The sequence below is a fragment of the Microtus pennsylvanicus genome, chromosome 10, assembly GCF_037038515.1.
Source record: "Microtus pennsylvanicus isolate mMicPen1 chromosome 10, mMicPen1.hap1, whole genome shotgun sequence".
Taxonomy (NCBI): domain Eukaryota; kingdom Metazoa; phylum Chordata; class Mammalia; order Rodentia; family Cricetidae; genus Microtus; species Microtus pennsylvanicus.
Window position 1 is genome coordinate 99,552,511 of NC_134588.1, and position 288,358 is coordinate 99,840,868.

Genomic DNA, 288,358 nt, shown 5'->3' on the forward strand with positions numbered 1-288,358 from the left:
TTGGAGCTCAAAGGCAAACAAACACAACAAAAATTGAAAAATAGGGTTTTACTAAAGCAAGTGCCTCTGCAGAGCAGAGAGAGTAATCAACAGAGTGAGAGGGAAAGAATGGAAAGTATTTGCCAACTGGTCATGTGACAGAGGACTAATATCTAGAATGCATGAGGATTATTAAAAAACAACAACAAAACACCCAAGTAATCCAAGTTTAAAAGGAGTAAGTGATAAGAAGCAGCACTCCTCAAAACAAGCAAACAACAAAAACCAAAGCAATAAATGGCCAAGAAATAAATGAAAAAAATTCCCAGTGTCCTTATATAAGAGAAATGTAAACAAACCTGCAATAATATCCCACTATGACTAAAATGACTGTTACTGATTAAACATCGAGAAAGATGCGGTGAGCACCAGGTTCAGTGATAGGCTCTGTCTCAAAATACAAGGTAGAGGGGCTGGAGAGATGGCTCAGTATACGAGCACCTGCTCTTGCAGAGGACCCAGGCACACACCCGATGACTCCAACCACCATAACTCTAGTTCTAGGAGATCTGACGCCTTCTTCTGACCTCCATGTACACGGAGCATACGCGGTGCACATACAGACATGCAGGCAAAAGCCTTATACACATAAAATTAAAAGGTATCTTTTAAAATGTAAACTATAAGGTGGAGAGTGACTAAGGAGCAATTCCTCATTGACTTTTTTTTTAAACTATTTTTATTGTTTATTTAATGTGCATTTGGTGTGAAGGTGTCAGATCCCCCCTGCAACTGGATCTTCAGACAGTTGTGAGCTGCCATGTGGGTGCTGGGAATTGAACCCAGATCCTTTGGAAGAGCAGTCGGTGCTCTTAACCACTGAGCCATCTCTCCAGCCCCTTCCTCATTGACTTTTGCACACAGAACTATGCACATGCTATTCTGTGTAGATAATGTATGGAGGTCAGTATGTCAGATAACAGCAGACATAGAAGGGTAAGTACCACAGCTCCTTCACACGGAAAAGCCACAACAAGTTGATTTGGAAATGGAAACACTGTTGCTACAGATTAGGAAGTGTATCAAGGAGAGGCAGGAAAGGGGAAGATAGATTTGACCTATACAAGGGTGTCTTTTGCTCAAGCACAAAGTCTGCCACCTAAATTCAAGAATATTTAGAAAATAAATAATTGTGCTCCTTTATTATATCATACAGTGTTTTGCATATTATTATTAAATGCTCAGAAATACTAACTAAATGATAAATGACAAATAATTGTTTCTTCAAGGGATAGAATACTTTATTCAATCTTGATTTGTCATTACATCCTTAGAGAAAGTAAAATATTGAGCTAGGAGGCTTTACTTAATGTGTATGTGTCTAAGTGTATATGTGTGCACCAGGTACGTGCTGGCTGGACGGTGAGCCCCAAGGATCCACCTGTCTCTGCCTCCCTAGCATGGGGATTAAAAGATCATGCTAGTACTGGGCAGTGGTGGCATATGTCTTTAATTCCAACATTTGGGGCTCAGAACCAGGAGGATCTCTGTGAGTTCAAGACCAGCCAGGGTTGTGACACAGAGAAACCCTGTCTCGAAAAACCAAAAAGAAAACACACACACAGAGAAAGAGAGAGAGAAGAGAGAAGAGAGAGAGAGAGAGAGAGAGAGAGAGAGAGAGAGAGAGAGAGAGAGAGAGAGAGAGACAGAGAGAGGATCATGCTAGCAAACTTGGTTTTTGTTTGGGTTCTGGAGGTCAAACCCAGGTCTTCATGCTTGCATAGCAAGCGCTTTGCCAGCTGAGCTCTCTCCCCAGGCCCCATCAAAATTTCTTAGCTATGTTCACTATTTTTTTGTAATTATAACTGTATTTTTAGCCACTTATGATTCTTGTTGTTTTTTTTTTTCTTACAGCAAAGTATCCGGAGATAAAATCCTTGATGAAGCCTGACCCCAACCTGATCTGGATCATAACTGCGATGGTTCTCACCCACATAGCTTCCTTTTACTTAGTGAAAGACTTGGAGTGGAAATGGGTCCTATTTTGGTCCTTTGTCTTTGGTAGCTCCATTAACCACTCAATGACTATGGCTATCCATGAGATTTCCCACAATTTCCCCTTTGGCCACTACAGGGCGCTGTGGAACCGCTGGTTTGGAATGTTTGCTAACCTCCCTTTTGGGATTCCATATTCGGTTTCCTATAAAATGTATCACATGGACCATCATCGATACCTCGGAGTGGATGGCATCGATGTGGACGCTCCTTCTCATTTTGAGGGCTGGTTCTTCTGCACCACCTTCAGGAAGCTTGTCTGGGTTGTTTTCCAGCCTTTGTTTATTTTCCTTCGACCTTATTTTGTCAGTCCCAAACCAGTTACTTCTCTGGAAATGATCAATATTGTGGCCCAGATGACTTTTAACAGTATAGTTTACTATGTTTGGGGAATCAAGTCTCTAGTCTACATGTTGACAGCCTCTCTATTTGGCCTGGGTTTGAACCCAATTTCTGGGCATTTTATAGCTGACCATTACATATTATTAAAGGGGCAAGACACCACCTCATATTATGGGCCTTTGAACTTCCTCATGTTCAATGGGGGCTATCATAATGAACACCATGACTTCCCCAGTATTCCTGGAAGCCGCCTTCCACAGGTAAGTGAAGCTTCAATTCATTGTTTTAGTTCTGATCATTATATGATCCAAATTAGTCTTTACTTGCTCATTTTTAAAGAAAACTGGTTTATGTTATCAAACAAAAATTCACTTTAAAAAACATAAAGCAAGCCGGGCGGTGGTTGCACACACTTTTAATCCCAGCACTCGGGAGGCAGAGGCAAGCAGATCTCTGTGAGTTCGAGGCCAGCCTGGTCTAGAAGAGCTAGTTCCAGGACAGGAACCAAAAAAGCTACGAGAAACCCTGTCTCGAAAATAAAAACAAAATAAAAACCCATAAAGCATAGTGTATGCCCAGTGTCTGACAGACTATTTTTACTAAGGTTCACTTTCTTGGATTCTTACATTTGGCCATTACAGTTAGGATTCAGAAGTGTTAGAAGATGCGCAAAATCTATTACTTGGTAGAATAACTCAGTGGGTTATGAAAAGGGGACATGCGATTGGAAGGAGACTTTGGCAGGGTCAGGCCTGGTAAGATCAGGGGATTGATATTATGAAATATGCTGCCCACATGTATAAAATTCCCAACGAATGAAAGCAAAGAAACACCCATCTAAACAAAGCCCATCAGACCAGCATGACGAATGGACGTACACACTACAAGGGGATTTGATTTTTAATTGAGTTACTTTACCCAGTAATAGATTTTGGGCATCTTCTAACACTTCTGAATCCTGACTGTGCATATGATGTGTAGATTGTCCTTATTCGTGAAGAACCATGAGCAAAGGTGGTGCCCTTTGGCTGGCTCGGTATTTTGTCCCTCTGTCTGTCAGACACGCACCTGTCATCTCGTGGCCTCAGTAACACCCACTCTTCACCTTGCTGTGTTTTTCACTTCCAGGTGAGGAAAATAGCAGCGGAGTACTACGATAAACTCCCCCATCACAGCTCCTGGATCAAAGTACTGTATGATTTTGTGATGGATGACACCCTGAGTCCCTACTCACGGATAAAGAGGCCTCCAAAAGGGAACGAGATTCTGGACTAAATATCACAGCCAAAGAAAATCCTCTCCGAGCTTTCTAATAGCCAACACTGTGGAACTATCTCCCCACCCTGGCTCTCTCACTGGTAATTTAACTGAGGGCAGCATACATGCCCAGCAAGAACTCTGCCAAATGAGCTATCCTCCCAGTCTGATTTTTTGCCTGATTAGTCTTGGGATCAGTGATGGACAGAATCTGTCTTGCTACAATTTAAACTCAGATCCCCATGATATTAAGAATTCACTCTGGTTTTCAGTTGGTCTGACGGTTGCAGTGCTCACCTCTGCCTACAGGGTGCTTGCTTGTTGAATTAGCATTCCTGGTGGGTTCTTTACCTATGTCTATCACTTTGTAAGCACATCACGAAATGCCTACGTTACTACAGAATCTTGACCATTAAATTTTACTGTAATAAAAAAAGGCAACCAAATGTGCTGTCAATCAAAATGCATTTACCTTTTTTTTTTTGTATTTCACTATATTTTCTCTATGTTATATGGTTAGTTACATTTGTACTTGGGGAAACTAAGCTTTAAATTCTCTTCCCATGAAAAGGACGAGAAAAGCTCAGAGACTGTGGTGTTCCAGGTCCTAGGGAGGAGACTGACTTGGCGCCCTCTGCTGCACCCAGCTTTAGGTAGTTTACGGGGTTTTGGACTTGGATCTACATGCTTCTACCTTAAGCATTTTACCCATTTCCCCAGTCCTATTACTTCTGTTCTCAAAAGCACAGAGAGCCGAGCGTGCACACCCTGGGAACGTGGGCATCCTGCTTCAGTTTAAGGACAGCATCTCCTTCTACTGTGCACACTGTTAAAAGGAAAAGAAAAAGGAGGTTCCAAAATACGAAGTGACTTCTTTCAGGTTGGCCAGCTTCCTTTTACAGTGGTGGGGAACCGGAACCGGATCTAGCCACCCTCACTCTAAGTTTAAGGCCTGTCTACTGTCTGTGATGATACACTTCAGTTACATATCCACAAGAGCCTCCTTGCTCACATATGAGAGAAGGGGTTGAGAAAGGGTGTCTTTAGTTGGGAACTGGTTATCTAAATGCCAAGATGGAATCTCAGTAGTTTGGAAGGAAATCATCCCCACTGATGGCTGCTTCCTCCACGCTCCTTCCTGTCATCTCACATTCCAAGAGGTGGAGCTGTTTCTGCCTCCAGCCTGGGGTCATAGAACTAAGGAAAGCTGAGAAGGAAAGAGAAGGCAGGCCGGCCACATAGGCACGCATTGTCCACATGCCCGTGTTTGTGACGGGCAGCCTTGCAGGATCTGGCTCGTGCCTGACTCCTTACACACCATGTCCTCCCGTCCCTACCCATTGCTGTGTGCCAGCCCCAACACAGTCCTTTGTTCCATGTTCAAGACTGGCACAAATTAGGGCCTCCTCCACCCCCGCCCCCATACTGGTTCCAATCTGGCCAACTCCTTCCCTATGCCCAGCTCTCAGCTCAGAGGCCTTCTCTTTGAAGAATCCTTTCCTACGCAATTGCTTAATTTTTCGGTTTTACTAAAACCAACCCTGAGACAAGGATCAGGGTATGAGTGGTTTCTCGGGAGAGATACCTTAGGGAAGGGCAAGGGAGTGGGAAATAGGTCAGAAAAGTGAGAGAAATGTGTGCAAAAGAAGTTGCAGAAACCATGGAACACCCAGGCTGGGGCGCAGGCAGGCATGGAGAAGCCACCCAGTGGGCAAGGGCAACTGAACCCCACCCTGACTCCTGGGACAACTCCTGGACTGTCCCGCCAATGGCGATCTCTCGGGTCTGCACGGATGAGTACACTCACTGTATTTTCTCCTTTCCCTGCACGTCACTTGACTTTAAAGGTCTCTCTGAGCAGCAAGGAAGCAGAGCTGCACACTGGTCAGCTCCAGCCTCTCTTCACTCAGCCTTGGTCACTCAAACTCTGTGAAATAGAAAGGGCAGAGAAAGTTCTTAGGCGCAGAGATCCGTGCCGAAGGCCTTTGCACTAAGGATCACTGGTCCTGAGCGGATGGCTAGACAGGAGAGCAGGTACCTGAGCAGAAACTGTGCTGCCCCTCTGGTGCCGCGCCACCTCTTCCACACCATCCTCTAGCTCAGGTCTTAGGGGACGAATGAGGACCTCACTGGCCCAGTGTGGAAGAGGACCCTGATAGGCCTGGAAACGAGATCTGGAAAGGGATACTCAGAGTTCAAGGAACTTGCCCATAGCCAGAAAGCCCCCACAGAGTAGGCTAAGGCTTGCCCCGCTCCCAAGTCTTTAAGGAAACAACACCATCAAAAAAATTAAAAGGCAGCCGGACATGGTGACACACACCTTTAATACCAGCACTCCAGAGGCAGAGGCAGGTGGCTCTCTGAGTTGGAGGTCACCCTGGTCCATATAATTGTAAGTTCCAGGGCAGCTAGGGTTAGGTAGAGAAAGCCTGTCTCAAAACAATATACTATCAAACAAACATTAAAGTGTGTAAAATTTGGGGCTGAAGAGATGACTAGGTGGTTGAGTATACTAGTGCTCTTCCAGAGGACCTGGGTTCGATTCCCAGGACCCACATAGTGGCTAACAGTCATCTATAACATCAGTTCCAGGGATTCAACAACCTCTTGGAGCCTGTGTAAGCACTGCATACATGTGGTGCACAGACACATGTGCAGGCAAAACACGCATACACATAAAAATCTCAAAGAAAAAAAGTTATTTTAAGAAAGAATAAGTTTGGCCGGGCGGTGGTGGTGCATGCCTTTAATCCCAGCACTCGGGAGGCAGAGGCAGGTGGATCTCTGTGAGTTCGAGACCAGCCTGGTCTACAGAGCTAGTTCCAGGACAGGCTCCAAAGCCACAGAGAAACCCTGTCTCGAAAAACCAAAAAAAAAAAAAAAAAGAATAAGTTTTTTTTGTTGTTGGTTTTTTTTGTTTGTTTGGGGTTTTTTTTGGTTTTTTGTTGTTGTTGTTGTTTTGAGACAAGGTTTCTCTGTAGCTTTGGTGCCTGTCCTGGAACTAGCTCTTGTAGACCAAGCTGGCCAAAAATGAATAAGATTTAAGGAGCGTCCAGCATTATCACAAGACATGACCACAGAGAGAGGCCTTCTGCACTCTTAATGTTGCTACTTCCTGGCTTGAGCCAGCTCAAGAAAGGAGAAAGTGCGAGGAGCCAGGTTCAGACTGGTCCACGCAGGTTCTGAAGAGCCATTTGTCACAACTCTTTACTCTGTCCTGTTGCAATAGTGAGTCACAGAGAGGCAGCAAAGTCAACTGCAAACTCACTGAAAGGCCAGCCCAGCAGGGCAGCATCTGCGGCTAATGTTTCCTCCGGCCAGGTGGGTCGAGAGATTTCCTAGCACTGGGTGTTAGAGTGTGTCCTGTTCCATGTCTCCTAGTCACTTGTCGCATGTGCACAACCATATTCCAAGAAGTCAAAGGAAGGGCTTTAAGTGGAGATTCCTGAGCAGGTATTCCTGCTGTGACTTGCTTCAGCTGGGCCGCTGTCCCTCTACTCTCCTAACCGTGGCTTTGACAGAACCATCTGAAAACAAGGCTGAACTGCCCCTCCCTGACAACCCTTCTTGAGCTCCATTCCAGGAGAGCTTGGTGGTCTTAAGATCATGGTGTTATTCTGTCTCCCCATCTCCTCTCTGTGGCAGGTGACTCCAGCAGAGAACCATGTTCTTGGCTCCTGAAGCCAGGAGAGACGGTTGAGCAGTGGGGAATATTCATGACTCTGTGTGGCAGTTGGCTTTGGAGTTCTCAGACTGGGAAAGCATAGACTAGCCTAGGGCTCCACTGTCTTTCCTTACTGGTTTTGCCGCCATTTCTAGCAGACCCCCTGCTGAGCAGGAGCTCCTGGCACCTCTGCCATCGTCAGCTCCTCTGACTGTGGACCTGCAGGGAATGGCATCTGGCAAGGTTTCCAGCGACATTCGAGGTAGCTCAGTCTGCTTGAAACCACCCACTCCTCAAGAAGGTGCCTTGACCAGGTGACTTCTGAGCCCAGAGGAAACCTCCTCCTCTGAAGGCCAACCCAGCCGTTATCTCCCAAAGCTCCTCAGAGCGGCTTCTCTTCCCTTCCCTTCCTTCCAGTCATTTTCCTCAGACCCAGACTATCTGCTTCTGCTTTCATGCTTGCTTTGTTTTTTGTAATTCATTTTTTCTGTACCTTTGTTTAAGTTGGTGACCCTCCAGCCTTGGACTTAGCAGGAATGGGATATCAGCTAGCGCTCCATGCTACCATACTTCCTTGTGACATGCATGTCCCTAAATCTAGTCCTGGGGGGCTGACTTGCGACTTGGGGCTCTCACCTCCTCACCTATGCCCCTGTGTGGTTTACCATTTCCCGAAGCCCATGAGCAAAGTGTAGCATTCCTCCTGTGGGCCAAGCCTCGCCCAGCGATGGGATTATAACAAACATGAGTGCAAAACACCCGAGGAGAATCAGCTGAACAGAGGACATGCTGGGTCTGCACCAGAGCTCTAGAGGTCTTCAGCCCATGAGCAGTTTGCCCTGCTGCTTTCTGTTACTGGAGGCTCACTGACTTTGGTACCATAGCAGAGTCCTTTCCATTTAGCAGGTGCGAAAAAGGGAGAGGACACCCACTGTCCCCTTCAACAGTGTCCAGTGACCTCGCTCCCTTCCTATAGACCTCACTTCTCCAGTAAACAGCTATAAGATGGTCTTACGGGTCAAGCCTATTGTCCAAATTATTCAGCGCCTGAGATGGGATGATCTCATGTTCAAGATTTCCTGTGCTGCAGAAGGAACGCAAGGGTGTCCTGGGCAAAAAGAATAGGCTTCCTGAGGCTGGGAATATTGCTCAATGGTAGAACACTTGCCAAACATCATCCAGGCCCTAGTTTTAATACCAAAACCTTAAGTAAAGGAATAAACAAACGAACAAATCTTTGTGGTACATGACTTAGAGACTTTGGGGCATTTTCCCAGGAGTGGTATCTGATCTAGGATTAAACATGAATGTACTGTATAATTTTAGAGCGCTAAGTGCACAGCTGGCAAGGCGGAGTTCTGTTTTTAGTTGTCTTGCTTTTTAAACGCACACTAATCTTCATAGTGTTGCCCTAATTTACATTACATTCATACAGTGTGTGGGTGCCCATGGAGTCCAGAAGAGTAGCTCAGATCCCCTGGGGCTGGAGTTCCGGGGCTTGTGACCAATCCAATGTGGGTGTTGGGAAGTGAACTGCTGTCCTCTGTAAGAGTAAGAGCTCTTAACCACTGAGCTGTCTCCCCAGCCCTTGTTGTTTTCTTAATGATATTCTGACTGGGGTGGGATCCCACCTCCGTGCAACCTTGACTTACAGTTTCCTGAGGTCGAGGCAGGCTGAGCCTTTATTCCTATGATCTTCAGTCGTTTGTGGGTCATCTTTTGAGAACGGTCCAGTCATTTCATCAGCACATTAACCAACTGGATCCTTTGTGGGAATATTTCGATGTTTAAAAATTTAAGTACTCTAGATATTAATCTTCTATCAGATATACAGTTGATAATTTTCCTTTCCATTCTATAGGCTGTCTCTTCACTCAGTTGTTTTCTTTGTTGTATAGAGAGCTCTGCTTTCATACCTGGATGCTGGATTTAGTTCCTGTTCCTCGTTGTGATCTGTGAGTCCCCCCTCAAATAAAGAACCCTTATTATACCCTATTCGGAGCTAGTGCGAGATTACTTTACTCTCATTCCTCTTCATCTGGTGCATTCCCCTCACCTGGTACCCAACGTGGTCTCAAGGGTCTCACAAAAAAAAAAGGAAATTAAATGGGATTAATCTAAATAGGTAGATTAGTATGAGTTTACTAACGCTAATAATAATAGTGAATAATAGAATAAATATTTGTGAGCTATTCTTTATAGACAATTTACAGTGGTATAGATTCTTGTATATTGATACAAATTCAAATTATATTTGTTATATTGAAGATGCTCCTATTTTTGTTTACAATATTTGTATACCTATGCAAAGTTATTTTGTCATATTATATGCATTCATGTTTCTACCTCTTTTTAAGAAATTTTGTATATTAATACAATTTTAGAATATATTTATCATATTGCATTGCCAAGTTCTCTGGCAGAAAGAGCGGGGGGGGGCAGAGTCGGATGCACCAGACTTTCCCTGCTGATCAAGATACTTACACATTGTTTACATTCTGAGGCCATTGTCCTCATTTGCTGCACAGTTGTTTAAAGATTGCTTAATATTCTAATATAAAATCTTAGTCTTTGAGCTATATAGGTATTAAGTATTCCATGTTGTCATACTTATAGTTAGACTAATCAAGTTATTTAGATATATAGAGATTGTATTCTGCATAGGTAGGTAGTCTTCAACCACTTCAAAGAACTGTAGAATATGGCATTTAAATAACTTAGAGTTCTGTTTGACATGAGACATGATTGCTTTTGGCAGCACCCATCTATTCCCGAAAGAATGTTGAGCACTGAAGACACTCCACTTGAAGTTTGTTTTCTTCTTGACAAAACTGGCCATTGGGCAAGGAACTGCCCATGTCTTGACCACTGACAAAATGCATGGTTTCCACACAGGACAAGAAGGATACAAGAAAAAAGACTGCCAAACCTTGCCAAAACAAGGTAAAACAGTTTAAAAAATTCCTGCCTCTAAAAATGGTCTGTCAGTTACTCTAGACCTTAGCCAAAGTTGGTTGCTCCAATGTTACAAATGAGACTTTGGGTGATTGCCCAGGTAGTCAGTTGTCTCTCTGTCATCTACTCCATATTTTGATTGTACTTTCTGCCTACTCAAGTAATATTATCTCCCTTCTCAGGTCTTCAATGGGGTTGAAGACTAGATAGTTGTAATTACTTTCCTCTTATGATTTAGCCAAGTCATTTCTAATAAAAGTCTTTGATGCCTTAGGATAAAATAATTATTAAAATATTTAGCATATGTTTCTTGCTTAATATGGTTTATGCTGATTGTAATTCTAATTTTTATATTTGCTATCTGTTCTTCCAGTATATAGTTTTGTATTGGGTTTGGAACCCTCTTATTTAGACAAAAGGGGGAGGTGATGGGGAAGACTCCTTCAGCCAATGGCTTTTGAGAGGTTGGACAAGGTTGGACTTGGCTTTGAGTACCAAAAGGTGCATGCCCACTGTTCTCATACTCTCTCTTTCTGTTTTCACACCTGGACTCTGGATTCCATTCCTGTTCCCCATTGTGGTCTGTGAGTCTTCCCTTAAATAAAGAACCCCTTGGAGGGCTGGAGAGATGGCTCAGAGGTTAAGAGCACTGCCTGCTCTTCCAGAGGTCCTGAGTTCAATTCCCAGCAACCACATGGTGGCTCACAACCATCTGTAATGAAATTTGTTCCTGTCTTCTGGCCTGCAGGCATACACACAGGCAGAACACTGCATACATAATAAATAAAAAAAGCCCTTATTATACCCTATTCAGAGCTAGTGTGGGATTACTTTATTCACGTTCCCCTTCATCTGATGTGTTCCCCTTCAAAAGTTTATGCGATCCAATTTCAATGCATGCTTTTTTTTTTTTTTTTTGGATTTTTCGAGACAGGGTTTCTCTGTAGCTTTTTTGGTTCCTGTCCTGGAACTAGCTCTTCTAGACCAGGCTGGCCTCGAACTCACAGAGATCTGCCTCCCGAGTGCTGGGATTAAAGGCTGCGCCACCACGGCCCGGCTTTATTTTTTGAGTTATTAGAGTTCTTTTCTGAAAGAACTCACTATGCCTATATCTTGAAGTGTTTTGCCTATGTTTTCCTCTCGTAATTTGTTTCATTTTTATTATTTACTCTAGCTAAGAGTTCTAACATCATATAAGAATGAAGAGAGGAGATACCAGGCATGTCTCAGTCCTGATTTTAGAGAAAAATACTTGCTGTGGGATAATGCTTTCATACACTGTAAAGATTTGTCATTCATACTAGTTTAATAAAACACTGATTGGCCAGTAGCCAGACAGGAAGTATAGACAGGGCAACCAGATTAGGAAAATTCTGGGAAAAGAAAAGGCAGAGATGCAGTCACCAGCCAGATGTAGAGGAAGCAAGATAAGAATGACTCACTGAAAAAAGGTACCAAGTCATGTGGCTGAACATAGACAAGAATTATGGGTGAACTTAATTTGTAAGAGCTAGTTAGTAATAAGATTGAGCAATAGGCCAAACAGTTTATAATTAATATAAGCCTCTGTGTGCTTATTTGGGACTGAATGGCTGTGGGACTGGGTGGAACAGAAATTTCTGACTACAAATGCTTTTTTGTTTTTACTTTGCTTACTGTATTTTTGACTGGAGTATTTATTTCTGACTATAAATTACCATATTATGTTGAGAGAGGTATATTACTTCTATTCTAAATTCATAATTTTTAATCATGAAGTGGATGATTATCTTTGCTAAAGGCCCTTTCTGCATCTATTCAGTTGACCATAAAACTCTATTTTTTAATGCTGTATATTTCATTTTAATTTTGCATATGTTAAACCATCCTTTCATCCCTGGAATGAAACCAACTTGATCATGGTGAAAAATCTTTTTAATACAGTATTGGCTTCAGTTTGCAAGCATTTTATTGAGATGTTTTGTTATTTTTTTTTTGTCTCATTTCTGTTTTGCAGTTTTTGGGCAGGGCTTACTCTGCAGCCCTGGATGGCCTGTAACTTACTATGTAAACCAGGCTGGCCTTAAACACAGAGCTCTGACTCCTATGTGCTACATTTAAAGGCATGTGCCACACGTCTGGCTTATTGATAAGTTTTACATCCATATTTATAAGGTTCATTGGTTTACAATCATCTTGATTGTACTTACCAGTTTTGGTGTCAGAGTAATACTAACTTCATAAGCTTGGTAGTATTTCTTTGCTTTGTGTACTATTTGAAGATTAGTGTTAGTTCTTCTCAAAAGACAAGACCTGGTAGAGTTAAGCAGTGACTCTATTCAGGCCTGGGTTTTTATGTGGGGGAGTCTTTTTATTGTTGCTTCAGTTCTATTGCTCATTATAATTTGCTTCAGTTGTTTAAACACCCTTGATTTATTTTTCATAGGCCATCTATTTCTACACATTTATCCATTTCTTCTAGATGTCCCAAATATTGGAATACATGATGTCAGGGTATTCCTTATTGACCCTCTGGGCTTAATGGGTTATATCTCTTGTAGAGTAATGTCATCCTTTCCTTTTCTAATTTTCTTGATTTGCTCCTGTCTTTCATTTGATTAAGGGCCTGTCAGTCTTGTTTACCTTTTCAATAAATCAACTCTGTTTCATTGATTATCTTATTCTTTTCACTTCTATTTCATTGATTTTTATCTTTATTATTTCTTTCTACTTTATTGAGTTTATTCTGTTTTCACTCCGTCTCTTAAATTGATAGCCGAGAGAGAGGAGGTGAAGAATATGAGAAAGGACAAAAATGATCTATAAAGTTAGATAGCAAAAGAAATCAAAAGGGAAGAAGAGAGAGGGCTGAATAACACAATAAAACACTATATGCATACATTTCAATTGCTCTATCTGATTTAGTCTTTGACTTAATTAGGCTCTATATATCTTAGAGTTTTTATTGCTACAATGAAACACCATGACCAGAAGTAAGTTGGGAAGGAAAGGGTTTATTTGGACCCTTTATGTTTACAACACTCTTCATCATCAAAGAAAGTTGGGACAGGGACTCAAATATGGTAGGAACCTGAAGACAGAAGCTGATGCAGAGGCCATGGAGGAGTGCTGCTTACTGGCTATTTTAAGTTGGTGTCTTCTAAGGAGAATGGATCCTTTATAGTATTTAGCTTTCTGGATAGATCTCTGAATTTGTTTCCTGAAACCATACGGTACAGTTCATGGGCCAGGAAGTGCCCTTTATCACTTTGGGTGCTCTTTCTGGCTCCAGGGTCCTTAGAGAAATGTCAAACATTTCTCGCAAGAGGGCAGAGCACCCTCACGCTTCTGTGGTTGTGGCAGGGTACAGCAGCTCTGATACTTCACTCCCTTGTCTTCTATTGCTGCTCTTTCTTTTTCCTACACGTGAGCTCTGGTAGCTAGCCTCTCTATTTGGCACCAACAGCTCCACTCCAGCCTACAGTGCAGACACAGGTCTAAATTATGGCACTCTCCGTGGTGCTGACTCACATTCTAGGGACTCCTCAGGCCAGCTCACAAAGCAGACACACCCCGCACTTGCTCAGGGTTTCCTAAGTGAACACTGCAAGGAGGGAATCTTTCTTTTTTTTTTAAATTTATTTATTTATTAAAGATTTCTGTCTCTTCCCCTCAACTGCCTCCCATCTCCTTCCCCCTCCCACAATCAAGTCCCCCTCCCCATTAGCCCTAGCCCTTACTGGCTAATTCTGATATCCTGATCAACCCATTTCTAATAAACTGTGTAGCTCCGGTCTTACTGGGAAAGATTCAGCATGTCTGACCTGGCAGTTTGCTTCATCATGTCTGCCCGGGAGAGGGGAACATGGGCCTCTGAGCTCACTTCCTCTTTCTCCCAGCATTCTGTTCTGTTTACTCCTTCCACCTATGTTTTAACCTATGAGGCCAAGCAGTTTCTTTATTACTTAACCAATGACCTTCCTCCATCAAAGAAATATATAGTAAAGACAGATTCAGATGGAAAACAAAAACAAAAACCTCTGAATGGTTTACAGTGTGTTTAAAAATATATACAGGCTTGGGAGAGAAAAGAAAAAGGATAAAGAAAGTCCTTACAAACAGAAATAGAGTAACTGGGTGTGGTGGCACATGCCTTTAATCCCAGCATTTGGGAGGCAGAGGCAGGTGGATCCCTTTGAGTTCAAGGCCAGCCTGGCCTATACAGCGAGATTCAGGACAGTCAAAGACACACAGAGAAACCCTCTTCCAAAAACAAAATTTAAAAAATAAAAAAGTAAGAAAAAAAGCCATGTAAAGATGAAAAATACACAGAGTCTGGATACTGTATGTTGTTGTCTTTGAATTGATTGATTGCTGAGGAAGGAGCAACATCTGCTAAAAGACATTTGGTTATAAAAGCTGATGGATTAATCCAACCTATGTGTTTTGAAAATTCCTTGACTACAAATTTTAAGTAAAAAGATGCATTACTTTAGAGAAGAGGTTTTGCTTTTGTTTCCATAGAAAATGAGTTGCTGTGGATTCATTCTTGGTTAAGAAAAATAAGGTTTGATCAAGGAAGACCCCCTGAAAAAATCTCCAATGGGAACGGGTGGCCCAGATGATCAATGTTTCAGAGCACCTCTGTTGCAGTTTCTTCTGAGTTCTGCATCCAGAACAACCTCAAGACTGTTGGCTGAGATGATCCAGTCTCAAAGAATACTCCAGTCAGGACTTAAACATAATCCTAAATTTTCTTTAGGTCCCCATAAGATTACCAGCACCCCTAGTTAGCATGAAGTAACCTAGAAAACTATACTCTTATTTCCAAAGATGGGTTATGGATGTTTGTCTTTGTTTAGTGTGTTGGTTACAAGTTGTTATAGTGGTCAGGAAAAAAGTTAAACAAAGATTAGATTCAGGGCCTTGTTTTGAAAAGAAAAAAGGGGAACTGCTATGGGATAATGTTTTATATACTGTACAGATTTGTCACTTGTATTGGTTTAATAAAACACTGATTGAAAAACAAAACAATGGGAGGCAGTGGCGGGGAGGAGGCAGAAATCTTTAATAAATAAATTAATTAATTAAAAAAATAAAAAAATAAAAACAAAACAAATAAACAACAACAAAACATTGATTGGCTAGTGGCCATTCAGGAAGTATAGATAGGTGGGGCAACCAGACTAAGAGAATTCTGGAAGAGACACAGTCACCAGCCAGATGCAGAGGAAGCAAGATGAGAATACTGCACTAAGAAAAAGTACCAAGCCACGTGTTTACACAGAGACAAGAATTATGGGTTAATTGAAGTTGTAAGAGCTAGTTAATAATAAGCCTGAGCTAATATAAACCTCTGGGTGTTTCTTTGGGACTGAACCACTGCAGGACTGGGTGGGACAGAAATTTCTGTCTACACCTCCACTTGAAGCTGAGACTTAATGAATTCTGTCTCCTGCTGTTCTGTTCCCAAAGCTTTTCTTCTTTCTTTGCAGATACTTCAGTGTTTGTCACCTACCTCAGGTGACTGGTTTATGTTGTGGGATATGTTGTATATGCTGTGTGAAGATGAATTGCTGTGATGTAATAAAAAGCTGAATGGTCAATAACTAGACAGAAGAGTATAGGCAGGACTTCTGGGTAGAGAAAGAACTCTGGGAAGAAAGGTGTGGTCGCCAGCCAGACATGGAAGAAGCAAAATGGGCAGTACGAAGACAAGGTAATGAGCCACGTGACAGAACATAGCTTAGTTTAAGTTATAAGAACCAGTTAGAAACAAGCCAAAGCTAAGCCCGAGCTTTCATGATTAATAATAAATCTGTGTACTGCTAGAGGTTTATTCCCTTGAGACGCTTGCACTCAGTGTGGATGTCTTCAGCCATCTTAAGGTTGTGAAACTTCAGTGAACTAAAAGCATATGGAACAATGCCTAGCCCCAACTAATGATGCTGTCTAAACCATGTCAGGCTTGATAGGTGATACGGGATTCCCCTCTGTATGCTGTGAATGAGTTTTGTTACCATTGGTCAATAAATTAGCTTCTTTGGGCCTATGACAGGGCAGAATAGATCAAGGCAGGAATTCCAAGCAGAAATAGAGAAAAGTAGGTGGAATCAAGGAGATTCCACGTAGCTGCTGAAGGAGAAAGGCGGATGCTCACCATGGAACCTTACCGATAAACTATGAGCCTCATGGTAAAATACAAAATAATAGGGATGGGTTAATTTAAGATGAAAGAGTTAGTTAATAAGAAGCCTGAGCTAACAAGCTAAACGGTGTTTTAATTAATATAGTTTTTGTGTGATTATTTTGGGTCTAGGTGGCCAGGAAATGAACAAGCAGCCTCTGCTAATAGAACATAGTAAGTGTTAATCTACTTAACCTGCATGGACAGGCTGTGTGTAAACGAGGTCATAGATTCTTTTTTTTTTTTTTACATTTTTTTTTTTTTTATTGCGAAAAGGAGAAAAAAAAAAACAAGTTTCCACCTCCTCCCAGCTTCTTAACCACAAGTTGCCCCTGTATGGGCAAATCATCAAATGGCAGTTTCTTGGTTTGGAGGTTAGTCATTCACAACAGACGACCATATCACGCAGGCCCAATCCAGGGCCTCTTTAGCTCCCTTTGTGTAGACACTGGTGGAACTGTTTCGGTGCAGTCAAGTCCTTCCCTATGCTAAGCTCTCTTGGCTCAAAGGCTATGAAGAAACAAAACAAACCACCACCTCCACCAAAAACAACCCAAACCTCTAGTTTTTCATTTTGCTTTACATTATTTGTTTTTCTTGTTCTGAGGCAGGGTCTCACTATGTAGCCCAGGAAGGCCTAGATGATGTAGTCCAAATTGACGTGGAACAGGTACATCCTCTAGCCTCAGCCTCACAAAGGCTGGGATTACAGGCCATTACCACTCCAGACTGCCCTACTGCTTCTTTACCTCATAATCTAAAACTCAAATCCTAGGGAGGTTAAGACTTGTGACTTGGGATTCCTACTACCTCATAGTTCTGATCCCTGCATGGTTAAACTCTTTAGGAAATTCTTATTTAATGTGTGACATTCTGCAGTGGTCAGCATACTTGAGATGAATCAACTTGAAAACAGTAAAAGCTGGCTCTGAAGGATTTTACCCCAACTGTGTGATCTGGTGCTGTGGGCTTCCAGCAGCAGTTTATCTGTTATAGTCCAAACAAGAAAGTTACAGACCACTATGTATATAAGACCAAATAAGGGTTCTTTATTTAATATAGAGAGCAGGCTCTTGTCACAAAGAACATTGATCCAAAGCTCAGGGATGCAGCATTTATAAAGGAAAAAACTACAATGACATCATCGTTAGGTTTTGGTCATAGTTAACTTTGTAAAAATTACATCACTTTCCCCTTCCCTTTCTCAAACATTTCCCATCAACCCCCACTTTTTTTTTTCGTGACAGGGTTTCTCTGTAGCTTTGGAGCCTGTCGTGGAACTCCCTTTGTAGACCAGGCTGGCCTCGAACTCACAGAGATCTGCCTGCCTCTGCCTCCAGAGTGCTGGGATTAAAGGCATGCGCCACCATCGCCCGGCTCCCCAGTCACTCTTGAACTGCTTGCCTTTTGTTTTACACACACACACACACAGCCTATCAATCTGTTAAGTAAGTTTAATATTTCAGGACTGGTCACTTTTTATTGGATTACGATTACCAACTAGGGAGGCTCATCCCTAGGAGAGACTAACTCTCTCAGCAGTCCTTAGCTGCCTATTGTTCAGGTCTTGTTAGGCAAACATACTGTTAGGGTGTCACAGGTGTAGCTTCCTTGTCGTATCTAAGAGACACAATCTCACAGCAGACTTCTGATCTTCTGGCTCTTAACCATCTTCCACTCTCTCTTCCTTGCTATTCCCTGAGCCTTGGGTCCAGGAGTTGTGCTGTAGATGTATCTGCTGGGGCTGGGAACCAAACAAGTTAATCTTTGCACTACGGCCAGTGGTGGTTTTCTGTAATGGGCTCTGCTGCAAAGAGAAGCCTCTTGGATGTGGGGTGAGAGTATGCTCCAGAATGCAGTTAGGGGTTATGCTAGTCTATGTGGTGGGAGTATGCTCTCTTCTGCCACCCACAACTTCACTAACCCCAGGTTTCTAGGCTCTTCTTAACAAAAGGGAAAGGAAATTACAATGGGTATCAAGGAACAATTAGCAGTATCTGGCCCGCACCAAATTAGGCAAAAAAGTTCTTCTGAGGTTGCTCCTTTATCATGTCAGCAGTGTCTGACACAAAATTTTTTTTTTTAAACAAAAGACAGCTTCATGATACAGTCTTTGCTGGTCTAGAACTGGGAGATCCATCCGTCTACCTCCAAGTGCTGGGATTAAAGGCATGTGACACCGTATTTGGCTACAAAATGTATTTAAGATGGCTAAATCTTTGGTGAGGACAATAGATGCAATTCCAGATGTTTCTAAACAGGATGGATCTTCTTCAGCAGTTAGATAGCCAGACTATTAGGCTGTAGTATTAGAAAAATCTCAATCTTCATTTTTATAAAATGATATAAAAAATAGGATGTCAACAGACCTCACTGAGTTGAGAACACCATAAGAACACATAGGAGTGCCAAGCAGTATATAGAGCATGATCAAAAATGTCATTTGCAGAAATGCTGGAATCTATTTTCCGCTCAGTAACTGACTTCTGTTCAACTTGTGCCACAGCCCTTACACGGTCTGCATTTATGTCCAGGCTACCACAAGTAAAACGTGCTTGGACCCAGCATTTGGTTATCAGAAGACCTCTGATATGCCAGGTGGTGTTTTCTTTTGGGCATGTAGTAAGCACAGCATCAGACTCAACTGCTGAGGTTTACTGTTTAAGGCTTTCCGGCATTTACTCCTAATTTCCCGCTCATCCTCAATTATCTACCTCTACTGATCCTGGTTTGTTTCTTCTTGTAGCCTCCGTTGGTCTCCTGGGATCTAATATTGTTCTCCTTTATGTCCTTCATTGAACAGTGTCATTTTGTTTAGTACCTGCAAACTTCTCTGAAGTCAAGAAAAAGGAGTCTTGTTGACCTTTGTGAACCTGATTTTATTTCAGTCGTATTTTTCCAATTTATATATTTATATGTATGTGTGAGAGACACACCCACAGAGGTCAGAGTACAACTTTCAGGACTTAGTTCTTTCTTTCTACCATGTGGGTCTCCAGGATCAAAATCAGGTTGTGTGGCTTGGTAGCAAGTACCTTTACCTGCTGGGCCATCTTGCCAACACATTATCAATCTCATTTTTTATAATATATATATATATATATATATATATATATATATATATATTAAAAAAGTGTGTTGGGGGGAGTTTGCATGTATGTGAGCACAGGTGCCTATGGAAGCCGGAGGTGTAGGATCTCCTGGAGCTGGGAGTACAGGCAGTTTTGAGCTGCTTATGTAAGAGCTGGGAATCACACTTGGTCCTCTAAAAGGGCACTATGTACTCTTAATTACTACGACATTTCTCCAGCCCCATCAATAACATTCTTAAAAGTAATCTCAAAGACTTTGTACAATGAGCTAGAATAAAAACTTAGGAAGAAAATGAAGTAATTAGACCTGTTTTAGACAGCAACAATTAGATGGTTTGATGAAATAATCATGATACAAAATCATTTACAAAACATCTTAGAAATCCACTAAAGACACAATCTGAGACAATCTGAAAATCAAATCATGAAAATGAATTATAAATTAAAAAAAATTATACTCTGAATCTTGTGAGGGTGGAATGCATGTGTAAGAGGTGAAAACACCTTCCTACAAAGAAGCCTATCAGAAGCCCTTGAATCACGTGACCAGAGTGATGTTCTTAAATGACACTGAAATTACATTACCACCCAAGAGAGTGCAGTTTATTACTCTATCTTCAAAAAGATGCAAACTAAGTGAACCCAATCACTGACCTATGAACTCCAAAAGGCTTTGGGGGCACACAGAACACTTAGGAGGTGGAGGCCAGCCTATGCTAAATATAAATTCCAGGCAAGTCAAGGATACATACAAACTGTTTCCAAATAAAAACCAAAACCCAATAAGAAAAAAAACTGTTGGAAACTATTTAAGGGAACTAGAAGACTTAACACACTGGAATAGCTAATTTAGACTAGACCCTTTTACTAGAAATGACATTAGAGCAGCTGAGAAAGACGGCTGGAACTAGATAATAGTAGCAATGTGTCAGTGTTTTTGACCAGTTGGTTATATAGGAAAATATCCTGGTTTACAGAAAACCTACATAAATGTGTATCTGGAGTGATGAGGAGTGAGGTGACCACTTCTCAGGAAAAGTTTTTTGTAACTTTACATATGATCAAGATATTTCAAAATAAAATTTTATTTGAAAAAGGCTTTATCAGTCCCCTTTTCTTTCTTTTTCTTAATGAAGAGGTAGGTAGTTTTTCCACAAAGTTGGTCAGATGGGAAACATCATCTTCTCCAGTTGGGTCTCAATAATTTGAAAATAAAAATGCTTATAATGAAGTCATCTGTGTCAGGCTGAGAACAGACCCTTCAGAGTAAGGGTGATTCTTGGTGAGTTCCATGCACTGGACACCTTTATGCCAGGTACTGCAAACGTCACTGACTGAGGGACCTCTGCAGAGCTTCGTACATCATTTGATCCTGTGAGGACAGAAAACACCACATAGTGCTGACCAATCAGTTATGGGGTAAGACGTGTGACCAGCAAACTCCTATAATGAAGCCCTAGCCCCAGGACCTCAGCGTGTGGTTGTCCCCGCAGACAGGGTTTCTGCAGAGGTGGTTAGGGTAAAACCTCAGTCCCACAGGACTGGGGTTATTGTACAAGAGGAAGTTTGCACACAGAATGCACAACGGAAGGACATGTGAAGACAGGACGAAGACACCTGCGGGACAGAAACCTCAGAACTCTGACAAGACAGCACCTTGATCTCAGATGTCTGGTTGAGACCAGGGACAAAACACAATCTCTACTGTTTACGACTCTCGTCTACGGCACTGGTTACAGAAGCCCCAGCTGTGGACCCAGTGATTCTGCCTTGCTCCTGCATCCTGAGTCTCCACATGCTCCCTTCTAGGATGTGCCACAATCCATCACTGTCCAGGAAGTTTGCAAACCAGGCCAGGAGACACTGACCTGTAAACTACCCGGAGTCCGGAGGGAAACAGGAGACAAGAGTAAATGCTTCTAAAGTGTGTTAACACTCCAACAAACTGCCAGAATGGCTCCCAACGTGACTATTCCAGCTTCCAGTACAAAATATGAGACATCTAGGGGCTGGAGAGATGGCTCAGTGGTTAAGAGCATTGCCTGCTCTTCCAAAGGTCCTGAGTTCAATTCCCAGCAACCACATGGTGGCTTGCAACCATCTGTAATAAGGTCTGGTGCCCTCTTCTGGCCTTCGGCATACACACAGACTATTGTATACATAATAAATAAATATTAAAAAAAGACAGCCATAAAGCAGGCTGAAAGCATTAAACATTAAAAAAAAATGTAAAAAAAAAAAAGAGACATCTAGCATCTCACATCCTCAACTCCCTGTCAATCCAGTAGGTATGCAGTAGGTCACTGTCACTATATTGACCTCCCCCACAGTTAGATGGCAATGCTACTCCTACCTATTTATCCCAAGGGAAAACTTACAATGTGTTCTATTTACTTCCAGCTATTTAGAATATATCCTGGGGCCAGCATGACGGTTCAGAAGATGAAAGCGCTTACTGCCAGACCAACAACCCAAGTTCAATCCTATAGTCCACATGAGAGGAAGATACAACTCTTAAGACATCTGACTTTTGCTTGCATGCCATAGTACAAGTATTACTCCCCTAGCTCCCTCAACCGCCAACGCCAAAACACACACACAAATAAATGTAAAGAATAAAAGAAAAATCTATTTAAGAAAAGCCAATTTTGCTAGGTGGAATGGCTCATGCCTACAATCTCACACTCAGGAGTCTCAAATAGAGTATCATCATGAGCTCACGCAGCCCAGGCCAGAGTAAAACTCTGCCTCAAAAACCAGACACAGACTGGGAATGTAGCTCTTCTGGCAGACTGGTTGCCTGGTAGACACAAAGCCCTGGCTTTAACCTCTAATACCACATAAAGCGAAGTATGTGGTGGCATATGTCTGTAATGTCGTCGTCACTGGAAGGTATAGACAGGAGGATCAGAAATTCAACGTTATCCTCAATTAGACAGGAAGTTGGAGATCAGCCTGGGCTGTCTCAAATACCAAAACAAACAAATAAACAAAATCAAAATAACACACAACACACACCCCAAACCCAAACAAACAACATCAAAAACCATGAGTAAACAAAGTCAATTCCATTAAATTTTCCTTCTGGATAGGCAAAAAGGTCAGAAATGTTAAAAATATGCATATGAAGTGTTAGAAATATGTATACTTAGGCCAGGAAGATGGCCCATTGGATGAAGGCAGTTGCTGCCAAGCTTGGTGACCTAAGTCCCCATGTGGTAGGCGAGAACTGACTCCAACAGGCTGGCATGAGCACACGGGCAGACGCGCACAAAGTAAATGTACTGTAACCTCTCCTATACTGTAACGTCTCCTTCCAAACCTCTCCTTCTGGAAACATAAGCAAAACTACAATTAATTATTTCACCTTTGTAACATAAATAGCATACAGAGACACATTCCTATACTTAGCATATTTGCAGACACAATTCCTAAGCTTTTTATTTAATAATAAACTTGAGAGATGTTTTGTTCAAGTAGCTATACCATTTCACAATACTACAGTTAAGGTTTTGGCCTGCTATTATATGTGCCCGTGAAGGAGTCTTGTGGCACATGTCTGTAATTCTGTCACTTGGAAGGCTGAAGCAGGAGGCTCATGAGTTTGAGGCTAGCTTAGGATATAAAAAAGAGACCACTGCTCAATAAAAAATAAATTAACAAAATTTCTAAGTTCCTATTCACAGATGTAATTTCTGTCCTCTTTTCAAGACACTGAGGAAAGTTTCTCACCTTTACTGATATAGATGGCTTTACTTTCCTGAAAGCTTCTTCAAAATGCTTATGGCTGACCTTGAGCTCACCTGTGGAGGAAGGCACAAACACACACCTCAGCACAGCCCATTAACTAGAAAGACTGAGATGGGTGATCCGCTAGAACCTATTCAAGCACATTTACATATGCCCCTCCCCAGCCCTGCCTCAATGAGAATCTCTCCATTCATTTGGGGAAACAGGACTGCTAGGAATCACTCTGTCTCTTAGGGATACTGGGATGGAAGAAAAACAGTTTAAGTCAAGCTGTGAAGGCTGCTCACACTGTCAAAAATGGCCAGTGTGGTTTCATCAGGTAGAATCGATAAGAGATTTTTAAGTAGAGATGGCCAATAGAACTAGAAATAACCAGCAACCTGTATTATTACCCTAGGGTATATTCTTGAACACAAAAATCACACTACTGAGAAACAAAGGCTAGATGTTCTCTAAGATAAAAATACTAAGGTTAGACATGTACATCACAAAATGGATTAGAAAGGGTTGTAATTTTTATCAGGTTAAGTGATAAAATAGCTAAATATTAAAATATAACTTGGTTTACAATGTTAACAAGATAACTTAAGTGATAACAATTTATACTCAAAATAGTGAACAGATATTAGGATAACCGAGTTATCTAAAACAAAGTACTACATGTTGCTGAACATGTCACTGATCAGTTAGATAGCAGGGTTAGATATGGTTTGGGCAAGGGTACAAAGTCTCTAAAGACCAGGGAGCTAAAAGTGAAAGCCACAGCAAAGCAGAGATGGCAGAATTCGTTACATGTGCATATAAGCAACAACCAGAAAATTGAGTAGCAACTCCAATACATGAGAAACAACCTGCTAACTTGTAGTCACCAATATACCCTACGAAAGTGGTAAGATTCAGCTTACAAAGTAGCATACATGATTTTGGAATTGGTGGCGTGGGAGGTGGGAGCAAGGAAGATATAACAACAGAGCCTTATCATGTGACCCATGAACTTAAGACCCTTCTGCTTTGGCTTCTTTAGCATTAAGATTACAGGTACACAACCAAACGAAGCTCTGATTTTTGTCCATAAAATATTCTAAGTTTGCCTATCATCAATAATTTCCAAAAGGAACAGAATGTAGTTTCTAAAAAAAAAAAAAAGAAGTTTCGATAACTAAATCTTAACATTATCTAGTAAACAAAAACCAAAAACACCCCCAAAAATACCCTAATAAATATATGCAAGTGTGCCAATAAATCTATGTATGCTAAGCCTACGTTGCTGTAACAATACTTAGCTTTACGATTGGAGGAAGTGGAGCAGGAGAGGTGGCTCAGGACACTGCTCTTACATTCTGTAAGACCTGGATTCAGTTCCCAGTACCCATGTCAGGGGACTCACAACCACCTATAACTCCAGTCCCAGGGGATCTTAATGCCCCTGTGATCTCTGAAGGTACCTGCATTCATGTGCACATTTCTCCCCCACCTGACCACCATAGACATAAACACACACGTTTAAAAGGAGTCTTTTAAACTCAAGTACACACCTGAAGTTCCCATGAGAGCACATCTGTACACTACAAACACTCAGAGACACCCAGGCAGAGTAAGGGCTACTTCTGTACTAGGCATTGCTGGAATACAGGTCACAAATGAATCATTTAGGCCACACATACCCAAATAGTAACACCGAAAATACTATTAAAATGTGAGGTAAACAACAAATGTGTTGAAAAGGGACCATATCATCCATAAGAGAATACATGGATTTTGTCTTTGGACTTCCTGGCTTTTGTGGTGCTAGGAAAAGAATCCTGAGCCTTGTACATGCTAAGAAAATTTCTGTCACTGAGCGATAAAAGTTGTCATCTGATTTTATACTTCAAAGGAAAATCTTGATATATGAAAAATTAGGTATTTCTTAATCTTTACAATTTCGGTTGAATTTTAACAGGCAAGTGGGTTGTATTTTAGTAAAAGAATTAAGATTTTCCAAATTGTTAAGAAGCACACTCATGATAATGGCAGTGAACGAACACATTTGCCTCTATCTAATCACTTGTGTATATTGACAGAATACAATCTGCTTATTAAGAGGGAGTAAATAACGACTATCACGTTGAGTGTACACAATATTCCACAGCAGTTCCTAAAGGTCTCATCCAACAGGCATCTTTCTTACACACTGTTTTACGAAATGCTAGAAAAGCAACACCTGAAAGGCAGCAGGGCTGTTAAATATCCAGACTGATAAACTAGAATGGAGAGACCTCAGAGAGCCTCATACCTGTTCCAATCACACTCCTCTGTCTGGTCATTTCTTGTCTCAGGGCACAGAGAGAAGCTTCTCGTACCAAAGCAGAGAGGTCTGCACCCCTGTAATAAAAGACATGTTCTTAGGCATTCTTAGGTATTCTAAAAGATGCTCAATTATACTTAACAATGAGGAAAAAGTAATGAATGAAGGTGGGACGAACTGACTAGGAACAGCAGGAAAAAGCTTTTAGCTTTCATTTAGAGAACCTTTAACCTTTAAAAGAAAGAAATTTGTGGAAAGTATGATACAATGAAAAATAAAAAATAAAACTTAGCCATAGATATTAATGTTGATATAAAACATCTACCCAGAGGCTACGGTACAATGACCTGAATTCAATTCATGGAAACCACATTTAAAAAAAAAAAAGAAGAAGAAAAAGAAGGAGGAAAGGAAAAAGAAAAAGAAACCCAGTCAAAGGCAGACTGGCAGATCCCTGGTGTTCACTGATGAGCTTAGTCAGCTCAGTCTAATAGGCATGGGCTCCAGTATTTAAAACAACAAAACCAAAACCAAAATCCACCCTGTCTCAAATAACAAGGAGGCTGAGGAACAACACCCAAGCACCTAAGGTTCTCTGACCCCCACAGGCACATGTACACCTGGATGAATGTGTACACCCCCCAACACACACAAAGCTTCTTTATATAATTATTCCAAGTAATAATCACAGGTTGGGTCAGCAGAGTCCTAAGAAGGCAATGAAACATCAGTGTTGCCTGGAGCTTTCCTACACTCAGCTTTAACATGATCCACAAAAATTCTTTCGAACAAAACATCATTTCCAGGTATCAAATAATCAAGTGTCTACGTTACCATTCATGACTAGCTCTTGGAAGTTAAGTTTACACTGCTGAGCAACAGCACTGAAGCCCTCAATGATGGAAACACTGACTCACCTTACTTTTTGTGAGAAGTCCAGTATTATCTGACCCTTGCTCTAGGAGCAAATACTAAGTACCAAAGATGTTAGGGACAAACAACAGGGCTTTAATATGATAGAAATATCAGGTGTCGTGCTGTTGTTGCAGGCTCAATGTGCACATGTATGCAGATTAACCTCCATTGTGCAGATGTACTTAAAGAAAATGCTATCTAGTGAAAGGCACATGTTTACATACTCTGAAAGTAGAACTAACAGTGAAGGGTAACAATGTGGCCAGGGAAGCTTGAGTACCAACAGGAACAGTCTATGTCAGGAATTTAGCATCCAAACGCACAGGTAAGCTGTCCTCTGAGAAGGAAGCAGCAAGAGCCAGACAGACACTACATAAGGTGCTACACAAGAAACCTCATTAGTTTTTCCAACCTAAGAAATGGGCATCTTTTTCTTTCCTGTTGATGAAGAAACTATACTCCAGGAGTATAAGAGACCAGAGACTTAAATACTCACGTATAGCAATTGCAACGAAGGTCATTAGCAATTGCTTCCAAATTTACATCTTCATCCAGTGGAGGTTTGGTGCCATTCTGAATAAGAGAGAAAAGTGAGCTGTTTGAGGCATTAAAGATTCATGCATGCACATCACTCACTGGTTTTTAAAGAAGAGGAAAGGCTGATGAGTAAGGGAGTAGAACCAACTCCACAATCAATGTAGAGTGCACTGAGTTCAACCTGGAGAATTAGAGTAAGAGGCAGGCTGACGTGCAAGAAGCTGTAAAGGCAAACCACTGATATTCATGGAGGTGGAGGAATTTGTGTTATAGGACTGACTACAAGGAGAGTAATACTGAACCCAACTTGTTGAGATCAAAAGGAGCCTGCTCTACACAGGACCCCCAAGAAGTTGTACTTATTTGTTTGTTTGTTTGTATTTTCTTATGTATATTCATGTAGAGGTTAGAAATTAGTATGACATGTCTTTTTAAACAACAACAACAACAAAAAAAAGCCAAAAAACAAAACAAAACCATGTTGCTTTTTAATCCCTCATCTAAAACCCAAGGAGCCAATTCCTCCCAGTTCATAATTACAGATGCTAAAAATGACAAGAATCAGAAAAGTTCAGAATTTCAACACGGAACATAAGCACTATACACACAAATCAGCCTTAGTAATATTCTAAGTAGATTACATGGCAGAATCAAACACTACATAGTTTTAAAAAATACTTTTGCAGAGGCTAAAGAGATGGTTTAGTGGTTAATAGCCCTGGCTGCTCTTCCAAGAGAAGCTTGGTCTGATTTCTAGTACCCACACATGGTGGTTCACAATCATCTATAATTCCAATTCTGGGAGATCTGACACCTCTTCTGGCATCCATGGCCACAGCATGGCTAGTCAATTCAAACACATGAAAGACTTTAAAATCCAAAAACTAAATTTTTAACTAAAAAGTTCTTTATGTGGCTATATGGGTGCATACATGCCACTGCATTCAGGTGGAGGCTGGAGAAATGTCTAAGAGTTGTTTCCTTCCTTCCATCATGTGGGTTCTGAGGACTGAAAATGAAAGTCCTCAGGCTTAGAGGCGGTGCCTTTACCCTCTGACCCATCTTACCAGCTCCACTATAGTTTTGTTGTTGTTGTTGTTGGGTTCTTTTTTTTCCCTGGTTTTTCAAGACTGTCTCAGGATTTCTATTTTTTTTAATATTTATTTATTTATTTGTGTATTTATTATGTATACAACGTTCTGTCTGTGTGTATTCCTGAAGGCCAGAAGAGGGCACCAGACCCCATTACAGATGGTTGTGAGCCACCATGTGGTTGCTGGGAATTGAACTCAGGACCTTTGGAAGAGCAGGCAATGCTCTTAACCACTGAGCCATGTCTCCAGCCCCTCAGGATTTCTATTGCTGCAACAAAAATACCATGACCAAAAAGCAAGCGAGTAAGCAGCTCCCCTCCCTGGCCTCTGCATCAGCTCCTGCTTCAGGGATCCTGCCCCGTTTTGAGTTCCTGTCTTGACTTCCTTCAGTGGTGAACAGCAATGCTAAGTCTTAATAAACCCTTTCCTCCCCAACTTGCCTTTTGGTCATGGTATTTCATTACAGCAATATAAACCAGGGAGTGGAATATGATAGTTTGAAAGAAAATGGCCCCCAAAGGGAGTGACACTATTAGGAGGTGTGTGTGGCCTTGTCGGGAATGTGTCACTATAAGGGCGGACTTTGAGGTCTCCTCTCAAGCTTCACACAGTGCAACAGTCAACTTCCTGTTGTCTCTGAGTCAAGATGTAGAACTCTCAGCTCCATCACCACACCTGCCTGCATGCGTCCACACTCCCCATCCTGATAATAGACTGAACCTCTGAAACTGTAAGTGAGCCATCTCAATTAAATACTTTTATTTATGAGTTGCCGTAGTCCTGGTGCCTCTTCACAGCTATAAATAACCCTAACTAAAACAGAGATAGAGTTTCTCTGTGTATCCCTGGCTATCCTAGAACTTACTTTGTAGATCAAGCTGGCCGTGAACTCAGAGGGATCTGCCTGTCTCTGCCTCCAGTGACTCTTGTTTTTAAAATGTTTTGAAAAAACAAATTAGTATCTCATCTACAAAAGAGTCCTATAATTCTGTGATATAATTAGAAGGACAGAGGGGAAAGTTGTTTACATAGTACTGGTGATTGTACCATAGTGATTTATTATGCAGAAGGACTGGAACATTCCAAGGGTCACCAAAGTGAGACAATCTTGTTACCCATGTTAACACCACCACGGTAAGCATCTTCAGCCAATATTGGAGGAGATTGAGTTGGGGGTTGGGAAGCAGCCCAATGGGCAGGAGCTGCTATGAGAGGCTTTAATGTTTAAAAGAATCTTTCAATCTAACCTTGACGGGCACACAGCACATCAAACCTCCCACATATATCCCATGTGCCATTAGAGACTTTTACCTGAAATCTACTTTCTAATAAAAACTCAATCATAAGGAACAAATTCACCAGGTATAATCTGAGGACAATTCTTATATATATTTCTCAATACCTAAATTCTATTCATGGTCAAGCTGGCATTCACAGACCCAGGATCTGCTCAGAGTGACCTTTCCTAACGCTGGACTTAACGAACCGGGCTTGCGTTCTGTCCTGCAGCTGACAAGAGACAACCTGGCTTGCTCTGGCTCATTCCAACGGGCTTTTTACCATGATGGTGACACAATGCTCTGAAGACAGAATTCAACATATCCTCTGTCTGTTCATGAGGACCCAGAATAATTTTCTTCACATATCAGCATATTTGAGCAACTATGAGCGTTCTATACCTAAGTTATCCAGCCTATAATCCCAGAACTTGGGGGTGGAGGCAAGAGGATCAGAATTCAGAGTCACCTCATTACATAGTAAATTGTAACACGACATGCTACATGAGACCATCAAAAAACAAAACAAACGACAACAAATCACATTACAATTTCTACAAAGATCAATGGAGAGATTATATGACGTAGGAAAAATTATTCCTAGATAACCTATCATTGGATTATAAAGACAAAAAGTAACGATGCTTAATCTGAAAATAATTTCGGGAATACAGCTGAATAAACTACCAAGAAGTAGAATAAACCCAATGATGACATAGGTATAGGATCAACCAAAATAAAGAAACTAGAAAGTGTATTTGGGGAAAACAAACAAACAAACTATGACAAAAGTGCTGCTTCGAGTACGAGGTCTACTGAAACACAGCACGGACACTAAGCCTACTAAACAGAATGCCAACGTGACAAAACTGAACAAAGATTTACAAGGAACAAACACTGGGCAGTAGGAGAGCAATACCAAGGTGCTGATTGTTTCATTAATGACGTAAGTATCTAAAATGAAGTACGGCTGCTGTGATGGCACATATATAATCTCTGTACCTAGAAAGCAGAAACGCAACAACCCGAAAGACAGCCTGGGTTACACAGTGAGGCCTCTTTAAGCTGACTTTAAAGAGCTATGACTTCCAGCTGGGCAGCAGTGGCACATGCCTTTAATCCTAGCACTCTGGAAGAAGAGGCAAGCGGATCTGTGAAGCCAGCCTGGTCTACAGAGCAAGTTCCAGGATAGCCAGGGCTATACAGAAAACCCTGTCTCAAAAAAAAAAAAAACCAAACAAACAAACAAAAAACTATGAAGGCTAGGCATGGTGGTGCACACCTTTAATTCTAGCATGCAGGAGGCAGAGACAGGCAGATCTTAATGAGTTCAAGGTCAGCCTGTTCTACTTAGCAAGTTCCAGGCTAAGTATAGACCACGTGCTGAGACCAGCGTCTCAATAACAGTAACAATAACAACAACAAAGCTTCAATAACAGTAACAATAACAACAACAAAGCTAACTATGCTAACTTGGAAAACCAGAAGTCATTATGAAGACTTCAAGTCTCAATGTGTCTTTGAATGTTCCTGATGGACCTGTATTTACTTGTTTTACTTCCTCCAAAACGTCCTACTCCAGACAGAATCTAATGATCAAAGATTTAAAGACATAGGAACAAGACTACAGTGATATCTGATAACACTATTTAACACTAACTTTAATCCTTCATTTCGTTTACCTTCATTTTGAGTAGAAAAATGAGACTGGACATATGTGTTCAGTGATCAAAACCAGCTCACTTTGGGAGAAGGAAGCCTGGCAAACATTTAAGCTATAGAAAGAGAGTAATCAATCAGGTAACCTAAATTACTACCTGGTATAACATTAAAAGTAATATGGGCAGGGCTGGAGAGATGGCTCAGTGGTTAAGAACACTTACTGCTCTTGCAGAAGACTTGGGCACAGTTTCCAACACCTATAGTGATTTGTATTTTCATAAAGCTTGCCTGAAGATCAGAAAGTAAAACAGCCACACTAGTTACTCATAGAACCAGGGTGGTAGTGGTGCATACCTTTAATCCCAGCACTAGAGGGGAGGAGACAGGTCTTAGGCTCAGTCTCATCCTGGGGATTCATGGAGGCAGAATAGCCATTTTGGTCTGAAGTAGAAGTAAGAGCCAGTGGCTGGCTGCTTTGCTCTTCTGATCGTCAGGTTGAACCCCAATATCTGTCTCTGGATTTTTATTATTCGTGCTACATTCACATGACGAGGTTCAGAACTGCAAGTCACTCCAGTCCCCAGGAGCTGATTCCTTCTGACCTTATTAGGCAACTGCTTATATTAGTGCACATAAATTCATGCAGACACACACGTATATATAAAACAAAATAAAAACATCTTTAAAAATTCTATTTATTTATTTGTTTGATTGTTTTTGGTTTTTCGAGACAGGGTTTCCCTGCAGCTATCAAGCCTGTCCTGGAACTAGCTCTAGGCAGATCTCGAACTGCCCCCCCCTCCAGTGCTGGGGACTAAAGGCATGTGCCACCAGCGCAAGGCCAAAATAAAAACATTTTTAAACGATATAAACATAACAAAAGAAAGCCATTTCTTTTACTCACTTTTGTGATAGTCTTTAATATGGCAACACGATCTGCTGGGGGTGGCAAACCTACAAAGAGTGTTTTGTCCAGCCGGCCTGGGCGCAGAATGGCGGGGTCAATGATATCTAGAGAAGAGAGAAATACAAAAATAAGCCAAATAGAATAGTTCCTTTTTAAAAATGTAATTAATAAAAGACAGAAAGTTCTTTTTGAAAAAAAGCTAAAATTTTTGGTTAATTGGGTATGGTTAAAGCCAAATGGTCTGGGGCTGGGACAGTGACTTAGTTGGTAAAATGTTTACAATGCAAGAACTAAGACCTAAGTTCAAATTCCCAGAACTCATATAAAAAGAAAAGTATGGCAGCAACTGCCTATAACATCAGTACTGGGAAGGCAGAGATGAGAGGATCCTGATCAGCTAATCGAGCCATAGTGAGTTCCTCGTTTGGCAAGGAAGCCTGTCTGAAATGCAGGTGAAGATTGAGGAAGACACCCTGCGCTGTTCTCCACATACATGCATGCACAAATATCCTTCCACACAAATCAAAAGCTACTACTTATCAAAACTGTCTTATGTTCCTTTGTGTTCCTGACTCTGAGTAGCTATAGCACAGGGCTGAGCTTCATACCGCCACAACACTGAGGCTAACTATAAAATTTTGACTTCTCCACCAAGAACCCATTTGTAAGACAAATCTTTTTCAGTAGTCTTTACACCAAGACAGTGAGCGCAAGAGGTACTAAAGGCTTTAACTCGTGTTTATGCAGGCAAAGTTAGGCACACACACACAAACACACACACACACAGAAAACTCTCTATTGCGTCCACTTACATTTCATCCTTTCTATTATTCTTCGCTGATGTTTATTTTCCACCCTTGTTTCCCCTCGCAGTACAGAGCAAGCTGAGGGCCTTTTGTATGCTACGTGGCAAGTACGCTACTATAAAGTGATTAGCTATTCTTTTAGAGTATCTTGGCTCATGGCAAATTTTCTTAGTTCTTCGCATAAGAAAGTATTCTGAGGCTGAGCGGGGTGGCACACGCCTTTAATTCCAGCACTAGGGAGGCAGAGGCAGGTGGATCTCTGTGAGTTCGAGGCCAGCCTGGTCTATAAGAGCTAGTTCCAGGACAGGCTCCAAAGCTACAGAGAAACCATGTCATAAAAAACCAAACACACACACACACACATACACACACACACAACAAATACATGTTTATTGGACACAGAGTTCTAAGATGACAGTTTTTTTCAGCTCTTAAAAAGTATTATAACACTTCTCTCTAGCCTTTCTTATCATTTAAATTTCACAGTGTACATGAACACACATTAAAAAGTACAAATGTTGGGATTTAGTGGGGAGTAACGGCACATGCCTTTAATCCTAGCACTCAGAAGACAAGAGGTACATGGATCTCTGGAGGCTAGTCTGGTTTATAAAGAGAGTTCCAGGACAGCTAGGGCTATTACACAGAAAAATCCAGTCTCAAAGCAAAAAAACAAAACAAAAAAACAAAAAGAGTGAGGTGTTTTTTGTAGCTCGGTAATTGATAAAGTACTTGTTTAGTATACACAAGGCTGTGCTTTCTACCGCTGTCATGACCAAAAGCAACTTAGGGGAAAAAGTATTTATTTGGCTTACACTTAATGCTGCTAATGGCTTGCTCACCTGTTCATATTGTCAGCTTTCTCTTCTTATTTACTTATTTTTATTTTGTATGTTTTATGAGAGTTTTTCCTGCATGTATAGATATACACTGTGTATCTCTGGTGCCCAGAGACCAAGAGAGAGCATAGGCTGTCTTGGAACTGAAGTTATAGATGGTTGTGAGCAGATGTAGGTGCTGGGAATTGAACCCGAGTCCTCTGCAAGAGTATCAAAAGTGCCTTTAACCTCTGATTCATCTCTCCAGCCCTGGCTTTCTTATACAGTCTTTATCCATCTGCCTAGGGAGGTTGCCTCTCACAGTTCAACACTCAAGATAATCTCTTACAGACATGGCCAAAGACTAATCTGAATAACTAACTATTCAAATGAAGTTCCCTCTTCCCAGGAGGCTCTAGGTTGTGTCAAATTGACAACAAAAACAACCAGCACAGAAGTCAATAGAAAAAAAACATGAGGATCAGAAAATTTTTTTAAATTTAATTTTAATTTAAAAAGATTATTATTATTTTATGTGTATAGTGTTTTGCCTGCAAATATATCTGTGCATCACATGCTTGCAGGGGATGCCCTGGGACTAGAGTTACACACAGTTGTTTGCGGCCCCAATGTTTTTTTACTGCAGCACACACAAGAGCTGTATGAGGTTTTATTTCATGTTATGAACGCATTTGTGTTCTTCTTTCTTACCTGGCCTATTAGTGGCAGCCAAAATAAAAACTTGTTGGCGTGTTTCCAATCCATCCATCTCTGTAAGCAGCTGATTCACCACACGGACACTAGCACCTGTCTACAGAAAACAAAACATCCCCTTCAACATAAAGAAAGCAGCCTCCTTCCTCCATTTTCCCTCTGCACAGAATACATGTACTAACTTGAATGAGAGTTTATGTTGAAGATTACAGTGACTGAACCCAGAAGTCTCAGGTACTCAGAGGCTAAGGCAAGAGGATCACCTAAATCTAGGAGTATGGGGTCAATATGAGCAACAAAGAGGATCATCAGTGAATTCCCCAATAAAGCTGCTAGTTAGTCAGGATGAAAAAAACTGAAGCTTAGAAGAGGTCACTTGTTTAAGGTCTTAGCTCTGCTTATGGGGAGAGATGAAACCTACCTATGAATCTTATGCTTCTGAATTATTTAGTAGTATTTAGTATAACCTCCATTTAGGCAAATCTAAACTCAAGCTTCTAAGCTCTAGATTTCTCCCTATGTCAAGTGTCCCACATTTCAATGCAATACATACAGGAACATTGAGTACATTAAGAATTTTATCTTTTTCTTGAAATGAATGGTACAAAGTATGGCTATTCAGGACAACACCTAAGAGAATAGTTAGGAAGTTAAGTATAAGGTTATGGAGATATGGAAACATGGCAATAGACTACATAGACAATGAAGAAAATAAAAAAGTGGTGCTATGGATATGTTATTATTAATTGCTTTTCTTCAACATAAATTTATGTATAGACACAGCAATGTGCTTAAACCCATTGATTCTTTTAAAAGGATGTACTTGTAGAGATTTATTATTACTCTCTGGTGACATAGTACTAATAATTAAGACATCATAATCTAGACACAATAACATCAAGACTCACTCGATTTTAGCCATGTGGTGGTGGTGCATGCCTTTAATCCTAACACTTGAGAGGCAGAGGAAGATGGATCTCTGTGTTTGAGGTCATCCTAATCTACACGGTTGTTGAAGCATATTCCTTACACTGTGTGAACACTGTGACTGGTTTAATAAAGAGTTGAATGGCCAATTGCTAGGCAGAAAGAGGTTAGGTAGGACGTGGGAAATGGTTAATGTAATATACTGTTCTTGGTTATTACATAACTGACAGATTCTTTAAAATATGACACAGTACTTACTATGTTTCAATATCTGAGCCTAATATTAATGTATATTATCTAAATCTAATGTATATACATCTTCAACCGTGATTCATACTCTCCCACATTGCTTGTATATGTGTACAGAGATAGTGGATACAAATGTTTGAGAAAGTAAAACAACACTTATAAGAAATATAAATATCTTCAACAAGGCATTATCAAGTAAATTCTGCGATAGCTAGGCATGGAATAGTATACAACAGGTAAAAATAAGATCATCAAGATAATATCCATACGTATTTATAAACTACACAAACACTGAAAGAATTCTAAGAGGACACACATGAGGCCCACGGTGCTAGTGTCAGCAACTTGCAAGAAGAGTAATCAGGTGAGAAAAATTTCATGTTTCCACAAATGTGGCTTTTATGAATTTTTATTTAAAAAACTTCAATACTTACTTCTCGGTCTGATCTTCGAGGACATAAAGCATCCACTTCATCAAAAAATATCACACAGGGTGCTGAGTTCTTGGCTCGCTGAAAAACCTGTCGCACCGCACGCTCGCTCTCACCAACATACTGAACAGACACAGAAAGGAGACAAAATGAAGATTCAGTTCCATCTCGGGGCTGAATACCAAATGACAGCATGAGTAGTTTTATATTATGTAGATATGGTGTATTTATGTATTTAGGAACATTAAACAACAATTAAGAAAGAGGCCAAAGAAGAAGAAGAGGAGAGGCACAGAGTGGTTGAATAGAGGAAATTTCAGGAAGGGATCAAATATTGTAATTAAATTTTAAAAAGTATTTAAAAATTGAAGTCATACAGATGTTAAGAGTTCTAAAAAGTATTAGATTAAACCATATGCAATTGCTAGTATTAAGTCATTTTGACATATAAAAACAGGCAGTTAGCTGTCTTGAAGGTGGCAGCTCACTCCTATAATCTCGGTATTTGCAGAGTGAGATGAAGTGATGATCACCAATTTCAAACCAGCCGGAACTACACAGCAAAGCCCCCTCTTAAAAAATAGACAGCCTCCTGGCAGTGGTGGTGCACGCCGGTAGGGAGGTAGTGCACTGAACAGATCTTCCGGGTTAACCTTAGCTGGTTTTACCATCTTGCTGACCCCAGACCAGACATTTTTTTAAAAAAAGCTATCAGGGCTAGGGAGATAAAATGTCAATTTAAGTTAGGGAAAGATTAGCCTAAAGTTCCAAAGGGATGGATTTAAACTTCATTAAGTGACAGAAGTGAAGCTAAGTGTGCCAGGAAGCAAACCCAGAGACACAGCTCGCTGCACTGGTATGTGCAGAAGAGGAATACCTGCACATACACAGTGGCAGAAGCATCAACAACGGCACAAGGAACACAGTGGTTCTCCTGAGCATGGACACACAGCAAACTCTAACACAGACTATTGCAAAAGGCCAAGGACTCCTGACTGCTGTCAGACAAAAGAGCTTCTTCAGTCCTCTCACCATGCCTACAAAGGCCGAAAAGGACCCCAGCCAGCTGACTCGGAACAAACACCGAAGCTGAGACTGGGGCACATGATTAAGGAGGGTCTACAGCAAGCCTCAAATGTATTGTTCTCTCCCCCCAAACTGAGGGATAATGATACATTAAGGTGCATAATCTATAACTCCTTATATTCCTGACCTATTTCATACTAATTTAAAAATCTCGTCTTCAAAATGCTTTACTCTTGCTTTAATTTAATGAATCCATTAGCATCTATTCTGAACACAGCATCTAAATTCTAGCTTGGTATAAAGGCTCTTTAGTATCTAGCTGCAACCTATTCCAACTTCATCGTCTACCAAACTACTCCCATCAAGGCTCTTTATAACACATCATACTCTAGAAATTTAAAAATAAACAACTAAATAAATGTACACAGGTACATAAAAGCCCATAAGAAATACCTAAGAATAAACTTTTATAGAAAAAGTCAAACACACCAGGAAAGACAGAAAGACAGAGACAAGACAGACAGACAGGGGCTGGGATTTTTATCTGTAATACTGGAAAAATATGAAAGATGGGAGTTGCTAATGAGAGAGCAAACTTAGCTTGCCCAGAGCCCTAGATCTGATCCTTGGCACCCAAAGAAAGAGCTTTGTTTGAACAAGCAGAATGAATATACTGTTAATCTCCATTGTCAACTTGACTGGATTTAGAATATTCTAGGAGACTGGAGAGAGCACACCTCAGAAGATGTCTAAGGGCGTCTCCAGAGAAAATTAACTGAGTGGAACGGCTCCACCTCATGGGTTAGAATCTAAGCTGTCCCACCATGCCATCTCTACCATGGTGGCCAGAACCTTTCACAACAATGAAAATAAATTCCTTGTGTTGTTTCTGTTATTTTGTCAGGTCTAGGGTCACACCACCTTCAACAGACCTGATTTTGTTATTTTGTCAGAATGACAAGAAAATAAACTAACACAATCTATTGCTGTTGTTGTTGCCTAAATATGTTACAAACACTGAATAACCTTTTTACTGTACATATGGGTGGCAGGAAATAAGAAATTTAGTCTCTTAAATTTGATGTAAGTGCAGAAGACACAGCATTTCAACACTTCCTACTCCAATAGACAAGCCCTGCCAGCTACAAAGCTTCTCCACACTAAGCATTCCTTCGCTGTTCTGCACAAGAGGAGAAATAACTCAGAGTTGGGGATAGCTCAGTTGATAAGTGCTTCCACACAGCATGAGAACTCAAGTTCAGTTTTCAGCACTAACTGAAAAAGCTGGGCACTAGGGAGGCAGAGGAGGTTCATTAGTCAGTAGCATAGTCTCATAAGCCCCAGGTCTTAGTAAGAGAGCTTGTCTCAAAACACAAGGTGGAAGTGTCCCAAACAACAACACATAAGGAAGACCCCTGGCCTCCATACACATGAGTACGTATAACACATACACACACACGAACAATTCATATTTCACAAGGATATTCAAGAATAAAAACATCTGAAGTGTCTGATAAATAGCATGAATACATTTTAATGTTAATAACTGTAATAAATCATTTTACTTTTTAAAGGTGCAGAAACTTGTTTGTAGGTTAATAGATTTATTCAAGAAAGCATTTACAGACCTTGTATATTATAGCAAACTCAGTCTTCCAGTGTCATAATTGATCTGAGAGCACCTACTCATCATGGCTTATCTTAATTAAATAGCTGCTGCCACACAACTTACCATATTTAATAACTCAGGGCCTTTGACGGATATAAAATTTAGTCCAGACTCATTTGCCACAGCCTATACAGAAGAAACAAAAAGATACAAATAAGACAAATAGGAAAAATATTTTGTACTTATTGGATGCTAATTATTGAAAGAAATTTTAAGCCGGATGTGGTGGCATGTATACACCTTTAATCTCAGCAAGCAGGAGGCAGACACAGGCCATACCTTTGTGAGCTGAAGGCCAGTCTGCACAATGAGTTCCAGGTCAGCTAAGCTATTTTTTTTTTATTTTAACCATATTTTATTGTTATTTTAGAAGGAAACTAGCTTTAATAGTGGATTGCCTTGTATGTCTTCTCCTTTTGCTCTTAATACGCTATGATGTGTTTGTGATTAGTTTTCAAGGTTCATCATGACTTGAAGTGCAAGGACAGATCTCAGTTTGTTTACCAAGCAATGTGACTTTTTCCGAAGGATCTGCACTTTATTTCCTTATAACAGCTTGAAAACATTATTTTTTAAATCTTTAAGTGACCTTGAATATTGATGGTACTACCTTTACCTCCCAAGTCTCAGATTAAAGCTGTTTACTACCATGCCTGGCTTTAAAAATACATTTCTCTGAATCAGAGGGACTGCTCAGTGGGTAGAGGAACTGTCAATCAAGCTTGGAGACCTGAGTTTGATCCCAGCTCCCCTCCTTCTCCTCTCCATGTGAGCTGAGGCTGGAGTGAGCCTCTAAGCTGAGAATGAAAGTGAAAAGCCTTCTGTTTCTGAGAATGTGTCTACAGCAGGCTGAAGCAGAAGGATCCTAAACCCGAGTTCAGGGCCAGTCTGGTCAGACAGTAAGGCCTTGTTTCGAAATCAATAAATACAAGTAAAGAGATAAACATAAAGAAGGAATTTTCTTCCAGGGGTCCATTTTTCATTTTATGGTATTCAAGTCCCATATTTTTAAATGCATAAAAATACATGGTACAGAAAATTTGCTTGCAATGCAGTAGTTTAAAATGCTTCTGCAATATTTCCAGGTTGTGTTTTAGGATTGTATATCGATTGGAAGATGAATTTCTCCATTTTATCTGTTTCGTCTTTGGGCATTTAGCGCAGAGAAAGAATGACGAATACTTTTGTATTATTTTTGTAATACTTTTGTAATATTTTGTATTATTACTTGATATACTCTACAGAAGGGGAAAAATGAGTTATACCTACATGTGTCAAAATACAAGTCTCTAATGCTAAACTAAAATTAATCACAGAAAAAATACAGCACAGTTCTATTTATATACATTTCAAACACACTTAAAAATCAATACTTGTTTAGAAATACAAATATAAGACAGACATGTGGAACTGCAGAAGGACACAGCAGGATGAACTGATAGGGCTGTATTTCATACACATATTAATGATATCTAGATACATATCTAGTTGTGATGCTTTTTGCATCATTCAAACACTACCAATCTGTTTTTAATCTACTTAATATTTTCTAAGTCAAGGAAAAACATCAAGTGAAAAGGTAAGGAAATCAGTGCCCCATCCTGATATGACACATTCGCAAGCCTCATAGCCTGCGGTAGCAGGAAGCTGACGGTGGGGTTTCCATCTTCGTAAAAGTGTCTCTTGAAGAGCTCAGCTCTGCACAGCACACGGTTTGTAGGTGTGGAGAGACGACTGCAGAGTGTGCACAGCTCGCTGTCCTTTCAAGATCAGCCCTTTCTCAAGTAACAGACTGATGGACGGGCAACCATGGGTACCGTGCCGAATGACCTGCTCGCCCGTTTCACTTCTGCTGACGTATCTTATGCAACTCATTCTGAACAAAAGCTAAGCTACTTTTAAATGGCCACTGCAAACTTAAGTTGTAAGATGAAACCTTTAGAAAGCCACCTTGATGTACTTTAAAAACATTGCATTCTTGGGACTGGAGAGACGGCTTAGCAGTTAAGAGCACTGGTTGTTCTTCCAGAGGACCTGGGTTTGATTCCCAACATTTTGCCTATAACTGCAGTTCCAAGGGGCCAGATTCAAGAGGATTGGACACCTTCACACACATATACAAGCAGGCAAAACATGAATGCACATAAAATAAAAATTATAAAAAAAATGCATTCTAGTCACTGAAAAATGATTTAGGACTACATTTTAATAAAATTAACAGTGAACACAAGATTATACAGTGTAATGGGACTTTTGAGTCAAGGTCTCACGTGGCCTATGCTGGTCTCAAACTCATTGTGCAGCAGAAGGACAACCTTAAACTCCTGATCCTCCTGCCTCTAGCTCCCAAGTACTGGGATTACTGGAATGTACAACCATATCCGTATCATCATAAACTACAAAACATCTCTATGGCAAAACTAATACAGGCATTAAAAAAAACCTTTAACATTTTTTACTACACTTACTTATGTTTATATATGTATGTGTGTGGTGTGTGCGTGCTTTACAGCACTCTATGGAACTCAGAGGACAATGTGGAAGAGTCAGTTCTTTCCTTCCACAATGTGGATCCTGGGATTGAACTCAGGCAATCAGGTTTGATGCCAAGTGCCTTAACCTGCTCACTGGCCATCTCTTTAAAATACTGTATTCAAGGGCTAGACAGATCGCTCAGTGGTTAAGAGCACCGGCTGCTTTCCCAGAGGATCTGTGATTCCGAGCACCCACACAGCAGTAGGTATGTAAGTCTTTGCAACTCCAGCTCCAGGGTTTCTGATGCTTTCTTAATCTCTCTGGGACCCCGGCATACATACCACACAGGTAATATTAAAAACAAACAAACAAACCTAAAAATACTGTATTCAGGAAATATTACTAAGCAAGAAAAGTGTATAAAGACCTTTAATTTAGTTAGGTATAGTAATACACACTTACAATCCCAGCACTCTGGCGGTTAAGGTAGGAGGGTGATCTGTAAGAGTCTAAGGCCAGCCTACATAGGATATACAGGACATACAGCAAGAAACTACTCCCTATACTTAACATAAAAATTTTCTTAAATAAAATTTTACATTTTAGAAATATGGAATATATATATCATCACTATGGTTTAGATATGCAAGATTTCCTAAAGGTTTGTATGTTAAAGGCCTGGCTTTCTGCTAGCAGTATTTTGGGAAGTATTTGGATCATAAAAGATTTGACCTAAATGATAAATTAATTCATGCATTAATAGTCCAATCTTGCTAGGCGGTAGTGGCACATACCTTTAATCCCAGCATCTGGGAGGCAGAGTCAGGCAGCGTGAGTTTGAGGACAGCCTGGTCTACAGAGTTCCAGGACAGTCAAGGCTACACAAGGAAAAGAGAATTCGATCTCATTACTGTAACACCAGGGGCACATTCTGGAAAGACGATCTTATTTCCAGTCTCTTTCTCTCTCTGCTTCCCAGCTGGCACGCGGTAAGCTACTTTCCTTTGTTATCCTTCTGCTATGTTCTTCTCTTCTCCACAGGCACAGAAACATGGAGCCATCATCAGATACTGGACTAAAGTCTCAGAAATCACGAGGCGCAATATGTCCCCTTGTGATGTTTAGGTGTTTGATTACACCAACAGAAGCTCATAAACAAATTATCTTGCATATATTGTATCTTGATATGTATAAAGAAAAACACCTGGGACCAACTACAAAATGAAACAATGGTAGCAGAAAGGCGTAGTAGGATTATAAACTTTTTTTTCCATTTTGGTAATATATATTCTCTATTGCGAAAAGCTTTTTTTGAAAAAAATATTATAAAGAACACACTGAAAATATTCAAGTTATAATAACTGAACAAAAGCAAGAAATAAGAGCAGCTACAAAGATGAGAATGGCTCCTGAGCAAATATGACTGGCGAGTTCATGAAATGTTTCCTAACTGGGAGAGACACATAAGGCTTTCTGTCCTCAGGGGACAGACCCCTTTTCTTGCTTCTTTCCTAGGAATGAGGGTGGCACAACAAATTAAAACCATTTTGTAAGCTAGGCGATGGTGACGCAACCTTTAATCCTTGCACTTGGGAGGCAGAGGAGGCAGATCTCTTGAGTTCGAGGACAGCCAGGTCTACAGAGCAAGTTCCAGGACAGCCAGAACTGTTACACAGAGAAACCCTACCTTGAAAAAAATACAAATAAATAAATAAATAAAAACCCATTCAGTTCTAAAGAGGGATATAAGAATGTAGAAAATTTTATTTAAAAAAAAAAATCAGTTTTGCTAAAACAGATTTCTAACAGAAAGTACACAAAGGATGTATTTCATGTCATGATTCAAGCCTTATTATCCTCCTGAAGGCAAGAAAAGCAATGCATGCAGTGGAACTTCTACCATACCTTTGCTAGCAGAGTTTTCCCACATCCAGGAGGACCAGCTAGGAGGATGCCAGCTGGAGTCACCAAACCAAGCGTTCTGAACTGGTCTGGGTTACGAACTGGTGCCTAGAACAAACAATGCCATCAGCGATCTATTATAGATATCCACTTTACACTGAATATTCAAATGCATCTCATCTTTTACACTTGACCCTAATCACAAGGGCTGAAAATGGCAGCCCCTGGCTGACTGGTTTCAGACATCAGGTACATGGTGACAAATAGGAAAGGCTCTCTTTTTCTTTTTTGAAACAGGGTCATTATGTAATCCTGGTTAGCCTGGATCTCGACATGTAGACCAGGCTGGTCTCAAGCTCAAAGATTAGCCTGTATCTGTCTCCTAAGAAGAGGGATTTAAGGACTATACTATCACATTAAGCCAAAGTCACCGTTCTTAAGGTGTAATTTATGAGAACATATTAGGCAAAAAGATAATAATATTTCATTATTTTTGTTTTGTTTTTCGAGACAGGGTTTCTCTGTTGTTTTGGAGCCTGTCCTGGAACTAGCTCTTGTAGACCAGGCTGGCCTCGAACTCACAGAGATCCACCTGCCTCTGCCTCCTGAGTACTGGGATTAAAGGTGCACGCCACCACTGCCTGGCTTCATTATTTTTTATATTATAACGTGCGTGCCGAGGTATATAGACTGGAGGACAAACTATTGTGTGTCCTTGCCTTTCACCTTCTTTGAATCAAGATCTCTTGCTTTTTCTGTCGTGTTTATCTAGCAGGCTGGCCTTCCAGGGACGCTTCCTGTCTCTACTTCCAGTCTCCCTCTTGGAGTGCTGTGGTTATAGACATTCACTTCTGCATCTGATTTAATATAGCTTCTAGGGATACAAACTTAGGTCCTTATCTTACCTGATGACTGAGTTATTACCCCAGGTCAAGAAAAACTACTGCAATATTCTAAAATCAAGTTTTAGAAAATCAACCAAATTTCTAAGTTATGAAAATCCAGGTACAGCTTTCTCCAGGAAATCATGAGACAACAGACCATGCACACAGTCAAATGCCACACATGCCTGTTCTCTGCAATTCTAATGTACTTTCACTTTTGATAGTACATACACATTAAATGGATCATAATTAAATTAAAATGGTCAATAAGCAGAAAAGAAAAAGTAAACTAAAATCAAACCAAAGTTCCATGGGTGTAAAACTGCCTTGATCCTCCTGAATACAACCAAGACACAAAGGTGGTTTTCATACAAATTGGTCTTGTATGAAACCAGGATTTGTTTTCCTTGAATTCACTATAATAGAAATCAAATATAACCAAAATAATGAGTATGAAATATCTCAAGAGAATGACATCTCATTGTTGGGACAGTTAGACTTAAAAAAGGTGACAAATGAGGCTGAATTTCCAATTATAAATAAAATTATATCTCAGTAAAGCTACATTTCAAAAGATGTATTTGGGAACAATAGAAATGGCTCGGTGGTTAAGAGCACTTATTGCTCTTGCAGAGAACCTGAGTTCAGTTCCCAGTACCCACAAGAGGGGTTCTCAACAATCTATAACTCTAGTTACAGAAGATCTGATACCTTCTGACGTCCGCCAGTACTAGGCATGTGCATGTACACAAATATGCACACAGGTAAAATACTCATACACATAAAATAAAAGTCTAAATTTTTTTAAAATAATATAATCTGGTAGACATGCATGCAGGTCTGTTTTTAAACTAGATCTTAACTCATGATCAGTGATACTGATAGCTGATATACTTACCAATATTGCCATAATGAGCTCTTCTCTAACATCTTCCAGGGCGCCAATATCAGCCCATGTCACATTAGGGACAGTTACAAAGCCTTCCCTTTTGGCAGAAGGCTGGACTTCCGCTAGAGCAACAATAAAATCATTTAATTCAATGCACAGTCCTTGCATCTGTTCCTGTGAGAGGGGATCTTGGTCTCTCAGCAACCTCAACAGCCTTTGCAATTCATCCTTTAAGACAAAGTTAAAGGAAAAAAGTGTAAACCACAATGTTACATGCAATTTAAATAATTATTCTAAGATTCCACATGTTACAGTAACTTTAATGAGCTTCTATGTATTGTAATAATTTCTTTCTCCTTTATATAAGATATATTCATTTCATTCTAAGTAGATACTATATCTGGTTAAATAAAGATAAATCAACTATAATCAAGATATATAAATATAATTTCTAGGCCAGTATTAGTGGCCCATGTCATAGTCAGAGAAGGGAAGAGAGAAGACAAATTGATTTGATATTAAATATGTTTCTAAATTTTAAACTAGAGTTAGATAATGCAAACATAGGCAGTTGGATGATATCCATTTCATCAATTTCATTTCATTTCTAAGTATTCATAAAACAGCCGACTTAAGAAAAGCTATGTTTGCCAGGTGTTGGTGGCACATACCTTTAATCCCAGCACTCAGGAGGCAGAGGCAGGCAGATCTCTCGTTAGTTCGAGGTCAGCCTGGTCTACAAAGCAAGTTCCAGGACAGCTAGTCCTGTTACACAGGAAAACTCTGTCTCAAAAAACCAATTAAAGGAAAGAGAGAGAGAGAGAGAGAGAGAGAGAGAGAGAGAGAGAGAGAGAGAAAAGGAAAAAAAAAAGTTGTGCTGGCAACAATATAAATTCATAAGGTTCTTAACGCCTTATAAATCAAATACACGGTAGGCAGCTTTCCTAGTCCAAAGGGAGATTGCTTGCTCTGTGAAGATCATGAAGGGACAGGAAAAAAACCCCATCCTCAACCCCAGCCCTGAGACAGGGTTTCTCTGTGAATCCCTTGCTGTCCTGGAACTTGATCTGTAGACCAGACAGGCCTTCAACTCAGAGATCCACCTGCCTCTGCCCCCCAAGTACTGATATTAAACGTGCATGCCACTATCACCTGAAAAAATTTAATTGGTTAATTCATGTGGATAGGTGTTCTGTGTGTACCATGTGTTATGTATGGTGCCTGCAAAGGCCAGAAGAGGGCGTTGGATCTTCGGGGACTGAAGTTAAGGACAGTTGAGAGTTGCCATATGGGCTCTGATATTTGAACCCAAATCTTCTGGAAGAGCTCTTTACCAGGGAGCCATGTCTCTAGTCTGTTTTAGCTCTTTATTCATCCTGTAACCAACATCTATATGGATTTATGATACTGATATATTTACTGTGTGCTTTGTGCTAGGAAAGGTAATACTAGCAACTAAGATTAAAATAAAAGACGCTGTGTTTGACTCAGTCAGATTATCAAAGTAGGAAGATTATGCAGCAAACTGCTGCCATTAAAACCACCACACTCAGGCTGGAGAGACGGCTAAACAATGGCTGCTATTCCAGGACCCAAGTTCAATTCAGAGCACCCATGGCAACTCACAGCTGTTTGTTAACTCCAGTTCCACGGGATCCAATGTCCTCTTCTGGTCTCCTCAGACAGCAGGAATGCATACAGTGTACACATATACATGTAGGCAAACAACCAGTATCATACCTGCTGAATGTGTTATTATTCAAGAAATTCTGATATTTATAGTGCTCTCTTACTTTTCCCAATAGTCTCACTTTACCAAGATCTTTAAATGCAGCCCCTGATTTCTCATTGTTGTATCGAGCACTTAGAGGCACTCCCAATAAATACTTATTAATAACGAACAGGCCAAACCTGGATTAAAGTAAGCCCTGAATTTAAGTTAAATTCATATGAAAATTAAATTTGAACAAAATGAGATTTAAATTACAGTTCTGGGGCAGAAGAGCTGGCTCAGTGGTTGAGAGCACTTACCACTCTCGTGGAGGACCTGGGATCAAGTCCCAGCACCACAAGTGGCTCACAACCATCTGTAACTCCAATCCCAGGGCATCAGAAGCTCTCTTCTTACTTCCACAGGCAACAGGCACACATGCCTGCTCATATACACATGTAGGCAAAACATCGATACACATAAAACAATAAATTCTAAATAAAATGAAATACAGCTCTACTTAGTAGCGCCCTGCAGTAAATCTCATAAAAAGCATCCTGCACTGATAAAGTTTATAGCATTTGCTAGTTTGTGTATGAAAATATCGTTATCTACCTGGAAATTGGGAAATTTAAGTGCTTCTGCATTTTTGTGAAATTATATTTTTACAGATTAGAAAACCTGCGTTATGCCAGGCAGTGATGTCCCACACTTTTAATCCCAGCATCTGGGAGGTGTGAGGTCAACCTGGTCCGAATGGCTAGAGCTATTAAACAGAGAAACCCTGTCTCAAAATAAATAAATAAAAGAAAAAGAGAAAAACAAAACAAAAATACCCCACATAACTAAAAAACAAAATAAAAGGGTTGGAGAGATGGCTCAGTGGTTAAGAGCACTGGATGTTGTTCAATTCCCAGCTACCACAAGAGATAGCTCACAACCATCTCTAGTGGTATCTGATGTTCTTTTCTGGCACTAAGTCATACATACAGATAGAGCACTCATACATAAATAAATAAATCTTCATTAAAAAATAAACAAATAAATACAAGAGAGAGAGAGAAAGAGACGGAGAGAGCACTGAAGAGCACCTGTGTTTCAGAAGTGGGGTCAGCCCCCCGCCTCTCCTCCTGGGCTCCTTTAGGGGGCAACCCTTCCATCTCAGGACTCTGTTGCTCCTGCTGCTTCATCAAGACCCTATTGACTGCACACATGGCCGCCTCTCTGCAAAGTGCCATCAGATCAGCACCAACAAAGCCCGGCGTTAGGTGTGCTAAGTGACAAAAATTGAAAGTTTCTGGAAGTCTCAGTTTTCGGCACAAAGTTTGAAGTATTCTGTAGAAATGACAGTTGAAAAAAATTTAGACCCGCCAGTCTAATAGTAAAAGCAAATTCCTAACTATATTTATTTGAAAGTTCATACTATATTAATCCTTACTGATAGTCTCATGAATAAGATGGAAAAATCATTCACTCAATAAATGCTTGGTCACTGCTACATGCCCAAGTTTATCCAGAAAAACTTTTACTAAATATCTATTTATTGGGAACTATGCTATGCATTATAAGGAATATAATAAGTATAGCCTTTAAAATATATATATATACTTTTAAGCGTTTTGCAATATTTAGAGGAAATAGCTTATGGGGACACTTTCAGAGCAAGCAAGACATGAACTTATCAGAAAAAACCTCTACACTCAAACCATACTTCTATTCAGCACCAAAAGCTTGCCCCCCCCCCGAAACAGTGTTTTAATGTGTTGCTCTTGTTGACCTGCAACTTGATATACACAACAGGTTAACCTTAAACTGACAGAATGCCTTGGCCACACAAAAAACCCAGGATAGCCAAAACAATTCTGTACAATAAAGGAACTTCCGGAGGCATCCCCATCCCTGACATCAAGCTCTATTACAGAGCTACAGTAAGGAAAACAGCTCGGTATTGGCATAAAAACAGAGACGTTGACCAATGGAAATGAATCAAAGACCCAGATATTAATCCACACAGCTATGAAAACCTGATTTTTGACAAAGAAGCTAAAATTATACAATGGAAAAAAGAAAGCATCTTCAACAAATGGTGCTGCATAATTGGACGTCAACATGTAGAAGAATGAAAATAGATCCATATCTTTACCACGCACAAAACTCAAGTCCAAATGGATTAAAAACCTCAATATTAATCTGACCACATTGAATCTCATAGAAGAAAAAAGTGGGAAGTAGTCTTCAATGCATGGGCACAGAAGACCACTTCCTAAACACAACCCCAGTAGCACAAACACTTGAGAACAACAATAAATAAATGGGACCTCCTGAAACTGAGAAGCTCTGCAAAGCAAAGGACACAGTCAATAAGACAAAAAGGCAACCTACTGAATGGGAGAAGATATTCACCAATGCCATATTGGACAGAGGACTGATCTCCAAAATATATAAAGAATTCAAAAAAAATCAGACATTAAAATTCTAAATAACCCAATTAAAAAATGGGGTACAGAACTAAACAGAATTCTCAATAGAAGAATCTCAAATGGCTAAAGATACTTAAGGAAATGTTCAACATCCTTAGCTATCAGGGAAATACAAATCAAAACAACTCTGAGATTCCATCTTACGCCTGTCAGAATGGCTAAGGGCAACCATTACTTTCTATTCTACCATTTTTAACTAGCAGGGTCTCTCTACATAGCCCTGGCTGTCCTATAACTCACAGAGATCCATCTGCCTCTGCTTCCCAAGTGCTGGGATCAAATGTGCGTGCCACCACCACCCGGTACCATTTTTCTTTCTTAATAAACTGCCTCTACTTCTATCACTATCCACTTGTGTGTATGGGAAGCATATACTCTGGGTTATTTAAAAAAAAAAAAAAAAGGAAGAAGACATGAAGTTGAGAGAGGATGGGGCAGGAAGAGGTGTATATGCAAGGAGTTAGGGCAAGGACTGGGAGATAAATATGATGAAAACACATCGTATGCAGGTATGAAATTTTCAAAAATATTTTTTTATAAAAAAAAAAATAAAACAGCTCTCCCTTCATGTATGTTGAAGATTTCTTATAAAACAAAAGTCGAGTTTGGGGGTGTGTGAGAAGATGACTCAGTGGTTTAAAACACTTGCTGCTCCTGCAGAGGACCTGGGTTTAATTCCCAACATCCACTGGCCACTAGCAACTGTGTGTAAGTCTATTTTCCAGGAGATCTGATGCCCTCTTGCCCTCTTCTGATCTCCATGGGCAACAGGCATGCATGTGGTGCACAAACACACATGTGGGAAAAATTCTTATACACATTAAATAAACTTCATTTGTTTGTTTTGTTTTTTCGAAATAGGGCTTCTCTGTAGCTTTGGAGCGCGTCCTGGAACTAGTTCTTGTAGACCAGGCTGGCCCTGAACTCAGAGATCCACCTGCCTCTGCCTCCCAAGTGCTGGGATTAAAGGTGTGAGCTACCACTGCCTGTCGGGGGTGGGGGGGGAATAAACTCTTTTTAAAAATTTTTTTTAAGGAAAAATAAATTATCATGTTACCTTAAAACTTATCTTCTAGGGCTGGGGCAAAGTTCAGTGAAAAAGAAAGCACTGGTCTAGTTTGAGCAAACTCTGAGTGCAACCCCAGCACAGCGCTAAAACCGTTCTCTGGTCAGGACATTGTGCTAGGTTACATTAATTTACTCTCCACAGATCTTAAAGCTAAAGCACTGTTAGTATTTTACACATAAAGTAAGCTACTTTTTAAATTATTATTTTTATGTAAAATTAAAGGTTGGCATAAGACTATGAGGCAGAGCTGGGATTACTTTCTGTATTGAATCATAGCTCTGAGATTACAGGCATGGACAACTTTGCTCAACTGTTCTACAAATAAATAAATATGAGCAATATGAATATTATTATTTTGTTGGAGATATAAAAGTATTAGTAAATAAACCTTGATAATAAGCTGTTTGAAGAATACATATTAACATAATTATTATCTATACAAATAATTATGAAGTCAACATCTTAGAAACTGTTGACTAATAATTATTTTTGGAAAAACGAAGTGACATCAGACACTGGGAAGAAGGAAAGGATGGAATAGACCTGTGCTGAACCTTTTACACACAGCGCTTTCTTACCACTTCCTCCACCTTTTCTTCTTCCCGCCCCTCTAAGGCAATGATTTCCCTTCATTATTTATTACTTTTCCTAAAAGTAGCTAGTGACTATTTTAGCATCACAAAAAAACATTATAAATGTAACAGCTTCCAACATTCACTAGATTTCTACTCTACTACTCAAAACAGAACAAACAAAACCCAATGAGAGAGACAGACAAGAGATAGAATGCACTACATTGTATTCTTACTATTTATTTTCAAAACCTGTTGCTTAGCTCACACAGTGGAATATAAACAACGTCATTCTATAATATACCTTTCTCTGGAAGCCTCATCTGGGATACCCAGGCATACTTCTCGGTCAAATCTTCCTGCACGTCTTAAAGCAGGATCCAAAGAGTCCGGTCGGTTAGTGGCTCCGACTACCAGAACTCGAGCTGTAGCTGCCACGTTATTCAGATCTAGTGAGGACCAACATAAAAGAGTAGAGAACAAGTCACCTGACACTTGAGGACAACAATGTTTACACAAATCATTTAAAGGTTAGAGAGCATTTGTGTACTTTAATATATAAATACTTTAAATCATTGTCTAATACAGTAAAAGTGTGAAGAAGATAAAGATTGCCTTTTGTGCTGCAATTCACAGTCTACTAAGGACTAGGAAGTGCATAATTAAGGAAACACTGTGTTAGACAAGTTTCAAGAAATTTAGTAACAATCAGGATAAACCAAGCACTGTAACAGACAATGGAGGAGATGAGGCTTCACAGGAACAAACCCTGCAGAAACGTGACTGGAGTTCTAAGACAACAACAGTATGAGTGAAAACACACAGGGGCACAGGCAATGCACACAGACAATGTAAATGGCCCAGCAGTGGGAGAGAGGAAGGCAGCAATGTTGTTTCGCAAGAATAGGGGAGAACCAGACAGTGGGATAGAACATCCCAAGTTGCTCTGGCTTATTTTAGAGACAGATTTTCAGGAATAAACAGAATACGGGGTTTAACTTTTATCTTTCACAAATATTCTACCAGTTTTAGCTTTCATAAATATTCTGTCAGCTGAACCAGAATTAAACAGAGAGAGTCTAGCCTACCCTGCCTCAGGAAATAACATGGCATTCAAATGTTACGTACATTATAAATAATGTACCTATTTTATTAGCAAGCATCTATTAAAAGCTTTTCTCATACTATAGGTCTCAAAAACATGACAGAAAACTCAAGATGAAAATGAAACAGTATAGGGTACTAGTGGTGTAAATTCAATGGTAGAGAGCTTGCAGAGCACACACCAGGACCCAGGTTCAATCCCTGGCATTGCACAAAAGGTAAAATACAACAAGTAATTTATAAATTGGCACAATAAGAAACTTGTAATACATATTATGTTATGTAGTATTTCAAATTAACTTTCCATTTGTATTTTTTTGGTTTGTTTGTTTGAGACAGGGTCTCATTCTTTAGACAAAGCTGGGCCTGAAATATACTATGTAACCCAACCTAGCCTACAACTCATGGCAATTATCCTGTCCCAGCTTTCTATGTGCTTGGATAATAGATTACAGAAATATGACATCAAAACATATTCTATTTCTTTTCTTGTTTTTGTGATATATACCTGGCTGGATTATAATTCACTATGCAGCCAGGTTAGCCTCAAACTCTATAAGGAAACACTGGTAGAAATGCTTAATTCTGCATAGTAAACTTAAAGAATATTATTACAGTTAAAAGAGGTAAACATAGGGCTGGAGAAACGGCTCAGCAATTAAGAACTCATAGTGTCCTTTCAGAAGACCCTAGTTTGGTTTCAAATAACCAGCCCTGGGTGCTCAAAATGACCTGTAACTGTAAGGGATCTTATGTTCTCTACTGGCAATGCACTCACACATAAAAACCACACATACAAACTTAAAGTACTTTTTTGTGGAAGTGAGGATAGAGACAGGGATTCACATTGTAGCTCTGGCTAACTGGAATTCACTGTATAGACAGGGCTGGCCTCAAACACACAGAGATCTGCCTGCCTCTGCCTCCAGAGAGCTGGGATTAAAGGCACCTGCCACCACACAAGAGCAAAAGTAAAAATATTTTTTAAAGACAGAAATAAAAATACATTAAGGTTTTATTATTTCTCTCCCAAAGATATTCTTAAGGGACAACAGTAGGTACTATGTGACCCTGAAATTGTAGAGAGCAAAAGCAAAACAACATAATATATGCATATTTAATTACTACAGAGTTGAGGAGACAGCTTAGGTAGAAAATCATTTGGTACACAAACATGAGGTCCTGAGTTCAATTCCCAGAACCCACATTAAAGAAAAACAAAAGGCATGAAACCTCGCACACCTGTAATCCCAGTGCTGGAAAGATGGGGCCAGGCAGATTCCTGGGGCTCACCAGCAGTCAGTCTAGCTTATTTGGCAAGCACTAAGCCTATTCAATTAATGATGGTCCCTAAATAATGATATCTGAGATTGTTCTCTGGATTCCCTTTTCACATACACATGTAAACACTCCTGGCACACACATGTGTACCCACATATATACATCCATACACAGGCAGAGTACAACACAATTTGGAAAGACTGGAAATCTTCTACAAAAAAGATCCTATTATGAGATTCACTATTTAAATGGTTCATAAACGCACATACGACTTGCATTATTTTAAGAAATATATTATCTTAAAACAAATTCATTATTTTAAACTGACCATCCATGCAGGTTAGAAGCTGGGCTACAATTCTTCGTTCCATATCTTTTGAAGCAACTTCTCTTTTGGGGGTAATAGCATCAATTTCATCAATGAAAACAATACAGGGTGCGTTTGACTAGAAATAAAAATAACACGAAGATATGACTATAAAATAAATTCTCTATATTGGTAGATAACGTTTATGTATTCTTTAGAAATTTAAAGCTCAAGGATGAGTCAAAGAATAACCATGAAAAAGGCAGTTCACAAAAATGCCTCTGATTGCTCTGTCCTAAGAGAACCAGATATTCTGAGAACGGAATGCATCATGGTTCTGAAATACCTTCTGAAATTCTTCTGTAAGTCAGATATATTTGCATGCTACATTTAAAAGCTTTAAACTAAGCACAGTGGCACATGCTATTAATTTTGGGCCTTGGAAAGACCAAGATTTCAAGGACATCCTAGGCAATGTCTCTAGTTCCAGGCCAGACTGGCTAGAGGAGATCCCATTTCACAAAACCAAAGTAAAAATAAACTTCAAAATAGAAAATACAGGTTTGCTCAAATGGTATGACGTTTTCTCTAACATAAAAATGTCAAAATTTGGCCAGATGGTGGTGGCATACGCCTTTAATCCCAGCACTCAGGAGGCAGAGGCAGGAAGATCTGAGTTTGAGGCCAGTCTAGTCTACAGGAATTCTAGGACAGCAAGAACTGTTACACACAGATTCAGCTGACCTGAGCCAGGGGGAGCACAGTGACACCAGACTGACAAATGGGGATACTGCACAGGACTGAACTAGGATCCCTAATAGAAGTGACTGAGGTGTGGCTTGGGCAATATATGGGGCCACTGGCAGTGGGACCAGGATCTAACTCTAATGCATAAACTGACTATGTGGAGTACTTTCTCATGGAGAGATATCTTGCTCAGCCTAGGCACTGGCGGTGGTGGTGAGGCTTGGTCCTACCCCAGTGAGGTGATAGGACAGACTTAGTTAACTTCCCACGGGAGGCCTTATACTATCTGAAGAGCAGATGCAGGGGCGGGGAGAAGGTAGTAGAAGAGGGAACTGAGACTGGCATGCAACTAATATTTTTAAAAATTAATGTATTTTTATAATTTATATTCAATATCATTTATTACAAATGAATAATTACTTACTATTGCAGTTAAAACACATTTTTCTATTTCACATCAGCTTCTAGTAGTCATAATGGTTATGTTTATGAGCCATTATATATTTTAGATGCAAATAAAGATGCAAAATTAAACACAGTGTGGTGGTTCACAACTGTCATTTCAACACTTGCGTGGAAGCAGGAGGATCCTAAGTTCAAAGTCATCCACAGTTACACATGAATCCTGACACCAGACTGGGTTCCCTACGACCCTGTCTAAAAGCTTAGGAAGGGAAGGAAACACAACAGAAAAACTTTGCGTCACTTTTTAGTTTTAGTCACAGTGGTGACGCCTATCTGCTCAAGCACACGTCATGATTTACAGGACCCTTGCTTTATACTGGACACAGTGTTAAATGTTTTCTAAGACATCTTTCATCTGGGCATGGTGGTGCATAACCATAATCACAGCACTTAGGAGGCTGAGGTAGGAAGGTTGTGTGGCCAAGAATTTAAAACCAGGCTAGACAACATATCAACACACTGTCTGAGAAAAAATAATCTTCTGATTTAAACAATCAGAAACTCCGTGAGTCGGGCGATGGTGGTGCACACCTTTAATCCCAGCACTCGGGAGGCAGAGGCAGGCGGATCTCTGTGAGTTTGAGACCAGCCTGGTCTACAGAGTGAGTTCCAGGACAGGCTCCAAAACCACAGAGAAACCCTGTCTCGAAAAAGCAAAAAAAAAAAAAAAAAGAAACTCTATGAGAGTTGAGTATTTTTTACCATTGCAGGTTACTCCAAGTAACAGGGTAGAGTAGATAGCCTCCTCCCTACCATGCTAGGTGATGACCCTTAATTGTCTCCAACTTTCTTAGTCAGAATACAGACAATTACACCCTTACTATGCTGAAGATGTAACTTCAACTAGACCCAAATATTCTCTTTTAAATTTTAATAACAGAAATTGTAGTGAGCTATAATTTTTTTCCTCTGGTAAGTGAATTTCCTTTTAATCTCTAATCATATAAAGAACAATTATCCTTGAGTTTTACAGTGCTTGTATAATCCTAAATATGATAATTCTCCTATTGTTTGCAAGTTGTTTGGTCAAACATAAGCTAGAGAAACAAAGTGAATGAAATATCATAAGGACAAGATGTTTTGGATATTAAACTCTCAGGTACGACAGCACAAAAAAACATTACCTGTTTGATTTCATATGAAACAGATTACTTGCCAAGAGTCCTCATCATTAAAACCCACTTTAAATTTTTACTACTAAACCTTTTTACAAAAGGAAATCCATGAATAGGATAAAGCAACTAGCATTAGAAAAGCCGAATGGGCAAGAGCTGACTCACCACAGCTTGGTCAAATAAATCTCTGAGCTTTTGCTCAGATTCTCCAGAAACTCCTGACACAATCTCTGGTGCGGCCACTTTCAGAATTGGCAAGTCAAGTTCCTGTGCACAAACACGGAGAAGAGTGACTAAAGAGTAAACACAATTTAACTTCCTTACATTTTCCCTATCCAATCTGCCCTGTCAAAATTAGGTTGTTTTGTTTAAGTTATTTTTAAAAAATTATTACTTACTATGCATCCATGAATGTATCTGTGTGTGCCACTGAGCACACGTGGAGGTCAGAGAACCACTTGTAGAAGTTGGCTCTCTCCCCCCACCTTGTTGTTTCTGGTTTCAACACAGGCTCATCAAGCGTGGAGGATGTTCCTTTACCCCTTGAGCCAACTTTCTAGCCTCTACAATTTCCTAAGTAATTTCATCTTTGTGTGTGGGCACAATGACAAACACTAATAAAAGTTTAGAGAGATGGGCTCAGCAGTTAAGAGCACCCACATAGCAGCTTACAACTGTCAGTAACTCCAGCTCCAGGTGATTCCACACCCTCTTCTGACTTTCATGGACACTAGCCATACACTTGGTACATAGACATACATGCAGTCAAAGCACTCACAAATGTAATACAGTAAATAAATCGAAACAAAGTCATCCAGGTGGTGGTGGCAAACACCTTTAATCCCAGCACTCAGGAGGCAGAGGCAGAGGCAGAGGCAGGTGGATCTCTTTAAGTGTGAAGCCAGACTGATTTGCAGAGCAAGTTCCAGGACAGCCAGGGCTACACAGAGAAACACTATCTTGAACCTCCCCTATCCCAGTCAATAAAACAAAAAACCTCCAAACACCTAAGAAAGGCTGGAGATGAGTTCAATTCCCATAAGCACATGGTGGCTTACAACCATCTATGACAGGATCTGATGCCCTCTTCTGGTGTGCAGGTGTACATGCAAAGCACTCATACATAAAATATATAAAAATAAAAATAAATCCATAAAAAACGAAAATCTTTGGTTTGAACCACCAATTATAGTGGTTATACCTATAATCTCAGCACTTAGAAGACTAAAGCTTTGGGCTAACAGTGTTGAGACCCTGACTTTAAAAGAAACCTTAGGATTTACCCAAATACATAAATGCAAACACTATGTTCCAAGGTCTGCTATGTAGTAGCCATGAAATAAATTTATTTTTAAAAAGATAAATCAAATTTCCTTTAAAAAGTGAGAGCTTGGGTGGAGAGATGGCTCACTGGTTAAGAGCACTAGTTGCTCTTCAAAGGATCTGGGCTCAAACCCCAGCGCCCACACGACACTTCACAGGTGCCTGTAACCTCAGTTTCAGGGGAACCAAGACCCTCAACAAGGAATACATGCAGGCAAGACACCAATGCTTATTTAAAAAAGAAAAAAGAAAGAAAAGTGAAAGTCTGCTCTATTGATGATAGAATAATATGCTATTCTGCTAGCTGAAATTCCTTGGATTATTTGCATTTTACCATAAAGTAAGTTTCTGAAAAATCTGACATGACAAAATTAAGACTGCCAGGTTTTTACTTTGCAAAATAAATGTCTTTTTGTGGGCACAGGGGTGGATGGAGTTGATCCAAGGAAGAAGCACACAAAATTAAAGCCTAGGGTAGGTAGGTTTGCAATCCTGCCTTACCCCACACATTTCAGGTGTGTGTTAACATGCCTAAGTGATCATTTCAAACTGTTTTAGAAAGGCATTTTAACAATGGAAATCTTAAATAAATTTAACTCCAAGAAAAAAAAATACTTTAAAAATATTTTGCTGCTTTAAGAACAACTAGGATAAGAGAGGTAACTAAAATGTAAACTAAGTGTTTAAAAGAGTTTGTAATTTACAGTTATGCTATTTTGCTTTCCACCCAATTTTTGTCAAAGACACAATAATTGTATTTATTAAAAAAACAGCATAAGTAGTGTCATGAGAAAAGGTGACAAAAGAAAGTTGGGCTGGGGATGGCTCAGTCTGTAAAGTGCTTAGAGCATGAGAACCGGAGTTTAGAGCTGCGCCACTGATGTAAGAGCCGGGCAGTGGAGCTCCACATCAGGAACCCAGCACAGGCAGGGAAAGTCTAGGCAAATTAAGTGTGATCAAGGTTCAATGAGAAGCCCTGTCTCAAAACAACAACAAAAAGACAATGAGGAAGCTGGGTGGTGGTGGTGCACGCTTTAATCCCAGCACTCAGAAGGGGAGACGCAGGTGCATCTCTGAGTTCAAGGCCAGCCTGGTTTACAGAGTGAGTTCCAGGACTAAGAAACTCTATCTCAAAAAACCAAAGACAATGAGGAAGATGATGTGAGAGGAAGAGGAGGAGGAAGGGAAATTACTTATAGATCAGATTTGCTTCCTATAAAGATACCAGGGCTAATTGGAATTGACCAAAGAGAAAAATAAACAACAACAACAACAATAAAAAAAATCATGCCTTACCCCAGCAATGGCATGCGCAAGTAATGTCTTCCCACAGCCTGGTGGCCCATGCAAGAGAACTCCACGAGGAGGTACGACACCAAGGTGCTGGTATACCTCTGGGTGACGCATGTGTATCAGCATTTTGCAGACTTCCTGTCAAGAAATAAGCATAAAAGATGTCTTCCTCAGTCCAAACCAGAAAGAGTCAAAGTAGAATAAAATCTTCTAAAACATACTAGATAGAACACAGGCTTTAGGCTTCCATTTGAGTTTGAATCCTGGCTTTGGTATGCTGTGTAAATAAATGATATCTCCACACTTCTGTTTCCCGAGCTGTAAAAATATCTACCTCATAAAATACCAAGAAAATTAGCTAACACAGAGACTGTAACAGAGGAGACACTAAGAAACTGTAGCCATTACTATTAGGACTGTCAGAACAGTATAACATTTAAAGCATGTACTTTACACACACTAAAACTAAGATTTTGAAAGGACAGGAAGCTTCATTTCTCTCTTGGCACCCTCAATGATCAGGTTTGCTCATCGCACCTTCCCTGTCTTCTTTTCTATATTCACTTCACACTAAAAGCCAAAGATGCAGGGCTGGAGAGATGGCCCAGTGGTTAAGAGCACTGGCTGCTCTTGCAGAGGACCTGGGTTTGTTTCCTAGCACCTATATGGTGGCTCAAACTGTAACACCAGTTCCTGGGAATCTGGCACTCCCTTGTAGCTTCTGAGGGCACCACACATGCAGTGGTGCACAAACATACATACAAGCACAACACCTATACACATAATTTTTTATTTAAATTAAAAACAAACAGGCTTTGTTTGTATAAATGCAATGCCTTTTCCCAACTGGCACTAACTTTCAATGTTGCGTCATTGCCTCCAACATCTTCAAACTTCACACTGGAAATCTGCAACTCTACACTCCTTGCTTTAGCTAGTAAAAAAACAAAAAAGTTGAAAAGATTAGTGATTCCTTACCAAAGCTCCATTAGATTAAAAAAAAAAAAGTTTTCACCTAGGTATTTCCACACACAAATTGTTCTCAAAACAACTCAAAATAGTGAAGCCCTCTCTCAAAGCAAACTCAACCCTGCCATCTACTGCTACCCACTCACCTTTCTTTTGCAGAATAGCTTCTATTTCTCCATCTACTTCCTGAAGATCCGCCGTCTTTCTTTTGTTTCCTTTGCCCTTTGGCCTACCTTTCCTTTTCTTATCACTTTCCAGAAGAGAACCTTTTAAATTCTGGGGAGAAAATATAAACTTAAATATGCTGTACTTCAAATTACAGTACTAACAGATGGTTTTCAAAGGCAGCAATATATACACACGCATTTGTGCTGTAGCTATTACCAATCTCTTTCGTGCCTTCCTTCAAAAACCTAAAGGCACAGCTTAAATCTTAACAGTTGCTAACTTTCTTTCTAGGTTCTGCCAGTTGACCAGTTAAATTTATTTACTCTCTTCTAAAAGACTTAATACAGGGGCTGGAGAGATGGCTCAGTGGTTAAGAGCATTGCCTGCTCTTCCAAAGGTCCTGAGTTCAATTCCCAGCAACCACATGATGGCTCACAACCATCTGTAATGAGGTCTGGTGCCCTCTTCTGGCCTACAGGCATACACAGACAGAACATCGTAGACATAATAAATAAATATTTAAAAAAAAATAAAAGACTTAATACAGATAAACAATATCTTACCTATGTTCTCCATAGATGAACAGTTACAGCTTAAAGCAAAGAAAGATATTTGGGGAAAAACCCAATAATAACATAAAAGGAAAACCTATTCCCCCCAATACTTTGATGATGAAAATAGAAGGATCTAATAGACGTTAAGGGCTTTCTTAGACATAAATTTCAACAATGGACTAAGCTACAAGAGACCCTATTTCAAAATCAAAGATTTTTTTAAGTCCTTATCATAAGACCATGAGAACTGAATTCAAATTCTACCCCACCCCCATAAAAAGCTGTGTGTCATGGGGTAGTCTGTAATGCCAGTGCTGGGTAGGCAAAGACAAGAGGGTCTTTGAAGCTTGCTAGTCAACCATCTAACAGAATCAGAAAGCCCCAGATTTAGTATGAGACTTTGAGACCACCACATGCCCCATGTGAGTGAATGTGTGTGTGTTCATGCGAGTGTTTTAGACAAGGATTATCTAGGTAGCCTCGGCTGTCCTAGAACTTGCTCCATAGACCAGGAAGGCCTTGAACTCAGGCATGCATCACCACCAGGTGACTTTTCTTCCTCAAAAGGTAGACAGACTACACTTAGGAATCTATTCAACAGCTGAAGCACTAGAGGCCTGTACTAGGATAATGACAGAAGCAGTAAAAATGATAAAGCTTTCTGTGTATTTCAAAGTAGTTGTGATTCTTTAAAAAAAAACAAAAACAAATTATAAATATTTGCTTGATGTTAGATTCAATAAAAAGACTGCATATACTCCAACACATGGAACTACACTGTCACTATAAAAATACCTGTATCTTAGCCAGGCAGTGGTGACACACGTCTTTAATCCCAGCACTCAGGAGGCAGAGGCAGGTGGATCTCTGTGAGTTAAAGACCAGCCTGGCCAAAAGGAGCTAGTTCCAGGATAGGCTCCAACGCTACAGAGAAACCATGTCTCAAAAAAACAAAAAACAAAAACAAACAAACAAAAACCCCAAAACCAAAAAAGCCTGTATCTTGAGCCAGGCATGGGGGTGCACAGCTATAACCCCAGCACTTAGGAGGCAGAGGCAGGCAGATCTCTGAGTTTGAGGCCAGCCTGGTCTACAGAGTGAGTTCCAGGATGGCCAAAGATATACAGAGAAAGTCTGTCTCAAACAAACAAACAAAAAACAACAAAAACAAAAGAAAAAGAAAATACCTGTATCTCAGAATCTGGCTTTAAGTTGCTTTGGTCATCTGATAGGTCCAAGAGATGACTGTCTTTCTTTCCACCTGGGGTTTTGTCAATAAACCATCCTCCCTCAGATTCTCTGGCAGGGGTCTTCAATGGCATGATGCTCGTTTTAGAAGTCAGCAATGGTGTTGAAGTGGTGGATTCTCCTTGGTCCAACTTCGGAGTGTTTGAAACAGAGTCAGAGTTTCCTTTCCGATACAAAGACAGCAGGGAGTTGTTCATGTGATTTGCTGACTGGCAGAAACATGATCTCATTTAAGTTACTCAGGAAGTATTAAGCTTCAGTACCTAAACTAAGAATCTTTGTGTATTTTATTTTAAACAACTTCTCTCACATTTACAGGCAGAATACACAGGCTATTAGTTAATTTCCAAAAAAGTTTTTACTATCCAAAACTACTATAATCACTCTAAGGTAACAGAACCAGGCCAATTCATAATTGGTGATTAAATAAAATCAAGAGGTATGAAAATGGACCAGTAATCAGTGAGTCATAACTCAATACTAGATCAAATATAATGGAGTACTGTAATCACTTTGTTAATAAATTTAAGGCCTCATTTACCAAGGAAGGATAAACTAAGAAGCAACCATTAAGTAACTTGGCACGTTTTTGCTGTATCTTTTTATTTAGGTCTGTCATGTTGCCTCCTTGGCAGAAAGTACAGGCTGCCCTTGTACTTAGAAATCTGCCTGCCTGTGCCTCTCAAGTACTGAGATTAAAGGTGACACAGATTGGTGTATTTCTTTATTACCTACCTTAGTATTCTAATCTGCCTTTAGTTTTGGCTATTGTTTTCTCCCCTTTTTCTTTTTTTTTTCTTTTTTTTTTTTAAAGATTTTATTTATTTATTATGTATACAGTATTCTGTCTGAAGGTATGCCTTCAGGCCAGAAGAGGGCACCAGATCTCATTGCAGATGGTTGTGAGCCACCATGTGGTTGCTGGGAATTGAACTCAGGACCTCTGGAAGAGCAGGCAGTGCTCTTAACCACTGAGCCATCTCTCCAGCCCTCCCCTTTTTCTTTATATAACTAATTATACAAGCGTAAGTACTGGAAGGAGGACTAAACCATTGATAATATGTACAGAAAGCATTCAATTACGTATTGATAAAGATGAACAAGGTCCTTCATTCTATTTTTGATTTTTCTTTTAAGAAAGGATCGTAATGAGTAAGGAAAACAAAACTGGGGGCTGGAGTGATGGCTCAGCAGTTAAGAACACTGGCTGCTCTTTCAGAACACCCAGGTTCAGTTCCCAGGACCCACATGATGATGGCTCCTAATTCTAGTTCCAGGATATCCAATGCCCTCTTCTGAACTCAGGCACCAGATATGCATATGGTGCACATACATACATGCAGGTAAAACAGTAACATAGATAAATACATATATATATTAAAAACAGATGAATCTTGAAAGGAAGAAAAAAAGAAAAAAGGAGTAGGCTCACAGAATGTCTGACTTACCTGTGGGTCTGGGTAATCTTCCATGTCTGAATCATCATCAGAATAGCTCTCAGTGTACCTAAGGAATTTAAGAGAGAGAGAGAGAGAGAGAGAGAGAGAGAGAGAGAGAGAGAGAGAGAAAGTAAAAAAGTTTTGAAGGCTTTTCTCTGATAACATAAAAAATTACTATCTCAAGTAAGTTAGTATATTAAGGTAAACATGATGAGTCCAAGGGCTGGCTGGGGTGGGGGTGGGGGTTGGTGCACACCTTTAATCCCAGCACTTGGGAGACAGAGGCAGGCGGATCTTTTGAGTTTGAGGCCAGTCTGATCCACATAGTGATTTCCAGGACAGCCAAGGCTACATAGAGAAACCCTGTCTTGAAAAATCATAACACCCAAAAACTACAACAACAAAAAAAGGGAGAGCTGGATCAGCGGTTAAGAGCACTTGCTGCTCATATATAAGACCGAGGTTGGTTCTTAACACAATGACCTCTACCTCCAGCTTACAAGGTATATATGATGCCCCTTGGGGCCTACACAGGTACCCACATATACATGGCATCCCCTAACACAAGCACACTCACAATTTTTAAAACTTATAATAATTTAAAACAAAACAATACAAATCTCAGATCAGTGTACGGGTCAACCATCATCAGAGAAGCTTATTCCATTATTATTATTATTATTATTATTATTATTATTATTATTATTATTATTATTATTATTATTATTATTATTTGTTTTTTTGAGACAAGAGTTTCTCTGTATAACAGCTGTGGCTGTCCTGAAACTTGTTCTGTAGATGAGGCTGGCCTTGAACTCAAACAGATCCACCTGCCTCTGCTTCTGAGTACTGGGATTAAAGAAATGCACCACCACCACTCAGCTTGAGAAGTTTATTTGTATAGTAGATGAGAATCAGTACAGAGACCCACAACTGGATCATGTGCAGTGTAAGACTTTGAAGCACTCAGCTTTAAATGGGATGTCTTCACCAAACCCCTCCCTCAAGGCTCAGGGATCTGTGCAGAGGAGGTAGAAAGATTGCAAGGGCCAGAAGTAGTAGATAAGTCCAAGGAAACAGTCTTCCAGACACAAGAGCACTGATGCACACATGAACTCACAGACACCAAGGCAGCATGCACTGGACCTGCACAGGTTCAAACTGGACAAAGTCCACCACCGAAAAGGAAATGGGGACGAGAAGTAATTCCAATTGAAAGCTACTAGGCAAGGGAGTATCACTGGGGAGATTAACCACACTCCAAGGAAAGCCCCATTTTGGGAGGAGTTAGTTGGCTAACATAAAACAAACTCCAAGTTTTCTGTGAGACCTTTCTATTTTGGCTTTTTTTTTCCTGTCTTACTAGTTTTTGTTTGCTTTAGTTTTCATTTTTTTGTTTTGAGGCAGGTAAGGGAGGTGGGAAGAATCTAGGAGGAACTAGGGATCAAAACACATTGGTGGCACACACCTTTAATCCCAGCACTTAGGAGGCAGAGGCAGGTGGATCTAGTGAGCTCCAGGATAGCGAGGACTACACAGTGAAATGCTGTCTCAAAAAACCAAAACCAAACAAAATAATAATAAAAATAAGTCTCAGGAAAAAGAGATCAAAGGAAAGTGGGACTTAAAAATTCATTTTAAATAGCCAGGTGTGGTTGTGTATGCCTTTATTCCCAACACTTGGGAGGCAAAGAAAGGCTGATCTCTGTGAGTTGAGGCCAGCCGGATCTACCAAGAATGTTTGAGGATAACCAGGACTACACAGAGAGACGCTGTCTCAAAACTAAGCTAAATTAAAAATAAAAATTCATTTAACCACTTAGAACCCTGTGCTTAATATCATGGAATATCAGCTTCCTTATCTATCAAATATAAGGACTGTCTCATAATTTTATTTTCATGTTTACAGGTGCGTTTTGCCTGCATGTATATATGTGCACCGCATGTATATCCCCAAGAACTGCAGTTACAGACAGCTGTGAGCAGTCATGTGAGTGCTGGGAATCAAACCTGATTCTTCTGGAAGAACTGAGCCATCAATCCAGTTACAAAAACATTTGCATTTTTGACATAAGTGCACCAGCCATAACAGATTTAAACACTAAAATTTCTGCCATCTTTTAGTATACCTGGCATTATATTAAAGCAAAGAATAACAATGATGACAAGACACCTATGCTGGTAATACAAAACAGAAAACAATTCCAAAGTCATATGATATAAAGATTACAGTAAATCTCTATAATCAAGTGTTAAGAGAAAACTCACAAGGCCTCTAAGAAGGCCCAAGACATCTTCACTGATGTTTGAAGGCTGAATGGGATTTGTAAGTGGAAATGAATACTCAAGTTACTGAAAGCCAGTCCAAATATCTTTAGGGATAGAGAACAAACAATACAACTGGAAGAACAGACAATGCAAGGCAGGAAAATGTTCAGGTACAATTACACTGTTGGCCAAAAAGAGCCGCTGAAAGTTTTCTGAATATGAATGTGGGACTTTAGAAAAAAATGCTTTGCAATACTTACTCATCTTCTTCATCTTGTCTTGCTCTTTTTGCCAGATGTTTGTCCTCTAATTCTTTAAGATTCTTAAGTTCTTTCTCACTACAAATGATGCTAAATACTGAAACAAATAAACAATAAAATGCCATGAGTTAAAGCAATTATTTCCATAAATGTTGATAATTCTGCTCAAACAGTGAAAGACTCACCTTTTTCTACTTGAATCCTAAAAGCATTTCTTTTTCTTCGGCCATAATCTACACTGGGAAAAAAAAAATTTTTAGCACAGTTTTCAAAAATATATTCCACGAAACTTGCACACTATAGAATCCTTATTGTTCTTATTGGTTGATAAATAAAGCTTCTTTGGCCTATGGCAAAGCAGAATAGGGGCAGATGGGAAACCCAAGCAGAGGGAGTCTGGGAGACGCCAATCAGCTGATGAGGAAGCAAGACGTGTAGAAAATGAGGCAACACCACAGCTACATGGCAATATATAGATTAATAGAAAATGGTTAATTTAAGATGTAAGAGCTAACTAGTAAGTCTGAGGCATCAGCCAAACATTTATAAGTAATATTAAGCCTGTGAGTGGTTCAGGAACTGGTGGGCGGGAGAAAAACAAAACAAGAAAACAAAGTACTTAATCTAAATGGAGACCTTGAAGTGGTGAGGCCTTTATTAAGCAAATGTAAGCATATTAAAATGTAAGAAATCAGAGCACAACAGCATCTCAGACAATAAGGTAAGAATAACTAAACCAAACCAGCCCAAGATTAATTCTTTCCTAAATGGTGCTTAGTTAGGACTCAGTCAAGAGAGCTACATAACATTAAAAAGATAAAGGCAGGCCTGAGAGAACACACCTGCAATCCCTGAACTCTGGAAGCTGAGGCAGGAGGACTGTGAGTTTGAAGACAGCCAGTAATACCTAACAAGACCTTGTCTTATAAATAAAAGATAAACTAGAAAATGACTAACTAAAAGCATAAAACACAGGCACAACTATAATAAAGAGAGAGCCATCAGATGGTTCAGCAGGTAGGGCTGTTTGCCACATAAGCCTAAACCACCTGAACTTGATCTCTGAAGCCCATAGAGGGTAGGAGACAACTTCACAAAGTTGTCCTCAGACCTCCACATGCATGATGTGGCATGACATATGTACATGTGCACACGTGCATGTATACACAGAGGGAACATGCTGGCAGATATTTTTTGTTTTTGTTTTTCAAAACAGGATTTCTCTGTAGCTTTGGAACCTGTCCTAGAACTTGCTCTGTAGACCAGGCTGGCCTCGAACTCACAGAGATCCACCTGTCTCTGCCTCCCGAGTGCTGGGATTAAAGGTAGGCACCACCACCACCCGATCCCACTGGCAATTTTTTTAATTTAAAAAAAAAAAGGAAAGGTGTTTTTGCTGAAAAGCACTGAGACTCCATACTTGGACCCACGACTATTAACTAAGAATAGGATGAAAGCCGGCATCTCTGCCCTAACTTCTACTTGTTTCTGGCTCCTGCATGAGGACAGTAATCACTCCAGCAGTGTCTACCTAATCTTTTTCATCCCCCTCTAGGCTACTAGTTTGAAGGCCAAGTTGGGCTGCAGGAAACTTGCTCTTAACAACACAAAACCTAGAGGCAGAGGCAGGTAGATCCCTGTAAGGTGGAGGCCAGCCTGGTCTACAAAGTGAGTCCCAGGCCAGCCAGGGACTCTCAAAAAACTCTCATTAAGACTCTCAAAAAACTCTCATTAAGACTCTCAAAAAACAAAATAAAGCAAGCAACACATACAAACAAAAACAACAAAAAAAAAGAAAGTATCACTCACACAAAATAAGGGCATTAACAGGTATAAAAAAGGAAATTGGTCAGATCAGGTTAAATAAATATGTTCTCTAAAGACATCCCTTCAATGGCTGTGGTTTTTGGGTTGTTTTTTTTTTGTTTGTTTGTTTTTTAATTTTCGAGACAGGGTTTCTCCATAGCTTTTGGTTCCTGTCCTGGAACTAGCTCTTGTAGACCAGGCTGGCCTCGAACTCACAGAGATCCGCCTGCCTCTGCCTCCCAAGTGCTGGGATTAAAGGCATGCGCCGCCACCACCCAGCTCAATGGCTGTGGTTAGCACAGATGTGAAGACTGGTTTTCAATGGTGGTGGAAGTGACATCCCAAAAGGGAACTGTGACCCTGTGAGGGGCATTTCCTAAGTCACAAAGACTGGAGAGCATTAAGAGAATCAGTGAGTGAGGGCACAGTTACTAGGTATTCTTGCTTAAACAACAATTCTACCTAAAAAGCCTACTGCTCCTTCAAGACTCTCAGTTGTTCAGCCATTCGTGACAGTGAGAAAACCCGAGTTACCTAAGCTGGGACCTGTCTGCTGTATACGTAAACCATGTTGAATACTTTTAAAAGAACTGAACTTTGTAGGAAGACAATTAGCTTATAAATTGAGAGATTCAACTGTTGTCTTTTAATTCAACCTGACATCTTCCTTCCTCAGCTTCAGGTGGTGGGCTTATAGACATGGCCACCAGGCCTGACTCACATTCCTTGACAGAGTCTTGAGAGCTGAGGAAGAACACGCACCAGCTTTTAATTTTCTGATGAAACGGAAATGGAAGTAATATAGCAGTATCTCTATCTCCTGGCCAACTGAAGAGAAAATAAAAGGAAAAAAGGAGCCATTTCCTCCAGGGAAAGGAATCAACACTAAATATAGTAGATGATTCAGATGTTTGGATAGCTGATTTGGGATTTAGGTTTAATGAATTGGTAAGATAACACCAGTAGACATTGAAATCAACTGAAAAATTAAATGAGATATTTAAAATGGAAGGGGAGAGGGATTTTAAAAACAAGGATTTAGAAGTACACTTCTTTACCTGTACATTTTTTGCAAATCAGACGCTAAGATCCCAGTGTCCACATATTTGCCACATCTATTGCTGGTGAGGTACTGAAGAGAAAATATGATTTCAGTCAGTAAATTCAGAGGTTGAATTATTCCAACACATACTTCTATGCAAATTCCTCGGGAATAAAGTATACCACAAAATATAAAAACATATCACAAACATATTTTTTTTAAAAAAACTGTTACAATCTGTAACTGGATTTTTTTGTTTTTTTTCCAGACAGGGTTTCTCTGTGAAGCCATGCCTGTCCTGGAACTCACCATGTAGACCAGGCTGGCCTCGAACTCAAATCTTCCTGCCTCTGCCTCCTGAATGCTGGGAGGGATTAAGGGCATGTGCCACCACCAACCGGCTTAGAAGATTTAATTAACATACTTAGCCACTAGAATATCTTAAGTAGTGAGGGCTTACTATACATCCTATGTTCTCAAACACACATGACCAAGCAGCAAATGTTTGACATCTGCCACTCACAAAGCTATCAGCTGAAGCTAGGGCTGGAGACAGCTACTAGTGAGCAGAGATAACTAGGAAGTCGGATATAGAGAATTCAAGATAGCTGGGTGGTGGTGGTGCAGATGCAGACAGAAATCTGAGTTCAAGGCCAGCCTGGACTACAGAGCAAGTTCCAGGACAGCTAGGGCTACACAGAAAAACGAGAGACAGAGAGAGACAGGCAGACAGAGAGAGAGAGAGAGAGAGAGAGAGAGAGAGAGAGAGAGAGAGAGAGAGAGAGAGAGAGAGAGAGGGCGGGCGGGGGGGGGGGAGAGAGAGAGAGAGAGAGAGAGAGAGAGAGAGAGAGAGAGAGAGAGAGAAACACACATGCCTTTCAGGACGTGGTGGCAGAGCCATTAACCTAGTATTGGAGAAGCAGAGGCAGGAGACGTCTGTTGAGTTCAAGCCTGGACTGGTTTCTCTACATAGCGAATTCCAGGCCAGGCTGGGCTACACAGTACGACGCTGTCCCAATAAAACCAAAGAAAAAGAAGATTTCTCCCTCCCCTCAACTCCGTGCTGCTGAGGGCATCACTAAAGGCTGATATCACCACACAGTGCTCCCCAGCTACGAAAATAAGAACACACTGGCAAAAAGCACCCAGGCTCCCTTTTTACTGTTCCCCTAGAGTAACCGCAAGCTCTGGAATTAACGCTGAATTGTGGGCACCGAGGGCACTGGAAGAAAAGCCATGTCCCGACTTAAGAGGAGGTCGAATCCTGGCCTCGATGAGGAGGGCAGGCCGGGGCCGGCGTCCACGCACCCTGCCGGAACCCAGCCGCGGCCTGAGGCGCCGGGCAACCGCGCGAACGCCGAGCCGCGGTATTCTGGGAAACACACGCACCTGAATGACCCGCTGCTTCAGCTTCCCGTCTATGAACACCGCAGGCCTGGGCTTCATGCTGCCGGGGCCAACCGCGGGCACTTCACCTTAGCTGCAAAGCCTGCGGCAGCCACCTTACCCGATGCACCGGAAACGGAGCGCATGCGTCGTCCCCCAGCACCGGAAGTGCCCCCGGACCTCACCCCCTACCCCCACCTCCAGCCCGTGCGCACACCTTCTTCTCAGCCCTAGAGCTCTGGGAGTAGAGAGGATTGCACTGCTAAGAAGAACGGGAAGACCTGGCAGTGCGAGCGAGTTTCTAACCCAGTTCTTTTTCAGGATTGCGCAACAGGGCCTAAACGGCTAGGCCCGCTTTGAAGACATTAAACTTTATTGGTTCCCAACTGAGCAAACGGACACGGACGCCAACCTTTGTGGCTGCCGCAGACTCCCACAAGCGAGTAGAAAATTTGACGTTAAAGAAGGCTTAGCGGCACGTGCGTGTAACTTTAGTATTCGGGAAGTCGAGGCAAGGAAGGTTGCTGAGAGTTCAAAGGCAGAAGGGCCAAGTAGCAAGATGCTGTCTCAAAACAAAAAAGTTTGAATTTGTCACAGTCCAGGCTGGGAGCCGCAACATGTTCGTGTTTTTGTTTTTTGTTTTGTTTTGAGACGGGTTCTCACACTGTAAACCCAGGATGTGTGGAACTCAGTCTGCAGCCTAAGGAGTTTTTCCCTTTGAGACGTCTTTTCAGGCAAAACCATGAATCTTGACTTTGTTGGAGAAAAGAATTTCAGGAAGAACCAATATGAAGCAGAATTGGAGTTTATTAAAGATACTTTCAACAGCCGGGCAGTGGTGCTGCACGCCTTTAATCCTAGCACTTGGGAGGCAGAGGCAGGTGGATCTCTCGGTTCCAGGCCGGCCTGGTCTGCGGAGCGAATTCTAGGACAGCAAAGGCTGTTACATAGAGAAACCCTGTCATGGAAAAACAAACAAAAAATACTTTTTAACAGTCTTAAGCACAGTGGTTAATAGAGAGATAGATACTCAGGGGAAGAACAAGATGAAAACCGTGTGAGTATGGCTTTCTTCACCCTTTCAAGGGAGGACTGTGTGCAGGAGTTTTTGCAGTGAGTATGTGAAGGAGCCTCTGAGTTGTTACTGGTGTCTATATTTTTTTTTTACTGGTGTCTATTTTTAAGGTAAATTGTTCAAAGAGTAATTTACAATGAGGTTTAAATGGTTGTTAAGAAAGTTGGATTCATTCAAGAGGCTGGAGAGATGGCTCAGTGGGTTAAGAGCACTGCTTGTTCTTCCAAAGGTCCTGAGTTCAATTCCCAGCAACCACATGGAGGCTCACAACCACCTGTAATAAGATTTGGTGCCCTCTTCTGGCCTGCAGGCATACATGCAGAATACTAAGAATACTGTATACATAATAAATAAATCTTAAAAAAGAAAGTTGGATTCATGAGGGAGAAGCGCTGAGAATACAGAATGGGTTGTCTTTTACTTTTTATTGTGAAACACACAGCCGAGTTAACTTAGAGAAGGGTTGGTTTGTGGCTCGTATTTCAGAGGGATAACCATGATGGTGGAACAGAGGGAAGCAGGCAGGCAGCAGCTGGGGCAACAGCTAAGAGCACACATATCTAATCGTAAACAGAAAGCCTTGAACTAAATCAAATTGGTAGGAATCTTTTGAAACCTTAAAGCTTACACTCCAGTGACAAGGCCACACCTATGTCTTCCCCAGACAACCACGGACTAGGGACAAGTATTCGAATGTCCAAGGCTGTGAGGACTCTTCAAACCACCACAGTAACCGTGCCTGGCAATCTTTATTTTTCAGTTCTGAATATCAAACCCAGAAGCCGCATAAATGATAGGCAGTCACTCCACCAATTGAGCCACATCAAGTGAACTATATCCCTACCTCCGAATTTCATTCTTCTTAATACCAGAATAATACCCCATTTTGTGTGTGTGTGTGTGTGTGTGTGTGTCCATCTTGGATGTTGAGGTGGGTTCCATAACTTGACTCTTGGGAATAGTGTTGTAATAAAATACAGGTATTATGTAGGTATCTCTCGTGTACCGACATTCATTTGGGAATATACATAGGAGTGGATCAACTAGATCATACGATATTATTAGGAATCTTCCTACTATCTTCCATAGTATCTGTGTAATGATCTGTCCTGTCCCTTTAAGAGGAAAGCCCTGTCCACTTCCTCCACCTCCACTGAGACAGGCAGATCTTCCTTCCTGCTTGCAGCCTGAGTCTCTTCCTTTTCCTATTCCCTCAAGAAGAGGCAGCTTCTGTCTCTCCTTTCCCTCCCCTCCCCTCTCCTTCCCTCCCGTCCCCTCCTTCTTCCCCTTCCCTTCCATAACCCACTAAATAAATATCCAACCGCATTCTACATGGCGTGCCTATCCATCTGTCTGTCTCTTGCCTGCCGCCTGGCTCCCTGCCTGGGTCCAGCTGCCTTAGGAGACCTGCATGCATTGTTCCTGCCTAGTACCGGCTGCTCTCTGGACCCCCTGCCCGCTTCCTGACCCCTCTCCAGGACCTGCAGCATGGTCTCATGGCGTGCTGCCCACTCCAGCCACTCGGGAACCTGCAATATTTTACTTTTCCCATTACAATCTGTAGTAGTTTATATTCCCATAAATAGTACCTAAGGTGTCCTTTCTTTCCAAGTCCTTGCCAGCCATTGTTGGTAATTGTCTGTAGTAGCCTTTCTGACTGGAGTGAGATGGAATCTCAGCAAAGAAGTTATTGGCATTTCCATGTATCATGCTGCTCTCAACAGCAGGTATAAAATTTTACATTGCCATCAACATGTATAAGAATCCAATTATTGCCGGGTGGTGGTGGCGCACACCTTTAGTCCTAGCACTCGGGAGGCAGAGGCAGGCAGATCTCTGTGAGTTTGAGACCAGCCTGGTCTACAAGAGCTAGTTCCAGGACAGGCTCCAAAGCCACAGAGAAAACCAAAACAGACAAACAAACAAACAAAAGAATCCAATTATCTAGCCAGGAGGTGGTGGCACACGCCTTTTAATCCCAGCTCCAGAACAGGCTCCAAAGCTACAGAGAACCCTGTCTTGAAAAAACAAAGCAAAAAAAAAAAAAAAAGAATTTCAATTATTCAAGGGGAACACCTTGGCTCATTTTGTAATCCCAGCATTCAGGAGGCTGAGGCAACAGGATTGAAGTTTGAGGCTAGCCCGTTCCACTTGGTGAGTTCCAGCCATTCTTGGCTATCCTGTGAGACCCTGCCTCAACAACAACAACGGATAACAAGTATTTCATGTCTTCAGCTGTTGTGTTTGTTTTACTCTTTTGGGTTTTTTTCGAGGGGGGCACCAAGCTCCCAAATAAATCACATGGAGGCCTATACTTTCTTACAAATGCCCAGGCTTAGCTTGGCTTGTTGCCAGTTTTTTATCTCTTTTTAAAAATTTATTGTAGGGCTGGAGAGATGGCTCAGTGGTTAAGAGCATTGCCTGCTCTTCCAAAGGTCCTGAGTTCGATTCCCAGCAACCACATGGTGGCTCACAACCATCTGTAATGGGGTCTGGTGCCCTCTTCTGGCCTGCGGGCATACACACAGAGTATTGTATACATAAATAAATAAATAAATATTAAAAAATAAATTTAAAAAAAAAATTTATTGTAGCCGGGCGTTGGTGGCGCACGCCTTTAATCCCAGCACTCGGGAGGTAGAGGCAGGTGGATCTCTGTGAGTTCGAGACCAGCCTGGTCTACAAGAGCTAGTTCCAGGACAGGCTCCAAAACCATAGAGAAACCCTGTCTCGAAAAACAAAAAAACAAAAAAAAAAAACAAAATAAAAATTTATTGTGTGTTCTGCCTGTGTGTATGCCTGCAGGCCAGAAGAGGGCACCAGATGGTTGTCTGGAATTGAACTCAGTACCTTTAGATGAGCAGGCAGTGCTCTTAACCTGAGCCATCTCTCCAGCCCTCTTGTCAGCTTTTCCTTCCTTCCTTTTTTTTTTTTTTTTTTTTTTTTTTTTTTTTTTTGGTTTTTCGAGACAGGGTTTCTCTGTGGCTTTGGAGCCTGTCCTGGAACTAGCTCTGTAGACCAGGCTGGTCTCAAACTCACAGAGATCCGCCTGCCTCTGCCTCCCGAGTGCTGGGATTAAAGGCATGCGCCACCACCACCCGGCTAGTTACAGTTTTCTTTAGTTATGATAGAAACTAAATTGGGTATAAAACTTTGGACTCACCAAAAAAAAAATAAATTAAAGTATTTTCTCTGAATTTGCCAAATACAAATGGACTGGACATTGTGAATATAGTTTTTACCTGATACTTGTTCTTATTGTATGTAGTTTCCTATGTTAGAGTTAAAATCTTTTTTTTTTTTTGATTAGACAAAAAGTGGGAAACGTTGTGGAATATTTGTTTGCATTGTGAAGATGTGTCTTTGCCTAAGGCACCTTCTGGTTGGTTTAATAAATAGCTGAATGACCAATAGCTAGGCAGGAGAGACTAGGTGGGAAAAAGAGGATCTCAGGGTTAGAATCCAAACCTGCAGGAGATACCGTTGAGACCAGGAACAAGTCAGACATACAGTACAGAGAAGAGGTAACCAAGCCATATGACAACATAGATTAATAGAAACAGGTTAAGTTATAAGAGCTAGTTGGGAAAAAGCCTAAGCTAAGGCTATACTTTCATAATTAATAATAGTCTCTGTGTTGTTATTTGTGAACTGACCACCCAAGGGAAAGTCCAACTACAGCCTGCATGTATGTCTGTGCACCATGCATGCTGCAGTGCTCCCAGAGTCCAGAAGTCATCAAATCCCCTGGAACTCTAGTTACAGATACTTGTTAGCTACCATGTAGGTGCTGGCAGTCAACCCCTGGTCCTCTGGAAGAACAGCACGTACACTTAAGCTCTGAGCCATCTCTTCAGGCCCGGTTTGTTTTTAACGAAGTCTCTTCTGATGTTCATTTGTAGTTATTTTATTAAGCACTAGTTATTTACAGTGAAGGTACTAGGAGTACAAAACCCAACAAGATATGCTGCCTTTTATCATATGTGGGGAATGACTGGCTAAGCATGCATATTTGACTGCCTTTGACTTCTCTAAACCTATTTTTTAAATTTTTTAGTTTTTTTTAAGTATGTGAGTGATTGGCCTGCAAGTCTGTATGAGCACCATATGCATGCAGTGCCTGAGGAGACAAGAAGAAGGCATCAGATCCCCTGGAACTGGGGTTACAGATGGTTGTGAGCCTCCGTGCTGGGAATGGAACCCAGGTCCTCCAGGCCCCGCCCATTTTGATTCTTTTTTCTTTTTTGGTTTTTCAAGACAGGGTTTCTCTGTGTAGTGACTGCCCTACAACTCACTGCATAGACCAGCCAGGCTGGCCTCAAACTCACAGAGATCCACCTGCCTCTGCCTCCTGAATGCTGGGATTAAAGGCATGTGCCAGGACTGCCTGGCCTCCTTTGATTAAAACTCAATTTCTTAAACTTTTTCCATCTCTTGCAAATCTCCAATGCTATTTTCTTTTTCTTTTTTTAAAAATATTTATTTATTTATTATGTATACAATATTCTGTCTGTATGCCTGAAGGCCAGAAGAGGGCGCCAGACCTCTTTACAGATGGTTGTGAGCCACCATGTGGTTGCTGGGAATTGAACTCAGGACCTTTGGAAGAGCAGGCAATGCTCTTAACCACTGAACCATCTCTCCAGCCCTCCAATGCTATTTTCAATGCTGTGTGAGTTCCTCAGCCTGGTCTCTGCTAGTGTTCAGGTGTATCCTCATGCCCTTCACAGTGCTTAGAAGTGCATTAAATCTACACTGTTTACCTTCTGTCTCCCCCAACACTTCCCATGCAAGGTACAGTCTTGTGGGCACCTTCCATTTCTGTTCCTTGCGTCTCTAAGGCCTAGAACAGTGCCTCCCAGACACTAACACACACGTTAGAGAGCTGATTTGATAGAGGCATGGGCAAGGTACAGTGGGAGCATAGTGATAATCTGGTACAGAAATCTTTACTGTACTTGTAGCTTTGACCTATGAACCCTTAATGAGTCTATGGATTTGCGACACTGTGAGGCAAATCCAGTTTGTTTTGGCTTCCTTATAATGCTCTTATCAAGCTTCTCTCTTAAGTGACCTTCTTACTGATGATAAACTTGTTCTGCTTTTTCACACATTTAATACACCAAATGGCCATAATAATATATTTTTAAAGTAAAGCTAATCAAGGTACTTCTCTTAAAGCTCTTGGGTGGTTTTTCAGGTAAAAGTTAAGTAGGCTGAGAAGATGGCTCAGAAAGCAAAGGGGCTTGCAGCCAAGCCTGACAGTGCGAGCTCTGTCCCTAGAATCTACGTGGGAGAGGGAGAGAACTAACTCCTACAGGTGTTAGTTCTGGCCTCCACGTGTGCACCTACCGAGTCATAAATACACTAAATTAAGAAATGTAAAAAAATTACAGAAAGCTAATCGCACCCCCACACACACACAAAAAAGTTTTCAAGGTGCATGTGACCTTGTCCTGCTTTTGTTTGTTTGTTTGTTTCTTTGTTTTTGAGACAGGGTTTCTCTGTAGCTTTGAGCTTGTCCTGGAACTAGCTCTTGTAAACCAGGCCATACCTCCAGAGTGCTGGGATTAAAAGCGTGCACCACCACTGTCCGGCTTCCTTTGACTTCTTAAAACTCAATTTCTTAAACTTTTTTGATCCCTTGCACATCTCCCAATGCTATTGTTTTCAATGCTGTGTGAGTTCCTCAGCCTGGTCTCGGCTGGTGTTCAGGTGTTTCCTCATGCCCTTCACAGTGCTTAGAAGTGCTTTCAATCTATACTGTTTACCTTCTGTCTCCCCGACCCTTCCCATGCAAGCTGCAGTCTTGGTGGCACACTCAGTCTCTGTTCCTTGTACCTCTGAGGCCTAGAGCAGTGCAGTGCCTCGTAGACTGTTCATAAAACACAAGTTAAATAAATGGATGCGTAATTGGCTTCTAAAGGCCTGTCACCCACTGAAGTACTTTTTCAGTATTTAATTGCTGCCTTATTACCCCCCAGAGCACTTGTTTGTTCCGTTCATTTCTGCACTTGAAGTGTAAGACAGCTCTCGGTCTACAGTAGGGGTGTCGTCAGAACTATTTGCTAAGAGAATGAACGGTTGAGTAAAACCCCGGATCCTTGTGAAGATTTTAAGATTCAGAGATGAAAAAGCTTGTTGTAACCGAGAATAGGCAAGCAGCTGGGCAGGCTCTGGGGGAACAGGTCAGGGACTGAAGCCAGCAGTGGTAAGACTGGATTTGTATTTGAGATGAGACGTTGTAGGATGCAGGTAAGTAGCGAGCAGACACTAAAGCGGCCCTGTGTGGAGGCGCAGGCCTGTAAACCCAAATTAGAGGTCAGCCTGGGCTACAGGGTGAGCCCCTACCACCGGGGGAAGAAAAAAAGCCCATTCCTCCCGAAACCAACAATGGTGGATGGACGGAAAGTAAAAGAAACACAAATTTCACACACGGTAACTCCTTATTAGTGTCCGCGGGCTACCAGCTCGGTGTCAGTAGCTTTTCACTAAGGTTGTGGCCAGCCTCCCCTTCCCCTCGGCGGGGAATTGGGGGTGGGGGTGGGGGTGGGAAGAATAGCGAACTGCATTTCCCATCATGCATCGCGCCGGGAGGAGCCTTTCCTGGACCACAACTCCCGGCATGCCGCCTGTCCCGGCGGCGCGGCCCGGAGCTGGTTTGACGGGAGGAGCGGCGGAGGAGGATGGAGGCGGTGGTGTTCCTCTTCTCGCTCCTCGACTGTTGCGCGCTTATCTTCCTCTCTGTCTACTTCGTATCCTTGCTTGAGACGGGCTAGGGCTGTCGCTCATCCCCAGGGCTGCCGCCGGGGCAATGGGCGGAGGGCGGGCCGGGCGGGCGCTGGCAGGTGTGGGGTGAGGGGGCGGCGGCGCGGGCCCGGGTCGCGAGCGGAGGAGCCGAGCTTGGTCTTTAGCCGGCCTAAGCCAGCTTCCTTCAGCCGCCCCTCCGTCTGCTCTCGCCCGCAGGTGCCCCCCGGGAGATCGAGGCATCCCGGGGCCGGTGCTGGCGGGCGGAAGGTTTTGCCGCCTTCTCTCGTCCCCGATAGCACCCTTGCCCCTTTGTCCTCTCGGGTGTCTGTGCTTCTGGGGACTCCCCACACCCAGGAGATGACTCATTCCAAGAACCGGCGATGTGCTTCCTTCACGTGCGGCCCTTTAGAGTGTTTTTAAAAAGGAGTTTCTTCAGAAGCATCCACAAAGTGTTTCTGGTTGTCCTCGGTAGTGGGAGATCTGTAAATTAAGTAACTATATTTGACTTAGTCCCCCGTTTTGAAACAAAAACAAACAAAAGAAAAAGGCTTGCTCGTGTTAAAAGTCAGTATTTTCTATAGTACTTTCTGTGAAGGTTTCAAACAATATTTTCCGGACCGGGAAATGATGTTCAGCAACCTAACACTGTAGTAGCTGTGTGGCTACATCTCTTCCAGGTCTTCGGGGATCATAGTGCTTGTAGCACAGTGTTGTAGTGCTGTAGTGTAATACACAGTCCAGTTTTTTTTTTCTTCTCGAGATAGGGTTTCTTTGGAGCCTGTCCTGGAACTAGTTCTGTGGACCAGTCTGGCCTCGAACTCGCAGAGATCTGCCTGCCTCTGCCTTCCAAGTGCCGGGATTAAAGGCGTGCGCCACCACTGCCCAGCCCACAGTTTATTTTTTTTTATTTTTTATTTTTTTTATTTTTTGGTTTTTTCGAGACAGGGTTTCTCTGTGGCTTTGGAGCCTGTCCTGGAACTAGCTCTGTAGACCAGGCTGACCTCGAACTCACGGAGATCCACCAGCCTCTGCCTCCCGAGTGCTGGGATTAAAGGCGTGCGCCACCACCGCCCGGCAACAGTTTAGTTTTAATTAATTAATTGTGATTAGAAAAGTGCACTAGGATTTTTGCATGTTACCCTTTTTCCTTCAAAATCACGTCCCTTTTTCTGATCAAATTTAACCTGTTTTTTGGCCTTATGCAACTTTAGGATAGCAGCACAGAGTATATTTTCCACTTTGTTGTGAACTGACAGTTTGTTTTAATAGGAAGGGGCAAAATTTGGAATTAGAAATCATTGCTCTTCACTGTCTCTTACCCGCTTCTTTAGGATTGGAGATGTTTGTTTCCTAGATACACACCATGAGAACTTGTGTTAAACACCCAGCAGTGTCTGCCCAATTGCAGTTATTTAGCATCAGTTTTTACTTTGATGATTTCTAATAAAAAGAGCCCTGTGTTTTATTACCTTTGAGGAACTGACTAAAAGGGAAAACATCTCTTGCTGAAGTTCTGATGACCATTGCTTAGCTTGTGATAAAAGGAACCAGAGTTGTTGGACAATCTGAAATGCTTTTTATTATTATTATTGCAGTTTGGAAAACTAGATTTGATCATCTAAAACAGTCTTGGTCTATAGCAGATCATGTATGTATGTATATGTTAACTGGAATATTTAACATTGGCTACACATTCAGGGTGCATTTTGGTGAAAACACATTACTACTGTGTTGTAGGATAGTTAGTTGCAGTAATAGTGTGACAGAGAATAGTTGGAGAACGGTCAGAATAGACTTCATGGAGACTATAGGAGTGTGGAGAGTTTGAGTAGTCAAGAAACCTGCAGGAAAAGGGGGACAGATATTTACAGTCACTGGCCAGAGCAAGGTGCAGGGCAGGCATGTTCATTTCTGGGTGATAGTTATAGAGCACCAGGAGTTCATGGTTGCTTTAGGCTGTAGCAAGAAATCAGGTAGGGAAGGAAGTTAGATCAGATAAATGAGGAGGGCAGTAGTGAGTCACTGCAAACTTTTGACTTAAGGAAGTACTTTAGGTCAAGGATACACAATTTCTGCTAGAAATAAGTTCCAGCGATCTCTTGTTGATCTGGGGGTGTGGCTCAATGGTGGAGCACCTCCATAGAACAGATAAGGTGCTGGACCAAGAGAGTAGGGGAAATACATTCATATGGTGACCACAGTTAACAATGTATCCTTTTGTGAAAAATTGGAAGACTGAAAGTTACATGCTTTTTACCACAGAAGTAACCATGTGAGATAATGCATCCTTCCTGGCTAGGTTGTATCATTCTACAATGTATATATTGTTTGAAACATTTATATATGATAAGCACATGCAATTCTGTTACTTTAGAAGCTCAAAACACAACAGTTTATTAGGAAGCTGAATCTGCAGAGTAAATTCAAGCTAGGAGAGTTTGGGAGATAAACCTATTGGGAAGAGGTTCTTCTGAATTTGAACTATAGTGTTAATTGTGGTATTGGCATTGTCTGGTTATGAATTTGTGGGGAAAGTGATGAAGAGGTGATACTTGGTTGAGAACATTTTACTTTTTGCTAAATTTTACCTTTTTTTTTTTTTGAGAGAGTGTTAATTGTATCCTGTAATGCCCTTGATATCCAAATTCACTACATAGGTGAGGGTGGCCTTGAACTTCTAATCCACTAGTCTCCTGAGTGCTGGAATTGCTTTCTGAAACATATATAATACTTGGTTGTTAAACAGGAAGTCTGTGTGCTCCTGACAGACGGCTCATTAGGGTAAGTGCCTGTTGTGAAAGGACCTAGTTCTGCTCCCCAGCACTGGGGAAAGTGGAAGCAGAAAGGTCCCAGGGGCTTATTGGCCAGTCTAGTCAAACAACAAGTTTCAGGTTTAGTCAGAGAATAAAACGAAGGTGGAAAGAAGTAGAAGATTGCCAGCACCAACCTCTGGTGCATACATGTGCACATACATAGACTGTACAAACACAAGAATTATGTATGTAATTCCTTATCTTAACCATCAGATCATAACATTGTCTGATTTAGAATGTGATTACATTAATGCTAGATCATGTTGCTCAAAATTAAACAAGGTAAGACATTGCTCATTTTTGGTTGAAGTCAATTCTTTTCATTATTAAGTTTTATTATAGATCATCAGAATTTGCATTTTTTTCTTTTAGATTCCTAACTATTCACTGAAATGTTGTAGCTAGAACTGCTGTGTTTTACAGTATTTTAGATCATGAAATTATGCTAGATCTGATTTTAAATATTGTTTCTTACTATGCATGTTTCTGGTCTTCTTGTCTACATGAGGCTGATTGTTCTGTTTTCTGTGCCCATACTGCCACCTCCCACTCATGGAACAAATGTTCAGTCTGCCTTTTGTTGAGTGAAAGATCTTTCTTGTGTGGTTTGTGGGGAAAAATGGACTTGGTTAGTTAGTTTGTTTTAAGGCCATTTCATATTTAATATAATAACTTTATATTGACATAAGTCCTCTAAGTGGGGAGTTTATCTAGATAGGGGAAAACCATTTGTCCCTGATCCATTTAATGAGCTGGACAAAGAAGCTTTCTGGATAAAATTTCATGTAAAAATATATTGAGGGGCACTTTTTGCTTGACTTAAAAAACGGTACCATTGTTACTTCGTATCTTAAGTCTATTGAAAAAACAAGGTTCAAAGGAGTTGGTTGTTAGTTATTCCCTTACTGAAAACACCTGCTTCCTCATTTTTATTGCTGTTTGCCATACCTGGCGTGTTGTACCATCTTTTTTTCTTTTCAGAGTAAGTTGATGTTTCAGTATTTGTGTCATTACTATCTGCTCTTGTAAAAATATAAGTCTTCATTGCTGAGCCTCAGAGTAGACAGTGATAATATGTCCCTTAGACCTCCCACCTCCCACCCCTGTAGTGGTGCACATCTTTAATCCCAGCACTCAGCAGGCAGAGGCAGGCAGAGTTTGAGGTCAACCTGGGCTGCAGAGTGTATTCAGGATAGCCAGGGCTACACAGAGAAACCCTGTCTCAAAAACAAACAAACGAACAAAGGGAAAAAAAGAGAAAAAAGGTGTGTGTGCGTAGGGGGGGGAATAACTGTCACATTTCTTATTTCCTTAGTTTTCTGTTTACCGCCCTTTGATACTATTTTCTACACGATATCATGCTGGTTGTGGTAGTCAGTACCTGTAATGGCAGTATTTAGGAGGCTGAGGCCAGAATTCTGCCATGATTTTGAGGCCATCCTGGGCTTCATAGCAAGACCCCTTCTACTTTCTTTCCCCCAAAATGAATTAGTAAAAGATTAAAAGAATGTATCAGTCCCCCATTTCCCCCTCCCTGCCCCGCCCCAAACCATTTCTTTTTCAGGCCAGCATGCCATTCTGCTCTCTAATTGGCTGTTCTGAGGCTGTTTCATAGTTCTCATTTGGTTGTGGAGCCCCTGATTCTTGAATCTTGTGTCTTCCTTCTTGGCTACAACTTCATTTTGGGGGAGTAGCTTCTTGAGGTACAGCCAACATGTAGGAATTGGAGTTCTGAAATGTTTGAACATATCTTACTTAAATCCTTGATTCTTTATCTGAGTACAGGGTTATAGTGTGTGGCAAGATTTTTTCTTTCTGACTTTTAAAGACATTGCTTAGTAATCTTCTGTCATCCATTGCTATTCAAGTTAATACCCTTTTATTTTTAGTTATGTTTATGTGTATGTTCGTATGTGGTAGTGGAGTACAGGTGCCTGCGGAGGCTAGAGATGTCAGTTCCCACTGGGGTTTGAGTTATATGGGGTTGTGATCTACCTGATGTGAGTACCGGCCACCTGCTGGTAAGGACGAACTCTTAGTCACTGTGCCATCTCTCCAGTCCTATTTTTTTTTAATAATTTAAAAAATGATTTATATACTAACCTGCCAGGGGAGATACCATGATCATGAAGGTGGTATTCCAGGGCAAGGCTTATCCATTGCATTCTGGTTGTGCTGACCCCTGAGATTTCTCCAAATGTAGGAAATTCGACTGCATAATTTGTGGTAGTGAGGGAACACGTTCACCCTCTCCCGATTTAAAAAAAATTATGTTTTTATTTATGTGTCTGTGTGAGTCCATGCCACATGTGTGCAGGTGCCTGAGGAGGCCAGAAGAGGCGTCCCCTCAGAGTTATAGGCAGCTGTGGGCATTCTCTATGGCTGCTAGGAAACAGACTCAGGCCCTCTAAGAGCGGCCAGCGCACTAACCACTGAACCATCTCACCAACCTCCTATTTAAAACTTCTGTTCTTGTTTTGGAGGAAGCACCTCACTTGGTAGCCCTGGCTGGCCTTGAATTTGCAGTGATTTTCCCTGCCTTCCTAGTGCTGGGATCACAGGCACTTATCATTACACCTGCTAATTATTTTAATCTTATCTTTCTGAATGGCATTTGCTTCCTTGGGAAAATGGAGATGAGGAATTTTTCTACAGGGTGGGAGTGAGGAATGGGGAAATATTTGAAGATGAACATTCTAACTGAAAAAGCATGTATATGGATATGAACCACACTAATTTAGAGCAGGAGACTCTAGCATATTGGCATAGATGCTGGAATAGAAGGTGAGTATTACTCTGCTTCTTCCTGAGGTGTTCAGACTGGCTTATGGACGAGTCTGAGACTTTGCTTAGGGTGAAATAGAACTGAGACGTAAAGATTTCATTTTAAAGCTGTTAACTGACGTATTTGCCTAGGGTAGGAAGTTATAAAAATTCTCTGCACGTTCATCAGTTTAGCTTCTGTGTCATGTTCAGACAGGAAAGGTGGGTCAGAGGTGTAATGCCTTGTTCTTCACTTGCAGTGGGTGATACCAGAGGTGATTGGCCACGCCCTTGTCACTGTGCTCATGCTTGTTTCATTGCACTGGTTCATCTTCCTTCTCAACTTACCTGTTGCCATTTGGAATATATATAGGTAAGTATAGTTTGTTTACCATTTTGTGACAGTAGTTCTTAAGAAACTAACAGCTGGGCCTGGTGGTGCATGTCTGGTAGTAATCCCAACATTTGGGAAGTAGAATTAGGAGGATCAGGAGTTTGGAGTCTAGCTTTGCCATTTAGTGAGTTTGAAGACATCCTAGACTACATGAAATCCTAGATAAAAGAAAATAATTAAGAGCATTTCCCCCACAAAATATCCCAGTGAATAAAATAAAGAACAACAAAGTACTTATGAAAGCAGAATAAATCATTGTTTAATCTGGTATATTGGACAGATAGTAGTTTGCATGACTCAGTCACGTGTTTAAGAGCGATCTGTTGCTAACTTTGGGGGGCAGTTCCCAGTTAGCACCAGGGTATGTGGGAAAATCCACCAAGGTGGCATGGGCTAGACTTTTCTATCTGGGGGTAAATAAGGAAACATGCTTTCTGCTGGTAACCTAAGAAAAAAGGAACAAGCACACACTTTCCTGATGGTAGCTAATCTCTTTTACTTAATCTGTTGATAATCTCTCTTACATGCATACATCTCTCTTCTGCTCGGTTATGTATTTCAGTATTCAGTTGCAATATCTCTATCACATGACTGCATATCTTTTACATACATTTTTCTTCTTTATCTCTTTTCTATACAGCTTCATTTTCCTTGCCTCCACACAGTTACAAATCTCCACAGAGACATAGTTAGACATCTCATTTACATATCCTCTTCCCATACAGCACTTTGGACAGATCCTAGGCGCAGCTCCTCTATGGAGCAGCAGCTCCCACACACACACTCTTTCTCCCTCACATATACTTCTTTATCATTCATTCATTCTCTCAAACTTCTCTCATGCTTCTTCTTCTTCTTCTTTTTTTGGTTTTGGTTTTTCAAGACAGGGTTTCTTTGTAGCTTTGGAACCTATCTTGGAACTAGCTCTTGTAGACCAAGCCAACCTCAAACTCACAGAGATCTGCCTGTCTGCTTCCAGAGTGTTGGGATTAAAGGCGTGGGCCACCACTGCCCACCTGGCGTCTCACGCTTCTTCATTTCTCACACTTCTCTCTCCCACAGCAGCCTCTTCTGCATGTCTCTGCCTCGCCACTCCTTCTCTGCCTCCACTGCCTTCTCACACCTAAACTCTGGACAATAAAGTTACATTTTTAGGGCCCGACCCCTCTTCCCAAAACCCAAGATAAGTCACGTAGTTTCTCTCAGGCTAGGAATGTCACAATGACTGGACAGTGAACAACCATGGCCCTACACATAGCTCTCAGTTGGTGAGAGTTCCCCGACAGTAAACAATTGGCTGAACCTTGAGGTTGGGGAGTAAATACAGTCTAAAGTTGCTTCAAGTTCTGCTGTTGAATCAGGAAAGCAACTCATGGAAAAATGACCTTGTGTATATGTCTCTAGGATCAACCTGCCTGCTTTGAATCTGCTCTAAGTTAGCTTGTCTATGTAAAAGACTGTCTTTGTGACTGAGAATCCTTTGTCAGTGTGAGTAATGTAAAGTATCCTAGTATTATTTCTATTCATCAGGATCATCTTCCTGACCATTCATAGCTATGTGTGCCCAATAAGTATAAAACACACCACCAAAGTGCTGTGGAAAGAACCCCACAACTGTTCTTATTAGGGAGGCAGAGCAGTGGTACCCGAGAAAATCACGGACAGGAACAACTAGTTATCCACTGTCAATAACCCTACAGTCTGCCAGGTGGGGTTCCCTGAGTGAGTTGACTTGTTAAACACAGTTGTCACCGCTGTATATTTCCACAGCAGTCTAGTTGAGTGGTGTAGCGCACGCCTTTAATCCCAGCATTTGGGAGGCAGAGGTGGGTTATCTCTGAGTTTGAGGCCAATCTGGTCTACAGAGTGAGTTCTAGGACAACCAGGGTTACACAGAGAAACCCTGTCTCAAATCCTTTTCTTCTAAGAATAGTCGAAGGCTTGAGAAAATAAGGCCTTTTATTTGTCTTTATAATACTGGAAATAAAGAAAATTGCATTTTAGTACCTGCAAAGTACACAATTTGTGTTTGGGATTTTTTTGTTTATTTTGAGGTTTTTGTTTGTTTTTGCAGTACAGATTAAATAATATAGAAAAGAATTACAAAGACTGGCCAACTTTTCCATAGCCGAGGCAGGAACTAATGGAGAAGTCAGGGAGGAGTGCTGTCTACTGGCTTGCTTTCCCTGGACCAGCCTCCCACATCAGCATTAGTCAAGAAAATGCACCACAGGCCAATCTGGTGGGGCCAATTCTCAATTGACATTCCTTCTTCCGAAATGACTATCTTGTATCAGTGTACCATCTAGTTTTATGTTAACTTGACATGAGCTAAAGTCATCTGAGAGGACAGAACCTCAACTGAAAAAAATTCGTCAGCCAGGTAATTGGGACACACACCTTTAATCCCAGCACTCTGGAGACAGAGGCAGGCAGATCTCTGTGAGTTTGAGGCCAGCCTTGTCTACAGAGCTAGTTCCAGACATCCAGGACTACACAGAGAAACCCTGTCTCAGAGGGGGAAAAAATGTCTTCGTAAGATCAGGCCAAAGGCAGGCAAGCCTGTGGGCCATCTTTTAAAATTAGTGATTTGTGGATGGGTACACTGCTGGACTGGTGGTCCTGAGTTCTATAAGAAAGCAAGTTGAGGGCTGGAGAGATGGCTCAGTGGTTAAGAGCATTGCCTGCTCTTCCAAAGGTCCTGAGTTCAATTCCCAGCAACCACATGGTGGCTCACAACCATCTGTAATGAGATCTGGCGCCCTCTTCTGGCCTGCAGGCATACAGACAGAACATTGTTACATAATAAACAAATAAATAAATATTAAAAAAAAAAGGAACCATTTAAAGAAAAAAGAAAAAAAGAAAGAAAGCAAGTTGAGGGGGCTGGAGAGATGGCTCAGTGGTTAAGAGCATTGCCTGCTCTTCCAAAGGTCCTGAGTTCAATTCCCAGCAACCACATGGTGGCTCACAACCATCTGTAATAAGGTCTGGTGCCCTCTTCTGGCCTTCGGCATACACACAGATAGACTATTGTATACATAATAAATAATAAATAAATATTTAAAAAAAAAAAAAAAAGAAAGCAAGTTGAGCAAGCCAGAAAGTGGCACTCCTTCATGGCCTCTGCATCAGCTTCTGCCTCCAGGTTCCTGCTCAGCTTGAGTTCCTTCCCTGACTCACTTCATTGATGAACTGTGATATGGAAGTATAAGCCAAATAAACTCTTTTCTTCTCCAAGTTGCTTTTGGTTATGGTGTTTCATCAGCACTAGCAATCCTGAGACAATCATGTTGACATAAAACTAGCTGTACAGTAGATGAGGGATGTCCTTGAATCTCTCTCACCTCTACCTCCCAAGTGGTGAGATATCAGGCATGTACTAGTGCTGGGGACCAAACCCAGAGCTTTGTGCAACCTAGGCAAGCACTCTGCCAACCGAATTTCACCCACAGCCCTATCTACTTGACTGCTACATTTACAGATTCTGGAAAGACACATATAAAGAGGAGTGCACAGTCTTTTCTGACTGGCCTCTTAGCATGTCAAAGTTTATTTGTAGCTTGTATAAGCACTCTTTTTTTCCCCCAATCTGGGATTGAAGGTATGCCCACCACAACCAGCTAAACTCAGGATTTTGTGTATGATAGGAAAAAGCTGTTCCACTGAGTCACATGTGCACCCCACACTTTATGTTTTTAAATAACTTGAGGGAGACTTTTCATAAGCAGTATGTATTGAATAGAGAAGTTTCACGAGTATAGAATAGAGAAGGGCCAGGATACTGAGAATTCAGTTCAGAGAACAGAGAAGAGAACATTTTGTTGGAAAAGGGTTGTATTAGTGGGAATGAAAAAGAGATATCTTATAAAGGGTAACAAAAGACAGGAATTCAGTATGCTGGCTGTATAAGATGAGAGAGCAAGAACTGGGGTTGGAAAAAACCTTAAGGATCACCAAGGAACTAGGTGATCTAAATTGTAATCTTTTGGAAGCTTTTTGTAGGTATTTATTCAGGTATGGTTAGGTCAGTAGGATTTAGGGGAGAGTTTAAATCTTGTGAAGCTCAGAGAGGCTTTTACATTTCACAGAAATGACATTGAGAAACTGTATGTGGCAAGACCAACAGAATCAAGAAGCCTGGACGTGCAAGCAGGAGGAGGCTGTTTATGGGGCTGGGTTCAGACGTGTGTTGCACACGTGGCACGGTCTGGGTGAAGTGTAGGCATAAGCGTCTGTTCTCGCATAGTTTTCCTTCTCAGTTTACATAACAAGTTTCTGAGAGCCAGGTGTGGTGATACATACCTGGAATCTCGGCACTCAAGAAGCTGGGAAAGAATAATCCTCGGGTTCAAAGCTAGACTGATTGTATAGTGAGTTAGAGGCCAGTTTGGGCAACAGAGTGGGACCCTGTCTGAAAAACAGGGGCTAGGGAGATGACTCTGTGGTCAAAATACAAGCATGACGGCTGAAATTGAGATCCCAGCACTCAAATGAATAACAGGTGGGCATGTTGGCCTGGGCCTGCCTGTAATCCTGACTCTCAGGTGGAGGCACGTGAGCCCTGGAACAAGCTGGCTATCTAACCGCTGAATTAGAGAGTTCTAGGTTCAGGCAAGAAACCCTACTTTGGGCTGGAGAGATGGCTCAGCTGTTAAGAGCATTACCTGCTCTTCCAGAGGTCCTGAGTTCAATTCCCAGCAACCACATGGTGGCTCACAACCATCTGTAATGAGGTCTGGTGCCCTCTTCAAGCCTTCAGGCATGCATGCAGAAAGAATATTGTATACATAATAAATAAATATATAAAGAAACCCTACTTTGATACAGAATGTGGAGAGCAATTGAAGAAAGCACCTGATATCAACCTTTGGCCTCCACATGTACATTACACACACAAACACAAAAAAACCCTAAGAAGCTTCTGAGAACTTTAATACATTAATTTGGTTTTGGAACCTCTTTTAACTTATATCTAGTGAGAAAGAGCTAAAGAGAGACAGACGATGTGTTAAAAGTTCTCAGAATTTACTAGGTATTATTACTACATTTGTTTTAGTGGGTAGAAAAATAAAAAAAGGAAAACCAAATGGTAGCCCAAGATGTCATTGTACTGCTCTATTTTGTTTGAATTTAAGGCTGCAAGGACTGGCCTACATTTGCAGGTTGATTACTGTTTTTCAGTATTCACGCTGAGATTTAATTTCCTTCTAATGTATATATCTTTTATCAGGTTCATTATGGTGCCAAGTGGTAATATGGGAGTGTTTGATCCAACAGAAATACACAATCGGGGGCAGTTAAAGTCACACATGAAAGAAGCCATGATCAAGCTTGGTTTCTACCTGCTCTGTTTCTTCATGTATCTCTACAGGTAAGTTTAGAGTCCTTTTTACAGCATACTGGATGCTGTTTGGTTCATGAGGTATTACTGTACTGTAAGATTTTGTACTGGCATTGTAAAACTTTGGGGGGATTATGTGAATTTATTGTGTCTGCAGAGATTTTTTTATGTATGTCATTAATTTAGTGTTCTATCTAACCCAAAAGAGGTTTCTATAATACCTAAGCTATTCCTTCACTGTTGAGGCTATTAAGTTCTAAAACTGCCATTGCTATTCATCTTCTGTCTTAGAATCACTGTTTCATTACAAAAAGCTATGGAAGTGTGTGTGTGTGTGTGTGTGTGTTCCTAATGATTAGAAACTCTTGTTCTGCCAGGCATAGTATTAGCATGGTTAACTATTAGCATATGCTTTTAACTTCAGCACTCAGAAGGCAAAGGCAGGCAGATCTCTGAGTTGGCCTACATAGTGAGTTCAGGCCAGCCAGGACAACATGGTACGATCCTCTCTCAACAAAAAGGGGGGGGGGGAATAATAGAAAAAGGGAGTTGGAGAGATGGCTCAGTGGTTAAGAGCACTGGCTCTTTCAGAGGATCCAGGTTCGAGTCCCAGCACCCTCATGGTAGCTCATCTCCATCTCTGGCTTTGGTTTCACCTCTGTGGGTACCAGGCATGCACATGGTGTACAGACATAGATGCAGTCAAAAAAAAAAAAAAACTCATTAAAACATTTTAAAGTGTTTGTTTGTAAGTTTTTGTTTGTTTTGTTTTGGTTAAGACCGGATCTTGCTATGTAACCCTGGCTATCCTAGAACTCACTATGTGGTCCAGTCAGGCCTAGAACTTAAGGCAATTCTCTTATCTCATGTCCGTAGTGCTGGTTTTATAGGTGTGAACCTCTATTTCTGGGAAGATAATAGTTTGGTTTTGGTTTTCAGTTATTGTAGTTTTATGTGTGTGGTGTTTTGCCTGCTTTTATGCTTGAGTACCACATTTGTGCCTGGTGCTCTAGAGCTCAGAAGAAGGCTTCAGATCCCCTAGAACTTGAGTTACAGTTAGGAGCTGCCATATAGGTGTTGGGAACTGAAACTGGGTTCTCTGCAAGAGCAAGAAGTGCTCTTAAGCACTGAACCATGTCTCCAGCTCCACGATACTGGTTTTTAAAAACCATTATTTTAGCCAGGAATAGTGTTGCAAAAAAAAAAAAACAGACCAAAACTACTGCAATGCTCAGAAATATAACCTTGGTGTTACTAACAAATAGGCATATCAAACTTACTCAGTATACAGTGCAGATTAAAGGTAGTCGCTAATATTTGAAAAGATTTTTGAATTTACTATAGGTAATAAACTTAGGCACTTTACATGCACTTCGTTCATGCTATAATCCATTAGGTAAATTAGTAATAGCCCATTTCAGAAGAAAACCCAAAGCACACAGAGGCTAAGAGCACTTACCAAATCACACACTAGGTAGTAGAGCCCAGATCCCACTAGGTGAACACCTTGACCTACAAGCCAAAGGCCCATTGGGCTCCACCATTCTTTAAACATGGGAATATTTTTTTTTTCCAAAACTTTAATTCCATTTAACAATCCCTGAATGCCTGCTACTGTAGCAGATGTGAGAGAAGCATAAAACCCCTGAAATAAAAGCTGATTAACTGGTAATACAATCACTTTAGAACAAAAGCATCCATTCCAACCCTTTCAACTATGAATGACATTCAGAGGTAAAGCAACAATGATGTGGCTAAAAATGACAAGCTTTTAAGCTAACAAGGGGAAAGGAAGGATAGAAAAGGGGAGAGCACTCTAGACAAGAGTCACACAGGCTCTAAAGAATAACATCTTAAACCTGCCCCTAAAATACTACTTCCACTTTTTTGTTTTCTTGTTTGTTTTTCTTTTTTCTTTCTTTTTTTTTGTTTTTTTTCGAGACAAGGTTTCTCTGTGGTTTTGGAGCCTGTCCTGGAACTAGCTCTTGTAGTCCAGGCTGGTCTCGAACTCACAGAGATCCGCCTGCCTCTGCCTCCCGAGTGCTGGGATTAAAGGCGTGCGCCACCACCGCTCGGCCCTGTTTTTCTTTTCGGTTCAGGGTTTCTCTGTGTAACAGCCCTGGCTGTTCTGGAACTTGATGTGAGGACGAATTCATAGACATCACCTTCCTCTGCCTCCCGAGTGCTGGGATTAGAGTTGTGAGCCACCACTGCCCTTGTTTTCTTGTTTTTGAAATAGTATCTTGCTATAACTTACTAAGTAGTCCTGGATGGTCCTGAATTTGTGATTCTGCTGTCTCAGCCTCTCAAAGGCAAGGCTGGTCTCGAACTCACAGAGATCCGCCTGCCTCTGCCTCCCGAGTGCTGGGATTAAAGGCGTGCGCCACCATCGCCCGGCCAGTTTTGGTCTGTTGATCAAGATTGATCTTGATCAATTTTTCAAGAGTGAGGTTGAGGGGCTGGAGAGATGGCTCAGTGGTTAAGAACATTGTGTGCTCTTCCAAAGGACCCGAGTTCGATTCCCAGCAACCACATGGTGGCTCACAACCATCTGTAATGAGGGCTGGTGGCCTCTTCTGGCCTACAGACATATATGCAAACAGAATAGTGTGTCCATAATAAATAAATAAATAAATATTTAAAAAAAAGAGTGAGGTTGATCCCTGTCATTGTGATTTTCTTGAGTATTTCCTGTCTTTATGTCACATAGATCCTGTGTGAAAGCATTGAGGTTGGCAGTTACAGTCTGGAGTAGTATACAGAGTGAAAGAGGGGCCTGGGTCTTGCTGTCCTCACAGCTCACTCATCATTACTAGCTTGCAAGCCAGACCACACAGGAGCATGAACAAGGTCAGCTTCCCAAAGGAGGTGCTTCCAAGGCTCCTTGTGAATAGAAGCTACTGGGTTAATAGCAGACTGCTGGGACTCTGCACAAGGCAGACATCTGGATAGGGAGTTAACGTGTGTGGTTGGTGGTGGTGGTTTTTGACTGGCCTTAGCTTTTATTTTATTTTTATTGTTTTTTGGAAACAGGGTTTCTCTGTATAGTCTTGACTGTCCTGGAACTCGCAAGGCTGGCTTCTAACTCAGAGATCGCCTTCTTCTGCCTCCTCAGTGCTGGGATTAAAGGCATGTGCCTGGCCATATTTTATTTGTAAAGAGTTTATTGTTATTTTTAGTGTGTGTGAGTGCTTGTGCATGTGGATAAGTGCATGTGAGTGCAGGAGCCCTTGGAGGCCAGAGGCACTGGGTCCCCTGGAACTGGAGTTACAAGTAGCTGTTGTGAGCCATCTGACATGGGTCCTCTGAAGAGCAAAGTGTTCTTAGCTGCTGAGCCGTCTCTCTAGCCCCTACTTATTATTATTTTTTTTAAAAGATTTATTTATTTATAATGTACACACTGTTCTGCTGGCATTCCCGAAGAAGGCACCAGATCTCATTATAGATGGTTGTGAGCCACCATGTGGTTGCTGGGAAATGAACTCAGATCCTCTAGGAAGAGCAGCCAGTGCTCTTAACCTCTGAGCCATCTCTCCAGCCCCGCCCCTACTTTTTTTTTTTATTTTGAGACAGGGTTTCTCTGTGGTTTTGGAGCCTGTCCTGGAACTAGCTCTGTAGACCAGGCTGGTCTCGACCTCACAGAGATCCGCCTGCCTCTGCCTCCCGAGTGCTGGGATTAAAGGCGTGCGCCACCATCGCCCGGCTTCCCTACTTATTTTTTAATGACAATACCAAATTGGTTTTAGATTTTACTTTCTTCCTCTTATCTCAGTTTGTTTACTATTTTAGTGAAAACATTAGAAGCTTTTATCTGAGTAGTGCTATTAGGTTTAAGTGCCTGCAGTGAGTGAGCCTGGGGGAAGCAGGGCTGAATAGACTGGATTCCAGGAGAGTCCTAACGAAACGTTAGTAATTCCAGTTCTTCTTTCCACAGTATGATTCTAGCTTTGATAAATGACTGAAGCTGGAGAAGTCGGGGTTGAAGCCAACCTACACTACACTGCACAATTGAGGAGCCAGAGACGACTTAAACCACCCTTAAAACCATGACCATAGCAGTATATATTTTGGTCTTTGAACAAAAAAACTATTTTTGCTGTATTTTTACCACATAAAGTATTTACAAAAAATGAATTGAGTTTTTGTAGATTTCTGATTCATGAAGGTGTTTCGTGTCCTTTGTGGCTGTTTGGTAGAGGTAGGAATGTGTGCCAGTTTTGCATGCCAAAGAGATAAAGGACATACCTAAAAGAGCCCTTACTAAATGAGCTGGGTTGTCTTGAAGTCTGAAAAGCCAGAGCAGAGAGCAATACAAACCTGGAGAAAAGAAGAAAGTTAATTACCCCTTCTTTATATTGTGGAAACTTCATGTTAATGTGGCTTAAGGATTTTGAGGACTTTTCAGCTAAGCCTTTCAACAGAAAATGACATTTTAAAATATATTTCTTTGCAGTATTTGAAACCTTATAAGGCATGTGCCCAGGTACAATGTAATTCCTGCATATAAAGGAAAAATAAATTTTAAAATCAAGATTTTATCAAGAGCTTTCATTTTAAATTTCCCCACCCCACCCTCAGACATCATAATTGTTCCATTTGTATTTCATCTCTAGTAATATGTTTTAATGGGCTTGGAGAGGTGATTTGGTAGAAGTCACTCAGAATTAGGAAACTGGTTGGTCATTGTTAGTGAAACAACCTGTGAGTGCTCACTTGGTGCAGAATTAATCTCACCTCCTTTTCTTCTGCCTCATCACTGTGGATTGGGAAACCCAGTACAAGCCACTGCATGCACACGGCAGTACCTAAGCCCTCTTTAAACTCTGGCTCAGGCAGAAGCAATTAACTTCCTACTCTGTTTATCATATCTTGCAGTGTAGCCTGAATCTGGCAGCTCTTCCTCAGTCCTATTTGCACTTTAATGTTGGTATCTTAAGCACTGATATTTAAGAAAACATGACTGTTAACTTTGGCATGATGAACCTTGGTGGTAAAACAGTGTGTGGTTTCCCAGAAGATTAAATGTTGCCTGTCTTACTGAGAATTGGTAGAAGCAAGACAGCCAGGAAGTGAGATTCCCTGTCAGAATGGGAGAGGTGCTCTGTCTACACTGGACAAAAGGATTTGGGATGGCGTGCAAAATAAATTCGGATCTTTGGGACTTTGAAATCATGGGAATTCTCCCAACAGTAATCTTGTGTTTCAGCCTGGGAACAGGCTAAGAAGCTGTAACATTGTTACAGTTACTTTGTGTTTACCTTTTTCTTACTTCTCTCCCTGGGATACCTTCTGCTTAACAGCCCACCTGCCATTGCCTGTCAGTGTTACTCAAGCTTCCCAAGCAGAACTGTTGGAGAATTCATAGAACTGAGACAGGCTGTCATACTTCAAGTGGCTCCAAGGTAGTGAAGGACTTTGGGCTAAAATGTTTCATCTTCTCCAAGTATTCTTCACCCAAACTGAAAGCAATTAGTGGAGCACCCTTGGGCTGTCACTTGTCTGCCAGGCACAAGCTGCCTAGTCTTTAATAACCAAACTTTGTTCTCAAACACTAGTTACAGACAAAACCCCTTTGTTTCTCATATTGCTTGTGTATATCAAAGCCAGGAAGGGGTTGGGAGAGTCATTCCTCTGGAATTTTTGGAGAGGGGTGTTTTCTATAAACCCTGAAAATGAGGATGCAAGCACTGGCCCTAAGTGGTCGTGCCTACAGTGCTGCTGTACAGTGATGAGCGTTGCAGGGGACCGGTGAGGCTCTACATTCTAGCACTCTCATCTCCAAGATGGAGACAGAGGTCTCAGAGTGTGGACATCTGAACTCCAGTTCAGTTCCTGTCTTCCTGTGCCCGCTGTAAAAGCTTTAGTGTCGAGGGCCTGGCCAGTGCAGACCTACCATTGGGTGCTTCTATGCTGTGTCATATCCCTTTTCATGCCTGCTACTCAAGAGGAGAATGTAGCAAGAACCCAGAGGCCTCCCTCTGATGTGGTCTAACTTTAAACCTCTGTACTGTCTCCTGGGAAAAAGTGCTCACAACTTTCCATATGCTGTCACTTGTATGCAATTGGTCTCTTTCTAGATTGTGCGCTCCTGGAGAGCAGAGTCCACTCTGATCATGTTTGTATTGTCTTCCTTTCTCTCCTGGCGCCTAATACAGTGCCTTGCACACAGAAACAATAAATGGCTATTGAATAACAAGCTAATCTGATTGTGTTGTTCTATTGCTCTTTCATCAAGAAGTCTGATGTCCTTTAATTCAGAGAAGCAGCAATGGAACATCAGAATCAAAGCCCACCACTATCTTTCTATTTTTTCAAGGCAGTTAACTTTAGAAGTATTCTTTTTCTAAAATGACATTTTTATTTTAACCATATTGATTGTCTAGCTTGTATGTATGTCTTTGAGAGGGTATCAGGTCCCCTGCAACTGGAGTTACAGTTTCAAGCTGCCATGTAAGTACTGGGAATTTTCTCTGGTTCTCTTGAAGAGTAGCCAGTGCTCTTAACTACTAAGCCATGTCACCAGCCCAATAATGTGCTGCACACTAGAAGTATTGTAAGATCTTCTGGGCTTATAAGAGAAACTGTTGTATTGGATTTACTTCAGTCTGCTGAAATTAATTTTGCTTACAAGTAATATTTTATCAGATTATGCATTATCACATACTAGGTGTAACTATCTCTCTCCAATATCTAGATAAACTTGTTTTAATAATGCAGAAGTAGCCGGGCAGTGGTGGTGCATGCTTTTAATCCGAGCACTCTGGAGTCAGAAGCAGGTGGATTTCTGAGTTGAAAGCCAGTCTGTATTGAAAAAGCAATAATAATGATGATAGTAACTTAGGAGTAGGCTGAATTGGGGTGTGGCTTGGTGTTCGTGTAATTTTCCGGCATGAGCACGGTTATAGGTTTCATCTCCAATACCACAGAAGGGTAGAATTTGAAATTATGTTTGCCATCTAGGATCAGCAATCGGAGATTTTCTCTTTTTTTAAGTGTTTTTATATGTATAGGTGTTTGGCCTGATTGCATGTCTGTGCCCCTAGAAGCCAGAAGAGGACATCAGATCCCCTGGAACTGGAGTTACAGCTGGTTGTTAGTTACCCATGTCCTCCAGAACAGCCAGTTCTTAACTGGAGAGTCATCTCCCTAGGCCATTCATTCATTTTTAAGAATAGGATCTCCTGTGTCCTAGACTGGTCTAGAACTCAGTATCAACCAAGCTACATCCCACACTTTGTCCTTTAAACCAGGCATAGCCTGTAGTAGAATAGATTGAAATATTTTTTTTTTTTTTTGCCTGTAGGAAAACTCGCTGTTAGTTCCTGAAAGTTTTAATGAGGACAAGTTATTGTTTTACAAACAAACTAAATTTCCAGAAAGTGCTGAGAATTTGCCCCTTCTGAGAGTTGTTTCTAAGACACCATGTTCTTTTGAAATTATATAAGTTTTTATTGAACCACACAGAATAAAGTCTATTTGAACATGATATGCCGACATGGTGAATCAAAAATGTCAAGGTGTTTTATATTTCAGAGTTTCCCCGAAATAAAAATTGTCCTTTTATCTATTAAATATAACATCTTTACACAGGGGAGTCTTTTTTTAATTTTATTTTTTTAATTTAATTTTTTAAAATTTATTTATTAAAGATTTCTGTCTCTTCCCCGTCACTGCCTCCCATTTCTCTCCCGATTGAAATATTTTTGATGTAGTAAAGTTGGTTAGGAAGGCTGTTCAAAATATGTCTGTCCTTGAAGACTTCCAGTGAAGCTTTTGGATTTAGCCTACTTTTCTCAAATATCCTAAAAGGCAGGAAGCTAGCTAATGACTTGGTCATTCAAAGCCTCGACTGTAGTTACCACATAAGTCACAGCACTAACTTGGTACTACACTCAGGATGCTTTTCAGAAAGGTCATTTCAGTTTAGAAAGACAGCTTTTCATTTGCTCCCTGTGAGGCTGGGTGGAGAAGAGGGTGTGATAGGTGGGTGATTACAGTCCACTTACTGAAGCAGAGGTTTGGCTTCCTGTTGTCAATCTCTGCCATATCTGTTAAAATGCCATTTTTGTATCTTGGGTCCCACTTATGTATCAGTTTCCACTAAATATTAGAACCTAGTCAAAATGTGTGCTGATTTAAAAGCTAGTGGAGGAGGTGGACACCTGTAATCTCAGCACTCCAGAGGCGGAGGCAGCACTGCTTCAAGGCCTGCTTAAGCTACACTGCTCAAATATGCTAAGTTCCTGTTTTCTTCTTTTTTTTTTAAGTATTTAACTTTATTTTATGTGCATCTGGTATGGTGTTAGGTTCCCCAGAACTGGAGTTACAGACAGGTGTGAGTGCTGGAAATTAAACCCAGGTCCTCTGGGAGAGCAGTCAGTGCTCTCAACCACTAACCATCTCTCCATCCTTAAGTTCCTCTATGTATCAGATTGGAAGGTTAAGTTTTTGTTTCTGCATTGGTAGGCAATGAACCCAAGGCCTTGCTTACTTGTAAGGTAAGTAAGTATTCTACCACTGAGCTATACACCCCAGGACTGGAATGTAAGATTGAGCTACTATTCCATGACTCTCCTGACATCTCTTCCACACAGCCTACTCCCTGGGATCTGTGATGTCAACTGAGGGGACTTGACCTCACCTTATACATCCATTACCCCCTAACCATTTACTTGTAGTTGGCACTTGAACAAAGGCGTTTTGTCCATTCCCAAAGCTAGCTTCACACTGCTCATTCTGAGGAAGAGAACATGGATCCAACTGCGAGAAGTTTCCTTGAAATCTCTGGATCTGATCTACCTCTGGGCCTGCTTATTCCACAGACTGAACTGAACCTTATTTAATTGAGGGCTATGACTGACAACAGAGACCTGTGGAACAAGGCAAGTCCTCTAGCAAATCTGCACATTCTTTTTCTGGGGCAAAGGGATATGGATGTCAATGGACAACTCTGTGGATCAGTTCTCACCATCCATCTTGTTGAAATGGAGTTGTCTCTCTGTGCCACCGCACAGCATACTCCAGGATAGCTGGCCTGCTACCTTCCGGGTGATTATTGTCTCTGCTTCCCAGTCTTCCCAAGATTACAGATCCACACCACCATATCCGGTTTCTTATGTGAGTGCTGAGGACTGAAGTCAGGCTTATAAGGAAGTGCTTTTATCTGCTGAGCTATTGCCTTCAGAATGTTTCTTTTAGTGCTGGGAACCGAGATTGACTTCACAAACACTTGTAGGCAAATACTGAAATCACCAAGCTCCATCTCCAGCCGCTACAGATGACCCCAGGTTTCTTAGTTGATATTTTCTACCAGTTGTAATAATCAGTGCGTTGTACTGATAACCTACCTCCTTCCTGCCTACCACGCTCTGAAGCAAGTTCAAGATCACTTTAGATTTAGAATCTTAAAGCATACACAAATATAGTGCCAATACGCTCTATATAAACTATCACGGGGAGGAGGGAGAGCCTTATGTAGCTCAGGCAGGTTCAAATCCACAAACCTCTTGCTTTTTCTTCCAGAGTAAGACTGTTTACCATTTCTTTATATTAAATAACCCATGAGGGCTCAAAAGTTCTGTAGTTGGTTTGTTAACATAGGCATCTAAACAAGGTCTATACATTTGGAGAATGTCTATAAGCCTTTCATTTCACTGCAGAAGTCAAAAGGACACTTGTGAGCTGCCATGTGGGTGCTGAGAATTTGAACCTGGATCTTCTGGAAGAGCAGCCAGTGTTCTAACCTCTGAACCAGCTCTCCAGCCTAGAACTTGCTGTGAAGACTACTAGGATGACCCTGAAGTCTGCTTTATCCCTTTTAAGTCTTAAATCACTCTTCAAAGACATTTTTTTTTTTTCAATTCTCGGTTCAATGTCTGGTGGGATACTATTAGTTCCCTTCTAAGATTAGTGACACAGCTTTAACATACTAAGTAACTTGACTGGAGACTCTAGAAAACCGAAGTATTTAATTATATAGATAACTCCTGAAATCTTATGTCATTTAATTTTAATGACACTAACAAATTTTGATTTTTTTCCAAAGTGGCCACCTGCAGACTAACGGGAGACTATGGTATGACTGAAAGCATTAGCTCTAAACTAATTCTCAGTTAAATCCTCATCTGTAAGCTGGGAATTACCATCTCCTTACAGACCTGTGCTTATATTATCAAGTGGTTTATTCTAGGGGCTGGAATACACTAAGCACTGGGTATATTAGCAGTTTATCAGTACCATACATGCACACACAAACAGATTTTCTCCTATTATTTATTTCTGGGGGTGGGAGGGAGGCGGGAACATATTGTTGCAGGAGTTGGCTGTCTTCATGTGCGTCCTTAGTAACCAAACTCAGGTCACCAGGCTTGGAAAAAGCCCTGCTGAGCTATCTCAATGGCTTTAGTATAGATTCTGGGATCTAACCTTACCTATGACTAGCTGCACAATGGCCTTCTTCAAGAACACTAACAATTGTTTCCTTATGCTCCACTCACAAACTCTAGTCAAGATATGGCTACCAGTTCAGCAAACTAATACAACAAGAATCAATTATTCATTCTGTTTATTGAATTGAGAGAAGGGAATACAAAGGACTGGGCAAGTGCTGTGCACTGACATGGAAAAGGTGTAATTAAAATAAAATTTAAAAATCCCAATAAAGCAAATCTAAGTTACTGTAATTTCAACCAAACAAAAAATTTAAAGACATTTAATATACCACACATTTATAAAATAAATGTCAACCAAAAGGTGTTTTGTAAATAATTAGTAGAACAAGTGAAAATAAATATGAGACCTGAAGTTTTTATACTTTAATGAAATAATAAAGAAATTTAAACTACTAAATATAATCTGAGAGGCAGTTAAAAAAGCAAACCCCAAAGTTTAAGAACACAATTCTCTGGAAACATCTGTCAGTTCATAGTAACTGTTAGTCCACACCAACAGCTGTGTGAGCTACATCACACAATGCCATATCACTCTTCATAGCTCAGAAATCTCCAGAGCAACACCGAGTTCTTCATGTGATCTCTACAGCTTGGTTTGTAAGCACTACAAGCTTCTGTGATCTCCTCCCCTCAACACGTCACCCACACACCCACACACACTCTCGCTCTTTTACTTTCAAGGGACCAGTAACATTCCCCCCTCGGAGCCTAAGAATGTTATGATTAATTTTAGCATATTGATCCTGATAACGTAAATGTCTAAGCCAAAGATGGGACACAATTTCATTCTTATAAAAATAGACAAGTATTAACCAAGTCTTAAAGAGCGCACTTTACGTGTGCACTTTCAGTAAAAATGACAACCTAGTTGTTTCTAGGATATTTTATGAATCAAGTTCTTTCTCAAACACACAAAATTTTATACGATTAATCTCATTAACCCAGGCTGTCTGGATTAAATAGATAGGGGATGGGTTTTTTTCAATTGTTTTTTTCAATTCTAGAGCAGCTACTGTAACAACAGCTCAACACTGCGAAGTTTAGATTAAATTCACCCTGTTTTTAGAAAGTGTCGAAGTGTAAGTTAGCAGTTTAAGTGAAATCAGTTATGGTTTCGAAAATGGAGGGAATGCTTTGGCCAGCAAACAAAGGGAGATTTGCTGAAGTCTGACACATTAAAGTAAAATTACTAATATATATTTGAAAACTGGGACACAAAGGATATTAAGACAGATTATCTTCTTTCCTCCCCATTCTTCTGCCGTAAAGTAAATGACATGGATATGTTCCCTTTCAAGAGATGTGCGATATACATTTACCCAATGAGAGGCAGAGGGTCAGTTCTTGTTTGCAGGAACCAATGTCCTAAAAAAGATTTCAAGGTGGGGAGGGGTGGGGAAGAAGAATTTTCTATTAATGCCACAGAACGCCAGTTGAGGCAGAGCACTCCTAACCACTGACCTTGATGAATTAGTTTGCATTTTCTCAGACTAAGGAAATAGTGATAAAATTGCTCTTGGTTTAACAGGTTATTTTAATTACTTATAGTTAGAGAATTCCTTTTTTGTTCTCCCACCCAATAAAATGGGCCAATATATGGGGACATTGTAAACAAAATTTCCTGTCTTCAACTACTTACCTGGATTACTAGACTATCTGGCCAGCAAGAGCAATGAAATACAGCTGGCATGAATACTAAGAAAATAGAAACTCGAGTCTGAAGCTCTGTCATCTCCCAACTCCCACTCTTAATTCATTTGCTCACCACCCACACACCAACCTCAGTGATTCCCAAATCCAACACTTTACCACTAAAAACCAGTTATTTAGAGGAAAAAGACATTTAATTTCATTCTTGCTCTAGCCCTTAATCAATGCATTAACAACAACAAAAACATTTTTAAGTACATGGAAGTGAGCCTACTAACCTGATTTTTGGAGCCAAAATTCTCCACTATTTTGATCTATGTGCAAAAAGTATTGGTACTTTTCAGTTTATACATTGGTTAGTATCTTGTGACAGGCTTGACAGAATGTTCCCTCTTAAGCCTTTGTGTTGTTTATCACATTGTCAGAAAATTTCAGTTAATAGCTAAGGGTTAGAAAAATCCTGCCACTAGGTTCTTCCATCATAAAAGCTAGGGTTTCTTCACCATCTTTCTCACATGTTCACTTCAGGGTAAATATAGGAAGCGGATGCTTACAGCAAATTGGCACAGTGAAGTACCAGTATATACAGGAAACTGCCAGTTAGGGCAGACCTGGCAACCAAATTCACCTAGCTGCTATGAACACCTTTGCATAGTTGCAACTCCACTTTAACAGGAGTTATGGTCTTGTAAAATGTCCCTCCCTTTCAGTCCACGTTTTTACTTCTAGGTGTTTTGAACTGCACTTCAGAAGTACTGTGAGAACTCAAGACAGATCTAGGTGTGGCTTGGTGTAGAATCTGAGTGGGCACAGATCTCAGGGAATATTCCGTAAGTACCATGTAGGACGATGTAACCACATTTGTAAACAGCTGTGGAGTTGTTTGCCACATTTTGTTAGTGATTGTTACTGTAGAGACTGGGGTGTATGTATTAATGGCTTCAGGGTATATCAATCAAAATACGGTTTTAACTGCACTGAGGTAAAGAGGAGTTGCCACTTAATTATATACATTAACAAATCAAAGTTTTTATTCAAGCTTAAAGTAAAAAGCAACTTCAGTCAGGAAATTAAGTACCAGATAAAAGGTAACATACTATTTTAACTTGGAAGTATCAAAACAGGATTTCTCTGATTTTCTAAAGTGGTGGTCTCTGCAAAATGAACTTTAAAGAAACCTTTTTACACATCAATTTGATAAAATAATCGCCGACTACGATCTGCCATTTCCTTACTGTGGGCTTTGGGAGAATGAACACTATTTTAAGGCCAAATGTGTTTTCTTCTCCCTTTTCCTGACTTTCTCCTCCCTGCTACCACCCCTCATGACCTCTACCATCCAAGCCTCTCTCCTCTTAGGGCTATGAAGGGTATGATCATGATGAGAATGCCATAGATTTGGCTCAGCCTCAAGGGCAACTTGGTACGAAATGTTTTTTTCTTCACCAGGATCTTACTTTGGGAGTGATTCCACTTCTCCTAATAATAGTTGTGGTCACCCTTATTATCCTCTACTGACAACAGGGCATTTCAAGGGAGACTGTTAGAGCCAGTGGCTGTGGGTTCAAAAACACCGTGAACATCAGACGTTGGATGTAATCTTCAAAATGAGTAGTCTTTGTTCCCATAAGGAAACCGTCCCTTAAACTACAAGGGGGAAGAGAGGGAAAGACTGTCCACAGCACCAGTTTGAATGAGGTTCAGTATGGCAACATCTGAAAAGCTGAGAAGGAATCTTCTTTAAATTCCAGTGTCCCTATATGTTGGGCATTAAGGGCAACTAGAAGAAATGACTGAGGTTTTAATCCCAGTTTATTTATGTTTGTAACCTGCTGAATTCTTCTAAGTCTCAACTACACTATAAATTCCCAAAGTAGCCTATCTTCTGATCTCTACTTTTACTAGATCACACCAAGACCAGAAGAACATGGAACAAGCTTTCTTGAAAACCTAGACTGATGGCTGATTTTTATGTTGGTGTATTTATAAAATTCTCCTTTTGAATCTTGAATTTCTTCAACATCAGGTACTGATGTCCCTTCGGGAACAAAATAAAAGGGGGGAACCTTCCAAGTATCTCTCTGCTCTCCTGTGCCATGTCCTTCTGAGCAGTCTCTGACCATGCCATCTCAGGTGGTACTCCAGAAGAGCATCAGTCACACTGCATATCTGAGTCACAGAAGAAACTCTTTTTAAGCTGGTTTAGATTCCAAATGTATACAAATGAAGTCACTTTAATCCTATAAATACTTCTTAATTTATTTTTAAAAAATTGTGCTGTTAACCCTTTTACGGGGCAACAAGCTATGTGAAAAGTACAAAACTTTTTGTCAAATGTAATATTGAGAGTGCTTTTGACATAGTTCACTGTTTATCATCTGATCAGTATATACTGCGCAACGGGCAAGGCTAGAATCCATGAACCAAGCTGCAAAGATCTCAAGCTAAATAAGGCGGAAAGATTTGAAGAAACAAAAGGAAGTTCTTTCCTGTCCAATGTATACTCTTCAGACTAATGAACTCTTCCTATCAAGCCTTCTAAACTGTTAAATAAAGTTTCCAAACGAGCATTTGAACTTCATTACACAGAAGAGCAACAAGAATGGTATCCCACCAGACAAAAGGCAGGAGGGAAAAATATATATATACTGAGTTCAATGGGTAAGCCTGAATGTAGCACAGTTCTTCACAACCGATGGGGAATAATTCAACATGGTGTCCAACAACGTTCTAACGACGTGCTTCATCAACTGGTTACTATGAAGCAAGGTGTAAATGTTTGGCCCCAATCGGGCTTCAGAAATGGTTCTTTTTTTCATGACGAGCATGTCTGTCCAGCTATCAATCATGTTTGTTTGCACCAAATCCCAAGCCATTAAAATACGACTAATTTTAAGTTAAACAGAAGTCGTCTGCTCCAATTCGCCATCAACTATCCATGCTACTGCATTCCTCTGAATGAAGACAAGATGAAAACGTGCAGAGAGAAAAAGAAAAAAAAGATACCAGTTAGAAAGTTTCAAAATCTGTATTAGTATATAAACAGCAGAATAAATAACATAAATAAAAATTCTTGATATTTTCGTAGTCCTTAATGTATCTCCCTCAGGTTTTAGGTTATATCTTAAAATGTAACCTCATGCTTATTTGAAGTAATACAGAAAAGGGATGAACAAAATATTAGAATTTTATAATTTTATGCTACTTTTTGACAATCTCACTGTGTAGCTTTAGCTGGCTTTGAACTTTGAGTTCTACCTGCCTTTGCCTCCAGATTAAAGGTGTGCATGACCATGCCTGACAAGATTCCTTATTTCATTTATTAATTTATTTTGTTTTTTTTTTTTTCTTTTCTTAAGACAGGATTTCTCTATGTAACAGCCCTGGCTGTTCTGCAACTCACTTTGTAGATCAGGCTGGCCTTGAGCTCAAGAGATCACCTGCCTCTGCCTCCTGAGTGCTGGGATTAAAGGCGTAGGCAGAATTCCCTATTTTTAAAATTAACCTTGAAATAGATAATTGGGATAAAAAAATTCTGCTAGTTTACAACAAGAACAATGAAAGAAAACTGATAATACAAGGCAGAGCTGCACACATTATGTATTCAATCCCTTTAGCTGCTAAAGTCTGAGGTCTCCGGCATCACCCAGCTCCATTTGGGAGCGGTGTATATATGACCTGTATTAAGATAGAGTTCACATACCATAACAATATACTCATTTAAGTACTTACTAGTTTATATATATAATATTTTTTTATTTATTTTGGTTTTTCGAGACAGGGTTTCGCTGTGGCTTTGGTTCCTGTCCTGGAACTAGCTCTGTAGACCAGGCTGGTCTTGACCTCACAGAGATCTGCCTGCCTCTGCCTCCCGAGTGCTGGGATTAAAGGTGTGTGCCACCATAGCCCGGCTAGTTTTAATATATTGATAACTTATATAACAGCAGCACACAATTTTAGACCAACTTTACCATCTTGTAGCAATCACACAAATCCCCATCTAAAACAAAACAAAAAACAAAAAACCCCAAATATTCCTCTAGTCTCTGGATTGGCCTATTTTTAAACCACTTCAATATAAAATGCAATCACAGCATATTGTGTGTCTGTATGTTTTTGTTTCTGGTGTGTTTCATTTACTATACATTTTCAAGGTTCATGTACCTTATATAGCATGTATAAATATTTCATCCTATTTCATTTTATACATCCCACACACAAACAAAACCCAGAAAGTAACTAAGGCAATCAATCTTGTAACTCATTACAAAAGATTAGAAATTAAGCCAGGAGGTAGAGTGATGGCTCAGCAGTTAAAAAACAATGTCCGTCCTTTCAGAGGGCCCTGGTTCGATTCCCACAACACACACAATGGTATTTTAAAAGTTTCTAACTCCATTCCTGGGGAATCAGACAGCCTCTTCTGGCCTCTGTGGGCACCACACATGTGGTTCAGATTCACATTCAGGCAAAAAAATCCGTAACACACAAAGACAAATTTAAGAACAAATAAGATGGCACCACAGGTAAAAGCTCTTGCTGGTAAACTTGAAGACCTGAGCTCAATCAACAGAACCCATATGGGGGAAGGATACCAATTCCAGCAAGCAGTCCCACTGATTCAACATAGACGTGTACCCACCACCTTCCTGTACCCAACAAACGTACAAACTTTTTATATCATAGATATATGGTTTTGAGTTAAGTATTTAAATGACATATAACCTTAGACTACATTCTTTGAATGTTATTTTTAAGCCACTTATACTTCCAAATTCCTATTCTAAAAAGGTATAGAAAAATGTTTCGTTTGTATGTGGAAAAAGACCACAAGGGATATTCTCAAAAAGTACTTCTTTTATTTGAAATGAGAATGACCATATCTGTAGGGTCAGACCTATGTGGTGTGGCATAATGAACATAATGAACATTGGTCCTGATCTGGCACACCCACTGAAGTCACAAAGTGCAAAGTGCAACTCTTATCCCACTGTGCTGCTGCCAGCACTGCTTATGAGATGAAGCTGCTGTGTAGACAACTCCTGTCCTACTTCTTCCAATCACATTCTCACCGACTAATAAATAAAATACAGAAGTACAGATAACTGCAGATGCAGATGTCCGAAGATCATAATTTGTTCTGTGATCAGCTAGCCTCACTCAAATTTAAGAGGCCCGTCTGCCTCTGCCGCCTCCCAAGTGCTGGGATTAAAGGCGTGTGCTGGCTTCATCTCTGTCATTAAAAAAAAAAATTAAAAAAAGCTAACTTCCCTCCAATGAAAATCATTAGTTGAAACTGTTAAATGTTTTTCTTCCTAAATCGTTTAGGTGGGAGGTTGGAAGAGCTAGATGGCTTTAGCAGTTAGAAGCATTTGTTGCTCTGGCAGAGGACTGTCGTTCTGTTCAACATGCACATCAGGTAGCACGGGCACACACACGAGAAAAACAAAACAATAACAATCATTTGGTGGAACATACTGAACAAAACAATCTCTAAGTGTTTCCCTCTAAATGAGACAGTTTACTTGTTTTCTTTGAGTGAAAAAAGGACATTTACATAAAGTATCTTATTCTCTCTAGTATTATTATATTTCATCAAGAATTGATCCTCATCTGTTAGCTTTATGGCTTTCTTCATCAAGTATCAAGGTGGTGGGAAAAACCTTCCAGACCTAGACTTGCCAAAATGCAGCATTCAACAAATTAATGAGATCTGCCATATTTTGGTTCCTTCCCTATAAAATGAAAGTAAAAATGTTCCTCTTACAAGACCATGAACACACAGAGAGCAAATATACACTGAACATGCTACTTGGCACATGGGCAGCACAGAAATTTTAGTTCCTTCTCTCCTTCGCCATAAGACATAGTTAATGTTAGTATGCTATACGGTGCTAACATATTAGTAAAACCCAAAAATGATGATCAATAAAATGAAAGTTTTTCAGAATTTATAATTGTTTAGTTCAAGTACATAAAACATTTCATATAATATATATCACATTTACACAGTAAGATGAAACATCACTTTAATAAAATCTGTATGTGCATGCAAGTGTATACCTGCAGGTGCAAGATGTGTGGATGTCAGAGGACAACCTTGAGTGTCAGTCCTTGCCTTCCACCGAGAAACAATCTCCCTTGTTCTCTGCTGTACATGTCTGCCTAGCTGGCCTAGCAGCTTCTGGCGATTCTCCTATGTGTCCACCTACCATGTTCCATAAAAGCAAAGGGATTATAGACTCACACTACTATACACCAACATTACATGGGTTTGGGGATCCAAACTTAAGTCCCCATACTTATGGGGCTAACACTTAGCATGTTCCCATCTCTTAAGCCCCCAAATTCTAAAGTATACTACAGCTAACTTGATGCAAACGAGGAAGTACATTGTAGCTTACTTTCTTCGTTGTCTAGCCAAAAACAACAAATAAAACTTACTTAGATTTTTCAAATTCTTTTTATAAAGTGAAAAGGTGAAATTAAAAAAAAAGGCATATTCTACATTTAAGCTACTATTTAAAAGTACTGTCACTCAGCAGTATTTGACTGTGTGCCTTACCTTCAATATTCTGGTGGTCTAGAAAAGGTGCTGGTCCCCATATTCTAACAGTGCCATCATCTGACGCACTGGCCATCATAGATGGGATCTGTGGGTTCCAGCTAACACAATTAACTGTGCGCGTGTGCCCTGTCAGTTCTGCAATTGGCAGTTCACTTCGTTTGTGCCAGATGTAAACCTTGTGATCTAAATGTAGAGCAATTCAGAGAAGTGTTAGAGAGCCACGTCATCAAAAGAATTACCATTTACCACACACACAACATGATTCTTCAATATTATATCTTAAAGGGAGGAAAAAATAAAATAGTTTAATAACTTCTGTGAAAAGCCATGTTAATACATTATAATTTTTTTCTTCCTATTCAAGGTACCTAGCTCTGAAGCCACAAAAATAGCTACTTGGAGTAGTCTGTTCATTTGTGACTAATGCTAATCACAACCTGGGGCAAGATGGCTCAGCAGTTAATGCTTGCTGCTCTTGTAGAGGACTAGAGTTCAGTTCCCAAGCACCCGTGTAAGGTGGCTCCCAACCTCCCAACTGTCCAGACCTATACATGACATTTGTTAACAGAACAACTCCAGATACAAATAAGGTATGTGAGCACAAACCAGCCCAGAATAGAGATGATGATGTACTCTGTGGAGATGACAGAGAAACGAGGTATCCAAACTGGAAAACTGCAACCATTAGAGGAAAACCTTTATTGGGAGCTTACAAAGTACTTTATGTATGTAATGAAATCTTCCTCATGCTAGGAGGTGGGTACTCTGCTTCTCCCACACTGTAGAGACAGTGACTCAAGTAATCTGAAATAATGGAAAACTAATCTCTCTACTTTGCTGTTCAGGCACACGTTTATCTAAAACACAGGTATTTGTCATCTACAAACCAAGTTTACTAGAAAGAAAATTGTAATTTGAGTTTTTCTGAAACACCATAACAACTGTCAGCATAAATGTGTTGCTCAGACACACATACTATCTTTTAAAAAGAAACCATTATTATTTTCCATTGCCTTGATAGAAATAATTATTCTGTTGAAATATAGGTAAATCATAATAACCAACTTGTGGTTTTTGGAGACAGATCTCTCTATATTGTCCTGGCTGTCCTGAAACTCACTATTGTAGACTTGGCTGGCCTCAAACTCACAGAAATCCACTTGTTTCTGCCTCCATCTCTCTTGAGTGCTAGGATTAAAGGCATGTGCCACTATGACCAGCAAGCCTGACTTTTCCGACCTTTGAAAACCAATTATTATAAAGGTATAATGATTTAAGTAAATTTTTTTTTTTTTTGGTTTTTCGAGACAGGGTTTCTCTGTGGTTTTTGAGCCTGTCCTGAAACTAGCTCTTGTAGACCAGGCTGGTCTCGAACTCACAGAGATCGCCTGCCTCTGCCTCCCGAGTGCTGGGATTAAAGGCGTGCGCCACCACCGCCCGGCGATTTAAGTAAATTCTGACTTGATTCAAACATCAAACGCATGTCTAAAACATGATTAGGACAGGTTCCACTAATCTGTAACAGGCACAGAACACTAGCAGCTTAAGACCCTGGGTTCCATCACCAGCAACATAAGGAAAAATGAACAATCAAAACCAAAACAAAACATCAAGGATTCAAGCCATTCCCCAAAAGGTAACATTAAGAAGAATATAGTCGATAATCTACTAAAAACCGTAATCTTCTGACACCTGCTGATAAACTGGGAGAACCACAGACATTAAATTCACCTACGCAGTGAGCGAACAGCGACACCAACTTTACCTTCACTGCCACTAGCGATGAAGTCTTCATTATGGCCTCCAAAACATGAATGGATTGTATAAAACCCTTGGGTAACACCTTGGTATTTCCTTACTAAAACTCTGTCTTGCAAGTCCCATAAATGAACTCCCTGCAGGGGAAAAGAAAAAAAAAAAGAAGTTTTTGTTGCTTTTTTTTAAAGATAGGGCTAGTTCTGCCTCCTGTCTGTGACTTTATTTATTTATATATTTATTTATTTATGTTTTTAAAAAGACAATCCCACCAAATACTCCCACTTAATACTCTAGGACAGCCTGGAGCTGATAGATCCTCCTAGGTTTGTGCGCTGTGCTTTTTTGTTTTTGAGACCAGGTTCCTCTGTGTAGCCCTGGCTGTCCTAGAACTTGCTCTGTAAACCAGGCTAGCCTCAAATTCAGAGATTTGCCTGCTCTGCCTCCTGTATGCTAGGACAAAAGGTGTTCCCCACTATATCCCACCCTCAAGTTTTTATTTTTAGGAGTTCAGACATGTATGATATCATGAAGCTTGGTAGTTTTTTATTTATTTATTTATTAAAAGGCAGACAATCTAGCCTAGGGTCTTCTAATATAGTGCCTCATGTTGTGGTGACCCTAACCATAAAATTATTTTCATTGCTACTTCATAACTGTAATTTTGTTACTGTTATGAATCGCAATATAAATATCTGATATGCAGGATATCTAATAAGTGACCCTTGTGAAGGATCATTCAACCCCAAAAGGGTCTTGACCCATAGGTAAGAAACACTGAGCTAGTTCAATGGCTTGGAAGCACTCTTAAATTCCGAGACTGACTATTCTATTCTGCTTTCTAAGTGCTGGGATTAATGGTGCGGGCTCTACACCCAGCCTCAATAGACTAGACTCTTTAACAATAATTTGTGAATATTCCTTTGCCCACTGGAACCTTTTTATTTTCTATTTGTGCAAAATGCTATTATTTCAATAAACTTATAGCTTATTCCTACAAATTAAGCATTAAACACATACATTACCAGCTAGACTAAAAACAACAAAAGCACATTTTCATTAAGTTGAATTTTTCTGAAAGTTGTAAAAAAAAAAAAAAACAAAAAAACCAAACCATACCTGAGTTGCTACATTTAACAAAGCTAATCGGCCATTTTTTGAAATTGTAAATGACATAATAGGATGATCTTCTTGTACTCTGTAATCAGAAATAATTTTTCAGGAAAAGCAAATGAAGAGTCAAGAACTTCAAATTATGACACTATAAACTATTTTAGCTTAAATGACACTTTTGCCTTACATACGTGTCAGTAAGAATGAGTTAATAAGTACCCCATAACAATTATTCAAATCACCAATAAAAAAAATAAACAAAATCCCAACTATATACACATTTTCGTATAAATTAGACTATTCTTCCCCCCTTTTTTCCGAGGGGGGGAGGTTCAAGACAGGGTTTCTCTGTGTAGCCCTGGCTATCCCAGAAACTTGCTCTGTTGACCAGGTTGGCCTTGACCTCAACAGACTGGCTGGCCTCTGCCTCCTGAGTGATGGGATTAAAGGAGTGCCTAGCACTGCACCCTGCTAAATTAGACCATTTCTACTGGAAACAAAATAATAGTTACATGTTCCTATCTGTAAGGTCCTCAAAGTTGTAGCCCCGGATTCTCTGGTGGGTGTCAGAAGCCAGTACAGTCTTGCCGTCACTCAAGCACCATAGGCATTGCACTCTCACCCCCTCCCAGGAGTCCAAAAGATTTCCATCCAGGTCCTAAGCAGGGAAACAAAACAAAAAAACACCACCACTCAGAAAGTAAACCAAATGTAAATACTTGACAATGACTTATGAAAATAGTTTTGTTTTTGTCTGAGGCTGATCTAGTCAAACTACTCTACAAGTATTTTAACTTAGGAGAGTTTGACTACATATAGACCTGTAAACACTGTACTCTGACGAAGCTGGGATGTGACAAAAAGAGAAGCAGGAATAGCTTATAACCTATTAGAATAAACCACAATGAATTCCGTAAGGTTCATTTTACTAGAAAGGGGCAGCTTGTAATACCTACCCAGGGAGGTATTAAATTGTCAGTGAGCTGCCCTGACCTACCCAGAAAAAATGAAGCCTACTGCACAGCCTAGTAAAATGTGTTTTATTCCGTAGAGGTCAACTACAGACAGTTTATCTAAATAAACACCCAACTGAAGTGATGCACTGGGGGAAAAGATATGAAAACATCTACTAGGACCCTGTGAGAAGAGACAGGTGTGACATGTGGGCCCTAGACAAAGCTTAGGGACACTGCATTTGTATGTCTTAGGACCATTTACCTTAATTTAATCAAATAATTTGCAATTGCCAGGTGTGGTGGCACACGCCTTTAATCCCAGCATCTGTAAGCATGTGTAGGAGGAACTTTGTGAGTTTGGGGTTAGTCTGGTCTACTTGGAATGATTGGATAGCCAGGGCTACATGGTGACCCAGACTCAAAACTGATATCAAAATCTCAATCAACACAGCAGCTATTGACCATAAGATTTAATCACTGAAAAACTGTCAGTACCCATCACGTTTTTTAAAAAGGGTTTATTTTTTAAAATTAAGTGTGTCTGTGTGAGGTGCACATGTGTATAGCTACCCACAGAAGCCAGAAAGGGGGGGCATTGGATCCTCTGACAGCAGCAAGAGTGGTTGTGAACCACTCAACATGGGTGCTGGGAACCCAACTTGACTCCTGTAAGAGCACTGCATGCTCAGCAGCTGTGAGCCATGCTTCAGCCGCAACACTGATTACTTCTATTCCTCAGATACTTCGGCTTGGGCGATTCATGAAATTCAACCTTCTTGTGGGTTTGCTGTTATTCCACACTGGGTCTCCTATATCCGGGGCTGATCACAAAGCCAAGGAGGACCTTGGACTTATGATCCTATTGTTTCTACCTCCCAAGTGCTACAATTAGTATGTGCCACCATGCCCCATTTGTGATGAGCTACATCCTCAACTCTACAGCACTGTTAACTGTTTCTGGAGACAGTGGTCTCACTTTCCAGTCCAGGCTGGTCTCTAACTCACTAGAACCCAGGCTATTTATTTTTTTCATTTTTCTTTTGGTTTTTCGAGACAGTTTCTATGTAGTTTTGGAGCCTGTCCTGAAACTTGCTCTGCAGACTAGGCTGGCCTTGAACTCAGAGATACACCTGTCTGGCCTCCCAAGTGCTGGGATTAAAGGCGTGTGCCACACTGCCCAGCTCCCAGGATACTTGTTAACTCTTGACAATATTCCCACCTCAGCTTCCCATACCATGCTTGGCTGGCACCGTTTTTCTTACAAAGGCCTAACCTCACTCAAAAGTAATTGCTGAATTTTCCAGTCCTATAAATTAGTACATTTTTTTTTTCTGTGACACAGTCTCACTATATAGTCCTGGTTGGCCAAAAACTCAAGAGATCCACCTGCCACTGCCTCCCAAGTGCTAGGACAACAGCCACCATGCCCAGGTAATTTTACACTTTTTATGAGTACCAGAAATGGTTTTAAAAGTAGAGAGAAGTAATAAAAATTCTATTAAATACTCGTAAGAGGATGGTAAGTAGGTTTTCATATTCTATGTGTCAAGTGAACCTTCATTTTATTTAAATCTTTTTGTTTTTTTTTTTTTTGAGATGGGTCTTACTATGTAACCTTGGCTAGCCTGTAGAACTTAAGAGATCTGCCTGCCTCTACTATGTAATTTAATGTTTGTCCCATCATGCCCAGCAACTGTAAATTTTAAAAATCATTAAGCAAACAGTTCAATTGACTTTTAAAATAGGCATACCCTGATGAGGAGGCACTCAATACTTACACACTGATAGAACTGCCCGCGCTGACCTCCAGTCACAAAGCGTTTCCCATCTGGATTCCAGGCTACACTGGTCAAACTGTCTTCATGAGATTGGCTCATTTTTGTTCTTAATTCTCCCGTCTATAAGGAAATAAAACTGTGGATAAGATGCTCAAGATGTTTAAGGCTTGAAAGGAAAGGAGGGGAAGAGGAAGGAAAAAGAAAGGGGTAAGGATTCTTAGAAGGGAGCCAGAAGAATGGAAGGTGACTGGGTATATTGCTAAGGTACCAGTCCTATTCAGAAAGACGGCTATTTTTAATGCCCTCACCAAAAAATAAGGCTACAACACTCAAAAATTAAAAGTTCAGATGCAATAAGCTCTAATAATCTTCTCATCTTAAAAGAATTAAACATGCTGGGTGGTAGTGGCGCACGCCTTTAATCCCAGCACTTGGGAGGCAGAGGCAGGCGGATCTCTGGGAGTTCGAGGCCAGCCTGGTCTACAAGAGCTAGTTCTGGGACCGGCACCAAAGCCACAGAGAAACCCTGTCTCGAACCGCCCCCCCCCCCAAAAAAAGAATTAAACATGTAATTTTCCACAATCAGGACAATGAAAAGCCCAAAGCCACAAAGCTAATTCTTCTGAGCTTCTCAGTCCAAAATTCTTTATGAATTTTATCCTAAAGCTAAAGTTAATGCAATTAATAATTCTTTAAGAACACAATTAATAGGTAGTAAGACTATGCCCTCTAAACCACAAAGGGCAATTATAATTTTGATAAATATCATACTCAAATGCTCATAATAATGCAGGGAAAATGAAAAAAAACTTTTTTCTAATATGTAATTTTACTTCAATTAAAAGCAGAGCACAGAAATAATCTCTGTACTGTTTAGCATAGCATTCTACAGTGCTTCCAACTCATCAAGCTTGTTTAGTGCCGAAACCTCAGCCATCCTCCTGTTACACGTTCTAAGTTATTCAACTTAGGTGACATGACACATACCATTTAATCTAGTCTTGTTCCATTTTGTTGAGGGATTAGAAACAGGATCTGAGAGGTAAAGCTGCCCTTGGTATAAAAAAAGTACATGGGCATAATTTTCCTGTGAGAAATGGGCAATCAAAAGTAAAAATCAAAGAGTGAAAACAAAGGGTATAATTAGGAACCTGGGGCCAAGTGAAAAAGGCACAAGAGGCACAAAATAGAAAGCTAGATGTCTCCCTTACGTGAGAGGAACAAAAAACAATTCAACATCTAAATCCTTCCCCAAACTCCTAAGTCTCAGCTATTTAATTACCGTTTTAGTCACTTCACCTGTACAGCTAAAAGTTTAAATGCAAATACAAAAGCACCCAAATTGGGTGTTTACTTTTAACAAATATGTTAACACAGTAAGTTCTAAGGCAGCAATGTCTTTCTTCTATTTTGCACAGAACTGTGAGTATGAGGTCATTAGATTAGAAATCTATCTCAATTTCAACAGAAATAGCTTTTGGACTTCTTAAAAGACAACCGTACTAGAAAAGGCCTCAACTTATCAAGTAGTGCATAATGGCAGTTAAACATAAACATGATTTAACACCCAGGAACTAAAATCTGACTCAAGACCACACAAGTATTAGTCACTGTGTCTCTAGTAAGGTTGTATATGCTTAGGAGGAAGAAAAAGAAGCTTTAATAGAAAAGAAGAAGAAGAAAGTCTTTTAGATCAGATCCACTTTAATCTATATTTTATTCCTATTTAATTCTATGCTTTGCCATTTTCCTAAACCCAGTTACAAATACAACAGTGGTTAATCGCTAGCTTGATAATAAAAGACATTTTTGGAACAAAATGAGATGTGGGTTAGGTATGAAAAAAAAAATAAGGGCTGGAGAGATGGCTCAGCAGTTGAGAGAGCTTATTGCTCTTCCAGAGGATCAGGATTTGATTCTTAGCGCCCTCATCGTGATTCCCTACCATCAATCTGATGCCTTCTCCAACCTCACAGGCACCAGTCACACAAGTAATGCACATACATACATGCAAGCAAAACATTTACACACATAAAATAATGTCATGGGGGCTGGAGAGATGGCTCAGTGGTTAAGAGCATTGCCTGCTCTTCCAAAGGTCCTGAGTTCAATTCCCGGCAACCACATGGTGGCTCACAACCATCTGTAATGAGGTCTGGTGCCCTCCTGTGGCCTGCAGACATACATGCAGACAGAATATTGTATACATAATAAATAAATAGATATTAAAAAAAAATAAAATAAAATAATGTCATGAAGGATAATGTTATTTTTGAGGATACATACTTGAATATTTAAGAATTAAACATGTCTGTAATTTACATTCAAATACTTTGGCTCTGATGTTTAAGTGTTTCTGTTTGTGTATTTATGTTCACTGTGTACACAAATATCACAAACATAACAACAACTATCAAATCCAGGGTGGTGGGCATATATGACCCACCATTTCCTTTTCTGCTTTTGGGAAACATACTGGTCTCTAACTTGCTACATAGCTGAGGATGACTTTGAACTCTCAATCCCCCACCTTTCTCTCAAATAACAGGATTACAGACAAGTAATATTACACGCAGCTATACCATTTCTCAACTTTTCTGATTCCCAAGCCGGACCACTCACTCTATAGGTCACCCGGGACTCACCTTATCTTGGTATTTCCTGCCTTAGCCTCCTAATAGATGAAGGATTATAGGTTTGAGACACTATGTTTGGCTTCACCATTTCTCTCTTTTTTTTTCTTTAAGATTTTTATTTCCCAGAGCTGGAGTTATAGGTATTTGTATGGTGCTTGATTTTGGTGCTGGGAACCAAACTCTGGTCTCCTGAAAGAGCAGTATGTGCTCTTAGCCACTGAGCTATCCCTTCAGCCTCTCAAATTTTCAACATTTGAAATTTCTCTTCAAAAGTTAGGGCAAAGCCGAGCATGGTGGTACACGTCTTTTTGGTCCCAGCACTCTGTGAGTTCAAGGCCAGCATTGTCTACAAAGCAAGTAAATTTATAAATCTTAACAGCTGAGTTCTAAACATTTGAAGCACTATAACTTACAAGAGACATGTTTCAGTAATTTAGTTTAAATGGTTCTGTTGTAAAAATATTTTTAATTTCTAATACTGTTTTTTATTTTTTCCCCCTTTCTGAGACAAAGAGTTTCTGTGTAGCCCTGGTTGCCCTGGAATTTGCTTTGTTGACCACGTTGGTCTTGATCTCAGAGATCCACCTGCTCCTGCCTCCCAAGTGCTGAGATTAAAGCTGTGTGCCACCACTGCCTGGCTAAGAATAAAGTTTTAACAAATGTGTGTTAAGATTATGCTGGACTTAAACCAAGGATAGAACTTGCTCACTTGTACATTCCAAAGCCAAAGCTCAGAGCAGTCATCTGGTCCACAAGCAACAAGATAGTTGTCATCTGGACTCCATGCAATATAAGAAACACCATACGCATGTCCTTCTAATGTTTTAAGCAGCTTTAGCAGGTGTGTATCCTATAAAAAAGAAAAAGACAACTTAGTTAACTAAAAGCTACCGTTTGCTAGCACAAGAATTTAAAGTATAAAGAGCTACACTGATAGTATTGTTTATTCTGTGAAGTTTCTGTGTCAATACGGATTAACTAAGCTCAGGCAGCTTGCTTCATAGAGATTCGTTGACACCTATTAATTACCTACTATACAGAGCATATTATATACTAGATAGAAACATGAAACTGTCACAGGAATTGTCCTTAGGGAACTTGAAAGAAACTGAAAGTAGATGTGCCCACCAAAAGCTATCTCGAATAACTTCACAGACACATAACAGCACAGAATAAACATTTTCAGGTTATACAGTTCAACAGTTGATGTAGATCCACAGGCTTGTGGAACAGCGTGTAAGAGGTTATAAACTTTACAGTTTATAGCCTAAGGTTCTAATTCTGTAATGTTTTTATCACCCCCTCCCAAAGAAATTCCCTATCTATTGGTAATCAATTCTCTCCCTGCAGTTCCCAGAGACCACTACTTTATTTTTATTGATTTGTATAGTCTGGGCATTCCATATAAATGAAATTAAATATAATACAGTCTCTTGTAGTTGGTTTATTTCATTCATTCCAAAGTCTCTATGCTTCATGCATGACACAGTATATATTTTCTCTATTTGGTTTCTACCTTTTTAAATATTAAGAATAAAACAGCAGATAGGTGGTGGTGGTACATGCCTTTAATCCCAGCACTTGGAAGGAAGAGGCAGATAGATATCTGTGAGTTTGAGCCAATCTGGTCTACAAAGCGAGTTCCAGGACAGCTAGAACTGTTACATAGAGAAACTCTGTCTCAAACAAACAAAACAAACAAATAAAAGCAAAAGAACAAAAAGTCCACTAAAAATATGTATGTGCTTTTCTGTGGACATGTTAATATTACTCTTAAATATATACATAGCAGAAGAATTCCTGGGCCATTTGCTGTCTAATATTATTTAAAAAACTGACTGTATCATAATATGTTTCCACTAACAAACCAATATCAATACTACTTACGGATATTCACCGAATGCTTATTAAGCCTTTTATAATATTATTAACACAATATTATTAAGAACGATCTATCCTAGGGAGCAAACTAAGTTTTAGTAACATTAAAAAAAATCTGTCTGTGGGGCTGGAGAGATGGCTCAGCAGAGCACTGGCTGTTCTTCCAGAGGCTCTGAGTTCAATTCCCAATAACTACATGGTGATTCACAACCATCAGTAATGAGATCTGGTGCCCTCTTCTGGCCTGAAAAATACATGCAGGCAGAACACTGTATATACGATAAATAAATGAAATCTATAGGGGAAGAATTTTCATTTGGGCTTCCTGACTCAAAGGACTATGCTCCAAGGGCTGAACTATATACTGCAAATGTGTAAGAGACAAGACTGGAAGAGGTGACATGGTTACTTCACGCTAATGATTTGGTTTATCCAGAGGGAAACGTCAAGCCAGTCTAGGGAATATCTAATAAAATATTAAGTTTAGCAAGAGATGGGAACAACAATGCTGAAGATGAATCAGAAGGAAGACTCAAGAAACATGTAACATGCAAAAAAAATCCACCTATCAGAACTAAAGAGATGCGATGAAGACACTTTAGAGATAAAAATGCAAGTTAAAATTCCAGCTAGCATGTATACTAGGTCCAATCCCCAGCACTTAGGGTGGCGTGGAGGACAAACTCCAGATTTCTGGTTTAAGTGAAAAGCAGAGAAATTTTGAAAAACCTAATTACCAGGCAGTGGGAGTGCGTGCCTTTAATCCCAGCACTCAGGAAGCAGAAGCAGGAGGATCTCTGTGAGTCTGAGGCCAGTCTGGTCTATAAAGCAAGTTCCAGGACAGTCAGGGCTGTTATACACAGAAACCCTGTCTTGAAAAACCAAAAATCTAATAATATGTTTTAGATATTCAACTAGAGATGTACTGAGCATAACTTAAAAAGTCTTATTTATGTGTTTTTATGTGTGTAGGGGGTTGGGTATGTTCCTGCAGAGGCCTTGAGAGAGTAGGTCCCCTGGAGCTGGAGTTACGTGTAGTTTGGAGTGGCCGGAATAGCCTGGATATTAGGGCTGAGAGCAGAACTGAGGTCCTCTGGAAGAACAGGAAGTGTTCTTAAATACTGAGTAGCCTCTCTAGCCCCTTGAGCCTAAATTTAAGCCTAAATTAAGTCCACTAGCGATGACCTCTAAGAACCTATAAACAGGTCTTAAACTAGTCTGATAAAATTGAAACCTCCTGGCTTCAGAAACGTAACTATGGCTTGCTTATTATGCTATTTATTCATAGGACTAAAACCTTTTATGACAGTACATTAACAATGCAACTACTGATTCATCTTTGTTGAGTACCTGTATCAGATCAACAATAAAAGGTCAAAATGGCTTGCATAATTTTATATCTTTTAAAATTTTAACAAAACAATACTCCAGAGGAACACAAAGATTTTCTTCTAAATTGACAATAAATTCCGTTAGAAATACTTATCCAGAAAACTGATTGTCTGAACAAGACTGCTTTGTCCATACTGGAGAGCTTAGATAAAGAAGACCGTAAATAAAGACCATAAAGACCATAAAGAAGACTTCTTAGATAAAGAAGTTAAAGGTCTGCTGGGCTACACAGCAAGATCCTGTCTCAAAAAAACTACAGGAGGGTGGGGGAAGAGATACAGAAGAGGAAGGAAAAAAAAACCCAATTATTTTATATACCTCAATAAGAATGAACTCCATACATCATAAAGATACTGCTCTTCCACAGGACTCCTAACAGGTGTGTTGCTTTTGTTTATGCTGCATTTGAGTGACTGTGAAGCTGTGATTCTTTGCCTATCTAAAACACCTGACAGTCATAATAAAGAAATGAACGGCCAATAGCAAGGCAGAAGCAAGCATAGGCAGGGCTGGCAGGCAGAGAGTATAAAAGGAGAGGAGCAACAAGAGAACAAGGAGAGGAGGACATCTGGAGCCAGGCACCTACCTAGCCAGTCACAGATTAAGAAGGAAAGAAAGGTATACAGAAAGAGAGAAAGAAAAGCCCAGAGGCAAAAAGTAATTGTGATAAGCTAAGAAAAGTTGGCAAGAAACAAGCCAAACTAACAAGCCTAACTAAGAATAAGCCTCCATGTGTGATTTATTTGGGAGCTGGGTGGCGGGCCCCACAAAAATACAAGAGAGTAAAACAACACACAACAGACTTCGTTTGATTCCCAGCACCAATAGGGCAACTCACAACTATCTAACTCTAGCTCCATGGGACCCAACGCCCTTTTCTGGTCTCCACAGGTACCAGGGGCACAGACACACACGCTGGGCAAAATACTCATATATTAAAAACAACAGCAACGAAATCTTAAATTCTTTTTTTCTACACACTAATACCAGCATTGGGGAAGCAGAGCAGAAAGATCATGAATTCTAATTCACCCTGGAATCCAGTTTAAACAAAACAAATAACAAAAATGGGGGGCTGGAGAGATGGCTCAGTGGTTAAGAGCATTGCCTGCTCTTCCAAAGCTCCTGAGTTCAATTCCCAGCAACCACATGGTGGCTCACAACCATCTGTAAAGAGGTCTAGTGCCCTCTTCTGGCCTTCAGGCATACACACAGACAAAATATTGTATACATAATAAATAAATATTAAAAAAAAAGAAGTTCCTTTAAAAAAAAAATGGGCATTAAAAAATACATATTCAAGCCGGGAGGTGGTGGCGCACCCCTTTGATCCCAGCACTCAGGAGGCAGAGACAGGAGATCTGTTAGTTCAGGGCCACTCTGGGTTACAGAAGATTGAATCTGTCTAAAAGAGAAACATAGTTCACACAAAGGTGATCCCAGCACTTGAGATCACAGGTCTTTAACCCCAGAACTAGGGAGGTGGAGACAGGAGTGATGGGCAGAGAGAAATAAGGGAAGGAGTGCAGTCCAGTCTGAGATTTGCTGAAGACAGATGCAGTCTGGAGAAGCAGTCTGAGGACAGGATCGCCCCCTCCCCCTGGGTCTGACCATTTGTAGAGGTAAAAGAAGAACTCTCTAGTTGCTGCTTCTCTGATCTTCAGCATTAACTCGTATATCTGACTAGGGTTTTTTTTTTTTTATTTTTATTAAGACCAATTAGAATTTGTGTTACAAAGGACAATTAGGGCTTAAATAAAACTATTGTCTTTAGAAAGAAAGAAAAGAAAGAAAGGAAGGAAGGAAGGACGGATAAAGAGGGGGAAAAAAGTGCAGTCAACTTTTCTTAAATAGTATTTGACATAACAAAAGCACCATTATGTCAAGAGTTCACCAGTCTCAGGGGACTTTTTTTGTAGTACGGCCATCTGTAAAGTCATCCTTCTCATTTCAGATTAGAATCTAAATCTTAACTCTGCATTCCTAAATTAATAGGGCCAAGAAAAAAAATTCCTTTACCAAAAAAAAAAAAAGAAAGAAAGACAGACAGACAGAAAGAAAACCCTATTATATTTTGCACACCCAGTATTCAAGAAAACCCATTCTGGAAACACTGACATCAAGTCTAACCCCCTCAGCAAGAGATACAGAAGATCTGCTTCATTGGTTCACCTCCTGAACTTCCACTCTTCTCCCAGATGGCCTTAGGATATTCTGAATCAGTTTCACCTAAGCAGCTCTTTGATCTTTCACCTAAATTCTTTTCTTACTTTCCTTAGCTTTCTAGATGTAGCGAGATCTCTTCTGAGCTCCTACAGCGTCCATTATAGAATCATCAGGGTTTATTATCATATGCTTAGTTGCCTAGATTAAAAAAAATTAACACACAATAGGCATTTTATACTGGCTAAATAAAGTGGGAACCTCACCCACAACTCCTAGCAAAACAAACTTAACAAAACCCCTCAAAATTCAAAGGTCATGTGTTCATCCCAGACTCTTTCTAGTGTAATTTGTGACTCTTTGCCATCACTAAAAATACGTCTATTTTATTTAACGAAGGTGTCAAGTCACACTCCTTTTCTACCATAATGTCTTTCTTGTGTCCCCATTTGTATGCTATACCATAGCGCTAATAAGGTTCCTTTATGTCCTCATACTTCAACTGAAAATAAATATAGTAACATTATTTAATTGCATCTTAATGTCCTTTCTAACCTGTACAATCCTTTGATGGGCTTCTTAACCTGACATCTACAAGAAAGGGTCCATGGATAGAAGCAGGCTCTTGGAACACAAATGATTAAAGGTCACTTATGATTGAAGACTGCTGCTCTACTGTGTACTCAGCTCATGTGTTTAAGAGTACAATGTTACCAGGCATGGTGGCCTAAATCTTTTAATCCCAGTGTTCCTGAGGCAGAGGCAGGTGGAGCTGAGTTTGATGCCAGCCAAGACTACATAGAGACCCCTTCCAAAAACGAGACAGAGAGGCATGGAAATAATCAAACTTACTGGCCTCGCCATGGAATCGACTTTCACAGCCTAAGCTGACATTTTTTTAAAATATTTATTTATTTATTATGTATACAATATTTTGTCTGTGTGTATGCCTGCAGGCCAGAAGAGGACACCAGACCCCATTACAGATGGTTGTGAGCCACCATGTGGTTGCTTGGAATTGAACTCAGGACCTTTGGAAGAGCAGGCAATGCTCTTAACCTCTGAGCCATCTCTCTAGTCCCCTAAGCTGACATTTTAAGTGGCAGTTTTTAGTTATGTACTCTTCCATACCCAGACCCAAAGAACACCTGTGGACATATGCTACGATAATCATTTGCTGAAAATATGAAAGTGGCCTTATAAAATAAATATCTACCATAAATGTTGATTACAGCATACAGATATTATTGCTTGATAACCTTTGATATCTGTGATGCCTTTGTTAGGGACAGAGTCACAAAACAACATTAAAGCAAACAGATCAGACTCATACAGCAGACAGATGGGGGGAGAGATAGGCAGAGAATTCAAATCTGGGCTCATTGTTGGTTAAATTACTCCAGAGAAGTGTTTATTATTTCTTTTCGTTAATGGATGCTGTGGTAGTGGACTGAAAGAAAATGGTCCCCAAAGGGAAAGGCACTGGTAGGAGGTGTGGCCTTATTGGAGTAGTGTGTCACTATGGGGTGAGCTTGGAGGCCTCCTAGGCTCAAGCTATGCCCAGTGCGGATAGAGATTCCTGCTGCCGCCTACTGATCAAGATGTAGAACTCTCAGCTACTTTTCCAGCACCACGTCTGTCTGCATGCTGCCATGTCCCCCAACGATGGTAATGAACTAAACCTGTGAACTCTAAGTCACCCCAATTAAATGTTTTCTTTTATAAGTGTTGCTGTAGTCACAGTGTCTCTTCACAGAAATAGAAACCCTGACTAATACAGAAGCCAATGAACTATCTGTGACTTAATCTATCACTAATGCATTTAATCTGATGCAACATACATAGAAATATTAGGTAACAGTAAATTCAGTATTATACCTTAACAGAGAAATTTCAAATACTCTTATTTCATATTGAAATTGTTGCAGATATCTTACAATATTATTTAAGTTTACTAATTCAGAATGCTGGTAATCATTATCTGCTACTAAAATTATTTAAGGTTAATGAAGGAATACTATATATTGTACCTTTTTATTCTAGGTGGAGAGCCCACATTTCAATATAATTAGGTTCCTTAAATAATTAGTGCATAGTTTATAATTAAATCATATATGGAATTTTATGTGTATGTATATTTGTCACACACACACCTGAATCCCGCTATGTGTACTTAACAGTATTATTTTAAGATAACCAGAAAGTCTGTCAGATTGCTAACTAGGTGTTACGGCACAAAAACGTAAGAGCTCTTTTTTTTTTTTAAAGAAAATTATTTATTTTTTTATTTTGTGTGCATTGATTTTTGCCTACACATATGTCCATGAGAGGATGTTGGATACTGGAGTGATAGACAGTTGTGAGCTGCCATGTGGGTGCTGGGAAGTGAATCTGGGTCCTCTGGAAGATCAGTCAGTGCTCCTATCTGCTGAGCCATCTCTCCAGCCCCTAAAACGTCCTTCTTCATAGTGAAGAATGCTGTTCTTTCCTGTCGCCAGTTACAACATATCACAGGAAAGAAGTACCTGTCTCATATTTGTATTTCCCCTTCTATGGTGCCTTTAAATTATTTGCTATGTATGTTGTATGTGCATGATACTTGTATGTGGGCTGACATGTCATGGCCCATATGTCAGGACAATTTTATGGAGTCATTACTTTCCACCTTACGAAGGTCCCAGGGAACAAAATCAGGTCTCCAGGCTGGCAAAGCATATGCCTTCTTCAGCCGCTGAGCCATCATATTGGCTTCTAAGACTAATCTGTTGTTGTCTTACTCAAAATAAATTTGGGGCCAATATATTTATCCAAAGGCAAAAGCCTTGTTTTAGTCCTAAACCAAGTTTTATTTACTTTAGATCTTAGGTGAATGGCTCCTAAAACAAGTGTAGTTCCTTAACCTATTTGGATTCATGCTTTTTGACTAGTAGATAAATGTTCAATTGGTTAAAAGAAATGAACATGCTTATTTCTACATATCTGTAGGTTATCTAGTGATAAAGACACTTATGATTAGAGAAAACTTAGTTCTTAAAATCCATATGCAGTAATTTTCAAATATTAACATTGGGGAAAACCAGGTTAAGATTCCACATGAGATCTGAAAATTATACTGGGGACTTTAACACTTCTACCCCAGTTTCCTCATCTCAACACAAGAAGTTTAGCACCTCAGAGTCTTTCAGAGGATGAAAGAATACACAATGACTCAGCACAATCTCTAGCATAAACCCTGAACAACTAGGGTAATATTAACCTACCTACATATATATATATGAACATATACATAAATATAAACATATATATAAACACAAAGAGAAAAAATATATAGAAAAAAGTGATCAACATAGACAGATATGATGATACATCTCTATCTGTCTAGTGTTCAGGAATACTGGCTGGGGCTTGAGAGTTCCACACCAGCCTGGGAAACTAAGTGAAAACTTGCCCCCCAAAATAAGTAAATAAAGCCGGGCGGTGGTGGCGCACGCCTTTAATTTGAGCACTCAGGAGGCAGAGGCAGGAGGATCTCTGGGAGTTCGAGGCCAGCCTGGTCTAGAAGAGCTAGTTCCAGGACAGGAACCAAAAAGCTACAGAGAAACCCTGTCTCAACTCCCCCCCACCAAAGTAAATAAATAAATACAAATCAAGTGACAAACATGACCAAAAAAGGCACTTGCCGAAGTCAACTACTTCTACATATGTATATTAAAAATAGGTAAGCGGTTGGGTGTGGTGGCACACACCTTTAGTCCTAGTGCTCAGGAGGCAGAGGTAGGCAGATCTGTAGTTTATCTACACAGCAAGTTCCCTGACAGCCAGAGCTACAGAGAAACCCTGTCCCGAAAAACAAAAACAAACAAGTGACCAGTGAGTTAAGATGCAAAAGTAAAATGACCTGGGTTTGACTGCTATCGTCTATATCATGGCTCACAACCATCTATAGAGCTCTGTATCAGAAGCACTCCAGTCCTGTGCGAGAGGCACACATATGATACACACACACTTACGCTGGCAACACACATAAAATAAATGTAAACAAATTAGTACCCCTTTTTGCCGTCTAAGAACTCATACAGGAATACATACCGGATCAACTTGCCATATGATAACTGTGGTGTCCTTTGATCCTGTTGCTAGTTTAGTGCCATCATTAGAGAATTTACAGAACCACACTTCATTACAATGCTCCGTGAGTATCTGCTGAGTGTAACAGGGGAATTGCCTCCTAAAACAAACAAATCCACACATAATTACACTTTCAAAGCATTTTCAGCAATATTGAGAAGGGCATTTAACAACCGGCAGAACTCCTTTTGGAGTTCTCAAGTATAAAATATAAATGAATGTATTTACAATTCTCAAGAATCAAATTTATTTTGGTATGCTGAAATACTATGATATCAGACACTTTTTGTTCAAGTCAACTTTAGTTAAAATCTGTAATATAGAATCTACTTCAACCTAAAGTTTACTTTTTGGCTGCCTTCTGAAAGCTACCAGGTCTGATTAATACAATTCGTATAAGTAATTATTATTCAGGAATTACGTTTACCACTTTATAGATAAATGGCATTAGTTGGTTGTTCTACAAGGAGTAAGAAATAATGTAGCATCTTCAAGCATATAAATCAGTTAAGCTATTATTAAAAGCTTTGGTATGACGTAAAGAAAATGGGGCCGGTGAGACAGCTCGCAGGGTAAAAGCGCTTGTTGATCAGCAGACAATCCATCTTTAGAACCCACACAGCGCAGAGAACTGACTCCTGAAGTTGCCCTCTGCCTCCACATATGCGCTGTGAATCACATGCACACACTTATTAATAAATAGAGAACTGGCAAGATGGCTCAGTGGGTGAAAGTGCCTGCTGTCAAGTCTGATGACCTAAGTTCAATTACGGGGACAAACATGATGATGGAAGGAGTAAACTCCCGCAAAGAATGTGTCATGAGCCTTTTACCTACACGTGTGCATGTGCACCATGTGTGCCTCATGTAGCATGACAGCCAAGAGAGGGTGGTAGACAGTTACGATCCACCATGTGAGTACTAGGAACCAAACTCAGGTTCTCTGCGAAAATACCAAGTGCTCTCTTAACCACTGGGCCATCTCTCCAGCCCTCCTACCCATTTTGACACTGGTTCTTACTATTGTAGCCCAGGCTTGCCTGAAACTCTGCATCTTCCTGCCCTGAGTCTTCCAAGTACTGGATTAATAAACAGGCAGGTATGATCTTGCTCAAGTCATACTTTTAAATTTATCTTCAAAAGTTCTTTTTAAGTTTATCTTCCAAAGACTTCTCTATTTTTCCCCCAACAATGGTACTCAGAGCCCAGCAGAGTGAAATGAGCCTACAGTCCCAGCACTCGTGGAGCTCCAGCAGGAAGACTGAGTCCGAGAATTTGGTACCAGCATGGGCAACACAGCAAGATCCTGTCTCAAAAAACAAAACTAGTGTGCACCAGTATGCACACAAGGAAGAGTATACTGTCAACTGGCCAGCCTGACAGGTGGCAGGCAATTAGCCTTAGCAGGTATTACTTGGCAACTTTAAATTTTTAGATTACTTAACTAAGAACTACTTTAGTATTAAACTGTTATTTTACTCTGAACGAAAATAATGCATAATTATATTTTATTAAGCACTTTACTAGGTGCCAAGTATTGCATGTGACACTTTCTATAAGACAGTCTTTTATTTTTTTTTTATGTATATGGGTATTTTGCCTGCATTTATGTCTGTGGACCTTGTGTGCAGTGTATTCACACAAGCCAGAAGAGGGAGCTGGAAACCTGGAAATGGAGTTATAAACAGCTGCTAACCATGTGGGTGCTGGGAACCAAATCTGGGTCCTCATCAAGAACAACTACTCTTAACTGCTGAGCCATTACTCCAGCCTCCAGAATACTAATTCTTGAAACTAATTTGACAAGAGAAATTTTATCACCCCCATTTTTACAAGGCTCAAGAAGCCATTATCTTACCAGATTTTCACAAAACTAGCTGAACTAAATTTTGAACCTATAATTGACTGAATTATCTTTCCCAATGTCAACTTTAAACACTATTTTTTTCAAAGACTAATAAAATTGTAATAAAAATTCTTTTGCCTGAAGTTGATTTGATCATAGAAAGATTCATTTAGATTAACAAATAACCTGTAAGTAAGAACTGATTCAAATTTACAGGGCATTAAGTCACTTAGTCTCTTGACAGCTGTCAGTCAATTTAAAATTATCATTTTATCTTGTGTTGTTTCCCTCTCCCTCCAAGATAAAGTTTCTTTGTGTAGCTTTGGAGCCTGTACTGGAACTAGCTCTTGTAGAACAGGCTGGCCTTGAACTCACAGAGATCCACCTGCCTCTGCATCCCCAGTACTGTGATTTGTGATTAAAGGTGTGTGCCTCCACCCCCCAGCTATCATTTAGTCTTTTACTAAGACTAAGGGGGGCTGGAGAGACGGCTCGGTGGTTAAGAGCACTTGCTGCTCCTGTAGAAGGTCTGAGATTGGTTCCCAGCACCCATATAGCAGCTCACAGCTGTCTCTAACTCCAGCTCCAGGATAGCCAGGCATCTCTTTAGGCTCTGTGGACAGCAGGCACACACACAATGCACAAAGGCAGAACACTCATACACAGAAAATAAAATCTAGAGAGAAAATTAAAAATAAAGGCTACAGTAACCTGCAAATTTATTAACATCCTTTTCAGATAAATAAGTGATGGTTGATGGCCTTGCTTTCAAATAAATTCAAAACTTTAAATGGTATTAAAAACCAGTACTGTATGAAAGAAAACAGTAAATGTAGCATTTTGACCAAATTCAATCTTTAACTTGTGTCTACAAATATTTTATAAAAATCCTGTACTAAAAAATTTGTACTTATAAAAGTAGCATATAAAAACATACTTCCATTAGTTATCAGTGTGAAAAAGTCCAGAAAATACTTTCTTTAAAAAAAAAAAAGTTCCTTACTGGTCACATTTAAACCGAAAATATGTGCAAACTAGTTAATAAAAAAATTGTGTACAATCTAATAAAAACTCTTCAGTGTTTAAATGGGTTTTTCAAAGTCATAATCAGTTACTCATAATCAATTCTCTATTCTCCAGAGAGGAAAGAATGGATAGTATGTTTATATTTTATTTCAAAAATTTCTTTCTAATTCTAATGCTAAAATGTAGTTTCTAGAAGAAAATAAAGTAGATGGTTAAAAATGATCAACTTTTCTTTTGAAGACCTCTAGCTAAACTTAAGGAATTTAATTCAGGATCTACTTTCCAGTCTGGCAATGAAGGGACAACTTACTGAGTTAATGCCTGGTGTTACTCTCTTAGTCTCCTTAAAATCTACCTCTAGAATGAACAGCTGGGGACGGCTCCTGGTTTCCGGCTTGGTGAACTGGGTAGGTAGATCCTCCCTGAGATAGAAAATGCAGGGGAAGATGGCTTGGCAGCTGAAGTTCTTGCAAGCAAGCAAGAGGATGGGAAGTTCAGATGCCCCGAACCCCATGTAAATGCCAGGTTGACATGGTAACCCGCCTGTAATTCCAGCCTCTGAAGGTGGAAGCAGGGGAATCTCTGGAGCAAACTGGCTAGAGACTTGCTGGGATTGGTGAGCTCCAGGTTCAGCCAGAGACCCTGTCTTAAAAGAATAAAGTGGAAGAACAACTGAGGAAGATTTCCAGTATCAACCTTGGTCCTCCACACAGATGCATCCATATGTACGCGTGTACCCACACAGATGTGAAAAAACATGTCATACATGTGACAAAAATATCAAGTATAAAAAAACAAAAACAACAAACAAACAAACAACCAGACTTAGCAGGCCTGAATAAGAGGCAGAGAAAAATCTATTTGGATCTGCTGTGTTTAACTAGAGCAACAGCCAAACTGTACTCAGATCTAGGCTCAGGAGAGAAAAACTGTAGCTCTGGCCTATTTCCAGGAGACCCTAGATTCGTGGAAGTATAACCTACGGAAGGAAGATGAGGAAAGAGGCAACCCTGGGACAAACTGTTAAAGGGACAGACAGAGAAGAAGAGCCCTTGGAGGGGTCAGAGTATCAATCTAGAGCCTGGAATATTTATAGAAAGCTATAATGCTGTAATACTGTAGAAAGCTTGAGAAAACATGGAAGGCAGCTGCTGAATCAGACAGACTATCCTCACCAACATCAGCAGTGACACTACAGGAACTTGGTGAAGAAAAACAAGGACAGACCAAAGAACTGCACAGCAAGCAGGGAACGATTTGAGAAGTTACCCTTGAAGGAGGGAAGTGGTAAACAGAAGGCGCAATGCTGTTTTTAATTTATTGTATGGGTGTTTTGCCTGCAAAAGTAAGTCCATGTACCAGGTGTGTGAATTTTTTTTAATCATAAAGAAGATCTAAGGAACACTTTTGAAAAGCAAGAGTTTCAGTTTTAGTAAAATGTCAGTGCTTTACACATGGTCTGATGAGCACCCCACCCAAGGTGAAGGACAGAAAAAGGACTAAGTATTTGTCATATATTAGTCTACAAATAGTGACATCAGGAACTAAGGTGCATACAGGGGTGGAAAATCCTCCTGTCATGGGTTTCTGTTTCCATGCATGAAGGAAAGGCTCTTATTTTCTGACACTTCTGGCACTATCCGGTCTACTTGTCACCTTTCATTCCCTAAGCAGAAATGAGTTTATGAGCTACAAAGAGACCTTGGTCTACAGGTGACTTAATTTTAAACAACCTAAAAGGAGCTATAAAACAAGGCACAGACTATATAGTCTTTAATCTATCCCCTACCCACCCACTCATCCAATTTAAACAAAAAGCTCTAAAAGTTCTCCCCAAGAAGTCAAAGAACAGTGCCAAGGAGTGAGCTGTGCTAAGGGAAAAGGATCACTATCACGTCCTACGCTAGCACAACAGTAACTCACACCAAAGCACGATCCAGTACTTCAGCAAGAACATCATTTCTAAGGCCAATAGCTCAGACAAGTGCAGTCAGCAATGACACAACTACACACACAGGCAAATTATAGGGCTGGGGACAGGGCTCAGTGGTAGAACTTTGACTAGCATTTGAAAAGACCTATGTTCTGTTTCTACTACTGATGAAAGAAAAAACAAAAACAAAAAAAGCAAAGTAAATCACTTGGTTTAAACACACCTCAAGGGATGGAGAGATGGCTTGGCAATAAGAGCACTGGCTGCTCTTCCAGAGGTCCTGAGTTCAATTCCCAGCAACCACATGGTGGCTCACAACCATCTGCAATAGCATCTGATGCCCCCTGCTGGCATGCAAGTGTACATGCAGAGCACTCATACATAAGATATAAATGTTTAAAATAAATAAATAATAAATACTCCTGATATTATTTTAAAGCAGTATCTACATGTATGCATAGTATTTCTGGTTATTCAAAAGCTCCTTATTGATTAACATATACACTCTGTCTTTTACCACCGAAATCCATTTTTTTTTGCTACTTCTTCAATGAATGTGAGCAGAAGGAATGGAATATGTGCACTACAGCAGCCTGCTTTCAATGTCTGATCAGAACCAAACCATTTCTTTCCTCAAGTTTGGAAGGGTTCACAATTTTTATCTTGGTATTTTAAATTTAAAGTTATGATTTAATTTTGGAGAGCATCATTAAAATAGAAGAGAAATTTTTACTAAAAAGTACACTCAACACCAAAAGACAAGCTTGGATTCTTCCAACTTCAATTATGTGCATGGTTTGGTAAACATAAACACAAAGTTAATGTCTATTATTCTAGCCATTTTTGAAGCCATTCTACAAAAAGCAGAACTTTAACTTAAGAAAAAAGCATTTCAATGATTTATATATGTAGAAAATAACTTTGTACATAGTTAAAATGTTGAACACAGGAAATAACTAACCAAACCCAAAGATAAGAAAACTAAAAATTGGCTTTTGGGCTTCAGGTCCCAACTGTGGCTTACCACATAAACATAGGCTTACATAGTAGAAGCTAATTTTCTATTTTTTTTTCTACTAAGTTTCAATTTTAGTAGTTCTGGGTTTTACTGTGAATAAATAGTAAATCAGATATGAACTGTTATACAGCTACACAAAGAAACCCTAGAAAATGTTTGCATAAATTTCATAATTCCATCTGTAATACACTAACATTTGAAAATGTAAGAAATTTTTCTCTTACCTACTACAAACATGATCTATAAGTAGAGACACAGAATCTAGATTATTGTCAAGTTTGGTATTGTGATATAGGCACCGATCCCTTTGTAGCTCCACCGCCTGCCGCAGAAGAGTCTGTAAACGCCGTGGGGGAAGCATCACTGATGGTGGTAAATAGGCTTTAATAAAAGATATTTTAAAAAAGAGAAATAAAAATAATAATAATCTGTAAACTTTTATTTAAGACATTCAGTTCTCTTCTGCTGCTCCTTTTACCTCGGTATTACTGTTTCCGCTACACAGACAAAAGCTCCAGGGACATGACATAAGGGAAGTTGTAGGAACATTTTCAAAAACTACAGTGATATTGCCACTAGAAAGGAGTAATTGGGCTATATCCTGTAGGTGGAGTTTCTGCGAGGAATAATACCACATACAAAACACACTACAAAAGTAAAAAGAGATGGGACAGAAAATACAATGATGATTATGTGTCAGTAGATGATTATGTATCTCAGGATGAGATAAATCTTCACTTAACAAAGAGTAAGTCAAAACTGAGGCTACTAATGCCAAAGGTACCATGGTAATTCAGAGAATAGAATCCATACAAACTTATTCTAATTTTCTTATGCTTTACATTTCTCCCAGGTATATGGAGTATGTATTTTCTGATTCTTGAGATTACTACTCTCTATAATTTGAATACAAAAGAGGCATTTTACATAAAGATATGGTAAAAAATGATCCCCCCAAAAAACTAGAAAGCGAGCTAACACAGCTGGGAGAAGCATAAAACAATTTACCTAAAGAACAAAAATTGTAAAATGCGTAGGACTTGAAGCTGTGGTTCACTTTTTTTTTCTCTATCCTTAGTACTTTTCATCCAAAGAAAAGAACTTAAGAACATCACTAAAGGGGCTGGAGATATGGCTCAGTGGTTAAGAGCACTGACTGCTCTTCCAGAGGTCCTGAGTTCAATTCCCAGTGACCACATGGTGGCTCACAACCATCTGTAATGGTATCTGGTGCCCTCTTCTGGCATGTGGGCATACATGGAGGCAGAATGTTGTATACATAGTAAATAAATAAATCTTTAAAAAAAAAAGAACATCACTAAACATGCTAGGCATTGGTGGTGCACGCCTTTAATCCCAGCACTTGAGAGAAAACAAACATAAGGGGTTGGAGAGAGTGCTGGCTGCTCTCCGAGAGGATCCGAATTCAATTCCCAGCACCCACATGGCAGCTCACAACTGTCTGTAAATCTAGTTTCAGGGGATCTGACACCTTCACACCAATGCACATAAAATAATGTTAAATAAACTGTAAAAAAAAACTATTAAAAAAAGATTACAAACATAAGGAGAATGCAGAGTCCAGCACCTTACACTGACTCCAGGTCCCATCTGGTGAGTGTGAGACTCTTTGGTGTAAAGGGCTTTTTAATGGACTCCTTCTTCCACAAAAACTCAGTGAAAGTGTGTCTAAGTACAAGCTTCCTATTTGATCTTTATTACCTACGTCCAATCTAAAAGGAAATAAACATCAAAAACTCTTACTCTGAAGCTTGTCCAGCAGTTTGGACCGAGAAGCTGTCCCCTTGCCTTCCCATTCAGCTTTTGCCCTTAGGTCTTCCGCATGGCTACACATTAGATACCTATAATAAAGAAAGCACCAAATCTCAAACCCTTTTGAAATATAATTAAAAAATAGTTGATTATATTTCCACAATCAAGTTCTTGCTCATGCAAATCAAGAAAAACATTTTTACAGTGAATTCAATTTATTAATACAAACTGGTACCTTCATAAATTATTAAAAGGCAATAGACTATTATCAAAATACACAATGTTATCACTGCAATTAAAAGAGTGCTCCCTTCTGCTATACATAATATATGTAGCTTACTTTTATGTTAGGTTATTCCAAATCTTCAGCACATGCTTCACTGAAGGCCACAACTACCTCGTATGAAGCAAACACTATTATTCTAATTACATAAATGAAGAAATTGAGACACAAAAAGCTTGGGAAATAGTTGTGGGAAGTTAAGCAGTGCAGGAACACAGACTGCACCTTGTTCTTCACAACTGAGCCAACTTCACTGATTCTCTGTGATATAAGTACTAAAAATCACAAGTCGAAACAACATAGGGCTGAGAAAGTGTTTTAGTGGGTAAGAATGCTTGTTTGGCATGAGGACCTGAGATCAAGTACCCAGCAACCACAAGGGAGGGCTACCTATGCCTGGAATCCAGCATTATTCCTCACTACGTATAAATGTGGTATAAATGTTCAACTTCCTCAGCTCTGGGGAATATATAACGACCTCCTATAGGGAGGATACCTCCAACCTGGCTTTTCTCAGGGAAAAGAACTATATAAAAGGCCATATTCAACTCGGAAGTGAAATCTGATGAGTAAGTCTCCTGGGTGCTCTGCCAAATATACCTTCCTTGTCACTTATATAAAAAAAAAAAAACAATTAAAGCTGGCTGGTGGTGGCACACACCTTTAATCCCAGCACTCGGGAGGCAGAGACAGGCGATATCTGAGTTTGAGGCCAGTCTGTTCTACAAAGTGAGTTCCAGAACAGGCTCCAAAGCTATACAGAAAAACCCTGACTTGAAAAAAACAAAAACAATAAAACAAAATAAATAACAGACAATTAGGCAATGAGGGTGAAATAAAACCACGTACTCACTCTGCTCCCTGCTGCACAAGTGAGGCAGTGACACCTCTCAAATACCAGGGTCAACGCCCCTCCTTTCCTCAACTGAAAAAGTAACAGAGTCTACGCAAACAGCCTTCCTGCTTTAAGTATGGATGTAGCATTTTGGTTAATGGGAAAGCGTTTTAGAAAGTGTAATTATACTTAACAAGCTTCCGAAGAAACTGGATTATCAAAATTTTGTCTCTAAAATAATTTTGGGGAACTAGTGAGTCAAGGCTGCACAAGCCTGCCTGCCTGCCAGCCTGAGTCTGATCCTTAGAGCCCATGGCTGGAAGAATGGACTCCTGAGTTGTCCACTGACCCCCACATATGCATGTGCACCACACAAGAACAAGTGGAAATGCTAGGAGGTGGCGGTGCACACATTTAATCACAGCATTCGGGAGGCAGGGGCAGATGGATCATCTCTACAAGTTTGAGGCCAGTCTGCTCTACAGAGAGTTTCAGGACCACCAGGATTATTATGTAGAGAAACCCTGGGGGTGGGGGGTGGGGGGTGAGGTGGATAATGAAAAAAAGGGAATATTGTGGGAGAATTAACGTCAGTAGCTAGGTGGGAAAATTGTTCACTTTTTTAATTTTGCAAAATTGACATGTGGTATCACAGGCACACAACCCAGACTGCTCCAGAAGCTGAACTACTGCGGAATATTTGTTTCCACTGTGAAAATGTTAGGTGAGACTTCTGGGGACAGAGGACTCTGGGAAGAAAAAAGGAGCAGAAGTGAGGAGAGGCAGAACACACGATACGCAGGAGGAAAGGTAACAGTCACAAGCCATGAGGCAGAATTTAGATGAATATAAATGGGTTAATTTAAGTTGTAAGAGTTAATTAGAAACAAGTCTAAGCTATAGGCTGAGCTTTCATAATTAATAAGTCTCTGTGTCATTATTTGGGAGCTAGCAGGACAGAGAAAGACTTGTTACACTGAACCAGCCAGGGAAGCTTAAGGAGACTGTCTAAAAATAAAAAGGAAGAGGGCTGGAGACATTTACCTCAGTGATAGATGCTTACATGCTTACCCATCACACATAAAAATCCTAGGTGGTGCACACCTTTAATCCCAGCACTATAGAGGTAGGCAGATCTCTGTGAGTTCAAGGGCAATGTGGTACACAGAGCAAGTTACAAGACAGGCTCCAAAGCTAAACAAAAAAACCCTGCCTCACAAAACAAAAGCCCCCAAACTAACAAAGTCCTTGGTTTAATCCCAGCATAGCAAAAAAAAAAAAAAAAAAAGAGGACCTACGGTTATTTCTGTGCCCTTTATAGGAATATGGGTTTAGCCAAATGTGCTTATGCGAAGTGATGTGGTAGAACGGAAAAGATACAGCACGAGCAAGATACAGCACGAGCAGGAATTATTTCTTCTTTCAAGATCACTTTAAAGAAAAAACTATGCATTAAATCGTATGTTCTGACCCTGTGTGGTGGCATGTACCTTTAATCCCAACACTTGTAAAGCAGAGTTATGTGGACCCCTCCCCATGCACCCCACCAGGTTTCTCTGTGTAGCTCTGGCTATCCTAGAACTCACTCTGTACATCAGGCTGGCTTTGAACTCAGATCCACCTGCCTCCACCTCTTGAATGCTGGGACTACAGGCGTGCACCACCACTGCCCAGTTGTTCATTCCTTATGAATTTTAGGTCATTTTTGTAGGGATATGTGATAAGACCATGTTTCTATATAAACAAAGAGATAAATAAATGTAGCAGATAAAGGCCATGCTAACAGTTAAGCAAATAATAGTTTTGTATGCAGAACACTTGTATGCTGTTCATTGCTTGCTGTGATCCAAAGCCATGAAGTTTTCTTTCTTTCTTTTTTCTTTCTGGTTTGTTTATTTATAGTTTTTCGGGACAGAGTTTCTCTGTGTAGCTTTGGAGCCTGTCCTAGAATTTGCTCTGTAGACCAGGCTGGCCTTGCCCTCACAGAGATCTCTACCTGCCTCTGCCTCCTTAATGCTGGGATAAGGGTGTGCACCATCACCGCCTGTTTTTTTAATTTTGAGCAGATTTTGAAATAGTATCTCACTGGCTATATGGATTTCTTCTCCTTTTCACCTATTAAGTATCTCAAATCGTTTTTGTTTTGTTTTTTAAATTTGTTTGTTTGAGATAGGGTTTCCTGGCTGACCTGGAACTCCGTCCGTAGACCAAACTCAGAAATACACCTGTCTCTGACTCCGAGTGCTGGGATTAAAAGTGTGCCACCACTGCCCAGCTCTCAAAACTTAATACAGACAGCTAAATAGCTTTGTGCATACATAATTGAATTTATCCAGAACTAAGAGTTCAGCAATATTCAGTACTTTCTCAGTAAGAAAGTTAATTAATGAAATATAACTTTGATCATTAGTTAACTTCTATAAAAATAACAGACCCTTCATTAATCTTAAGTCTTAAGAACTCCACTTCCTTACCCACTAAGAACATGAATACGTTCTGTATTGTATTTCAGCGGCGTCAGTTCACAGCGTAGAACTTGAAGTGCCTCCAGGACCTTGCCATCCTCCAGGTATTCCAGGTACTTCTGCTGCAGCAGCAAAAACTTCATCCTCTGACATGACAGAAAGCAGCAGTCAGGGGAAAAAGGTTGATGGAAGGTTCAGAAAATGTTTGTGCCTAAACAGAACAGTAGAAACCATTCTACTATGCCTTTTGAAAATAATTTTATAAAGCTTCAAGATGACTCAAAATAATTTGTTTTACGAGTCATAGTAGATTAAATGAATGTTCAAGTCTACATATTAATAAAACTCTTTGAAAAGTCTCCAGTTAGGATCATTAGTGACCAAGGCATTATCAACTTAAGAAAAAAACCAAAAACCAAATTCTGCTCCTAATTTCCTTAGAATTTTATGTGTCAACATTTAAAACTATGACAAGAATTCCTTATTTGCTCTCAAAATTTCTATCTTAATAGGGCAGTAAGAGCATGCAGCAAGTTTTAAAAACACTGGTGAAAACAGTTCCAGTTTGTGGACGTTATTTTGAAGCTATGATGTAGTAGGCATACAGCTCAGTTGTATAGGACTTGTGTAGCATGTAGAGATCTGGATTTGATTCTAGCATCACAAAAACAATTAAAAAAAATCAACAAAAGCCCCAAACAAAACAAATCAAAAAGTCACAATGTGGAAGAGAAACTAAGGTGACTGGAAGGCAGAACTACAGTCATTAGGCAGAAGTCTGAAAGTACCCGAATTTGGCTTATCTGAAGTAAAACTGGCTTTCTACCAGATGCATACTGCAGGCTTAGACCCTGTGACTAAACTGGGAGAGCACAAGCTCCTCTCTGCAAGTTATGAAGAGACACCCACATGAGAAGGTTGGATTTAAGGGTCTTTAGAAGATTCAGTATCTACTATTTCTGTATATTTGTAATAATCTGCTCATTGCTGTGTTTAGCAACAAAGCACAGATAAATATTATTACTTGCCCACAAGGATAAAGCACTTTTCAGTTATGAGACACTCCCATTTATTCCTACAGAAATGTTTGGTTTTAACATTTTTACTGTTACATTACCATCTTACTCTAAACTTGAAAATGAAGATCACAACCCTAGCAGCTTTTCCACCAGGCAAGCAGTATCTATGAACTACTCTATCTATGATGTCTTCTAAACTTGAAGCTTAACTGAGGACCACTGACTGGAGGACCCGCTCACATTTGTTACTCGTACTTCAGCGATCATGACAAAAATGCTTATCACATTTAGAAGCTCCATTGAATGTGGATTTAATATCCATTAAAAAAAAAGTAAATTATCCTGTAGCAACAGAATTAAGAGTGTGATGAATTGCTTTGATTTTATATTAAGTAATATCTATACTGGGGCTGGAGAGATTGGATGGCCTTCCAGAGGACCCAGGTTCTGATCCCAGCACCCACGTGGAAGTTCACAACTGTCTATGACTCCAGCTCCAGGAGATCACACACCCTCACATAGACACACATGTAGACAGAATACCAACGCATGTAAGAGAAACATAATTAAAAACTAAAAATTTTTTAAAAAGTAGTATAAGATATAAACTATTGGCTTATTCTTATTGTGACTCAATACAACAGTATATTTAAACCCTCTTATATAGAGCAGGACAACTATTTAAATGTATCTGTTGTAAGACCTGTTACACTTCTGTTTAATAATCTAATCTTAAAGCTTGAAGTAAGACAAAAACAAAAGCAAAAAAACCCAACAACAAACTTTAGAAACTGAGACATACTCCTGTAACTAGGAAAACTGCACTCACCAATTTTACACATAATGCTAGGCTAGTTGGTTTCAGAAACAGACTAATCAACAAGACACTTTGAAAAGTACTTTGTATAGGTATACTTATGGGAGGAACTGGGCCTTATATGTGAAGTTATTACGCTACTGTCACCATCTTCTGAAAAAAACCGTTTAATTTTACAAAATGAACCTTCTAGGTTATCAACTCTGTTGGGTTCATTAATTTATTGTATTTCTAAGTCAAACTTAAACAATGTCACATGCAACTAGTCAGTATGGATTTCATTTCCTCACTAAAGTTTCTCAGCAATTGGGAATTTGGGAAATATTTTTTCCTTTTAATTCCAGGCAAGTCTTATTCATTTACTATTAATCATAAGGCCCCATCCCCTCTCTCTCCCTCAACCCAGTGTGTAAAGGGACATTGCTAACCTCTCCCTCCCTCGATCCAATGTACAGAGTGGCAGTGCCCAATGCTATTTCTCCCTTACTTTCTCACCAAGACCCTGGCAGAACATATTACTGTGTTCTATGGGCAAAGATGGGGCAGGAGAAAAAAAGAAGGCAGACTAAACCTTTGAGCAAAGACAAACTCATATTCCTGTATATACAGGGAATGCTATAAAAGCAACACAAGAATATTTTTCTGAGTCATTTTATCTCAACTAAGACAATGAACGCCCTCCATGGGTGTGAAAGTTTGGCCTAGAGCACTGCAGCTAACATGCTGCTGGACAGTCAGAGCTGGAGAGCTTGACAACCAAGGTTTATCCATCTAAAGCTCAGCTCAAGTATCTGACACACGGTAACAATAAAAATATATTTTACCTTCCTAAATTTAAAGCTCAAAATTAATATAATCTCAAAAAAGTAAAGATCTTTTAGTGCGTAAATGATGTCCTTTCCTGAGAAAGTTAAAAATCAGGCAATACTGACTGAGGCTTGTTTAGACAGGGGTCTTCTTTTCTCTCTTTTAAAGATCAGAAACTTCTGAAAGAAGCCAGAGGGCAAGAAGAGGGACGAGGAAATAATGCCCTCCCTGGGTTTCCAGTTAGACCTCTACCAGACTATTGCAATGACTTCAGTCCCAGCAATATTTTCTTTTCTTTCTTTTAAAATCTAATAAAAACCTGAAGCTGAAATCTCTTCTTGGACCCCTCCCCACACCTTACCCAGTATCTGAATCACTGTTCTTTTCCCACATTGTCAGACTGAATTTCAACACTGAAGAAAAACTTTGAAATAACAGTATTCATAGAGCCTAGTTATTGAAGGCAATCTCCTAATTTTGCAATGGCTTTAATACTAAAATAATGTTATAAGCAAATTTTACTATTAAGTCCTGATTCCGAGGAAAGGAGAAATAAATTATATTTACGGTAAAGATCTCAGAGCTCTTATTTGACTTTAGGAGTTAATTTTTGTCAAGTCCATATTTGCCCTTTTTGATAAAATTATTTTTATTACATTAAAAAAAAAACAAATTGCAATATGTTTACAAAGTCTCGTTCTTTGCAATTTTTCTGTTGTTGGTCTCAAATGCCTATCCAGATTCTCAGACATGGCATTATCAACTCAAACTGAAAAATGTTGATTCATGACTTTAGCATCCAAAAACCTCACAACATCTGCTATTCTGAGTATCATTTGACTAGAAATCATTTTAAAGTGTGGAGACAGGGGGAAAGTGAGGGATGTAAACTACATCAATAAAAGCGTTCAGACTGTCTTCAGGGCAGGGATGCAGCTCAGTGACAGGGCACTATCTAACCCAGCCAGGCTCTGGCCTTAGTCCCCACCACTGGGAATAGCAATCGTGTGCACTTTGAGACTGTACTGTCATCAAGGGTCTGAGTAAATATTTAAGTAATTATGTTAAAAACCCACAAGGTTGGTATCCAAGATATTACAAATTTCAACTTTTATGATGATCTTCTAGCAATGAAATCAGGAAGGAATAAATGATATTAGAAAGGTGAAGAATGGCTTCAAAAAATGTTGAACTGAATCTTTTAAAGCAATTGATTCATCAGTGCTTATGGGAGACAAAAGTGGGCCCCTTTCTTTGTATAAATACCTAAACAGTTTGATGGTGTGAGGCTCAGCCAGATTTAATCTTCATCTTTTATTAGATCCTAGAATGTTCTACAGACTGAACAGGCTGTAAAAAGAAAGGATTCCTCCTTATTATCTATAACTACCTTTTTCCAAAATACTTGTTGCTTCTATTGAAGTTTCTAATGAATCATAATCTAAATCCAAGTCTCAAATTACTACAAATAAAATTTTAAAGGAAGTGAATCATTGAAATTTTACTATTAGAGTACAGATACAATTTGGATAAACTTAAAATTTCTTTATAGCCACCAATAAACCTCAATTCTTATTTTGGCCATTTTATTTTCTTTGTTTTTGCTCATCCAGACTGAGCCAAAAATTTGTGAAAAACTTCTCAGTTAAAATATACTCAAGTTTTAAACCCCAGACATACCAATTGAGAATAAATACTCTATTTCCTGAAAATAATTGAATTCCTTCAAATATGGATGCTAACTTTATTTTTATTTTTAAATTATCCTATGGAATTGTTTATTTCGTAAGTTAAATCATTTGACTTTATACTCATTTCAATTTTTTAATACTTTGGGTATTGATTGAAAGAACAGAACCATGAATTTAATTACACCTTTGTCGTACTTCTTTAGACCTTTAATTTTCCTGAAGTCCACTTTCTAAGATTATATTATTGTACAGAATTATATAAAGAATTTGAAACTATTTTGTAATAAGATTATTTTTAAAGATTAAAAAAAAAAAACCCAGCTCTCTTCAGCTTATAGACAAAGGTAAAAAAAAAGTTAATGTTTGACCCAATTTAAAAAAAAAAAAAAGAACCAAAATACTAATGGTCACTTACTAATAGTTAACAAACTACTACCTCTATCCTACTTCCTATTCTCCTTCTCTCCCTTCCCCCAGCAGACAGGAAACTGCTTTTGACAATAAATGAATCAGCTAGTTTATAAGCCAGCAGCTGATTCTTCATGCTTTCCAATCAGTAGTGCTTAAAAAAAAAAAAAAACCCGATGTATTCCCTTCCTAAAAAATTAAAACCCATCAGCATGAGAAACCAAACCAAACCAAACCAAACCCATAAAAGCTAATGAAGGTTAACAGGGTAAACTACTAAACTGACTTTGACAAGGAAATAAGGGCGGCCAGCAGGGCCCAATGGTCAAACTTGCACCTAAACTCCTCAAAGTGACACATATTATGCAGACTCTGACGCTTGTCAATTCACATAACTCGAAAGAAAGAAAATGGGGAGCACAACAACAGTAATAATTTGGCTTAACTATGTATTTCCAATGTTCAAAAAAATAATGTACCAGCTTCTTCAGGCTGTATGGTATACACATACCCCAAACATATTTTCTCTTCAAGCATATTCAGTATTTTGAGTAATATAAAAGTATAATTTATCCTTGATCCTAACAATATAAGGCTCCTATTAACAGCACTAAAAGCAGGAAGACGTTTAAGTTTTTAGAGCTTAAATTACAGTTTTAAACGACACATTTACTAAGTAGGATATAAAACATTTAAAGTTCATAGCTTACAACCATAAACAACTCATCCTTATTTATAAATTATATAAAATTTACTTTCAAGCCTCTTAAGATCAGATGCCTACAGTTATCAATAACCTAAAATAAGCATAAATGTGAAACCAAGAACAAAAGTGTATTTACCACAATTATTCCCAACAAGGTTTGAGAGATTTCAAGTGCGCCTCTTACCACAATCGCATGAGGAGAATGCACTAAAGGCTTTAGTTCATTCAGGTCATTTTCTGCCTGCAAAAATTGGCATAAAAGAAAAACAGAACTGTCACAACATTTCCACCAAACGCTTAATTTTAGCAGCAGTCACACAGCTCTATGTGCCCTACGTTACCTTATCCCAGTCTCCTTCCATGACATGATTTCGGAATTTGGTAGCAGAAGGATGTTCTAAACGACATCCTGACTCTTGCATGAGGAGATCAACAGTCTGGCTGCAGGAGAGATACAGTGTAAAAAAGACCTGACCAACTTTAGGGATCCATGCTTCCTAATAAACTAGTATCTACAACTTCATGAAGAAGAAAAAAAAAAGCTTTGAAACACTTGGTTAAGTAAATGATTTCAAATGCCACCTACATTTAAAGTTGAAAACCTTTCTTGAAACCATAATGAAGTTCTTCCTACTTCTGACATCTAATGTTTCAGAAGTTTACAAGAGTACACAATTTCTAAAAATGCTCTCTAACCAACTGGTCAAATAAAAAGTAGGGTCCAGAAACTCTCTATGGCACTGCATTTCAGAGGATAAAATGCAAGGTGACAGATGGCCTGTGTTAGGTAGAGCTTTCCTTCCAGATATTTTGCTTGTATGGAAATTCTGCTAGGTCAATCTTTAAAATTAAAACAAATCTAGCATCAGAAACCATTTCCTTTCTCTCCACACTAAAAATAGCCAATTTACTATGGTGTAGATTCCAAACAGTCACGGGTTATTTCCGCCTGCTGCTGTCAGCTTGCTGCTTCTCTCAGTAATATGTTGTTAGCATTCACGAGATTTATTTTCACGCTTACCCTTTTCCTTTAGGGAATAAAGTGAAATCTTTCTAGATTTTTCTTTGGGAGCTTACTCATCAAACGAGGTTTCATTTACCAGATATTTTGGCATCTAAGAACCTTCATTCAGCAGTCGTGTGTTTGTGTTCATGGCTTTACTTATGCGGTTTTTTTTTTAGTGCTCCTCATTTTCCAGCTCAACAGTGCAATGCTCAGCTTGAAAATTAAAATACTTCTGTCCCTCTAAGTAAGAGCAGTTCTCCCCATTTTCCAAGTACACGCTCGTGCACACATGCACACGCACGCGCACACACACCCAACAACAACAATCCCAGCTCTTCAGCCTAAGAGTTTATTTTAAATTTGGCTTTGGGGCTAGGAAACTGCTGTGTGTTTACTCCCATCAGCTCCTTCTGGCTCTGGCCCTTCATTCAGCTCCAGGACACTCCCACCAACCCTACTTCAACTCCCTTAATTTTTCTTTTGTGTGTGTACAAAACAGTGAGTTTTGGTTAAACCCGCTGCCTACCTTCACCCAAAGTTAAAGGCCACCCAAACTGTGTTTGAAAACAAATGATTCACCAGACCAGACATCACTTTTTCAGAGGCAATCTTCTTGGTTTTGAAGTGGGATTTCACTAGTACTAGGCCTTTAGTACACACACAGCCTCGGTGTGACTTCAACTCGTATCTTTCTTCATTATTCCCATCAGATTTACTTTGACAGCCTCTTTCCAAATTACCCCAGCCCCTTAGTTCCCATAAACACTTGTAGGCGACTGTCCTTCCTGATTGGTAGTCTGCCTGGGCTGTTGTCGGTCATGGGTGGGGGTGGGGAGGTGTCCCACAAAGATGCCTCTGAGACACACTTGAAAAACAAATCCTCCAAGGTTCATTATTTCCACCGCTCTGATCTACCCCTCCCCCAGATAAACACCCTCGGTGTCCGCCTCCTCGGACCGACGACCTAGCTCTGGAGGTGCGAGGGGAGGGGTCGCTCTGGGCTTCCACCACCCTTCCCCAGCCCAGACGGTCCGGCTGGTCTCACGACACCGAGCCGATTCGTTTCCCTCGACCTCCCTTCCGTTCCTGCCGGGGCTGTCTGTCCGCGGCCTCCTGCGCACTGGGCCCCGGGGCCCCCCACAACCCTCCCGGCGGCTCGGCCCCGGCCTGGCCCTCACTGGTTGTCGGACGGACACTTACTTGAGCCCTAAGCCATTGAGGTGCTGTCCTATGAGTCTAATGACATCCTCATCCGACTGCGAGAGCCGCTTTTTCTTCTTGAGGCTGCTGCCCAGCTCGGGGGTGGCCAGGGCGGCGGCGGTGGCGGAGGCCGCGGCGGCCCCGCCGGGAACCCCGTTATTGACACTCAGGCTGTTGCTATTGTTGCCAGCGGCGGAGGGGGCGGCAGGCAGGAGCCCGTTGGCGTGGGCCAGGTCCCCCGCGGACGCCGCCGAGGGGGACGACTCCCCGTTCTGCGCCGACAGGCAGGCGAGCTCCGGGGTCTGGCCCTGGCCCCCGCCGCCCCCGCCGCCGCCTCCTCCCGCCCCGTTGGCCTGCATGCTGCCGCCGCTGACCAGGCTGTGGCCGCTGCTCCGCTGAGGGGCGGCGGGGGCGGCCGGAGGCAGTCCCACCACCACCACCACGGAGGAGGAGGCGGCGGCCGGCGAGGGCGAGGGCGGGGGGGGGAGGCCTGCTCGGCCGGCCGAGGCCCCGGGCTCTCCTGCTCCCTCCGCCGCCGAGGCTCGGGGCTTCTTCCGCGGGGGCGGGGAGGCTCCGCCGGCGTCCGAGTCGGAGGAGGAGGAAGCGGAGGCCAGAGTTTCCTCGCCGAGAGAGGCCGTGGTGGGAGGCCGGCGGGGCGCGGCGGGGGTCGGTGGGGCGGGAGGAGGGGGAGAAGGAGGACCGGGCCCTTCCCCCCCCCTCCGGAGGCGCTCGCAGCTCGGCCCGGGGACTCGCGGGCACTGGGGGGCGCAGGCCCGAAGCTGGAACCCCGGCGGCGGCGGCGAAGGCGGTGAAGGAGGCAGCAGCCGCCTTGGTGCTCGGTCCGTGCCGCTCCGCTCCCTGGTGTGTTGATTCTTCCCCCAGCTGCTGCCTAATGGAGTCCGGGCGCTGGCGTCACAGGAAATGCCTATACTGCCCTCCTCGCTCACTTCCGGCAGCAGGTATGGAACCTATAGGGGGCTGTCACCCGGCACGTGTGTGTCCGGCAGCCGGGGTAAGGCCGTGGGTGTGAAGGCGAGGGCCGCCGGGGGTCCGGCCCCGGGTGGATGTGACCCAGCACGACCTGGCCCGAATATGCGAGGGCCGCCCTGTTGCCCGGGTCTGGCGTGCGAGCTCTGCCCGCAGTGAGTTCGCAGCCAACCTCCGAGGCCCTGCGGGGTGGGAGGTAGAGTTCGTGTCCCCGCCGCGCACCCGGAGTGACCCCGAGAGGAGCGACCAGCTGGCCTGGAGGGGACCGCAGACGCACTGGCACGGGCCAGGGTGTGGCCGGCCGGCGGCCTGCTTTTGCAGCTGCAACTTCAAGCACAAGGGTGTGCTAGGCCCCTACACTGGCTTCAGGCTCGGCACCCGGGATTAACCACTGCCTCGTTTTAGGGCGGAAACACTTGAACTTCCCCTAGCCAAGCACTACCCACACTAGTACCCGTGTCACCAAAGGACAGGGGAGGTGACGAGCCGAGGAGACCGTGCTCCACCCCGAGAAGGCGAAGTCGTCTGTCACTGCCTGTCTGGTGGGGCAAGAAGTTACAATGACTGAGGGTGTGTAGAGGAATGGAGGCACTTTGCTGGGGGGGGGGGGTTTACTGTTTTTGTGCTGTTTTTCTTTTAAGCGTTCACTCAGATGCCTTAGTCCTGGTTCCTGCTCCTTCTCAGACGGGGAGGATTCAGGCATTGATGCAGATCCTGGCTTGACATTTTCAAGTGGCTGGTGTTTTACTGTTCCATTGCTGTATGCGGCTTTCTTGGTTGGAGAAATACAGCATCAGAGAACTGAGCTGAACCGTCCGAAGGACCCCTCATCAGTTACACGTATATGGGTGGTGGCATGTAGACCTGCTGCGTACAGATGTTTTCTCTGAAGTTTAGGAAATCCTTGATGACTTCCCTTTGGGAGGAAAAAAAAACCAGCCTCGAGGAATACATCCTAGGTCCCTAAAATTTACAATACTCACAGCGCGGTAATTTTGAGGCCTTTGGAGGCAGCCCTTTTCAATTTAGAAGTGCAATAAAAATTATCCTATGATTTGTCAAGAATCCTGAGCTCTATTCATCCTGAGACAGGGAAGAGAGACAGGAAGCTACGAGGGCCGAGTCTTCCAGTGTTTCTGAAGCTTTAAATATGCTTTCAGGTGTCCGCCGTAATTGCAAGGTGACTCATACCGCGTTTGTATTCACCTGAGACAGACCTTCGTTCTAGCTGAGGTTCAGAGGGCAAAGACAGTAGGTATATCCAGCAGAGCCAGAATTTCTAGGTAGTTGATGCCTTCACAGAGTCTTGTACAGTACCTTCAGAAATCTCATTACCATACAGGTTGTTTTTGTTTAGGCAAATTTGCGTTGTGCAAAATGGTTTATAGTAATCTAGTAGCAATCATGAAGATGGATCAGGTCTGCAGCCTAGTTTAAATAAAGTCTATAGCTTTTATAACTAGAAGAACGATTTAACACCAGACCAGGCTCACACTTGGTAACAAGGAACAGGATGAGCCGGGCGATGGTGGCCCACGCCTTTAATCCCAGCACTCTGGAGGCAGAGGCAGGCGGATCTCTGTGAATTCGAGACCAGCCTGGTCTACAGAGCTAGTTCCAGGACAGGCTCGAAAGCCACAGAGAAACCCTGTCTCGAAAAACCAAAAAAATAAAAATAAACAAACAAAAAAAAAAAAAACAAAAGGAACAGGATGAAAGGAATAATGAATAGGATCTCATTGCCACTGACAGTCAATATGTATATCTCGGCTTTTCTTCCTTTTGGGGAACCAAAACTGCTAAAAATGTTTGAATTTCTGAAGTTCATATATATGTACACATTTTTATTTATAGTAAAACAGAGGTTGGGAGCATGTTGTCTAAACTCTGGGCCTTGCTCCACTTACCCATGAATAATTTTGAAATACTATTCTGCACATTCACAAACCTTGAGTAACATCTTGTTACCCACAGGGTTTAAAGATCTATGCTTTCCATAGATGGATGCAGTCTCATCTCAGTCTTTCTTTTTGGCCAACTCTCTTCTTCTTCTTCTTCTTTTTTTTTTTTTTTTTTTTTGGTTTTTCAAGACAGGGTTTCTCTGTGGTTTTGGAGCCTGTCCTGGAACTAGCTCTTGTAGACCAGGCTGGTCTCGAACTCACAGAGATCCGCCTGCCTCTGCCTCCCGAGTGCTGGGATTAAAGGCGTGCGCCACCACCGCCCAGCACCAACTCTCTTCTTAAAAGCTTCTAATTTTTATCTTATTTTTAGTTACCTCATAAATTATGTGCTACGGCCGGGCGGTGGTGGCGCACGCCTGTAATCCCAGCACTTGGGAGGCAGAGACAGGCGGATCTCTGTGAGTCCGAGACCAGCCTGGTCTACAAGAGCTAGTTCCAGGACAGGCTCCAAAGCCACAGAGAAACCCTGTCTCGAAAAAACCAAAAAATAAATAAATAAATAAATAAATAAATAAATAAATAAATAAATTATGTACTACATATTGTACACTGTGCATATTATTTATAGAAAGGTTTTATCTCTTGCCATCTCTGTGAACCCTTCTTCACTGTCACTGAATGTGCTGGCCTTGTTTCTTCTGAAGACCTCCCATCTTCTCTGGCAGTCTGATTGTATGGAGCTTCTCTGTCAGACTCAGCTCCTTTTGAGCCTCCTTAGTGGAGCAGTTCCTGGCTTCCAGCCTTTACTGTGAGTATGACCTGTTGGTTTTCCCCAATACTGAAGAGTGCGTATAGTCTCATTCATTGACACTCCTTGAGGTCACTAAGGAGACCTTTTTGAGACCTCTTGTCTCCTGGCTTTTCTTTCTATTCTCCTACAAAAGACTAAGCTGTGTCTAGGATTAGGTCCAAATTATCCCTCAGAAAAAAGTTACATGTTTGTTTAGGTGCTTGATTAACTTCTGCACTATTGCATGGAACTCTATGTAAGGTAAGTACCAAATGAAAGGTAACTTCTTGTCCTGTTTGTGCTAAGCAGTGTTCTGTCTCTGTGCTTTGCTCCCGCCCCTGGAAAGCAAAAGCTGTGGGGTGTGTCGCCCTGTAAGGGATGCTACAGAATCTGCCACACAGTAGGTTAGGGAATTAATTGACACTAAGGCCTTTCCAATTCTTGAGGTTGTCGAGGGGCTGTGTATATTTGAGACTTCCAGCAAATACACGAATACTTCCGGGAAGGAACATGTATGTACTCATCATTTCAGAAATCAGTGTGCTGAGCCATAATTAGTGTTTTTTTTTTAAAGTAAAGTAGAAAATTATACAAGCATAAATATCCAAGTAAATCACCTGAGGTGAGGTGGTTATTTTGTGAACCTTTTGTTTCAGTGATGAATGCGTGTAAAATAAATGCATTTATTTTCTCAGAAAGGTTTGAGGATTGGAGAGATGGCTCAACAGAACACTTTGTGCTCTTGCCGAAGACCCAAGTTTGATTCCAAACACCCGAAGCATCTGTGACCTTAGTTCCAGGGGACCCAACAGGCATGTGCGTATGCACATACATGCATGCAGACAAAACATTCATACACATTTAAAGGGAAAATAAATAAATAAACCTAAAAAATGTTTTTCTGAAGAGTTTGAAAAATAGTCGATGGGTGGTGGTGTACGCCTTTAATCCCAGCACTTAGTAGGCAGAGACAGGAGAATCTCTGTGAGTTTGATATCAGCTTGATCTGCATAGTGAGTTCCAGAACAGCCAGGATCCTGTTTGAAAAAACCAAAAGTATGAAAGAAAACGACAACAACAAACCCATCTGTATCAGTCCTGATTGGCCAGAAAGCAACCCAGGAAATAGAAATGACAAAGGACTGCTGTATTCCAAGGCAGCATGTCTCATTCTTAAATCTAAAGAAGATATAAAAACTTTGAAAGTTGAGATGGGTTGAATATGTAGGTATTTATAATAAGACACAAAAGTAAATTTTCACAGATGTTGGTAAAACTGGTAATAATTACGTTTCTTTCAAGATTTAAATTTTGGAGTTGGAAGTAGAGAAACTTCTGTTTGATGTACAGAAGCCTGGTCTAGGTCTAGCATAGAACTCCTGTCCCTGCCTCACCTTCCTGAGTGCAGGAATTCCATGCATGCACCAGCACACACCTATAAAGTTGGCAGCTGGACTTGTTAGACTAGGGTGGGCTGGGGAGAATCAGCAGTGAATGTGGGAGTGTCCTGGAGTCCAAAGACTTGACTTCAATCAAGGTCGTGGTGGCGCACCCCTTTAATCCCAGTACTCGGGAGGCAGAGGCGGGCTGATCTCTGTGAGTTCAAGGCCAGCCTGGTCTAGAAGAGCTAGTTCCAGGACAGGAACCAAAAAGCTATAGAGAAACCCTGTCTCGAAAATCAAAATAAAGAAAATAAAAAAAAAACTTGACTTCACTGTCCCTCAGACACAACATCATTGTTTTACATTTATTTTTATATTATGTGTATAAGTGTTTTTGCTGCATGTATGTCTGTATGAGGGTGTCCGATCTCCTGGAACTGGAGTTACAGATAGTTAAGAGCTGCTGTGTGGGTGCTGGGAATTGAACCAGTTGGTCTTAACCACTGGGTCAACTCCTCAGCCCGCAATGCCGTTTTTTTAAGTAAATAATAACCCCTATCAGTTTGTTGATGGAGTTGGTGGATGGGTGAATGCGATTGGAAAAAGCAGACAAACAAAAAAAGTTAAAATGGGCCGGGCGATGGTGGCCCACGCCTTTAATCCCAGCACTCGGGAGGCAGAGGCAGGTGGATCTCTGTGAGTTCGAGACCAGCCTGGTCTACAGAGCTAGTTCCAGGACAGGCTCCAAAACCACAGAGAAACCCTGTCTCGAAAAACAAAAAAAAAAAAAAAAAAAAAGTTAAAATGTTTCAAGATAAATTTAAACCTTCCATCATTTAAAGATTTGAGGGCACTAAGTACAAAGATATCAGATCACTTTATTATTGACCTAAGGACTTGAGCCCCTTTCCTACCCAGTTCTGCCGTTCAGCCATGGTCGTGTGCAGCCACATGCAGGCCGTCTGTCTGTTACACTTCCTGTCAGCCTTTGTGAGAGGAGAAGGGTCCAGTCACTAAGCCAGCTCATCCGCTGTCCATACACTGCTCTCCAGCCCTTGCTTATGTCCCTCCTCTCTGCAAACCTCCGTCCATGCAGTGAGCAGTTAGTAAGCAGGGGCTGAGGACACCAGGAGTGTCAACCTGATTGGGAGGTCACAAGTGAACATTCATCCTCCTTTGTCCCGGAGAGAAGTAACTTTTTCCTCATAAGTTGTCTCCAGCTGTTGAGAGCCATTTGCTATAAACAGAAATGTCTGGGGAAGTTTTCTGAAGGCTATAAACTACACTAACAAGTACTTTCCCCTACCTCACAGCTCCGAGGGATGGCTTGGAGTAGTTTTATAATTACTACTCCATCCTTGTGGGTTTCTGTGAGTTCGAGGCCAGCCTGGTCTACAGAGCAAGTTCCAGGACAGCCAGGGCTACACAGGGAAACTGTTTTGAAAAACAACAAACAAACAAAATCCAAAACCTAACAACTAGCTTTTTTAAAAGAGTACTCAAAAACAATCAGAATATGAGAAGTTAGTCTAATAAAAACATGACAGATAAAGCAGTGTTGTGTTTTCTATATTTGTTTTAAGAATCTCCTTTCCATAACCCGATTCTCCTATATCCTCAGGCTGCTCTCTCCCAAATACACCCTGTCATGGACACACACTTCGTCACACAGACACACTCCATCACATACATACCATCACATGTGGCTAAATTCATCCTGGGGATAAAGAGCAGAAGGACATTTCTATTTATTAATTTGAGAAGTAGATAATAATTAATAGCCCTGGGAGTCCCTTCATAGATTCTTAGGCAACAGGCCCTTTGGGCAGTCTTCCTTACAGTTCAGATGTATTCTTTATCTCTCTGGCATTATCACAACTCATAATAATCATGGGATAATTATAACTTAAATTCTGGTTATTAAAATATGTATACACAGTTTGTATAGAGATACTAGACTAGTAGATGTTTAAAATTGAAAATTTTTGAAGTAGTTGTTTATAAAGTTTTAAGTTGGATGGTGTGGTGGTGGCACACACCTTTAATCCCAGCACTCGGGAGGCAGAGGCAGGAGGGTCTCTGTGAGAGACTAGCTTGGTCTGCATCATTCTAGAACCCAAGGCTACCTAGTGAGACCTATCTCAAAAAAAAACATTGAAAGGATATCTAGACTTTCTGGTTCATTATTTTTATTTTAAAATTGTGTAAGGGTCTGGGGGGATGGCTCAGCAGTTTAGAGCACTTGTTCTTACAAAGGAACCTGCTTCCGTTCCCAGCACCCATGTGGTGGTTCACAGCTATCTGTAATTGCGGTTCCTGGGGATCTGAGTTCCTTTTCTGAAGTCTGAGGCTACCAGGCATACATACATACAGCAAAACATTCACACATATGAGATAAATTAGTTGTAATAGTGTAAGATGGTTGCTGGAGCTGTAAGTCAGTGGTCCAGCATGTATGAGGCCTTGAGTTCAATCCCAGCACCAAATAAAATGTTAGAACCGTGCTCTTCAATATTAAGTGTGCTCTTTAATAATGTTAAACATATAGGCAAATGTGAAATTGATTTTTTTTTTCGAGACAGGGTTTCTCTGTGGTTTTGGAGCCTGTCCTGGAACTAGCTCTTGTAGACCAGGCTGGTCTCGAACTCACAGAGATCCACCTGCCTCTGCCTCCCGAGTGCTGGGATTAAAGGTGTGCGCCACCACTGCCCGGCCCAAATGTGAAATGGAATAGGCTAAATTTAAAAAGATAGTTTGTTGAATGAGAGGCCATCGAGCCATTTCTGTGACCCTGGTCTAGTCTTAGCATTTGGGAGCTGGAGGCAGAGAGGGTGAGAGGCTAAGAGTCATCCTCAGCTGCAGAATGAGAATCCCTGCATGAGACATAGTTCTGAGTGGTTTGCATGGGTTTCCTATCTTAATCTTCTTGGGTCTTTTTTTAATGGAGAAGAGAGGCCATAATGCCAGTGATTGTAGACCATATCCGGGCTCTTCTTGAGGCTAGTGTAAAACACCCATTGCTAGGTTGGACTAGGACCTATTTAACAATGATGGGAGCTGCTTCTGAGCACAGACTTTCTATATGCATTTCTGAAAGGTGAGAATGCCTAGTTTCCTGATACCCCTTTGAGCCCTTATAATGTCTGCTTCTAATGTTAGGTTATTGTCAAATACTATGGCATAGGAACAAATGTGTTGGTAAGGTTTAGCCAGAATTGGAACAATACCGTTCTTGTTTCCTGGTGTCTGCAGGCTCTGCTCTTTTTTAGCAGTATGTTTTGTTTATTTGTGTGTGATGGGGCCTTTGTACTTGTGTGGAGGTAACTACAACCTTGGAGCCAGGCCTGGCGGTGGTGGCGCATGCCTTTAATCCCAGCACTTGGGAGGCAGAGGCAGGTGGATCTCTGTGAGTTCGAGACCGGCCTGGTCTACAAGAGCTAGTTCCAGGACAGTCTCCAAAACCACAGAGAAACCCTGTCTTGAAATACAAAACAAAGAAACAAAACAAAAACCTTGGAGCCAGCTTTCTCCTACCACGTGGGTGGGTGGGGATCGTTTTTGTTTGTTTGTTTGTTTGTTTTGTTTTTGTTTTCCTCAATAGAGGATTTCCCCAGAGCTTTGGGGCCTGTGCTGGAACTAGCTCTTGTAGACCAGATTGGCCTTGAACTCACAGAGATCCACCTGCCCCCAAACTACTGAGATTAAAGGTGTGCCACCACCGCCCGGCTTGGGTACCCGGGGATCGAACTCAAGTCCTCAGGCTTGCCAGCAAGTGCCTTTATCCTCTGAGCCATCCTGCCAGTTCTTTGTTTCCTGTGATGGAAGATGTCCACTACATTGCTTCCATAAATAAGCAGAGCAGAGCTTCACTGAATAAGGTTAAACACCAACACTGTTAGCCAGACATTGTTCTAAGCAGCTTACATATATTCTGTTTTGCTTTTCCCATCAGCCTTATGAAATACAGTTGGCCCCATTTTACAGGTGGTAAACTGAAGCCCAGAAAATTTGAGGCCACACAGCTTGTGTATGGCAGAGTAGGGTACTCAACCCCACAATATGCTACTTTTCAGAGCTGGCTGCTGGTAGAATGGGACTGGAAGTCATTGTTTATTTCCTTCAAGGTTAACAGAAAAAAATAGAGCAAGCCCTATAAATTAATTTTTGTGCCTGGCCGTTTTTGTGTATTTGAAGCCTTGGATGTCCATACCATTTTACCAGACTGATTAAGTAAATAAGGGGACCATGGAGGGACACTACGAGGATTTTCTCCTTCAAAAGCTGCCAGAGGGCACCTGAGGCACCTTTTTGGAGGTGCAGCTCACGTCTCCAAGAAATCCTGGTTGGAATGCAGCTGTTCTGCTGGGCAGAGGCTATTCACGAAGCCAGGTGTAACCCATTGACTCAACCAACTCTGGACACCAGAAAGTGACAAATGAAAGCAGGAAGAAATGCCCTTTCCCTGTAAGTAGGAAGGCTCTTACAGCTGAAGTCTTCCAGAAACACTAAATTAAGAGGCCCCTACCAAGTCTGTTTTGTGTTTGCATCTGTCTCTAGACCTCGTCGCTTGGGCCTAGGATTCTGGAGCTGCAAACAAGCCAGACTAGATTCATTGAGGAACTCGTTCTCTCTCTCTCTCTCTCTCTCTCTCTCTCTCTCTCTCTCTCTCTCTCTCTCTCTCTCTCTCTCTCTCTCTCTCTCTCCAAGGGTTTGTCTGTGTAGCCACAGAACTCAGCTCCGTAGACCAGGCTGGCCTTGAACTCAGAGATCCACACCCCTCTGTCTCCAGAGCGGAATGCTGGAATGAAAGGTGTGTGCCTCCCTCAATTTCCCCCACCCCTGCTCATACTTGTTCTCTTAGCATCTTGGCCGGGTCAGCTTGCAGAGGAGGTCACAGACACTTGACTGAGATGATGCTGCTTAGTCTTAAGTTTGGTGTGTAGTCGCAATGTGTAGGCTAGGTCAGTTCCAGAAGCTGTGGGTGCTCTGAGCTTTTAGAATGGCACATACTCCAAGGAAAGTAACTGTCTTAGTTTGGCTTTTTATTGCTTTGATAAAGACCATGACCAAAAATCCTCTTGAGGAAGAGAGGATTTAGTTCATCTTACAGCCCACAGTCCATTATTAAGGGAAGGCTGAGCAGGAACTCAAGGCAGGAATCAGAGCAGAAGCCATAGAGGAACACTGTTTACTGACTTGCTCAGCCCTGGCTTGCTCAGTTTGCTTTCTTATATACCTTAGGACCATTTGTCCAGGGGTGGCACTGCCCACAGAAGGCTGGGCCCTTCCACATCAATCATCAAACAAGAAAACACACTGAGTAAGCTTGCTTACACTCCAGCCCGATGGGGACATTTTCTCAGTTGGGGTTGTTCTTGTGACTGTCTAGTTGTGTCAGGTTATCAGAAACAAACAAATCGTAAGCAGCGGGTCGTGGTCTTTCTGTTATGACTGGATGCGCTCTCTAAGAGTAGGCTCTGTGCCACTGCTGTGCAGGTCAGTGTGCAGCTTGGTTTATGCTTTCTATTTCAGACATTCTGAAAATAAAGATGCCTTCTAAATATTTATTTTTAATTTATGTGTATGAGTGTTTGTGTGAAAGTATGCATGTGCACTGTGTGTGTGTGTGTGTGCGCGCGCGCGCGCGTGTGCAGTACCCACAGAAGACAGTGTATAATCCCATAGAACTGAAGTTATAGGCAGTTGTGAACTGCCTTGTGGGTGCTGGGAACCAAATCCTGGTCCTCTACAAGATCAACTAGTGCTCTCAACTGTGAGCAATCTCTCAAGTCCCCAGAATACTCTTTCTTTTCTTTCTTTTTTGTTTTATTTTGTTTTTCAAGACAGGGTTTCTTTGTGTAGCCCTGGCTGTCCTGGAGCTCACTCTGTAGACCAGGCTGGCCTCATAGATCTGCCTGCCTCTACCTCCGGAGTGCAGAGAATAAAGGTGTTAATTATTATTTATTAAAACCTGAATTGGCTTTTGTTGTTGTTATTGTTTTGTTTTGTTTTCCCTTTTGAGACAGGCTACATAGCCCTGGCTGGTTTGCAGCTTGCTATGTAGTCTGGGCTGGCCTCAAACCACAGAGTCAGAGCTACCTCTGCTTCTGCTTCCCCAGTGCTGGGTTAAACAGTCTTGCACATGCCAGGGAAGGATCCACCACTGAAATCTGTCCCTCAGAATGCTTTATTTTTCATTTTGAGACAGGGTCTCTCCAGTGTGCACAGACTGACCCTGAATTCACTTTGTGACCCAGTCAAGCCTTGAACTTAAGATCCTTCTGCTTCATCCTCCTGAGTAGCCTGATTTTGTAGAATGCTGGAAGCCTTAGGTTTAATTCCCAGTACTGTCAAAAGCAAAAAAAAAAAAAAAAAAAAAAAACAAAAACAAAAGAAAGAAAGAAACCATTGCTGTAGTACCGTTATGACACCTAAACAGTTAATAGCCCCTTAATTATCATCAAATGTGCAGTTAGTGTTCAGAATTCTCCCAACGACCATAATTCTTTAAACAGTTGGCTTGTTTGAAACAAGATCCAAACAAGGCCCACACATCACATTTCTTTGAAGTAGTAAGTCTCTGTCTTTTTTAGTAATGATTTTAATTAAAGTACCATATATAGAGAGGAGTATATAAATCCTTAAGTGTACAACTTGGCTTTTTTCTTCCAGTGAGTATGTGTGCAGCCATCAGCCAGGCTGTGAAGTAGAACACTACCCAGATGCTGGTGGTAAACAGTTGTAGTTTTAGTGGCAGTTAGTTCTCTTAGGGCTGGTGCTACTGCATACACATGCGCGTATATGCTTGCTTTGCTGTTAGCATATTCTCATTTTCTCTTGTGAAATCTTTTTTTTTTTACTACCCACCCCTGCCTTTTTTTTCTTTTCCTATTTTTATTTTTTACTTATTTTTTTGAAGCGGGATTTCACTATCTATCCCTGGCTAGCGTAGGGCTTGATTTATAGTCTATGCCATGAACTCACAGAGACCCCTGGACCCCTGCCTCCCAAGTGCTGGGTTTAAAAGGGTGTCACCATAACCAGTCCTTACTCCAACCCTTTAAAAACTGTTACCTCACTGATTTTATTATTTTATGGAATTTTAAAAATGTTAGTTTTATTTTGCACAATCTGAGTGCTTGTCTTCATGATGTACACATATGTACCCTTGGTACAAAGGGCAGAAGAGGTGTTGGGTCGCCTAGAACTGGTTATAACAGCCAACATACCAGTACTGGGACTGGATGCATGTCTTTGTTTGTTTGTTTGTTTTTTCGAGACAGGTTTCTCTGTGGTTTTGGAGCCTGTCCTGGAACTAGCTCTGTAGACCAGGCTGGTCTCGAACTCACAGAGATCCGCCTGCCTCTGCCTCCCGAGTGCTGGGATTAAAGGCATGCGCCACCACCGCCCGGCTTTAAAGCAAGGTCTTATGTAGTATATAGCCATGTTGGTCTTGAACTTCCAGTGTAGCTGAGGATGACTTTGAATTCCTGATCCTCCTGCCTCCACTTCTTGAATACTAGGGAGCCACCACTTCTGTTTTTTTCTGGTGCTGGGATGGAACCCAGAACTTACTGCATGCTAGATGCGACTGAACTACATCCCCAGCCCTGACTTGTGGAATTCTTTGTATATTCTGGTTTTGAATCCTTTTGTAGATTTCCTCTCCTATAGTGTGATTTGCTTTCACTTGTAATGGTGTCTTGATGAACTTGCCCTCCCCCCCCCCCCCCCCCGCGCCTTTGGTTTTTCGAGATGGGGCTTCTTGTGTATTCCTAGCTGTCCTAGAACTCACTCTGTAGACCAGGCTGGCCTGGAACTCAGAGATCTGCCTGCCTCTGCCTCCTGAGGCTGGGATTAAAGGCGTGCGCCACCACTGCCTAGCCGGTTTGTGCTTTTTTAAGGTCTACTTTAGAAGCCATCCTGTCCTCAAGGACATGGATAGTCTACTACATTGTCCTCTAGGTTCAGCGTTTGTCCTGTTTCTGCAGTCTTTGTGGACTAATTTTTTGGCAGGTGTAAGATAGGAACCTCATCTATTGCTTTTCCACATGGGTGCCCAGCTGAACATACCATATTTTTTTTTTTGATTTTTCGAGACAGGGTTTCTCCGTAGCTTTTGGTTCCTGTCCTGGAACTAGCTCTTGTAGACCAGGCTGGCCTCGAACTCACAGAGATCCGCCTGCCTCTGCCTCCCGAGTGCTGGGATTAAAGGCGTGCGCCACCACCGCCCGGCTACCATATTTTTTTAAAAGAAAAAAAAAGTCCTCTTTCCCCCATGCCTTCAGTGCAGATGTTACGATAAACAGAAGGACAGCATGCACTGAGCAGGTTTCTAAAAGAGCTTCACAGGTGTGCTTGTGTATCTGTGGTCATTGACAAAATGCTCTGCCATCCTGTCTCACACCTGGTAGTGGGGGGGGGGTCTCTCACTGGTTTTCCTTTAAGATCATCTTGGCTATTCTTAGCCTTTTGTGTTTTATATAAAATATAAAATCATCTTGTTAATCATCACAAAAACATGCTTAGATTTCATTGTGGTTGCAATAAACCTGTAGATCAATTTGGGGTAAAGTTTCTTTGCAATGTTGAATCTTTATTTAAGAACATGGAAAAGCCACCCTGATGGTGGTGTATACCCTTAATCCCAGCACTAGAGAGGCAGAGGCAGGTAAATCTCTGAGTTTGAGGCCAGCCTGATCAACAGAGTAAGTTCTAGGACTGCCAGGGCTACATAGAAAACCCTGTCTCAACCCCCTTCCTCCAAAAAAGAAGAAGATGGAATGTTTTTCTGCTTTTATAGCTCTTCTTCCCCTTTTGTTTTTCTTTCTCATTTCTCTTCTTTATTGTTTTTTGACTGAGTATTACTGTAAGGTTATGCTCCCAGGGGCTGGGATTTCAGGTGTGTGCCCCATGGATATCTATTTTTCTTTTATTTATTGTTTGTATAGGGAAGGGGCATATACATGCTAAGGTGTACATGTGGAGGTCAGAGGACAGCTTGTATGAACTGATTCTCCTCTTCCACCTTTCTGTGGGTTCCCAGGCAAACATGTTCATCTCTTGAGCCATCTCAGTGGTCCTAACTCTCTCCTCCTCTCTTTTCCTTAATGATGCTTTATGGTTTTCTTTCTCTTCTTTCTTTCCTTTGGTTTTACAAGACAGGGTTTCTCTGTGCAACAGTCTTAGCTGTCCTAGAACTAGCTCTTGTAGATCAGGCTGACCCTTAATTCACAGAGATTGCCTGCCTCTGCCTCCTAGTGCTGAGATTAAAGGTGTGCTCCACCACTGCCTGGCTCTTTATGGCTTGCTATATAGGAATCTCACATCTTTTATTGGAGTTATTTCTAGGTACTAGTTAAATATATCACATTCGAATTTTCATTTTCTTTTCCATCTTAGTGCTAGGTTATGGACAGGTACATACTTCATCATCAAGGATAATTTAAAAGCCTGTATCAGTACTGTTCTGTAGTCTTGGATTCAGTGTGTCTCAACAGTTTATAATTATCTTCCACTGCCAAACTTCAGTACAGGTGGTGCTGGTTCTTCTCAAAGCTCCAGCATCCTTTGAGGAGATTGATAAGAGGGACTCTGGAGTCTGCTGAGGATGAAGGAGTTACCGATGGGCCAAGTGCATCCTGAGGGAGCTGGAGCCAGGCTGAACCCACTTGACCCCTTAGCAAAGCTCTGGGAAAGGGAGACTGCACGGTGCCTGTCACTCTTGCTTGTCTAGCCTAGATGAGAGTGGACTTCTGTCTTTCTCAGGTCTTCTGGAAGTGGGTGTCAGGAGAAGGATTAGGGGGTGCAGCAGGTGAAAGGTCAGCTGTTGATAAATTCAGAACACAGGGTGTAAGCTGTGGTGTTTTCTTATCCCATTAGCTTCATATTACAGAAGGAAGTACATTGACTCTTACTTCATGATAAACTCCTAGAGCTTTGGTACTTTATGACAGGGCCTGCCAGAGGAATCCTAGGGCCATCAGGTACCATGGCAGGAGCACAGTAGCTTATATTTATTGGGTGCTTGCTATGTGCCAGGTGCTTTATTAGCTACTTTATAAATATTAATAATTTTAGTCATCACAGTTACCTGCAGCTAACACTGATATATATATATGGATGTGGATGTGTCTGTGAGTATATGTCACCTGTGTTGGGGTGCCCAGAAGCTGTGTTTTCTGGGGGCTGAAGTTATAGGCCTCTGTGAGCTGCCTGCATGGGTCCTGGGACCTGAGCTCAGATCTTCTGCAAAAGCAACAAGAACTCTTAACCACTGAGTCGTCTGTCCATCACCACCATTCCTCCTCCTCTTCTTCTTCCTTTTTTTTCTTTTTTTTTTTGGTTCTTCTTCCTTTTTTAAACAAGGTCAGAAGCTGCACCTTAGAAAGGCTAATGCCTGCCCCCGAGTCACATAACTCATAAACGGCAATGTCAGTATTCAGACCCAAGGTGGCAGGTCCCAGTGCCCATGGTGTTCAAGTTAGATAACCTTGCAGTAGCAGCTGCAGATGAAGCCAGAGGAGGACTTAGGAGAATTTGAGGATCCCTGAGTGTGTCTTCCCAGACAGCCTACTGCATTCGCTCTGAACTTGGTTACCACCAGTGAGGTATCCCATGAGGATTGCCAGGAATATCTCCCAGTGGGTTGAGGCCATAAGAAGGCGAAGAGTGACTTTAGCCACCAAGGTCAAGAGAAATGAAACATAATGGAGGTAATCCGAACTTAATCCTTAGATCAAATTGACAGGTGGGAGAAGTAGTCATTGATTTATCAATTCTATCACCTTAAAATTTCCTTGAAGTAACTGGAAGCCTGACTTCTGGTCTTTTGTTTCTCCGAGGCTACAAGTACATCTATATTTAGACCAATAGTCACGCTTCTGTGGTGATGGACCAGTGTGTTCCTCCAGAAATGGCTGTGAGCTGAAACCACATGTGTGTCCTTAGCAGAGGAGTCGTCAACATTGTAGGTCTGGCCTATCCATGCCAGAGGGACTGCAGTACAAACTTATTCCATAAACAGATAAGCAGCTTCGTGAGGCCAGCAGAGCACAGATCTGTCACAAACAGGACAGACTCGGAGCTTCAGAGCCTTTTATGTTGAAGAAAACGTCAGATTTCTCCCACTGACACTGGCAGACCCCGGGAGTGTTTTTAGCCCCATTTTCTCTCCCTCCCACATCTCAGGAGTGGCTGAGCTCTCTTTACCCCTTCAGATTTGAAATCCGACTCTTGTCATCATTGCCGTTAAGAGTTTGCATTCTTTGCAGTTTTTGCTCATCTGAATTAGACGACAGCCTCCTAAATGCTTTGTCTTTTCTCCTAATTAGTTGCCTTTACTACGACCGAGGTCATCACAACATGAAACCATCCTGTCACTTGGAACTCTTTGGGTGGCCCTTTGATCATACAGGTCACAGTTCAGTCAGTGCTCAGAGACTTCTAAGTTAGCTCACACCTATTTTTTTGTGACCTTCTGTCTCCCACAACAGTCATATCAGATCTCCTGGGACTTTGTACTTAGCACCTCTGTCGTGATTGCCCTCACCGGCTAATTCTTAACTTTTCATGGAGATTGTTCTAGAGTTATCTTGGGAAGAAGGGTTGGCACACTTTGGACACAGCCCTCTTCCCTTACCAAGGTCTGGCCTCCCTGCTAGGCTGTGAGGCCTTTGAGGAAGCCCCTGCTCCTTATTGCAGCCCCAGTCCACCGTGGGCACCTTGCAGGGACCTGCCAAATGGATTCTTCTGTCTCCCCAGCCTTCTATCCATTCTGTCGACCAGTTTTTAAAGCGCTCACTATATATCTAAGGCAGTAGTCTAGATCCTGGAAATATGCAGTGAACAAGACACAGACTCCAAATTCCTGTGTAGCTTATGTTTGTATGAGCTCATATCAGTTCATATCAGAATCTTGTATTTGATTCTATCTTCTAAGGAAAACTCAAAACAAAAATGAAATAGGAAATCCATCAGGCATATGGTGTGAGGTGCTAAGCTGTGAGTTAAAGGTTGGATCCCATGACAGATGCTTTATGTTGGAGGATTGGGAGGGGCTCTGCTAGGGGTACCCTGAAGGCTAGATCTGCATCAAAGGCTCCTAAGAACATCACGTAAAGACCATTCCAGGCAGAAGGGGACAACTATAGAGGCTTTAGAGCAAGCACCCCAGCTGCCAAAAGGCAGGTCGGAGCAGAGCACTGTGAGGAAAATGGCTCCAGGGCATTGAGAACTGAACACGTGGATCACAGCTAGTCTGGGGGCCAAACACAATTGTTCTTAAAACGCTGGATTCTTGCTGGCAGCTGCTAATAGCAAAAGAAAAAGGCCCTGTTGTTCCTAACTGAGGTACAAAACCTCCTAGTAGTGTAGGTTCCATATACCCTTTACCTCATGTCAGAAAGGCCCGTATGAAGAAGATATCTGGTTATAGTTTACACAGGTTTCCATCATTCCATTCCTTGGGCCTTTATTCTGCCTAACATACATGATTACTATGACCACGAGAAAGTGAATGCCTCCGTTTGTTTGCTTATTGTAACTGCTGCAGTGAGTGGTTTCCAGTTTAGTGTTTTTGTTTCCTTCCTGTGCACTTTGTAAAACAAGGTACCATCTCCTCCATCTGATTCCCTGGTGTCAGGCCACACCACCTACTTACACATACGTGGGCTTCGTCTGAGTCTCAAATCACATGAGCCTCTCCTAGTGTAATTGGTCCCTGCCAGAAATCCCAGAGTGACAACATTTATCACAGGTGGCTGGCATGAGCTGCCAAGCAGGAGGCCCAGCAGGAGATTTGTTCTGATTGGGAATTTTCCTTTGAATCCTTGGAGCTGGCCTCACAAGACCAAGCGGGTCTGTCACAGAGAAGGATTTCCATTCAGTGATGGCAGTCCCTGATGGCTGGTGGGTATCCTCCGGGAGATCTGCTCTAATGAACACGTGTCTATTCCTGTGGTCCTATTAACCAAGTGTTTGCCCCACTCAGGCCGTGTCTCTACTGCATATAGAACCCGCTGTGGTGCAGGAGCCAGTTTTGTTTTGTTTTCCCTTCTACCATGTTCTGAGATTGACTTGTGGGACTGGCCTCCTAAAAAAGTCGTTCAGTCCAACAACTATAGCAATATAGGAATTTCGAGCTTCTAAGCATTTGAGACATGGCAGCTGAGGCACGAAACAATGAATGAGGTGTCTTGCTCAGGGGAAGCGTGGGCTGGTATCAGAGCTGGATCTACCAGTCTTGGGTTCTTGGTTTCCAGGGTGGTGGTTCTGTCTCCACTCATCCTGCCGCCAGCCAGTAGACACGTGGGTAAGCCTGGTGGAAACAGGAAAGCCAGGAGTCCGCAGGTCAACATTTAGAGAGCAGTGCACGTGGGAGTCTGGTTTGACAGGTGTGTGGTTCACACTGAGTCCAACACCTGGGAGACAGACACGAGGATAAAGAGTTCTAGGTTATTCTTGACTATATAGTCAGTTTGAGGCCAGCTCGGGCTACTTGAAACACCCTCTCAAAAATAAAAGAGAGAGAGAGAATTCGAATTTCTGGTTTCTCTTCAAAGACTTGCGTACAAATATTTGAGAGATAAATGATTGATGTGAGCAGTGGCTTCTGCCCCTAACAAGTGATGCAGGCTCCTGCTCACCTGTGTCCACTACTCCCTGCCGCCTTCCAAACCTCAGATTGGCTGGGTGGTGGCGCATGCCTTTAATCATAGCACTTGGGAGGCAGAGGTAGGCGGATCTATAAGAGCTAGTTCCAGGACAGACTCCAAAGCTACAGAGAAACCCTGTCTTGAAAAACCAAAAAACCAAAAAGCAAAAAAACCCTTCCTATTGACAGTCAAGTCAGATCTGTATACTTGCACTGGCCAGAGTCAGAAGAAAGTGATCGATTTCCTATTCTTGTGTCTGTTAAACGTGGGCTGTATTTCAAGAAGAAATGGGTACTTTAGAAAGCACGGTGTTTGGGGCCAGAAGAACACAGGTACTTAGGATAGTGGTGAGAGGACGTCTGCAGGCACCGGGAGGTGCTGAAGGTCACCACTGTCTTAACCTACAGCACCAAGATCTGAAGACGGCATCTGAGTCTATGACTTATTTATTTTTACTGCGAGGCCTTTGACGAATGTTGGAAGTGGGTTTTCATAGCATGAGAGGAAGAGGAGGAATGGAGCAAGGAAGAAATTGGACACTTCTCTTGCCTTTCAAGACAAGAGAATTAGGACCTGAGATCTGTTTATTTAGACCCTGGGTAACACTGACCAAAAGATGGTGCAGTGAGAATTTCTTAATTTCGATGGGATTGTCTGGAACTGTACTATTGTGATTCAGCCAAGTGGAAGTGTCAGGAAGTGGCCCATTGAGTAAAAGATGCCTTGCTCTGCCCAACCACGTTATATTCTGTGTAAACAGAATAGTGCTGTTTATTGGCCTGTTTTATTGGCAAGCCCCACCTCCGCTTCTGTCTATCCTTCAACTCCCCCAATTTTCAAAAAGCCAGAAGGCTCTATAAGGTTAAAAATAATCCAGCTGTATTATATTGAGTGTAATTGAAATGTCACAAGGCACCCAGCGAGCACGGGGACCCATTCTCTCCGTTTCCAGTGGTGTCGTCGGTTTGCTTTTCTCGCTGGCAGCTGGCACGCTGGCGCGACAGCAGAGCCTGAGCTGAGACCTGCTGAGGAATGCTTCCTTCCTCATTGTTGTACATGTCAACAGGCACAGCTATTTGTCACCACCTCAGAAGCTGTGACTGTAGCTGAGGACGGCCACCTGCCCGTGTGGGAGGGATGCTCGTGACCAGAACCTGCCTGAGCATTTAGCCTGACCTTGTGTGCCAGGCTGGCGTTGGATGCAGGAAGTGCTGTTTTTGTTCCTTCACCTCAGCAATTTCCTGACTCACTCTCTAGAAGGGACACACCCCATGGTCCTGACTAGGAAACTTTGGAGATGGTGATGCTGGCCTTTGCCTGGCTGACCATGGGATTTGTAGATGGAGCCACTTAGGAAGAAGGACTGGCAGAGGATGGAGCTGTTGTCATTAGGATGCCACACGTGACAAAGTCAACATGACTGCCCCACCTCTCGGATGACTCACAGGCCTAAAGCATGATTAACTTGGAGGGGGGGGGCAAGCAGGTATTTGATTCAGCAGGGTGGGGCTCGATTCCTTCCTCTCCATTCAGCACCCACTGCTTCTCCAAAGAGTTCAGGTCCATGTGGACCTGTGAAGTGTCTGTTGGCCCGTGGAACCCTTGTCGTTTGAATGGCTCAATAAAGTGGCACTTGTGACTGAAAGCAAGGCTTTTCAGATGTCCGAGGCTCTTTGGCTTTCCAGGGAACTGACTGGTTCAGTGTCATCCAGGGGTCACCAAGCAGTTGATACATAGCCAGCAAGGGGGACAGCTGGATTGGCTCGGCCTCCCTCTCTTCGTGGAGCACATTCTTGGCACCGTCATCAGGGCTCGAGTGTGGGTGATATTACAAGAGGTTCTTTCTCCCACACTTCATGCCTCACATGTGATAGGATGATGGGGGGGTTTCCTAGTTGCCATTCCTTTGTAGGCCACATCAAAGCAACAGCCATGGGAAGTTAGTGTCCATCCCAATGTAAGCATTGTTTTATCCCCTTTATATTATTACATGAAGCACTTGGCTCGTACATTATGTATGGGGCATCAAACATCCTGTGTAATCTTATTTCAGTGTGAATAGAGCCTATGTTTTAATACTAACCAGCATTTTTACTATGTGTATGGCATCACAGATGTGTCATTGTAAATTATGTATATAGCTTTTAAAGTGTAGTGACTAAAATAATTACAGTGCTTCATGTGGCCTATATAGGATATGTCAGTTAGGCAGATATGGACATTCAACTCACATAAAAAGGTCACCCGTCATGCCTGTCAGAAAGCATGTGGTCACATCTTAAGGAGAGCTAGGATGATCATCGCCTGTAAGGAGGACTTCTCTTCCGTCCTCCTCGTGCACTCCACCAGCCCTGTCCTTCCACAGGCATATGGTTTTGCTCTCCCTCAGTATTAGTGGGTCTGAGTTCTGTGCCCATCATCTAAGGTCCGGAAGTGGGATGTAGTCCACGGAACCCCCTAGACAAATGCTCACTGGGACAGCACATAAAAATTTGCCTGCCTTGCCCGCTGTGGTGGCACATGCTAGTAGGATTTGCTGAAGGAGGCAGAGGCAGGAGGTTCACAAGTTTGAGGCCAGCCTGTACTACACATTTTAAAGCTGAGAGGTGGTGACGCACGCCTTTAATCCCAGCACTCAGGAGGCAGAGGCAGATGGATCTTTGTGAGTTTGAGAGGCCAGCCTGGTCTACAGAGAGTTCCAGGACGGCTAGGGCTACACAGAGAAACCCTGTCTCGGGAAAAAAAAAAAGTCTTCCTCTTCAAGACATTTCTGTTGTTCCCCCAGGGCCACTGTACCCTCCCAGGATGAGGTCTCTCATGCTGGAGCCCCTCTGTAACTGTGCCCTGCCCCCCTTTGGATGCTGGCAGTCCAGGGAGGTGCAGGAGAAAGCTTGCTTCCAGGAGTCACTGTTCCCCACAACGGGTCAGCTCTACAGAGGGGCCAGTCAGGGGCTCAGCAGAGGAGGACGGACAGCAGCCTGGGAGTTGAGTGGAATGCCCCTGTGCTGCCTGTGGGGGTTGGGCACTCTTCTACCAGCATCTGGAGATGGCAGCCTGGGCCTGGACAGGAAACTTGTGCTGAGTCAACTAGGAAGTGGCAAGAGCTTCTGTTCTGCTTACACAGAGCTCTGTCTACCCAGAACGGGATGTCCCTCCTGAAACAGGCTGGCTGTGGGTGAGCCCCTCCTGTTCCCCAACTTTGGGCAGGAAAGATGCCTTGACTTCAAAAGGCAGCCTTGCAGTGACAGGAGGACTGAACCTGGGCATGTCACGGAGATTTGACAGTTTTGAGCAGCTTCTCTGGAGAGCAGGGAGGCCAGCTGAGTGTGAGCGCATGTCCTGACAACCTGGTTTTTTCCCGGAGCTTTCCTTTGCTAGAGCACCCTAGGCCAGTGGCTGAGACACTGGGCCAAAGGGCCCAAGCAGCTGCCTAGGGAGGCGTCGCCCACGGTTTTGGTGGATGCTTTCCCTCTTGTAACTTTCCAGTCGATGGGGATTCCTACCAGCAGTTCTGACGCCTGGTGGTCACTTCAAAAACTGCACTCTGGGAGAATTGTCCACTTTTATTGTTTTTAACGGTTTTAGTTTTCTACTTCCAAGTTCAATATAAATAAGCTGCGTCTTATACATTATCAGTCATTATTGTTACTAAGTGAGCCATTTATCAGAAATATTCTTGCAAATGTAGCCAACAGAATTCACGTTTGTAGAAGATTCTAGAAAGCTATGCCAGAATCTTTGTGACGAGCCCCAGGGAGCATTGCTGTGGGAAGGAGGAAGATTTGTTTTGCTTTATACCTGTGCTTCTCTCTAAAATGCATTTCATTTTTCATTTTTTAAAAATTTCCTTTTAGATTTAATGTTTCATGCATGTGGGTGTTTTGTCTGCATATATGTACGAGTACCGTGTGCCTGCCTGGTGCTCATAGAAATCAGAAGAGGGCATCGGATCCCCTGAACTGGAGTTGCAGATGGTTGTGAGTGACCATGTGGGTGCTGGGAATTGACTCATGGTCTTCTCCAAAAGCAGCCAGTGCTCTTACCTGCTGAGCCATCTCTCCAGCTCCCATTCTCTCTCTCTGTCTCTCTCTCTCTTTTCTCTGTCTCTCTCTCTCTGAGGCAGAATCTCTCTCTCTCTTTTTTTTTTTGGTTTTTCAAGACAGGGTTTCTCTGTGGTTTTGGAGCCTGTCCTGGAGCTAGCTCTTGTAGACCAGGCTGGTCTCGAACTTACAGAGATCCGCCTGCCTCTGTCTCCCGAGTGCTGGGATTAAAGGCGTGCGCCACCACCGCCCAGCCAGAATCTCTTTATGTAGCCCTAGCTGCCATTGAACTCACTATGTAGACCAGCCTGGGCTCAGATCCACAGAGATCTACCTGCCTCTGCTTTCTGAGTGTTAGGATAGAAGGTGTGAGCCACCATGCCCGCTAACATTATTTTAGACAAAGGCAATATGCTACTCCAGCATCACAGTTAAGTGCTGGATCGGGCAGGCCCGAAGTCTAGGGCTGTCCCTTCCAGGTCTCCAGGTTTTGTGCTCAGGAGCTTCTGGAGTGTTAAGGGAATGAAGCGTAGCTGGATTCTCTAGTCTCTTTTACTAACAGCAACAGAATAGCTCACAGCTGAAGAGGACAAAGTAGCTTTGGGGAATACTAGGACCAGAGAGCCAAAACCAAGAAAACCTTCACTATTGAATAGATTCTCCCATCCGTTTCTCCAGCATCACTCTTCATGACTGCCCACCTTATGAACTTGTGGACCCATTAACACTTTTTGAGACTATGAATGGGTTGGGGACTTAGCTCAGTGGTAGAGCACTTGCCTAGCAAGTGCAAGGCCCTGGGTTTGGTCCCCAGCTCTGGAGTGGCGGTAAGGTGGGGAGTTTTTTGAAAACAAACAAAAAGAATATGATCATAGACAAGAAACCCTCCTTCTGTTTCTGCCCCATAGCCTGGATGCCCTGTGTGGCTTTGTGTGCTCACAGCCTAACGGCAGCATGTGTTCAGAGGAGGTGAAGGCAATTGGGACCGCACATCAGTATAGGCATCCAAGCCCAGTTTTCACTGCAGTCCTGAAGGCTGGTCCACAGCATGGCAGAGGTGCTGGGCTGTTTCAGAACCTACCTCTTCTGAGTCTGCCCTGTCTCAGACTCCAGTCATTAGACACCTGCCCTTCTGATGGAGTGGTACCCTAATTCCTCATTTTCTACAACCTGGCAGTGTCTGCCAAGGTGATCAGGCACTTCCCTTAGCCACTCCCTTCCCCCCAGCTCCCTACTGCCACTCAGAGCAGAACCTCAGCAGCCATCATGTGACCTTGAGGATGGAAGTCAAATGCCAGAGAAGACAGAAGGCAGAGACCCGTATAACTTCCAAGAGCCAACTAATAGCGCCTGACTCCTGGTGTTTGTAAAGTGTAAAGAATAAATCCTCGTATGTAAACGACTGGATTTTCCATCGCACGCAGCTGAACCTGATTATAGCAGATAAGGTGATAGCCAAGTGTTTTCCTGTTCTCATCTACACTTGCAGAAGAGCAGAAATAACGTGACTTATGACTTCAATCTCTGGTGGGGCCTCCCCTCTGGCAGAGCTCTGTAAACTCTGTAAAACTGGTCTGTCTGTGCTAGCTTTCGTACAGTTTTTGAATCTGATGCCTTTCTCAGAGTAGGGGTGGGGTGAAGCTGGGCTTTCCTAAGAACATGCCGTCTCCTAGCTGTCTAAACATGGGGACAGGATGAGGAGGGGTGATAAGGATTCAGGGCAGGCAGACAGGCTGCTCTGACGGCCTTTGTGAAGTGCACATTCGGGATCTGCAAGGCCCTGGCACAGAGCTCAGAGGAAGCAGGGCAGGACCAAGCTCCTGGTTCAGCTTTCTAAGCACAGGCTGGACGGCAAGAGGAGGTGAAGTCAGAATCACTAACGCACATCTTTCTTGATTGTGGAACCATCCTTTAAAAGTAGCTTTATTGGGGGTATAACTGAGAGACAACAAACTAAATACTAAAGTAGTAAAAGTAGATAATCTGACATTTTTTATGTATTTGGGAAGGTTATTTATTACAGCCAGTAAGTGTTCATAACCATTAGTCCTGAAAGTTTACTGAAGCCTCTTGTAATCCATCACCCTTCCATTGACAACTAATAAGCCACTTGCTCTCTATGACTATGAATTAAATTGCATTTTCTAGCCGGGTGGTGGTGGCGCACGCCTTTAATCCCAGCATTTGGGAGGCAGAGGCAGGCGGATCTCTGTGAGTCCGAGACCAGCCTGGTCTACAAGAGCTAGTTCCAGGACAAGCTCCAAAACCACAGAGAAACCCTGTCTCGAAAAACAAAAAAAAAAAAAATGCATTTTCTTTTTAAGTTTTTGAGATTATAATATAATTACATCATTTCTTCCTTTCCTTTTCTCCCTTCAAACCTTCCAATACCCCTACCTCGCTTCACTCTTCTTCAAATTCATGTCCTTTTTCTTTAGCTGTAGTTACATACTCTGTGTGTGTGTGTGTGTGTGTGTGTGTGTGTGTGTGTGTGTGTGATGGAGGAAGGTCATTGGTTAATTATAATAAAGAAACTGCTTGGCCCTCATAGGTTAAAACATAGGTGGGAGGAGTAAACAGAGCAGAATGCTGGGAGGAAGAGGAAGTGAGCTCAGAGGCCATGCTCCCCTCTCCCGGGCAGACACCATGAAGCAAGCTGCCAGGTCAGACATGCTGAATCTTTCCCGGTAAGACTGATGCTACACAGATTATTAGAGATGGGTTGATCGGGATATGAGAATTAGCCAGTAAGGGCCAAGCAGTGTTTAAAGAATACAATTTGTGTGTTGTTATTTTGGGGTATAAGCTAGCCAGGTGACCGGGAGCTGGGACGGCAGGAACACAGCCAGCAGCTCCATACTACATGTGTGTGTTTATATTTATTCCTAAATACAACCTGCTCAGTCTGTCTGATATTTACTTGTTCTGCTTTCAGGGTCATTGTAGTATCATACAGAATAGTTCACTTCCCTGAAAATCCATTATGCTATGCTTAACTTATTTGTTTGTCTGTTTGTTTTTGAGACAGGGCTCTCTCTCTGTAGACCTGGTTGTCCTGGAGCTAGCTCTGTAGACCCAGGCTGGTCTCAAACTCACAGAGATCTGCCTGCCTCAGTTTCCTGAGTACTGAGATTAAAGCACAGGCCTGTGCTTAACTTTTAAAAAAACTTCTTAAATGTTTTATAATGTGGCTGTGTTATTTTACATTCCTGTCAATTCTGCAAGAGCCCAGCATTCTTTTTTATTTGCTTGCTTTCTTTCTGAGGTACTGGGGATCAGCCCCAGGCCTTTTGCATGCTAAGTAAATGCTCTGCTACTGAGCCGTACTGCCAGCTCTCCTCTATATTATTTGACAACATTAGTGATAGCGAGACTTTTTAATGTTAGTTGTATAATGTGATCTTGTTGCAGTCTGAGTATCTTCTTTGGTGAAGTGTTTGAAGTATATGCTAAGAAGGGTTTTTTTAAAAAAATCCTTGACTCATCTTTATACACAAGCCCTTTCTCAGGTATTTGCTGCACAATGACTTTCTCCTAGCTTGTCTGTTGTCTTCATTCTGTCAGCAGTGTAATGGTCTGTCCTGTCCCTTTAAGAGACAAGCCCCGCCCACTCCTTCCCCATCCACTGTTGAGGCAGGCAGATCTTCCTTCTGCTTCCAGTCCAACCTCTTTCATTTCGTGCCCCGCCCCCCCAGGTAGCTGCTGCTGTGGTTCCTCTCCTTCCCCTCTCTGATTCTCTCTCTCTCTCTCTCTCTCTCTCTCTCTCTCTCTCTCTCTCTCTCTCTCTCTGCCTCTCTCTGCTCTTCTCCCTCCTCCCCTTCCCTTCTTTCCCCTCCATAACCTACTAAATAAATATCCACCCTCACTCTGCATGGCATGCCTATCCGTCTCGGTCTCTCACCTGTCAGGCGGCTCCCTGCTTGGGATCCGCTGCTCCTCATGGCCTATGGGCCATAACAAGCAGTATCTGTTTTTTTCTTTTCTTTTGTTTGTTGGCTTTAGTTTTTTTTTTTTTTGAGACAGATTCTTGCGATGTAGCCTAAGCTGGTCAGACTAGGACTTCTGTCTCAGCCTCACAGATGTAAGATGTACTACCATGCATGGCTAGTTTTAAATTTTGATGACTTGCTTTATAATATCTTTCGTGTGTGTGTGTGTGTATGTGTGTATGTGTGTGTGTAGGAGATAGGGCATGGGTGTGCCACAGTGCCTTTGTGGAGGTCAGAGGACAACATTCTTTCCACTATGTGAGTTCTTGGGGGCATAAGCTCACGTCAGCAGGGGCTACTTTACCAGCTAAGCTATCCTGTCCTCCCCCTATCCTTTCTGGATGGTGGTAAGGGATTGGATTCAGGACTTCACACATTCTAGGCAATCCCTGTACTCTGAGAAATGCCCCATCCCTACACTAAGCACTGTTTTGATTCCTTTAGCTTTTTAATAAATCTGGAAATCAGGCAGTGGTGCTCTTCAAGGCTGTGTGGCTACTCTGTAAATTCCTTGCTTTATCATATAAATGTTAAAACTAGATTGCCAATTTCCATACAGAAACCCACTAGAAGCCTAGGTGTGGTGGCACAGGCCTCCAATCCCAGCACTTGGGAGGCCCATGGGAGAATTGCCAATTCTAGTGCAAAGTCATGGACCACACATGGAGGCCTTGTTTTAAAACAAAAAGAGCAAACCAACCAACCGAGAAAGCCTTCTCTGAGACTTAGGGTGTCCAGCCATGGCCAGCTGACCTTGATGTTTTGAACAATGCAGTACATCATGGTAGAAGTGCATGATGGGACAGAACACTCCATGGCCTGAAATAAAAAGAGGATGATGAAGGGGCCAGGGGCTCCCAGTCCCCTTCAAGGGTATTCTCAGTCACTGAAAGTCTCTCACCAGGCCTTCCCTCATCCCAGCAGCAGCATGGTGGGAACCAGTCCTCTAAGACTTGAAGAGGCCTTTAGCAGAGTCCTCGTTCTCTCTCCCCCTCCCTCCTAAAGTATTTTATGAATCCATTTTTATGTCACTTATTAGGTTGTTAGCTGTAATGTCTTGTTATTTTAGTGGTTATTTCAAGGCATGCAGCCTCAAGTTTGGCTCATCACAGCCTGCCTTTGTAGGCCCCAGCCCTGACAAACTCAATAGAGGCCCTAGTCTCAGTAGTTTACACTAAGGCAATACCTGGTTCCCAGAGAGACCACAAACTGAGACCACCCAGGAACAGACTGTCCAAAGGAAATTCCTAACGTTCCAACCATTGTAGACAGGATCACCTGCCAGCGCACACCCATCGCTTTTCACCAGGACACCCCTAGACAAATGTTAGTCACTCAGGGGTCCTGAACCTTAGAAATCCCTCACCCCTACCTTCGCTACTATAAAAACCCAATCTCAGCTGACTTGGGGCTCTCCGACCATGCCAACACGTTGACACCTGGAGAGTCTGAGTTCACTAACTTGTGTAAGAACAAAGGCTCTTTACTGTTACAGACTTTTTCAAAGTCAGTCTCCTAGTTGGTTTTTGGGGGACTCCATGATCTGGGCATACCACTGTCAGATAATATTACACTTTGTATATTGTAACCTCAGAGGGATGCACCCTCATTTCCCCTTAAGTTTGTTGCAGTTGCGGCCACATAGATACTTAAGTATTTGTTGTAACTCTATATTGTCATTTTTCTAGGCGGAAAGATAACTTTTCCATATACATTTTGGAACAATATTGTTTATGTCTACAAAAAGCCTTGCTGGATTTTTGTTTTGTTTTATTTTGTTTTTCAAGACAGAGTTTCTCTGTAGCTCTGGAGCCTGTCCTAGAACTAGCTCTTATCGTCCAGGCTGGCCTCAAACTCACAGAGATCCACTTGCCTCTGTATCCCGAGTGCTGGGATTAAAGGTGTGAGCCACAACTGCCTTGTTTTTTAGAGAAGGGTGGGTTTGAGACCGAGTTCCCCTCTATATAGCTCAGGCTAGCCTCAACTTGTAATTCTCTGGTCTAGGTCTCTGCATGCTGGAGTTTGCAGGCCTACGCTGTCATGCTGGAGGAGTTTGCGGGTCTACGCTGCCATGCTGGGCTCCGCTCTGCTAAAAAGCTCGTTCTAGTTCCTCCCTGCATCTTCTGCTCTCGAAATGATTAATTATTCTTTCAGTGCTTCTCCTTTGTTCTCAGGTATTTCCCATCCTAGGTAGATCCCCATTCTTCTTTCTTTCTCCTTTACTCTTTTAAAACTTTCATTATGAAAAAATTGAGGCATGCGCCAAGCCAACTGGTACGATAAACTCCTCTGTACCTTCCAGCAATTAGGAACTTGTGAAACTGCAGTTTTCTAATGCTTCTACAGGGGAATTGTGTAGAGGGGAACACACAACCCTTTCCATCTTGGGTAGCTGAGGATTGTTGTCCCTTTGAGGCCATTTATTATCTATGTTAAGATGCATTCAGTATGAAAATTTAAGAGTCTCCAGGGATTTCAGCAGTCACCACAAGCTTTCAAATTCTCTCATCATGTTTTATGTATAGTCTTTAAGTGTAGCCTTTAGCTCTCCCTCTGCATGTTTAGTCTCTGGTTGATCTGAGCGTACTGCAATATTCATTGAGCTTTATGCTTTCTCAGCGCAGTTCCTATATTATACACACACAGAAATTTATCTGTCATCTGTCTACTGACTTATCATCTGTCTATCATCTAACTACCTACCTATCAAGTCTATCTACCTATTGTCTATTTTCTATATCATCTACCAATCATCTATTATCTATCCGTCCATCTGTCTGTCTATCTATCTATCTATCTATCTATCTATCTATCTATCTATCTATCATCTATCTATCTTCTATCACACTTTCTCTTTTTTGGTTTTTTTGAGACAGGTTTTCTCTGTATAACATGTCTGGCTGTCCTAGAACTCACTCTGTAGACCAGGCTGGCCTCAAACTCACTGAGATCCTCTTGCTTCTGCCTCCCGAGTGCTGGGATTAAAGGCGTGCGCCTCCATCGTCCAGCCTGTCACACATAGCTCAACCATGCTCGATGACTAAAAGCAAACTAGCCTAGTCAGTGAGCGGCTGCTGACAGATCACAGCTCCACCACCTACTAGCTGATCTTGTTGCTCAAACTCAGATCCAGAGTCACCATCTGGAAATTGAGCAACACCCACTTCCAGATGGTTGTTAGGATTAGAGACAAGCAGGTGAGGTGCATGATGGAGCCCAGTGTGACGTAGTAACTCAGTAAGTGACAGCCTGAGGAGTCTAGGGATGAGGAGCTGCTGTGATGTGGACAGCAAAGTGCCACCCCCGAATGGGCTGATTACACATGCACCAGGGAGACTGAAGAAGCCACTTAAAAAGTCTGTGACAGATTCAAAGCCAAGCTCATAAATGCTACTTCCTGGATGTTGAGGCTCCTGTAAACATACCCAAATCTAATTTCTGCTTATATCTTTATGACTCAATTCTATTTTGTAACAGAAGCAGACATTCCCAGCAGCTCATTTCTGAGAGATTGGCAAAATTTATGGCCCACAAAAAAAAAAAAAAAAAAAAAAAAAAGGAAAAAAAAAAATTTATGGCCCAGGCATTAAGTCTCAGTCTCTGTGCCTGGGTCCAAGAGCTTACACTAGGATGAGTGTTTCAGATCAGCGCATCCCTGTCTGGCTGTGTTGTGGAGTTCCTCTGTAGACAGGTGTGTTTTCAGGGTCATAGCATCTTATGGACAGTCTGGAAACTGACTGATAGATGACCGGGGTCTACACAGAAAAAGGAACGTTAGGAGTTTCTTTCTGTGTGAGTCTCTGTTCCGTTTTCTCTCTCTGCCCACCCCACCTCATGGATAGCTATATAGCCTAGGAGTTGCTTTTCTTTGCTGTGTTCTATCATATTTTACTGACTTATAAAAAAAATCATTTGGGAAGTGAAGGCAGGAAGATCAGGAGTTCAAGGTCATCCTTAGCCACATAGCAAGTTCAGGACCAGCTTGAGCTATATGAGACCCCCCTCACACGCACACACCTGGGATGATGGCTCAGTGGATAAAGTTCCTGCTGCATAAGCTTGAGGACCTAAGTTCAGATCCCTAAAATCCTTGTGTCTGTGATCCCAGCACTTCTATGGTGGGGTGAGAGGCAGAGACAGAAAACTTGTGGACAGAAAACTTGGCCCAGCTAGCCTTGGTGCACATATCTTTAAACAGCGTCTTTAATCCCAGCACGTGGGAGGCAGAGGCAGGCGGATCTCCGTGAGTTCGAGGCCAGCCTGGTCTACAAGAGCTAGTTCCAGGACAGGAATCAAAAGCTACAGAGAAACCCTGTTTCGAAAAATTAAAAAAACAAAAACAAAAAGTCTTTAAACAGTCCCCAAAAAAGGTTAAAGGTGAAAACCAACACCTGAGGTCGGTGTGGCAGTTTGAATGCAATTGGCCCCCATAATCTCATAGGGAGTGGCACTATAAGGAGGTGTAGCTTTGCTGGTGTGAGTATGGCCTTGTTGGAGGAAGAGTGTCACCGTGGGGGCGAGTTTTGAGGTTTCCTATGCTCAGGATATTATCCAGTGTCTCAGTCAACTTCCTGTTGCCTGCAAGATGTAGGACTCTCAGCTACTACTCCAGCCTCATGTCTGCCTATAGGCCGTCAAGCTCCCAGCCATGATAATCGTGGACTGAACCTCTGAAACTGTCGGCTGCCAGCTCAACTAAATGTTTCCCTTTCTAAGAGTTGCTGTGGTCATGGCTTCTCCACAGCAGTAGAAACCCTGACTAAGACAGTTGTCCTCTGAATTGCACACATACACCATGGCACAGAGGCACCCACAGTGGCACATACAAAATGCACACGTGTGAACCTGCACACACAGATTTAAAATAAGTAGAAAACCTACTAAAAATTTTAGTGTATCAACTCTAGATATCTGAAAGCCATGGTTTTGCCTGAAAGGTGACAGCAATATCAGGTAAAAATAATGAAGCTGGGGCCCGGAGCCTGGGTTCTGATCTCCATTGCCTACAGAAAAGCCATGTCCAGTGGAATGCTCCTATAACCCAGTGCTGGGAGCAGGTGGGGTGGAGACAGGTAATCCTTTGGGCATGTTGGCTATCTATCCCAGGTGACACAGTCAGCTTCAAGTTCAGTGGAATATCTGTCTAAAAAAAAATGAGGCAGAGGGCTGGAGAGATGGCTCAGTGGTTAAGAGCACTGGCTACTCTTCCAGAGGTCCTGAGTTCAATTCCCAGCACCCACATAGTGGCTCACAACCATCTGTAATGAGATCTGGTGCTCTCTTCTGGCAGGTAGGTATACATGGAGGCAGAATGTTGTATACATAATAAATAAATAAATCTTTAAAAAGTATGAGGCAGAGAGCAATTGAGAAAGACACTTGGTGTTGGCTTTTGTTTTCACATGCACACCTGGGGAGTACACCATGTGTGTACACGTGCATGCGGCAGGGCACACACACTCGTATAAAGGTGTACAGAGAAGGCTCCCCTTCTGCTCTAAGTGAACACGGCTGGGGAGAGAAGGACCATTTCATCGGAGGGCCAGGACAGATGTCCCTGTGACTGTGGCCTGCTGATGTGGGAGCCCTCCGTACTCTGAACTCGATTTGACATTATTTTATTAGGGACCACCATACAAGTGCAATTAAATAATGATGAGTTACCCAGAGGCTGCTGGGTATATTTTCTCCTCAGAAGCGTGAAGGCGACTGCCTTTAAGTCCCGTTCCTTCACTATCGCACTCCCACCGCGGTCAGTGGTCTGTCCTTTCCTCATTTCTGGTCCTCAGTAAATACTTATTCTGATGCGGAATGTATGAATAGGTATAACTGGTAGTCTCCTGTGTGGTCCAACTTTTCTGGCTGCTTCCCCAGCTATTACAGAAGCATGAGTCAGAATTACTGGCTTTCCTTGTGTTTACAAGCTGGTGGCAACATGGCAGTTTGTGTAAATGTTTGATTATTATTTTCTCAAGCATTTTGACTGTCCCTTTATGTTCTTTTCATTGGACACATGGCAAAAGGTTGACTCTTCTGACAAAGGTCTGGAAAGATGGCTCAGCAGTTAAGAGCGCTTGCTGGTCTTTTGGAGCCCCTGGGCTCATTCCCAGCATTGACAGGGCAGCTCACAACCGCCAAACACCTGTAACTCCCGCTCTAGGATCTGATGCCCTTTTCTGGAGTCTCAGGCTATCTGCACTCATATGCATATGTCTACACAGAGGCACAGATATGCATGCACATACAAAATTATAATTAATTTTTTAGACAGGGTTTCACTATGTAGCCTTGAACTCACTGTATAGATCAAGCTGGCCTCGAACTCAGAGAAATTCTGCCTGTGCTTCTTGTGTGTTGAGATGAAAGGAGTGTGCCCCCAGGCCCATCAATAGAAATCTTTTGATGAGGTTGAATAGGTTCCTGAAACATTTGTTATTTTTACTTTACATGTGTGTTTGCTTGCAGGTGAGTCTGTGTACCATGAGCACAAGGTGCCCTCAGAGACCAGGGTTGAGAAATACTAGGAGAGAGGGAGAGAGGGAGAGAGAGAGAGAGAGAGAGAACACACCCTGGGTAGCTAGGAGGTGTTTTCTCCAGGTACCCAAAAGGTTATGCTCCTAACTTGGTCCCACCTCTTAAAGTTCATTGGCTGACAGAGATTCCTCATCACTGTCCCCTTGCATCCACCCTCCACCCCGGTACCTTCCCCAAAATAAAACAAAATTTAAGAGAAAAACAGAAAAAAAAAATAAAAAATCTTGTCAGAGAAGCTGCAGTGAGACACTATGAGTCACGCAGTAAACCCTTTTGTTCCTGCATCTCTACTTGCAAGTGTTCATTGCATAGAGTCATTGTTCTGGGTTGAGGCCTCTGGTTTCTGCTACACTGTGGATGCTGGGCCCTCATAGAACTCCTCTTGATTATCCTGTTGTTGCCCCTATATTGTGGAGATCCTGCATCTTCGAGTCTTCTGGTCAGGCCTGTTCACGAGCTCCAGCAGATCATAGATGGGGCAGATGTTGGGGTGGGCCAAGTCGTAACCCTGGTTCTGGGCCTGGGCAGCTGTAAGGCCGGTCCACCAACATTGTTCATTCTTAAACTGTCTTTTCTTCCATACTTTTCAGATTAGGTTAGTAATCTATTAATCCAAGTTCACCGACTCTCCTCTTTCGCTGTTATAATCATTGAATAATTTTTATATATTTAAGGTATTTTTTGTATTTTATGTATATGAGTGTTTTGCCTGCCTGTACACATGTGTGCCGTGTGTGTGGTGCTTGCAGAGGCCAGAAGAGGTATCTGATATCCTGGAACTGGGGTTACAGACCCTGGGTCCTCTGCAAAAGCAGCCAGTGCTCTTAGCTACTGCCCCATCTCTCCAGCCCCAAACCTGATTTTTCCTTTCGGTGTGCATTGGTCTCCCCGCCCCCACTGTCTATGACCTGCAGCGTAGGGAGTTACGTTTCCATAGCGTTTTTCCCTTATAGTCGCATTCTCTCTGTCTTGCAGACTTGATTTCATAAATTCTGGGATTTTCTGACTCAATATAACTTGTTTATACTTTTGTCTTACTTACCTGGCTGCTTTTATTTATACAATGTATAAAAGAAATGAACACAAAAAGACATCCTTGTTATAGATTAATAAAGCCAGAGCCTTCTGGCTTGAGACTTAACTGGCAAGTCTTCTGCAGTCCTGTACACTTCTATGTATTGGGCCGTCTGCTGAGTGGAAGGGAAGAAACCCTCAGCACGTCGTCAGCTCGTCCTTCCTGCAAAGTTCTGCCTGCGTATTCCTAAAGGACACAGTTTGTCTGACACCCTCAGCTTTATCACTTTCCTGAGACACTAGGGGATTTGATTAACTTTGTTTTTGACAGCCTCTTCCGTAGCTCAGACTGACCTTGAACTCAATAGGTAGCCAAGAATGACCTTGGATCTCTGACCCTCCTGCCTGCACCTCCCAAGTGCTGGGATCATAGATGAGTGTGACCAGGCACAGGTCAAGGATACTGTTTCCTACCTGTAAAGCTGATATCGAAAAGACCCAAAAAGTGGTCAGCAAGATGGCTTAGCAGGTAAGGGTGCTTGTCATAGAGCTTCAGGTCTTGAGCTTGATTCCTCAAACCTACTTGATAGGAGAGAGCTGTGACTTCTAATCTCCACACCAGTGTGTATGTGTGTGTGTGTGTGTGTGAGAGAGAGAGAGACTTATACTTTCTCTGTCTCTGTCTCTCTCTCTGTCTCTCTCTCTCTCTCTCTCACACACACACACACACACACACACACACACAAAGTTAAATTAATAGGCTTCAGAGTAGCCTGCTGATGAGTGCTGGCTTGCAAGAACTGATTTTATAAGCAGCTTATTAAACATGATCACTATTAAATATTGGACCCGATAGCTTACAATTAGATTATTTTGAAAACACGGCAGTATGTCCTCAACGCACACCACTTAGCACGGGTTGTCAGCATTTCCCTTTCCCCCTGCTCCAGGATTTTGAAAGGATCACGTCTTTCTGGTGGACAGACTTTCTGGTGTGTGGCATGGCTTATCTCTTCCTGCTTCCACAGCCAGCTGTTCCTGTTGGGATTGGGCACCCAGGAGAATTTACACCACAGAAGCTGGATGTGCTACAAAACATCTTGTCGTCTTTGGTAGAGCCACTTAACCCTTGCCAATCAGTCACTACCATGAGAGACAGTTCCCCCATGGCCTACAAAGCACAATTGTTTCTTGGTAGTAGTTTGTTATATTTAATTAAGCAAGGGTTGTGTCTTGATTATTGTTGCAAATTTGGTTAATCCAGTTGAATTATTAGAAGAATGTATTTCTGCTAAGCCCAAGTAAGTTTGATTGTAAAAAAGAAAAATAATTTAGGGAGGCAGAGGCAGGCGGATCTCTGTGAGTTCGAGACCAGCCTGGTCTACAGCGCTAGTTCCAGGACAGGCTCCAAAGCCACAGAGAAACCCTGTCTCGAAAAATCCAAAAAAAAAAAGAAAAATAATTTAGAATATAAAAGCACTTGAAGAATTGTTGGGCACGTGGTGCAGAACTTAGAAGGCGGCAAAGGTGCGAAGGTGATAAGTTCAAGGCCAACCCAGGCTACCGGGTAGCGCTGGGCTACACAATGAGGTGGTCTCTTCCTCCTCAAAAGAAATCCCTTTGAATAACATCTAATAGTTGCTTTTGGGTAGTTTGTAGCTAGTCTATTAATACAGGATATTAATATCTTGAAAGTGTTTTTTGGTTTCCTAATTTAAAATATATACCAAGAATTTTCTCAAGAAGCCTCCCTCGCTCCATTTCTAAGTAGAGATGTTGGGGTCGTGACCATTAGAGCGTGTTTCATTCCTGTTTGCATAAGTGTATCCTGTAAAATCTATAATCAGAAATAAAAGGACTGTTCCCCAGGAAACAACGAGAAATAGAACGCTAGCCACATGAAAGTCCATTTCCTTCACACTCAGAAGTCCACTTTGTTTCACTCTACTTGGGCTGAGCCATTCGTGTTCATGAAATCACTTGTTCCACCTGGAGTTGAAGGTCCTCGCCCAGGCACGGCTAGAGACCGACAGGTGTGTGGTCCGGCACCAGTTCTCGCTGGCAGGCGTGTGCTGAGGCTGTCAATACACTCGCTACAGCTTCTCCTGCTTCTCCTTTCTGGTCTTCTTTCAAAGGTTGCTATTCTTTTCTGAGTTTGCAATCTTCGGTCAAGCAGGATGGAAAAGCAGACATCTATTGACAGTGAAACTGAATTGCTTCGGCTATTTTCATATGATAATCAACAGGGGCAGTATGGTGATTGGCCATCTAATGGCTACAGAGCCAGGTCCTTGCGTCCAGAGGCGCACAGCCAGGGTGTTTGTAGGACCCCTGTGGTGGTCATAGGCCACCCAGAGCGGGCAGAGAGCAGGTGAGCTGAGGCCTTCAGTCAGATTACACAGGAGTGCAAGCTCTTGCTCGTGTCTGCGCTCATTTGTGGGGCGGATCTCTGCTCACTGCTGTGGGAAAGCAGCTTTCCAAGAGGCGGACTCTTGCCCCCCTCCATCTGTGTGAGTAGAACATGTTTACAGCTGCTCTATTTTTAACTTGAGGCTGCATGTGAGTCCGGGGTCTCCGTTTATGTCTGTCTGACTTTGTGGTGAAACCGCAAAACAGGTATGGTCCCTGTGGGGCCCCTTCTCAGCCTCTGGGTGGTCCCAGGCTTTCCCATAATACAGGGTTTTAGTTTAATGACTTCCCTGGGGAGTGAGGGCGCTGACCCCAGGCCCTTAATCATCTCATAAATCTTGTTTACTTGTTAACAGCTGACAAAGATATTTTAAGCCTAGAAATAAAATCCTCCCACTTTTACATTTTTTATTTTTGGCATGACTGACGATCTAACCCAGTCCGCATCCAGGCAAAGCATGTGCTCTGTTATTGAGGTACATCTCCAGTCCTTAATTTTTATTTTATTTTTAAAATTAATTGATTTACTTTTTTATGCATAATATGTCTTTTGTCTGAATGTATGTGTATATCATGTGTATGCCTGGCTCCCAAGGAGGCCAGAAGATGGTGTTGGATCCTCTGGAACTGAGTTATGGATGGTTGTAGGCCACCATGTGGGTGTTGGGAATCAAACCCAAAGGACTCACGTCCTTTGAAAGAGCAACAAGTGCTTTCAACCACAGACTCAACTCTCCAGTCCTCTTAATTTTTTTTTTTTTGGTGTTTTGTTTTTCAAGACAGGATTTCTCTGTGTAACCATGGATGTCCTGGAACTCATTCTGTAGACCAGACTGACCTCAAAGAGATCCTCCTGCCTCTGCCTTCCATGTACTGGGATGAAAGATGTATGCCAACACTTTCCAGGCAATTTTTTTTGGAGACAGGTTCTTTTTATGCAGCCTTGGCTCTGTAGACCAGTTTGGACTTGACTCATAGAGATCCCCCTGCCTCTGCCTCCCATGATGGATTAAAGACATGTGCCATTACACCAGCCTCCTTAAATTTTTAAAGGAATCATCTTACTGAAAGTTATTTATTTTGCTTTTGTTTATATTTGATGTGGTAAGTGATAAAAAGGTTATCAGATAGGCAGCTGATTTATGTGATCAACATTCTGAGTCTTTTTAGTTGTTGGAAATATAAAGATTGACAAGCCACCTATACTGTCAGCAATGGTCTTGTCTGTTCTCTTCTGGATGCAGTCACATTGCTGGCATTTCTGAACCCAAGCCAGTAATCGTCAGACTTTTAAAATAGAACTTATTACAGACTTATAATTTACATTTTAGCTTTAAAGATTAATTTATAGACTGTGCTTCACTCTGTAAAATTATGTGTATATATGTGTGTGCCTGTGTGAATTTATATGCACCATGATTGTGCATTTGCCTGAGGAAACCAGAGGAGGGCTTGGGTTCTCTGGATCTGTAGTTACAGGTGGCTGTATGGATTCCGCAAACAGGACCTTGGTCCTCTGCAAGAGCAGTAAGCTTTCTTAACTCTGAGCTATCCCTCCAGCTCCATCACTTAATAAAGTTTGGATTTATGAGATATAAATTACTTGTATTCTATTCCCTTGTGTAGCTATTGCCACTTTTGTTAAATTCTACTCTAAAATTTTATCATATGTGCATTATGTTTTTTTTGTTTATTTTATTTTTTAGTTGTTGCAAAAAAAATTTCCCATTTCCACCCCCTCCTCGCACACATTACCCCCTCCCCCACTCCCCTCCTCACTCCCCCTCCCCCCACTCCATTCCTCCTCCCTCTTGAGAATGAAGAGCAGTCCCTATTCCCTGCCCTGCGGGAAGTTCAAGGTCCTCCCACTTCTATCCAGGACCAAGAAGGTGAGCATCCAAACAGGCTAGGCTCCCACAAAGCCAGTTCATGTATTAGGATCGAAACCTAGTGCCATTGTCCTTGGCTTCTCATCAGCCTTCATTGTCCGCCACATTCAGAAAGTCGGGTTTCATCCCATGGTTATTCAGTCCCAGTCCCGCTGGCCTTGGTGAGCTCCCAATAGATCAGTTCCACTGTCACAGTGGGTGGGTGCACCCCTCGTGGTCCTGACTTCCTTGCTCATGTTCTCCCTCCTTCTGCTCCTCATTTGGATCTTAAGAGCTCAGTCCGGTGCTCCAATTTGGGTCTCTGTCTCTATCCCGATCCGTCGCCAGATGAAGGTTCTAAGGTGATATGCAAGATATTCATCAGTATGGCTATAGGATAGGGTCATTTCAGGTTCCCTCTCCTCAGTTGCTCAAGGTACTAGCTGGGGACATCTCCCTGGACACCTGCGAGCCCCTCTAGAGTCCATTCTCTTGCCAACCCTAAAATGGCTCCCTTAATTAGGCTATATATTTCTCTGCTCCCGTGTCCACCCTTCCTTTATCCCAACCATCCCATTCCCCCAAGCTCCCCCTGTTCTCCCCTTCTCACGTTTCTCACCCCATTTCCCCTTAGCCCCATGCCACCTCATCCCCAAGTTCCCAGGTTTTGCCCTGCAATCTTGTCTACTTCCCATATCCAGGTGGATGACTAGATGTTTTTCTTTGGGTTCACCTTCTTATTTAGCTTTTCTAGGATCACAAATTATATGCTCAATGTCCTTTATTTATGGCTAGAAACCAATTATGAGTGAGTACATCCCATGTTCATCTTTTTGGGACTGGGATACCTCACTCAGGATAGTGTTTTCTATTTCCATCCATTTGCATGCAAAATTCGAGAAGTCATTGTTTTTTACCGCAGCGTAGTACTCTAATATGTATATATTCCACACTTTCTTCATCCATTCTTCCATTGAAGGGCATCTAGGTTGTTTCCAGGTTCTGGCTATTACAAATAATGCTGCTATGAACATAGTTGAACAAATGCTTTTGTCATATGATAGGGCATCTCTTGGATATATTCCCAAGAGTGGTATTACTGGATCTTGGGGTAGGTTGATCCCGAATTTCCTGAGAAATCGCCACACTGATTTCCAAAGTGGTTGCACAAGTTTGCATTCCCACCAGCAATGAATGAGTGTGCCCCTTACTCCACAACCTCTCCAGCAAAGGCTATCATTGGTATTTTTGATTTTAGCCATTCTGACAGGTGTAAGATGGTATCTCAAAGTTGTTTTAATTTGCATTTCCCTGATCACCAAGGAGAATGAGCATGACCTTAAGTGTCTTTTGGCCATTTGATATCTTCTGTTGAGAATTCTCTGTTCAGTTCAGTGCCCCATTTTTCAATTGGGTTAATTAGCATTTTAAAGTCTAGTTTCTTGAGTTCTTTATATATTTTGGAGATCAGACCTTTGTCTGTTGCAGGGTTGGTGAAGATCTTCTCCCAGTCAGTGGGTTGCCTTTTTGTCTTGGTGACAGTGTCCTTTGCTTTACAGAAGCTTCTCAGTTTAAGGATATGCGTAGGAATATCCTCCTGTGCCCATATGATGCAGAGTACTTCGCACTTTCTCTTCTATCAGGTTCAGTGTGTTCAGCCTGATATTGAGGTCTTTAATCCATTTGGACTTGATTTTTGTGCATGGCGATAGATATGGATCTATTTTCATTCTTCTACAGATTGACAACCAGTTCTGCCAGCACCATTTGTTGAAGATGCTATCTTTCTTCCATTGGATACTTTTAGCTCCTTTATCAAAAATCAGGTGTTCATAGGTTTGTGGGATAAAATCTGGGTCTCCTACTCTATTCCATTGATCGACTTCTCTGTTTTTATGCCAATACCAAGCTGTTTTCAATACTGAAGCTCTGTAATAGAGTTTGAAGTCAGGGATGGTAATGCCTCCTGAAGTTCCTTTATTGTATAAGATTGTTTTGGCTATCCTGGGTTTTTTGTTTTTCCATATAAAGTTGATTAATGTCCTCTCAAGATCTGTGAAGAATTTCGATGGGATTTTAATGGGGATTGCATTGAATCTATAAATTGCCCTTGGTAGAATTGCCATTTTTACTATGTTGATCCTCCCAATCCAAGAGCAAGGGAGATCCTTCCATTTTCTGGTATCCTCCTCAATTTCTTTCTTCAATGACTTAAAGTTCTTGTCAAATAGGTCCTTTACATCCTTGGTTAGAGTTACCCCAAGATATTTTATGCTATTTGTGGCTATCGTGAAAGGTGATGCTTCTCTGATTTCCCTCTCTGCTTCCTTATTTTTTGTGTATAGGAGGGCAACTGAATTTTTTGGAGTTGATCTTGTGTCCTGCCACGCTACTAAAGGTGTTTATCAGCTGTAGGAGTTCTTTGCTGGAGTTTTTGGGGTCATTCATGTACACTATCATATCATCTGCAAATAATGAAAGTTTAACTTCTTTCTTTCCAATTCGAATCCCTTTGATCCCCTTATGTTGTCTTATTGATATTGCTAGAACTTCAAACACTATATTGAAGAGGTATGGAGAGAGTGGACAGCCTTGTTGTGTTCCTGATTTTAGTGGGATAGCTTTGAGTTTCTCTCCATTTAATTTGATGTTAGCTGTCGGCTTGCTATAAATGGCTTTTATTATAGTTAGGTATGACCCTTGTATCCCTAATCTCTCTAAAGACCTTTATCATAAAGGGATGATGAATTTTGTCAAATGCTTTTTCAGCATCTAATGAAATGATCATATGGTTTTTTTCTTTCAGTTTGTTTATATGATGGATTACATTGATAGATTTTCATATGTTGAACCAGCCCTGCATCCCTGGGATGAAGCCTACTTGATCATAATGGATAATTTTTCTAATGTGTTCTTGGATTCGGTTTGCCAGTATTTTATTGAGGATTTTCACATCGATATTCATGAATGAGATTGGCCTGTAATTCTCTTTCTTGGTTGAGTCTTTGTGTGGTTTTGGTATCCGGGTAACTGTAGCTTCATAAAAAGGAATTTGGCAATGACTTTTCTGTTTCTATATTGTGAAATACATTAAGGAGTATAGGTATTAGGTCTTCTTGGAAGTTCTGGTAGAATTCTGCATTGAAACCATCTGGACCTGGGCTTTTTTTGGTAGGGAGGTTTTTTTATAACAACTTCTAATTCTTCGCGACTAACAGGTCTATTTAGATTGCTCACCTGGTCCTGGTCTAACTTTGGTATATGGTACTTATCTAAAAAGGTGTCCATTTCTTTAACATTTTCCAATTTTGTAGCATATAGGCTTTTGTAGTAAGATCTAATGATTTTCTGAATTTCCTCTGTGTCTGTGGTTATGTCTCCCTTTTCATTTCTGATCTTGTTAATTTGTGTATTCTCTCTCTGCCGTTTGATTAGTTTGGATAGGGGTTTATCAATCTTGTTGATTTTCTCCAAGAACCAGCTTTTTGTTTCATTGATTCTTTGGATTGTTTTCTGTGTTTCTATTTTGTTGATTTCAGCCCTCAGTTTGATTATTTCCAGTCTTCTACTCCTCCTAGGTGAGTCTGCTTCTTTTTTTTTCTAGAGCTTTCAGGTGGGCAGTTAAGTCTCCAATGTGTGCTTTCTCCGTTTTCTTTAAGTGGGCACTTAGTACTATGAACTTTCCTCTTAGCACTGCTTTCATAGTGTCCCATAGGTTTGAGTATGTTGAGTCTTTATTTTCATTGAATTCAAAAAAGACTTTAATTTCTTTCTTTATTTCTTCCTTGATCCAAGTGTGGTTCAGTAGTTGACTGTCCATTTTCCATGAGTTTGTAGGCTTTCTAGGGGTAGCATTGTTGTTTAATTTTAACTTTAATCCATGGTGATCCGATAAGACACAGGTTGTTACTAATCTTTTTTTGTAACTGTGTAAGTTAGCATTGTTACCGAGTATGTGGTAAATTTTTGAGAAGGTTCCATGAGCTGCAGAGAAGAAGGTATATTCTTTCCTATTTGGGTGGAATGATCTATAGATGTCTGTTAAGTCCATTTGATTCATTGCCTCCCTTAATCCTCTTATTTCTCTGTTAGGTTTCTGTCTGATTGACTTGTCCATTGGTGAGAGAGGAGTGTTGAAATCTCCTACTATTAGTGTGTGTGGTTTGATAACTGCCTTGAGTTTTAGTAATGTTTCTTTTACATAAGTGGGTGCTTTTATATTAGGGGCATAGATATTCAGGATTGAGACTTTGTCCTGATGAATTGTTCCTGTTATGAGTAAAAAATGTCCCTCTCCATCTCTTCTAATTGATTTTAGTCTGAAGTCAACTTTGTTAGAAATTAGTATGGCCACACCTGCTTGTTTCTTAGGACCATTTGCTTGATAAACCTTTTCCCAGCCCGTTACTTTGAGTAGATGTCTGTCTTTGTGGTTGAGGTGTGTTTCTTGTAAACAGCAGAATGTTGGATCCTGTTTTCGTATCCAATCTCTTAGCCTTTGCCTCTTTATAGGTGAGTTGAGTCCATTGATATTAAGTGATATTAATGACCAGTGGTTGTTAACTCCGGTCATTTTTTCTTTTTTTTTTTGGTAATAGAGTTTGTGTGTTTCCCTTCTTCGAGTTGTGCTGGTGAAGGGTCATTAGATATCTGAGTTATTGTGGGCATTGTTGGACTCCTTGGGTTGTGATTTTCCTTCTATTACTTTCTGTAAGGCTGGATTTGTGGCTACGTATTATTCAAATTTGTTTTTATCCTGGAAAATTTTGTTTTCTCCATTTATAGTGAATGAAAGCTTGGCTGGGTATAGTAGTCTGGGCTTGCATCCATGGTCTCTTAGTTTTTGCAGTACATCTATCCAGGACCTTCTGGCTTTCATGGTTTCCATAGAGAAGTCAGGTGTAAGTCTGATAGGTTTACCTTTATAAGTAACTTGGCCTTTTTCCTTTGCAGCTCTTAATACTCTTTCTTTACTCTGTATGTTTTGTGTTTTGATTATTATATGGCGAGGAGATGTTTTTTTTTTTTGGTCCAGTTTATTCGGTGTTCTGTATGCTTCTTAAACCTTCAAAGGAATAACCTTCTTTAGGTTGGGAAAGTTTTCTTCTATAATTTTTTTTTTTTTTTGGTTTTTCGAGACAGGGTTTCTCTGTGGTTTTGGAGCCTGTCCTGGAACTAGCTCTTGTAGACCAGGCTGGTCTCGAACTCACAGAGATCCACTTGCCTCTGCCTCCCAAGTGCTGGGATTAAAGGCATGCGCCACCACCGCCCGGCTTCTTCTATAATTTTATTAAATATATTTTCTGGGCCGTTGAGCTGTACTTCTTCTCCCCCTATAATCCTTAGGTTTGGTCTTTTTATTGTGTCCCAGATTTCCTGAATGTTTTGTGATGAGAATTTGTTGGTTTTGCTGTTTTTTTTGATCAGTGTGTTTATTTTCTCTATGGTATCTTCAGTGTCTGACATTCTTTCTTCTATCTCTTGTAATCTGTTGGTAGTACTTATCTCTGTAGTTCCTCTTCGTTTACCCAGATTTTCCATCTGCATCCTTCCCTCGGTTTGTGTTTTCTTCATTACTTCCATTTCATTCTTCAAGTCTTGAACCACTTCCCTTACCTGTTTGATTGCTTTTTCTTGTTTCTCTTGGTTTTCTTGGGTATCTTTGAGCAATTTATTCACTTCCTCTACCTTTTTGTTTGTAATCTCTAATTGTTTATGGCAGTTTTTCACCTCCTGTTTAAGGTCCTCTATTAATTTCATATAATTCACTTTTGAGTCGATTTCTTCTAATTCTTCTGGAGTAGGGTGTACAATTCTTCTTGTTTCGGGATCCCTGGATTCTGGTGATGTCATGTTGCCTTTCAGGTTGTTGGAGGAATTCTTGCATTGGCGCCTTCCCATCTCTTCCTTCAAATGGAGCCAGGAGAGGCCTGGTGTCTTGGTCCAGACTTTGCTGTGACTGACTCTCTGGGTGTATCTCCTCAGTGTAGAAGCAGGAACCTTTCCCGTCCAGATGAAACTCGTCAGCACCGAAACATGGATGCCTGGTAATCCAATGACCCGTGGACAAACGGGCGAACTTGGAGGGCAGGGCGGGGTCGAGTAGAAGACAGGAGACCCTGTCGGGCAAGCTGAAGGTGCCAGCGCAACCTTTGGGGGTCCTTGAGGCCTGCCCGGTAGGCAGGCACTCACCTCTCTGGGTGGGTAGCCTCAGTGTAGGAGCAGAAAACTGTTCCTGAGCAGAGGACCTTGCAGATCACGCAGGCTTGGGGGGGGGTTGGGGTCGTGTGTAAGAAAGACAGCCCTGCAGAAGGAGCTGGGGGAGGGGGGTTTGTGCTCTCGCATTGTTATTTAAAAATTTAATCATGATACAAAAGCAGCTTGACAGGATTTTTTTTTCTGTCCTTACCAATTCAGGAACATTTATCATGTTGCTCGTGGTCTGTGTAGCGCTACTTTCCAATATTTGCTTACTGCAGACTTTCTTTGATCAGGAAGCCTTCTTCATGCCTTTCAAACTTGGTCCAGTTGATAAAACCCAAGTGCACAGTTTCCAGGGATGCAGCTACTGGGTGAAGTGAAGCGGAACCATGCAGAGCTGAAATAAAGGTCGGTCATCCCTTTGTTAGCAGGGAATGGTGCATGTAAACATGGCTAGAGTACACGAACACATTAAATGCCTTAACTTCTCAGTCCTCCACAGTGTCTTATTTAGTTGTAAATATATTGGAATTTGGGGTGATCTGCTTTGATCATAAATTGGGTACAATTGAGGCCTCTCTCATTCCTGGTATCTTTTGTTTTGTTTTGTTTGTTTTGTTTTGTTTCAGGACAGGGTTTCTCTGTGTAACAGCCCTAGCTGTCCTAGAACTAGCTCACATCAACCAGGCTGGCCTTGAACCCACAGAGATCCACCTACCTCTGCCTCAAGTGCTGGGATTAAAGGCGTGCTCCACCACCACCTGGCGCTCATTCCTTTCTTATATGATTCGAAGCTCAGTTGCACAGATAGGAGCAGGGCTGGGTGTATGAGTTGGAGGTGAGGGAAAGAGGGAGGAGGCTCAAGATCCCTCTGCCCGGCAGGTCAGGGAGGCCAAGGCCATCAGTTAATAGTGCTGTGCTTGACTCTGCCCAGAAGCAGCCTCACTTCAGCACTGCACAAATTTAAATGCACTGAAATTTAAATGCACCGAAAGGATGAAAACAGAAAATGCAACACCTTGGATCGTGTGTGTCTGTGTGTGCGCGCGTGTGTGTGTGTGTGTGTGTGTGTGTTTGTTTTGGTGTGTGTAGAGGCCTACTATAGGTCAACCTTTGGTGCTATTCCTCAGGTGCTGTCCACTTTGTTTTTTAAGTCATAGTCTCTCATTGGCCGGGAGCTCCCTGATTAAGCTAGACTAGCTGGCATTCAGCCCCAGAGATCTTACTGCCCCGCATCCCCCCCCCCCTCCCCAGCACAATCTGGGTACCACCGTGCTATGACTTTTCCTCATTGGTTCCTGTGATCAAACTCAGGTCCTCACACTTGCCCTTTCCTGGATGAGACATCTTTCAGCCTTTTATCTTGTTTTTCAAGAGACAAGATCTCACACTATGTTTCCCTAGCTAGCCTTGAACTTCTGAGCTCCTGGGAGGCTCCTGCCTCAGCCTCCGAAATGGCCGGAACTCAGGACTCACACCACTGTTCTGGCTCTTGGATTTTTTTTTTTAAATATTTATTTATTTATTATGTATACAATACTCTGTTGGCATGTATGCCTGAAGGCCAGAAGTGGGTACCAGACCTCATTACAGATGGTTGTAAGCTACCATGTGGTTGCTGGGAATTGAACTCAGGACCTTTGGAAGAGCAGGCAACGCTCTTAACCGCTGAGCCATCTCTCCAGCCCCGGAATTTTTTTTTTTTAAATCATAGTTACTTTACCCTAGAGGACTCTTAGGTGATTCTGTCCTAATCAAAACTGGACTCCATTCTCCCCATACTATAATAAGTGACCCAGGTCTGGGGCTGGTAAAGGGAGTACGTTTGACCAAAGTGCCCACCAGCTTGCTCTGTGCTGAAGCCACACCAATGCACCTTCTGCATCTTTATCACACCGACTCTTTCAGAGGTCTTAGAGAGATCACATTGCTGTGACAAATTACCCAAGACAAAGCCGCATTTACTTGTAGGAAGGTTTGTTATCTTAGCTCATGGTTTCAGAATATTCTGTCCATAACTCATGGGCCCTGTCTCTTTGGGCCTGTGCAGGGCTGAATATCATGGCAAGGAACATATGTTGGAGTAAAGTTCCTAAATCATGGAGGCCAAGAAGAAAGGGGGATAGAAGGAGGGAGGGAGGGATAGGACTAGCACCCCTTTTGAAGAGCGTGTTCCCCAGTAACATAGCTTCTCCCTATGGGGCCCCACCTCCTAAGAGTTTTACTATCACTCAGTGGGGTTATCAACTAGGAACCAAGCGTTCAATACATGGATCTTTGGGGGAGCATTCAAGGCTGAAAAACTGATGTCCAGGAAGTGGCTGGCTTTCTTCGGCAGCCTCTCCCTAACTGTATTTCTCCAGTGGTGGGGGTGCCACAAGTGCTTCTTCTCAGCTCTCAGAGTTCAGATACATACTCAGGCACACTCACACTGTGTGCACACGCATATTCTTGTCTCAGAGACCCCTAGACATGCTGGATGGTGCGAATGGCTTCCTTTCTCAGGCTTGTATCAGACTCACCAATTTCGCTTCAGATCAGGACTTGGGACCATCTCCCACAATTCCTAGAGGCCCAATCCTGATTTTGATTCCCGTCCAATCCAGGCAGAGGAAAGGGTACCAGGATTCACCTTGAACGTTTCAATCTACTTGGATTTTTTTTTTTAACTACAGGATCAATGGGAGGAGCCTCTTTGCCTAATTAAAGCCTGACTTGCTTCTTTTCGGGACAGAGAAAAGGAGGATTCATTTGCTCGCTGACTGTTGCCCTGTAGGTGTCAATCCAGGTGCTGCAGTCACACAGTCGCGCAGGGAGAGCGCCGAAGAGAGGCACGCACAGTATGTGACATCATATGTAAGGAAGGACTCGGCACGATCATAAATGGGCCCCTTCACTCCTTGTATGTTACTATGACAGAATGCCTGAAATGAGTATTTTATAAAGATAAGAAGTTTGCTCTAATCTCAGATTTAGAAGTTGAAATCCAACAGCATGCATCCTCAACTGCTTGGCTCTAGGGAAGCCTTTGGCTCCATCACACAGTGGTGGGTGTCGCAATGGAAGAATTGGGAGCACAGTCTGAGGGAGGCCTGAACTAGGTTTGCTTTATTTTATTTTTTACTTTGTTTTATTTCTTATTGTTGTTGTGGGTTCACCCCCTTAAATAATGGTCTTCTTTTAACAGAACTGGTTAAGGTTCCAGAAAACTGTGTTAACCTCTTCAGAGGATGTCACCCTCGATAACCTCTTGTGTGGTGGTTTCTCCCAGGTTGGATGTTGTCATTGCCATCTTGAATTAGCACAACTCGGACCGCTCACATGAAGCCCCTATAAAGCAGGACCTAACATTCCCATATGGAAGGCAGGAAGGACTCAGAGGTGAATGAGGTTCACAAGGTGCATAGGCTGTCTCCCCACGCTGAGGATACAGGAATGGTTACCTTGCTGCAGGGAGGGAGGCTCTTCCTCGGTGGTGTACCTGCTTGAGAGTCATCCATGTGAGTAATCCCAATAAACTCATTGGTTCACCAAACTAGACTTGGTGGGATAGTTTCTTTGGTCTGACATTGTCGTCTCTGGGGTGACTAGAAACGGATTCATCAGAAAGAGTCATATGACAGCCTTCCATAAAACCCATGACCCTTAAAGTTTCTGCCACACCTCCACATTGGGGATCTAGCTGCCAGCATAGGAATTTGGGGGACAGTCCATGTCAGTGGCAGTCCTTCTCTCAAAGAGCACTCAGGGCAACAGTGGATGTAGATAACTCAGGATGCTGGGCTGCAGTACAGGTGGAACAGGATTCGGTGGTGAGGGACCGACCGCCAACTCTTACTGAGCACAGGCCTGCCCTAAACACACTGTAATGACTACGGCGTCATAGCAGATATCATTGTGTTCTATAGATTTGCCTGTACTTCCAGTATATAAACATCATAGAGATTCCAAGACCATTGAAAATAGACAACAACACAAATACATGAACGCATTCATAGCAGCGTTCATAAAAGCTAAAGGGGAACCAGCTCAAGTGGGCACTGACAGATGCCAGATAGAATATGGTGCAGTTGGAACACTATCCAGCCATAAAGAGGAATGAGCGCTGTTTTATGTCCAGTATGGGTGGACCTTAAGAAGATCCACAGAAACACAAAGTAGATTTGTGATTGTCAAGGGAGGGAGGAATTGAAAGGCTGTGCACAGGTACAGTGTTTCCCTTTGAGGAATGTATAGTGGATATGAAAACTTCTTCTCAGTGGTGAATTTCAAGTTATGAGAATAATATTTTAATTTTTTCTTTGCTTTTCAAGACAGGGTTTCTCTGTAGCTTTGGACCCTGTACTGGAACTAGCTCTTGTAGACTAGGTTGGCCTTGAACTCACCTGCCTCTGCCTCCTGAGTGCTGGGATTAAAGGCATGTGCCACCACCGCCTGGCTAATATTTTAATTTTTTAAAGCCTAGCAATTATGTATGCTATAATAGAATGTAATATCTTAACTCATAAAACTTGGATCAGAATTTCTCGTGGGTCCTGTCTGCAGAATCAGAAGCTGTGCTTGCTACAGCTTTCTTGAGAAAGACTGTGTGTTGCTATGTCCTGCAGTGCTTGGGTCTTGATGTGGGTTGGGGGTTGTGGCTGACTAGGAGTAGTGAGGGTGTGAAGAAGGAACACACATTTGTACAGTGAAGCTAGAATCTGGTGGGGTTCTCTAACACTCCAGTTACCCCCATACCCTAGAACCTTGGCGTGTTTATTAGGTACAGTTGGGGATTGCTAGTCTTCCTAGGAGGACTCTGTAGGCAAGCAGTGTCAGGTGGTAAACATCCCAGGGGCAGAAGCTGCAGTTCCTAGCCTGCACACCCTGATTAATCATTTATCAATACTTAGACTCTGTCATGGCTACTCTTGGTTGTCAACTTGACTTCATCTGGAATTAACTAAATCCCAAATGGCTGGGCACACTTGTGAGGGATTTTTGTCAATTAAATCATTTGAAGTGGGAAGAACCACCTTTAATCTGCATCTTTTGAAGTGGGAAGATCCACTTTAAACAGGACCACACTTTGCTGGCAGCCTGTATAAAGGAAGAATGAAGCATGCTGTGGGATAATGCTTTTGTATTCTGCAAAGATTTGTCACTTGTATTGGTTTAATAAACCACTGATTGGCCAGTAGTCAGGCAGGAAGTATAGGCAGGGCAGTCAGACTAGGAGAATTCTGGAAAGAAGAAAGGCAGAGAGTCAGTCACCAGCCAGATGCAGAGAAAGCGAGATGAGAATGCCTCAGTGAGAAAAGGTACCAAGCCATGTGGCTAAACATAGACAAACATTATGGGTTTATTTATTTATTTATTTATTTATTGTTTTTTTGAGACAGGGTTTCTCTGTAGCTTTTGGTGCCCGTCCCAGAACTAGCTCTTATAAACCAGGCTGGCCTCGAACTCACAGAGATCCACCTGCCTCTGCCTCCCGAGTGCTGGGATTAAAGGTGTGCGCCACCACCGCCAAGCTGGGTTAATTTAAATTGTAAGAGCTTGTTAATAATAAGCCTGAGCTAATAGACCAAACAGTTTATAATTAATATAAGCCTCTATGTGTTTCTTTGGGACTGGACAGCTGCAGAACCGGGTAGGACAGAAACTTCCATCTACAGAAGTGCTTGCTCTTTGCCTACTTCCTGACACTCTCACTGGCAAGACCACTCCTTCCCGGGCATCAGAGCCTACTTCTTTGGGATTCTGGCATGTACTGAAGACCAACTGAGACATCCAGCCTCATAGACTGAACTTCTGGGTTCTTGAACTTTCTTTTGGTAGACAGTCATTGTTGTACTAGCCTGTAAGCCACTCTAGTAAGTTTATCTGTCTATCTATCTATCTATCTATCTATCTATCTATCTATCTATCTATCTATCTATCTACATACTTACCTACTTATCTATATTTTATCAGTTCTATTTCTTTAGAGAACCTCAACTGATGCAAACTGCCAAGAAAAGCTTTGCTATTTCTCTTGAGCCTGGTTCATATGGGTAACGTCTTTGCCATTTGGTCTTAGAGTCCTTGACAGGCCATGCCCATGTCAAAATACACATTTAATCCAGATCTTTGAGGAGGAAAGATACACCTTAAATCACATAAAGTACATACTTTCTTAGGACTTGCTCACTCAGAGTCTCCACTCCCTACAGTGCCTGTGAGAGACATGGGGATATTCTTTGTCATGATTGTGACATGGCTGGGGACCCCTCTGCCAACCCTGGAAGCATCTACAGAGAACCTTTGGCATGGATGCTCACCAGGACCACCACAGGGATCTTGGAATTAGAAGACATCTCTAAGATAGCCTTGTGCCAAGGAGGAAAGAACTCCCCACTGACTCTGTAGCCATTCCTGGGCCTGGGCAGAAGGTGGCTGCTTGGCTCTGGCCTTGCGGTCTTTGGGACTGTGCCTAAGCCTCTCATTCTCTCCTGTCTCTCAAATGATAAGCATTTTCCCGAATGGCTTCATCACATCCCCATTCTAGGGCACATGTGGCCCTTCTGACTCTATTACTGTCTGATGCAAAGACTAAAGTCTGCTAGGGAAGGTGTTCTGTCCAGACAGCGGAGGTTCCCCTGGAACTCTTGACTTCTGGCTTGGTCTCCTGCCCTGTTGTGTCCCATGCTCCCAGCTGCCCTTCTGGGTGGCTCCAGCTAACCTGGAGACTAGCACAGCCCAGCAGCAGCCTTGGTGGTAGCAATGGCAAGGGTGTCATGACACCAATGAGTCACTGCTGGGCCTGGTTGTCTGTGACTCAGACAGGAAGCCAGTAACTAGTGAAACCAGAAGCTTCTATGGATCTCTCTGGGTTGGAAACCCCTGAGTGTGTTTTAAGCTTCTATTTCTAGAAGCCAAAAGGGAAATAAGCCTCAGAATGACTGATTTACCCATATTCGGTGGGGAGAGACTGGTCTGGTAGAGAGCTGTGGGGCCAGGGCTCTTGTTTCTTAGGAAACTAAAATGTATCCTTTAGTAGTTTACAGCTGGAGCCCTGAGAGGGAGCTACTGCAATTGTGCAAAGGAACAGTTCCTCTAGCAGGTGGGAGGCTGTCCTGGAATAAGCGAATGAGTCAGGCTGAGAAGAGTAGGCCCCATGGTTCCGCAGCAGCACAGGGAGAGAGAGAGAGAGAGAGAGAGAGAGAGAGAGAGAGAGAGAGAGAGAGAGAGAGAGAGAGAGAGAGAGAGAGAGAGAGTGGTGATGTCCCAGGGTGCAGCCTCACAGAACAGATAGGGGGAGAGTTGTCCTCCTTGAGGGATTGTCTCTTTCGAGGCCTTGCTATTCCTAGCATCCAAGGTGACTGACTGTAGTTTCAGATAGTGATTTATCTCTGTGCCTTCGGCCTCCTCGAGGGGACAGGACGGGTCAGATAGACACTTCCGGGGTGACTAGCACGCCAAGCAGAAGAGCCAAGCAAGTGACTCAAGGGAGACAGGTGCAGATGAAGGCAGGGATACCAGGCTCCCATCTTGCTTTCAGTTGCCTTGTGAGCCCAAGTGAGTCCATGTTCTGCAGCAGCAGCAGCTTCTAAGTGCCCGTTCTCTGAGGAGCAGCAGTGTGGGGTTTGACCTCTCTACTGTGCACTACAAACTCTCAAGGAGAAGAGGGAAAGGCCCTCAGCACTGATAAGGTGTTGCTAAAGGAGCTGCCTGCTGGCTGACTCCCAGCCATCCACATCTGGGGTGGTTTGATAAAATGCCTGGGCTCATTACCACTCCAAACAAGTTTTTGGCCAGGAATGGTGGTGCAGGCCTCAAGCACTCAAAGGGGCAGAGGCAAGTGGATGTTTGTGAGTTGGAGCTCAGTCTGCTTTCCATAGCAAGCTCCAGGCCGGTTGGGCTACATGGTGAGACCCTGTCTCAAACCAAAATCAGTAGCCAGCTCTTTGCTCCAAGTCCCCTTCCTATCTGTCGTGCACTGGCCATCAGAGATAACTTCCTAAGAGTTTCAGCCATGCCATTTTCTCTCCTCAGCCATTTTGAGCAGGGTTTCCTGTTGCTAAGGAGCTCAGTATGTTGACTTGGAGCAAGGGAAAACTTGATGATTTAGCCCTTCTAGCCTCTAGTTTCACCATTGTGTGCAACACCGAACATTCTTGTTATACTGTGACCCCGGTCCTGGGTCATTTCTTCAACATTGAGAAATTGAAAAAGTCAAAGCTCAGACTGATTTATGATAATATACAGGAATTTGTTCATTCTTGGGCTGGGAAAAAAGCCTAGCATCAAATGAGACTTCGGGCAAGGCTCAATCCATCAGCTTAACAGTTTTCCCAGAAACTAAGTCCCTTTGTATCTGATTTGGTCCCCAAACGTTGCCAGCAGCCACTGGGACTTAGCTGCTTTGTCTCTGAAGAAAGAATGACGTTGCACAGCATTCCTAGCCGATCTTCATTCTGATTACATAGAGGTATCACGGCTACCCCAGGTATCCCAATCCCTGTGGCCAGCGGAAGAGGTGCACTGCCTTAAGCAAGGCTTTTCCTCCTGGAGTTTCTCCAGGTGGAGAGGATACCTAGTGTCTTAGTTAGGGCTTTTTATTGCTGTGAAGAGACACCATGACCATGGCAACTCTTATAAAGAAACATCTAATTGGTGTGGCTCGCTTCCAGTTTCAGAGGTTCAGTCCATCATCATGATGACAGGAGTATAGTGGTGTAGGCAGACGTGGTGCTGGAGCTGAGAGTCCTACAGCCTGAACAGAAGGCAGCAGGAAGTTGACTGAAGGTCACACTGAGGGAAGCTTGAGAAAAGAGACCTCAAAGCCCACCCCACAGTGACACACTTCCTCCAACAAGGCCACAGTCCTAATAGTGCCACTCCCTTTGGGAGCCATTTTTTTTCAAACTACCACATTCTACTCCCTAGCCCCCAAGGCTTAAAGCTGTATCATAATACAAAAAAAATTTATTCAACCCAACTTCAAAAGTCCCCAAAGTTTATATATAACATTCTTAAACTTACTTCAAGTTCAAGATCCAAAGTCTCTTCTGAGACACATGACAAACTATAACTTTTAGTTTTTATTACCTATAAAAATCAAAATCAAAAAGCAGATCACATACTTTCAACATATAATGTCACAGGATGTACATTACCATTCTAAAACACAGGGAAGGGAACATAGCAAGGAAATACTGTACTATAGCAAGACCAAGAACCAGTTGACCAAACTTTATACTCTGCATCTCTGCGTCTGATGTTAAGACACTCTTCAGGTCTTCAACTCTGTTTATCTTTGTTGACTGCAACACACTTGATTCTCTTGGGCTGGTTCCACTCCCTGTTAGCAGCTCTGCTTGGCAGGTATCCCACGACTCTGGCATCTCTAATGTCTTGGGAACTCCAAGGTTCAACTAGAATTTTACATTCATAGCTTCATGCAATGGCCTCTCTGGGCCTCCATTCAGGGACACTCCTGACATGTGTCTGGCCTCAGCAGCTTTCTTTAGACATGAAGGTAAATTCCATAACCCATTTCTTCTGTCCTTAACGCTAAAGCCAGAACCACATGGCCAAAGCTGCCAAGTTCTGCTGCTTGCTGGGGTGGAACATGGCCCTCTTATTTAACTACATCTTCACCAGCTGTTTTCCTTCACTGCCGGAGCTTGGCTGTCCTTGAACTTGCTCTGTAGACCAGGCTGGCCTCAAACTCAGAGATTTGCCACCCTCTGCCTTCCCAATGCTGGGATTAAAGGTGTGTTCCACCACACCTGGCTGTAAACTTTTCTTTAGTTCCTTCTCACAAATTGGCCATTTAGCTGGGTAGGATCTTGCCCTGAGGTCACCACTCCCTTTATTCCATTTCTTAATCCATTTATCTCCTTGAACATAGGATTTAGCGCCATTCACTTCCTGGTGCTCCTTTTCTCCTCAAACTTTACATTTTGTAATTTATCCTGTTCAGCTTGCTCCCCTTACTATAAATCTTCATTAGAGTTACCACTAATAGTCACATGACAGAGTCTATACTAGGTTGTTTTGAGATTTCTTCTGCTAATGGATGAATCCAAAACTCTTTTCTTTGGCCTCAGGCAGAGTCTTTGGACAAAGGCAAAAAGCAGCCACATCCTTCACCAAAATATCACAAGAATGATTCCTAGGCAACATACTAAAATTCTTTCATGAACTCTCTTGAGCCAGCTTCTGACATTTCAAATAATTATCAGCACCATTGTCTTCCATGCTCCTACTAGTCTGCCCCATTAGGCAGTGCTTAAAGCATTCCACTGCTTTCTTAACCCAAAGTCCATATTACTCCAAACAAAGGCATGGCCAGGCCTATCATAGCAATATTACAGTCCCTGGTACGAACTTCTTTCTCAGGGTTTGTAGTGAGCTGCGTGGTGTCACACCCATGATGGAGATGTTGTATAAATCAACTCCTGAGATGGCTTAAGGCCTGACCTATGCTATGACCACGCAATGATTTTCAGCTGCCTGTATATGCGTGAACCTATGGGCAGTGCCCACCTGGCAATCCGGGATTGGCAGCCCATGCCTACTTAAGGGCTGGGAGAGGTTTGCCCAGAGGAGAGAGAGAGAGAGAGGAAAAAAGAGAGAGGGAGAAAGAGGGAAGAGAGAGAGAGGTCAAAGAGAGGAGAGAGAGGAAAAGGAGAGAGGAGAGAGAGGAAGGAAGAGAGAAAGTGAATAAAGTCCTGGAATAAACTGCAGCAAGAAGAGCTCCGGTGGTTGCGTCATTCCTTGCGGGACGAGGGTGGCCGTGACAAGGGTTTTCTATTGCTGTGAAGAAACACCTTGACCATGGCAACTCTTATAAAGAAACATTTAATTGGGGTGGCTCGCTTACAGTTTCAGAGATTCAGATCATCATCATCATCATGGTGGGGAATATCGTGGTGTGCAGGTAGACATGGTGCTGATTATATCTTACCAGAAGGCAGCAGGAAGTCAACTGACTGAGAAAGGAGACCTCAAAGCTCACCCCTTACAGTGACACACTTGCTCCAACAAGGCCATACCTCCTAGAAGTGCCACACCCTTTGGGGGGCATTTTTTTTCAAGCTGCCACACCCAGATGAACTGGGGTATTAGGAAAGAGTGGGAAGCTAAGGAAGCATCCAGGTGTTGTGATATACTAGTTAAAGATGTATTATATTTGGCCGGGCGGTGGTGGCGCACGCCTTTAATCCCAGCACTCTGGAGGCAGGCGGATCTCTGTGAATTCGAGTTCTGTCCTGGAACTAGCTCTTGTAGACCAGGCTGGTCTCGAACTCACAGAGATCGGCCTGCCTCTGCCGCGTGCTGGGATTAAAGGCGTGCGCCACCACTGCCCGGCTGATGTATTATATTCTTGAGTGCTGCGGAATATTGGTTTAATGATGCAAAGATGTTTTGCATTCTTTTATGTTGCATTTGTTTAACTTGGTGAAGTTATATTACTTTGCCTGCCTAAAATATCTGATTGGGCTAATAAAGAGCTGAATGGCCAAAAACTAGGCAGGAGAAAGAAATAGGTGGGGTTTCCAGCAGGGAGAGTAAATAATAGAGAAATCCAGGCTAGAGGAGTGAGAAAAGGAGGAGAGGAGCTTGCCAGGAGCCTGCCACAAAATATGAAGGAAAGAAAAGATATATAGAAGTAGAAAAAGGTAAAAGCTCAGAGGCAAAAGGTAGATGGGATAATTTGAGAAAAGCTGGCTAGCCAGGTGGTGGTGGTGCACAATTTTAATCCTAGCACTTGGGAGGCAGAGGCAGGAGGATCTCTGTGAGTTTGAGGCCAGCCTTGTCTACAAAGTGAGTTTCAGGACAGCCAGGACTGTTACACAGACTGTTACTGTCTTGAAAAAAGAAAAACTGGCTAGAAACAAGCCAAGCTAAGGATAGTTATTTATAAGTAATAATAAGCCTTCATGTGATTATTTGGGAACTGGGTGTTAGGCCCTCAAAGAGTAAAGAATAAAACAAACAAACAAAAACACCCAACTACTACGTGTAGGCTTGACTCACTGCGTAATCGCTTCCTTCCTGTGGCTGACTGACAACATTCTAAGTGTCTATTTCATGAGGTCACATTAAGCACAGATGAAGGGGGGCAGTGACCGGCTCCTCCATGCTAGTGATGCCAGGGACTAGCAGGACTCAGTGAGCTCTTCGGAAAGAATTCCAGGTGCTTTTTCCTTTCTAGGAAGACTCCAGGTTTTTATGCCCTGGTACTAGAAATTGGCCAGAGTCATGTGGGCACCAAGTTACAAATAGGAGAATTTGGGAAAGAATACATTACCACAGGTGGAAGTGGATTGGAGAAGAAAAGAAGTTCAGAGGCACCAAGCCATGACAGGAGGGAGGGGTGGTCTTTGTGTCACATCTCATGAGCTTTCCTTCATTTTCATAGCACAGGCTTTTCAGTGCACTCTGTATCTGCTCCCTGTGGGTCTACACGCAGTCTCCACCCAGATATGTGCATTGTAGGAATATACTAGACCATAGGGTCTTATAAGCACTCTGGGTTCTGGGCAGGCTCTAGCAGGATGGGGGTGGAGCTCAACAGTTTGGGGTGGAGCTCAACAGCTTCTCATTTGCTAGTTGTGGGCTTGGGCCCAGCCTCCTGGACCTCCCTCCCTCCCTGCCTGTTCCTCCTGCTTCACTTTAGCTCCCTTGGGAAGAAGGGTTGTGGGGGCTGTCCCTGGGTGGGAGCTGTCCAGCTCCTCTGCCTGTTCTGTTCTCTGGGAAGATCAGCCTTCATTCTCTTCCTCCCCAAAGCATGCCCCGATTCTTTGTCACCTGTAATGGTGTTTCTTAATTCTGTTTTGTTTTGTTTTATTTTGATGGTGGTGGGATTGGATGCAGGGTGCCATTCTCCTAAGGAACTACAATCATCAGGCCAGTTCTGTTTTTCTTCATATCCAGTTGTTCATACACTCAGTTCTTCCTGTGAACAGAAAGACTCTGAGGCCGGGGGATTCATTCTTGTTCATTGTAGGGGTTTACAGGTCATCATTACTGACAGTTGACTGTGTGAAAAGCGCTTTGCTAAGACCTTTTTGGGGCTGGATGTGGCGGTGCATACCTTTGATCCCAGCACTCTGGAGGCAGAGACAGGTGGATGCATATAGAACATTCCAGGGCTGGAGAGATGGCTCAGTGGTTAAGAGCATTGCCTGCTCTTCCAAAGGTCCTGAGTTCAATTCCCATCAACCACATGGTGGCTCACAACCACCTGTAATGGGGTCTGGTGCCCTCTTCTGGTCTGCAGGCATGCACACAGACAGAACATTGTATACATAATAAATAAATATAAAAAAAAATTAAAAAAATAAAGAACATTCCAGCATACGTGCACAGGTGTGGGTGGGTGGAAGGGACGGTATTTTAGTGTTTTACTGAAGATCAGATCCCTTTAAGTACTCTGGAGGCCTCTGTCCCTGTGCAGAACTTGTATCAAAACAAACCAAACAACAACAAAAAACCCAAAACCTACCACCACCACCCAAAACCAAACAAACAAAACAACAAAACTCCCAAATCACCACCACCACCAAAGACAAATATTCTTCCTGGGGGCTGAGCCTGCAGCCATTGATAGAGCACTGCCTTAGCTCATGTAAAGCCCTGGGCTACTCTCAACTGCAGTGAAAACCAGGCAGGGTGGCACGGGACCTAATTCTCGCACATGGGTGGGTGGACAGTGCAGAAGTTCAAGGTCATTCTTGTCTACCTAGTGAGTTACAGACTAGACCCTGTCTCAATCTCAAACAAACAATTTTCCTTGTGTGCTGGGATTGTGGCTGAGACAGTATAGAAAGATGGAAAACCAGGGGCCATGGGTGTCGATTGCCTTTGGGTGGGCTACTCAGTCTAGGGGTTGTAACCCACCCTGCAATCAGTTATTCCAGGGTCCCGGAGAGGCACTACCTGTAATATATGGGCTAGGAGACAGGGAAATTGGCTCCTGACACATGGGAAGGAGAGGGAGTGCTTTATGCTGGAGTCTGGTGGAAGTCTTCTGCCAGCTCAGAGTTAAGAGTTCCAGGGCAGTTAGCGAAATTCGTGGTGAGGTTACTGACACAGAGACAGTGCTCACTTTATACATATGATTTTTTTTTCTTTTTCTTTTTCTTTTTGTTGAGACGAGGTTTCTCTGTGTAGCTCTGTCTGTCCTGGAACTCACTGAGATCAGCCTGCTTCTGCCTCCCAAGTGCTGGGATTAAAGGCGTGCGCCACTACTCACTTTGTATGAAGATATTAAATGGCAGTGACCCACGCTTCAGCCCTTAGTGGGTGTGGCCTCCCCCCCCCCCCCCCGCTGTAAACCTGCAGTTTTCTAGGAATCTCACCAGAAACCCCATTTATAGTAAAGGGCATTGTCTTAATCCCCTTGGGCAACTCTTGTGGCTTATGGTTTTATCATCTTTTTCAGATAGCAATCCTATCCAAGGGGCCTCTGGAACCACACTTCTTGAAAAAAGGGGAGAAAGGAGAAAAAAGGTTTCTTAGTGACGCTTTGAGAAATTACTTCAGCGCTCCCAAAACTGTATCTAAAGCTACCACTAAAACATTTTGGGGAGACTCCCCATTGAAAAGCCCACACACCTGGAGTTGGGTGTGCTCTCAGACCTGACCCCTCTTTTTCACTTCTTTTTTGTTTTTATTTTTTGAGACGGTTACTCTGTGTAGCCCTGGCTGTCCTGGAACTTGGGCTCCATCTGCAATAGAGAAGAACTGTACGTACAGAGTTGCGTTTACTCTCTCTTAATATGGGCAGTAGGCACAGGTAATGATATATCCAGTTTATAGGCGAGGAACTTGGAATTTAGTAAGTGACTTGCCCAAGCTCACATCATTAGCAGGCAGTAGCTTAGAGGCTTGAACATATGTCTCCTCTGGCATTGCGATGTTTTAATGCAGACATCTTTCTCAGGCTGATGTCTTCCTGGAGTATAGTCCTGCTTCAGGGGATTCTCTAGACACAAGATTGGAAGGAAGTAGGGAAGAGGCATGGGGGAGCTTGAGTCTCCCTGAGGACAGGCAGTGTGAGTTAAAGGACACTGGCTCTCTCCTTGTTCTGAATGGTTGCTTGATGGGGACTGCGGACCACCAGACCCTGAATTTCTTGTAAACAACTTGTTTTCCTCTGCTCTGAGACAGCCTGCAGCTGCTCTGAGCACGAGACCCTGATGGCAGGCTGGTGGGTCTGCACCTGAAAGAACCCGAGAGTTTTGGCGTGGCCAGAGCCCTATATAAGCTGCCCCTGAGCATAATAAAGTGGGCATTCTTGACATTCTTCTCTCAAGGATGCCCCCGTGGTCCCATCTGTCTGTCTGTCTGTCTCTGTCCGTGTGTGTATGTTTTTAAATTTTCAGCCTCGTTCCCGTAGCGCATAGTGAGTAGAGTACAGAACAGAACCGGTGGAGTTTTACAGTTGCCCAGGTAGTTAAGAAGGGACTTCCCTAGGTGGCCAGCTGGACAGATTCCAGGAGCACCGCTGAGAATGGCCTCAGGGACAAAGGGCTCTTGTCATCTTGGGACCTCAAAAGTTGGAATCATGCAATTTTATTTGCTGGAGGAAATGGAAATTAGGGGCTTGCTCAGATGCTGCTGGAATATACAGGTGGCATGAGCTAGCCGCTGAAGCTGCCTGAAGGGAACAAAGTTGATTCAGGAAGGGTCGGCAGTGGACAGGGATGGGGGCGGGGCAAAAGCTCAGCCCTCCAAGTAAACCGTCCTGATCTCTGGGTAGGCACATGGGAGCTATGACCCGCTGCTAGCCCCCTGAGCCTTCTAGCTGAGAGAGAGGATGGACCAGCCTTCCAGCTGGCCTAGACAGCCTGCCTGCCCAGAGAGGTGAGGGGGAAGGGAACAGGGTTAAGACCCGGGTGCCTTCTACCCAGAAGACAGCTGGTGGGCGTGAGGCTGGTGGGTGGAGGTTACCGGGCCACCCCTCCCCCTTCTTTGCAGAAGCAGTGGAAGAAACTGTCCCTTTTTATTGTCTTTGCCACTGGGTGCTTTAGGAGGTAATTTAAACACTGGCAAACACAAGCCTTTCGTTCTTTCTCTGGCCACTGAAAGGAAGCGGTGGACTTAAGAATCATCTGAGTGGCGAGGCCAGGGCCAGGAAGACGGGAAGGGTGGAGGAAAGGGTGAGACGATGGTGAAAGTGTGTGGTTTGGCGGGTGGGACCAGGCTCGGGTGCTGGGTTGAGACCTGCGGCGAGCAAGGGAGGAGGGCCCAGGCTTTGCTGGGCGGCGACCTTAGCCCGCAGGAGGCTCTGGGGAGGGCTCGGGGCGGGGACAGGAGGTCTGCCAAGGCCCAGTCATCCCCCTCTGCGGGAGGGTGACAGGAAGGAGGGCGGCTTTTATTCTGTATTAAAATCCTACGCTCTACCTAGGACACGGTGTACCAGCTGTGCAATCAGTCTGCACTTGTCAGGCAGAGTCGGGCTCGGGGCCTCGTGAATGTAGCTGCTTGTGCAGCGAGGGTGTAGACCAATGAACCGCCCTTCCCCTCCCATCGTCCCCCCGTCCCCCGGGCTGGCTTTTAGCCTTCTACCTCTCTGCTTTTTCTTCCTTCTGACACCATCCCACCTTTCCATTTCCTTCCTTGGGTTTGGACCCCAGGAGCTTGGATCCCGCCTCCCTCCCTTAGTCCCAGATCCTGGGTGAGGAGGTGTTACTAGCCTTAGCCAGTACCACCCGGAGGGTGTCGCGCAGGGCGGGTCTTCCCCAATCTTGCTTCTGCACAACCCTGATGATTGTACTGGGCAGCCGGTGCTGTGTCTGGGAGTCTGGAGTATTCCTCCCCAAAAGTGTCCCAGTGGGTAGCGCAGCTGCGGAGTGGAGATAGAGAGCCCGCCTTCTGCAGGCTCTCGGTACCTCTGGAGTCTGCGAGCAGGGACACGGTGCCAGGAAACTTGGTTTAATCATGAGCAAAGTGAACCCGCCAGAGTGTCCATGTGTCCATATCCTCTCTCTCTCTCTCTCTCTCTCTCTCTCTCTCTCTCTCTCTCTCTCTCTCTCTCTCTCTCTCTCTCTCTCTCTCTCTCCCTCTCTCCTTCTCTGCCTCTCCACCTGCAAAGCTTGAACAATAACTTGCTTGCTTCTTAATCAGGTTGTTTGGGGGCTGTGGTTAAGCGAGTCCTTCCCAAATTAGTTCTGGGTCCAACCCTACTGTTGGCACATGACAACTGACCTTGTCCTCTGTTTTCCAGTCTGGGAGGGACAGTAACAGAACCACACTCATTGGGCCCAGCAGTGAACTCAGCTGCTGAGGATTTGTAAGTTGCCCAACACAGGTCGCCTGTCGTCATAGTCAAATGGGACATTTTTGTGCAAGTAATTTGTAAACTGTGGTGTGTTCTTTAGAAATGTTGGTGGTCACTCGGGTACAGACTAGGTGAAATTCTGGGCTCTGTCTCATTTTCTACGGGAAACCCATCCTTAGCACCCTGAAAGTTCCCCCTGCTCAGTACTATTCATTCTCTCTCTCTCTCTCTCTCTCTCTCTCTCTCTCTCTCTCTCTCTCTCTCTCTCTCTCAGATACACACACATACACAAAGGAGAGATGTTAATTAGCGTGAATTCTAATTGGTCTTAATAACCCCGGTGGGGGGCGGGGGCTGGAGAGCTGGCTCAGAGGTTAAGAGCACTCACTGGCTGCTCTTCCATAGGTCCTGAGTTCAATTCCCAGTAACCACATGGTGGCTCACAACCATCTGTAATGAGATCTGGTGCCCTCTTCTGGCCTGAGGCATACATGCAGGAAGAACACTATACATAATAAGTCTTTAAAAAAAATAATAAAAACCCGGCTGGGGTAAATGCTGAAAGATCAGAGAAGTAAAGGAGCGAGTCACTAGAGAGACTTTTTATCTCTACCGAATCCTCAGACCAAAGGGGGCAAGATCCTGTCTCCATGTCTCTAACTGAATGGGCTCTCCTGTCTCTACAAGTCCTCAGATTGAATGCAATGCCTTGAGCTCATGTCTCCTCCGGCCTTGTGTTCCTCTCTCCACCCAGCCATTTCTCTTCCTGTCTTCACTTCCCCAGTGTTGGGATTCAAGGTGTGTGACTCCCAAGTACTGGAATTAAAAATATGAGCCACCGCTGCCTGATTCTGTTTCTCTTTGAGACTAGATCAATCTAGTGTAGCTCAGGGTAGCCTTGAACTCACTGAGATCTGTTTGCCTCTGCCTCCAGTGCTGGGATTAAAGGTGTGTGCTACCACTGTCTGACCTCTATGGCCAACTAATGGCTTAGCTCTGCACTCTGATCCTTAGGCAAGCTTTGTTATAGAACAAACAAGATATCACCACAGAGAGAGTCTGTGTATCTCTGCTCTATCCTCTCTCTCTCTCTCTCTCTCTCTCTCTCTCTCTCTCTCTCTCTCTCTCTCACACACACACACACACACACACACATATATACATGAGAGATAGAGGTTGCTCCTATATTTCTACTCTATCACATCACACATGGAAACATATACGCACATGTACACACATGCACACACATGTATATGTTAGTCCACATCCTTCCCTTGGTCTCTCTGTAGCTCTGGCAGGCTTTAACCTTGGAATCCTGCCTCAGCCCCTCTTAAAACAGACAGAACTGCAGGCTTGGACCACTGGTCCCACTCCTGCTTTTCCTAGTGAGCCCAACTCAATCCTTCCAAGAAGTTGGGTATCCCCAGTCCATCCCATGTTAGTTCTCCTCTGGGTCCTCCTGTGGTAAGCAGTAACTAGTCCTCTGTGCCAAATCACACTTGCTTGAATTCAAAGCCTACTTAGAAGCTAGGGAAACTGAGGAGGATCACGAATTCCAGACCAGGTTGTATTACCTGAGTTTCAGGCCAATGTGAGACCAACATACTGCGACCCTATCTCAAAGCAAAACAAACAGCAACAAAACTAAATAAAGATCGAAGTCTGTTTGGACCTTTGTGGCTTTAGGTTGTAACCTTATCAAGCCTCAGTCTAATCATCTGGAAAATGGGAAGCAGCAGTGACTGTCTTCTGTGTTGTCAGGAGCATTAGAGGGGGCTCCGCATCTGAGGGGGTGGCAGGAGGGGTGAGGAGGGGGTGGGAGCAGTACACTGCCTGGCACCGTGCGTCTGCAAGTTAGAGACAGTTTGTGTGCAGCCAGTGCCTTCTGAGCATCCTGCCTCCCCTTCATCTATCCCGGTGCTCATGCCTTGGATGCTCAGTAAGACTGTGACCTCACCCCCTCATCATGGCTCTCTGCAAACATGCAGAGTGTTGCTTAGCAATGACGGCTTTTCTCACGTTTATGCAGGAGCAAGATTTACTGAACACAGGCTTTTGCAGGTGCCAGGCACTTTCCCTTTCTCTCCTGATCAATGAGGAAACTGGAGATCACAGAGATTGACGAGATCAGGGCCCCGAAAGAATTGGAATTCTAACTCAAGGTCGGTCTGGCTCTAAGATTTTGCTTCTTTTTATTTTTATATTGTCTTGCCTTTCAAAACAGAGTTTAAACTTTTATTGTATTTGCTGCTTACAGTGACACCACGTGGATCTTTGCTGGTCAGTAAAGTGGATGAGCTGACGATTGATTTTTTAAAAAAGTCTGCAGGTACAAAGCACTTTGAAGACACAAGGCTTTAACCGTAAGCTCTTGATCCTGTGATCTAGAAGTCTGGCTCTTTCTCGTGAAATGATTGGCGTTAGGGTTTAATCTCACTTGTTACTTTGAAAGCAACACTCTCCTTTACTTCCAGTAGGTTTGTGGTAAAGGCCCACAGGCAGCTGATTACAGAATTTTGATCTTTCGGGAATGCTAGTGAATCTTTAGGGGATAGAATTCCTGTATAACAAAGGCAGCTGGTGGGCGCTACAGGAAACCAGAAAATGGCCCTGTGAGGTGGTGTGATCATCAGACAGGGGCCACGCGCTGCTGGCCTCTCTCTCTCTCTCTCTCTCTCTCTCTCTCTCTCTCTCTCTCTCTCTCTCTCTCTCTCTCTCTCTCGGATTCGCAGTCACACCTCTGTGCTCACAACCCCGGGCAGTGAGGAAGCAGCACTGCCCCTGCTGGTCTCCTGCCTCAGCCAGATCTTGCTCTGCCAGCCCCCGAGCCTCTGCTCTGTGATGTCCCTTTAGGCCCCAGCAATGCGGGGCTGCCCTGAGTTGTCACCTCTGCTATCTGGAGGAACGGGCTTCAGTGCTGAGTGTGGTCCTGTGGAGCACTTGCAGGTGGGGAATGACGGGAGAATGAAGAGAGCGTTGTTCTTGATTAGCTCTGATTAATCCTTTCAGGGGACCCAAGATCAGAAGAAAATCAGCAGCCTGTGTCCAGCCGCCACCCATAGCAAATGAACTTGGTTGTTGTTGTTTTTTGTTTTTTGTTTTTTTTTACAAAGTAAGATCCTTTTCTGCAGTGAACATTCACATGGGTTTACCAATCAGATTTTTCCCATCAGTGGACCAGAGAGAAAAATGATCACAACTGAATTCTCACGTAGCTCATTATCTAAATAGGGAGTCCTCTTTTGCATAAACAAGGGAAGTACCAGGTATCAAAAATATAACAAGCAAATATGCTGCCACCAGGTCAAACAGAGACTCAGTGTAGCAACCCAGAACACATGTGTCTATGAGGCTAGACGGATCAGGTGCAAATCTTGGGTCTGTTGCTCGATGACTGTGACCTCAGGCAAATCAAGCACTTTGTGCTCCAGTCTTCTCAGTCACAAGGGAGGGTTGTATGAATATCAGTGGGGTCTTGCCATGAACACTGAGCCGATCAAAATGGTGCCTAGGCCATAATAAGTTCTCTGGTACATTATACATATATCAGTATATCATGGCATTAAGTATATAGCTCAGAGGTTGATGTTGAGGTCTTCCTCTGTTGCTCTCTTATGGTTCTGTGAAGTCCTGAGTGAATGTGTATTGTTGACCTGGGCATGGCGATGTCAAAGGCCCCAGTGCCTCAGACCCATGGGAATTGGCAAAGCCCTTCTAGTCTGCGTTGTGGATATTGACAGTGTATGTGGGGGTGCTGAGGTTGCGGGGGACTAGCGTCCTTTGCACCTTCCTCCTCCCTGATGATGGCAGTCTGAGATTTCCCTCCCCTACAGAGACCTCCCACCACAACTAGCTAAGCTTCCCTTGAGTTTTGGGGTAGTGACGCGGTAGGCACCCTCCTTCAGAGTGAGCACAGAACACGCGGATCCCAGCTCTTCTGCCCTTTCTCCAGTGTCTATCATCTCTTCATCCCCTGCTGCCCCACTTGGGTGTCCAGGACCAAGCTGTGCTGGACCCAGTGAGTTTTGGGACAGCATCTCTCACTGAACCTGAAGCTCACTGTTTCAGCTAGACTGGGTGACGGGTGAGCGCCAGGGATCTTCCTGTCTCTGCCTCCCCAGTGCCAGAATCCCAGATGTAAACCATCAGGCCTGGCTTTTCACATGGGTGCTGGGGATCCTAACTCAGGCCCTCGTGTTTGTGCAGTAAGCACTTCATCTACGGAGCTACCTCCCCAACCCTTCATCCCAGAAATCCACTCTCATCCCTGTTCTCTTAGCAGGGCAGCTGCCCAAAGGTGTCCCTGCTATCTTCTTATGCTGTGGTAGGGCCTGCTGAGCTGCGGATTCCCCCTAGAATTACCACCGAGGGAGACCAATTTATACATTTATACCTTATACTTCTTTTTTTTTTTTTTTGGTTTTTCGAGACAGGGTTTCTCTGTAGATATGGAGCCTGTCCTGGAACTAGCTCTTGTAGACCAGGCTGGCCTCGAACTCACAAAGATCCGCCTGTCTCTGCCTCCCGAGTGCTGGGATTAAAGGCGTGCGCCACCACCGCCCGGCTATACCTTATACTTCTATACACCTGTAATGCTGGCACTCTAGGAAGATGAAGTAGGAGGGTTGTGAGTTCAAAGCTGGCCTGGGCCTCATTGTGAGCTCTATTTCTAAATAAACAAACCCAAACCAACACCAAACAAAAGAACAAAGAGTGAGTTACGGTTTCCCATGAGGCTGATTGTGAGCATTTCCAGTCAGAAGTGTGACTCCCTGCACGGCACTACGGTGACCTGCGCCAGAACCAGTCCCTGCTCAGGAATGCTGCCTGTGTTCCACAGTGAGTAGGATTCTGCCTGCCAGGGGTTAAGCATGGCTGCAGAACTGGGGTGACTCCTTGCTTTACAGGCCTTTCTCCCTGAAAGCCAAGTCTGTTCCCCGACCGCCAGGAGAGGGCCCTCTGGCACACAGCAGTGAGTGAGTGGCATCTCCGTCCACAGCCCCTTTCCCAGGTCCTTTGGGAAGCCAGGCCTGGAGTGTGTTTGGCAGTGAGGAGGTTTATTGAACAGAAAAGCTCCACGGCTGGAGATAAAACCTATCCCTCTCCTCGTTCCGTCAAGCAGAGAGACTTCTCTTTCTCTCTGATTCGGCAGACATGTTGTTTCAGATGATTGTCATTAAAGCCAGATGTGAGCCTCTGTAAACCCACAACCTGGCAGAGCTGTGAGTGCTCTTGGCGTTTCCACATGAGAGAGCTTTTCTAGTGAAGACTAAAGTATTTGAGCTGGCACAGTTGGATTCTCATGCTGTGTTTGCATATGTGTCTTAACTGGAATTCCTAAGTATTCTTTTTTCTTTGAGATAAGGTTTCCGTGTGAAGACCGAGCTTGATTGGAACTCTCTATATAGACCAGTCTGGTCTCAAAAATCACAGAGCTCTGCCTGTCTCTGCCTCCCGAGTGCTGGGATTAAAGGCGTGTGTACTACTTTGCCCTGCTTCTGTGGTACATTTTAAAGTTAAGGGTCCAGGCTGAGAATAGGGTCATGGGCATTATACTATGTACCAGAACCCTTTAGAAGAGATTTTTTGCTATTGCTTACTAATCTTATTTCCAGATCCTCCCAGCCACTATTCACTCAACCCCTGTAGCTGGCTTAGTTTTCCTAAGCATACCTCTGATCAGATTTCTCTTTTTTTCTGCAAAACTTCAACAACTCCCCATTCCTTCAGTGTCCTCCAGAGCATGGCTTGATTTCTTCCACTGTCATCTATGCTTAATCAAATCAGATATGTTTCTGTATTTTAGCCAGTGAGGCCTCATTTATTAAAAACATGGTATGTGTTTGTTTTGTTTTTGAGACAAGGTCTCCTTATGTAATCCCTGGCTGGCCTAGTTCTTGCTATGTAGACCAGGATGGCCTCTAACTTACATTTCTGCTAAGATTACAAGCCTGGATATAGATTAGATTCTTATTGTGGAATGATTTATAGTTTCTTAGTGGAATTCGTCATTAGAGCAAAAAACGGAGACAAAAATGTGCTCTCTCATAGAGGAAGAATTCTGTACTATCTAATGTAGAACAAACTTCCTGGAAAATAAAAGCCCAGGGACTGTTGGTCATGAGCATCTGTAAGTGGGGTTTTCCTGTTCTGTCAACCAGTTCCCAAATAGCCACACAGAAACTTAATACTAGTTATAAATACTTGTCTGCTAGCCCATGCTTATTACTACCTAGCTCTTACAACTTAACCATTTATATTAATCTACATTCTGCCACATGACATTACTTCACTTTCATCCTGCACCTCCTGGTTCCTTTCTGTGTCTTGCTGGTGACTCCTCTGATTCCCCACTTCTTCCCAGTGTCCTTAGTCTAGTTCTCCTGCCTAACCCTATCCTGCCCAGTTTTTGGCCTGTCAACTTATTTACTAAATCAATCACAGTGATATATAGTCACACAGTGTAAAGGAGTAGTCTACAAGCATCCTTCCTCCTGATTGTTCCATTCTCCCTCTACCTCATTGACTGCCACCTGACCTGAGACTCAGTCCTGACTCCCATGCCCAGTCCCTCTGTTATCCTTTCTTCCCATGACAGGCTCCCACTAATGCTTTGGATTCTTATTCTCTCTGAGTAATTTTTCCATCTCAAACAGTGGCCAGAAGGATCCTCCTTCAACTCCACTTGGATCCTGTAATGGCAACCATGAAGCTGTTGCCATAGGGCCAGACAGTGGTGGCACACACCTTTAATGCCAGCACTTGGGAGGCAGAGGCAGGTGGATCTCTGAGTTTGAGACCAGCCTGGTCTACAAGAGTTAGTTCCAGGACAGTCAGGACTGTTATACAGAGAAACCCTGTCTCGAAAAAACAAGCAAACAAGCAAACAAGCAAACAATCAAACAGAGATTTGTCTATATCGGACAGTATGCTACTGCTTTGCCAGGCCTGTCGCTACCACAGCCTGCTTTGATTCTGGTGCCCCTGTGTCCCTTCACCCTGGATTTTAGCAGTGTCTCATCTTGGCCTGCTGGGGTGTAGCCAGCCTGAGGAGCCATATTGGTATCTCCCTTAGGCCAGGCAGTGGTCCAGAGAAGGTGGAGGTTTCTCTGGAGTCCTGCTGTACTTAGCCCAGGAAACACAAAGGAAGTCAGCTCCAGGGTTGACTCTGGGTTTTCGTGCCTGGCTTTTCCTAGTTCATTTCTGGGGTCTTTTTTTTTTTTCGGTTTGAGACCCTCTCCCTATCACTTGGCCCAGCTTATCTACCTTGTTTAAACTCGACAGTGGAGCACCTGACATGCCCTTTCAGCTGTCTGCAGGTGTTGCACCAGGAAGTGCCCATGAAGCACAGTTTGAATACGGGTCCTTCTCCATAAAATCCATAAGGCTTTAGGAAGTAGCAAGAGGCAGGAACTTCTGGAGTCAATTAATCTACACAAGCAACGAACAGGTTAATGGACTACCGAGGCTGTGAGTTGCTAGGCTCCCCGGATGTGTCTTGCTATGGATACCCCATACCTCCTCCCAACCCTGCAGCAAGTGAGCCACCACCAGATGTGGTCCTTAACCTGGACCAACCAACTGCCAAAGTTGGTCTCTCTCCTTTGCAACTTGCCTAGCCTGTGCTACTGTGTCATCAGCAACAGAGAACAGACCAAGGCAGAGAGAATCATAGCCTCTTGCTACATGCAAAAGAGCTTAGACTTTATCCCCAGCCATGAGGTTTGGGGTGGAGAGGTGCAGGTGGGCAGGAGGGGAGCAGTATTTTGGTGGGGGATGTAAAAAAAAATTAGGTTTGTCAGGAGCTGTGGGTGTGAGACTGAGGACCGAGGTGAGGGAGGGCAGTCAGAACTGAGTCCTTGACCTTCGCGTCACAGGTGAGCAGAACTGAGTCCTGGCCTTCAAGTCACAGGTGGGCAGATAAGAGATGTAAGAAGATCCAGGGCTGGAGAGACAGCTCAGTGGTTAAGAGCACTGGCTGCTCTTCCAGAAGTCCTGAGTTCAATTCCCAGCAACCACATAGTGGCTCACAACTATCTGTATGAGATCTGGTGCCCTCTTCTGGCCTGCAGGCATCCATGCAGATAGAACACTGTATACATAATAAATGAGTCTTTAAAAAAAGAACTACACAACCAAAGAACTACCAAAGAACTACACAACCAAAGCTCACCGACACTTGTGGGACTGTGGACTGGGGGGGGTGTCTTAAACCTGGCTCCCCACAAATCCCCAGCAGTGGCCTCATGCAAATAGGTGTCCTTCTCTTCCCGTTCTCATCCTGAGGTGGCCATGGAGAGAGCACTGTTTTATGCTGCCTTTAAGCCCAGCATTTTCATAAGCCCGGCTGCGTATGTAAAATAAAAGGCCAGAGGACATGGCCGTTCCTGAAGAAGGTCTCCATTTATCTGTGGAAGGAGCTGTCTTCAGATAATGTGCGGCTGGAGAGGCTGACATCACACCTCGCCACATCCTGAAGCAGACACAGCCCAGCACACAGGGAGATGCTGCCTTAGCTTTGCTCAAACTGGAACCTGTCGGCCTCTGAGCTGCAGTCTCAGCTCAGCCTGTAGCTCTGCTGGTGCGAGGTCAGGCCAGGCACTTTCTCTGCCAGTCTGTAGAGTGCTCTTCCATCTTTTAGGAGGTGACAGGAAGTGCAGTTAATTGGTGTTTGTGGAGTGCTCAGAAGCCCCCAGACAAAAGCCGCTGCAAGCTAAGGGTTGCTCGTTCAGAGTGGGGCCTGGGCTGGTGTGCTCTGTGATGGCTGAGTGCATGTGCTCTGTCGCGATGCCACATGAAGATGCTCCTCTCCTGCCAGTTTCTTCTCTGGAAATATCATTTCGGAAAAGTTTAAAATATAGAGCTACACAGAGAATAAAACAATGAACAGTCATGGTACCTTCAACTAAAAATGAACAAATACCAGCAATTTCATAATTAACATCTTACTAGAATTTTAGAGAGAAAGAAGGGAGTGCGGAGAGAGTGAGCAGTGGGTTAAACCCAGGGCCCTGCAACTTTTGGGCAAAGGCTCCAACCCTGGCTCTTAAAATATCTTCTCCATTCCACCTATGTGTTTGGATTTAAAAGCTAATTCTTTTTTTCTTTTCTTTTCTTTTTATTGATAATTTTTTTTTAAAAAAAGGATTCATTTACTTATTTATTTATTTATTGGTTTTTCGAGACAGGATTTCTCTGTGGCTTTGGATCCTGTCCTGGAACTAGCTCTGTAGTCCAGGCTGGTCTCGAACTCACAGAGATCCGCCTGCCTCTGCCTCCCGAGTGCTGGGATTAAAGGCGTGCGCCACCATCGCCCGGAGGATTTATTTATTTTATGTGTATTTTATGTACATGCTCTATCTGCATGTACACCTTTATGCCAGAAGAGGGCATCAAATTTCACTAGAGATGGTTGTGAGCCACCCTATGGTCGCTGGGAATTGAAGCAACCTAAGGACCTCTGGAAAAACAGCCAGTGTGCTCTTAACTACTGAGCCATCTCTCCAGCACCCTAAAAAGTAATTCTTTTTATGATTAAATTTCAGTGTGTGTGTGTGTGTGTGTGTGTGTGCGCGCGCGCCAGTACCTGCACAGGCTAAAGGAGAATGTGGGATTCCCTGGAAATGTAGGTACAGAAGGCTGTGAGCCAGCCAGTGTGGGAGAAGCCCATTCTGGTCTTCTGAAAGATTAGCAAGCCACTCTCAGTGGCTGAACCATTTCTCCAGCCCTGACCCTTGTTTGTTTTTTTTTTTTTTTTTTCTTTTTTCTTTTTTTGGTTTTTCGAGACAGTGTTTCTCTGTAGCTTTGGAGCCTGTCCTGGAACTAGGTCTGTAGACCAGGCTGGTCTCGAACTCACAGAGATCCGCCTGCCTCTGCCTCCCGAGTGCTGGGATTAAAGGCGTGCGCCACCACCGCCCGGCTTTTTTTTTTTTTTTTTAAATATTTATTTATTTATTATGTATACAATATTCTGTCTGTGTGTATGTCTGCAAGCCAGAAGAGGGTGCCAGATCTCATTACAGATGGTTGTGAGCCACCATGTGGTTGCTGGGAATTGAACTCAGAACCTTTGGAAGAGCAGGCAATGCTCTTAACCGCTGAGCCATCTCTCCAGCCCCTGGATCTTGTTTGTTTTTTTAAAGAAAAGAGACAAAGCATTTGCACATTTCTGTCCTGCTCTCCCCACCTATCCCATTCTACCCTGCTACCCATCTGGTCCACTCACCAGCCAGCCCCTCCCCCTCAGGGTGACCACTGTCATAGCTGTGTATCCCCTGTGTCCACCTTCCATGTGTATAACAGGATAATGTGAGTGGATTATCCCCTGTGTCCACCTTCCATGTGTATAACAGGATAATGTGAGTGGATGGTGCGGGGTTGGAGTCAGTTAGCCAGGTCTGGAGACCCGGGGGCTTCTGCTTTTAGCTGTGTTCTTTGGTCTCTGTGAACCTAGGTCTTCCCCATCTTTCCTGGGGCAGTTTTGGGCCAATAACATTGCTGTTCTTCTTGGAGATACTGGCAAATTGCTGGGCTCAATAAATGCTAGCATTTCCCTTCTCTCTTTTTTTCCTATATGGAAAGGTCGTGGAGAACTTTCTGTAACCTGTAGTTCCAGGGGTCCCCAGGCTACTGCAAGGCTGAGTGACTGTCCCTTAAGGAATGTTTGGACACCTCCGTGCTTCAGGTCAGGCTCACCTAGGTTTAGCGCAGAAGCTAATTCTGCTTTGGGGACACCCCTAGAACGGTTGGGGTGTCCTGAGAGGAGTGGCTGCCATGAGAAGAGGTTTGGAGTCTTCCTCCCTCCCAGGTCCTGTTCCGTTTCAAGCGTCAGGTGAGCTGTGCCGTGGCATGGGAGGCAGAGAGTCAGAGCTACGTCGTTCACTTTGCTTTCCTGAATTCTACTGTTGAGGGTTCAGGTGCTTTTCTGGAGCTTGCTCTAACCTGGCAGCCTCCAGCCCTGAACCTCCAGGGAACAGATGTCTGTCTCCAGCGAGAGACAGTAGGGGGCGCCAAACCCGCACAATTTGGCCCGCGGACCATGCCTGGCAGTGGCTGGGCCCCGAGGCACCCCGTTTTCTTTCCTATATCTGGACACTTCTCATAGATTCCCACAGCGGCGCAGCAGAGAACACACTTTGTGCCAGCGACAAACAGCCCTCTTGTCCCAGCCGTTGCCTTACAGAGTCCCAGAGGCCTTCACCCCACAGACAGAACCATCCTTGTCAGCTTAGATTTCTACTAGCTCTTAGGGCAGGTCCAGCGCCCAGGACCACGGGGATGATGAACCAGAACACGGGCATGCTTGTCCAACCCCTACAGTTGTTTCAAAGGCTTTGCAATGTTTTCATTTGTACACAAGCTGGGAAAAGCTGTGGAGTTTAAGCCATCTAGTCCAGGCTGTCCTTGGTCAAACACATTTCCAGTTCATCTCCCCAGGAGTTGACACACAAATTTACCTGTCAACCATACTATGTTTGCTTAGTAATTTATCTCCCAGGCTTGCAAAAGTTATATAAAGAAGCCAACTACCCCGGGTGAGACTTTTATGTTTTTGGGAAAAAAAAATATATAAAATATTTTTTTATTAGCATTGGGACAGAAGAGACGGTTTAGCTTTAAGAGTCAGTATTTAAGAGTTCTTGCAAGCATAGGACCCAGTACTCACAAGGGGAGTTCACAGCTGCCTGTAACTCCAGCTTTGAGGTTGTCTGAATTCCTTTGATCATCACAGGCACCTGAGCTCACATGCACGTGCCTACCCCTCTCTACACATTATGTAAACAAATCTTTAAGAAGAGAATCAGCATCAACATAGAAGCCCCCACCCCTCCTCTGCACTGCTTTCTACAGCTTTGCTTTTCTCCTGTGGGGCAGAGGCCGGAGGACGGAGGCGGAGGACGGAGGTGGAGGACGGAGGCGGAGGACTGAGGCGGAGGACTGAGGTGGAGGACTGAGGTGGAGGACCGAGGCGGAGGACGGAGGCGGAGGACTGAGGCGGAGGACTGAGGCGGAGGACTGAGGCGGAGGACTGAGGCGGAGGACTGAGGTGGAGGACGGAGGTGGAGGACGGAGGTGGAGGACGGAGGCGGAGGACTGAGGTGGAGGACTGAGGTGGAGGACTGAGGTGGAGGACGGAGGCGGAGGACGGAGGCGGAGGACTGAGGCGGAGGACTGAGGTGGAGGACGGAGGTGGAGGACGGAGGCGGAGGACTGAGGTGGAGGACCGAGGCGGAGGACGGAGGCGGAGGACTGAGGCGGAGGACTGAGGCGGAGGACTGAGGCGGAGGACGGAGGCGGAGGACGGAGGTGGAGGACGGAGGCGGAGGACTGAGGCGGAGGACTGAGGCGGAGGACTGAGGCGGAGGACCGAGGCGGAGGACCGAGGTGGAGGACCGAGGTGGAGGACCGAGGCGGAGGACGGAGGCGGAGGACTGAGGCGGAGGACTGAGGCGGAGGACTGAGGCGGAGGACTGAGGCGGAGGACGGAGGCGGAGGACGGAGGCGGAGGACGGAGGCGGAGGACGGAGGCGGAGGACGGAGGCGGAGGACTGAGGCGGAGGACTGAGGCGGAGGACGGAGGCGGAGGACGGAGGCGGAGGACGGAGGCGGAGGACGGAGGTGGAGGACGGAGGTGGAGGACTGAGGCGGAGGACTGAGGTGGAGGACGGAGGTGGAGGACGGAGGCGGAGGACTGAGGCGGAGGACGGAGGCGGAGGACTGAGGCGGAGGACTGAGGCGGAGGACGGAGGCGGAGGACTGAGGCGGAGGACTGAGGCGGAGGACGGAGGCGGAGGACTGAGGCGGAGGACTGAGGCGGAGGACTGAGGCGGAGGACTGAGGTGGAGGACCGAGGCGGAGGACGGAGGCGGAGGACTGAGGCGGAGGACTGAGGCGGAGGACTGAGGCGGAGGACTGAGGCGGAGGACTGAGGTGGAGGACGGAGGCGGAGGACGGAGGTGGAGGACTGAGGCGGAGGACTGAGGCGGAGGACGGAGGTGGAGGACGGAGGCGGAGGACTGAGGCGGAGGACTGAGGTGGAGGACGGAGGCGGAGGACGGAGGCGGAGGACTGAGGCGGAGGACTGAGGCGGAGGACGGAGGTGGAGGACGGAGGCGGAGGACGGAGGTGGAGGACTGAGGCGGAGGACTGAGGTGGAGGACTGAGGTGGAGGACGGAGGCGGAGGACTGAGGTGGAGGACGGAGGCGGAGGACGGAGGCGGAGGACGGAGGTGGAGGATTGAGGCGGAGGACGGAGGTGGAGGACGGAGGCGGAGGACTGAGGCGGAGGACGGAGGCGGAGGACGGAGGTGGAAGACGTAGGCAGAGGGCTGATGTGTCTCTAGTTCTTTCATGGTTCACATTTCAGTGAGTCACAGATCTGAGATCTGGCTGGAGTCCTTATGACTCCAGCAGGATCAAAGTCCAGTTAGACAGGCAGGGTTTTGACAGTTCTGAAGTAGCCATTGCCCAGACTTTGCCCCCTTTTGCAGTGTTGGCGGTAACTGTTTGGACAGATAAGAATTGTTCCTCTTGGCCGGGCGATGGTGGCGCACGCCTTTAATCCCAGCACTCGGGAGGCAGAGGCAGGTGGATCTCTGTGAGTTCGAGACCAGCCTGGTCTACAGAGCTAGTTCCAGGACAGGCTCCAAAGCCACAGAGAAACTCTGTCTCGAAAAACCAAAAAAAAAAAAAAAAAAAAAAAAAAGAATTGTTCCTCTTTATGGGAAAAGTTTGATCTCCCAGGATATTGATGTTCCTTATGATATCCATTCTTTTTGTGAAAAGAAATTCAAAATATCTTCTAGCTACTTTGAATCCTATAGTAGAATACTGCTCTCCTGCCATGTGTGACTCGATTCCAGAACCTTTTTCTTTTTCTTCTGCATTCTCGGCTCATGCTGTATCGCTAAAAACACATCCGTACAGGTGCAGAAATTCTCACATCAGGTTTCTTTCCCAAAGAGTCAGATTTCTTCCAAACTCCCAAGGATGCAGAGATTAAGAAGCTGCCTTTTGCAGCGCTTCAAACACTCAGTGCGGCTCTTTTCACATCGCCTCACACTCCAGGGGAACGGAAGGTTCATGGAAGAGCGGGTGAACAGCAGCACCTGTGCTTGAAGGGCAGAGGAACCACTTTCTGGTAGATCATTTGCGTATTCTTAGTCCTTTTTAATTATAGGGATGGGTGGGTTTAAGGTTAATGCCCAGACTAGTCATGTTGAAAGACTGATAACGTGCTGACGGAGAATCAGTCTGACCTTTGGGACGGTATCAGTGCTGAGGACTGGCCCCGGGGCCTAACTACATGTTCAAGAGCTATATTCAAAGGAAAATAAAACATTTAAATTAAGTACACAGCACACCATTACCAGAGGTATCAAAATGTTTTGGAAATCACCAGTAATCATAACCATATCCTGACTTTAAAGGTGTTTATAAGTCTGAGCTCTACCAAATACATATTTAATTTTCCTGTGTGATGTTTTAATTGACTTCAGGAGACTATTAGGAAGAGTGTGAGAATGAACGTCTTTATTGGCCAGCAGAGATGTCGGTAAGTGGCAAAGAATGTTTCTATTTGGGACACATCACAACCTTTTTCTTTTCTTTTATGGGGCTGAGACTGTATCCACTAGCTAGTCTCTTTTTATCCCCCCCAGTCCCTTCCTGACCTCTGGACCACTATTCTGTTTTCTGCTTCTGTGAGCTCAGCGCTTTCAGAGGTGTGAAGAATGCAGCATTTATCTTTTCGTACTTGGCTTAGTTCACTAAATATTATGATCTCCAGGTCCACCTATGTTGCCCGGGTCACAGGATTTTATTCCTTTATAACAGCTGGATAGTTATCCCTTCCTGTGCGTGTATGCAGATGTGTGCATGTGGGCCATGTTGTTCATTGATTTGTTATTAGACAATTCAGTTGATTCCAGGCCTTTGCTGTTGCGAACGGAGTTACAGTAATGCAGGTGTTGCAGGTATTTTTCTAGAGCGATTCATATCTCTCAGCTATAAATCCTATAAATGCTGCACCATGTGGTACTTCTATTCTTAATATTTTTTTGAAGCAGGGTCTCACTGTGTAGCCATGGGTGGCTTGTAGCTCACTATGTAGACCAGGTTGGTCCCAAACTCACAGAGATCCGCCTGCCTCTGCCTCCCGAGTGCTGGGGTGTTTTTAATATTTTGAGCAACCTCCATGGTTTTGTAGTGGCTGTACTGGTTTATCTCTTTCTCCACATTTTTACTAACATTTGTGCCTGATTAGATCTATTCTAAGTGGGGGGAATGATATCTTATTGTAGTTTCAATTTGTATTTCTATGATGATTAATGGTAAATGTTTTTTAAATATCTTGGCCGTTTGCATGTTTTCTTTGAGAAATTTCCGTTTAGATAATTCTCTATCTATCTATCTATCTATCTATCTATCTATCTATCTATCTATCTATCTATCTGGTGGTATTAGGGATTGAACCCAGGCCTGTGCTTGTTAGGCAAGCAGTCTGCCACAGAGCGATATTTCCAGCTCTTGGGCCCACTTTTATTGATTGATCGTGCTTTGTGACTGTTTTTGAATCTTTGCACTCTGGTGCGGTCTGGATAGCTCACAGAGCTCCGTCTGTAAGTTGCCTCTTCACTCTGTCTATTGTCTCTTTGCTGTGTGGACGCTTTCACTGTGATGATGTCATCCCATTCGTCTATTTTGGTTTTGTAGCCTGCGCTTTTATTTTCCTGCCTAACAAAAATACTTGCCCAGACTACTGCCATGGGGCCTTTGCCATATTTTTTTTATTGGTTTCTATGATTTGGGGGTTTTTACATTTAAGCCTTGACAACACTTTGAGTTCTTCTATCTTCCGCTGGGGGTGGAACCCAGGGCTTTGCCCATGTTAGGCAAACATTTTCCCACTGAGCTCCACCCCCAGCCTATCGGTTAGATTTTTGTATGTAGGGGTCTAGTTTCATCTTTGTAGAACTATTAATAAAAACCCAGAGACAGATATTGGGGTTCAACCTGAAGGTCAGAAAAGCAAAACAGTTGGTCACTGGCTCTTACCTCTACCTCAGTCCCAAATGGCGATCCCGCCTCCAGGAATCTCAGATGAGACTGTGTGAGCTGTCTCCTCCCATTTTATATTCCTCTCTAGGGCTGAGATTACTACAGGCATGCACCACTACCACCCTGTTTCTATGGCAAACTAGTGTGGCTACTGGGATTAAAGGTGTGTGTCACCACTGCCTGGTTTTTAAGGCAGCTGTTTCACTCTCTGATCTTCAGGCAAGCTGTATCTATTAAAATACGAATGAAATATCACTACAATCGTGGCACCATTTATTTAAATATGTTATTGCGAAGGGAGTGTCTGGGCACCTTTGTTAGAAATATTTGGCTGTGTGTTTTTTCTTTCTGGGTCCTCCCTTACATTTCATTTGACAGTGTATGGATATACTAGTGTCAGGCTGTTTAGATCACAGTAGTTTAGGAATTCAGGCCATAAAATTCCTCTCTCTGTATGTTGCTTTGCAAGCGCCTCCTTTTTTTCCAACTTCCAAAGCTTTTTAAAACAAAAATAACAGTAAGATCCAGGGTTAGTTTTTGTAGTCGCAGCTGCCCTTCTGCTTCTGGCACATTCAAACTTCAGGCCATTGGAGCAGACATAGAGTTTGGTATGGCTGCATAGAGTTCCTGAGGCCTTGCCAAAATTCGGTACACAAAATCCGGTACACATCTCGGGGGCTCTTCCAAGGTCCAGACAGTAGAATAGTGCCAAGGTCCTTAGGAGACTCGAAGGTCAGCTGGTCAAAGGTGAGGATCTTACCCCCAGCCTTGAGGATGTGACTTTGGGCCCAGCTGCACACACATTGGACCCGCAATGCACACACCTTCTGTTTGGGCACTTCAAGAATCCTCATATCATCTGTGACCGTCCCCACAACCACATCTCTCTTGTTTCCTTGGCCAGGAAGCTTCATCTTTCGGATCATCCGGGACAGGGACAGAGATGGCCGGTTAATACACTCATAAATAACCTTTTCAGCACAACCTGATTGAAGGTGGAGTTGGTTCGCCTGGCCAGAAACCTGTACAGCTTGGCTAGCAGATGCAGGTAGATGTCTTGGCTCTTGGGCTCCTTGTGCCGAACCTTTTGGTCCTTGTTGTGGCGAATGTCAAAACCCATGATGGCGTCCAGCCAGTCCGGAAAGACATAACTCCGCTGGAGTGGGCAGAGAAAGGGCTCTCAGCGAGACTCACTCGTGACGCAACACTGCAAGCTCCTCTTTTAAATAATTTTCTTCCTGTTGCTCAAGATGGCAAAAAGGTCCCTGGCAAGAATGGGAGGGTTTGGCTGGGCAGTGGTGGTGTGTGCCTTTAATCCTAGCACTGGTAAGGAAGAGGCAGGCGGATCTCTTTGAGTTCAAGGGCAATCTGGTTTTCGTTTAGGGGTGGCCCCTTGAGATTTCCCCCTTCCGTGTGAACACGTGTTGTCATTGTTTGGATCTTGTTTAGGAGGCCATATTGTTATGGTGTCATAGGTGTAGCTGCTCTGTCATTTCTAGGAGGCAAAATCAGCTAACAGACTCCCCGTTCCTCTGGGCCTTACAATCTTTCTGCTCCCTCTTCCTTGATGTGCGCTGAGCCTTAGGTGTAGGAGTTAGCTGTGCAGTAGGCGTACCTGTTGGGTTGGACACTCTGTGACTGATTATTCTCTGTGTTTTGACTAGTGTGGCTTTCTGAGATGGTCTCTATCTCTTGCAAAGAGAAGCTTTCTGGATGAGCCGTGAGAGCTCCATCAATCAAGAAAAGGAGGCTCATAGACAAGAAGAAATCTTTTAGGATTTCCCCGTTAGTATAATTTGGCTTTAGTTTCCTGGTATACAGCCCTACCATGTTGAGGTCTGTTCTTTGTATCCCTAGTTTCTATCATGAAGGGATAATGAACTTTGTCAAGAACCTTTTCTCTGTTCATAAGAAATGATTTTGTGATTTCTGCCCTTGAGTTTATATATGTGCTAGATTACATTTATTGATTGTGCACAAACTGAAATGAAACCAACTTGGCCATGGTATATTATCTTTTTAATAAGTAGCTGAATTCATTTTGCCAGCATTTTATTGATTTTTTTATTTATATGTGTGCTCATCAGGGGAATTGGTTTATAGTTTTCTAATTTTTTTGTGTGCTATATCCTTATCCAATTTTGTTATCAGGTAATATTGATTTCATGAGGTGGGTTTTGTGGTGTTCTTACCCTTTCTGTTTAGTCTGGCAGCAAGTCCATGTGATCTGGGCTTTTCTTTGCTGGGTGACTGGTTACTGCAGATTTGTTCTTGTTGCTCACTGTAGGCCTTAGGTTGTTAATGTCCTCTTGATTTACTTTTGGTTTGTCATAATGTATAGAGGAGCTTACCTGTTTCTTCTGATTTTTTTTTTTTTTTTGGTTTTTCGAGACAGGGTTTCCCTGTAGCTTTAGAGGCTGTCCTGGAACTAGCTCTGTAGACCAGGCTGGCCTTGAACTCACAGAGATCCACCTGCCTCTGCCTCCTGAATGCTGGGATTAAAGGCATGCGCCATCACCTCCTGGCCTCTTCTGAATCTTCAGCTTTTTAGAACACACAGTTTTAAAAATGCTTTCTAGCGATCTTCTGAATTTCAATGGTATTTACTGTAACACAATTCCTAATTTTTTAAATTGGTTTTTCCTCTCTTCTATTTGGTTAGAATGGTTAAGACTTCATTAATCTTGTGTATTGTCACAAAGAATTACTTATTTTGTTTTATTTTGATTCTTTGTATTATTGTTTTAGTCTTCATTTAACGAATTTTTGCCCTGATCTTCATTATCTCTTTACAGTCACTGAGTTTGGGTTTGACTCATTCCTGTTTTTCTCAGACCTTGAGTTGCATCTTTCATTTACTCACTTGCGTTTCCTCTGATTTTCTTCAGTGTTAGTATTCCTATCCACGAATCCTCCCCTTAGAACTGCCTTTATTGCATTCCAGACATTCTAGCTACACTTTCATTTCCATTTGGTTCTAGGAATTTTTAATTTCCTCCCGATTTCTTCAATGACCCATTGATCATTTAAGAGTGTTTGTTCAATTTAAATGTGTATTAGTCAGGGCTCTCTAGAGGAACAGAACCAATAGGATGAGTTTATGTAAAAGGAGATTTATTAAATTGGCTTGTACAGAGAGATCTGGGTAGATAAGTAATGGCGGTCTCACCCTGGAGAAGTTGAGAACATAGCACTCGCTCAGTCCACAAGGCTGGATGTCTCTGCAGTTCCAATCTCAAACCAAAGACCTCTAGGGTTCCTGAGAGATTCTGGGTTTGAGTCTATGCTGCAAACTCAAACACGCTGTTTCTAATGTCAGAGAAGGAACAGTGACAGAAACAATAAACTTGCCAGCAAGAGTGTGAGCAATCAGGAAGAAAACAGCTTTCCTTCTGCGTCCTTTTAGCTGGACTGCCAGCAGAAAGTGCTACCCACGCTTGAGCTGGGTCTTCCCACTTCAAATAGCATGGCAGAGAAAGTCTCTGATAGGAGTGCCCAACAGCTTGGTTGTATCGATCCCAGATCCACTCAAATTGACTAACATTAGCCATCACATTGTGTGTTTGTACAATTTCTTCTGCTGTTAGTTTATCCCACCGTGATCTATTTGATAAGATACAAGAAGCAATTTTGTCAGGCTTAGTGGTCACACCTTTAGTCTTATACTTGGCAGTTTCTCGACTTTGAGGGCAGCCTGATCTATGTAGCGAGTTTCAGCCCAGTCAAGCTACACAGTGAGACCCTGTGTCAAAAAGAAAAGAAAAAATGTTGAGTCTTTTGTATTTGTTAAGATTTGCTAGCTTGATTTAGAGGCCCAGAAATTAGTCCTAGTTACTTGGGAGGCTGAGACAAGAGGCTTGCAAGTTGCGCGCCTTTCTGGGCTACAGAGAGAGTTCAAGGCTAACTTGGGAAAGTTAGTGAGGACTTGTCTCAAAATGAACAGTAAAAAATGCTCTGTGGAGTTGGGCGGTGGTGGCACACTCCTTTAATCCTAGCACTCAGGAAGCAGAGGCAGGTGGATATCTGTGAGTTCGAGGCCAGCCTGGTCTATAGAGAGTTCCAGGACAGCCTGGGCTGTTGCACAGAGAAACCTGTCTCTAAAAACCAAAAAAAAGGAAAAAGAAAATTCTGTGGGTATAGCTGAGATCTACAGTGTCTACACACACACACACACACACACACACACACAGTGAAGTGAGAAAGAGGCAGAGAGAGGAGAGAGAGAGAGAGAGAGAGAGAGAGAGAGAGAGAGAGAGAGAGAGAGAGAGAGACTGACTCGTGGCTCAAGGTGTGGCCTGTTTTAAAGAAGCTCCATGGGCTGCTGGGAAGGATGTGCTGTCCAGCTGTCGATGGTCATGTTTTACAGATTCCTGTTGTCTGTTTGGTCTCTGTTGTAGTCAAACTCCGAAGCTTGTAGATTCTTTGGTTTGGATGATCTAGCTGTTGATGAAGGTGGTTTATTTATTTATTATACTGAAGGTAGAGTTTATTGATCTAGTATTAGTTAATGAAGATGAGCATGAAATTTAATATAATTTCTTCCAGACCCGAGGCTCGTTTCCTACCTTCCATGCTTAGGAAGATACAAAATGAAATTCTGAAGGCACAGAAGGGGGGAAGAGCATCCCTGACACCTGTGTGCTACAGCAGATCAGGCTGATTCTGTGGTGTGGCGCTTTCTCCTGGGAAGAGGAGTTTTTATTTATTTTTATTAAAAACATTTATTTTTAGTTTTTGCATTTAGATGCTTTGCCTGAATATATGTCTATATGCAGTGCCTGAGGAGGCCAGAAAAGGGTGTTAGAGCCTCTGCAACTGGAGTTACAGATGAGTGTGAGCTGCTCTGTGGGTGCTGGGAACTAAACCCCAGTCCTCTACAAGAGCAGCTAGTGCTCTTACCACTGAGACATCTCATTTGTTCCCAGATTTTGCTTCTTTTTATTTTATTTTAAAAAATTTTTTGAGACAGTGTTTCCTGTGTAGCCTTGGTTGTCCTGAAACTCACTTTATAGACCGGGCTGGCCCTGACCTCATAGAGATCTGCCTATTGCTGCCTCCCAAGTGCTGGCATTAAAGGCGGGCACCATTACCACCTGGCAGGTTTTGCTTCTTAATCTAGTCAGATAGTATCTTTTAACTGGTGTAATAACCCTATTCACATGTAGGGCTGTGATTGACAAGGGTTTGCTGATCCTGGAACTTTGGTTAGTTATTTCCTGGTTATTTTATTTCTCTTTTATTCATATTATGAATTTTATTTACTGAGTTAGACATAATTATTCCTGTCTAGTTCTTATTTATTCACATATTCCTTTCATGACATTTATTCTTTCCTGTGCTCTCATAATTGAGACGTTTCTTTCCTCCTCTGTGTGTAGGATTCCTCCGAGTATCTTCTGTAATGCTGGTTTGGTGGCCATGAATTCCTTTAGTTTATTCTGTCTTGATATGTCTTTGTTTTTCAATATATATATATATATTTATGGCTAGTCTTTCTGTATATCCCTGAATGGCTTCTATCTCAATATGATGCCCAGAAGGAAGTGCTTTTAATCACTGAGCCATCTTTCCAACCCTAAAGTCTTTGATCATTTTTAAAGTAGTCTTTTGAATTCTTTGTTTGGCATGCCATCCCCTTCAGTATATCTGTTTCAGTATTTGGAGATCTGAGCTTCGTAAGGTATAGTGTTGGGGTTAAAGCTTCGGAAGGCATAGTGTTGGGATCTGAGCTTCTGAAGGCATAGTGTTGGGGTCTGAGCTTCGTAAGGTATAGTGTTGGGGTCTGAGCTTCGTAAGGTATAGTGTTGGGATCTGAGCTTCTGAAGGCATAGTGTTGGGGTCTGAGCTTCGTAAGGTATAGTGTTGGGGTCTGAGCTTCGTAAGGTATAGTGTTGGGATCTGAGCTTCTGAAGGCATAGTGTTGGGGTCTGAGCTTCGTAAGGTATAGTGTTGGGATCTGAGCTTCTGAAGGCATAGTGTTGGGATCTGAGCTTCTGAAGGCATAGTGTTGGGGTCTGAGCTTCGTAAGGCATAGTGTTGGGGTCTGAGCTTCGTAAGGTATAGTGTTGGGATCTGAGCTTCTGAAGGTATAGTGTTGGGGTCTGAGCTTCGTAAGGTATAGTGTTGGGGTCTGAGCTTCGTAAGGTATAGTGTTGGGGTCTGAGCTTCGTAAGGTATAGTGTTGGGGTCTGAGCTTCGTAATGTATAGTGTTGGGGTCTGAGCTTCGTAAGGTATAGTGTTGGGGTCTGAGCTTCGTAAGGTATAGTGTTGGGGTCTGAGCTTCGTAAGGTATAGTGTTGGGGTCTGAGCTTCGTAAGGTATAGTGTTGGGGTCTGAGCTTCGTAAGGTATAGTGTTGGGGTCTGAGCTTCGTAAGGTATAGTGTTGGGGTCTGAGCTTCGGAAAGTATAGTGTTGCCTTATTCTTTCATGTTTCTTCAGTTTCTGTTTGCGATTTGTGTATCTGTTGGTATAGCCATTTTTTTCTAGTTTATTTGAGGATATTTTCAGTGGGAAGACTTCTCGTTTTTGTTTAGAACTAAGTTAAATTCTTTTTAAAATTAATTTCTAAATTCTCTCATACATGACACCCCATCACAGTTTCCCCTCCCTCCGCTCTTCTCAGCTCCTCCCCCACCTTCTTCCTCCCCCAGATCTGCTCTTTCCATTTCCCTTAAAGAAGAAAGCAGGCCTCCAGGGATAGCCACTAAATGTAGCATACCACATTACGATAAGACTAGGCACAAACTCTCATATCAAGGCTAGATGAGGCAACCCAGTAGGAGGAAAAATGTCCCTAGTGCAGGCAAAGAGTCAGAGACATGCCCCACTCCTATTGTTGGGAGTCCCACAAGAGTACCAAGCTACACAACCATAAGTATATACAGAGGATGAGCTGTTTTAGGACCAATTACAAGGGCAGATATGATGAGACCCACCGCCAGGCAACGTCCTGGATCCTAAATCTGCGGCTCAAAATGCCAAGCTGAAAAAGGCAAAAGTCAAAAAACTCACCACTAAACTGCTAAGTTTTCTGTGCATTAATTATAATTACAAACTTGAAGAAAAATAAGCAGTGGTTACAGCAATAACACCAAATAAATAAAAAGTTCTGATGGTGCAATAAAGAAGAAAAATATACAAACATTAGATAAAATTTAAGATGATTAAAAGCTAAATCTTTTAAAAAAGCAAATAAAAATAACAACCAGAGTTTACTAAAGGGGAAAGGGGGAAACACAAAGGCAAAAAAAAAAAAAAAAAGAAGGAAAATAAAAATAAGACAGAGTATCTTCTTAGGTCTTCCAGGTGGATGGGGAGTGGGCTTCAGTGGAAGCTGAGGTCTCTTGTCTTTCCTACCATTTAGGTTGGTGCTCAGCCAAGCTTGGCTAAGAACCAAATGTCCTTAAGGGCTGTGTTTCCTCTAGCGACTTCCCTTCTTTTCACCCCAGGAGCCTCTGCTGGCCACACTTAGCTTTGCATCCTATGGTGAGGTGGGTTCTCCCATGCTCCCGTACTCTAGAGTCACCCCCCCCCCCCAGTTCATATGCACCAGGTTGGCTAATGGTGTCTCTGAGTGTTTTGGGGACCGGGGAAATGAACTAAAGTGTTGAGATCCGTACAGGAGAACTAACTGCAAGTGATTTCCAACCCCAGGCATCCTTAGGCATCCGTGGGAGGAAGGAGGCTGCAGAAGTCAAGGGCTCTGGGGGAGTGTCAGAGTTCTCAGTCTAGTGGAAGTAAGCCGCAGTGGGTGGTGGCTCCAAGTGTGGAGCACCTGCTAAGCTCATGCTGGGGCTTACCAGGTTACCCAGCTACACAGGGCAAGGTTTCTGGTCAGCAGCCTCTGTCTACGTGTCACCTGCTACCTGAACTTCTTGGCATGTTTGCATCCAGCCTTCCTCTCCACAATTGCCTGCTCAGCGGTCTCACCCAGAGGCTGTGTCAGTTTGTTCCTGGGGCCCCTGGCTTGTGATCCATTAGATCTTGTGATCCATTCGATCTTGTGATCCATTAGATCTTGTGATCAGGCCCTCAGAGTAACCCAGTGTTAAACTAGGCCCCCTCTCAGGACGTTCTCTAGGTGTAGCTACCTGAGACACCGCAGATGGAAATGTGACCTTGTAAGTGTTGACCAGTCACACACAGGAGGTGCTCTGTCTCCCCAAATCCCTCCATGGAATTAGAGGGTTGTGAGAGCCATGGCTTTGTCCTGTGGGTAGGACTGCCAGTTTCTGTTCACCAGGGACTCTTGGTTTGCTTTTTTTCCTGCTGGGGAGCCGTGGCTGGGGCGGATGCTGGCCACTCCTTCTGCCACATGGCGCTTTCATTCTTCCACACTCCCCAGATGTCTTACCAGCTCCTTTGTGGTTTCTGATGCTCTTCCAGTCTTGCATAGCAACAACCTAAGTTCTCTGCAACACATGAAGCAACTTCCAATCTGCACATCAGCCTGGAAGTTCCTAGACTGAACTGTCTAATTTTTCCTCTTAAAAGAGTTTTTCCTTAATAAAACAAAATACAAAAATATAGAACGCTTCACGAATTTGCATATCATCCTCGTGCAGGGATCATGTTAATCTCTGTGTCATTCTAATTTTAGTATATATGCTGCTGAAGTGAGCACTGAACTGTCTAATTTGTTATGCATTTAGTTGCATAGAAATACATATTTTTTAAAAAAATTATTTATTTTTATCTTATGTGTATGGGTGTCAGGTCCCTGGAACTGGAGTCACAGACAGCTGTGAGCCACTATGTGGGTGCTAGGAATTGAACCCAGATCCTCTGAAAGAGCAGTCAGTGCTCTTAACCACTGAGCCATCTCTCCAGCACAGAAATACAGAAATTTTAATATTTTTTTCCTATGCGTCTGGATCAAGCTTTACAACCATCAAAATAGAGGCCACGGATGAAGAGATCTGTCCTAAGCCCGTTGGCTTGGTGTGCGAGGCCTTTCACAGTCTAGCCTCAGTTTGCCTTTCTAACTTCATAGTCAACTACATTTGGTCAATCTGTGGGCTTCCCATGAGACTGTGAACTTGGGGAGCACAGGACTGGAGACTGGAACCCTGAGATCTCAGCACGAAAATGCTAACGTGTAGGTCAACGGGCATTCTGCCTTTGGGTTGGATTGTGCCAGGTCAGTGAGACCCGAGACAGCGAGACTGACCCTCCTTCTATCTATAGACTTTTCCAGACAGCCTGGTCTCCACATGGGTCTGTTTGGCAAGAGCAGACGAGCCGTTCAGTGCTTGCACGGATGGAACAGCACAGAGCAGATGGGGGCGGATTGCAAACTTTGCGGTACGTTTCCCTACCCTCTGCACTGTGTCTTCCCTGCCAGACACTCTGTCTCCAGGCGGTGCCATCACGAGGCCTCCCTGGGCCTTGTCTCATTTACTCAGGAGTCATTGGCATAAAACAGAACGGCGCTCTCCCCGCCCCCAGCCGTGCTTCTTCCTCACTGTTGAGAGAGTGAAGGATAATTTAGGGTGGTGTGGGGATGCTTCAGAGGACCTGTGTGTAGTGACAGCCAGGCTGTTCTGGCTGTAGGATGTTTGATTTTTCTATTTCATAGTCTCTAATGCTGCCCCCCATCTCTGTCTAGTCTGCTCTCCTGACCTGATGGAGGTTGGTGTGCTGGTGGAACCTCCACGAGCCCTGCAGACATGAGCTGCTGTGGAGAAGTGTGCTGCTGTGTGGATCTCAGAGAAAGGCTGCCCGCAGGGCGTTGGCTCTGGTGCAGGAGTCGTGGACTTGGGAGCTTCGTGCTGAGTGGTCTCATAAACCAGGCCACTTCTACATAGTGTGTGCAGTGTTTCTGTGGATGAACCAGGGCTTGTCTTGTCTCACCAGGCTTATTTATCCCTCCCTGTAGACTGACATTCAGTGCCTTGTCTCTCTCAACCGTTTTCTCTAAGGGAAAGTGGATGTCTGCTCAGCAAGTCTTTGCTGTGGATGATGAACACTGTGGACATCACTGAGAAGATAAGCCTGGACCATGGGTCTGGGGAGTGGGTTCAGAGAAAAGTGCTGCTTAGTCGTTACTGTGAGAATGGGCCGATCAGCTTGATTACGGATCTCCACTGCAGCTTGCAGACTGGACAGCTGAGGGATGCTTGCTTGTGAGCGGTACTTGGGGTGTAAGGTTTGTTCACCCAGGAAATGAATGCACAAGCTAGCTGTGGGGAGCTTTACAGCAGAGTTGGCTCTGACCATCTCCTCCCCTGGCCCTTGGGGCTTCTCAGCCTCCACAATCATTGTTTCGTGTTACCAGTCTAACGGTGAGCAACAAGGGTGACAGAGTCCGAAGCAGGAAGAACATCCAGGTTTGTGCCCTTTCTTAGTCCTGTGGGACGGTGGAGGGACAGATGTGTTTGCCTTAGCAAAGGAAGATGGACAGAGCGCAGACTGTTTCTTGCTTGCTGCTCTCTGTGAGGAGACCTGTGTTTGTGGAGAACGGCTGTCGAAGAGGTAGGGTGTGTCCAGATGAAAGAAACAGACATCCAGTGGATAAGCAAGGGTAGAGCTGCTTGTGTTGTTTGATTTTGCCAGAATTCTAAGCTAATGTCTTTGCAGTTATCTCGGCTTTCCCCACACGGCTCATAAGATGGCGGCAGCAGCTCCAGCCTTTGCATCCGCAAATGTCTAAGCCCAGGGGCAAGAACTGGGAGCGAGTTTAGAGTTGTCTGGGCAGCAGCAGGCTTTGCACACTTTCCTTGCTCTTAGTAAAGAAAATCACCTCCCCAGACTTCTCCTCCGTCTAATAGCCTGGGACCTGTTATGAATCTACCAAGGAAACAATCTGGAGGATGGAAAGGCACGTCGGATGACTGGGTGAGTTAAGTAAGGACCAGGTAAGCAGCTAAGCACACAAAGGTGAGATTCTGTCAGGAGTCACGAGGAGGAGCTTAAAGGGATGGGCAGAGAGTGATGTGCAAATTCTTGAGATGCTTCTGAGTCATCAATGACTGTTGAGACATCTTTGGTTTCTACCTGCCCACCTGCCATACCTTCTTCAGAAGTAGACTTTGTGTTCCTTTGGTCATGGAGGGGACTCTATCTTCATCGTTCCAAGGTCAACAAATGACATGAGTCAGACCCATGGGATCAATTTCAGGGCTCCTGTTTGAAATACCGGGAATAAGTTCTCCTTACTCCATGGTGTCTGAAGAGATGACTGGCCAGCCTGGAGCTCTGGTGCTCTAGTTTGCCTGCCTGGATGAATAAATGATCAGATGAAACCAGCAGAAAGGAAAGAACCACGAGCAAATGAGTAACGTGGGTCCAGATGAAGATCCAGGAGCCTGAGGGCAGCGGTGGCAGACAGACTCACGCCAGGTGGTCCAGTGGTCTGACGTGGCGGCGTAGCTGCAGCCTCTTTGCTTCCTGCTAGGAATCAGAAACAAGTAGGGAGATGTAACAGATTCTAAAATCGGAACTGGTTAACTCAAGGAATTCCATCCTGGGCTAAGAAGACCGCAGCTATGTTATATTCTTATAAAGCAGCTAGTTAAGTCATTTCCTGTCCCATCCTGGGTTCTTCAGTCAGGGTAGACTAAGGTAGGATTGCTGAAGTGCTTGGTGTAACTTTCCAGGCTGTGCAGAACACGAGCTACTTCCTGAAACTCAGGTTCTGGGGGGCAAGAGTCTAGCTTCTGTCAAAATGGGGCTACCTGGAAAAATGTTTGCATGTAAGAGGCCTGCCCCCTTTGCCTTTGGGTGCCGAAGTCAGGTGATGCTGTGCCTTGCAGGGCTAGAGCACGTGAGTTCCTTGTCAGGTGATGTGACTGGGAAGAAAGATAGGAGTGAAATCAGAGGGGGGTGTGGGTTAGACTTGCATTCCTGCAGGGTGGGAGGTAGCAACCTTCTTCTGGGCAAGGAAGGTATTCCTGCAGCAGAATAAGATCACTAGGCCGGGTGGTGGTGGTGCACACCTTTAATCCTAGCACTCGGGAGTGAGTTCAAGGTCAGTCTGGTCTACAAGAGCTAGTTCCAGGACAGGCTCTAAAGTTACAGAGAAACCCTGTCTCAAAAAAAAAAATCATTAGCCACCGTGGAGATACATAGACACACAGCACCTATGCACAATGACTGACTCGGAACCAGATGATGCAAAGAATTATAGGTAATAAGTCATAACTAAAAGACAGTGGATCAGCATGATAATATTGCTCTGTCTTCTCACTCTCGTGTGCCAGGTGCGTTGGTGACGCTCACATTCATCATTTAGCTTGTAGGCTGTCCAACTATGAAGTTCTATACATAGAGCTCACTGAGAGGTCCCTCATCTTGGGACTGGGTGTAAAACAAGACATCGTTCTGGGCTACCTGTGACTGAAGAGGAAAGGAACAGACTCTGAGATGTGTGTGTGTGTGTGTGTTATATGGTGGCGGAGGCCACGGAGATTGTGTGGCTCAAAAGAAGGAGGTATGCAGAAGAGACACTGCAGCGCCCGACTGTGGGGGCACAATTGTTATCTTCCCCTTTGCCAGTCAGCATCTTCCTCTTTGGAAACAGCACCCTTGTTATCATTTGAGGGAACAGCTTCTCACTGACTAAGCTCAGACTCTGAGATGAGGCCTTTCCAGCAGGCACAGGAGCCAGTTCACAGCAGGCAAAAAGCCCAAGCCCAGCATCTATGTAAATGGATTTCAGTTCCTGAAGGATTGAAACCCGCTGAGAGAGAAAATCCTTGTTCTCTAGATACTGTTGTCATGAGGCATGGGGTAGGGTCACTGGGACTTCCTTCCCAGTGTGGGGGAAGTGAGGAGCTGCAGGGAAGCATTTGCCTATGTTTAGCCAAGAAAAGTGGAAATGGGGAGAGGGATGGAAAGAGGTGAAGTGGGGTGCCTCATTCAAGCTCTGGAGATGATGATACCCCTGAACTTGTTAGTTACATGAGCCAAAAAACTTCATTTATATATATATATTCTGCGAGCATCTGGGATTCATAATTGAGAACCCCGTGGCCACAGGTAAATATGATTCCTTGTGCTTTGAGTCTGTTGGACACTCTGTGGTTCTCCAACAAGCAACCAATCAAGAAAAGATGGATTCCTTCGCGTGTGATAGGAGGAACCAAAGCAAGAAAGTGTAAAACTCAGAGTCAGGAGACAGAGAAGCTTGTAGGAGGCCCTGAGGAGCCTGCCAAATCTCCTGGGAGGGGCATGTGCTGTTCAAGGCTATTTTGAAGGATTGTCCAAGCCACCTTCTGCCCTAAAGCAGCACCCAATGTCTGGGGAGTGCTGTATTCTCCGTCTTCTGCTCCTACATGGCCTGGGTTTGACACACACAGGGCTGTGGGTCAGAGACCAGGGTGGACATAGTAGATTGATATAGCTGCAGCTGTGTTTATCGCCGTGGTTTTGGTATGAGGAATTGTATGCTGTCTTAGTTAGGGTTTCCATTGCTGTGAAGAAACGCCATGGCCAGGGCAACTCTTTTAAAAGAAAACATTTAATTGAGGGCTTGCTTGCTTACAGTTTCAGAGGTTAGTCCATTATCCTCAGGGTAGGGAGCATGGCAGTAGGCAGGCATGGTGCTGGAGAAATAGCTGAGAGCTACATCCTGATCTGCAGGACTAGAAAGACTCTGGACTTGGTGTTGGCTTTTGAAGCCGCAAAGCCCACCCCCTGTGACCCACTTCCTCCAACAAGGCCACACCTCCTAACTCTTCTAATCCTTTCAAATAGTGCCACGCCCTGGTGACTAAGCATTTGAAAATATGAGCCTGGGGGGGGCGTTCTGATTCAAACCACCACATATACTTTTTATCTTCCCATAACATTTGATTTCGGAACTCCTGAGTGGGTGTCACATATAGGCAGACCCAGAGTAGGTGCTAGTTATGGTTTTGTGTCTTCAAAATTGATGTGTTGAAACAATCCCCAGTGTGATGGTATTACTAGCTTATGGTGGGGCTATTTCACAAGAGAGCTCTATCTTCATGAATAGACTAATGTCCAAATGAGGTTGGAGGAAGTGATCTTCCCCCTCCATCATATGGGAACATCAAGAAGGCACCATCTTTGAAGCAGGGTGCCTCACGAGACACCGCTCTTATTCTTTTTTAAAAAATGCTGCAAGATCCCTGCGGCAGTAGGCAGCAGAAATGCTGTAGGTCCCAAATGGTGGTGGTGGGCCATGTGGCGGCAGACAACAGGCCCTGGGAGCAGCCAGTCCCAGGCAGAGACAGCTGCTGGTCTCAGAGCAGTGGTGCCAGGCCATGTGGCAGCAGGCAGTGGGCCAGTGGGCCCCAGGCAGAGACGGCTGCTGGTCCCCGAGCAATGGCTGGTTCCAGGCAGGGAGACACATGGCGGGCGGTTAGAAGACAGAAACATGGATAGACACCACATGCAGGGTGAGAGAAGCAAAGCTGCCTCTCTGAGAGGAAGATGGAAAAGAAAGAGCGAGCTCAGGCCAGAAGCTGAAAATCAGCCTGCCTCAGCGGATGGGGTGGGGAATGGGTGTGGCTTGTCTCTTAAAGGGACCAAAACCATAACAACCGCATCTCCTGACACTGTGGCTTGGTCTTCCAAGAACCATGGGTGATATATTTTTGGTGTTTGTAAGCTCACTCTGGTTATGGTCTTTGGTTGTATCAGCACAAACGGGCCAAGACAGTGCTAAAAAGGGTCAATGAACTTGGGTACTCACTGAAGGCACAGACATATGGGGCTGATACCTGATGGACAGAAAGATGAAATCTGCAGATCTCATTGGTGGCTTCTACAGCTCTGGAGAGGCACAGCAGGGAGGAATCTGAATTTGAATACCACTAGCCTGCTGTCATTCCTGTCTGAATGACACTGTAAACAACCATGTTTATTTATCAACCATCTGTTCAAGGAATGGCATAAACCACCAAGATAAATTCTAATCTCAAACAAGAAAGACTTTTCTTATCACAGGAGCCCATACCTTCTGCATTTCACAGAAGCCCCAGCGAAGTGCCTGTTGGATCCATTGGGAACTTTGCCTGGGGGTTGTCACTGAGGCAGCAAAGGCTGAAATGGGCTGGCACATGCTCATGCCAGGCCCTGTTTAAGGAACACACTGTTACCAGGAGCCCCACTCTGTATTTATAGCACAGGACTTTACTAAAAGCCTAGTATGAAACATTATGCAGAATTTCATGCAAAATGTTTCTAAAAGGACTTAGTTATGGAAACTTGACACTGATAAAATGACAGGCAATAAAAACAGGCTACAACACATAGAAATATTTTCACACAAACATGTACACATGTCTGTGTTTGTGTCTTTACACGCAAGACTAAAAGTCTGGCAACTTTTGGATCATAGACTTGTAGGTAACTTGGTGTTCAGGACTCTAAGTCTGGCTCCCAGGAAAGTTGGACATGCAACACTTAGGAAGCTTCTGGAAGCAGTAGCCCAGACCATTACTCTGACATTCCACATGACTTTCTCTTTTTAAAGATTTCTTTATTATGTGTACAGTGTTTTGACTGCATGTATGCCTGCATGCCAGAAGAGGGCACCAGATCTCATTACTGATGGTTGTGAGCCACCATGTGGTTGCTGGGAATTGAACTCAGGACCTCTGGAAGAGCAGCCAGTCTTAACTGCTGAGCCATCTCTCCAGCCCCATCCCATGTCTTTTGAGTCTTGATCTGTCATTCTTCTTCCAAGACCCCCGCCTCAAGCACAGGTCACCATGTCTCTCTCAGTTTGCCCCACACCTGACCCTCCAATGCGCCATTACTTCCTTTATTTCCCAACAGTCTCCACTTCCACTTCCACTTCCTCCAGGAAGTTTTTGGCGCTGCTGCTTTTTGCACCCAGGCTTTTTATTCATTTGTATTTCACACTTTTCTACCATGATCATGTAGTGGTTCTCTGTGTCACTGTATCTTATAATCAGAATATGAAGGCATAATCATCTTTAAAATGACTTCTTTCTGTCCCCAACTTACTGCAGGATCATAGTAAGGTGCCACTGTGCCTGCCTATGCTGTATCTGATCATATGTCACCTGTGGGGTTTGTCACAAAAATGCCACCTTTTAGAGATTATCCAGTTTGTTAGTGGTCACCCAGAGACCTGATGGTAGAACTAAGAACCAGACTTTTGGTTTGAAAGGGGAAGGTGGGTGAGCCTGGTAGTCAGAGGGCCTTCTGGATTTGGGGCACCAGTGTGTCTTGGTTCCGAGCAGTTCTGCTTTGTTCTGGCTAGCAGAGAACCCCTCCTTTTGATGCAATCGAGTCAACCCGGCAGTGTGCTTATTTATCAGGACACTGTCAAGAAAGGATGGAGCCAGGAGTGAGAAGTGGGGAGAAGCATAGCATAATTATTTTTCTTGTGCCATACTGGCTAGAGTGGGGTCAAAGGGTACACACCAGCAAGAAGCAAAGGTTGTCCAAGGGAAGTGTCAGTCCGAAGGACAGGAAAAGACGGAGTTTCTGCCAGGTTCACACAGAGCCTCTACTGACATAGTCTGTCTAAGCGAGGCTCGCATACTACACAGAGCGCAATTCCTGGGGGACGGTAGACGGCACTAGAGGTCACAGGTGGGAGGGAGGCAGAGAAGAGAGATCCCTTTTCAGCGCTCACATCAGTGGGACCAATAGGGTCTCCATAGCAAAGGAAAGGCACACTTTGCTTAGTTCTTTGAACTCTGCAGTTTGGCCTCCCCAGCTGAAGGTAGCATATTCTTTCTGATGTTGGACTATCTTCATGGCAAAGGCATTGGGAAGATTAGAAGGCATCATGGCAAACCGGAAGTCTTCCCCCAGCCTCATGGGTTTGCTCATTTGGTCCTAACCAGTGGCACAGTTGTGGGGCCTCTAGGGTGGGAGGCATAGCTGGTGGAGTGGTGGAGGGAGATCACAGGGGGTAAGCCTGAGAGGGTTAGAGTTTGGCCTGCTTCCTGGCCAGGCTGGTTATTTCCTAGTCAACACCATGTGAGAACCTGCTGCTGGAGACTCAGTGACTCCAGCCACCATGCTTTCTACACCATATTGGATCATATCATCTGAAGCCTGAGCCCAAACCAATGTCTCATTCTTTAAGAAATAATGGGCTGGAGAGATGGCTCAGTGGTTAAGAGCACTGGCTGCTCTTCCAGAGGTCCTGAGTTCGATGATGGCTCACAACCATCTGTAATAAGATCTGGAACCCTCCTTTGGCATGCAAACATACGTGAAGGCAGAACACTATATATAATAAATAAACAAATTTCTAAAAAAGAAAACAAACAAACAAACAAAGAACTAACAAGAACGTCTAACACAGGCATGTCATCCTAAATCCCTAGAGGATGATATAGGCATGGCAACCAAGACCGCTTCAGGTAAAGTAGACATCCACTGGCCTCATATTGTGCCATATGGAAAGGCATGGAAAGCAGTCGGTCTTCTGGGGTGGGAAAGGGTTATACTTCACTAAGGGTAAGTTGGGGTAAGTAAGTCCTTTTAAGGATGCATCCCCCAAAGTTTTCCAGAGCCAAGAGTAAGGCTCCTTGTAGGCCAGAGGATAGGTTAGAAGGTCTTGTTTGGGTAACTTAATTATGCAACAGTATGTTTTGATTGTTATGATTCTATGTGATTTTTTTCCTGAAGTGATTATTCAGTTACTTATTTTTTATTGAGTAAATGAGTTTTCACAGGTCAAGTTTCAAATTGCTTTTGACTGTTTAAATGTAACTATTATAAAACATTGTTATTGCTGGGTGGTAGTGGTGCCTAGGAGAGGCAGGCGGATCTCTGTGAGTTCGAGGCCAGCCTGGTCTACAGAGTGAATTCCAGGACAGCCAGAGATACACAAAGAAACCCTGTCTCAATGCCTCTCCCCCGAAAAAAAAAGAAAAAAATTGTTATCAATATCAGTTAGCATTCTTACGTTACAGCTATCAAGCACACGGGACATTTTCACTGTAAGGATCACATTTACTGTGATATCAGAATTTTCTCCCCATACTGACAGATGACAAGAATGAGGTGAGACACATCCAAAGCTACACAGCCACCAAGGTGCAGGACTGGGACCTTATTTTATTTGAAAGTTAATTTTCTTAGCATGCAAAATAATGGGCTTTATTAGGACATTTACACACATAGACCGTTCTAGCGTATTCCTGTTTGCACCCCACTCTCCTTGCCCACATGTCTTTGCTCTGGGCCTGCACCCTCCTCTCACGGCCGCTCCTCCTTTTGCTCTCTTGTCACATGTACGTTCTAATCCAGCGTCTGTCCGTGGATGAAAACCAAGATGCTTTGTCTCTTGTGGAATTAGACTTCTAAAAATGTGAATTTAATTAATAACTCATTTAGTATGTATGTTGTTTGTGTGAGTCTATGTGTACTGTGTGCATGCAGGGGCCCTTGGAGGCTGGAAGGGGTTATCAGATTTCCTGGAACTGGTAGTTGTGGGCTATTGTGTGGATGCTGAGAGCCAAAGTCAGGTCCTCTATGAGAGCAGTCAGTGTTCTTAACCCCTGAACCACCTTTTCTCCCTGGGGTGGTTTGAATAAGAATGGCCCCAACACGAGGAAAGGAGACAGAGACAGAGACCCACATTGGAGCACCAGACAGAAATCTCAAGGTCCAAATGAGGAGCAGAAGGAGAGAGAGCGCGAGCAAGGAACTCAGGACTGCGAGGGGTGCACCCACACACTGAGACAATGGGGATGTTCTGTCGGGAACTCACCAAGGCCAGTTGGCCTGGGTCTGAAAAAGCCTGGGATAAAACTGAACTCGCTGAACATAGCAGACAATGAGGACTACTGAGAACTTAAGAACAATGGCAATGGGTTTTTGATCCTACTGCACGTACTGGCTTTGGGGGAGGCTAGGCAGTTTGGATGCTCACCTTACTAGACCTGGATGGAGGTGGGTGGTCCTTGGACTTCCCACAGGGCAGGGAACCCTGATTGCTCTTTGGGCTGATGAGGGAGGGGGACTTGATTGGCGGAGGGGGAGGGAAATGGGAGGCGGTGGTGGGGAAGAGACAGAAATCTTAAATAAATAAATAAATAAATAAATAGGGGAAAAAAAAGAATGGCCCCAATAGGCTTATATATTTGAATGCTTGGTTCCTAGTTAGTGGAACTGTTTATGAAGGATTAGGAGGTGTGGCCTTGTTGGAGGAGTTATGTCAGTGGAGTTGGACTTGGAGGTTTCGGAAGAGCACACCTGGCCCAGACTCTCCCTCTCTTTAACTTAGGGATCAGATGTGAGTTCTCATCTGCTTCTCTAGACCATACTTGCCTGCCTGCATGCTGCCACGCTCCCTGCCTGCATGCTGCCACGCTCCCTGCCTGCATGCTGCCACGCTCCCTGTCTGCATGCTGCCACGCTCTCTGCCTGCATGCTGCCACGTTCCCTGCCTGCATGCTGCCACGCTCTCTGCCTGCATACTGCCATGCTCTCTGCCTGCATGCTGCCACACTCCCTGCCTGCATGCTGCCATGCTCCCTGCCTGCATGCTGCCACGCTCCCTGCCTGCATGCTGCCACGCTCCCTGCCTGCATGCTGCCACGCTCCGTCTGCATGCTGCCACGCTCCCTGCCTGCATACTGCCACGCTCCCTGCCTGCATGCTGCCACGCTCCCTGCCTGCATGCTGCCACGCTCCCTGCCATGATAATAGACTCACCCTCTGAAACTGTAAGCACGCCCTAAGTTAAATACTTTCTCGTCTAAGTTTGCTTGGCTGTGGTGTTTCCTCAGAGCAACAGAACAGTAACTAAGGCTTTTTTTTATTCACTTCTTTTACTCCTTGGGATGAAATGGTTTCCTCCCTGGGGAGCCAGAGAGGGCAGAACTTCTACTGATGGAGTCAGCACGGAGTTTACAGTATCTCTGCAGATTCTACTTCTTCCTTCTTATCACTGATTCTTAATGACCCTAAAGGGCAAGATGCAGGACTGCGTGAATGGAGCCTTGAGCACAGTGTTCCCTGCCTGAAGCCACATTGGTCTCTTCATTCATTTAATAGATGCTTACTACATACCTGCTGCATGCTGAGTGTGAGCCAGGCACTGGGGTCCAGGGGACCATGAGATTGGAGTGGACCCTGTTGTCACAAAGCCCATAGAGGAGACAGGTCAGGGGTCAGTGAGTCATGACTGATTTCGGTGATGAGGTTTGGTGTGTACCTTTAGACAACATGAACATCTAAACCAGAAACTCAACCTGGGGGATTCTGGAGTTGTTTTCTGGAGAGAATCATGTTAGGACCGAGAGTAGAATAAGCCAAGCGAGCTTTAAGTCCCATGAAACATGAACTTCCGGAGAGCTAAGAGGCCTGGATACCCTGCATGAATGAAAGGGAGGAGGCTGCACTGATGGAAATGATTGGGGATGGATGATGCAGGGAAGATGAGGGCTTCTATCTTTAGACTAAGAGTGAGAAAAACATCAATTGAAAAAGGAGCTAAATGATGTCATTTATAGAACAATATTATAATAAATATATCGGTCTGTTCAGGAGAGATTACGTGGGCTGGAGTCCTTCAGGGAATGTGAAGGAACAGAAGCCCGATTTAGCCTGTGAGCAAAGGCTAGATTTGGCTGATTCATACAAACAGAAGGGACTGAAGAGGGCATTCCAAATAGGAGAAGGTAGCGTTCCAGCCAGAACTCACACACAGATGAAAGCAGTGTCTGTACTTGCCTCCCGATTTTTTTTGTCTTATTAAAGTCCTATTGCCAGCCTGATATATTCAAGAGGCAATTCTATGGTGTCAGAAGTCTCAGAGCTGAGATAGTTGGCTTTTGTATTGAAATCTATGGAAGTGATGGCCATGGGTTCAGGAGCATGGAGAAACCCTTGTCAGCACCAGCATGGATATGGTACCCTGTTATGGACTAAGTTGTATCTTTCCAAAAGATACATTGCCTTCCTAACCTACAGTGGGTCAGAATAGGGCTTTATTAGCAAGTAGGGTTTTTGTAGATGTAACCAAATTAACATAAAGTCATTAGGTACTCCCTAATTCATGATCGGAATGATATGCTCAATAGAGGCAGACGTGGGCATAGGCTCAGAGGAGAGGGGAGCCATGATGCAGAGACAGCAGAGGGGTACTGTGTGATTACATAGGCTGAAAGGAAAGAGTCTGGCCACGGTCAGGAGTACTCAGGATTGCCAGCAGACCTAGAAACAAGAGTTTATTCTTCTTACAGGTTCCAGAGGGGCATAGCCCTGCTGACACCTTAATTTCAGACTCCGGCCACCAGAATTGTGAGCCAATAAGTTTCTTCTGCTGTAAGCCACCTACTAGGTGGTGCTCTGTTACGCTTTTGAAGCAGTTATAGAGTCCCTTTCATGGATGTTCACCTGCCTCAACGTTTCATTTTCTTATGTTAGTGCACCTTCCTCAATGAACTTGGTGACCTACTGACTTGGGCTGTGAGAGTTATTGTTTGTTGGCGAATTAGGTCGGTACGATAAATAACCAGACCAGCTCAAGAATAACAGTTATATTTTAATAGTTGAAAAGGGGAAACTCACGCTACAAGAGTAGGAGGTCCAAATTCCAATCGATCCCGCGGGCACTGCGCAGAGAGGAGCGTGCACCTGGATCTCTCGGGGTTTTCTTCCTGGGGTCCAGGTCGCCACTCCCCAATTAGCTGTGATTGGTTAACAGAGTTTCCCCGTCAATTGGCGGTACAGTGGGGCTGATGGGAGCCTAAGGGGCTGTAAAGAGACCTGGTCCGGAGGAGAGCTGAATGAAGGGGCACCACAGTGTGGACAAGGGTAGGAGAACCAACAGGAATGGAGAGGGGTGCCTACTGCCAACGGTGTCTTTATGCTAACTTAGGTGTCTTTACCTCTCTAGGCAGAACAGGCAGGCATCAGTTCCCGGAGCTTGGAGAGCCTATGGCAGCTTCAGGAGGTGGCTGTTATGGCCAGAATTCCTTTCCTGAAGATGTGTAAAAATATTTATTCCCTCCTCATAGGCCCCAGTGGCAAAGCAAGGTGTGGATCCACCAAAGCTTTTCTTAGTGAGCCAGAGAGTTTGGCTGAGTGTGTGGGAGTGGGTGACCCTGTGTTACAGCTCTGAGGAGAAAGGTTTCCTGGCAGTCTGGAGCCAAGGAATACCACAAAGTCACACCATACATTCCAAACACACGAAATTTATTGGTGGCTGCCCCTGCCTCTGAGAAGCAACAGAGAACTGAGTGGGAGACAGGTTTGTAGACAGTTTCTTGGGGCAGAGACTTCATGAGCTTGGGGTGAGCTCAGGGATTGGTGGGATTTTGAGCTCAGGGATTGGTTGGTTTTCAAAACCCAGAAGTGAGCTGAGACATTTTGCCCTACAGACCCAAAGCAGCCGCACTAGGAAGGCTCACCCAGAATGAGGTGATGGCTTCTCACAGCTGCATAGCTGAAGGTCTCTGTCTCCCACTTCCCTCTAGTTACTCTTCCCTAGCCTGTGGATGCCAGCACCCTCAGAGACTGTGTGCGTTTTCTTCGTCATGTGACATGTCTTTCCATGTGATATTGGCCAGATAGTTTTGCTTTCTCAAAACCTACCTCTGGCCAATGTACCTGGTCCACTTCCTTGTTCTGACTTTAAGGCTCTCTAGGGCTTGGTCCTAAGCGCCTTTCGCCTTTCTCATGTGCAGTGCCCATTTCTGCTCACACTTTCTACATCCTCCCCCGACCATGCCGCCTCTAATGCCATCTGTGGAAAGTAATCCTGACGGCTCAGCCCACCTCTTCTTCTGGCTTCTCTGACCCATTCCCACTTCAACCATTCTACTTACTTCTCCACTACAATGGTTCTCCCCACTCACCAGCCGATGGCCTTCATCAGGGCAACCACTAGATGCTGTCCCCTCCCACATCCCTGCCTTGCAGCCTCCGCCACACAGGGTTTCTTTCATAGTAGCCTCTGGATAGCTGTCCGCAAATGAGTGGAGACTATTCAGATCACACAGTGTGGGTAATTTGGAAGTTGGCTGGGAAGTCTGCGGTAAGAGTTCCAGAACGTCTGATCTTTTTCACTGCCACAAGTTCAAACCAAGGTGATCGGGAGGCTGGGGAAGCAGTCTGCGGGAAGTCTGAACAGAAATACAGCATCGCTCTCTCTCGTTTCCTTTTGTGCCTGTGATTTTTATCTCATGGCCTTGAGTTGAAATTTCTCAGAGACTTGAAACACAACCAAAATAGCTTCTTCTGTGTCACCCAGTAATAAGGCTTTCCAAACCCTTCATTTTCCTGCAAACGTCTCCCTTGAAAGTCAGCTCCGCGCAAAGTGGGGCTAATTCAGCTGCCACCCGTGCGGATGCCGCTGTGAGCAGGAGTTTAAACGGGACATTTTTAGCCTTTCCAATATGTCAACAAGCTAAGAGTTTCATTCATTTAAAAAATGTAAATAAATGCAGCTGCATCTGGCCGCGTGGACGATAAAAGCGAGGCAGCAGTGCTAAGCTAAGTAAGAAGGGCGTACCCCGACAGAAGTGCCCGGCTTTGGGGAGACTTAAGGAACATTAATAAATATATTCAGAAAACTCACGTGGTAAAACTCATATCTCTAGCTCATCTTTTCATTCGCAGTGGGAGCTAGCAGAATTCATAATGATTGATTAAGAAAAACAAAGAGTTGGCCACTTACCAAAACCAAGGAGCAGCGACAAAAGGAAACTCCTATATCAAACTGGCACATTCCAAGTCTCCATCACTATGCTCAAAATAAATAAATAATCTTGAGTTTCTCATTGGAATACTTTTATTAAGTGTATTAGCTCGAAATAAATAAATAATCTCAAGTTTCTCATTGGAATACTTTTATTAAGTGTATTAGTTAAGGTTCTTGAGAGTAAAAGAACTTATAGACAAATCTATACATATAGAAAGGGGATTTATTAGAATGACTTACAGACTGGTCCAACTAATCCAGAAATGGCTATGAATGGAAAGCCCAAGAATCCAGTAGTTTCTCAGACCTCAAGGTTAGATGTCTCAGGAGACACTGGACTGGTTTTCAGTAGACACTGGGATCCTGAAGAGGTAGGCTGTAATGCCAGGGAAGGAATGGGCATCCTCGCAAGGTGAGGGCAGGCAGGCAGGCAAAGAGAGCAAGCTTCCTTCTTCCATGTCCCTATATAGGCTTTCAGCAGAGGGTGTGGCCCAGATTAGAGCTGTGTCTTCCTACCTCAGGATCTATATTAAATGTGTCTTTTCTCAGCTCAAAAGACCCAGATTAAAGGTATGTCTTCCTGCCTCAAAGACCCGCATTAGAGGGGGCTCTTCCTATTTCAAATTAAGCAAAAGCCCTCCCAGGTGTGCTCTCCATGTTTGGGTTTTAGTTTCGCACGTAGTCAAGCTGACAACCAAGAATAGCCAATGCACTAAGTTAAGCAGTGTTTGAGTTTCAAAAACTAGATTACCAGAAATCAGTCTGTTTGTTTGAAGACATAATACAATTTTTCATAAAAGTGTCGTTGGACTAGAAAGATGCCTTTGGCCGGGCGGTGGTGGCGCACGCCTTTAATCCCAGCACTTGGGAGGCAGAGACAGGCGGATCTCTGGGAGTTCGAGACCAGCCTGGTCTACAGAGCTAGTTCCAGGACAGGCTCCAAAGCCACAGAGAAACCCTGTCTCGAAAAACCAAAAAAAAAAAAAAAAAGAAAGATGCCTTTGTAGGTAGAGGTACCTGCCATCCTGATGACCTGAGTTCCATCCCTGGGAACCACATGGCAAGAAGAGAAAACCAACTCCTGCAAGCTGTCCTCTGATCTCCATGCATAAGCCCTCCACAATAAATAGGTAAACAAACAAACAAATAATAAGGTGTTTTTAAAAAATGCTGTGTCGCCGTGTAGAGCTGACCCACTACAATCGTTTATACTCATAATATTAATTCCATATTGTGTATTTACAGTAAGAGAACATTTTCATTGGCATATTTGCATTTATATAAGTAATTTGATATCCTGTTGCTGAAATATATTGACAAAGGTTTTTATTTTTACTGAAAGATAGTATCTGTGGAAAAGTAGACTTATTAAAGGCTGAGACACATGTGAGTATGGTGGTGGAAATTTTAAGGGAAAATTTATGCCCTTTCCAAGTCTTGCTAATATGTTGTTATATGTTCCTGTTTGTTTTTTATGACCAATACTAAGCCACACTTCGAAATATAAAGTATCCCTTTCCTTCTACGGATGTGTCATTGAAACTACTTTATACATATCATTCGTGATAAGGTCATTTTTTGATTTGGCTTGTAAGTAGGGGAGATCAGGGATGAAAAGGTGGGACAGTGTCCTGAAATAATTGAGCAAAAGTGAGATGAGAGGAAAGAGGCCTTAAAAGGGGCAGGCAGCACAGGAAGATTCCAGAATTGCCTGGAAACTGAGCCGGGTCAGCAAAAATGCACGAAGAAACAGCTCTTGGTTAGATCCCAGAGACTCCTGCAGACACAGCCCACACCGCTGCCCCGACGGGCATGGTCGACAGAGGAACAAGTATGGACAGCCGCAGGTGGTGCAGACTCACAAGCTGGGTGTTTCCAGCCTGCTGACTCGTGGCATCCTCACCAAGAAGTTTGAATTTTGTGAGTGTAATTTTGATTTTTTTCTTTTTCATCTTCACACTCACTGCTCATCCTATCCTGGAAACCTTTTTAGGTTTTCCTAACTTTCTCCCTACTTCGCCCACCGATGTGCTCTAAAATGCTTGGCACCTTCCTCTGACTTGATGCCTTTGTTTGATGAAAGATCATCAGAACTTGCCCACCATCAAAACCCAGTGGTTCCCAGTTTCTCTACACATGGAAGCTTCCTTCCTGTGTTTGGGACTTCCTAGTCCATTCCCCTACTTCCTGCCAATCCTTCACCTCTTTCCCCAGGGGCTGCCTAGAACCCTTCCGATGGTCCAGAACACCACAGCCACTGCAGGGTCTGTGCATCCTCAGCTAATGTTTGCCTTCTTGGCAACCGTGGTTTTCCTTCCTGCGTGTTTAATTCCATTTATTTGTGGGGGACAACTTTTGAGGATTCTATTTTTAAATTGTCTTAGATTTGTGCAGCCCTGGCCACCACACTATGGTTCAGTGTCATTGTCCCAGATTACATGGTGTTGGACTGGCAGAGGGTGTGCAGCACCAAGTGGGAAGATGAGATTTTTTTTTCTTTCTTGGGAATTCAGAAATGGAACTGAAAACCAGTGTGGGCTGAATACATCACTTAGGAACTCAGGTCAGCCACAATCCATTTTATGGAAACTAAGGGATACAAAGGAAATAAGAAAGCAAGCCAGTTCTTGGTAGAAAACAGAGAAACCAATTCTAGATAACTTAAACAAAAAAGAAAACTCCAAAACAATAGCAAAGACAAAAATAACATTGTCCAGCCTTGATATAAGTTTTGTGTCTACTTTTACTGCATCTTGCTATGCCATGTTTGTTTGGTATCTCTAGGAGGCCTGCTCTTTTCTGAAGGGAAATGGAGGCGCAGTGGTTCTGGGGGAGAGGGGATGTAGTGGGGGGGGTGGAGAGGGGATGTAGTGTGTGTGTGGGGGTGGCACTGGGAGAAGTGAGGGGGGGAGGCCGTGATAGGAATGTATTGTATGAAAGAAGAAAAACAACAACAACAACAACAACAACAACAACAACAACAACAACAACATATTTTACAGCAAAGCCAGACTCGGAGAAGGCAGAAGACCAGATTTAGGAAAGGGACCAGGGGAGAGGAGGCAGGAAGGCAGTCAAGGCTTCTATCTCCCTAGCGGCGGTTCACTAGGAGACACCTAAGGTGGCATCCCTGTGTCCTCCCTGTGGCCACCTCTCCATAGAGTAACTCCAGCAATCCTCTGGCCGCTGTGTTGTAAAGAACCTAGTCTTGTCTTGGGGTCCTGGCGTGAAGTTTGTGAAACTACTGCAGTTTTCCCAGAGATCCCCAACCCTGCCGTGTATGCTAATGAGATGACTAAACACTTAAATCCAAAGAGAGCCATCTGTGATTGGAGGGCTGGGGCGAGCTGACCTCAGGGAAGGGGAAATTTATCTTCCCTGAGGTCAGTCAGCAGAAGCCTGGGTGCCGACTACCCGTGTCTGAGGCTGTAACGCCCACTGTCCTCCAGTGGTTCTCACAGATGAGTTAAATCTGGCACAGGGCACAGCAGGGTTCTGGATAGAGAACATATTTTTAGCAAAAAGCCCGTGACAATCAGATTTGAGAAATGAGACATTCAAGCACTTAATGAGAACTTTGGAAGCAGTGGCAGGAAGACCAGGGAATCGCCAGCGGGTCCACCTGCATGCCGGCCTGCCAGCTTGTCTCCACACCGGACTCTAAGTGAATGAAAGGGCATTGGTCCCTGAGGGTGAAAGATTTTCTAATGACGGGAGAGATTTGAGAAATGACTGGGAGAGAACAGAAAGGGCCTCACCACCCTGGGCTTGTCTAGAAGCAATGGCAGCTTTTTCTGATATTAAGAAGCTCTGTCCTCTTCTTTCCCTTGCTTTGCCTGCTAGCTTTATCATAAACGCAACTTGGCAAAGTATTCTAAAGGAATTGATGCTGAGAGCAAAACAACTCTATAATCCAGAGGGGTTTCAGGGCACAGCGGGCGGGGTCCCTTAGCCTGAATTTCATACTGAATTTTTGGGGCTTTAGATTAGTTGTTCATGGTCATTTTTAATTTTGATTTCTATTGATCTCTTATTAATTACTGGTTATTCAGAGCTCCCATTCACCCTGTGTATATTGTTAGCACTCTTAGAAGGCAAAAATCCTTTGTTGGTACATGCCAGTGGTTACCAGAAGTCCCTTAGTTCTTTCTCAGAACACCTTAGCAAGATTCAATGGAGCTTCATCCATCTATTTGCCCATATGTTCGTCCATCCATCCATCCATCCATCCATCCATCCATCCATCCACCCATCCATCCATCCGTCCATCCAGGCTTATGTCCTAAGATCTGTCCACTCACTTAATCTGTCCAGAGAACTGTCGTGGGCACTGTGCCAGTATAGGGGAAGATAGTCATTTAAAAGAAGACAGATGGGATGTCTGTAGAATGTGCTACGGTAGTTTGAATGTAATTCGCCCCCATAATCTCATAGGGAGTGACGCTGTTAGGAGGTGTGGCTTTGTTGGAGTGGGTATGGCCTTGTTGGAGGAAGTGTGTCACTGAGGGGGGTGGGTTTTGAGATTTCCTATGTTCAGGATACCACCCAGTGAGTCAGTCGACTTCCTGTTGTCTGTAAGATGTGGCACTCTCAGCTCCAGCACCACCCCTGTCTTCATGTCACATGGCACCATGTTTCCATCACGATAATGAACCTCTGACACTGGAAGCGTGCCACCCCAATTAAATGTTTTCTTTGTATGGGTGGCCATGGTCATGGTGTCTCTTCACAGCAATAAAAACTTAAACTAAGACAAGAACAATCAATGCATTGATGGGAGCTGATGAAGGCTAGAGGTGATTAATCACCAATGAAATGCCAAGGGTAAAGCTGCAGCCAGATGGCAGGAAGACTGGAGGATCAGACCCAGAACGTAATTACAAGAATAACTATGTCCCAGAGGAGGCTGATCCTCAGTTTGAGTGAGTTTTGCTGTTTTGAGGTCAAGGCCTTGAGTTGGGCAGAATTGAATCCTGAGATTTCCAGACTGCTGGCATCATTTGAGTAAACAGAGAATTTCTCAATCTCTCCAAGTCCTCACAGGCCTGTTGGAGGCTCTGAGACAAGGTCACTGGGCCAGTGAGTAGGATTGAGCCGTAATACTGTGATCTGGCTGGGAAGTTCTCTGGCTGCTACTGGGGGAAAGAGAATGGGGAGGGGGAAGAATCAACAATTTGCTAATGGAGCTGGGAGAGAACACACAACAGCATTCTGAGGGAGCCACATCAAGAGAGCACACAAAGTTGGACAACTGAAGTTTATCAGTAGGGACTGCTTTGCCACAGTGTAGAATTAACAACTTGGCAGAGACTCTGGCAAGTGGATCTACTATGTATGGTGTAGAAACAGAATGGCTCATTTTAAGTGAGGCAGAAATGTCAGAAATGCTGTAGCCAAGAGTGGAAGAATATCAAAGCACCCAGGGAAGTTGGACATGCAAGAGGGAAGACTGTCCAGAGCTGGGATGCTCACAAAACACTACATTTGTGGCAAGTCTGTGATTATATTTAGTGGTAGATCTATGGCCACATTCAATGGCAGTTATGTGTCTATATTTGGTGGCAAGTCTGGGCTATATTTGGTGGCAGGTCTGTGGTTATATTTGGTAGCAGGTCTGTAGCTGTGTTTGGTGTAAGTCTGTGGACAGATTTGGTAATCAAGTCCATGACTATTTCTTCCTTACTATGTTTGGAGGGCAGATCTCCATCTGCTTACCAAACTAATATAGAGTATGCTAGAGAGGGGAGTCATCGAGAAGCTCAGTGTGACTTTACTCTCCAGGTTGGGCTGAGGTTAGGTGCTAGCTTAGAACTGGGTTTTCTTATAGCCATGATACGATGAGACCCCACAGTCATAGGGGCCAGATGCTGGCACCTAACAGAAGCCAGATGGAACAAAATTATTACTATAATGAGAAAGTCGGAGTGGTACCCATGGAAACCTGACGCTTAGGGGATGTGGATGGTTAAAGGAGCATACTGTTTCTAGAGACATTTGGCTCAGGTTATACAGAGAGAATCAAAGCTGAAGGCTACTGGCCTTATATATAAAGTCACAATGTTTTGGCTCTGGGGAGACAGCTCATTGTTAAGAACACTGGCTGCTTTTCGAGAGGACCTGGATTCGATTCCTAGCACCTATACAGTGTCTAAACAATCATCTATAACTCCAGTCCCAGGGGATTCAGCACCCTCTTCTGGCTTCAGAGGGCATTGCATGTGGACAGTGCCCAGACACACATGAAAACAGAATACCTATACGCACAAAATAAAAATAAATAACCCCCCATCAGAATCTTGTCCAGTTTCCTAGATGAGCCAGTTTTCAGACATAAACTTGAGTAAAGGAAAGGCAAGGTACCCACGGTCTGTGTCAGGGAAAGACCCTGAAGTGCCATGGCAACAGGAGATGGTTGCAATTCTCACAGTTCCTCAAGAGACCTGATTTCATGTACTTACTTGGGCTCCTGTTTCCTGGGAAAGGAATCCTGACATTTCAAGGAACACTTCATGTTATGTTTAAATGTAAATGTTTCTCACTGGCTAACCCATTTGAACACATGGTCCCCAGCTGGTAGCACAGTTCTTGAGGGTTGTGGAATCTTTAAGAAGTCATGGTTCGTGGAAACAGATCTCTGGTGGTGGCCTGTGTGTATTATTGTCTGGTTTGGGCTCCTACCTGAGTCTTTTTCTGCTTGTCTGTTGACATGATGTGACCAGCTGCAATGCCAAGGCCAGAGTCCCAGCTGCCACACCTCTCACCTTGGCACTGTGCACAGAAGAAATCCTTCCCTCTTGAGTTACTTCCTGTTAAACATTTGGTCACAGAGTCAAGCAAAGTAACTAATGCATTCTGCATATGGGAGAGCAGACATTTGCACACACACACACACACACACACACACACACACACACACGCATGCAGACGACTGGGACAGACAGTGGCATGTGACCCTGATTGCCTGGTGGCACATCACTGACTCCATCTTGGTGACAGGATGCTTTAGGGCTTTCTCTGGCCCTCAGATGTGTCACAGCTGGTTGGCGTGCAGACTTCGCTGACATTTTTGTCACCGCAGCTACTCAGGCAGAGAGAAATATGAAGGCATGTTTGCCTCCCCGGAACTCTCATAAATTGGCATGGTCTCTAGCAAATGACTTGTTTCTGGACCTCTTTGCTTGGCGATGCTACTAAGCGTGTAGGATGCAGACCAGTTCTCTTCTTCCCAGTGAGAATTCCTTGCTGCTCGCTCTCATGACCCAGTGTGTTTGAGAGGCCTTGAGGGGAGCAGTCCCTGGTTATGGCATTTCTCCAGGCTGTTAATACCTTCTGCCTCCTACTGCCCTGCTTTGGCTCCTTACACAAACCCGCTGTCCCATTAGAGGCAGGTGTCAATCCCTTGATGAACACCTTCCTTCTTATGAATTTACACATGTAAACATGTGATAGCAAACGTGGGGTTTTCTTACTTTTTTTTATTCAAATGAGTTTTTATTCCATAGTCTTTGTCTCTGCATTTCTTCCTTCCATCCCTCTCTTCCTTCCTTTACTCTGCACACTCCACCAACATCCTTATAAAGAGACCTTGGTCCTCTGAGCCTGTGAACCTCTAGGTTTCCGTTCAAGTACTTCACTCATTCCTAGGAAGTGTACACTTGCCGCAGCTCGACAATTCAGTTTGTGGAGGAATTAATCATCCAGTTTTACAAACGTTCTCTATGACTATGTCTATGGGCATCAACCGTCTAGAGCAGTGGTTCTCAACCTTCCTAATGCTGCGACCCTTTCATACCGTTCCTCAGGTTGTAGCGATCCCCAACCATAAAATGATTTCACTTCTATCTCATAACCATAATTTTGGTAGTTATGAATCATGATGTAACTATCTGATATGTAGTATATCTGACATATGACCCCTGGAAAAGAGTCCTTAAAAGGGACTCATAGGGTCATGGCCCACAGGTTGAGAACCACTGGTCTACAGAAAGCCGTGCTAGACCACTATTTTAGGACTTACACAGACAAGAAACTTCTCTCTGACAGTGCTTTTGCCCATGCCCAGCATGCCCAGCTCTTTACCTACCATTGCCTGTGCAGTGATATTTCATTTGTATTTTGATAAATATAAATTTTACATATTTTAATAAATACAAATCAGAGAGTAAAACAGCCGCACTGGTCAACCTTACAGACCAGGCGGTGGTGACACAAACCTTTAATCCCAGTAGCCATACTAGTTGCCATAGAAACCAAGCAGTAGTGGTGCATGCCTTTAATCTCAGCACTAGAGAGGAATATAAGACAGGAGGAGACAGCCCTCAGACACAGTCTCATTCTGAGATTCCTGGAGGCAGGATCACCAGTTCGGACTGAGGTAGAGGTAAGAGGCAGTGGCCGGCTGTTTGTTTTTCTGACCTTCAGGTTGAACCCCAATATCTGTCTCTGGGTTTTTAATTAATCGAGCTACATGCCTGCCTCTCACTTTACACCCTTCTCATGAGTCTTTTGCCTGGCAGATGCACCTTAGCCGTGATCCAGGGAGGGCTGGTTGAAGCAATACCTCTGTTTCTGTACACACTCGCATTAGAAAGATGAAACTAGTGATGATGGCCCAGTAGTGAGGGTGTGGGATGATGTTCACTCGGCAGATCTGTTTCCACGAACATGCTAATGCAATCCTCTGTACCAGACACCGTGTATGAGCCTTAGATGTATCAGTTTGGTTAATTCTCTCAAGCTTCTCACGTGGCTTCGGTTAATGTTTTCATGTTACAGATGTTGAAAACGAGGTTCAGAAAGGTTGGGACACTTGCTTCAGAACACATAGTTAAGTATAGGATGGTCCTGGAGTGGGGGTGGTCCTACCCTATATCCTCTGCTCATGGGCACAAAAAGCTTCCTTCTCAAAGTAGTTAAGAGTTGGTAACGACCAAAATTCCAGTGCGTGCGTGCGCATGTGTGTGTGTGTGTGTGTACTGGGAATCAAACTCAGGGCCTTGAGCTTGCTAGTCAAGTGCTCTACCCCTAAGCCACATCTCTGGCATGTTCAACAGGGCATCGTTCATGACCTTGGATGCATCAGTACTTTTCGCCCCCTCTCCCTCCTTTGCTTATTCAACATTAGCTGGTCTGTTCACAGATTCTAGGAGCAGTTCTTTTTGAAAGCCCCCACCCTATCTGGCTAAAAAAAAGTTCCACATTAATTATAACTTTCTTTACTGTAAATATTTTGGAAGACTTTTTAAAAATAATCTTGCCTTTGCAGTGATCTAGCTATGAAGAACTTATTTAATTCACAATTTACTGTGATTTCTCATTCACACTTGGAAATTCTTGTGAAGTAATTACAAAACCTAAAATACAGATTGTTTCCAAATGTAATGGAATTCCTGTGAGTAATAATTTAACAAATGAGGTTGTCACGTCACTTTGTAGACATTTAATTAAACATTTATTGATTACAAATTTGCCATATTCTTTTTATAGTTTTGAGCTAGACATGCACACAGATGCACACACAGCTTCTCTCTCTCTCTCTCTCTCTCTCTCTCTCTCTCTCTCTCTCTCTCTCTCTCTCTCTCTCCAAGTCTCTCCAAGTCATGGAACGGCCATGTAGCTATATGGAGTCACGGTTGATTCTCTAGAGGCAGAATGTCGACTCTCTCACTAGGTAGGAGGTTGTGAGACTCCTATTGCCCCAGATGACTTTATTCATTGGTTTCTGTGGGTGTTAACTGGAATCAGTTGAGTAGGTGTGATGCGTTAGGGCTATGGTGAGGGGTCCCCTATTCAGAGGCTGTCCTCTGAATACTGCCTGTCCTCATGGGCTGTCAACTTCCTTCCTGGGATGAGGGAGACCCTGACATGTCTCCTTCCCTCACTGTTGTTTTTAATGTTTTCTTCCTCTTTATCCTTTAGACAGTACCTTGCTATATACCCAAGATTGGCCTTAAACCTGCAATCCTCCTGCCTCTACTTCCTGAGTTCTGGGATAACAGATATAAGCTACACTGCCTGGCTTATACGTTAGCATTTTGGCCTCTGTGTCATCTGGTCTCCATCTTGTGTGGTCTTGTGTGGCTGTTTGTGTCTTTCACTATGCAGGCTACCAGCAACCGGAAAGAACCTGGAGGTGAAGAATCCATCTGGGAGTCATCCATGCTGGCGTTCTCATCCCAACTGGGGCGCTTACTGCAGTTTGACTTTAGGCAAACCAGTCAAGCTCCCTGGGTGTTCGTTTCTAGTCTGTAAATGATAGTAGCAGCATCCACCTCACAGGTACTAGTCTGGGCTGGCTGGCTTTGTGCTCTGCGGAGCCTACAGCTATTTAAACCCATTTTTTATGATATTCCTTCAAATGCCCCTGGGAGGCAGAATCTCTGGGTGTGGAGCAGCTCTCAGGACCTCCAGCTGCCATAGGCCCCATTCCTTACTTCTGGGGTATCCTTTCCACCTGGAGATGAAGTCACCTTCCTTATACTGGGCAGAAGCTGAAACAATTCCAGGCCAGTGGTCATTGTCTTCACACCCTTTCTGCTTCATTTAGAGAGGACGGGCTTTAAGGCCCAGTACAGCCTCGCCCTCTGCTACCCTTGCTGGCTTTCTTAGGCACCAGTGAGATGTAGGGACAACCTGGAGTGTGCACACTGGTGCTGAGAAGGTCTGGCCCCAGCGGGTGTGAGGAGAGAGGAATCACTGCCCCTTCCCTGCACAGCGAAGCTCAGGCAGTGCTTTCGTGTGAGACATCTCTTCATAGAACCTCTTCTCTCCACCCTTTGGGTAGTGTAGAAGGAGCTGCAGGTAGGCCTGCTTTTCGTCCCGCCCGGCTCCCACATGGTTAGCTTATGCCCCGAAATAACAACACACAAACTGTAATCTTTTAAACACTGCACTGCCTGGCCCATTATATCTAGCCTCTTCTTGGATAACTCTCATATATTGACTAACCCATTTCTAATAATCTGTGTAGCACCACGAGGTGGTGGCTTACTGGGAAGATTCTAGTGTACGTCCATCTTGGGCTGGAGCTTCATCGCGTCTGCCTTGGAGAGGAGAGGCATGGCATCTGCCTCACTTCCTTTCTTCCCAGCATTCTGTTCTGTCTACTCCACCCAACTAAGGGCTGTCCTATCAAATGGGCCAAGGTAGTTTCTTTATTAACCAATGAAATCACCTACATCAGAGTAGGGTCCTCAACCAATTCTCAGCTGTCTACTGGAGTCATCTGAGCAGTTGTACCCCATACATGGTGGCCACAATTCCACTCAATCCTTGCCATAGTCAGCATGGAAAAGTGCTGCCATGATCCCCACTCTTTATCTTAGGAAAGGGACTCAGAACTGGATGGTCTCACCGCAAAGAGGCAGGGTTAGAATGAGAGCTGCTCATATGGATGAAGTCATCTGATGGTCACCCATGTCTGGTAGCAGCTGCTGATGGTCAGGGGAACCCTCTCTGTGTGTTCTTCCATCTTCTAGGAGCCTGGGCGAGCTTCCCAGTGTGATAGTCTCAGGTTCTGAAAGCACCAGGGCAAAGCCCACAAGCTCTAGGACTGGAAGCCCCCAGTTCTCCTTTTACATCGTAGTGGTTGGAGCAACTGACAGGCACACCCAGATTCTAGAACTGGGGAACAGCAACATTCAGGGGGCAAAGGGGCACAGCTCCAGTTAAGGGAAAGTATCATGTGGTTGGGAAACCTAAACCATGCTCTGAAGTGCTTGTCCCTGACAGCGTGCTCTCCCCCTGGAAAGGCCCTGGTGAGAATGACACCCCTCTCTTATGACAGTGGCACGTGGAGAGAGGTTGAAATATGACAGCGCTCTGACGTCCTTACTAACTTACTGGCTGTTGCAGTTTCTCCAGGAGGCTGGTATCATTTTCAGCTGTTAAAAGTCAGTTAATTATACTGCTGCGAATGAGTAAAATAATTAATAAATGTTAACATTTGCATGTTGTTTTAATTAAGAAATAAATGTCTCTGAATGAAAAAGTGCCTGCTGGCTTACCCGGTAATTATCAGTGTGCTAAAAGCACCCTTTAGAAGGCAGTCTCGAAAGAGCCCTGGCACAACCAAGCCACCATGGCCGCTGCCTAGGTGAGTCACAGTGACACCTTTCTTTGTAATCCCCAGTGCCCAGCAGGTGAGGAGGTGGGGTGGGGGTGGGGAGGAGAGGCAGCCTTCACCTCCCCTCGTGGGGCAGTAATGTTACCATTATGTAAGATGGAGTTCTAGGTAGACAGTACTGCTTCAAAGCCTATCTCTAACAATCCCTTTTGATGCCTAGTTCATTTTAAAAAAGATAAACATGGCTTTCATGTTATGAAATTAACCTGTTTGTGACTGACCACCTATTTTCTGTGTTGGAACGTGAACTCTTATGGCCAGGAGCCAAGTCTGTCTGCCCACCTCCCCCTCTCATTTCCCCTCCCTCCCTCCCTCCCTCCCTCCCTCCCTCCCTCCCTCCCTCCCTCCCTCCCTTTCCTCCCTCCCTCCCTCCCTTTCCTCCCTCCCTCCCTCCCTCCCTCCCTCCCTCCCTCCCTCCCTTTCCTCCCTCCCTTTCCTCCCTTTCTCCTTTCTTTCCTTTCCCCCTTAAAGTTGTGAAAGTATCACTGTTGAGAAAAGTGTACCAAGTATAATGAGAAAGTTTTTGACATTATTGTAAGATAAATAGATCAAAACCAGACTCTTGGACTCAGTAATAGATCATATGACTATAGTGCCTGAGGCCCAGCTTCAGTCCCCAGCACCACAGACACCCAGACTCTGCCAGCATCCTGAGCGCCCGACCCCCTAAAATTTGCAAGTATCCTATCTTAAATGATCACCATATGGTTATGGTTTTCCCCAATAATCCCACCACTTAAGTGCACCTCCCTAAACATCACATTTTTGTTTCATCTGGTTTTGAACTTTGGTTACAATACTGTAGGGTATTGTGAAATCCAACCACCTGTCAGGTCACCCTTAGTTCACCCATTGTCATTGTTGTGTGCCAGGGAAGGAACACACCACAGTGTCTATCTCCACTGTCCTCCTGGGGGACACTTACCTCTTAGGAGCAGCGATGAATCACCGATGGTAGCGTTCTTGCATGCATCTTTCCTGGCTGTTAGAGGTTACATACCTCTCAGTACCTCCATACCCAGGAGGAGGATTTTCGGCTACAGGCAAGGAGGAGGTATTCAGCTTAGTAGCTGATACTGCGAGCAGTTTCCTGACTCTTGGCACACTCTCCATTTGCACGTGGAAACTACTGTTGCGCTCTTGAGGCATTTTGTGGCATGGGTGTTTGATGTCAGCCCTGCAGGGAGTGTGTAGTGCACTCTCACTGTGGCTTGAGTGTGTGTCTTCCCACCCACAGATGGCGCTCAGCCCCTTGTTATGTTTAGTGGTCATTTGTGTGTGTTCTCCTGAGGAACATCTCTTCAACTCTCCTGCCATTTTTGATATTGGGTTCCCTCTCGTTTCAAAGTTTTAACTGGCATCTATTGGATTTTTAAATGTGGGCTTGTTGTGAGCCTCTTTGAGTTATATGTCTTAAAACCGGCTCTTGAACTTTTAATTATCTTTTTCTCTCCCTTATGCTGATTGAAATAGGTTTTTCTAAAATAAAATATTTATTTTTATTTTGTCTATGAGTATGTGTGTGTCTGTGCCTTGTATACGCTGGTTCCCAGCGAGGCCAGGAGAGAGCATCAGATCTTTCAAACTCGGAGTTTCGGGCAGTTGTAAACCACTTGTGGGTGCAGGGGATTGAACTCAGGTCCTCTGGAAGAACAGCAGCTACTCTTAACCACTGAGTCAACTCTCCAGTTCCCAAACAGAGGTTCTTAATGTTGTTCAATAAAAAACCCTTAATTTGAATATATTCTAGAACATTTCTCTCTTCCTTGTGGCAGTAGGATTTGTTTTCCATCATGAACTCTTCTGTGTTGTCGGAAGACTTTACAGTCTTTGGCTCTCACTTTTGGGCTATAGTCTAGCTGGATCTGGTTTTGGGGAATGGCATGGGCAGGAGCCAAGCTTTGATTTCTTCCTCTGTCTCTTTGACCCAAGATCTATGTTGCAAGTCTGTTTTTCCATTACTCTGGAGGCTACGCTTCCCCCAGACTGTCTTTGTCCCACCCACTTCTGCAGGCCATGGGACTCTCTTGGATCCTTCCCATCAACCCACCGACTGCCCAGAATGGAGAGTGGCCCCAGGCTCTTCCGAACCAGCATCTCTCCTTTCCTTCCACAGGGCACACCAGTGAGGTCTGAGGACTCTCCCTGTCTTCTCAGGCTCTCCTCCCCATGTCTTCATGTCATAGCCCCCAAAGAGCACCAGGCATGCCTGATCCTATCTGGCTCCAGAGTGACAGAGTGGGCAGGTCTTAGGATGAGAGAGCGACAAAGGGTTGAGCTGACTTCATGGCAGGCATAAGGGAACCCATGAAGAGAATGACTGAAGGATGCTCTTAAAGGAGAGGAGCAGACACTTGTATTGAACATGGTGGGGGCAGGCGGTGACTCCAAGACTAGACTTAGTGGCTGTGCCAGTGGAGTTCCTCATTTGACAGCGTCATTGGGGACATTATTTCTATGAATCTAGGGTGTACACTTACTTGGTAGAGACACTATTTCGTAACGCTTAGGTGACTGCCTAGGGTGAATGATTGATATTTTATGGATCACAGATGATTGTGTCAGTGTCAGAGCGAGAGAAGGGAGGCTGCTGGGCCGTGGGGAGATGTAGAACATTTTAGAACATGCGTATGGCATGTGTATATGCTTCTGCATGTGTGGTATCCCCAGACTTCAAACAGAGAGAGGAGAAGGAGAACAAGGGATGAGTCAGAAGGAAAGGGTTGCAAAGACCTCTGAGACCTTTGGGAACTATTGGTGTGTATTCTTAACCATTGCTAAGCCCCTCCTCGGCCACAGGGCACTAAGGATGGCCCAGATGCTGCACTTGGCGGGGAGGGGAGCCAGACTTTACGTCCCTCCCCTTCTGGGATTGGACAGACAGGTGTTTATGTTAAAAAACCAGATGGTTCAAGAGAATTTCTAAATTTGCACCGTCGGGCACCAGGTTTCAAACTAAATTTGGTCTCTGCCTTCCAGCCTTCCTGTTGCCCTGGTTGAGAATAGCCTCCATTTCACCAGCCATATGCTCCCTTCACGTCTCTGAGACAAGCGGCATCTCCAGTGTCTTCCCACAGATCGGACAGAATCTTTAACAAAGCCTGTGGCGTGACTGCGTGCCTTCTGGCTGGGGGCTCCCAGGTGGACCCCAACGTGAAGAAAGTAGTCCTATTTACACTTGGTCTGATAGAATGGGAGCCCCGGTCACTCATATGTTGAGCTGTGCCTTCTGGACCTGCCAGGCCTGTGCATCTAGGGATTTGACTTCTTGGAACTCCCTTTCCAAACAAGCAAACTCTGATGATAGTCAGCTGTGCCTCACCATCAATCAAGGCTTCCAAAGTACTCTGTGCCCTAGCTACAACTGGCAGAGTGTGGTAGAAGAAACCATCTTGACCATGTAGAGATATGTCTTTGCTAGTCATCTTTCTTACTGTAACGAATATCCAGTTTATGAAGAAGGAAGAGAGAGAAGGTTAATTTTGCCTCACAGCTTTAGCGGGGGCTCAGTCGGTGGTTGTTGGCTCTTGAACCTGTGGTAATGTAACACATTGTGGCAAAGACAGCTTTTTTAGAGCAAAGTTGCTCGCCTATAGTCAGGGTATGAAAAAAAGAAAGGAAAAGAAAAAGAAAATAAAGGGCTAGGGTCCCCCCCCCATCTTTTTCAAAGGCATGCCCTTAGTGATCTAAAGGCCTCCCACAGGGCCCTCCTCTTAAAGACTCCAGCTCTTGCTACCCTGGAGCCAAACCTTAGTACATGGGTCTTTGAGTGACATCCCAGCCCCACATCATAGCAGTATCTCTTATTGTTTTTGTTTTTGAGATAGAGTCTCGGACTGGAGAGATGGCTCAGAGGTTAAGAGCACTGGCTGTTCTTCCAGAGGTCCTGAGTTCAATTCCCAGCAACCACATGGTGGCTCGCAGCCATCTGTAATAAGAGCTGGAGCCCTCTTCTGGCCTGCAGGAATACATGCAATCAAAACCCTGCATACATAATAAATAAATAAATCTTACCATGAAATAGAGTCTCATATTGTCTAGATTAGCCTTGGATTGACCATCCCCCTGCTTCAGCTTCCCAAGTGCTTGGATTACTCTGTCTCATACAGCATCTTATAAATCTCTCTTCCTCTCTCTTTTCCTCCCTCCCTCTCTCTCCCTCTCTCTCTCTCTCTGCATGTGTGTACATACATATGCACAGATGTACGTGAGCGTGTAGGTGTGTACACATATAGCAAGCTCATAGAGACCAGAGGACAACCATGAATTTAAGTTCTCATTTTCCACCTTATTTGAGACAGGGCCTCTTATTGTTTGCCTGACTCACACCTTCCACGGTGACTCACACCTTCCCGCTCTGCCTGCCTCCCATCTCCTGCGGGCGGGTTGGGGTTGCGCTATGGCTCTAACTTTGCTCGAGTCCTCCTGCTTGGATGGGAAGAGCCTTTTCCACCGGGTGTTTCTCTGGACCTCTTTCTTTCCCTAAAGACGACAAAAATAGAGAATGAGTATGTTGCAGCTGCAGCTTTGGTACTAGTCTTTTGAGGAAAAGACTCCATTATTGTTTCTGCAGCACTGCCCCTGAGCCGGATAGGTGAGGTTGAGACCATCACCAGGGCTTGTTGAGGCCCCGAGGCAAATCACACTGTACACTTTCTTGGCTTCCCACTCCTGGCTTCCCTTTGACAGCCCAGCATTTTTATCCTGGTGAGATCAGGTTGGAAGAGAACTTTAAGACCAATTTGAAGAGAGGAAGAAGGCGCACAATGGATCCACGTGACCAGAGGCGCTGAATAGAGTTGTGTAGGCGTTGCCATTTGGTTTGCCTTGGTAAAGTCATATTCAAGGTTGGAGGGTATATTGTGAGTCCCAAGCCTTGTGTCTAAGCAGCAGATGGCAGGGCCACCTCACTGTTCCCCACTAGCTGCTTAGCTCGTGTGCCTAGGTGGGATTGCCCTACTTTGCTTGACACCAGCCTGGGTTCTGGCTGCATGAAGGAATAATTATAGTTGAAATGAATGTGTAACAATGCCTAGATAGACGCAGTTCTGTTGGCTCCCGACAGATTCTGTTAAGAGAGCCAGAGCAGCCGTCACAGGAGCAGACACCCCCCTGCCAGCCCTGTCCCCGTCCCTCTAGCCTTATGTTATAAATGACCCCGAGACCCCGTGGAAATCTAAAAAGTCCAGCTGATTCATCTCATCAGAGGTTTTCTCCATAATGGTCAGGCAATAAAACAGGCCATGTTTCCCCAAAATAGTCTGCCACGCTTGGGGGTACTCCTTAAACTGTCATAGTGGGTTTCTAGGGGTGGAAATATGGGATGTGGAGCAGGTCTTTCCCCGGTGTATTTCTTCTTGTAAGGAATATTGTAATGGGGGTTTAAATTTTTGCTGTCTGATTGTGTGCCCAGAGCCACCACCCTATTGGTGCCAGACCTCACAACCTGAACGGCACTGGAAGGGTGCAATGCACTATGGAAAATGATTGAGGTGGGTACATCTTTAATTTTGTTTCAAAGGAAGGAGGCTGCACATTTATTGGGTTTGTCCGCTGGGCCTTAAGTCAGGCAGCTATGAATCCCAAACTGACTGTTTTTGCAATCTGTGTGTCGGGCCTTCTGTTCTAGCTGTCTTCCTAGGACTGTGAGCACCGAGCCTCTGAATCTGCCATTGTCAAGTCTAGATTTTCTCCCCTTGCTGTCAACACTTCCTAGTGTGGGGTAGACAATGCTTCCCTTGGAAGGTTTTCTTGAGCTCTCGTGGCAGCTCCTGCTTCTCTCTCACATCAGGCAGCACCAGGGTGCACTTTGCTTTTCCTTATTAAGATGCATTTCTCCAAGCCTGACACACAGTAGCTGCTTATTCACTGAGCTGCAGAAGGTGCTGTCCTGTGCCTCATCCTCCTGCGCCACTGCCTCCGTCACCGGGGTCAAGCCAGCACCTTTCCTTTCTCTTGTCATTCATCAGTTTAGCAGAATGCCAACAGCAATCTAGTGCTTGCCTAACCTTCTGCCTTTAAGAAAAGAAAGTAATTTCAACTGACTTAGGGATTGACTGGCTGCCACTTCTCTGAAGTCTTCTCAGGTGAAATAATACAACCCTGGATGGTTTGCTTATCCTTCTGTCTTCCAAGCATCTTCAAGAAAGAGAGAGACACACTGCAGATAGACCAGAGCCAGACCCCCATGGCCACAGTGCCAGCCCTGCCGTGATACTCTTTGGTTTGTGACTCTTTTTGTGACAGATGTTTTCAAGTTGGTTTGGGGTTGTATTTTATCGGACCCAGAGCATCCTCTAAGAGTGGACACTGAGACGATCCCGTCTCTCTCCTTTCTTGCCTGCTATGTGGCATAGTCGGTTACGCGTTGTATTCACAACCATGACCAGGCAGAATATGCTACATTGCAAAATCCATCCCTACCCCTGCCCCATTGTTAGTCCTTTCTGCATAGACTTCCATTTGTCCCAAGGTTTTCACAAAACTTTCTAGTTAGAGGCAGAATCCCACAAGTGATCTGTCGGAGGGAGGGAGCAACATCCAGAAGTCTCTTTTTAGCTGTGTTGGTCTAATGAACCTGGTAGCAACCAGGAGTGGGGACCTTGCCTGTCCTTGACCTTGAACAGACCTTGAATCCTATCCTGAGGTGATATTCTCCAGCCTATCAACTATCATTTGATTTGCAAGAAAACCACGACTAGCTTTTGCTCAAATTTATTTTAAAATATTTATAGGGAAACAAGAGTTAGAAGAACGAGCAGCTGAGGCATGCCAGTCACCATATGTGTTTCCCTTAGTCACCATCCCTTTTAACCGCTTTGATGAGATATTCACAAAGAACAGTCATAAAATGCAGTATGTGTGGATTTCAAACGGAGGAGACCAGCGCTGGGCTTTCCCTTCTGTCCTCGTGTCCTTCAGTACTCTGTCTTCTTCTCAGATACTGCCAGTCTCCTGAATTTGACTTTACTGTTCACTCCCTTTCCAAACACCATTTTTTTGTGTTGCTATATTCCTGAAATAATCTGTGACTTGGCTTTGTGTGTCTTTGGACTGTGCAAGGTAGAATCATAAGGTCTGTGCTTTCCGTGACTTACCTTTTCCACTCAAATGTTCTACCTTGGGATTTATCTGATTGTTGTGTGTCACTGTCTCAAATTCCTGTTCATCACGGTGTGGTCTTAGAGCATGTGAATATACCATAGTGTGTTTATTCATTTCTGTACTATTTCTATTGAAAAATAATTACAGATAAGACTTTTTGTGGCTGTTTTATATGTGCCCTCTCCTTAACATGTACTAAAATTATATTGTTTTTTGGGGGGGTACATTCTAGTAGCATGTTTGACAATATTATTAGTCTCTTTCTGGGATTCATGATTGGGAACAGCTAGCCTGTGGGTTTCTGGCCATGGCAAAAGGAATCACCACTTTGTTCTTTAGAAACAGAGTGATTTCTGATCTCCTGACTTTCCAAGTCTAAATCAGGTAGGAATCCCTTTCATTGGATTAGTATCTTGAAGTTGTGATTAGAAACCAGTCATTTCTATAGCCAGAACTGTCTAATATCATAACGCTGTCCAAGGAGTTTCTGAGGAAAATTATGGGTATATAATAGGGTAGCGTATGGAACAGGGGTGGGACCTACCACCAATCTTATCTCTACTGTTTTACAAGTGTACAAATACGGAACTTTGTGGAAAGCACACATCTTCCGCAGGGCATGTTTGCTAGTTAAGTTAGTGCACACAAAAGGTATCTAATCAGAAGAATCTTAGTTACTTTTCTATTGTTGTGAAGAGAGGCCATGGCCAAGGCACCAGATAGAAGAGAGAGTTTAATGGGGCTTACTGTTGTAATATGAGCAGCGGGACTGCGTCCCCAGCACCCCGGCCGCCTGCTAGCTTATGCCCCAAAATGATTACACAGACGCTGTATTCTTTTAACCACTGCTTGGCCCATTAGCTCTAGCCCTTACTGTCTAATTCTGATATCCCGATCAACCCATCTCTAATAAACTGTGTAGCTCCCATCTTACCGGGAAAGATTCAGCATGTCTGACCTGGTGGCTTGCTTTATCGTGCGCGTCTGCCCGGGAGAGCAGAGCATGGCCTCTCTGAGCTCACTTCCTCTTCCTCCCAGCATTCTGTTCTGTTTACTCCACCCACCTATGTTCTAACCTATGAGGGCCAGCCAAGCAGTTTCTTTATTACTTAACCAATGAAACAACAGATAGAAAGATGACCCTCCTCCATCAGCTTACAGTTCCAAAGGGTTAGCATTTAGGGCCATCATGGCAGGGAGTATGGCAGCAGGCAGACAGTAGCTGAGATCCTGAGAACTTACATATTATCTGCAGGTAGAGGAGAGGGAGGAAAGGAGGGAGGGAGGGAGGGAGGGAAGGAGGAAGGGAGGGAGGGAGAGAGAGAGAGAGAGAGAGAGAGAGAGAGAGAGAGAGAGAGAGAGAGAGCTGGAGCTAACTCAGAATTGGGGTTTTCCACAATGATAACTATGCAAACTTGACTAAAGCCTTAAAATCACTTCCCCAGGTTTGGGAAGTTATTTATTTATTTTTGAGACAAGGTTTCTCTGTAGCTTTGGTGCCTGTTCTGGAACTAGCTCTTGTAGACCAGGCTGGTCTGGAACTCACAGAGATCTGCCTGCCTCTGCCTCCCAAGTGCTGGGATTAAAGGTGTGCCTACCACTGCCTGGTGATTGAGAAGTTATTAGACATTATGATCCCTAGTTTAGTCACATAATTTTTTTTCCTTTCGAAGTTAATGTTTGCCTTTTCTGTTTGGTTGGTTTTCTATCTTCCTTCCTTCCTTGCTTTCTTTCAAAAACACATTATTCTTTCATTTATTTTTTTATTACTAATTATGGGCATGCATGTGTGTCTGTGTAGGTATGGGCTCATGAGTGTAGGTACTTATAGAATCCAGAAGAGGGCATCAGATCCCCAGAGCTGGAGTTACAGGTAGCTGTGAACCACTGAGATGGATGCTGGGAACTGCATTTATCTCTCCAGCCCTACGATTAGCTTTTTTTCTTTGTTTTTGATTTTGTTTTTCGATACAAGGTTTCTCTTTGGGGCTTATCCTGCAAATTGCTCTATAGACCAGGATGGTCTTGAACTCCCAGAGATCCAACTGCCTCTGCCTCCCAAGTGCTGAGATTAAAGACACACACCACCACCACCCAGCAAGATTTATTTATTATAAATACAGTGTTTCTGTCCGAATACATGCCTGTATGACAGAAGAGGGCACCAGATCTCATTATAAATGGCTGTGAGCCACCATGTGGTTGCTGGGAATTGAACTCAGGTCCTCTGGAAGAACAGTCAGTGCTCTTAACCCCTGAGTCATCTCTCCAGCTCCATGATTGCCTCCCTCCCTCCCTCCTTCTCTCCCTCCTTCTCTCCCTCCTTCTCTCCCTCCCTCCCTTCCTCCTTCCCTCCCTCCCTCCCTCTCTTCCTTCCTCTCTTTTCCCCCTCTCTCTTCCCCTTCCCTCCCTCCCTCCTCCTCCCCCCTTCCTCCCTCTCTCCTTTCTCTTTCTTTCTTTTTCATGATTAGCTTTCTTTATGCTTTCCACTAATTCACCCCTTAATGCCTGTCTTGGTTTGGGTTTTTACTGAGGAGGAAAGGGTTTATTTTTGTTTACATGTTCTAGTTCATTACTGGGAGGCAAGGGAGGGAGGCAGAAACTCAAAACACGGACATGGCTTGTTTAACCTTCTTTCTTATATCATCTAAGATCCCCTGCCCAGGGGTAACACACCATTGCCAGTAGGTAGGCTTTCCCACCAATTATTAATCAAGGAAATGTCCCATAGACCTTCCTACAGGCCCGTCTTATGGAAGCCTTTTCTCAGTTAAGATTCCCTCTTCTGAGAAGTGTCTAGGTTTGTGTCAAAGGTGACGAAAGCCAACCAGGACCCTGTCTAAACTGCTCTTAGTGCCAAAACGCATTGCACATTTCGATTAATTTTATCTTAATGATCCCAGGCTTCCTGACCAGCTCTAGCCTGGGCAAGTGACAGAGCACTGTGTTAGTCAACTTTCCATCTCTGTAAAAACCACGCAGGGCGATCAGCCTCTGCTGGGAAAGGGCTTACTTGGGCTCACAGTTTTGGTGGTTCTAGTTCACGTGTGTATGGACTTGTTTCTAGGCCTCTGGTCTAGGGGCGGATCATGGTGAGAGTGTGTGACAGAGCAAAACTGTTCAGATCATGTGTGAAACCCGGAGGAGGAAGGGGCTGGGGTCCCGCTATCCCTCTGAGGGCCCCCAGTGATGTGAAGACCTCTCCTTAGAGCCTCTACCATCTCCCAATAGCACTGACCTGAGGAACAAAACTTTGGCATGGGGGCCTTTAAGAACATTCTAGACCTAGGCTCCAGTAAGCTTCCCCCACCATCCCTTAGTCAGTCCCTTCCTCCCTCTTGTGCTCGGCTCCCTGTCTCCTGGATTCAGAATCTTTTTCGTTGCCAGTTCTCTTATTTTGGTGGGACACATCCTTTAATACTTAGCACCGCCTTCAGAGAGGTTGCATAGGAAGTGTTTTGAGATCTTACATGTCTATAAATGTCTTTGTTCTACCCACACACTTTATTTTAGTTTGACTATATAAAGTTCGGATTACAAAACATTTTTCATGCTTCATTATTTTCTAGTCCCCAGTGCTGCAATTGAGAAATCCCAGTGTTTCTGATTTGTTTGTTTTGAGGTAGGGTTTTGCTATGTTGTTCAGGCTAGTCCAGGCTTCTGGATTCAAGGGGTCTTCAGCCCCACCCTCTCAAGATTCTGGGTCACAGGTCGGTGCCACCAGACATTGCTCTTCTCTCTGGGTTGAAGCTTGCTGACCCCCCCCCCCCTTCTCTGTGGCGTTCTCCCTTGTTCACGGTGGAGTAGAATTTCACAGTATATGTTTCTATTTTCATCGCTGTGCTGGGTTCTCACGGGGCTCACCCAGTGTTCAACCCCATGTCTGCTCTCCCGGGAGCTCTCAGCGATGCCTTTTCTGCACAAAATGAGGAGGGAACAAACCCACTATTCCAAGTCTTCAGATGGCGGAGTTTGGGAACAGTTTTGTTTTTGTTTTCTTGTCTTTTTTCCCCTTTTCCAGTTTTCCATAAATTCTTTGGCTGTGTTTTTGAGAGTTTTTTTTAATGTTAACTTGTTACTATTGAGATTTTCTGTCTGCCATCTTATTTTAAATTCCTAAGCACATGGGATTGTTTTAGAATGTATTTTTATCTTCCCATGAGTCCTGTTCCCTCTTGGTTGCTGTTTTCTGCTTGTTTGTTTTAACCATTATTTCCCTCACCTGACCCAGTGATCCCGGCCTCTTTTGACATGTCTGAGAAGGGGTTTTGACATGTCTGAGAGGGGGTTTTGACCTGTATGGGAAGGGGTTTTGACATGTCTGAGAAGGGGTTTTGACATGTCTGAGAGGGGGTTTTGACATGTCTGAGAAGGGGTTTTGACATGTATGGGAAGGGGTTTTGACATGTATGGGAAGGGGTTTTGACATGTCTGAGAAGGGGTTTTGACATGTCTGAGAAGGGGTTTTGACATGTATGGGAAGGGGTTTTGACATGTCTGAGAAGGGGTTTTGACATGTCTGAGAAGGGGTTTTGACATGTATGGGAAGGGGTTTTGACATGTCTGAGAAGGGGTTTTGACATGTCTGAGAAGGGGTTTTGACATGTATGGGAAGGGGTTTTGACATGTCTGGGAAGGGGTTTTGACATGTCTGAGAAGGGGTTTTGACATGTATGGGAAGGGGTTTTTGACATGTATGGGAAGGGGTTTTGACATGTATGGGAAGGGGTTTTGACATGTATGGGAAGGGGTTTTGACATGTCTGAGAAGGGGTTTTGACATGTATGGGAAGGGGTTTTGACATGTCTGAGAAGGGGTTTTGACATGTCTGAGAGGGGGTTTTTGACATGTCTGAGAAGGGGTTTTGACATGTATGGGAAGGGGTTTTGACATGTATGGGAAGGGGTTTTGACATGTCTGAGAAGGGGTTTTGACATGTCTGAGAAGGGGTTTTGACATGTATGGGAAGGGGTTTTGACATGTATGGGAAGGGGTTTTGACATGTCTGAGAAGGGGTTTTGACATGTCTGAGAAGGGGTTTTGACATGTATGGGAAGGGGTTTTGACATGTCTGAGAAGGGGTTTTGACATGTATGAGAAGGGGTTTTGACATGTCTGAGAGGGGGTTTTTGACATGTCTGAGAAGGGGTTTTGACATGTATGGGAAGGGGTTTTGACATGTATGGGAAGGGGTTTTGACATGTCTGAGAAGGGGTTTTGACATGTCTGAGAAGGGGTTTTGACATGTATGGGAAGGGGTTTTGACATGTATGGGAAGGGGTTTTGACATGTCTGAGAAGGGGTTTTGACATGTCTGAGAAGGGGTTTTGACATGTATGGGAAGGGGTTTTGACATGTCTGGGAAGGGGTTTTGACATGTCTGAGAAGGGGTTTTGACATGTATGGGAAGGGGTTTTGACATGTATGGGAAGGGGTTTTGACATGTATGGGAAGGGGTTTTGACATGTATGGGAAGGGGTTTTGACATGTCTGAGAAGGGGTTTTGACATGTATGGGAAGGGGTTTTGACATGTATGGGAAGGGGTTTTGACATGTCTGAGAAGGGGTTTTGACATGTCTGAGAAGGGGTTTTGACATGTATGGGAAGGGGTTTTGACATGTATGGGAAGGGGTTTTGACATGTCTGGGAAGGGGTTTTGACATGTATGGGAAGGGGTTTTGACATGTCTGAGAAGGGGTTTTGACATGTATGAGAAGGGGTTTTGACATGTATGGGAAGGGGTTTTGACATGTATGGGAAGGGGTTTTGACATGTCTGGGAAGGGGTTTTGACATGTCTGAGAAGGGGTTTTGACATGTATGAGAAGGGGTTTTGACATGTATGGGAAGGGGTTTTGACATGTATGGGAAGGGGTTTTGACATGTCTGAGAAGGGGTTTTGACATGTCTGGGAAGGGGTTTTGACATGTCTGAGAAGGGGTTTTGACATGTCTGGGAAGGGGTTTTGACATGTCTGAGAAGGGGTTTTGACATGTATGGGAAGGGGTTTTGACATGTATGGGAAGGGGTTTTGACATGTATGGGAAGGGGTTTTGACATGTCTGGGAAGGGGTTTTGACATGTCTGAGAAGGGGTTTTGACATGTATGGGAAGGGGTTTTGACATGTCTGAGAAGGGGTTTTGACATGTATGGGAAGGGGTTTTGACATGTCTGGGAAGGGGTTTTGACATGTATGGGAAGGGGTTTTGACATGTATGGGAAGGGGTTTTGACATGTATGGGAAGGGGTTTTGACATGTATGGGAAGGGGTTTTGACATGTATGGGAAGGGGTTTTGACATGTATGGGAAGGGGTTTTGACATGTCTGAGAGGGGGTTTTGACATGTCTGAGAAGGGGTTTTGACATGACTGAGAAGGGGTTTTGACATGTATGGGAAGGGGTTTTGACATGTATGGGAAGGGGTTTTGACATGTCTGAGAGGGGGTTTTGACATGTCTGAGAAGGGGTTTTGACATGACTGAGAAGGGGTTTTGACATGTATGGGAAGGGGTTTTGACATGTATGGGAAGGGGTTTTGACATGTATGGGAAGGGGTTTTGACATGTATGGGAAGGGGTTTTGACATGTATGGGAAGGGGTTTTGACATGTCTGAGAGGGGGTTTTGACATGTATGGGAAGGGGTTTTGACATGTATGGGAAGGGGTTTTGACATGTCTGAGAGGGGGTTTTGACATGTATGGGAAGGGGTTTTGACATGTATGAGAAGGGGTTTTGACATGTATGGGAAGGGGTTTTGACATGTATGGGAAGGGGTTTTGACATGTCTGAGAGGGGGTTTTGACATGTATGGGAAGGGGTTTTGACATGTCTGAGAGGGGGTTTTGACATGTATGGGAAGGGGTTTTGACATGTATGAGAAGGGGTTTTGACATGTATGGGAAGGGGTTTTGACATGTATGGGAAGGGGTTTTGACATGTCTGAGAGGGGGTTTTGACATGTATGGGAAGGTGTTTTGACATGTATGGGAAGGGGTTTTGACATGTCTGAGAGGGGGTTTTGACATGTCTGAGAGGGGGTTTTGACATGTATGGGAAGGGGTTTTGACATGTATGGGAAGGGGTTTTGACATGTCTGAGAGGGGGTTTTGACATGTATGGGAAGGGGTTTTGACATGTCTGAGAGGGGGTTTTGACATGTCTGGGAAGGGGTTTTTGACATGTCTGAGAGGGGGTTTTGACATGTATGGGAAGGGGTTTTGACATGTCTGAGAGGGGGTTTTGACATGTCTGAGAGGGGGTTTTGACATGTATGGGAAGGGGTTTTGACATGTATGGGAAGGGGTTTTGACATGTATGGGAAGGGGTTTTGACATGTATGGGAAGGGGTTTTGACATGTCTGAGAGGGGGTTTTGACATGTATGGGAAGGGGTTTTGACATGTATGGGAAGGGGTTTTGACATGTATGGGAAGGGGTTTTGACATGTATGGGAAGGGGTTTTGACATGTATGGGAAGGGGTTTTGACATGTATGGGAAGGGGTTTTGACATGTATGGGAAGGGGTTTTGACATGTCTGAGAGGGGGTTTTGACATGTCTGAGAGGGGGTTTTGACATGTCTGAGAGGGGGTTTTGACATGTATGGAAGGGGTTTTGACATGTATGGGAAGGGGTTTTGACATGTATGGGAAGGGGTTTTGACATGTATGGGAAGGGGTTTTGACATGTATGGGAAGGGGTTTTGACATGTATGGGAAGGGGTTTTGACATGTATGGGAAGGGGTTTTGACATGTATGGGAAGGGGTTTTGACATGTATGGGAAGGGGTTTTGACATGTATGGGAAGGGGTTTTGACATGTATGGGAAGGGGTTTTGACATGTATGGGAAGGGGTTTTTGACATGTATGGGGAAGGGGTTTTGACATGTATGGGAAGGGGTTTTGACATGTCTGAGAGGGGGTTTTGACATGTCTGAGAGGGGGTTTTGACATGTCTGAGAGGGGGTTTTGACATGTATGGGAAGGGGTTTTGACATGTATGGGAAGGGGTTTTGACATGTATGGGAAGGGTTTTGACATGTCTGAGAGGGGGTTTTGACATGTCTGAGAGGGGGTTTTGACATGTATGGGAAGGGGTTTTGACATGTCTGAGAGGGGGTTTTGACATGTCTGAGAGGGGGTTTTGACATGTATGGGAAGGGGTTTTGACATGTCTGAGAGGGGGTTTTGACATGTCTGAGAGGGGGTTTTGACATGTATGGGAAGGGGTTTTGACATGTCTGAGAGGGGGTTTTGACATGTATGGGAAGGGGTTTTGACATGTCTGAGAGGGGGTTTTGACATGTCTGAGAGGGGGTTTTGACATGTATGGGAAGGGGTTTTGACATGTCTGAGAGGGGGTTTTGACATGTATGGGAAGGGGTTTTGACATGTCTGAGAGGGGGTTTTGACATGTCTGAGAGGGGGTTTTGACATGTATGGGAAGGGGTTTTGACATGTCTGAGAGGGGGTTTTGACATGTATGGGAAGGGGTTTTGACATGTATGGGAAGGGGTTTTGACATGTCTGAGAGGGGGTTTTGACATGTATGGGAAGGGGTTTTGACATGTCTGAGAGGGGGTTTTGACATGTCTGAGAGGGGGTTTTGACATGTATGGGAAGGGGTTTTGACATGTCTGAGAGGGGGTTTTGACATGTATGGGAAGGGGTTTTGACATGTATGGGAAGGGGTTTTGACATGTCTGAGAGGGGTTTTGACATGTCTGAGAGGGGGTTTTGACATGTATGGGAAGGGGTTTTGACATGTCTGAGAAGGGGTTTTGACATGTCTGAGAGGGGGTTTTGACATGTCTGAGAGGGGGTTTTGACATGTATGGGAAGGGGTTTTGACATGTCTGAGAAGGGGTTTTGACATGTCTGAGAGGGGGTTTTGACATGTCTGAGAGGGGGTTTTGACATGTATGGGAAGGGGGTTTTGACATGTATGAGAAGGGGTTTTGACATGTATGGGAAGGGGTTTTGACATGTCTGAGAGGGGGTTTTGACATGTCTGAGAGGGGGTTTTGACATGTATGGGAAGGGGTTTTGACATGTCTGAGAAGGGGTTTTGACATGTCTGAGAGGGGGTTTTGACATGTCTGAGAGGGGGTTTTGACATGTATGGGAAGGGGTTTTGACATGTATGAGAAGGGGGTTTTGACATGTATGGGAAGGGGTTTTGACATGTCTGAGAGGGGGTTTTGACATGTATGGGAAGGGGTTTTGACATGTATGGGAAGGGGTTTTGACATGTATGGGAAGGGGTTTTGACATGTCTGAGAAGGGGTTTTGACATGTATGGGAAGGGGTTTTGACATGTATGGGAAGGGGTTTTGACATGTCTGAGAAGGGGTTTTGACATGTATGGGAAGGGGTTTTGACATGTCTGAGAAGGGGTTTTGACATGTATGGGAAGGGGTTTTGACATGTCTGAGAAGTGGTTTTGACATGTATGGGAAGGGGTTTTGACATGTCTGAGAAGGGGTTTTGACATGTATGGGAAGGGGTTTTGACATGTCTGAGAAAGGGTTTTGACATGTATGGGAAGGGGTTTTGACATGTCTGAGAAGGGGTTTTGACATGTATGGAAGGGGTTTTTGACATGTCTGAGAAGGGGTTTTGACATGTCTGGGAAGGGGTTTTGACATGTATGGGAAGTGGTTTTGACATGTCTGAGAAGGGGTTTTGACATGTATGGGAAGGGGTTTTGACATGTATGGGAAGGGGTTTTGACATGTATGGGAAGGGGTTTTGACATGTCTGAGAAGGGGTTTTGACATGTATGGGAAGGGGTTTTGACATGTCTGAGAAGGGGTTTTGACATGTCTGAGAAGGGGTTTTGACATGTCTGAGAAGGGGTTTTGACATGTCTGAGAAAGGGTTTTGACATGTATGGGAAGGGGTTTTGACATGTCTGAGAAGGGGTTTTGACATGTATGGGAAGGGGTTTTGACATGTCTGAGAAGGGGTTTTGACATGTCTGGGAAGGGGTTTTGACATGTATGGGAAGTGGTTTTGACATGTCTGAGAAGGGGTTTTGACATGTATGGGAAGGGGTTTTGACATGTATGGGAAGGGGTTTTGACATGTATGGGAAGGGGTTTTGACATGTCTGAGAAGGGGTTTTGACATGTATGGGAAGGGGTTTTGACATGTATGGGAAGGGGTTTTGACATGTATGGGAAGGGGTTTTGACATGTATGGGAAGGGGTTTTGACATGTATGGGAAGGGGTTTTGACATGTATGGGAAGGGGTTTTGACATGTATGGGAAGGGGTTTTGACATGTATGGGAAGGGGTTTTGACATGTATGGGAAGGGGTTTTGACATGTATGGGAAGGGGTTTTGACATGTATGGGAAGGGGTTTTGACATGTCTGAGAAGGGGTTTTGACATGTATGGGAAGGGGTTTTGACATGTATGGGAAGGGGTTTTGACATGTCTGAGAAGGGTTTTGACATGTATGGGAAGGGGTTTTGACATGTATGGGAAGGGGTTTTGACATGTATGGGAAGGGGTTTTGACATGTATGGGAAGGGGTTTTGACATGTATGGGAAGGGGTTTTGACATGTATGGAAGGGGTTTTGACATGTATGGGAAGGGGTTTTGACATGTCTGAGAAGGGGTTTTGACATGTCTGAGAAGGGGTTTTGACATGTATGGGAAGGGGTTTTGACATGTATGGGAAGGGGTTTTGACATGTATGGGAAGGGGTTTTGACATGTATGGGAAGGGGTTTTGACATGTCTGAGAAGGGGTTTTGACATGTATGGGAAGGGGTTTTGACATGTCTGAGAAGGGGTTTTGACATGTCTGAGAAGGGGTTTTGACATGTATGGGAAGGGGTTTTGACATGTATGGGAAGGGGTTTTGACATGTATGGGAAGGGGTTTTGACATGTATGGGAAGGGGTTTTGACATGTATGGGAAGGGGTTTTGACATGTCTGAGAAGGGGTTTTGACATGTATGAGAAGGGGTTTTGACATGTATGGGAAGGGGTTTTGACATGTATGGGAAGGGGTTTTGACATGTCTGAGAAGGGGTTTTGACATGTATGGGAAGGGGTTTTGACATGTACAGTTAGTGGGGATTTTTTTTTTAGACAAGATTTCTCTGTAGCTTTGGAGCCTGTCCTGGAACTAGCTCTCAGAGATCCGCCTGCCTCTGCCTACTGAATACTGGAATTAAAGGCATGTGCCACTACCACCTGGCAGTTAGTGGGGATTCGTGTGCGTTGGAGGAGGCTTGTTGAAGGTGGCCTCATTGAGGTGATCTGGTGGCAGCAGTTGTGTGGGGACCTTCTGTTGTCAGTATCCTTAGGTCATTTCCCCCTTTGGACAAGCTTCTATGGTGAATATGTTTCCCATGGCCCACGGGATACTATCTAACAGTGCGTCAAAATGAAAGGGAGAAGGAAAGGTGGTGGGCTCTGGGGGGTCGCCTGTGGCCCCCTAGTAGCCCCCTAATAGACCTGATTTGCATGTTTTCATATGCTGTCCCTCTCTATCACACCAAGTGCCCCCATGTGTTACCCTCAGATCAGCCGCTAGCCTTCAGCAGAGGCAACTGAGGGGCGGTCCTGAGAAAAGGAAGGACTGAGATCCAGCGGTAGCTTAGGCTTCCACCTGCACCCCCGTGCTTGTCCTGCGTTCAGCCTCCTCCCAGGACCTTGCTGAGGGTTCAGCTTTCTTAGGTCATCCTCCTGCCTCCCAGTCTGTCTCTGCCCTGTTCTAGCTTCTTCATGGTTGTGTGGGGCTTACAGGGATGAACGGAGCTGATTTTAGTCTGCCTTTGCTTGTTGGGTCTTTCTATAAACCCAAAGGTGGTTTGAGACTCACAGTCCTCCTATCTCAGCACTGGAGTTACAGATAAACTAGTAAACATAAAAACATACCACTAGTATGTCATCTTCAACCATACCCCCAAATTTCCTTTGTTCTCCATTTAAAAATGAAGGTAGCATATGAAGTAATAGATTTCATTGTGACATTTCATACATATATATTATTTTACTTTGCTCATCTCTACTCCCCACTTTCTTCCCCATCCCTCCTCCTGCTTCCGATGATCCCCTCCTCCCCAAATGGTCCTCCTTCTGTTTTCATGAATGCAAGAGAAAATGTGATATTTGGCCTTTCTGACACCACGATCCCCACTTTACCCCACCTCCAGCTCTCCTAATACCCTTCCCTCTTCTCTACTTCCACATCATATCCAGATTTGTTGACATTAAAAAAAAGCTTTTTAAAATGTATTCATGATGGAGAAAATACCACAAACCATCACTCCCTTCAGCCCCCACTTTTTGCTCTGCTTTCATGGGTCTCTTTGTCTGCCAATTAGCCTGACTGTGTATTTAGACTAACTGACTGGTCACACCCTACCCAAACACATACGAGCTCAGTGCTCTTGAGAAGCGCCACACTCACATGCTCCCTTTAAGGCAAGAAAATGATGGCTCTTTGGAAGGTGGTGTTATGACTTACATCATGGTGGAACAAAGGAACTGTCGTTCTGTGTGTTCAGTATCTGTTGTTGTCCGGCTGGCTTTCTCGAGGCGGCAGACATCGTTTTTCTCGGGGGATGATTTGGGAAGGCCGTGGTTAGTGAGTGCATTTGCTAAGGACTTCTAGGGTGGCATCTAGGTCACCCATACGTTGAGAATTTGAGGCATGGAATGTTCATATCCAGTTTTGAATAGGTTGAAGAGGACTCTGGGAAACTGAAAGGAGCTGGCTGAAGATGCTTTTCCTGGGTCCTTTTTCACATGTTTGGACTCAGGTAGCAGTGTGTGCCTGTAATATTAAATATTTATCTCTATAAAGGATGGATGAACATGCATCATATAGAGTCGATGACCAAAAACAGTAAATATAAAAAAAATCAGAATACTGTGGAGGCCAGGGAAGGCAATTTTTATTTCAGGCATCTTTGCTTTATCATTCTAAAGTTAACCAAATTTGGCCATTTGGTTTTGGCATTCTGAGACCTTGAGATACCCACTGTTCTGTCTGTGAACCTCTTCTACCTGATCTCAAGTTAATTTACTTCTTTTAACTTCCAGGAGGCCAGGCCTTCAAGTCTTTTAGTGTATTAAGGGGTTTACGGTGAACATTTTCTTATAATGTGTAGACAGTGGTGGTGGTGAACATTGTCTTATAATGTGTAGACAGATGTGGTTGGGATTGTTCTTTTGCAGTGTTTGTTTATGGCAAGCATATTGTATAAAGACGGAGAACAACAGAGGCAGCAGCAGCAGTAATCACACACACACACACACACACACACACACACACACACACACACACTTTCTATTCCTAGTATACCAACTTGTTTTTAATCCATCCCTAATGAGTCTTCTCTTGATGTCACACAGTCATGTGACTTCAACTGATGTGTTTCTGAGGTTTGCAAGTGTTAAAGGTGACAGAGCTTCAGACCCCACACGGCACACCTCCCTGGAGCATCCGTGGGCTCTATAAACAGATTATAGAGAATCAAAATCCATTTTTAAGAGCCTTACACTCTATAGAAATTACTCAAACCACTTGAGTGAGTCCATGCAGGCATTCTCTATATCTTCATGTTACATATGTAGCATCGGTATTGTTTTTCTCTATATCTTCATCTTACATATTTAGCATGGGTATTGTTTTTCTCTATGTCTTCATGTTACATATGTAGCATCGGTATTGTTTTTCTCTATGTCTTCAGGTTACATATTTACTATCGATATTGTTTTTTTGCTGTGATAAAATATGTTGACCAGAAGCCACTTATGGAAGGATTTATTTTGGCTTAAAGTTCTAGAGCCTGAGAGTCCACCATGGTGAGCAGCAGGCTTGGTGACAGGGGCAGGAAACTGAGAGCTCACATCCTCAGCTGTAAGCATGAGGCAGAAAGAGTAGGCTGGAAGTGGTATAAGGCTTCTTATCTCAGAGCCTGCTCCCAGGGACAGTACTTCCTCCAGAAAGGCCATACCATCTAAACATTCCCAAACAGTACCACAGCTGGGGAACCAAGGGTTTGAGTCTTGAGACTCTAGGGGACAGTTCCCGTTCAATTTGCCACACCATCCCAGGTACCCAACTCAGAGTTTGGGAGACACTTCTGGCAGTGACCAGAGTCACAGTTGACCAGAGAAGGCAGGGTGTGAGCAGGATTTGAGTTTTAGAAGATCTCAAGTGTATGTCACAGAGGAATATGTGTTTGGGGAGGTTCCGGGGGAGAAGATGACATCAAGCCTGGCTGGTGGATGATTGAGGACTAGAGGGTCAGCCAGAGAATGGGCCAAGGATGCAGACTTTGGTGGAGGTTGAGCTTAGAGACTGGGTTGTTTGGTTCAGGGATGCCTGATAAGAGCGCTTTTAAGCTACCTTTGTTGGGATTCCACCTCTGAAGATTCTGGCTCAAGAAGTCTGGTGTGGTGTCTAAGGATTCTGTGCTTGGGAAAAGCTCTTCAGCTAATTTCATTGCTTTCAGTGCTTAAACCCCCCAGAAATAGGAGGCGATCACAACAGCTCATTTTGAAAGTGATGGAACTGGGATAAGAAGGGTTAAGCATGAGAGAGATTATGTAAAGCAAGAACAGAAATCAATAGGGCACAGCTCTCTACTCCAGCATGTCCTTCAGACTGGGGCATGCTGGGTGTCCACCCTATTGGCAGCCGCATCTGCTTCTCTTCCCAGTCCACCCCAGGAAACAGTTGCACTCACTCCATGTTTCTTTGAGAAACTTGTAATAGTTTTTGAAAAGATATGTTTTATGCACATTATTATTGCTGATGTTATTTTTGTTTGCAATGCTAGAAAAGCTATTATAATTTATCTTCTTTATCTATATTCAATTATTCCCTTTAAGAGAGAGTTATAATACACAGAGCAAAGACATTAGGAAAAGAATCTTCAAGTTTCTGTTGCATAGAGATAGACAATCCCCATAAACAACACAGCTCTAACTTGTCCTTGAACGTCTTCAGAGTAATGGGAGATTCAGAGATATTATTATGCTCATCATACTTAAGACAGCTAGGTACTTTTTAAGTGCATTTAAGTCTTGTTTGGAGACTAGAAAAAAATAATGGGTTCCATCACAAATCCTTTATGTCGCAGCACAATGTTTCATTAAAGGCAGAGAAAAGAGCTGATGTAGGGCCTTCCTTTTTGGGGAGGCTGATTCTTTTTGTTATTCTTTTTGTCAGTTTAACAAAGACTGACTTGTGGAAATATTCACATACGCAGCCATCAGGATAGCAAAACTTGAATTTGATGAACAAACATATTTATCATTTGCTATATTTTATTTTGTCTCCATGACTCAGCATCAGTAATTTTCCTTGAAAAACTGAAAACAAAGTTTTCTTCCTTGTGAAATACTTTGTTCTTCGGAACAGTCCTAGTATGTGGCTTGTTGAGTTACTTTTCTATTGCCCTGAAGAGACACCATGAGCAAGACAACTTATAAGACAAAGTATATAATTGGGGGCTTGCTTACAGTTTCAGAGGGCTAGAGTCCATGTTCACCATAGTGGGGAGCATGCCAGGCAGGCAGGCAGGCATGGCGCTATAGAAGGAGTTGAGATTACATCTGATCTACAAATAAAAGGCAGAGGTGGGTGGTGGTGGTGCTGGTGGTGGTGGTAGTGGTGGTGACTGGTAGTAGCTTGGGCTTCTGAAACCTCAAAACCCACCCTCCAGTGACATCCCTCCTTCAATAAGGCCACACCTCCTAATCCTTCCCAAACAGTCCACCAGCTGTGGTCTAAGCATTCAAATATATGGGCTAGTGGGGACCATTCTTGTTCAAACCACCATATGGCATAATTAACTCTGTGACATTTTCTTCACTTAGTGTAAGACCGTGGAGGTCTCAGAAATGCCATGTAGCCTGGCTCTGTACTGGTCCTATGAAGCTAGGGTCAAGGAATGTCACAGAGAACATGGCTTATGGGCTGTAAGATACAAGACAATTAGGAAGCCCACAGAAGACTTTTCTTTCAAATATGCTTGGTTTATTCACACAAACATTCCTTATAATATCATGTTAGCATACAAGTTAAACAGCCATCTTACCAAGTGGGGAACAGCTGCTTGTTGTTCTTCAGTGAGGACTTTGGAAGTGTTCAGGCTCAGCCCACATTCACCGCGAAGTCCTTTAGCTATGGCAAGCCTGGGAGGACGGTACTGATTGAGGTGCCAGAGGACCCTTGAGAATTAGACGGGCAGCTAGGTTAACGCTGACAGGTGGCCCCGTGTGGGCTCAGCCACAGTGCCACTGAAGCCAGGGCCACCCACGCAGCCTCAAGTCCTCTTGTAGATCGGTATCAACACCAAGGCCACAGAAGCCCTGTCTCAGGAGCTTGGCAGCATGATCCTAGAGACCATTACCAAAGTTTCAGTTTTCCTGTCATTTCACTGGGCGGTAGCTTTGCCTATCAGGACTGACAGCTTGGTGCTGGCTCACTGATCAGCTTTGCCTAGGGGTTAGCTCATTAGCATATCAAGGCCTGTCCTGGCTAGGATCCTATCTGCACTGCCAGGTGGCCTGCCAGGGGCTTGCTTCCGAGGCCCATCTCTTATCAGAGCTACTTGGTGGTTATTTCAAGTCACACAAAATGGCCTTTGAGATATAGAAAATGATTTTTAAGTTCTGTTCCTAATCGGTGTGTTTAGGAGTGGGAGTGTTACCAATCAGATGGCTGGTGTCCTTATTCTCCACCGGGCTAAGAATCGCCAGGAAACAAGGAACAGCTAGCTCTTCAAGGACCTGGCTTTGGGGGTTTCTGTATTCTCTGGCATTTGGCAGCAGAGAACATGGCGGCAGGCCGGCAAGAGCTGCAGCAGGTGGCACCCTCTAGTGTCACAGCCCTGGGGCTGACCTAGAGTACTGGGACCCTGAGCTCTCCAAATTTTACTACACAGGGCCAGGCCTGGAAAACTGGGATTCCTCAGCTCTCAGCAGAGTCTGGTGTTAGAGCTTCAGGTGGGCCCGTGATGACAGCTCTCGTGGTGGGGTGTCCATGGTCCTTGATCTCAGAGATCTGACAGCTCTTTAGGGTTCTCCTGGTGACTGGGGTATGCAATTTCTCTTCTCTGGCCCCTTGCAACTTCCTATCCCTCTTACGCCTCTGTCTGCTTCTGCGATCCTTGTTTCTTTCCCGGCACTCTCACAGAATGTCCGGTTGTCTCTTGTTGCTATGGCTGCTCTCTTGGTTGGTGCCATTTGGGAAGCTGCTACCAACACTCCTTTTGCCGCTGCGAAGTCTGCTATTCTTAGCAGCTGGTCTTGTGGCTCCCTCTCTTTTACATCTGCCCAGGAAGCCGGCTGACTGTTCTGCCACTTTTGCAGTTTGGTTTGCTGTCCACTCAATGCTCCCTCTCCTCGGATGTCAAGCCGTGGGCTGCTCCACTGCCACAGGCATGCTGACTGCTCTGGCATTGCGGCCACACCACAGTTTCTGCTGATTTTGCCATGTGCGGTCCTCTAGGGTTACAGCTCTCATACCTGGCGGCTCTTAAGAGGCCACTCATCAGAGAAACCATTGATTCAGCCCATTATGGCAATGCTAAGGAATGCCACACAGGAGGGTGCTCCCCAGTGCGAATAGAGAGGGAGTATTTGGACTGAGCATAGGAAACTCTCATGCGAAAGAAAGTTTGTATTTCTGCCAACCACACTATTGTCCCTTCTGCATCAGTCACAGCTGTCCCTCTCTCAGAAGTATTCCTCCCCTCTGGCCTGGGTGGAAATGGATAGAGCTTGGGATAGAGGAAGGTCGGGTACAAACTGTCAGTCCTGGCTGGGGATACATCTCCAGCTGCTAGAGCAAGCAGCTGTAATTGTTGTGCGGCTTCCTTAAGACACTCATGGAGTGATCAGAATGGCTGGTGCTGGCATAGGGATTCTCCATTGACTCCTTGGCTGACAATCCTTTTGTTCAAGGCAGCCAGGGCACCAAGGGAGAATCCTACAGCTGACAGAGGTCAAATTGCTCCATCCCTCATCCCTCAGAGTTTTTATTTATTTATGGGCGTATTTACCGTAAGAGCTTAAAGAACTTATCCTTATCACTGGGGGTGAGTTTATCAGTGTGCTAACAGTGTGCTCAGGGCCCTAGGGACAGATGGGGCTTCCTTATCTGGCACAGGAAGTCTGCCACTGCCTCCAGAGGGCAGGTGTGAGCCCTAGACATGCTGTCCTCTATCGTGACAGAGAACAAAGCATGCATTTACGTGAGGCACTCTTGAGGCATTTTGTGTTTTAGTCTGAATCACATCGTTCCCTTTCTCTTCCACGGAGATCCTGGAGGATCTCTCACAGCCTTTAGGGATTACTCAGCTCCTGCTCCCCCTGCTGCCCGGCACTTAACTCCTCAGCGGTTTTGAAATTCGTGTCTCTTTCCCCTTCTCTCCCTTCCTAGCTCAGGATGGCCTCAAACTTGATATCCTCAGGCTTCTACTGCCCCGCTGCCGGAATTATAGGCATTCTGCCACACCTCCCCCGCTTTAAATCACACTCGTTTGGCCCACTTCCCTTAGTTACTGTTCTATTGCTGTGAAGAGACCACATGACCAAGGCAACACTTTGAAAACATTTAATAGGGGGCTTGCTTACAATTTCAGAGGTTAGTCCATAGTCATCATAGTAGGAAGTATGGCATCAGACAGATAGGCATGGCACTGAAACAGTAGCTGAGAGTTTTATATCGAGAGAAAGAGCGAGAGAGAGACTAGGTTTTTGAAACCTCAAAGCACACCCCCAGATATCACCTTGTCCAACAAGGACACACCTCCTAATTCTTCCAAACAGTTCATCAGCTGGGGACCAAACATACAAATCCATTCTCATTCAAACCATCACGCCCCTTTATCAAAATCCCAGACATTTATTTTTCAAAGATTCGTCATGAAGGCTGACAGATACCTAGCCATTCAACAATCGTGTAATGAACCTCGACTCTATGTCGTATTGAAGCCATGACTCAAGATAGTCAGGACACAGTGCCTGAGGGGTCACACATGCACTTCCATAGTCCACATGTAAGTGTCCCCGGCAGTGTTCAACTACAACCCATTCCTTTACTCTGAACCCCCAGTTCTTGGTTGTTCTGCACCTGCGCAGCTGCGTAGGGAAGGTGGAGATAGCCTGGGTCATTCAAGCTAGATTAGATTTAAAAAAAAAAAACAGGCTATCTTAGTCTTGAAAGACAGTCTTTCCAGAGACTTGCGGCTTACATAATAACAGCAGAGCTGGGTCTTCACAGTTTGTAGAATTTCTACCGTGTGTATAAGCGGTAACTCTGGGTATGATGCAGGGAAAAGGAGAGCCACCTTCTCCCAGAACTGGGGGAGAAAGAGGCAGAAAGGGACATCTTCAAGGGGATGACCTATCTTTTCAGTGGCATCTGGGTGCCAAATGAAGCATGATTAAAAGCGCAGATCTCCACAGGGCCCAGTAGCAATGCAGAGGATGCTGGGAACTCTAGGGTGTGCTCTCTGCTTCCCTGGGAAGCAAGTGACAGCAAGTGTGTGCTGTGGGTTAAATAGAGACTCTCAGCACACATTCACCTGGAGCTCTGAATGTGGTCTTCTTTGGGAGCAGTTAACACTTGGTTAAGGATCTTGAGTTGTATTCACCCTGGATTTTGGGTAGATCTAAACCCAGTGATAGTGCACTCATTTGAAAAGAGGGGAAGCAGAGACACTGGAAAGGGGCCATATACGGATGGTGGCAGAGATTGGCTTGATGCTACTGAGGAAAGCTAAGAGCTTTAAGAACAGAAAGAGTCCCAGAATGACCACCACTATAGACTCTGGCAAAGGTGTGCCCCTCCTAACCTTGACTTTGGATTTCTAGCTACCAGAACAACGAGAGAATCAGCATTTGTCGGGTGGCACCGTGTTTGCAGCACTGGCATGGGAATGCGGTGTGGGAACAAAGGCTGTGCTTTTGGTGGTCTAGGCCTAGGACTGTGTGTAGAATCTACACAGCCCTCCTAGGAATGTGCGTGTTGAAGGGATGAATTCTGGAGAAGAGTCTGAGACTGGATAAGACCAGCAAAAGCCATGAAGGAGGGCCAGAAACCCAGGATTTCAGCCCCAGGGGCCAACACAGTATCACAGACATTAAGGGGCAACACACACCGGTGTGCAGATGTGATCATGAGTATCTCAGAAAGATCCTCAGACAAGCTTTATCTGTTAAAATGCAAATGAAATGCTACTACATTCCCCCTTTTTGTATAAAATAAAAAGAAGGCTATAACTAATATAAGAAAAACTATATACAATAAGTACAATAACTATATACAATAAATACAGGCAATAAATGCATCAACAATGTCGAGTCCATTTGCATTTGATAAATTCAGAGAAGATACTCTATATCTGTCCTACCTTGGTGACTCCAAAGTCTTGTACCTGACTTGGAGTGTGGTTCCAGGGCTCGTGCTCAGTGCCAGCAGCATGGGAAGGCCCCTGCCAGAGGTGCCGTCTCGAGAAGTAAGAGTTGTGGCCACAGAAGCTCTGAAAAAAGAAGCAAAAAAAAAAAAAAAAAAAAAAGAAAGTAGGAGATTTACATTAAAAAAAAAAGGGTCTAGCTTAGTAGAGCCTGCTTTTTAAAAAAATAAAACTCTTTAAGCTTTGTGTGTGTGTGTTTTCAAGATAAGAATAGTTACAGAAAAAATATAGTTTTTGCCCACATCAATTATCATATATAAATTCCGTGCCATTCCCGTGTTTCCTATGCTCAGCTGGGGACTTCTGTAGATAGGGATGATGGCATCCGTCTTGAGCACATCTTTGGATATTGGTGTCCTCAAGATCTGGTGGGGTGGCCCTGACTCAGCCTGTGGTCTCACTGAGTGTTTTCTGGGAGAGTGAAAAGCCTTAAATGTTTAACTAATAATATTATTATTTTTTCTTTTTGTAAAAACATTTTTTTAGTGGGGCTTGGGAGATGGCTAGGTGGTTGGGAGCACTGACTGCTCTTCCAGAAGACTGGGGCTCAGTTCCCAGCACCAACATGGCAGCTCCAGTAACTGTCAGTAACTCCAGTTTCAGCAGATCTGACATTTTCATAGAGATATATATATACACACACACACACACAAACACTAATGCACATGAAGTAAAAATAAATAAATTAAAAACTGTTTTTAGCTGAAATAGAATTACATTACTTCATTCTTCCTTTTCTCTCTCCAGCTCCTCCCAGCTATTCTCCCTTGAGTATTTCCCATGCTCCTCCACTCTTGAGTTGATAGCCTCTTTTGCTTTGATTATATTTGTTACATGGTGTGTGTGTGTATGCACAAATATATATAACTAGAATCTGCTAAGTCCATTTTCTGTTGCCTGTTTATATGGTCTCAAGGATGCCTACTCTGGACAACCTGTAAAAGGACTCATCCCTAGAAGGGGCTAATTCTCCTTCTCCTGGCAGTCAGAAGTTGCCTGTAGTGTTTTGTCTCTAGGTGGGACTTCATGCAATTTTCCTCCTTCTACATGAACACAGTTCTGGGATGGAGAAATTGGAAGATCCAAAAAGTCTTTCTCAGAAATGGCTAAAGAGCTGAGCAACAACAAGATCAATGACATGTTAATGTGAAGAAGGAAAATTCTCGGGATCCCACTCCTAGATAAAGAATTATAGGCAACCTTTTGTTTTTTACTTGGGTATCTTTATTTCAAGTTTGATAGAGTACCTAGATTTTTCTTTTTAGGGCTTCTGTCGCAGACTAGTACTCTGTGAGAATGTAGGCAAGAGGCAGGTTCATTGTGGTTCACTGTGGGGAGCCAGGAGGTGCCAGTGGCCCCAGTTAGGAGTCTAATTCAAATTCCCAGTTAAGAACTTCCTAAGTTCAAGTATTCTGGCTCCATGACAGAGTCTTCTGAGCCTGTGAAGATATGAGAGGTTAAGGCGTGACGCTTAGGAAACAATATAATGTTTGCTAGAATCTTTGCTTCTCTTTAAGACAAAAAAAAAAAAATTCAGACACCCACAGTGTGAATTAATTCAGTTGTAAATAACCCCCGAGACGCCCAGGAATCTGACGCAGAGGTGTCTGACAGCACGTCCTGAGTAATTAGCCGGGTTTCTGCACAGTTTTTGGTCTGTAGCAACACAAGGCGACATGCTCTTATTTCTTCTCTCTGACTTCATGGTGCTGAGTTGTGGAGCTGGAAAACAGCTTTGGACTTGGGCGGCCAAGGTGTTGAGCTTTCGACACCTACAGCAGGAGGAGGGATAGTCCTGGAGGACCCCTGCTCTCTGCTCCAAAGGTGACTTAGCATCCAGCATGAGATAAGACACAAGCTGAGCTCTGACCCTTTAAATAGTTAGATCCATTTTTTTTTTTTTTACCAGGGATCATAATATCCAATGATTTTCCAATGCCTGGGGAACTGATTTTAAGAATTGAGCCAAGTTTGCATAGTTTTTGCTGTGATGAAAATCCCAGATGTGAGAGAGTTGATTGCTGAGTTTGAGCCTGTCTTTGGCCTGTTGGAAGAGCTCACTATACCCCAGCACCCCCATGCTCAGTTTCCAAACCCATGTTATGTTTGCGTTGCTGTGATGAGTGCCTGACACAATTTAAGGGAGGAAAGACTTATTTTGGTCCACGGTTTCAGCCCACCATGGCGGGAAAGGTTCAGTCTGTGGCAGCAGGAATGTGTGTGGAGGCTGTTCACATTGTAGTGGACCAGGAGGAGGAAGGGGCAAGGCCAGCACCAGGGTCTAAATTCTAATCTTCCAAAGCTCCCCACTGCATGACCTACTTCCACAGGTCAGCCCTATGCCCTTAAATTCCTGTTTCCCCGAATTGTTCACCAACTGGAAAATGGGTATTCAGAGCACCTGCCTATGGGAGACATTTCAGGTTCAAGGCATAACTCCGTGGGGATGATGTAACCCACTATAGGAACACAGGTATCACTGTTTTAAGTATAGGAGCTGAAACAACAACACTTGAATCTCTTTGGTGACGTTAAACTATCTGGGGTTAGATGAAGGCAAGCCACACATCTTTCTCTGGGCAAGCAAACCAGTTCTGTTCTATGTGAGCTGCGAGCTTCAGCCTCTTTCAGGGCCAGTTTCTGGGGTGTTTGGTCAAGGCTGCTTGCCAGGTCATTGACAGCATCTGGACACCTTTGTCTCTAATCACTGCTTTGTGTTGGAGTCTTTTTGTGCTATTCTGTTTTCTTTTTAATTTTTCCTGTTGTAACTGAATGTCTGAGAGCAGGTAGTTTTTTATTTTTAGATTTTATTGCTGGTGACCAGCAAGGTGGCTCAGCAGTAAAGGTATTTGTCACCAAGCCAGATGATGTTGGGTCCCTAGGACCCACATGGTGGAGGAAGAGAACCGATTGGTTCCTGCACGCTGTCCTCTGGCCTCCCCACATGTATGCATGCGCACGCACACATGCCAAAATAAACAAAAGCTATGAACTTTCCTTATTTGTGTATTTTAAAATTAGAATGAGAAACAGCAGGTTTCCTTATTGCTGCTCATGTACTCCCAATTTTGGCTGACTCTCCCACCTCCTCTTTCACACTGCCCTGTCCTCCCAATCCTACTGTACACTTCCATCCCCAATATCCCTCCTTCCAGTTTCATATCATATGCATTCTATTACCCTCTCTAC

General features: G+C 43.3%; 4 protein-coding genes and 2 non-coding genes across 10 annotated transcripts; 3 read left to right on the forward strand and 3 right to left on the reverse strand.

The window, feature by feature from the left end:
* The first annotated feature begins 1,901 nt into the window (after window positions 1-1,901).
* On the forward strand, window positions 1,902-4,037 carry LOC142858407 (sphingolipid delta(4)-desaturase DES1-like). The gene is made up of 2 exons (XM_075987590.1): window positions 1,902-2,636; window positions 3,505-4,037. The coding sequence occupies exons 1-2, from the start codon at window positions 1,920-1,922 to the stop codon at window positions 3,649-3,651; spliced, it is 864 nt and encodes a 287-aa protein (XP_075843705.1). The 5' UTR covers window positions 1,902-1,919; the 3' UTR covers window positions 3,652-4,037.
* A 16,542-nt stretch (window positions 4,038-20,579) lies between these two features.
* Nvl (nuclear VCP like) lies at window positions 20,580-69,478 on the reverse strand. 4 transcript variants are annotated; one of them, XM_075989335.1, is made up of 23 exons: window positions 69,340-69,478; window positions 67,967-68,040; window positions 65,288-65,340; window positions 65,103-65,199; window positions 62,584-62,641; window positions 61,075-61,344; window positions 59,312-59,441; window positions 59,054-59,130; window positions 58,200-58,334; window positions 55,746-55,847; window positions 53,275-53,392; window positions 50,866-51,010; window positions 47,532-47,775; window positions 44,739-44,957; window positions 42,960-43,064; window positions 38,643-38,705; window positions 35,888-36,007; window positions 34,275-34,374; window positions 31,937-32,043; window positions 26,959-27,035; window positions 25,536-25,624; window positions 23,243-23,313; window positions 20,580-20,882 (listed from the first exon to the last, which is right to left on the reverse strand). In XM_075989335.1, exons 1-23 carry the CDS (start codon window positions 69,394-69,396, stop codon window positions 20,838-20,840), a joined length of 2,556 nt encoding a protein of 851 aa, XP_075845450.1. In that variant the 5' UTR covers window positions 69,397-69,478; the 3' UTR covers window positions 20,580-20,837. The 4 variants fall into 4 exon arrangements, with proteins under 4 accessions (XP_075845450.1, XP_075845451.1, XP_075845453.1 ...); XM_075989336.1 differs by having other exon boundaries at window positions 20,700-20,882; window positions 65,288-65,335; window positions 69,340-69,473; XM_075989338.1 differs by lacking the exons at window positions 65,103-65,199; window positions 65,288-65,340; window positions 67,967-68,040; window positions 69,340-69,478 and having other exon boundaries at window positions 20,700-20,882; window positions 61,075-61,298.
* A 7,538-nt stretch (window positions 69,479-77,016) lies between these two features.
* On the forward strand, window positions 77,017-93,006 carry Cnih4 (cornichon family member 4). Its single transcript, XM_075989339.1, has 5 exons — window positions 77,017-77,166; window positions 80,188-80,256; window positions 82,998-83,110; window positions 88,365-88,505; window positions 92,410-93,006. The coding sequence occupies exons 1-5, from the start codon at window positions 77,098-77,100 to the stop codon at window positions 92,435-92,437; spliced, it is 420 nt and encodes a 139-aa protein (XP_075845454.1). The 5' UTR covers window positions 77,017-77,097; the 3' UTR covers window positions 92,438-93,006.
* Window positions 82,070-82,226, forward strand: LOC142859253 (U1 spliceosomal RNA). The gene has a single exon (XR_012912166.1). It is a non-coding gene; the product is annotated as a U1 spliceosomal RNA (small nuclear RNA).
* Window positions 93,007-99,022: 6,016 nt separating the features above from the next.
* Wdr26 (WD repeat domain 26) lies at window positions 99,023-144,160 on the reverse strand. 2 transcript variants are annotated; one of them, XM_075989341.1, is made up of 14 exons: window positions 143,780-144,160; window positions 141,915-142,014; window positions 141,758-141,814; window positions 136,135-136,271; window positions 132,534-132,631; window positions 130,994-131,150; window positions 124,908-125,046; window positions 116,092-116,232; window positions 112,747-112,866; window positions 110,525-110,670; window positions 110,019-110,097; window positions 108,910-109,039; window positions 107,142-107,327; window positions 99,023-103,530 (listed from the first exon to the last, which is right to left on the reverse strand). In XM_075989341.1, exons 1-14 carry the CDS (start codon window positions 144,136-144,138, stop codon window positions 103,505-103,507), a joined length of 1,875 nt encoding a protein of 624 aa, XP_075845456.1. In that variant the 5' UTR covers window positions 144,139-144,160; the 3' UTR covers window positions 99,023-103,504. The 2 variants fall into 2 exon arrangements, with proteins under 2 accessions (XP_075845456.1, XP_075845455.1); XM_075989340.1 differs by having other exon boundaries at window positions 141,710-141,814.
* An 86,229-nt stretch (window positions 144,161-230,389) lies between these two features.
* Window positions 230,390-230,493, reverse strand: LOC142859275 (U6 spliceosomal RNA). Its single transcript, XR_012912182.1, has one exon. It is a non-coding gene; the product is annotated as a U6 spliceosomal RNA (small nuclear RNA).
* Window positions 230,494-288,358: the final 57,865 nt, after the last annotated feature.

Coding starts and splice junctions, on each gene's coding strand:
- LOC142858407 (XM_075987590.1), top strand. CDS start 1,920: ATGAAGCCTGACCCCAACCTGATCTGGATCATAACTGCGATGGTTCTC. Junction 2,637..3,504: donor CTGGAAGCCGCCTTCCACAG/GTAAGTGAAGCT, acceptor TTTCACTTCCAG/GTGAGGAAAATAGCAGCGGA.
- Nvl (XM_075989335.1), bottom strand. CDS start 69,396: ATGAAGCCCAGGCCTGCGGTGTTCATAGACGGGAAGCTGAAGCAGCGG. Junction 59,131..59,311: donor AGCTATTCTGCAAAAGAAAG/GTGAGTGGGTAG, acceptor TTTTTTTACTAG/CTAAAGCAAGGAGTGTAGAG. Junction 51,011..53,274: donor GCTTCTAACCTGCATGGATG/GTCAGTTTAAAA, acceptor GGTCCTCACTAG/ATCTGAATAACGTGGCAGCT.
- Cnih4 (XM_075989339.1), top strand. CDS start 77,098: ATGGAGGCGGTGGTGTTCCTCTTCTCGCTCCTCGACTGTTGCGCGCTT. Junction 77,167..80,187: donor TCTTCCTCTCTGTCTACTTC/GTATCCTTGCTT, acceptor CTTAACCATCAG/ATCATAACATTGTCTGATTT. Junction 83,111..88,364: donor GCCATTTGGAATATATATAG/GTAAGTATAGTT, acceptor ATCTTTTATCAG/GTTCATTATGGTGCCAAGTG.
- Wdr26 (XM_075989340.1), bottom strand. CDS start 144,138: ATGCAGGCCAACGGGGCGGGAGGAGGCGGCGGCGGGGGCGGCGGGGGC. Junction 141,815..141,914: donor TGGAAGGAGACTGGGATAAG/GTAACGTAGGGC, acceptor CAATTTTTGCAG/GCAGAAAATGACCTGAATGA. Junction 132,632..136,134: donor CGTATTCATGTTCTTAGTGG/GTAAGGAAGTGG, acceptor TCTTTATTATAG/GTATCTAATGTGTAGCCATG.